We start from the raw sequence: 246,530 nt of genomic DNA on the forward strand, positions 1-246,530 counted from the left end.
GTAAGGTGTGCTGGACTCAAAGCCTGCTGTTCTACTGCAGACCAAAACAGCTACCTAGCTGAAGCCCTCTTGAAAGGGTCTCTGTCACCTGTGAAGATGTTAGGGTTGGATCCAGTCAGCTTTCTGGTTCAGTTTCACCCAGTTCCCCTTATTACAGCCCTCATTCCACATGACTTTAATTCGTGTAGGTCCTACGATTTGGAGTGTAACCTTCCTCCCCAACTGAAGAACTGAACTGGCGGCAACGTGGATCCAACCCTAAGTTAGTTTAGGAGGCAAGATTTCCTTCTTTTGGTATGGTTCCCCTGACACCCTACAACCCAATGTTTTTTGTTTTTGTGGGGAGGGCGGGGCATAAATCGAATAAAATAAATAAATACAAAAAGAAGAGTCACAATGCACCAGAGAGTACAATTCATATATTATCCAGTTTCACATTCATAGGATATAGGAACTTATTCTCAAGGATTTGAATACAAGCGAGACAGCCATGGTCCAATATAATAATACTTAAAGCACTTCCAATACCAAGCAATAAAATGTCAACAAAAAATTGCACAAATTTCTTGTTACTATGCCTGACTGAATCTGTTACAGAAAGGTTTTTCATCTTCTCCTCTTCAAGGTTTTCAACTAAACATTTAACTTATCTTACAGATTACAGTTTCTCTTAATAATTAATTGCACAAAAAACCACACAAAATCTTTTATGAGGCATAAATATTTCCTTATTACACAAGGTACAAAAATACTCGTACATCTTTGTTCGGTATTCCCATAAGGACGGCGGATTATTTGGCAGAACTGGAGCCTCTCCAATCAGAGGGATGTGGAAAAAAGTTAAATATTTTACAGCTGTTCTATATATAGAAGTCTGACAGAAAAAAAAACACAGATACAACCCTGACTTGAACTGGAGAAGGAGAAAAATGGACAAGAAATCCAGCACGTGAATTTTAAAGAAATGACTTATTCTCCAAATTCTAGAAGAAGCAGAAAATGGAAAGAGGGGAGAAACCAGGACAGTGTTTGTCAGAAGCCAAGTCTTCACGGAAGCAAGATGAAAAAACTTCAGTGTTTAATAGCTAGGCCAAGACCTGTTGCTATGGTTACACAAATGCTAAACAAAAACAAGCTTTGCACACACATACAACACACACACACACACCAAGTTAAAGTGTTGTAAATTCATGCCAGAAAAACATGCAAAACTGATTGTCTCTTCACTTCCTCCAGCGGAACTGCATAAACATTACTTAGGATCGGAAAGGCCTGGATATTGCACTGTATACAGCTTGGCCACGTTTCATGCCAGCAGCCCAGCTGGAAACAAATCTGACTATCGCCAAGAACGGGTCTCTCCGACTCAGCCTCAGCATAGCAAAAAAGGAGGGGGGGGGGACACACACCTACATGCCCCTCAGCAACGGGAGTTTGCCGGGATGTAAGCAGAGTGGGAAGCAAGCAGGCAGAACTTACAGACCATGCAAGTCCACAGTAGGGTTAGGGGGCTGTTGTTATTCACAGTCTTGGACGGGGAAGCCCGCAACTTCATTCATCGGAAGCGCGAGTTACTGCAGTTAGGCACCTTGTCTGGTGGCCACAGGAAAAGGTTGGGGTGGTGGGAGGATTTCCAGCAATCCACAAACTGCTTCATCCCTGGCACATCACTCCATGGAGAGACAAGGGGAGGGGGAGGACGTGGGCCGAGAGGCAGCTCTTGGAAGAGAAAGAGAGAAAAGAGTTACCGAGATATCACAGATCCAGAGGAGTTAGCCGTGTTAGTCTGTGGTTGCAAAACAGCAAAGAGTCCAGTAGCACTTTTAAGACTCACTGACTTTATCGTTGCATATACTTTCAAGAGCCACAGCTCTCTTGCATCTGATGAAGAGAGCTGTGTTTCTCGAAACCTTAAGTTACAATAAAGTTGGTGAGTCTTAAAGGTGCTACTGGCCTCATTGTTTTGCAAGATATCACAGTCCACTAAAGAACCCCTCCTTCCCCAAGCAACGAAAGTCGATCAGGATGATCTCTGCTTTAAGAATGGGAGAAGAATATGAAGGATGGATAAATGACAGGTGATTAAAGTATCAGACGGCACCTGGGCAGGAGGGCCTCAAGACGTACAAACAGGATTCCACCTTCAGGATGCCTCACTGGCTAAGGAATTAGCTACCAATCCCACATCTTCAATCAATCGGCAAGTAGCATGCAGGAGGAAGTGGCTATGTATCCTTGGAGATTCTAACCAGTGTCTCCGGCAGCCCATGTTCAATACAAAGGGTGGGATGTGGCTGAGTGAGAGAGCATCCGCTTGATGTGCAGAAGGCCCCAGGTTTAATCCCTCGCATCATCCGGTGGGAGGTGGTGTGAAAGACCTCTGCCTGAGACCTGGAAAGCTACCAGTCAGAGTAGGTAACACTGACATGGTCTGACTCAGTAGGCAGCCACTTTGTGCGTGCATCTGTTCAAGTGTACTACCCATACAGACGAAAACACAAAGGCTGCAGGGCCTTGGTTTAGCCTTGGCGCAGAACTGGTGCTTAAAGAAGTCTGCACCAGATAGTTCCCTTGATAGATGAATTCCCTCTGTTAACCATCTGGTGGAAAGGCGCGGCTGCGTTGCGGCTTCCCCAGTGTCAGCCTGGCATGTGGCATCCATACGGGCAAGAGATGAGGACAGGGGTCTTGCAAAGCAAAGTCAGCTTCAATTTGCTATGACAGGCTGAGCCAGCAGGGAGGGAAGGGGGGCGACCACAGAACGACCCGATTTAGCAGAAGTTCTGGGAGCAGCCCTAAAATGCCCACGCTTTAAAGACCCAAACTTAAGCAAGGCAGATACTTACTAAAACTAACAGAACTGACGAGATTTCCATCCTTGTTGAGTGGCTTCGGAAGGAGGATACCAGCGCATCTGGAAGAGAGAGAAACGGTGTGATGGAGACGCTCCGGGCACGGCAAAATTGCAGGTGGCGACGGATGAGGGCATTTCCTCCTAGCTATTCAAGTAGCACTGAAGGCTTTCGAAAAACCAAGCCTAACGTGGCCTCGCACTACAAAAGCTCACGGACTCTTTCTGTGCAGGGAGACAAGCCGGCCGACCAACCTTCAGCCCGATCCAAAAGAGCTACTTTAAGAAGCTACTGAGAGCGCGCGTGAGGAAACAACTGTATCTCACCCAGATCGCAGGCTCACACGTCATTAACACAACGTCACAGCTAGCTACAGGCACCTGCAAGACACAGGAGCTGCCTCTCACGGAACACCTGCAATCCGATCTTCCCAGGCCACCCATCGCTAATCACAGCACAAGGAACCAGGGACGTCGGTGCTCCAGCTGCTGATTACTGTATCCAGCTCGCACTCTACCGGCCAGTCTTTGTGTGGTAAGGGAAGGGGGCTGTGGCTCAGTGGCAGAGCATCTGTTTGGCATGCAGAAAGTCCCAGGTTCGATCCCCAGCTAAAAGGATCAGGTAATAGGTGATGTGAAAGACCGGAGACCCTGGAGAGCCACAGGCAGAGTAGAGAATACCTTGATGGACCAAGGGTCTAAAAGAGTACAGAGGCAGCTTCTTGCGTTCAGGACTGCCGACAGTGGGTCTGCTCCATCTTTAAGCAGAAGGTGTATACATTTACCCACTGGCCACAGATAACAGCAGGGGAATTCCAGGCTTCAGCATTAAAGGAAACAGAATATGCCTTGAAAGGAGTAGAATGTAGGTATGCGAAGAGGGTTAGGATCTACAAGGCAGAGACCAGGAGAGGATCCAATGGTGGTGGGGAGCCATCAGAGCAGAGCGGCATGCGCTGTCAGGAGCCCTCGGCTAGAGGTTTAGGGTGGGCCATTCAACACAACAACATTCGATTTATATACCGCCCTTCGGGACAACTCAACACCCACTCAGGGCAGTTTACCAAGTATGTTGTTACTTTTTTCGCTACCTGCGGTGACGTCAGTTTGTCCTGCTATTTCTTCCTGTTCACCTGCCTCCCATAGTTTCCAATCTCCTGCCCTGCGTTGTAACTGGATCAATTCTATAGCTATCCCCCTTGGGATTCTATATCCTCCAGTTTCCCTTGTTTCCTGGAACGTCATTTGCCTCATTTTGCCTGTAGAATCCGCATGTTCGTCTTTCATGTCTGCCATAGAGCACTTGGCTGTCTTTCCACAAAACATAGGAAGTTGGCTTATACTGAACCAGAGCGCTTGTCCATCAAAGTCGGTACCAACTACTCAAGACTGGCAGCTGCTCTCCAGGGTCTCAGGCAGAGGTCTTTCCCATCACCTGACCTTCTTAACTGGAGATGCTGAGATTCGAACCCAGGACTTTCTCCGTGCAAAGCAGGTGCTCTACTATTCGGCTGTCACCCCTCCAATTTTCTCCTCCCTTTATCTGCTGAATGTATTTGAGTTGCAGCTACACGTACAACCATTACCAACTGAGAGCACACCTCTCCCTCCATCCATTCCCTCCAAAAAACGCAAACAGCTGCAGTCAGTCTGAACTGCACACCTACTTTAGAAACTTGCTCAGAACTGGCTAGTTCACAGCAAAACAATTACAGCAGGCAGAGAAAAAAGCCTGCGGCAATAAGCAGCAGAGTGCATGCACATATGATGCGCATGCACCCAGACGGCATGTTCTTGGTGGAAGAACACAAAAGCACCCCCATTTTTAACCGGAAAGGTGTTGGAATTATGGGGAAAGTGAGAAGAAAAAAGTGTGGGAAAGTAATACGGGGCAACAGAGTTTATTAGAGGACATGTGTTCAAGGGAATAGGAAGACCGTGGCTGTGTCTCGCATAAACTATGCCAACCTCAAAGGGTGAGAGTAGAGAATCAGCACCCACTCACCGGTGCTTTTGCCACAGGTCCCAGCTTATGTACAGCTGGACTCGGAACTCTCCCCTCTGGGCTGCAGTAACACAGGGCCTAAGAGCCTCTCATCTTGATACAGGAGACTGAATTTCACGGTTCAGGTTTCCAACACTGTATCTCCTTGCTCCAAACAACACAACACAGAAATCTTACTCTACAGATGAACAAATCCAGAAGTTTCTCTTAAAAATTGTCACCTTTTCTGAAATCTGTGTTGAAAACGGCATCAACGGTGCGAATATGTGCCGAAGAAACAAGTGAACACCAGTGTGAGAATGACAACATACGAAAATTAACAAAAAAAAGGCCTCAGTAACAATAACATTTGATTTATATACATACCGCCCTTCAGGACAACTGAACGTCCACTCAGAGCAGTTTACAAAGTATGTTGTTGTTATCCTCAGGACAATCACCCTGTGGTGTGTGTGGGGCTGAGAGAGCTCCGAGAAGCTGTGACTGACCCAAGGTCACCCAGCTGGCTTCAAGTGGAGGAGTGGGGAATCAAGCCCCGTTCTCCAGATTAGAGTTCCTCTGCTCTTAACCACTACACCAAACTTGCCTGAAAATTAACCAAAAAAAAGGCAAAGCCTCACTTTGCTAGCAAGCCCCACAGATTTTCTGTACCGTCTGCCCTGATCAATCGCTCAGTCAGCCTCACTGGTACTCTGCCTCCATGTAAGGTTGCAACGACAGCGCACGCAAGGGTCACTCGAGCCAGCTGGCAGAAGCCACCAGGCCCCGCTTATCTGCATCGTTCCTAGCAAGCATTCTTTTCTCGACTGACAGCCACAAGGATTGTCATGTTTCACATTCCGCCCCCCACCCCACCCCCCCCGGCTTCAGTTTGTAAGCATTTCCCAGATTCCCAAACCACTCTCCCCCGCACATCTGGAATCAGTTTCATCCATCCTGCCCAGCAGCCGAGTGGGAACAGGAAGCTCCCTCCTTGCCGGACTGCACTCTGCTCTTTCACCCTGGAAAGAAAAGCCCTATCCAGAAGATGCTAAACCTTCAGGAGGAGCAGGGGCTTGCTTGTTGCAGGCAGACGCCTGAGGCTTTGCTCCTTGGCGCACAGGGAGTCACGCACACCGAAGCTCATTCTACTAATATGGCATTACCTGCTCCCGAATTCTATCAAAAATTATCAGCCTGCCTTGATTTCTCGATGCTCCTTCTCAGCAGAACTCAAAGCTCCGTCGCTGCTTTTACACACAGTCCAACCGAGTACGCTTGTGTAATAAAGCTCCCCGCCACAACTCCAAAAACCTCCCATCAATGCCCCATCAAGCTTCCCTTTTGCTCGTATATCATCAGATCGAAATGAAGCAAGAAAAAGAGAGGGAGGAGAGAGTCAGGACTCCGCTTGGGAAGGAGAAGAGAGAGAGTGTGTCGGAAGGAGGATTTCTCTGGGCTCCGGCAAGGAAAGAGGGAAGGGCTTTCCTTCACAGGAGTCCACAGTGTGGCAGACATGTGCCAAGTTGTCTGTGCAGGGAAAATCAAAACTGTGTCTTTGCTACTGCTACAAGCCACCTCCTCCCATGTGATTGTGGTGGAGTGAAACAAAGGTGGCCGGGAATGCCCCCTTCCCCTCCACCCGCCCTGCCGCCGCATTATATTGGCAGGGTTTCTCACCCCCGCCCCCTCCACCCCCCAGACAGGACCAATCCATTGCTGCTCATAGGGAGCAGCTTGGAACTCAAGTCGGTGCCATGCTGTGGTGCCATGTTGTGTCGTGTGCCAAGTTGGCAAGAGGTGGGTTAGAGAAATGCCTGGCGTTTCGTTCGCCTGGGTGCGGATAGCGTGAGGCCCATGCACTGGATGGCTAAGGAAGAAGATGGGCAACAAAACAAAAAACCCACAAAGCTTGTGGACACTCCCGCCCCCCCACAGCATTGTGCCCAGTGGCATAGAGGAGAGATTGCCTTACCAGCTTTTCTGGATGGAGCCCACCATCCTTAAAAGGAATGAAGCTACAGGGCAGCCATCTCCACTCTAGTTGGGACTATGGTGCCCCACCTCCGGGGCTAGCTCTGACCTTCAGGGCTAGCCTGCGTTGGCATCTTGGCTGCAGATCACTGAAGACATCAAAGGAGGGATCATTTCAACCACCGTTTGGCCAATGGGGAGCCGCCAGGGGACAGGAGACCTTGCTTTGGTGGGAGACATTGAGCGCGGCAACCTGCCATGCTGCACAGCACCCTCTGCTAGGAGAGCGTCGACATTTAGCAGCAAATACACCGGGTACATTTTTGAGGGCCAGAAGGGCTAAACGGATTAAGCCTTCTGTGGCCCAAAGACTTAGAGGCCCTTCCCTCTTGCTGCAGCTGGCAAGCAGAGGGTCTAACTAGCCATGGGCAGTTTCAGCTGCGTATCCATATTGTCCTGCAGGAAGAGCAAGAGTCAGACAAAGGGAGCTTTGACTCAAAAGCTTATATCCTGGAAATCTTGCTCGTCGTTAAGGTGCGACTAGACTTGAATCTTATGCGAGCTATGGACAGACTGTCGCTTGCTCGTTTATTTGTAAGCAAGGGAGGGGGGCAAATGGCAGGAGGACCCTGGAGATGTTCTGGCAAAGTTTATAAATACTGTATGAAGTGTGGATGGGCACAATACAACAGTCTCTTTGGAAACAGTTACACAATGAACCCCCAGAGCACACACTTTTTTGGCTATTGCCCCCCGTTTGGCAGAAACTGTTGGCTCTTTGGAAAGCACAGCCCTTGTTACAAAAGAGGCTTTGCTTACTTCCAGCAACATCACAGAGCAAAGTCCAACTGGCTGTACAGCACTGCCAGTCATGTCCTGTTTGCTGTGTGATCCCCAATTGGCTAGGACCACTTCCATGACTATCTGAGGAAGTGGATGCTGTTATTAAAAGGTCATAGGCGGCACAGCAAAAGGTAAAAAAGGGGAATAGGAACAAACAGGACCGACGTTTCTTTCTCCTTCCAGGGAGACAATTTGATTCAGCAACAGCATTGATCCAAGGCAGGCTGGGAGGCTGACAGGCTAGCTTGGGAGCAGCATGTTCACCATATGGCGCAGCATCGCAGCCAAGCACCCCATTGGTCTTTCTAGCCACAGGGGGAGGGAGAACTTAGCCAGTCGTCTCCCAGTTTCAACTTTGTCCAGGACTCCAGAACGAGTGTCCTGAACTCCTGCCCCTCCCCACCTATTCATTAACATAACAAGACTCCCAGCCTACAAACTGAGCCAGTTGTTCAGCAAGCAGGAGGTGAAGTAATGTTTAACTCCATAAAGCGGTTTTATGAGTAATACGTTTTGTTTTAAGGGAAAGCACAAGGGGAAAGAGGGGAGACACGGACTCGACACGGCACTAGTTCTCGAAGCAGACAGCATAAGCTCCGTCCCGTTGTCTCCAGTGGTGGGAGAGCTGCCTGTGACAAGTGTGGGCCTTCTTCTGCGTGCCTGTCCCAAGCGGGAGTCCCTTACCTTGCACAGAATCAGATTTGTTTACCCTACGAGCATTAAAATGGCAACATACTTGTGCACGGAGTCACTCCCTTGTCCCTCCCCACAGTGGGTCAAGGGTTATACTCAAGGGGCAAGCCCACAGGGTGGATTGAGGGATCTGCCTAAAGAACCTGCTTCCGCACAGCAAGGCAACCTGGTGCCGCCCCAAGGATCCTTTAGGACGAGGCAGGTACCAAAAGCGGCCGGACAACGTCTGAAGGCTGTAAAAGCCAAGCTGAACAGCTGCACTTTTTTTTTTAAAAAAAAGTGAAGAGCTTTAAATTCAATCCACTATTAACGATTAGGTTGGTCAAATTTGCAGTTTTGGGCTCTGGCAACTTTATTTCAGGGCCAGGTTTCAGAATAGTTGGGCTTCCAAAGCCACCAAGTCCTTTCCTTCTAGGAGTTCGGCTCCTTTTCTGGAATTCTTCCAAACTGACCAATCCCGGTCCTCCTCCCCATTCTGCCCATACAAGTCCCACCCACTCTTGCCCTGGGTATTAACAATTCAGGAGCTCCTTCGGGGAGGGGCTGGGGCTCGGGAGAAGGACCCAGATTCTTCCTTTGGGGCTGGACCATCCAGCCCTTCTTTAGCCAACTGAGCCAGGCGTTAACACTTGGACTGCTCGTTCCACCCCCTGTTGTGCTTTTATTTCCACAAAGTTCAGAACGGCAACTCGGGATGCTCGTCGAGCCTTAAGCAGGTTCTGAGTCTAGGAATTTCCAGCAATCACGGCTCCAAAATCAGAAGGGCACACTTTTGGTGCACCCGGAGCAGCCCAACCGGGCCCAGCTACCCAGGGTGCCTTGATGCTCTCCATTCTGGGACACAGCTTTGCCGCTCAAAACGGGCAGCCTGTATCTCTGGAAAGCTCGCCAGAGGGAGGAAAAAATAAGCTTCCTGCTTTCCGAGAAAAGACACAAAACCTCACCTGAGCGTGAAGGGCGGCAGCAGCGGCAGCGGCGGCTGGGTACGTGAAAGCAGCATGTGGGATGGCAGGGGTTAACTCCGTGGTGTAGAGTGGGTAGGGAGCCCAGGCCTCCGGAGATGCTGGGATGAGGGCTGCTCCAGTCAGGTCATCTAGACATTAAGCAGAGACAAATGGCCAAATCAGCTGTGAGCTGCGGCACAAGCACTGGGGAAAGGCAGCGTAAAGGCAGAGAGGCCCATCTGCCAGGACGACGGCAAAGGTGTCTCTTCTCCAGGCCTTTTACAAGCTACTGATCTTGACTGCCCATGCAGCACCCACAGGACTTCAGTGCAGCTACACCCAAAGAGCGCTGTTGGTACCTTGGGGCCGGAACTGTGGGCTGTCTGGGCATAAAGCTGCCTCCTGCCTTGCACCCAAGTAGGGTCTCTGCTCCCACAAGTATTTCCGGACACCCTTTCCCCATGAGCACAAAATGCAAGCCTGCTGTTCTGCACCTGGCCAAGGGCCGCTCGGACACATCATGTAAAGCTAAGCAGCAGAGTGCATCATAATAACTGTTCCTATGCACAGACAGATTAGTGCCCCTCTCAGAGTGGTGAACAAAGTCAGTGTTATTATTATCCTCACAATGCAGCTGGGACTGAGACGAGTGGCTTACCCAAGGCCACCTGCTGAGCTCATGGCAGCAGCAGGATTGCCGATTCACTACACAACCACTTAACCATTGTGCTACAGCAGCACTCTCACATGCCCTTCCCTGCTCAAGGTCTCCAGTTCAATGCCCAGCATCTCCCCGTTAAAGAAAGCTGGACAGCAGCAGAGATACGAGAGACCTCTGCAGGGAATCCACCGTGTCAGAGTGGCCCAAGTTGGGCTGGAAGAACCAACGGTGGACACAACTTGCCTTTGTGTGCCTCGCATACACGAAAGGCATTGTGCGTGCATGTGATTCAAGGGTGCTCAGCTGAGAGATGGGGAACTTGTGTGCCCCAAGCAGACCCAAGCCGTAATCTCTACTCAGCTGGGAGACCTTTGGCTAGTCACAGCCTGACCTACCTCACATGGTTGTTGTGAGGATATGACAGAATCACATACATTGTCCTGAGCTCTTCAGAGGAAGGGAAGGACAAAAAGGAGGGTGGAAGCGAGGGACAGGGTTGCTCCGCCCAGCACATCTAAAGCCCTCCAAGGACATCCCGACTGCCCCTCCCCTGCCCCAGTTCCTCACAAGGGTCCCGTGCAATGAAGTGTGTTCCCAGGGCAGGGTGGAGGTTGGTGGGATTCGGTGTGGCCATTAGCTTGCTCTTGGCCATCTTGGTGTTGGCTTTTGCAAACTCTAACCGCAACGTCTGGGGGTTCTCCGGGTCAAAGCGGATGCCCTGCAGAGGGGAACAGAAGAAGGAAATACGTTCTCTGAAGACAAAAACTGGAGAAGGTTACGTGGGTAGCCATGTTGGTCTACAGTAAGAAAAGCAGAATTTGAGTTCAGTGGCACTTTAAAGAGACCGACAAGATTTTCAGAGTATAAGCTTTCAAGAGTCAGAGCTCCCTCTGCAATGCTCCCAGCTTCCCCTTCTCAGGAACTGGGATGAGCCAAAACATGCCACAGAGTTCACTGGTTAGAGCCCTCTAGCAGACCATACCACTTTGGACTGCAGGTGAGAACAAGCTTATGAATGTTTCCCCATGTAAAAAGTTTCTGGCAGGTAGAAAGTTAACAGTAGTTCTAGCTCATCCTGTTCCCTGAAGTGCTGGTTGTCTACTTGCAGGGAATTTCCTTCCATGGAGGGAGGACTCGGTAGAGTCATCTACAGCCTGAAGTGATACAGCCCATTCTACAGTGTCAGGGCTCTACCACCTCATTCCATTGCATGTTTCCAGTCCCGTGACTAGAGAGAGAACATTTCCACCTAGGACAGACACTCATGATATAGACTCTAGTGGCATGGAGCCTCTGGAAGCAACATGAGCAATCCAAAACATGAGATTTCGTTTCCAGAGAAAATGCCTTGATGGGGAGGAGAGCAAGGAAATGAAATTGTTCTGCAAATTTGAACCCAACACTGGCTCTACGTGTTTGCTTAACTGGCTCTCCCTCCTGCAAAGTCATTAAAACATCTACCCCATTTCCAGTCACGGCGGGGAAAGTTTTATACTTTAAAAAGGGGGAAGCAAGGGACCAATAAAAGAGGTAACGCATGCAATACTGAAGCCAAAGACCGCCAACAGAGTTCCTAACACGCAGCATCAGGGAGAGCTCAATTGCAGAGCCAGTGTCGAGCTTATTAACGTGAACCTCCCATTTTGGATATGAAGCTAAGGCTCAAAGACACACTGTGAGCTCTTCTTCCAAGGTCAGAATTCACCATCACAGCTTTCAGTGTCACTCCTGAACGAAAACAACTACTACAGAAAGCAGGGAAACATCCTTGCGCATAACCTCACTGTAGCTCTTTCTTTCGAGCAGCCGGCTACAAGAAGTTAGTTTCCCAGCATCACCAATAGCTCAAATACCACCACCACCCCCTGCAACATACAAAGTGGTCCATTTGCTAAAATTATTTGGCGCCACCTGGTTTGCAGGCACCTCAGGGTGCCTTCTGCTCTGCTTGTGGCATGACACACTTTGGTTGTTGTGGGTTTCCCGGGCTGTATTGCCGTGGTCTTGGCATTATAGTTCCTGACGTTTCGCCAGCAGCTGTGGCTGGCATCTTCAGAGGTCTTCTGAGAGATCTCTGTCTTTTGGTGCTACACCTCTGAAGATGCCAGCCACAGCTGCTGGCGAAACGTCAGGAACTACAATGCCAAGACCACGGCAATACAGCCCGGGAAACCCACAACAACCATCGTTCTCCGGCCGTGAAAGCCTTCGACAATACATGACACACTTTGATGGGGAAAGGAGGGGGGGGTAAGAGGTGTGTAGCACATGGCTGGTGCTTCCTAGACCTGCTCTTCTTAGCTCATGTCCTAAACTGACAGGATAGGACCAGGCACCCAGCGCACTGGCAAGCTCCAAACGTTTCCCCTTGGAAGGCAGGAATCGAGTGGCAACCACATTGTCTGCACCTCTTTGGCCAGTGAACTCAGCTGCCCGTCTTCCAGCCAAGTAGTAAAGGGAAATGCATCATGATCACCTGCAGATTTACGGTGCAAGTATCATCCATATGGATTTAGAAGGTATTTGTGTTGGGATTAGCAAGCGTTTCCGTTTCAATCATGAAAGAGTTAAACTATTTGTGTTACTTAATTAGTAAACTTACTTTGCATGTAACCACTAGGGCTTCGAGCAAGGATTCCTGCCACAGAAGGGGAGTTTCTAAGCATAATGAAGTAGAATTAGGATTTTCTATTGAGCAACTTGTTTACTCGGGGGGGCAATTAAGGGATGCTAGATACTGAAGTTTTATTGCCCTCTGTTCAGTTGCTTTCAGTTGTCTTCAGTCTCTTGCTTACTTTCTAACTATACTAGCAAGATGTAGTCTACTTAGCATTAATTATTTTCTCTCAAAGTAACCCTATTTTTACCCTTTTAGTAAAGTATTCTTACAGAGCTACACTGGAGTGTGTGTCTATTCTCATTACTTCCAATGCACACTCTAAACAACTCTGCTGATTTCCTACAATTTGAGATGTGGAGCACTTGCCACAGAAGGACTATTACGCTACAGAATGGAATGCAAAGTGGGACCTAATTCAGCCTGGCCGAATCCGCTTTTCAGGCTTCGGGGTTCTTCGTACTCACATTCAAGGCGTTCTTGGCAGCTTCAGCACCAGCCCGGCTGTCAAAGGTAACAAAGCCTACGGGCTGGGAGAGGAGAAAAAAGGCAAACAAACCATGTGAGCCACACATACATGCATGCACATAAGCCCTCTGGCCACACTGCAAGATGCAGCAAGGAAGAACCTTCCCCGCCCCCCAGGGGGCCCTTCACCTGCTTCTCCCCAATCTCTGGTCTGGCATCTCCAGAAAGCCAGTTTGGTAAGCAAGCCTCAGCAAAAACCCTCCCAACTCAGCATGCCACTTAAAGGACAAGGAGACGGGTACCCTCCTTGCCCTTGTTCGTGCTCAAGGGACAAAGGACAAGAGGGAAGATGCTCATGGATCCACTAAACCTCTGGCCCAGCTGAACACAAATTCAGCAGCACCACCTGGTATGAAGGACTCCTAAGATAAAGGCACAGAAGCCCAGCTGCCAGGGGAAAGCAGCAATTATGCAAGCACGTCGCTTTCCCTTTTCAGCACCCCCCCACCAAGAAGGTCTATGGGCTGCCTTTAATTAGAAGCCCCCCCTACACTGCAAGGGCAGGCCGTTCAGCTTCAGAGGTTTCAGTTAGGTACAAGAATTCTACCCAAAGTCGCTTTAAGAGCACCGTGGCGCAGAGTGGTAAGCTGCAGTACTGCAGCCCAAGCTCTGCTCACGACCCGAGTTCAATCCTGGCAGAAGCTGGGTTCAGGTAGCTGGCTCAAGGTTGACTCAGCCTTCCATCCTTCCGAGGTCGGTAAAATGAGTACCCAGTTTCCTGGGATAAAGTGTAGATGACTGGGGAAAGCGATAGCAAATCACCCCGTAACAAAAGTCTGCCAAGAAAACGTTGTGATGCGACGTCGCCCCATGGGTCAGTAATGACTCGGTGCTTGCACACCTTTACCTTCACAGGGGTGGGCAATGACAAACTTCCCTCCACATTCAACTCGACACCCAACCCACAATTTAAGCAGCTGCCAGAACAGAAGCATTACCTGTTTGGACGTTAGTTTGATCAGTGATCCTTCATAACCCTGAAGAAAGAAGAAGCCAACAAAAATTAGTTTATAGGACTCCTTAAAAGGACAGGAAAGGCTGGGAGGCCCGCTTGGTGCCCTTGGACGGCACTTCTGAGTGCCAGAAATATTTCCGCAGTCCTACAGAGCAAGTCAGGCCAACCACAGTTAGTACATGAACAACATTCCCCACACTCTCCCAGTACCAACTAACAGCAGAGGCTCGAAGCTGTCCAAGCAGAGACCCCCTTTGGCTGCAGATCCCCAGTCACCCACCCTATCCTGTACAGCCACATGGGACAGGTGGGCAAGAGATCTAAGCCCCTCCCAGCCATCTCAACTGCAAGACCTGGAATTGTTTGCTTCAAGGTAACAGTTTAAGGAGCAAAGAATGGGAAGCAGAACAGCTGATAAGGGGCCCTTTTTTTGGTTGAAAGTGCCATTAAGTTATAGCTGATTTACGGTGACCCCTTGTGGGGTTTTCAAGGCAAAAGACTAACACAGGTGGGTTGCCATGATCTGTTTCTGCATAGAGACTCTAGTCTTCCTTGGAGGCCTCCCATCCAGTTACTAACCAAGGCCGACCCTGCTTAGCTTCTGAGATCTGCCGAGATCAGGCTTGTTTGGACTATCCAGATCAGAGTCCCTTTATAGTCTTTGTAACTGCACACCTGTGGTACTCCCAGTAACCTCAGCAACAGGCCTTCTCAGTTGTGGCACCAAATGATGGAAGTCCCACAGAGATTCATTTGCCGCTGCCATCCCCCCCCCCCCCCCCCGCCGCCAAGCCATTACGATCTTCTGCTAGCAGGTGAAGATTTTTCCCGTTCCCTCCCTGACCCTCCTTCTACTTTATGCATTCCTTTTGTCAAACTATATATATTTTCAAGTTCTGTGTGCATTTTAAAGTTTATTTTAGTGTTCTGTTAGCTGCCTTGGGAAGCCTAAAATTGAATGGAAAGGCAGCATAAAATTAAATATAAAATTAACCCCTAATCCACAAGACTCCCATTGTCTGTTGTTTTTAAAGAGAAATGCTATTTAGGGAGCAATCCTAAGCAGGCATACTTAGAAGTAAGTCCCATGTTCTTAAATGGGGCCCTACTCCCAGGAAAGTGTCTTCAGGATTTCACTCTTAGGGTAGAAGGATGCCGAAGTATTAGGTTTCAGCGCACTTATAATAATAAATAACAACATTTGATTTACGTACCGCCCTTCAGGACAACTTAACACCCACTCAAAGCAGTTTACAAAGTATGTTATTATTATCCCCACAACAATCACCCTGTGAGGTGGGTGGGGCTGAGAGAGCTCTGGAAGAGCTGTGACTGACCCCAAGGTCACTCAGCTGGCTTCAAGCGGAGGAGTGGGGAATCAAACCTGGCTCTCCAGATTAGAGTCCTGCTGCTCTTAACCGCTACAGCAAACTTGCTAGGCACATTAGTTTTGAAGAGATTTACTTCTGCATATGCATATAGAAGAGGGCACCGTAAGAGGCACACACTCCTTACTGCGCCATAGATGGGCTTAGTCTGATTCTCAGTTGCTAATACTCACCTTGAATGGCCGGAAAAGCAGGTAGAGCTCTCTTGGCTTGATATCCACAGGAAGGCCGCTGACAAAGAGTGTCCGTACCTAGGAGAGATGTAACAAGGCTGAGCAGATTTAGAGAACATTGTATTGGGTCACAGTATGAGGTTCTTTGGGCGTCCAGAATCGACTTTGGGAAGGCAAACATTCCAGGAAGGGTGGGTGCATCTTCCTTCCTTCAGCGAAGAAGCTCAAGACAACATCTGTAGCTGGTGAAGGGAGGCCTCATTGCCCAGCTCTGGTGGTCCATCCAATAGCAATGACTTCTCAAATTGGTGCTGCCCCCATGGAGGTATGACCTTGTTACTCAGATTGGAGAATGGGACCAGCCTCATGCCAAGATGGGCCAAGGGGAGCCCAAGAAGTTGCCAGCATGACAGGCCTAGTATCCCTTTCTCGGGCTCATGTTTCTGTCAGGCTCAATGAGCTGGGATTAAGATGCTGGGATGAAGTCTGCTGAGATAGCTATGTTGCTGGCAGCTGTTTAAGACTCTAGATAGGCTTGGATGGAGTAGTCACAACGTGCGCGCATAAAAACAGAAGAACGGACCAGATACAGCACAAGACTTCTAGAAATTGCTAGCATATCACTGAAAAATGAAAACACTTTCTGTGAACCTGTAATACCCGTTCTTGAAGGAGGGTGCCTGTCGTACCTCCACGTGCATCAGAACTTAGCTAGTATCCTTGCAACTTAGAAGGCATGTGCACAGATTCATGAAGACACACCGGTGAGCTCTGCTGGAGATTTTAAACACTGTTGCTCACATTCTTAAAACCCAAACATTTACTTTTACAGCATGAAAGAGCAGCGTGCTTCCCGTTTTAATTCATAACCATCGTGCCCCATGTAGTAGATGGCAAGTAGCCACTCTGCTCTGGCACCACTGTTTACCTTTTTGTAATATTTTTGATTCCACGTGTATTTTATAATAATGGGTTTGGAACTTAAATACAGAAAGCATTTCAAGCCAAATATCTTAGACAGATAAGAAGAAATTCAGTTTAAAGATAGTTTTAAAAACCCAAGGAAAAAACTAACCACTATTTATTTCCTTCATTTATACCCTGCCTTTCTCCCCATTGGAAGACACAAAGCAGCTTACCAGTGCACTCCTAAACAGAGTTACTCCCCATTGAAATCAATGGGCTTAGACTGAAGCAGTTCTGCTTTGGATTGCACTGTACACTGTTCTCCTCTCCCATTTTATCCTCACAACAGCCCTGTGAGGTAGATTAGGCTGAGAGTATGCAACTGACTCAAGGTCACCCGGCAAATTCCCATAGCAAAGTAGGGATTTGAACCTGGGCCTTCTAGATCTGAGTCCGACAGCGTAACCAACACACCAGTTTCTGCACTGAATTATCAAAGCAAAAATTGAATAGTGCTTTCCATTAACCTGTTGGAAAGCCAATTCCTTCTCCAGAAAGACCAGTTCCTCCAACGGGAATATTCCCAGACCAGCTTTGCTTCTGACACCCGACTTTTAATTTGCATCATCATGACAACTCAAGCATCCAAAAACTACACACAAAAATGCCACTGTGCAAATGAGATTGACAGCTGTCCATACGCAAGCACCCGCTGCATCTCCCACTGGGTGGAACGGCCTGCCGAGGTGGTCAGGAAGGCTCCTTCGCTCATCTTTCCAGAAAAGTGTGTGAAATGGATCTCTCACAAGGGAATTTTGTTTGCTTCAACATCTATAAACAATTTTAGGCAGCTTTACAGCGTTGTTTATTGGAGATAGCCTAACTTTTATTACCTTCTTTTCTAATTTTGTCATCCAATTTTACAGAGTTGTTTATTGCATTATACTGTCTCTACTGAACTGTTGCTTTTTTAAAAAAAAACACACACACAAAAGTTGTGATTTGCTTTGAACCTCCATGAGAAAGGCAGGTTGTAAGGAAATAAATGCACTGGACTTCTGAGCACTTGCTCGTCAAAGGCGAACAAAACAAAAATCCAGGAGCACTTTAAACCGGAATGGTCAACGGAGCCTTTGGAGAAGACACACAGAGCATCTTTTGAGCAGGATGTCCCTGGGAGCTGCCAGCTTTGCCGTTTTGTGGGATTTGAAATATTGTGGATTGAGAAGTGTCAGAAGGGAGTGCTGAGATTCGTCTGCACCTGCAGCACAGACCTGTTCAGACATTACAGAGTTAAGAGACTTCCCTCCCTCCTATCAATTCTGTGTTTGTGATGCTTCCGTACTTCCTTTGTCTCTTGATCACCAATTTCAGTTCTAGAATTACGACAAGGCAAATCTATGCTGTTTGTTGTTTTTATAAAGTCTTTCCTATCTACTCCGTGGTCTTCTTTCTTCTTCTGCTACCTCCCCCCTCCCCTAGCCCAATACATCAGCATTTCCTTGCCGAGCACGACCGACCTAGCTAGCCCAGTCTATTCCAGCTCTCCCAAGTCTGTTAGCTGGGCAGGAAAAGATCCACTCATGATTTTGAACAGTAGAGATTCACAAGAGCGGATGCAGAGAACCTTTTTCCATGCCAGCACGTGCTTGGCCCTCCCTTCAAAGTTCCTTGGAGTACTGAGCCCGGGCCCTCCCTCAGTACAGAAGATGGGTATAGAACCCTTGAACATATGAAGCGGCTGTCCACTGAGCCTGGCCCTTGGTCATTATTGCCTGCTCTGACTGGCAGCAGCTCTCCAAGGTCTTAGGTCAAGGTCTTTCGCTTTACCTGCTCCCCAAACTCTTTTTTTTCAGTTTAAAGTTCTATTTATAACTCCCCAAACATTTTCAAGGGAGATGGGTGGGACTGGGCTTGGGACCTTCAGAGTGCAAAGCAGATGCTCTGTCAGTGAGCCATCCCTCCCCAAACGAAAGAACAATACTTAACACAAACCCACACCTTCCGGGTCAAGAGGCACCTTCTTCTTTGGCCATTGTCAACTCCTCCCACAGTATGGCTAGGGGTCATATTCGGCAGCAGCCTAATTGAAACTAGTTTAGAAGTTTATACCCCACTTTTCTCCCCAATGAGGGTCCAAAGCAGCTTCCAACATCATTCCCACCCCTACATTTTACCCCAACCACCATCCTGTGGGGTAGGTCAGGCTGAAAGAAACAGTGACAAGCCCGAAATGTCCTGGTGAACGTCTACTGCAAGAATGGGGATCATCATAATAACTGTGCTTATAAGTTGCTCTTCTGGACAGAATAGGGCCCCACTCAGAGCAGAGAACAAGGTCAGTGTTATTATCATCACCACAAAGCAGCTGGGGAGTAGGGGCTGAGAGGACTGGCTGACACAAGGCCACTTGCTGACCTCATGGCAGCTGTGGGAGTCGAACCAACAGAGTGCTGATTCACAGCCCGACCAACCTGGGTCTCGTAGATCTGAGTCTGACACCCTAACCTCTACACCACTCCGATGTAGCAGCTCTAGGGCTGTCTGCGTTGGTATGGCTGATCTCGGGGGAACCTTATTTAACCCCCTTGAAGTAGATGAGTGGGGCATAAAATGTAGGGAAACTAGGCAGTTTCTGGCCCTCGTTGCAGGGAAGGTCCGACGTGCGCCACTCTAGCAGAGGCCTGGTAGGCCCAGCGGCAGTTAGTTTCGTTTATTTAGTTTAGCAAGTTCACCCTGCTTATTCCCAAAGGGACTCAAAGCAACATACAACAATACCAAAATACAGTTCAAATAAACAAATACAGTTCAAATAAAGTAATAATTTAAACAGACAAAAATATTTACATAAATAGAACCAGCAAAAAAAAAACCACACACTGACAAGGGCCTGGGTGCACCAGGCTGGCTCATTCAGGACCACCGCAGGTCCCTGCAGACCCTGGGTCTGCCTTGGCTCAGCAGCCAAGGGAAACTTCTAGATCTTGACCTTCTTTCTTTCCCTCCCTGCACCGCGGAGGGAGCATAGCACTGCGTAGAGCAGAGGTCTGCCTTAAAACAGGGCACAGCTCAAGCAAGACATTCCCGGACACAGTAAGCCAGGACTCTGCTGCTACTGCGTCTCCCGCCCCCTGCCCCCCCCCAAACAGTTTTGTCAGGCTGATCCCAAAACACGGGACAAGATGCAGCTGCAGCCTCTTGACGCCAGGCAGAAGGAATGCTCGAACTACGGCCGTCAGCTTCAACACCCGGACTTATAAGGCACGGAGAAAGATCAAGCAAAGCTTGCAAAACAAACTTGTAGGAAAGAGGGAAACATTTGGAAGGTTCTAAATGGAGACGGAGCTGTGGGTGGGAGACTGCTGAACAGTGATGCCCAGAGAGAGCCAAGCAGCCTATTTTGGGTTGCCAGCTCCTCGTTGGGAAATCCCTGGAGATCTGGGGGGGGGGTGAAACCTGGAGAAAGTGGGGTTTGGGGAGGGAAAGGACCTTGGCATGGCATAATTCCATAGAGTCCACCCCCCAAAGTAGCCATTTTCTCCAGGTGAACTGATCTGTGGCCTGGAGATGAGTTGTAATTCCGGGAGATCTCCAGCCACTACCTGGAGGCTGGCAACCCTAGGCTCTTAACAGGGCACCTGTCTGACCAGATATCAGAAGTCTGATCCTGCAATAGTGGCACAGGGGTTTAAAGGGTTGAGCAATTGAGGTAGGGATCCAGTAATTTGAGTCTAGAGGTTCTCACACACCCATTTTGTACATCTGCACTCCTCTTTGGTCAGGGAAGACATTTCAAAGCCCAAAAATCTGGGCCTTGTCGAACAACTTGCATTGGATAGCCCATTATCCTTGAGGAACAGCTGCATTTAGACCCAGCCTAAAGGCTACCTTCTAGAGAATGAAAGTGTGGCTGCAAAAATACTCAAGCCCATAGCAGCACTTTCTTCTAAGAGGAGAAACCATAGCCACACCAGCATGCAGAAGAAAAGAAGAACGAGCTGCAAGGTGAAAAAATTCTATCCAAATTTTGTAGATCCCTACACATTTCGCTTAAAAGCTTCGTCAGGGAATCTTCTGGAAAGTAGTTCAAGTGTCACCTTGAAATGGCATACGTTTGGTTCTTCTTTCTTCTAAAAGGAAACAGAGAGGCAAATCCAAATCTATCAAGGCCAATACTGTCCTCTCTGACAGAGAATGGCTTTTGCCACTCCTTTTTTTTTATTTCATTTCACTTCATTTGTGCCCCGACTTTCTCCCCAATGGGGACTCAAAAGCAGCTTATATTGTTCTCTCCTCCATTTTAACCTAACAATAACCCTCCGAGGCAGGTTAGCCCAAGAAGATGTGACTGACCCAAGGAGACCAAGCAAGCTTTCATGCGCAGAGTGGGGATCCAACCTGGATCCCCCACATCCCACTCCAACACACCATCCTTAATTTTTTTTTTTAAACTGGAGATGTTGAAAAATGAAACCGAGGCTCTTCTACTGAACCCATCAGTGCGACTTCGCTGCCTACAGTACCGTTCAGCCGCCCATGCTGAGTGGCGCATGGGGAGCCAGGCATGTGTCGCACTGCACATCCTGCCTTGATGACTTGCGACAGTTGAAGCTTTTTAGGCAGCGAAGCATGAATGACGTTTTAACACACTGTGGGCATGAAGTGGCAGGTTGTACGGGTGTGGTGGGTCCCTCTCTTTTCAGGCACCCTTGAAAAGCTTGGCACTTGCAGTGGTACTCGCACAGCCCCATAAGGGAATCCAGATATCTGAGCAGTAGGTTTGTTTTGCGAGGAGGTGGTTTTTATGGCTGCCTCTGCCAAAGCTGAGAAGGAATCCAGCTGGAAGAGCTAAGTAGGAGGCCGGCTTCCCTAGCTGCTGAAAGGGGGAAAAAAAGTAGAGTCATTTAAGCATTTCCTCCTCTTGAAAGGAAAAGGGCTGTTCTAACATTAGTGCTAGGACACTCTGGCTGGAGCGGAAGTGTGCACTCTGAGCTATCTGGAAAAATTAAGGCCTGTTCCTGGTTCTCGCACGAAGAAAGAATCACATGGGCCCCGATGCCCTATGACTGGGGCTGGCTTCGATGCCAGAAATCCAGGCTTTGCATCAAAAAGGAACACCCAAGACTGTGCCCGAAACAAGGAACACAGAAAGCAACAGCTGTCTGCCTTTCTTAAACCAAAGACCGATTTTAAATGCACGGAGCTCTCTATCAGCTCATGGGATTCCAGAATACGACAGGCCCCTGCCCAGAGATCCCTCCATCCCCCTCGATCGTCATCTCCTACGAGCAGCTGAGGACTTCACTGTTTTGTTTGGCATTCCCTCACTGACCTTCCTTCCTGTCTAAGTGTTTTGTTGAATTGTTTTTAAAACAGATTTTTAAAAGGCTTGTTTTAACAGCATGGGGGAATCTAGTTAGGTGGAAAGGTGGCATAAAAGTCTTTTACACCAGTGCCTTTCATTTCCATCCATGACATATTTGCCTCAAAAGTGCCACATGCTGAGTTGATATTTCTATTGAGTCTTTGACCAGGACCTTTTGTGGTCAAGTACAGCCAGTTCTGGACCGCCCCTCCCATATCAGCATCTGGAATTTTTGCCCCCATGGTACGTCATTTTGCACTGAATTCTGCTCAGGTTTTGCATCAGCCTAAGTAATCTGAGGTCCTTTGCAAACTTGGCTACTCCTTCCCTAATCAGGAATCAGCCTATAAAATGGTCACTTCCAAAAAAACAGAATTCCAGGAGGCAGAGAACATTTTAACGAGGTATATATTGAAGCGGGAAAATAAAGAACACAAAACACAGTCAAGAATGAGCCGCCCAGCAAACTGCTTTAGCAAGAGCACCCCCCTCACATGTCCTCTCTCCAAGAGTACAGCACTTGGACTTTAAGTCAAGATAGACACTTCACGAACGCTGGACTTTTAAAGACAGCTTGTCAGTATTAGGACATGCAACTCTTTGCCCGAGCCAGGCAAAACCCTTTCGTATTCTCCATACATGGTCATTGTTTGCAGGAAAGCCGAGGAGGGGAGGGGAGGAGGGGGAGAGATGGTTAACATTTGCTTGCATAATGTGCAGTGCCTGTTACTGAGCTGCCCCTGCTAAAACGGAGTAATCTTATATTCTAGGTTAGGATGAGAGATTCCTTCTCAATGTGAAAGAGTCAGATGGTAGCCCATTATCTGGCTCTCTTCTCTCTAGCATGATGGCTCTCTGACATTTGCCAGATGTGGGTGCAATCCTGAATGAGACTGGCTTATGGCTGGAACAGCGGCCAGTACCCACCTGCGGGTCAAAGCCCAACCTATCCCCACTTTTGGTCTTTTCAGAACCAAGAAAAATTAGCCCTGCATGCGGCTTTTGCTCAACCCACTGTTCTTCAGGAATGCCTGCTGTACAGAAAAGCTTAATGGAGGTGGGAAGGAGGTGAAAAAGAGAGAGAAGGGACTTTAGGATTTAAAATTGCTTCCACGGGCAGCAACAGTACTGTGCATTTTCACATCCGCAGCAAGTGTTGCTTACAGTCCAGGGACATTTCAAAGACTAACTTTATTCTAGAACAAGAGGAGTTAGCCGTGTTAGTCTGTAGTTGCAAAATAGTGAAGAGTCCAGTAGCACCTTTAAGACTAACCAACTTTACTGTAGCATAAGCTTTCGAGAGCCACAGCTCTCTTCGTCGGATGCAGGTGCACCTGACGAAGAGAACTGTGGTTCTCAAAAGTTTATGGTACTATAAAGTTGGTTAGTCTTAAAGGTGCTGCTAGACTCTTTACTACTCTAGAACAAGTTAAGTCTTTAGAATGCCACTGGACTGTTTTATTATGCTGCTATAGATTAACCCAAGAGTTATTATAAAACACAGGTAACGGGACCGATCCGTTCGGATTGAAGTGTTCTTGATTTTGGGAGGCAAGCATATTAATGTTTTGCCATGATGCATTTATTCTTCAAGCCAGGGGTGAAGAGGCAGCCACGTTTTGCGTATGAACAGGGCAGTCAACATGAACCAGGCCAAAGAAGAAGAAACATCCCGAAAACATGAGAGCATAAGGTAAGGAGCAAGACGTTGCTCTTCTCACCTGTTCCGTTTAAGAAGAGACCACATTGTAGTTCAGAACAGGGGGAACATGTTAATTGCCTTTCTGCATCTAGTTAGGGCAAATTCTTTTTTACAAGCAATTATGCAGTTGTTCAGATGCATCCACCCACCTTATTTTAAGGGGTTAGACTGGACCCTGGTTCCAGTTTACCTTATTAAAAAAAAAGAAGGGTTAATATTGTGGTCCAAGAACATTCCGTGGTTCCTCAGAAGCGACAAACTTGCGATATTTATCGAAATCCCTATAGTCCAAAGGGAGGTTAGAATTCTGGGGCAACAAGGCCATGCTCATGTACATGCGCAATGTGTTGCGATATATAAACAGCCAACAATAAGGTACATTTGCACATCACTGGCTGAGTGAGCGTTAATTGCAAGCTTGGCTCAGAATGAGTTTCTTTCAAGCACAAGTTCTGCTAGGCAGCTCCTCTTTAAAATAAAAATCAAGGAGAAGCTACAGAAAAGTCCTCCGAGTTTTGTTCCTCACTTGCCCAAGAAAAATATTTCATATTTGACCCAAGCCATTTTATCCTAGATTAAAATGCTATAGTGAACTTCTCCCCCCTCCCCCCCATTTTTTCTTAGCAAATGAATACGTACTAGTCCTAAGCAATACCAGAAAAATTTTCTCAAAAAACATTTCCATATACAAATATTTTTAGATAAGATCGACAATGCAATAGAACCAGATTGCTGTATGAGTTGTTGGTGGAGACTACCCTCAAGTCATAGCTGACTTATGGCGACCCCTAGTGGAGCTTTCATGGCAAGAGACTAACAGAAGTGGTTTGTCACTGCCTGCCTCTGCAACCCTGATCTTCGTTGGAGGTCTCCCATCCAATTACTAACCAGGGCTGACCCTGCTTAGCTTCTGAGATCTGACGAGATCAGGCTCACCTATGAGTTACATGTGGCAAAATAAAGGGTGTTTAATATTTGTGGTGTTCACTTCTGGATCTGCACTGCTGTTGCCCAACAGACTGTGCCACACAGCCAGGAAAATCCTGCTTCAAACGTCTGCATAAGCCATGAAGCTCCATGGAGGGTCTTAGGCCAATCACCATCTTTCAGCCTAGCCTCCCTCACCGGGTTGTTGTGAGGATAAAGTAGAGCAGGGAGGGAAACGAGAAGGGGCAACCTTATTTGCCATGTGAAAGAAAAGCAGCAGGAAGTCTGCCAGCTCTTTTCCAAGCCATTACTGCCTAATAGTTAATTTCATAAGGATCAGGGTGGCTGGCAACTATTCTGCCTAAAATTTGACAGAGCACCTTAGATAACCTCGCTGTATTCAAGATCCAACCTACGAGTTGACACTTGTAGGCTGGGCCAAGGGCACCTCTGTTCTAATTCTCCACCAAGCTGAGGTAGCAACAGTTAACCTAGTTAATGTTTACACCCGAGTTTGGGCCATCTCCCGTTCCCAAGGCAAGGCAAAAACATTTGCAGACCCCAGGGCTGCTGAGCCAGAAGCCACGGCCCCTGTTCACCATGCATTTGCTTTCAGGAAAGAGGGATCACTTGCCGTTGTACGGAAAACCTGTTGTTTTAGGCTTTGCCAGCCCTTTCTGGAGTTTACCATGAAGGTTCTTCTGGCAGACTTCTTCCCCTCCAGTGCCCTCTGCCCAGACTTGGAACTAAAGAGCTCAATTGCTCTCCAGCTGCAGATAGAAGGATCCCTCACTGTCTCATGCCCATGAAAGCTGTGATCTGCTTAAACAGTATAAAGACGTTAGATCAATGGGAAAAAAGATGCCTCCATTTAATTGGGCAACAGATTTTTTTAAAAAAGTAAGAGCTGAAGGTAACGAACTTCATCTTCAGAGGTGTTCCCTGCTCTCCTACAGGAGGGGCATATTCCTCCCCCACCCCGCCCAGAGGCAGAGGCCTGCTTCCCATGTATGAATCATCTTGAAACGAAGGTACGCTCTTTGCTACAGAACTATTGTTTGTGCACCTGTTTAATGTGAAAACCACACAAGTGAGAATTCCTCTCGTGCAGTCCTTTTCTCCTGCAAATGCGGAAATGCTCACAAAATGGAGCATTCGAGGGGGAAGGGAATTCCCTGGGTTTTCCTTCATCATCCCTTCGTACCGACCATTCACCTTCTTTCTGAGCCACATAAATTTTGAAATGGCCCTAACGCCGGACACCCCAAGGCAAAGCAACAACATTTGCAGACCCCCCCAGGGTCAGAAATTCCCTTGTCCACAGCCCTTGTGCATTTCTGCAGAGACCTCCACGGTTCACAGAAGCCCATTAAAATCCAGATTGCAGCTCAGCACCATAGATTCAGAGTTGGACTGCCAGCTTGGAGATCTCTCAGAATTACAACTTTTCTCCAGAGATCAGTTCCCCTGGAGAAAATGGCTGCTTTGGAGACGGAACTCCAAGGCATTATACCTTGGTTGAGGAATCACTCCCCAGAATTTCCCAACCTGGAGTTGGCAACTCTAATTCAGAGGCATGCTGAAGTGGGTGTCGGTTTTTCTAGGCAGCTGTGCCACCCAGCTCACCTGTGTTTTAGACTCTGTTGGTGTGCAACTTGCCAGAGGAGTAAAAGCCTGGTGTGCCACTACGATAGAACTCGCAAGGAGTCAAGAGGAGCAAAAGGTTAGAAGATGAGAATTCCTCGTGCAGACAGCTGCCCATTTCAAGAAAGAGCTGCAACGATGGCACTACCACTCAAATCTTATTCCTTGTTAATCTGCATTTGTTGGATCAAGCTATCATCTTTAACAGCTTCAAGGAAATCACAAACGAACTACACTCTGTGGCACATGTGTGACACTTTGAAATGAACTACAGTCCGTGGTGCATTAAAAAGAACACATTTGTTCTATTATTAGATTCATTTCTAGTCCACCTTTCTTGTTGGGATGCAAGGCAGATTACAAATATGCTAAGAACGAGTACAAGCTTTTTGCGCCTTACAATCTGCTTTGTCGGGATGTAGATAATGCATGCCTTTATTTACATTTTGCTCACAGCAGATGCTTTCAGAGCTGTGGAAGATCCAGGTAACAGCTGTCGAAGCACAAAAGCAGCCGTCTGCACTGCATCCAGTCTTTGTCGAGGCAGCACAATTCCCCTCCTGCTCTATACATAACGAATTTTGCAACAAGAAGAGATGCCTTCTATGACCTGTACAAGTCATAAAAATCAGCACAGCTTTGCAGGAAAAACCACTATCCCCAGCCCCCCATTCAGAGATCCATATTCCCACCTTTTTTCCATCAAAAAATTTCAGGGGAGCTTACGGTGGGCTTCATCCAGAAACCAACCAGACCTACACATGCCTAAGGTTCAGCCAGATGGATGTATCACAGCCTTCAAGCCACATCCTGAGGCTCAAGGTATTTTAGCAGGCATTGACCAAACACCTGCATGTAACCTGCATAGCCATCATTGCTAGAAACAAACTGTGAAAAAAAAGTTAGTCAAGCGGCAGGTTTACAGGACACAGTTTCTAACTTCCAAATTCCAGAATGCCTCCCTCCGTTCTTAGATCACTAGTAATACACATTTTGGAGAAGGAAGAGGCTGGGCTGGCTGCTGGTACCTTGCAAAGCAGAGGGTGCCTTCTGAATTGCACCTGCAAAGCACGGTTTGGGGTTTCCCCCCTGCTCTTGGTGCTGCTAGCACCATCTTGGAAAGTAACCGAGTTCATCTCAGGAAGCATTGCTAATATCAGGGAAGATGAAAGGTTCTCAGAGGGATACACTGATGTAGGCCTATTCCTCAGCTCTCTGCCTGGGATCACCGGAAAATGGAACCGTGTAGTGCCAACGGTCCGCACAGTGACGCAGCCGGGCAACTGCTTCCAGGCACAGAGACTGTTGCCTCAACACAGACCCACATTTTTACAATGGCACCAGAATGGCCAAACTAGGCCTCCTGGAACGCTGACCCAAGGCCACTGGGCCTACTTCCAAACAACATAAAGACAACCAGAAAAAGGGGAGGGGTATATCTGATTCATTAACTATATTAATAGAGTGCTTTGTATGAATAGATACCACTGAGGAAGGCCCTTGGGCTGGAACACATCTGGTTTTGGTTCTATACATGCGGAGATAAAATGTACTAACATACCTGCATGTGTGAGTTTACTATGCATGCACACACACACACACACACACACACACACACACACACACACACACACACACACACACACACACACACACACACACACACACACACACACACACACACACACACACACACACACACACACACACACACAAGGGTATGGTACTTATATGTTGAGCCACGCTGTTGATGTTTTTAATCATACTTATGCACTTTTATTTGTTGAATTAAATTATATACCGTTATTATAATTATTTGTATTTCATTTTTAGTTACACTTAATAATTCACTTTTCTTCTTCCAAGCCCCTCCTAAGGAAAAAGACAATCTTCCCACAAAAACTAGGGCCAAATCTTTAATTCTCATCTCAGCAGAAGCAAAGATCCTTGCTAGCATATCCCCTTCTTCCGCTCCACTATCTTCCTGAACTTTAGCTGTTTAGATTGTAACCCTCTTGGGGAAGGGACCCATATCTTTACTTATGCAAAGCCCTGTATTATTCCTCCTACAGCAACATACATAGCTAACCACACGCCTGGCTCAGAACCAGAATGGATGGGCCTCCTCAGATGACCAAAGATCCAGAGGAGTTAGCCGTGTTAGTCTGTAGTAGCAAAATAGTAAAGAGTCCAGTAGCACCTTTAAGACTAACCAACTTTACTGTAGCACAAGCTTTCAAGAGCCACAGCTCTCAAAAGCTTATGCTACAATAAAGTTGGTTAGTCTTAAAGGTACTTATGACCGAAGAATCCTGCGTGTTCAGCCTTACTGATTCTCTTCCGGAGAATGTGGCAGTAACAAACCCAGCTTCTCTGTGATCGAGTACCGGTTTGCACCCAAGTTTGAGTGAGCTGTGCTCATGACGTTTGGCCAGAACGCACATTGGTGTCAGAACTAGGGGACAAAAAGAGATGGATTCTAAGACAAAATTTTCCATGGTAAAACCTTCTGGAAATATTTTTAGGCACCTCAAAGCTAAGCACTGTAAGATGAATGAATAATCCAAAACTGGAGTCTCACCTGCTGGGTTGCAAGCTCCTGTTGAGACACAATTTTTTTGCAACGTTCTGAAGGGATACGCTGCGGGAGTGTGTGCACTCACAGCGCCATACCTCCTGAGAGCAGCAACAGAAAGGAAATGTGGTGGGGTCACTCAGACTTGGAGAATAGCGTACGTAGACTCGGAGACCTTCTTGCCCCATCTAGTCGGAGGGAATAAAGTATATGCCCTCCTGTCCAATGTCACCTTCCATATCCCACATATTTTTCCGGTAAAAACACTTTGGAGACGGTGAAATGGTCTAAATTATGTTCTGCTATGCTTCTTGTTTCTATATTTATATATTTATATAGATGTGGTATTTTAAACTGTGGTATGTAGTATTTTATGTTTTTAATGGTAATAATGGCTTGAACTGTGTAATGTTTTAAGCCTTGTTGTGATCCGCCCTGAGCCCGCTGGTGTGGGGAAGGTAGAGTATAAATTGAATAAATTAAAAATTAAATTAAAATCTAAGCTCCCCCCTGCCCTTTCCTTCAGCAAGGCCACCCTCCATGGGTCTTCTAATTCTCTTGGAGCGCTTGAAGAGCAGAGCATCACTTCCCCACTGGTGAAGTCATAATTCAGGCTCCTCCCCTTCCTGTCATGAGTTGCAACCACGTGGCTTCCTATCACACAAGGTTCTATGCTACCATCTCAATGTTCCTGGTTGGTTATCTTGCAAGGCTGAATTCCACTGATCCGGATACTACAATTCATCTTGGTTTATCCCTTTTTTTCCTAAAAAGATGGGCATGACTCAAATCTAGGATAGCACATGAAGTGTGAAACAGTGTTGGGGGGGGGGGGTGTCACTCCTTCCCCTTCCATGATATTCTCTTGTACATAGACATACACTGTACACAACACGTACAGTACCCTATTTAATTTATAGGGAAGGGTAGAGTAACGAACGATGGACAACTCCCCCCCTTTTATCACAGTGTCAAGATCAAACTGACAGTGCCCCCATTTGGGAGGGTTAATTCAATTCACTTAGCCAGGGAAGTGCATTCACTGAATGGCACACAGAATCTCTACTGGGGGAGGCAGTCAGGAGATAGAAAGACGGCTGCATCGATTTTAAAAAACAGAGCAGTCATGTGGCTCGGCCCTTTCCATTTGCACTCTTAAGTGAACCATGTTTGGGGCCTATTTTTGGAACTTTTTTTTTTTTTTTTAAAGGATACTTGCCAGATCACAGTCACACTGAATCGGGGAAGTTACAGCTCTCTGGCAAAGTTTTGCACACCAAGAGGGAAAAGTTCAGTCCCAAGCACTTCCAATTAGAGGCAGTCAGGCAGCCGCACTTGGGAAGTCCTTCGACCAAGACACACCTTGAAGAAATGCTGGCGCTGCAGGTCTACACGACAAGTAGCCCACGTCTGCATAACGTCAGAAGCCGTTTTAGTCCTAGCCTATGAGCTGAACCTTGAAATTACACGTCACGCAGCAAAATGAGGGACCGCAGCCCAAGGACGGGGATGACAGCAACTCTGTCCTACTCTGGCTGGCAGCAGCTCTCCAGAGTCTGAGGTCAGGGTTGTTACTATTATTTACCACCTAATCCTTTCGAAAGGAGACTGAACCTGGAACCTTCTTCAAACCAATATGGTGCTTTGCACTGGAAAGAGTCTGTGCTTCGGTGGTAGAGCCCCTGCCTGGCAGAAGGTCCCAGAGGTAATCCCTAATTAAAGGACTTCAGGCAGCCAGCTTCAGTAAAGACCTTTCTCTGCACGAGCAACTGGAGAACAGCTGCCAGTGCATATACCAACGGCTTGACTCTGTATAACAGAAGAATTACAAATTCACTTGACACAAACATATCTTAGCAATGAACTCCTCACATAGAAACTTGTATTTGCTTACAGAACTGCATTCCAAAATGCACATCCGTACCTCTTAACATCTCCGGCTTCCTACATGACCATCGCTATATTCTTCTCACCCCAGAAGAACGGGGAGGGAGTTAGATCTGAGTTATCCATGTGCTGGGAAGGAAGTTAGAAGTGCAACAAAGGCCATGTTACGCCAAGTACTGGCATCTTTGTTAACCTGGCTTAACGATGACTTGCTGTTAAACGGCATCTCGAGACTCCCATTCCATTTGGGCCGCAACTGACTGACACAGCCAAACCTCTGGAATCAGCGCTAAGAGGTAATGAATGTTAAGCGAGACCAAGAATGCGCCTAGCGTAAGAAGGGGGGGGGAACCCTGCCTCTCTCCTTACAACTGAAAATGATTTGGGAAGAAGTATCATTCTCAGTGGAGTCTTTACCGCAGGGGTGGGCTTGTGCAGCCTATTTATTTTTTTACTAGAATCTTTGCGGTTTACCAATGCGTTTTACATTTCCAAAGCAAGCGTGGAATATTCAGGATTTGTTAACATTAGCTAACAGCAGATACATGTGCTAACTTTCATAAGGAGTACAACAATCTCCACCTATTCAACCAGTCTTCACAGGAAGGCCTGTGGCAGGCAGGTGCTGCTGGGGGGGGGGGGGGAATACACCAATACCCAGTCTATTCGCAATTAACATTTCACCCAATTCTGCCTAACTGCACCAGACAACTCACAATAATTAACAATGACCACTATCCAGGGTTCACACAGTAACATAAAAGAGGACCTTCTATTTCATTTTCCTAGAGTTTCATCCAACAATGCGCACATTTTAGGTCCTGTTGGTGAGTCAAGACTCAGTGTGCAGCTCAAATTCTAAACGTTGTGTTATTCTGCATATCGTTTAGTGAGCTTCACCCCTAATGAACTGCACGATTATTGTAGAAATTGATGGCTCTACATTGCCAGTCTGCAGACAGCACCCTGGTGAGCTATGGAAGCGGGGCACATTTTTTTCTTGGGGTGTACCGATAAAGCAGCTAATGCTTACAGATTTTTTCAAGCAAAATGCTTTACAGGTTATACTAGGAACTTAATCTTGAAGTTCCCCCTAAATCATATGCACGGGGTGCAGACAGGCACGCAAACCTGTAAGTCCTTTGGTCGATATTAAGGTATGCAATGCAGTAGGGTTAGTATTGCTACGGCATTCGATCAGATACGTAGGGAGACCCCAGCACATGGAAGAGCAAAGAAGAGATGGGATGCCCTATTGCATGATCCATTTCATATAAACTGCTTCCAAGAAAGGCTCTGGGGGAATGATCATTTTCAAGATTCAAACACTGAGGAGGTTATCAGATCAGCCATCATTGCGTATATGAATCGTGACAAATTCACATGCCTTTTAGAAAGCTTGGAATTAGGACTAGAATGGCCGCCATTCTGCGCCATGAAAGCTACACGGCCATTTCTAGAGAGTTGGGGGGGGGGGGTGGAGTGATCTGTTGTGGCCCTGGGGAACTGAGATTCTCCCTGTACTTCAAGATCCGCATATGCAAAATGGAGGTAACGTGGCTTTATATGAGCAGCTACGCTACACTGGCATAGGCTATAAACACAACACTTAAACCGTTACTCAAAATGGACATTCTCTATAGATAACCAATGCTGCATGGCAATCCACAGGCTATGTGACATTTAGAAGTCCACACTGGCCACTCCTTAAGAGGCTCAGCCCTATTTGCAAGGAACTGGGAACAAAGACTCAAATTCAAGAGGTTCCGTATGGAACGGGGATGCCAGCAGAGCGCATGGGAAACCAGCCCCACGTGCTGCCCACCTCTGCAAAGCTCCCTAACCCCCTAAATCAGGTATAACTGTTCTCATAGAGCCAATGCCACACCTTAGATCTGAAAAACCCTGATTATTCCTCAAGCAGCAGAGAAGCCGAGCCGAGCAGAAGCACTCATGCGCTCTCCAGTAGACATGGATAGATCTTTGGCCACGGAGCAGTTTCCAATACCACAGTTTGTCCTAGGTCAGGCCATCCACTGGTTATTTAAACGCACAAGCTAGGACACAAAATGAGCAAAAAATTGGTCTCCGGTCTTGGCAACCCAGGGCATTCTTGGATAGCAGCAGCCACGGGCAAGAGGACGCCAGCAAAAGGGCTCCACACCTGGACAGAAAAGCTTGGAGCGCCTCTCTCAAAAGGTAGGGACGACTCTCCCCGCCAACTCAAGGCTCCAGAATTCCACCCGCCCAGCAGAGAGAGGGGACCACAGAGAACTTTGCCCCGGCATACTGAGGAGGCACCTTTGCCGCACGGCTGGTCTTCCCAATGGGCTTCACCCACTGCCCAATTCTCTTATTCGGAGACCTTTGGGAGCATGAGGATTAAGGCCAGGGAGAGCAAACCCAAGGGTAAGAGGCCGCTTTGGCTTTTGCAAAGGGAGGAAAAGAGAAAAGCTGAGGAGGTGGCTCGACTATACAACCACCACCCCGTGGAGGAACCGGGCATTCAAGTGCCAGGGAGCAAGGGCAAGATGGAGTCCGGTCGCAGCGGCTCTCTGAGGTGCAACTGGACCGAATCTTGCTCTTCTGTTGCAGACCAGCACCTGAAACCAGGGGGGAAGCTGAGGCAAGGCAAAGACCCCCGAGGCCAGCTCCACACCCACCCACCGCAGAAGAACTGCTTGCCCTGCCCAGCCCGGGCGCGCTGCCCTCCCAGCCCCGACGGCAGGCCTGCTGCGCCCTACCTCTTCCTCGAGGGTGGTGCTGCTGTGCTCGTTTTCCTTGGGCAGGTTGCTCATGGTGGGCGTGGGGCGGGCGCGGGGCAGGCCGGGGGCTCGCGTGCTGGTCCGGGCCGGGGGTCTCTTCCAGCCCTTCCCTCCTTCCTCGGGGAGGACGAGGGGCTGCCCGAGGCGGCGTGCGAGACGGTGGGGCAGGTGCCTGGTGCGAGCCGGGGAGGGTCCCGAGGTGCGGTGCGCTGTGCGGTGGGCGTCGAGGGGGCGAGGCGCGCCTATTTCTGCCGGGCTCCCATCCGGCTGGCCGCGCGCCGCCGGCCAATGAGCGGCCAAGGGCTGCCAACGAGCTGCAGCTGCCGGGCCCGCGATGGCGCGCACGGCCAGGAGCGCACGGCACAGCCCGGCCCGGCCGGGGCGGGGCTGGCCGCGCTGGGCTGGGCAGGGCCGGCCGGCCCCCCGCCCGCATCACCGTCTCCCGGGGAACCGGGCAGCCAATCCCGCCCCTGCAAAAGTCCCCCGGCCCTCGACGGGCGGCGCCCCCCCGCCCCTCCTCCTTGGCTCCTCCGCGAAACTTTTGAAACTTTGATGAACTCGCCCGCGTGAACTTTCTTAAAGGGGCCGCGCGGCGTTGCCTCGCCTGGCTCCTCTGGGGGGGGGGGGCGGAGGGCGGTCCGGGGAGGGAGATGCGCCCCCCAAGGGGACGCGCGCTCTTTGCGGGGATGCCGCGGTCCGAACGAGGGGGGGGGGGGACTTCTGATGGGGTGGGGAGGAGAGGGAACTGCAAAGGGCGCAAGAGGGCGTTCACTTGTGTTGCCAATCCCCAGGCGTGGCCTGGAGATCTCCTGGAATTGCAGTTCCCGTGGAGCAAATGGCAGTTTTGGAAGGGGGGGGGGCTCTATGGCATTACATCTCCACCCAGCTTCTTCCCCTGCCCCAAATCAGCATTCCCCGGGCACTGTCTCCAAACCTCCAGGAATTTCCCAAACTAGAACCGGCAACCCTATTCGGAGCTTGGAGGAAGATCGGCTACGGTTTGCGCTCTGGGGAGCAAACGCCGCAATGGGGGGAGTCCTGATTGAGGCGCTCCCTCCTCGCTGGCAAGCCCAGCCCATCCCTTTAAGACTCCGATCCGGAGCAGCGCTTGTTCCGCCGCGCAGCGCTTTGCTGCGCTTCGTTGTTCTTTTAAATCTGAATTCAGTATTAGGCGCTGGACACGAACCGCGGGAGGGCTTGGCTAACTCGACGCCCCGTTGCAGGAAGCTGGCCGAGGCGGACGGGGCTTTTCCTGGAAATGAGAATAATGAAAGGGAACCTGGGAGAGGGGCGGTTGGGGTGCCCCCTCCCCAAACTGCCAGATCCGACCCTTGGTAAAGTCGCCGTCTGACAGTCAGCAAAGAGAAACACCCGCCCCCCGCCCCTGCCAAAAAAGCAGTGGAGTCGGGCTGCTTCTGCCACAGTAGATACAAGCAGCCGAACGAAGTGGTACAGCTCTCCCTGGTCTGTACCACTACATGCTGCACCGAGGAGGAGAGCGCACGTCCGAATGCTCCTCCACGGGGGGGAAAAGCTCTGCACAACGAAAACAGGTCAAGGATCTTGCCCCGACGTTCAGCCTGTCTTTCCCGCAGCCACGTCGTTTCCCCTAAACTCAGGGGTGGGTGTTTTCCCAACTCCTGTGGGGGGAGCTTTCAGATACGCGTCGCACACGCCTGAAATTCCGGAAATGTTTTATCTCGGCTTGCTCAGAGGATTGTATAAATGGCTTCTCATTCTCTGGCCCAGAAGCCTCGCCCTTTTCCGCTAGATGAGCAGGCAGTAGGGTTGCCAACCTCCAGGTGGGGCCTAGAGAGACACTGAGAGATCTCTGTCTTTTGGTGCTACACCTCTGAAGATGCCAGCCACAGCTGCTGGCGAAACGTCAGGAACTACAATGCCAAGACCACAGCAATACAGCCCGGAAAACCCACAACAGCCATCGTTCTCCGGCCGTGAAAGCCTTCAACAATACATAGCTCTCAGAATTACCTCTGATCTACAGACTACAGAGATCAGTTCCTGCTTTGGAGGGTGGATTCTGCGACATTATACCCTGCAGAGGTCACTCCTCTTCCCAAATTCTACTCTCCCCAGTCTCTACCCCCCCCCCAAAATCTCCAGGAATTTCCTCACCCAGAGTTGGCAACCCTAACAGATGGGTGAGGATCAGGAATTGGAGAGGCACCTTACACGTGCCCCAAGACGCACTCTCTTCACATTCCGGGGTTAAAGACTTGGTACAACTTGAAACCGGTCAGGAGAGGCGAACTTGCAGCCCGCGGATCGTGTGAACGAGCTGGGCAGGCAGCCCCGTTGTTGGGGGCGCTAGTGGGTGGGAGATGTCTGAGCTCCTCAGTGTCGGAAACCAGTTTCGGAGAAAGCCATTGTTGTGATGTGTTGAAGGAGCCAGTCGGGTCGGGGGGAACGACGCCATTATCACGAAACGCGACCCCTCCCATTCCCCCAAATCCTCTTGAAAAAGTGGAAGTGAAAGTGAAAAACCTTATTTTCTAAATGTTCATTAAAAGAAAAAAAAACCCGTACAGAACAACTCTCCACTCTGATAAAACAAAACCGATTTGGGGGGTTTTGGTACGTAATTTCTGACTACAAGCCACCATCCTTCCTCCCGTCCCAAACTCGCATCCACCGCGCAGTATTGTGTGGACGCAGGCGCCTCGTGCTTCCCCTCGCTCCTTCGGGAAGGGCTCTCTGTTCCTCGCACCAATTGCAGCCCCAGCCCCAGGCACACAGGAAATCCAGACCCGGATGTGTCCACCTCTAACGCCCCCGTTCCCTTGTGCATCTTCCACGTTGCGCAAAGATCAGTCCGAAGGTACGAGCTGAGATTGTCGTGTTGCGGGGCGCGAATCCCTACGAATTGGCGCCTCCCTTTGAGAAACCAGGCCTCTTCTCGCATTCTGTTTTCAGACGAGCTACTAAAACGTAACGTGGGATTTAGATATTTGGGAACTATCACCCTCCCCCGGCTCAATTGTACTCGCCAGAGAGCCGGGGTTGACTGCAGTTTACTTCTGGCAAACTCGGGTTTGCTGCTGCGTAACGTGTGAACTAATGCCAGGCAGAGGCTGTGGGTTTTTTTAAAAACCCAGTGTCTCTGAGCATATGAACTTGCAGCGGCCCCGTCTGCAAAACTGGTTCCCTTTTGATCTAAGGCTCCGGCAAACAGCTGGAAACCCTCTAGCCCTAAAGACTACACCCCAGCCCTTTTAAAAAGGTTTATGACTTCCTGGGTGTGAATATGACGTGCACAAACTGCTGTTTGAATACTGTAATCTCCATGTAGGCACAAATCAATCTTTAAATAAAAATTATAACAAATTATACATTTCCTAAGAGAGCAGAGCAGAGCTGGATTCATGGAACGAGTATGTGCCTAACCATGCAACCCTTAAGAGTCAAATCCGCCTAAATCCACTGAAATTAATTAGTTTATTTTTTTTTGAAAAATTTTTATTGGGTTAGAATCCATTATTTCCACATTTACATTCAATTTTCCCCAATTTTTTCATCTCTAACCCCCTCCCTTTCCCCCCCCCTTTTTGTTGACTTCCAACAGCTTTCCAACCCTTTGTCCCCTTTCCCTTACTTTTATTAGCTTCCTCTATCTAAAACAAATATATATTCTCCATTATTCTAAGCAGTACATCCTTAACTATTTTTAACATTATATGCCCAAACTGTAAGCCTTTGTTTCCATCTTAGATAAACAATTTATCCCAATTTTTCAATTTCAGGTATTTCTATATATCATAAACCATATAGATCATACATTCGTTTATATCAAACAATTTGACTTATTCTCTATATATATTACTCATTCTATCTTTTTATAATAGTTCTATATATCTCTCCTCACGTAGTCAATCAATTTGACCCATCTATATCTTCAGACATTCAGTTTGGTACAAAACTTGTCAGAAAAAAAAGAAAATATTGTTAGTTAATCGCTCCTTATATTTAGTCCTTATAATTAATTATTTTCTCTATGTTCTGTTTGTTAACCTATATATATCTATATATATGTCAATCTATTAATCTGACTAGTTATAATTCACATTTATCTCTTCTCCCCCCGGTAAAGTCTCCCCCCTCTACTTCAATACTTCAGTAGTTCTCAAACTGCCACAGTTTTCCTCCCACCTCCCATTTCTTCTCCAGGTATTGTTTCAGCTTCTCCCAGTCTGTGTTGAACTGCCCTGAGTCCAGATCTCTCAATTTTCTTGTCATCTTGTCCATTTCAGCCATATACAGCAATTTGTAAGTCCAATCTTCAATAGTTGGCACTTCTTGTACTTTCCATTTTTGCGCATACAAAAGTCTAGCTGCTGCTGTCATATAAAATATCAACGTCCTGTGTTGGGCTGGAATTCCCTCCATTCCCAAGTTCAGTAGCAGGAGTTCTGGGTTCTTATTAATTTGAAATTGTAAAATTTCACTCATTTCTCTTATTATTTCCCCCCAGTACTGCCTGGCTACCTCACACGACCACCACATATGATAGAGGGAGCCCTCATGCTTCTTACATTTCCAGCATTTATTAGAAGTATTCAAATTCCCTAGCGCAATCTTCTTTGGTGTCATGTACCAACGATAGATCATTTTATAAATGTTCTCTTTGATATTAATACATGTCGTTGTCTTCATTGTAGTTTTCCACAAGTATTCCCATGCCTCCATTGTTATTTCTTTATTAAAGTTTATAGCCCATTTCACCATTTGTGTTTTAACTATCTCATCCTCGGTATACCACTTCAACAGTACTTGGTATACCTTGGATATTCTTTTCTTATCTTCTTTAAGAAGGGTCTGCTCTAGTTCCGAATTCTCTATTCGTATACCTCCCTTTACAGAGTCCGAATTATATAAATCTCTGATCTGTCTATACTGGAACCAATCGTAGTTAGGTGATAGTTCCTCTTGTGTCTTTATTCTAAGTTTGGATGCTTCAGTTTTAGTTATTTCTTTATACGTTAAACATTGTTGTTCATTATCAACAGCTCTCGGGTCTATCACCTCATATGGAACCACCCACAAAGGGGTTCCTTCTTGTAGATAAATTCTGTACTTCTTCCAGATTATGTATAAACTTCTCCGAACAAAGTGATGCAGGAACATCGAGTTGACCTTTACTTTGTCATGCCATAAATATGCGTGCCATCCAAATATTTTTTTATATCCCTCTAGGGCTAATAGTTTCTTGTTCTTTAATGTCATCCATTCTTTCAACCAAACTAGGCAGATTGCATCATGATAAAGTCTCAGATTGGGCAGTTGCATTCCGCCTCTTTCCTTTGCATCTTGTAAAACTTTCACTTTCACTCGAGGCTTCTTGCCTGCCCAAACAAAATCTGATATTTTCCTCTGCCATTTTTCAAATTGTTTGGAGTCTCTGATGATTGGTATTGTCTGTAGCAAAAACATTACTCTTGGTAACACATTCATCTTAACTGCTGCAATCCTGCCCAACCATGACAAATTCAATCTATTCCATTTAATCAAGTCTCTCTCTATCTGAGTCCATAGTTTTTCATAATTGTTTTTGAATAGATCTATGTTCTTTGCAGTTAATTCGACTCCCAAATATTTCACTTTACTTGTTACTTCACAATCCGTTGTTTCCATTAACAATTGTTGTTTCTGCTTAGTCATATTTTTGCATAATATCTTTGACTTCTTTTTGTTAATGAAGAAACCTGCCAAGTCTCCAAACTCCTTGATCTTATCTATCACTCTTGGCATGTTCTCCAATGGGTCCTCTACAATTAACATTATGTCATCCGCAAATGCTCTGACCTTGTATGAATAGTCCTTTATTTTTATTCCACGAATTTCATCATCTTGACGTATTTGTATCATCAGAATCTCCAATACTAAAATGAACAACAATGGAGATAACGGGCAACCTTGTCTTGTTCCTTTACTTATCGTCAATTTCTTGGTCAATTCATCATTCACCACAATTGCTGCAGTCTGGTCTCTATAAATTTCCTTAATTGCTCTGATGAATCTTTCTCCCAATTGTAGCTTTTCCATAGTGGCAAACATAAAGTCCCAGTTTAAATTGTCAAACGCTTGAAATTAATTAGTTTAGATGGGAGAAACTTTCTGCTTAGGATAGCATTTGTTCAGAATCAGTAGCTATTGAATTCCTTGCATTTATCACCTCCTCCAGTTTTGAACTAGCATATTCTTAACACCATCACCATATCAAGTATCTGGGAGTTCCTCAGCTCAAATATATGTATCAGTTCTTTGCTTGGTTTCAATCAATGAGTTGCACTGGGTGCCCTTTAATTCTAATAGTTCTCTACAGTCAAACCTGGGAAGCAGGAGTGGAGCCTTTAGCCCAAATCTGCTCAAAAAAGAATGGCAACTGGCTCAACCAATTGCCAGCCTCAAGGGAAAAGAAAGGGGCAGAGAAAGAGACGATGGTAACAGAAGGTGCTAGGAGGCTATTTAATGGGGGTGGGTTTTGAAGTGCTGCCCCTTACCCTCATTACCGTCTCCAAAAGGATCCTTTCCAGAAAATGATTTGCTAACTAGGGTCATACAAGCAGGGCTCATTTCGAGGGGGAACAGCAGGAACGCAGTTCCGGCAGTTCCCCAAAGAGGTCACATGTTAGGTGGCCCCGCCCACTTGACTCGGCCATTTTGGGCCCTTTTCAGCCTGGATTGGGGGTGAAACGGCCCGGATCGGGCCTCTGATGGGTGGTGGATCACTCTCCCACTCAACAGTGGCCCGATCCTGACCATTTTGGGCCCCTTTTTGGCCATTTTCAGCCTCTTTTTGCCATTTTGGGCCCAATTTCAGCCCTGAATGGCCAGGATTTGGTCCAAAACAGCCAGGATAGGTGATGTCAGGGGGTGTGGCATATGCAAATCAGTTATGCTAATGACACACTTCTGGTGACGTCAAGGGACGTGGCATATGCAAATCAGTTATGCTAATGAGTTCCTCCAGCTCTTTTTCTACGAAATGACCCCTGCATACCTACCCACCCATATGAAATCACAGGTAGATCACCTACACATGTGACAGTCCAAGACACTCATATTCGCTGGAATGCACAACACAAGCATTTCGAGGAACATACATAAACAAGAGAAACACACAATGGCTGAACATATTACATGCCATACACTGTTTTACTGCATATTTTTAGAAAACCGTAATCTACCCGGCACCTCAGTGAGAAAGGTGGACTAGAAATTGAGTATACAAATGAAACACACACCCAATTGTATGAAGTGGTGTGAGCCGTTTGAAGCGGTGCCGCAAGACACAGGTTTATCACCTCAGTGAGAACTAGGCCAGAGACGCATCTATGTGGAAGCACAGCGGATGGTCAATACTGTATCGCCAGGGAAGGGTTTTGCTCCTTCACTGGTCGGCTGGAGCATGTTTGCAGCAGTGGGTTTCCTGCGAAGGGACCGCGTGCATCTTCCTTGTCTAGAAATGCTCTCCACTGCATAATATTGCTCTTCCTTTCCATGTCCGCACAATAGGGAATCCTCCTTCGCTGTCCAATGGGTCATTCCCACCTGCTCTATGTGCTGCCACAGAGGGAGGAAGATGTAGCAGAGAACGGCATCCTAGCATCAGCTATGAGCGGTGGGTAGCCTAATCTAGGATCTTGGTTCTCGAGTGGACAGATCAAGTACGGTCATACAATCCAGGTGGTATTTGTCAGAAACACTGAAGTTAAGGTGTCTGAAAAAGTGAGCCATGAATCACGAAAGCTCATTCCCTACCACAAATTTTGTTAGTCTTATAGGTACTAATAGACTTCTGTTCTTTTCTACTGAAGTCAAGGGTGTGTGATGGATCCCTGTAACATCTACTACCAACATGGGAAAGGTGTGAGAAAAGGCTCCCAAAACTATGCTTTGCCCAGTACTCTGGGCTCTCTCTCTGTAATAGGAAGCCATAAACCTGCCAAGAAGTGGGCCCTACCCAGGGTACATGTATGTATGTGTATATATAGTTTAGAATAATGATAAAGGTTAATAACCATGCATGCTGATTCACTAGATAGCCAAAAAGGCACATTAGGCTGCCTTTTGGTAGTCCCGTTCATAAGTGACGGTGAACAATGTTGTATAATGGTTAGAGTGTCAGACTAGGATCTGGGACACTCCAGTTCGAATCCCTGCTCTGCTGTGGAAGCTCACTGGATGACCTTGGGCCAGTTACACTCTCAGTCTAACCTACCTCACAGGGTTGTGGTGAGGATAAAATGGAGGAAAGAAGTAAGCTGCTTGGGTTCCCCATTAGGGAGAAAGAAATGGGTACAAAACGAACAAACAAACACACCACAATCAGTGCACACTTGATTTTTAAATATGTATGTTGAGTACTTTCTATGTTACATGCAACACATCATGTACAACCGAACATGTGATATAAACACCATGTTTATCCTAGTAACATTTCCCCGGTTTCAATGGCAAAGTGAATGCACACTGGAGCGTTCTTACAAATGGATGTACGCAGGGAACATGCAGGATGTACAAGTGTCCAATGTAGCATGCGAATAGGGCTACTGAGTCAGACAGTTGATAAATCAAGATCAGTATTGTCTACTCTCGCTCGAGAAAAGAGCTGCTTTAGAGAGTGGACTCTATGGCATTACACCCAGCTAACATCCCTTCCTAAATCCCACCCTCCCCAAGCTCTACCTACCAAATCCCGAGGAGTTTCCCAACCTGGAGTTAGCAACCCTATCTAACAGGCGGTGTTTCAAGGAGAGTTTTCTCCAGGGTCTCAGGCAGAAGTCTTTCCCCTCTCTGATCCTATTAACTGGAGATGACGGGGATAGAACCTGGGACCTTCTGTATGCCAATCAGATCCTCTACCCCTGAGCCATGGCCAACTTCCTATTTAACTTCCTAAGCCACAGTCCTGAAGCTCAAAGGTCATATGGCCGCACTCTTGTTTGGCCGCTAACTTTAGGCAATAGGAACCAATACCTCCTGAGAGCAGCAAGGAGCATTCCAAGCTGGGTTCAGAGCCCGTGTTTATATATGGGCTAAAATGAAACAGAAGTCCAGTGGCACCTTCAAGACTTAACATTTTTTCCAGTATGAACTTTCGTGGCAGGCAGCTAAATGCAGCAGAAATTATACGTGAGCCGGAGAAGCTGACTTTTGCTCCAACCAAGAAGCAGGCCTAACTTGGAAGTATTTATAGCTTAGGCAGGTCAAGAGGTGCTGATGGGTGCCTGTGAGTGAAAGCATGCTGGAACTTAAGGAAGGCAACATTGTTTGATCCCCTTGCTGGTCTGTAACCTGAAATGGCTCGACCAAAGATATGAGAGCAGGACAAACGTTTCCTCATTCCAGTCTGGCTGATATTAGCATCCAAAGAATAACTTTTATTTATTTATTGCTATCGTCACTTCAAAATTCTGTTTGTTAACATTAGCAAGTGAAGCCTTTTAATTTTCTATTTTTCAATAACAGTCAATAATAATAGTACAAAAACCTGGGCCAAACTATATTCACATTGTATTGTCGAAGGCTTTCATCTCTGTCTTTTGGTGCTACACCTCTGAAGATGCCAGCCACAGCTGCTGGCGAAACATCAGGAACTACAATGCCAAGACCACGGCAATACAGCCCGGAAAACCCACAACAACCATATATTCACATTATCTTGAGTTAACTTCCAAATCTTGTTAGAGATGCTTTCTGACCAATCCTAAATAGGTCTACTCAGGATCGTTGCATGGCACTATTTGTGTCCCTTAGGAAAATGGGATCAAAAGGGTTTAAGTAACATTTACATCCACGAAAAATACATTACATCCTCTACTGTTTTTGTCGTCTTGTACAAAACTCGTTGCTCAATATGGAGATATTTCCACTCAACACAGAAATTCCAATTCTCACTTAAACCCAGTGTTCTCTACTTTCTCTCATCTCATCAAGCAGTCTCCATAATTTCACAAAATCTACTTTTAAAAAAAGAAAAGAAATACCTCCACTGCACTTCTAATTCCAGCTGTCATTCCAACTCAATCAAACTGAATCAACTCGTGATCACTTGAGCCAAGATTATGCCCAGTTGTAACTATTTTCTCTCTCATATTTCAAAATCGGTTGCCAGAAACCACACCTAAAATAGCATCTTCTCTTGTGGGTCAGCTGGCAGTTTGATGATGAAACGGATCGAAACCATTTGGACCGGCAACTCGCTTTCCTTTTAAGATCATCCAAACGTACACCACACGGCTAACTACGGTTAGTTAGGGTACATCAAACAAAATCTGAAACTGTGGCTTGAAGTGGGTTTATTAAACACAGTTTTAGCTTGTGTGATGTATAAATGCGGCGTCCTTGGCTTGTCCTCTGGTGAGTCCGGCGTATAAGTCCCATCTACAGAGGTGTCAGGGTCAGATCTAAGACTATGGAAACCAGTATTTGTCATGTGAGCCAAATCCCAGGTTTCGTGTTGTCTGAATGGATGACATAATGTAGTGACAATGCGCTCTGCCAACAGTCACAGCTCTTTCTTCAGCCTGTAAACACAGATAAAAAGCTGGCAATCTGGGGCCTAATAGCTTGTGCATCCTGATTTGAAGTAAACACTGTTCTGGTTTGGTGACACGGCTCCCCCACCCGCAGGATTTCATGGACTAGCAATATTTTGCTGACGTTCTCTTTGACCAACATCTCCTCCCACCTTGCCCAAGCCTCCCTTCCTGGAAGGCTAATAAAACCAGGAAAAAGGGGGTTATCTCCGCTCCGTCGAAGAATTGCAGATCGGCTTTTATGGGCATTTTCTAGCCCTCCCAGATAGTAAAGACATTTGGTTTACGTTCTGTCCCATGGCCTAGAAAAAGGCTATTTCCAATGCCTGTATTCCAGACTGATATCCAACTTTCCATCCATGCTGGGAATGGACATTTGAGGATGCTTCGGAGGAAACTTTTTTGTAGCGTTTTGTTGAGCAGACAGAAACAACGGCAGCAGCGGCGGTTCCCTCCCACTCTCTCTCTCCCCCCATGTCATGTTTTGAGCTTTTGCAGATGCCGCTGCCTTCTCTCAGCCTCCGTTGAGATTAGCAGTGACATTTTGCAGCTTGGTCACCTCGGCTGTGAAGAAGCTCCCTTCATCTCTCTGGAGCAGCACAGAGGAAGCGAAGGACAGGAAGAGCCCTCACCCACAAGTTTCAAAGGGGGAAAGAGCGCAAGCCGTTTTAGAATTTTCCCATCAGGAAATACTGCTTTTCTCACAGAAAATGTTGCATATGTAGGTTGCTGTCTCTTTCCATAACCCTAAAGACAATACTGAGCTAGATGCAGCAGTGAACTGACAGCACAAGGCAAATTCATATATTCATGCAAGCCACGTGTTCACACATAAAAAGGTACATGGATTTCACCTGGTTACTGTTACCCACTCCCCAAAGGTCAGAAGGATTGCATGGTGCAGGCTTTGCCATGAACAAATGCCCGAGTTATGATTGTGTACATTTGTATAATGGTGGGACACATTTTTTAGACCTTGTAATAGAAAGATCTCACCATTACATTTTCGGTGCTCATTTAAGATTCCGCCCCCCTCCGTTCAACCAGTTTTAATAATTAGTTAATTCGCAACTGACTTATGATGACCCTTTATGTGGTTTTCAAGGCAAGAGATGAGCAGAGGTGGTTTGTTATTGCCTTCCTCTGCAAAGCAACTCCAGTCTTCCTTGGTGGTCTCCCATCCAAGTACTAACAAAAGCTGACCCTGCTTAGCTTTCAAGCTCTGGCAATGTTGGGCTAGCCTGGGCTATTAAGCCACTTTTTTTAAACAGCACTCCTGAACATGTTGGCCTTTTAAGTGCTTTTATATTGCTGCCATGATAATATTTTTATTGCTCTTTTAAATAGTTTAATTGCTGCTGTAGTTTTTATTCTGTTTTATGGCTGTTATCTTAACAATTTATTTTTACCCGTTAATGCTGGAATATTAAGCCACCTTGAGAGCCGTTTAGCAGACAGGGCATGTTAAAAAACAATTTCAGTCAAAACAAATAGAATCTTAGTCCCTCTCTTCACTAAAAGTAGAACTTTGCTGCCAGATGTGAATGTCTGAAGCGTGCAATGATAACTCATGGTGGAATGTGTGGTTTGACTTCACAGGCAAGGGTAGGGTTGCCACCCTCCAGGTAGTGGCTGGAGATCTCCCGGAATTACAACTAGCCTCCAGGCCACAGAGATCAGTTCACCTGGAGAAAATGGCTACTTTGGGGGGGTGGACTCTATGGAATTATGCCATGCCAAGGTTCTTTCCCTCCCCAAACCCCCCTTTCTCCAGGTTTCTCCAGGTTTCACCCCCCAGATCTCCAGGAATTTCCCAACTTGGAGCTGGCAACCCTGGGCAAGGGTTGTGTTTGAGGTAGTAAAGTTCTGTCCACTATATTAAAAATATAACCGTGGAGGATACCACCCTGAAGAGAGGATGCCTATGGGCACAGTCGTAAAGAAATAATTCTTAGCACCGCTTGTGAAAACAACTTTAGTCTTAATCAAGCCTAGAAAGCAACATGTTTTTTTAGATAATGTGCATGGTTTTTTAGATAATTATATTGTTATATTAGATACTTATTATAGCCTGAGTAGAGCATAGTGCCAGTTGTTGGTATTGTTTTAATGGTTGTTTAGATATGTATATGGTTTTAATTGTATAATATATGTTGTTAGCCTCCCTGAGCCCATTCAGGGGGAAGGTGGGGTATAAATTTGACTAAATGAATAAATAAATAAATAATGTCACAAAAACACAAAAAACACAAAAACCGAAAGAGATCTAGACAGATAGATTAATCTAGGAAAGCCAACATCCAGTTCTGTTCCAAATCACCCTGGGGCTCCTTTAGGGAGACAAATTCATGGTGGATAGTCCTTCAACAACTGTTAGCCATGGGGACTAAATGGAACCTCCATGTTCAGAGGCAGTATATCTCTAGAAACATGTTGCTAAGGGGCAGCAGCAAGAGGAAGAGTTGTTCTCTCTGCCCCTGACCGAGGGCCTACTAGAACATTGGGTTGGCCGCCGTGGGAATGCATCAAAGATGCTAGAGAAGAAGGACCATTAGTTGGTTGATCAGTAAGGCTTTTCTTACATTCTCACATTCCCGTTAGCAAAGCCTATCATGCTTTGGAGCTTTGTTTTGTGTACTTGCGTACACTCTTCTTCTGCCCTGGACTATATCCTACAATATCCTGCTTCAGGCATCTGCAGGTCATCTCCTTTTGCTATTCCTACTGGATGCTGCATTTAATCAAGAGTCCCGTGCCACTGGGCAAATTAAAGAACAAAAAAGAACAAGCAGAGAAGTGGAAACTTTGGTGATCTGAAATCATGCACTGAGGCTGTCCTTGATGTATTTGATGACTTGTGGGAGGCTAATGGTAGGTTTACAGTCGCTGAGATAAATCTCGCAGGTACCCACAGCCCATTTCCCAAGGGAGGGAGAGCCTAGAAATGAGGCTGTGTGTTTGATGCTGACTGATCCCTCTAAATGGGAAACAGAGATGCTTGGTCATGGTACCGCTGCGCTGAATTCCTTCCTGCCCAGGCAGTCCTGCTATTAGCAGTTGCCATCAGATAAGGCGGGCTCCTCTTCATCACACAGCATTTTGTGGTGACAGGGCGGAGCGGAGGTTCTCCAGATCTGCCTGCCCGCATTGCTTCAGGCTTCTTTTGGGCGGCCCAAGCCTGTTTTCCTCACACCATACTGAATCCGTATCTGTTGGGCATAACCAGACACGATATTTTCCATGTGTACAATTATGAGTGACCTATAAGTGTTGTGTACTCTCTGGTTAAGGCCCCTTTACCTCTGTGCTGCCCTTCCGAGAAAACAGCTTCCCCATACAACAGTCTCCCGCTACACAACACTTGCAGTAAACTTGTAACTGTACACGTGAAAAATGTCATGTTTAATTATTCCTGTTACTCATCTTAAAAGCAGTGCTGGGAGAATGTGTTCTGGTGCTGCCCAGTAAGCGGTTGTGCTGTCGTTACAAGCAACTATTGGCTAGTGCCTGTGCTCTCACTGATGATGAATGTTCCCTACAAATGCACATGCCATTTGCTGGCCTTAACACCAGCACTCAGCATGCAAACCGGGGCTTCAGGTCAAACATTCAGAGTATCAGTAAAACATTACACAGTTCTGGCAAAATGTTTCCATTGTGACAGTCAGCAAGCTTCATCCTTCCAAAAGGTGATGTGAGTTCTAGAAAAATTTACTTTGATTGCTGCTGGCCATCACGCTCAGAGGGGTCAAAATTCCACACGGGCCAACTTTCCACTGCAAGGCAAGGCTATTCACACACAAATCCACTATTGACAGCAGAATCAACCAAAGATAATTCATAACGCATTGCATCCAGAGAAATTTACCACAATAAACAATTCCAGATGGTGCAAGCAAGCAACTCAAGCGATACGCTACAGAGGGAGGCAAACCCCTACCACCTGCAATCTCCTCCCCAAAACGCCTCCAAAATGCAGCCACTCTAGCCAGTCGGAGCAAGGAGAACTTTCTTAGGTGGCTTCGACAGCCAGGAAGTTGCAGAAAGTTTCCTTGGACACTTGTCAGCTTCCCTCAAGTTTTGATGGGAAATGTAGGCGTCCTGGTCTTGCAGCTGTAATGGAGAGCCAAGCTGTAAAACCAGGACGCCTACATTTCCCATCAAAACTTGAGGGAAGCTGACAAGTGTCCAACCTGTGTAAGGCGCCACTTGTAGCTTGGCTCTGAGCTTTGTCGGACACTTGGCCCTTCTCTTCTCAGACAGCCTGTGTCTGCATTTGTGCCCAATGTCCAGGGGTGGACCGGCCCTTTAACTTACTGGGAAAGATCCTGGTGGGCTGTGGTCCTGGAAGGCCACTAACAGTGAGGAGCAAGCTAGGGTTGCCAGTGCCCGAAAGGGAAATTCCTGGCGATGTTGGGAGTGGGGCCTAGAGAGGTTGGGGTTTGGGGAGGGGAGTAGGGTTCCCAGTTGCCTGCTGGTGGAAGGCAATCTCTTGGGGGTTTGCCCTGTTGCCCGCCAATCACTAGTGATCGGTGGGAGGGAGCAAATCTCCTGGCAATCGGCCACCACCAGCAGGCAACCTGGGCAAGCATGCAGGGGGCGGTCTCCCAGCAAGGTGCAACAACATCACTTCCTCAAGTGACATCATTGCAGCAACAGCGGGCATGCTCCTGCACTTTGCAAGGGCCAATTTAGGTCCCGAATGGGCTGAATTGGCCCCGCGCAAAGCACGGGTGCATACCCACTGCCGGCACAATGACATAACTCCTCAGAAGTGATGTCATTGCATCGGTGCCGGGAGCACACACTTGCAACGAAGATCTTCCTGGAGTGTACTGGGTCCCCCCTCCTACTGGGAGGGTATAGGGACCTGGCAACCTTAGAGGGGAGGGCCCTCAACAGGGTATAATACCACAGAGTCCACCCTCCAAAACAGCCATTTTCTTCTGGGGAACTGTCATCTGGGGATCAGTTGTAATTCCAGGAGATCTCCAACCACCACCAGGAAGCTGGCAACCCTAGAGCAAGAAGAGCCAAGTGCCTCCTGTGGTGCTGGCAACACTGTAGAGTCTAATACATTCTTCTGGGGATGGTGGGCAAGCTTTTGCCCCGGGCATCAGGCCCCACTGAGTCTTTTTTGCTTCTGTGGGAGCAAAGCGTGGGGCAGGGAGCGATTTTGTGCAAAGACACATGATGACGTCACTTCTAGTTTGTAGCAGAAAGCGATGTCGCAACACTCTAGGAACTCACACATCTCTATGGTAAAAACCATAGAGATTAGTGAATTCTTAGAGCACCATGCCATCACTTCTGGGTACAAACTATGACATTGCACATCATTGTGTGACATGGCTCACTATCCCCAAAAGGTTCCCAATTATCAATGAACTTACACCCACTTCCATCATCTCTGCAAACTGAGTGGACTGTTTGCCACGTGGCTCAGCTTGCTCCAGAGTATCCCAGTCAGAGCCTAACAACTTGAACGCCTCCAGTCTCTCTAGAACCAGGGGTGTACCTAGCTGGTTTCTAAGCACCTTCTCTTGCTCCAGCCTCAGAGAAGTTCATGATTCCCTTGAAGAGATGCAATCTGATCTGTAACAGACACCACCCGGTATCCTTTTGAACTCTGAAGGCCTCCCCTCGGTCATGCGGCTAACAAGGGATTAACAAATTGGGGGAGAAGACAGAGAAATTAAGCATCGTTCCGGAAGAGGTGGCTCTAGCAACCAAACTCCAGGAAATGGGAGGAAAGGAATAAACCATGAGATCAAAGAGGGCCCTGCCACGTGAATGTGCTGCTACTAAAGGCGCTTTGTGGGGGCTGTTGCAGGAACCAGTCTGCGGATGGCCACAGAGCTTAGATAACTCTGAATAAAAATAACGTCATGAGCGTTTGCATTCAAGAGGCAGGTTATGGAGCAGAGCCACTTTCCCCAGGACATGAGACCAGCAGTGCCTGGGAGAGAGAGAACACTGGGAAGAAACATGAACCCAGAAGTATTGGAAGTGCTGGCCATTTTTGCCTCATTTCCCACCGCCCTTAAGAAAATGCCTGCAGCTCAGACCATATAGCCAGTTTGGTGTAGTGGTTAAGAGCGGCAGGACTCTAATCTGGTTTGATTCCCCACTCCTTCACTTGAAGCCAGCTGGGTGACCTTGGGTCAGTCACAGCTCTCTCAGAGCTCTCTCAGCCCTACCCACCTCACAGGGTGATTGTTGTGGAGATAATAATAACATACTTTGTAAACCACTCTGAGTGGGCGTTAAGTCATCCTGAAGGGTAGTATATAAATCAAATATTATTTATGATTTTAAAAAATTTTCATAAATAGACTCACAGCACCTGCAAAACAATAAACCAACAATATAATTCAAAAGTAGCAACGAACCAACAAAACAATTCAAGGAACAATAAGCCGATAAAATAATTCAAAGAAACATCAGCCACCATTCTAGAACTAGCAATAGAATACATTAAGTTAAAAGGACATAAAAATCCTACGGCTGGCATAAAAATGAGGCTACAGCCATAGTATTAAGCTATGAGAAAAGGATAGGGTAGTAAAAAGCAACCAAGAGGGTCTTAAAAGACTTGGGGAGAATTAAAAGAAGTTTAATCTCTTTAGGGAAGGGAGCACAGCTCCTGTGCCTCTCTGTGTGCAACAGGCAACAATTCCACAAGTCCAGAGGAGTTCGCCGTGTTAGTCTGTAGTTGCTAAATAATAAAGAGTCCAGTAGCACCTTTAAGACTAACCACTTTTATTGTAGCATAAGCTTTTGAGAACTGCAGCTCTCTTCATCAGATACATGCATGCATCTGACCAAGAGAGCTGTAGTTCTCGAAAGCTTGTTACAATAAAGTTGGTTAGTCTTAAAGATGCTACTGGACTCTTTACTAATTCCATAATTGACATTTCACCTGCCCAAGAGGTACTGTGGTGTGGCTGGCTTCACTTGTTCTTCATTTGTCTACAGGTAAAAATATGTGGGGAAATGGGGGGGGGTGTATGCATGCATGTGGCTGGTACACAATCCTGTTCATCCTTTAATTTCTGAACACACGTCCTCTTCTCCCTGTGTTTTGGCTAGCCAAGGCCTGGGAATATTTGATTTATAGAGTTGTGCCTCTGGCTGTTTATTCCAAACCAGTTATTTTAGAAAAGGAGGACGGAGATGGGTCTGGAGAGATTTGCCTTAAATAGTCAACCCCGAGAGACAGAGGGGAGCGCACAGCGGGTCAGGCCTCTAGGGAGGGAGCTTGTACAGGGAGAGACTCACAGAACCAGCCAGCTCCTTCATAGGGCAGTAAGAGATTCCCCTCCCCCAGCATTAACCCCTTCCTTGCCTGTCAGGTGGGCTGCTGGCACAGGTGGCTGCATTTCCACCCATCTCAAGAGAGGAAGGAACCTTGCCACTGCTCAATGACAAGAATCATTTAAAAGTGGCCCCCTCCTTTCCAATGAGGCTGAAAGCTAACCAAAGGACATGTGTGTGTGTGTGTGTGTGTGCGCGCGTGTGCGTGCGCGCACGCCAACCCTGCTTAGTTTCCAAGATCTGACAAAATTGGGCTACCTGAGCCATCCAGGTCAGCAACCAACGGACCTGCCAGGTAGAAAACGAAGGCAAGGAGAGGCCATCTCATAATTAAAAAAAGGGAAGATAGCAAGCCACAAGTCGGGCATCACTGCTTGCAGGATAAGGGTTAATTGCATTACCGCTTGTGAGCTTCAATGGCTTTAAAGGAGGGTTAGATAAATTCCTAGAGGATAGGCCTGAAGTTACCCATGAGAGCTGAACGGAACCTCGTATGCCACTGAATACCAATTGTCAAAGTTTAATATAAGTCACTGCGAATGGACTGCAGCTTCACCGCCTCCTAGAGTTGCCAGCTCCAAGTTGGGAAATTCCTGGAGATTTGGGTGGTGAAACCTGGAGAAACCTGGCGAAAATGGGGTTTGGGGAGAGAAAGGACCTTGGCATGGCATAATTCCATAAAGTCCACCCCCGAAAGTAGCCATTTTCTCCAGGTGAACTGATCTCTGTGGCCTGGAGACCAGTTGTAATTCCGGGAGATCTCCAGCCACTACCTGAAGACTGGCAACCCTACCGGCTCCAATGAGCTCCCAGGTTGGAAAATTTTCTGATCATAAGCAAAAACAACACAGAGAGAAAAAACAGCATTCGTATTCATTGCCTGTCCTCCCTGTTTTTTAAAAATGAAATAACCTAACTCTTGATTTAGCCCCATAGGCCCAGTGGTACAAAAAACTTGGTTACTACTGCGCGCATTTATTACGGCACTAGCTTTTGTGGGTTTACGACAAAAACTCATGACACAGTAAAGTTGTCAGTCTGCAGTTGAGGCATACCTGCCAACTGTCCCCGTTTTCTGAGGTTGCAGATAGACACCCGTCCCCAGCCCAAATCAAAGCTAAAGCTTCCCTCCTGGTTCTTCTAACCAGAGTAACACAAAACGAGATGCAAATTTTTGTATTCTAGAAGCTCAATAGAAAGCTTGAAATAGGTCTGTTGCAAGCACTTCTTAAAAGTGATCAAGGGACACTGAAATGGCAGGAAACAAACCTGCATTTTTCCTTTTTCCTTTTAAAAAAACTTTTATTAATACAATAATACCTTCATAGCATGATAAGAACAAGAATAACAACAAGAACACTAACAACTAAGGTGATGTGCTATAGCCATTAACAGCCATACATCTGATAACTGTTTTCTCAAAAAGAGTCAAACTAAGGTCCATAAAATAGGTATTCAGAGTAGCTCCTATGAATTATCTAAATAAAGCCTGATCAAGAAGAATTAAAAGTCCAGATTAATAATCATTTGGTATGGAAGCTTTGTTAATAACAATTCATTATTCGACAGAAAGTCCAGAAATGGTTTCCATTTTGCATAGAAATTCGTTGTTCAGTGTGGCCTTTCCCTTTGTTGCAATCGATCAGTTATTTTCTCCATAATTAGTTGCTCCCAGATTTTGTTATACCAAGTATTCAAACTAGGAGACTTAAGAGCTATAGGGGTTTTTGCAGCAACCAGCATTTCTTTTAAACCCAGAAGTTAGCTTCAGGAGTAGAATAGTCTTTCCCCACAAGTGATTTTACACACCAAGGAATATCTGGAAGCCACACCAAAAAGGGGCTTCCTCTACTCCAGAAATGAGAGACACCCCAAAATCAAATGGCGGGGGAGAAGCAAGGGATGGGAGGAGATGGTTGTGAGACATTCCAGCCTGCAACTGTTCAGGTTATGTTCTGAGAAGCCTTCACATCGTCTGACAGGATCTGGGGTGATGCGCAGCTTGTGAAATATTCATCCTCTCCCTCTGCTTTGGACATGAAATCGCTCTACATCGCTCTAAATATTTCATTGTCGGAGCTAAAGAACAATCTCGGCACTTGAGGGCTGACATACAAAAGCAGCGCAGGGGATGTGCTGGCCTGCGCGCACATGCATGTGAGTCCTGAAGGCATGTGCTATTTTGGTCGGTACAGAAGGGACCAAGCCACTTCCATGAAATTGGGCACGGCGAAGCTGACCAGTTTGTAGAAGAAGATAGATGTGCCGAGCAAGGAGGTCATATTTTTAAGGGGTAATGAAAGCTCAGGCCCCCTTCCTCTTTGTGATTCTCTCCCCCTTATTGGCTTCATGCGCCATTCTCGATGTTCCTCTTCTCCTCCTGTTTCCCCACTCAGTTTGAGCAACTCTTGTTAATACATTGTGAAAGGAACATTCCAGGCCTCGTGTCTCTTTGAAAGCAATTCTCCACTACATTAAATGTGCAAGAGCTAGAAGACAGTCGAGTTTCCAGAGCTGATTTGCCCAGCTAGAGTGTAAGAGTGTGCAGTGAGCATGTTGTGTGTACCTGCACCAAAGGTTTGGTCATCCAGGTATAAGACTGGGTCTGCCAAGGCAGAGGTGACGCCCGTCTGTGCTGGAATCTTTTTCTCTTTGTGAATGCATTCACTTTCAACATTCACACATACATTTTAAGGGTACAAACTATATTACACCTGAGTAATAAGAGCAGTATGTTGAACTATGTACCCCCTTTACATAAGATGAATACAAAGGGGTGTAAATACACAAATGTGCTGCATTCTGTTTTATACAGAGCATTGTCAGAGGACAGAATACAGATATGGTTAGTAGGTAACTAATAATGAATAAATTGATAATCGTCCAATGGTGTGGTGTTGTAGTGAGAGTAGCAGACAGAATCTGGGAGACCCAGGTTCGAATCCTCACTCTGCCATGGAAGCTCGCTGGGTGTCCTTGGGCCAGTCACACCCTCTTGGCCTACCCTACCTCACAGAGTTATCATGAGGATAAAATGGAGCGATGTAAGCTGCTTGGTTTCCCCACTGAGGAGAAAGGCAAGGTATGAATGAAGTAAATAAAATAAGAAACTCTGGCTCAAATCCTTTCTCTGCCACAAAGCTTGGCCAGTTACTCTTCCTCTCTCAGACTAAACTACCTCACAGGGTTGTTGTGAGGATACAATAGAGGAGTGAAGAACCATGTACACCGGTCTGAGCTCCCCTTGGAGGAAGGGAGGGATAAATATGTGATTGAGTGACTGATAATATCAAGAGCTCAAACTATGTTTGCCTAAGTCCAGCAAGATTGCCCCTCACACCTACTGCACTGTGGGGGGCATTTCCCTTGTTTATTCCCATTTGTTATAAAGCAATGGGAGCACACTGTGGCTCAGTGGGAAAGTATCTGCTTGGCACGCAGAAGGTCCCGGGTTCAATTCTCGGCATTTCCAGGGAATAGCATCAGGTAGAAGGTGATGTGAAAGGCCTCTGCCTGAGGCCCTGCTCCTCAGACTGTCAGTCTGAGGAGACAATCTGAGGAGACAACATGGACTTGGATAGGAATAAGGACCTAACTCAACAGCAGATAGTGTTCCTGTGAGGTAATCCTTTGAGGTAAGAGGGACATTCTGTTCTGTTTCTTCAGACCTCATGCTAGAACTCAACCACTGACCTTCTACGCTGCTACTTTCTCTCACCGCCATTTCTCGTTCAAAGTCAGCGTCTTTTCAGGTTTGGAGGTGGATTTGACAGCAGCTGCACCACAAATGTGTCTATTGTCACACACTCTGGGGTGGCTTGTGAGAACAGGGAGCTGATGGAGAACAATCATGGTCCGTCATTGGCGTTGCCATCATTTGGTGAGGGTTTCCTGTTTCTAGCAGGACTGTGGCTCAGGGAGCAACTGGAACCGCCCTGTTCTTTCCAGGCGACCTTGATGCTAGTTTCCCGCCTCAGGACCCTGCAGGCTGTTTCAGAAATATGAATGAGCTCTCCCTCAAAGGGCACCAGGGCTCAGCCCAGGGGGCTGGGTTTATTTCTTTGCACCGACAGGGTTGCTGCGGGTGAGGAGGAGGGGGCACGCCAAGGGCACTCCTATCTGGCGGCACCAGAAAGTGGAGTGGGCTGCATTCCCATGGGGGATAGATAAGGGCCCTCGCTTCCATAAAAGGCCTTGCCTGTCACTCCAGCAGCGGTGCCTGTGTTGTGTCATCTCTCTGGAGGGTGGCTGGGGAGAGAGCGCACCCTCACTCGATGGTGTGCCGAAGCCTACGGTTCTCCTCCCCTTCCCCCATCTGTTTCCTCTCCAGGGGCTTATCGGAGGGAAAGGGGGAGTCCTGCGTCTTAATGCTCAAGGCAGGGGGAAGATGGCGAGAGCCACTGCTGGGCAGCTTTGCTGGGAGAGATGTCTGATGCGCGCCTTGTTGGGTGGCTTTACAGAGGGCGGGGAATGTGAACGGCTTTGATGGACAGGGTTCCGAAGGAGCACTGCACGGTGCCGAATGTACCACCAAGCCCAACAGCCTTTCACAAACGGGACTCCCCCGTAACAACCACAATTCTCATGCCACAAATGCCTATCTGAGTATCCCATACTCGCATTATATGTGTCACTGAAGACTCACATGAACCTTGGCCTGTCAAGATCAACATTGTCCGCTTAGACTGGCACTGGTTCTCCAGGGTCTCAGTTAGGGGTCTTTCACATCACCTGCCATCTGATTGTTTTCACTGGAGATGCCAGGATTGAACCTGGGACCTTCTGCATGCCAAGCAGAGGCTCTACCGCTGAGCCACAGCCTCTCCCATGAAGACTCCATTCCTTCTGCTGTCTACTGCTTGTAGCTGACCCTGAAACAGCCTTTCTTGCAATGGTTTGAAAAGACAAGAGAACTTTTTTGTTCTTTATTAATAATCCCAAAGGGTTAGTGTGGTCCTTTGCAGAGTTACACCCTTTAAAGTCTACTGAAGTCTGCTCAGGAGTATGCTGTGAGCCTGTTGTTATGGCAAAGCTAAAAGGGAGGCTTGCTGCACTTTAAAGACTGACAAGCGTTTATGGTAGCATGAGTGTTTGTAGAAGAGAGCCCACAGCATCTGATGCACGTACTGTATCTACATACATGTGAGACCACAAAGAAAAAGAGCTGTATACAACAGCTGAAGGCCGTGAAATGCAGGAAGTAGAGGGTGTGAGGTAGAGTCTCTCTACATGTTACTAAGTAGGAACACTCAAGTGCAGGTCTGCATGCGTACTCCTCAATTCACGTGCAGGCTGTTGTTGCTCGGTGCACTTGAGTGCTGCTTTCATGGGAGCTCCCTTTGCATGACTGAATCTGCAAGTGATTCTGAAGGGCAAAGCACCAATTCCACTGTTTTTGCTGCAAGAACAAGTACTGTAGGCTCCTTCGAATTGCCCATTTGCATTTCTCTAAGGTGTGAGAAAGTAGCAAGATGGGCATTTGAATGAATGGATGTGGGGGAAACTGGGATTCTTTTAGCAGTTGAGGAGGAACTGATATGAAACACTCATGGGGAGCAAACTGAAGTATGACTGTGTAAGCGAGTGCATGGAGAGTTGGGGGGGGGAACATGTGAAATGAGGTTCACTTGAGTGTTCCTAGGTACTTAGTAATGTGTAGAGAGACTGGTAATGATGTAAAATTCAAGGGTAATCAAGAAAAAAAGAGTGATTATTCACATTGGCTGTGATAGATGAGAATGTCTCATTAGTTATTCTAAGCTGGTTAACTCTTGAAATGACTAAGGAATCTCAGGTCCTTGTTAAGTCCTTGGGAGAAAAAGGCAAGATTCTGGAAGCGTTCACTCCTTTGCTGCTGGAGTCTCCTTTGCAAATTATTTTGCTGGTCACTGATAGAGCGCACTGGGAGACTGGAATGTTCTCCCACTGGTTTTCTGAATGCTGCCATTTTGAATGTCCAGTTTCTGTCCATTTTGCAGAGGGACTGACCGGTTTGTTCCATGCAGAGAGTGGCCTATGTTGCATTGGAAGACGAGCAGCTTACGCAACTCTCAACCTGCACTCCCTGCATTTTGCAGTTGTTTTGACACTGCTGCTTATAGTTTTTCTTCCTTCATAGCCTCGTGTCTATCCATACACTCACGTCTGCTTATGGAAGACCCATTTCATGCACGGTACGAAGTGGACTCTCGTCCACGAAAGCTTATGGTAAAGGGAAAATATTGTTAGACTTCAAAGAGCTCCTGTTTATTTTCAGCCTGGATACTGGCCCAAACCTTGACTTGCTAGACAAACACCGACCCTCCGATTTCAAGGTATGCCTTGACACCCAAAAGGCTAGGCCTCCCCTGGGAATGACTGAAAGACAGGCACAGGCAGCCACTGGTTGGCTGCGGCTAGAGGGAAGAAAAGGAGGCCTTTTGCAGGTGCCTGCAGGAGTGAGTGCCTCTGGCTGCTGATACGGCATCTTCCAGCCCCCAACCCTTTTGCAAGCTCACCTCTCCCCACCCCCACTCCAGAGGCAGCGGCTGAGTGCGAGCCACCTGCACGCCTGGCTGCAGCCATCACATCCCATCAGCGTCCAGCGGCTGCAAAGCACTTAGACCCAGCTCCCAGCGCCCTCGCCTCACGGAGTGAGAGCTGCATTCCCAGCACCTGGAATTGTCTCCAGCTGGTGCCGTTAAAGGCACACGACTCTCTCTTCCCCAGGCTTGCTCCCCTAGATTGCCTACCAGCCCCAGAACTTGCTCTAGGCAAAAAAAAAAAAAAAATCCACGGCACAGTCTGTATAGTGTCTTCCTTAGGCTGCTTTCTGAACTTCTCTCGGGTATCAGACTTTATGCAACCAGAAAGGTAAGAAGGACCTTTCCCCCAGACAATTGACTGATTGGGCAACTTTTGTGTAGGTGTTGTCCAAATTCCAGCCTTTTTTCAAAGAAGCACCTTCTGGTTGGGAAAGATTGTCTTTTCTCAGCACTCCCGACTTCAATAGTGTTGGACATATATTGCCGTGGGGAGCTTTGTGTGCAAGGTGGCTGCATAGCTGTTACAAGCAGGGCTTTTTTTCAGCTGGAACGTGGTGGAACGGAGTTCCTGAACCTCTTGAAAATGGTCACATGGCTGGTGGCCCCGCCCCCTGATCTCCAGACAGAGGGGAGTTGAGATTGCCCTCCGCGCCACCGAGCGGCACAGAGGGCAATCTAAACTCCCCTCTGTCTGGAGATCAGGGGGCGGGGCCACCAGCCATGTGACCATTTTCTCCAAGGGCAACCCACTTTGTTCCACCACCTCTTTTCCCAGAAAAAAAAGCCCTGGTTACAAGCATCTACTGGATAGTACCGGTGACATCAGCGATGACAAGTTACGTTGCTTCTTAGGCTGTGACCTTAATACGCTGTTGGATGTTTGCTTTATTCCTTGTTTTGTAATTGTAGTTTTGTGCATGGGACGTGGGGTTTATTGTGTATTATCACAAGCCTGCTTTGAGGACTGAATGGCTGAAAAGGCATGATACGCATACTTAAATCACACACAGACCACACACCCATATGCTTGTACCAGTGTGAGACCATTTGAAAAAAAAATCCCTTTATGAACTTCCTTAAGGGATGTTCGCTAGCAATGCCGCCCAATCACAGAAGGGAATAAAGAATATGCTCTGGGATTGGGCTACCTGAAGTATGTATTTTCTCCGAGAAAATCCCATGTCTATCTATGGGACAAAAACTATTAACAGGGCTACCTTCCATAATGTATCTAAGGAGATTTTTTTAAAGCTGTTAATTCGAAAGACCCATCAAATCCTATGGTAATTCTCCCCACAGACTCTTTCATTTTTAATATATTATGAATTGCTTTTCTGCTATCAGACCTCAAGAAGGACTTCCAAAATATGAATCCAGTTTAAAACTGAAAAATTATCTCAGCGTTATTGCACGATCTCTATGAAGACTAAGATCCATCCACTACCAGTCAGAACTTGAACTGCTGAGGCAGCTCTGGTGTTCATGCGCATAACCAGTAGTGGAATAGGAGGGGGAGGATTTAAGGACACACAACTGTGAGGATGGTGAGAGCAACAAATACAGGTAACTCAGCACTTCCCTTGGGCATCTTGAGCCAGCTTTTTCTCTTAGAGGAGAGAATTCGGTGCCCAAGTACGGTCTGTCTCATAACCTTCTCAACTGCACCTGTATCTAATTGTACCTTTTGATGAGGCCGATGGGAGAAAGAGCCTGCAAGCGGCGAGGTTCAAAAGCCATCCCTTTTGGGGGACTTCTTGTAATGCTCTTGTGATGCCATCCTCTTTGAGCCATTTGGGTCTGTTGAAGACTAACCCAGGCACAACTGTTTTTTTCTGCACAACTATTTGGCTTCTTGAATGGATCGACATGTTCTTGCAGCAGAGAAGGCCCACTGATTGTAAACTGCTGCCGACCTCATTCAGAGATCAAGTTGGCTGGAGGGAAGAGGGAAGGCAAAGACAGGCACCAAAGATCCATGGCAAAGCCTTGCAAGAACCTAAAAGTTGTCCTGGGCTCCGTGTGCTGGTTGGCTCCTGGCTGAAAGTCCAATCCCAGCAATTTAGATCCCTCGCTTGCCACAAAATTGGTTCGAAACCATGTACTGTTCTCACTTACCCAGGAACAGGACTCCTGCACATTGAAGCACATGGGAGCTTTGCACAGCCCACTTGTGTGCAGCCCACTGTGTTTTGGGAATGTGACAGAGCAAGTTAATGAATAATATGGCGATCGGGACCAAAATGCTATTCCCAGAAAAAAAGTAAAGTTTAACTTTGGTTGCTAGCATACGAGCACAACATCCCTTACTAAGTCTTCGCTACGTTTTAGGAAATGATTGACAGCTAGAATAGTCATTGAGAAAGGCTCTGAGCCTTTAATAGGTGCAGTACAGGTAGAAATGCAACTGGTATAGTTGTTTCCCCCAGTATTGCATAGAAACCTACAGCATTTCCATTTGCCAAGGAGCTGATAAAGGTTCAAAGCTTTGTCTAGTAAGGCAAATCGGGGTTCCTTTTCTCCACCATCAAAAATCAATTTTTTAAAAAATGTGGCTAGCACGTTCCCAGAACAACAATTCAGGTTCCGATTTCCCCCCAGCTCCAAAAATTACACCTCAGGGTGTTTTAGTTCACTGTGCTTTCTTTTTGGCATGCCATGCAAATGTGAAACCTATAGTAGGAAAAATGTAGATCGAATCTTCTGTGTTCCAGCCCATATTACCATCCCCATCACACATGCCACCAAAAAGTGCGCAACAGTTCTATGCAGAGTTACTCCCATTGAAGCCTGCTGAGCGTCAACACTAGGGGAAGTTTGCATTGGATTGTTCGGCAAAAGACTTGCAGATCCTTGGAGGTGTTTCACCTGAAGCAGACGGGCAGCCATGTTAGTCTGTGGCAGACGAGACAACAGAGAGTCTCGAGGCACCTGAAAGACCTGCACATTTACTGTGCCATGAGCTTTTGTGAGCCACAGCCTGCTCCATCCAAGGCATGAAAATGTAACCTGAACAGTCTGGAATCTGGATAGGTATTCTGCTGCCCTCTGCTGGATGAAGTTGAGGCAGGCCAATCTTTGGTTGGAGTGGGAATGCGCCCCCAAATGCCCAGCTCAAATGCAGAAAGCGTGCAAGGAAAGGCCAAGAGCTCAGGAAGCACAGACCAGGTGTCGGGTGAATCCTTGACTGATTTTTTTAAAATCAAAGTAGTTACCAACATAACCTCCTCACTTGCTCGCGTGTGCAAATTCAGAACGACAGCTCCAGGAATCTTCCAGGGACTATGTTGAAAGAGAAAGATCAACACTGTCCCTTCCTTAGGTTTCAGAGGGGGCCAAACCAGGAAGTTAGAAAGATAGAGGGGTCAGAGATCTGTTTACTCTCTACTCTTTACTGCCCTGAACTGTCCTTTGATGTGCAGATTGCTAATCTCAGGACTTCCTCCTCCGGACATCCTTCTTCATCCTCTCTTTGCCACAGACAGGGTCCTCTCCCCTCCATCCTGCACCATGGATGCAGGATTTGTTCTGCAATCCAGTGCCATACTTAGACTAGACAGATAAGGATCTCTCTCTCCTCTTTCCTATCAGAATATGGAGTTCCTGTAATAAAGAACTCTCACTTCTTTTCTAAACCTAAGACAAGCCTCTGATTTATTTTTATTTACTTATGTCATTTATAGTCTGCCTTTCTCACTGAGACTCAAGGTGGATTATATAGTGTGAGATTAGTGCAATCAGTATCAAGGACATTTCCATACAGTATCAAGGATATTTCCATACCGTGTCAAGGACATTTCCATTAACAATGTCATAGGATTTTACAAAGGTATAGCATTAGCAAGGATCCAATACAAAGTTGAAGAATTGCTGAAACAGAACATAATTCTAGGACTGACACAGATAACAAGAAGCACAGGTAGTATATAGGAGTACATATTCAAAGCAACAGATAATATGCAAGGCAAGTGGTGGAGTCTATGGTCCCTAACTTATTAGCGAAGCATCTGAGACCCCCTCCCTACAATACCCTGAGTGTATGTTTGTTACTTTCTCTCTCGCACACTAGCCAGAAAAGCTCCTATACCCATCACATTCTCCCCTGCCTGCGATGCAACTCTGCTACCCTTCTAACAGTCTATGGATGACCAGTTTATTTATATATATATTAATAGACTAATCTATACAAATGAAATGCACATGTTATTATAGTCATAACATCCCGTTTGGGATAACTGCCTCTCAAAATGGCTTGTCGTCATAAAAATTGAGACAGCCCCTGACAACTGACTTACAAAACAAGACATGCAAGGGGAAAGGGATTCACTGGGAGTGTGAGGGGGAGGTAGTTGTGAATTTTCTGCATTGTGCAGGGGGTTAGACTAGATGACCCTAAAGGTCCCTTCCAACTCTATGATTCTATGATGTGACAGTATGAAAATGAAGTTAGAATTTATATCCCATTTGGCCAGGACTGGTGATCAGTACTGATCTGGTGACCAGTTGATTTTCCTTGCGGGGTTTTGTGCTTGGACAGAAGTGATGAAACTATCCTCTAGCTGTAGTGCACCTTCCCCCCCTAAAAAAAATCTCCAGTAACTAGCAGAATTCTTTCAGGAGAGGAGGGAAGTAGAAGCAAGTTTCTTGCAGCTGGTCTTTCTCCAGCCCATGGAAGTTGAAGCCGATACACGTTGGCATAAGTCAAACCTATCTTGTGACCATTTCATGGGTTTGGAGAAACCCAACTTGCCCTGAAAACTCTTTGCAGTTGTGGTGGACCAGAGGTATGGTCTCACATCTGGACATGTGTCAGCCCATCAATATGGTCTGTTTGGTACATAGAAAGTTGTTTAATTTTTAACTGCGTCCACTGGGCTTTTGTCTGGCTAGGCCTTTGGAATATGCAAGAACAATTTTTAAAAAGGTTAAAAGGGGAGGTGGGATATGTTCACTCAGCTGATGGCACAGAGGGGTGTATCAAGAATGTTGGTATTTCTCTAAGCAAGGTTGGGGGGAGAAATAAGGAAGTTTGGACAGGGAGGGGAAGACACTGGAAAAAGCCACTGCTGCAATGCTTTTACCTGACTTTTTACCCCCACCTGGTATCCCCACCCCCACCCACCCTCCAGACTAAAAGCAACTCAGGGTAGCTTTTCCCGGCTAGAAAGTTGCAGGAGAGGAAAGGGTTAAATCCCGCCACATTCTTCACTCCATTCTCCTCCTTGATAAAGCAATCTTGGCACCTAAATTTAGGAAAGAAAAAATGTTTAAAATAGCATGGAAATAGATGTCCTTTTAGCCCTGAGATGAGACTGGAGTATGCCAGTGAATCTAGGTCAAATCCTAGCAGAACTCAGCACCGCAGACATCTGCGGATGGTAGCAGGTGCCTGGGATTTAAGCAGACATCCTGGGATTTAAACAGACAGGTGTCTGGGATGCAGGGTCAGAGTTCAGTAAACAAAGCCCAGCCACCAAACGCTCAGTTCCTGAGAAAGCGCCTGGGAGGCTAAAGGCAATCCCAGATTGATGTCACAGCCCTGGGAGCATAAACTCATGAGTCATGCAACCAGTTGAGATGTAAAGTTCAAGAGGGCGGTGACATCGTTCGGGCAGCGTCAGGCAACTGAAGGAAGGGAAGCTTTTACTTGGATTTAGGGTTAGCAAAGCTCTCGTGCTAGGCAGAGGTTCTCAACCCAGTGGTATGCTGGGTACAAATGCATGTAGGACAAAGCTAAGTGCCACAGATAATATAGAATTGAGATCAAGGTGTCTCCCCTGCCAGGTAAGTTACTGCAAAACACCCCAGGCTCACCGTCGCTGCATCTGCGGAGCCTGAGATCCAGAAGATCTAGCACATTATTTACTATTCTGTCCTTTATATGTAGAGTCTAGAACTAAATTTCTGGCAGAGTTGTTAAAGGGTTTCAACTCTTCCCAAGTCATAGAGAAGTTGATTTTTCTCCTCTCAGACGCCGAACCATTCGTCTCCTATAGAGTATCACTTTTTGCTGTAGCAGCCAAGAAAATTTGGGCTAGAGCTGTTTCTAGTAACGTTTTTACTTGATTAGTAACTTTTGGGTTGTTCATTTTAAATATTGACATTTGTAATTGTGATTTATATATTTTTGTTAGATTCTTTTGTGTGTTTTGATTGCAAATGGCCTTTGGCCACAGACCATAAACTTTTACTGATCTTCTAATATAGAGATGATGCGATGTGATACCGGTTCTAAGGCAGACCAGAGTGGGGAGAGACGGGGGGGGGGGGGCGTGTTGCCTTCCTCTGCCCTTCCGACAGACTTCCAAAAGAGCAGCCCCTGCTCTTCAGAAGCTCCGGCACTGCCCTAAAGAACATTGACCCAGCCTCAGAGAATCAAGGCTACAGCTGCTACACAGACATTGCGGTGAGTTCACATTGGCCGAGAGCTGATGGCAAAGCCAGCCCAGGCAATCTTTTGCCATTGGCTACATCCCCTGAGTCAAGAATCTGGAAACCATCCTGGAAAACTACCAGTTCCCTCGCCCTTAATTGGTTAGCTGCAGTTTTTGGGAGGCCATTTGAGTTGCTAGGGATTTCGGTGCTGCAGACATTTCCTTGGTGAAGTGGTTAATCAGGGTTCTGAATGACTGTTCTTCGCACTATTTTCTTTCTTCCCTTTATACTCAGCCTTTCTCTCCAGTGGGGAACCCGGAACCCAAAACAGCATTCTTCTCTCGTCCATTTTATCCTCCCAACAACCTTGTGAGGTCGTTTAGGTTGACAAGAGTGTGAGCGGCTCAAGGTCACCCAACAAGCTTCTGCAACAGAGCAGGAATTCGAACCCAGGTTTCCGAGGTCGTAGGCTGACACTCTAACCAACACAATATGCTGGCTCTTTTAAAAATTTAATTCTGGTGTGACCTGTTAGCAATGGCAGGTGTGAGGACAGTCCACTCTTGCCAGAGATTTTTGGGTTGTATCCCTCAAGCTCCATAGTTGCATTAACCCTCCAAGCCTCTCTGTGTTACCCATGGCTCTTTCTTGTAGAGGCTTGTGCTGCCGCCTACTGGAAGATAGCGCACTCACACCCGGTTTAATATGGATCATGTTCTTCGCATCTACATCACAAAGGGACCTCTGACTCTCGCCTGGAAATCTACTTGGTCTTTAAGGTGCTACGGGACCCAAATCTTGTTCTACCACAAAGGTCTTGTTTCAGTAAACTTGTGTGAGAGCCAGTTTGGTGTAGGGATTAAGAGCAACAGGACTCTAATCTGGAGAACCGAGACTGATTCCCCACTCCTCCACTTGAAGCCAGCTGGGTGACCTGGGACCAGTCACAGCTCTCTCGGAGCTCTCTCAGCTTCACCCACCTCACAGGGCGATTATCACGAGGATAATAATAACACACTTTGTAAACTGCTCTGAGTAGGCGTTAAGCTGTCCTGAAGGGAAAGATCAAAGAGACCAGCTCTGTACCAACCAAGAATGCCAGACACTGGTCAGCCTTTCTGCAGTCCGGACAGGCGACGCTCTCCAACATGATCTGCTTCCTGACCCTTTCAACTGGAGATGCCAGTGACTGAAACGGGGACCTTCTGTTTGCTGAGCAGAGGCTCTACCAGTGAGCCACAGCTTGTGTGAGTTCTTAGGGATACAACCCGAGTTTCCAGTTCACAGCAAAAGCCCGTTCTGACCGGCCCAGGGCAGCCCCCGAAACCTTTCCAGTTTACAACGAGCAAGGGCATTGTAGCTACCAGTTCTCATATTCATGAACATTCATTTGGGTAGATGGTTTTTAAAAATGTATACATTCTCATTGCTGGGAAGTCAGCTTCTAATAACGTGTTGGATTTGCCTGTCTCAGAAAATAAATCTACATACGGAAGCATGTTTGGCAATGCTCGTGCTTTTGCAGGTAGAGCGCAGGGCTCGCGGTACGGGATGTTACATGAATACAGTGGGCAGGCAGTCCGTTAGGCTTGGGTACATGTGAAGCGGAAAGGCATGTGGCAACTGAGCCCATTGGTGAGCATGCGCGGGTGAGCGCGAAGCGAGAGTGCACAGCATGTGTGTTTGTTTGCGTCTGTTTGGGGCCCCAGCGCTTGGCTCTCCCTTGGCATATTGTCTCTGATTTCCGTGCTGCGTGGGGCTTGGGGGAAAGGGGGTGGCGAGGGAAGCAGCTGCTTCTGGCCACTGCAGGGAGCACAGTCTCACAGAATCTGTTCCCACGGCCTGCTGCCCTTCCTGTGGCGGCCACTCTTGGGGAGATGCCAGGGCAATGGAAAGGACTATTGCAAATTGTGATGGAGGAGGGGGCTGGGGGGGAAGAGCTGCATATTGCTGGAATGAGCAAGGGTAGCATTCCTGAAACTACTCCTTTGAATGCACTGCTGTCTCCTCCAGGCAGTGGCCCAGTGCGCTCTCTCCCACCTGCACCCAAAGAGAGTCCAAACGGTTCATCTCCTCTTTACTGACTTTCCCCATTTCCATTCTAGAGTAGACTTACAGAGGGGGAAGCACAAAGCCAAATATTGTGTGCATTCAGCCTGGTTTGCTTACGTTTTGCCTCCAAGCCACTGGACATGTCTGTTTTCCCTTGTGGCCCACGCGTCTAGTGACAGAAAGAGCGATCCCAAGATATTTCACTCAACATCCTCTGCTGATCTGGAGCGATCAAGAAAAGGGTTCTCTGCCACCCGATTATTTATTCCTCTTGTTGTCCTAACACTGTGATGGCGCTCCTCAAAACTCCCCCACTGGCAGGGCCAATCTCGAATACTGGGAGGTTCCGCAAAAAGTTGGCAGGTTCCATGCTAAAGTGTTCTTCTAGGATGGAGGCACTTCTGGAATATCTCCTGCATGAAGGAAACAGAAGAAATCGGGGCTCCTTCTCTCTGCTTTGCAAAGGAGAGGCTGTTTCCAAAGGATGGGGGGAGTTTGCTCTCAGTGCACAGGCAGGAAGAGTTTTCCAAGCCTAGAGGCCTAAGGAATCTGTGGTTGCGGGCGAGCTGAAAAGTGCATGGCTGTGACCATCCCTCTTGGGATGAGCAAGTCAGTCAATTGCTGGGAGTAATTTGGACTTTCTTGATTTGGTTTGGTGTGCTGTTCTGTGCCAGATCTTTTTGATTCTTTCCCCAAGGCTCAAGAAGTGAGCGAGTTCCAGGAAACACATTGGCAAGCATCATGCTGCTCCCAGGTGCCACACTGGGGATTGCTGACAATGTGCCTTGAACCAGTTTGACTCGTGTAACTGATGCAGTATTGAAAAGTGAGCATTAGTCATGCTCTGATCATGTCCAGGCTGGATTGCTGTATTCTGCTTTACACGGGGCTGCCCTTGAAGACTGCTTGGAACTGTCAAAATGGCACAGAGGGTGTTAGCCTGATTGTTAATGAGTGTAAGATAAAAAGAGCACATCCCATCTCTTCATTTGCTTCTGAGCACAAAAGGCTTTAAAAGGCTTGGCTCTTACATTTAAAGCCCTAAGGGATCGGAGAACAGAACCGTTGAAGGACTGCTTTTAACCCCATAGGAACCTGCTCATCAGTTTAAGAGGAGCATCAGAGGCCCTGCTGGGAAGATAGGCAGGTGGTGACCCAAGACAGGTCCTTTTCTGTTGTGGCTCCTGGGCTGTAAAATGCCTTCCTCATGGCAGTTTCCCTGGCAACTGCTCGGTTCAGTTTTAAGCACCAGGAAAAAACAGTTTTTCATTTCCCAGGCTTTGGCTGAGTTTGTTTTTTAAAGTATACTCTAATTTTTATCCGCAGCCTTCATTGCTGTATTTGTTCATTTTCATTTGCCATTCATATGTAATGCTTATGTTATTTTTTGCTTCAAAAGTAATATATTCCGAGCCACCTCACCTTGGTGAGAATGACCAAGAAATGTTATAACGAAATCAGGTGAATCATAAATCATTCTCACACAGGCTCTGCACATGGACTTGCTTCCCATAAAGGAAAACCATTTACATATATATATATATATATATATATATATATGAAGCTGCTATTATAGCAAGGAAGTGATGTTGCATGGCAATTTGCCCTCATGCTGGAAATGGAGCAACCAAGGCTTTTTTCCCATGTGAATCCTAAAAATAATGCCTAGCACATTCCAACTTCCCCTCTAACAATCTGCCAGAGGAGTGGTTACTGTGGGAAAGACTGGTTTTGTTTTTCCTGAATAATATAAATAGACTTCTTCCTCTAATAGTAACATTAAATGAGAAGGGGGGCAATAATAGGCTTCTTTTGAACTGGAACAACAACTTGATTTTTGTTTCCTGCAGAGAGCCACACACAACAACGTGGGTTTGACTAGGGCTGGCATGTGAGAGAGCATTTTAGTGAAAAAGGTTCCCAGGCGCCTGAAATTTTCTCTGGAAGAGAAACCTGATCATGTTTTGCACTGTTCCACTCGGTTTTGCTCCATTTTTTCTTGTTCGTCCCAACTTCTGCTTCAGTCCTTTTTTTAAAAAACAAGATGGTTCTTCTTGCTAGCTGCATGATCTAACCAATCAGGGATCATGCAGTGATGACATAAGAGTGCCACATAACCAATCAGATCTGGCAACATTAGAACATGGCAAAGCTAAATCACAGTGAGAGCAATGTGTCTCTACTTCACGGTGAATGGGAGTTGCCAACTTCAAGCTGGGATATTCCTGGAGGTTTAGGGGGTGGAGCCTAGAGAGGACCCTCAGATGGGTATGATGCCATAGCAGCCACCCTCCAAAGTAGCCATTTTCTCCAGGGGAGCTGATCTCTGTAGTCTGGAGGGCAGTTGTAATTCCGGGAGAGCACTAGGACCTACCTGGAGGTTGATAAATTCCTAGAGATTTGGGGTGGGGTGAAGTTTGGGGATGGGAGGGAGCTCAGCAGAGATGAAATGCATTGGAGTCAACCCACCAAGGACTCCATCTCCTCCACAGGAAACTGAAGTTTGGAGATAGGGTTGCCAACTCTGGGATGGGAAGTGCTTGGAGATTTGGGGTGGAGCTCGGGGGGGAGGGCGTTTAGGGAGGGAAGGGACCTTCGTGGGGTAAAATGCCATACAGTCCCGTCCCCCACACCCTACAAAGCAGCCAATTCCTCCAGGGGAACTAATCTCTGCAGTCTGGAGACCAGTTGCAATTCTGGGAGATCTCCAGTCCTACCTGGGAGGATTGACAAATCTACTTGGAAAGCAATGATACTTCTGCGAAGATCTCCAGGTCCTACCTGGGAGCGTTGGCAACCCTACGTGGAAAGCAGCGATAATTCTGAGATCTCCAGGCCTCACCTGGAGGTTGGCAAGCCCGACAGCGAGAGACCGGTCCTCCCACTTCTTGCACCACCCCGCGCCGGGCACAAAGCGCAGCGCAGCCTCACCGAGGGAATCGAAGTGCGCGTGCGCGCCGGGGCCCTGCTCCTCGCGCCTGCGCCGTGTCGCAGGAGGCGCGGGCGCTCTGGCTCCCCCTCCTGCCTTTGTTTCGAGCGCCCGTTTCCCAGGCAGCCCGGCGGCGGAGGTGGGCGTGGCTATGCAGATGAGCATCGGGGCGGGGCGGAGCCGGCGCTCGGGTCCCTCAGTCGGAGCTCGGCGCTGGCCCAGGGAGGAGCTGCTGTGAGGCCCGAGAGCGAGCGCCTCCTCCCGACCCCGGTCCGTCCTGCCGAGCCCCGAGGATGATAAACACCCAGGACAGGTACCCGGGGAGGGGGCGGCGGCGGCGGCGGCCCCCCTCTTGCCCCTTCTGTTCGAGGAGGAGGGGGGGTGGGACCCCTCAGGATCGAGGCCTTCCCCTCCCCCCCTCTCTGAGAGACCCGGATGATGCACAAAGGCGGGGGGGGGGGAGGAAAGAGGATCGCGGAGGGGATGCAGAATTTGAGGGTGGGGAGGCGACTGCAACGTTGTAGGCGCGGGCACGACGGTGGGGGCGCGTTTTGCACGCATTTGGGGGTGGGGGGGAAGGGGCACGCACCCTGCACGTCCTCGCCTCCTTTCTCTTAATTTCTCCTCCTCCTAAATGGGCTTCCGAAGTGGGGTGGGGGACATCTTTCCTCCGTCCTTTGCAAGGAGGGGAAGGGGCTGCTTTAGGACCCCCTCCCCTCCCTGCATGGGGCCTCCTTTAATAATCAGACTCGTAACAGGGTGCTTCTGTACCGCCATTGCCAGTTATTTATTTTCCCTGCGCGAGGGTGGAGCCGGGATCCCTTTTATCTCCACCCCTGGTGTGACATGAGACGTTTTTCCTAGCCTGGAAGCAATTGGGGGGTGGGGTGGGGGGAGCAAGTTGCAACCCTGTGGGCTCTTTCCCCCTTCAGATCCAAACGGTTTCCTTAACATGCCGAGGACTGGCCTGCAAAGCTTGCCCAGGTAGCCTCATGGTGCCCCTCTGGGCGTTGGATCTTGGAATCGGATATTTTGGAAAACAGTTCCGGAGTCTGTTGCTGCCAAAATAAACAGCAGCTCTGTGGAACCGTTTTTGGAGAAAAATTACCACATTTGCTTTTTCACACTGGAGCCTGTTTTGCCAGGAACTTCTCATGGCACCTGCCGAGATGGGATCTAGTCCACCAAAGCTTATACTGGAATAAAAGGTCAGTCTTTTAAAGTGGCACTAGACACCTGCTTGTTTTTTGGCAGGTAGCTCTTGCTTGTATTCTGTATTAGGAGAACAGAATTTGGAGTCCACTAGCCCTTTAAAGACCAGCAAAACATTCTTTGCAGGATACCTAAGCTTTCTTGAGTCAAAGCTCACTTCATCAAATACAAATAGAAAGCAGTCTTCTCAAATTCCATTTATTTTTGGCATCTCAAGACGACTTTTCCTGTACACAAATCAGTTGGAGGGAGAGTGTTCACTCAGGTAGCTGTGATTCTGGAGTAGCTTAATATCTGGGGCTGGAGGAGTACCAGCTTTCTTGAGGGTAAGTGCACAAGTAACTGTTGGTGCTCTACAAGAAAACAGGCTAGTTTAGAATGTGACTAGGACAGGCAATAGCTGTTGCATGCAACTTGTGTTCAGTGCTAGAATGGTCAACCCCTTGACTTGAGGTAAGCTGTGCAGCATGGATGTTTGATTTTTTGTGCATTTTTGCCTCTGGTAAACTGGTCATGTGGAACAGCAAAGAGTCCAGTAGCACCTTTAAGACGAACCAACTTTATTGTAGCCTAAGCTTTTGAGAGCCACAGCTCTCTTTCTTCAGATGCATCTGAAGAAGAGAGCTGTGGCTTTCAAAAGCTTAGGCTACAATAAAGTTGGTTCGTCTTAAAGGTGCTACTGGACTCTTTGCAATTTTGCTACTGCAGACTAACACAGCTAACTCCTCTGGATCTATGGTCATGTGGAACATCCACTATAATGTTCAGATCGTGGTCCGGTGTACTCTCTGACTTCCAAAAATAAGGCTGAGCAAGGAGGCGCTTCCACTGTGATCTGAGCTCTTGGGGGGGGGGGGGGGTAGTACCACAGGCAACATGGAAGAGACTGGCATCTAGGCTGGGATAACACAGCATCCTGCCAGTGTGAAAAGCTGACCTCCCTTTGTCTACAGAGAGAGCTCTGAGAAAGGACAGATGACTTCTTGTGTCCAGAGAGCTTTCTCTTCAGGGGGCTGTGACAGCTTCTTGCACAAGACCTGAAGGCCGCACTCTGCTGGGAGAGAGAAATGAAGTGATCTTTCAGAATAAAGACTGTAGCCTTTGTGCTCCTCCCTTCCATTCCGGTCTTGCTAGGTGGAATGGTAGCTTATGGCACAACTTGGATTTGTAGCTGTAACATTTTCATCATTGGGATTTAGAGGTGGATGCTGAAATTTGTGAGATTTTATCTTTGGATAAACCCAAGTTGGTAGAAATGGGGTACAGATGACTTAAACAGGTAAATACACCTTCCACTGTACTCCCCCCATGGGGAACTTTCCAACATCAAAAATTCCAAACTAGCTCTAATTCTAGAGTTTCCTCTTTAAAAAGAGCATTGCAAAACACAGGTTTGCCAAGAAGCCAAACTTGGGATGAAGGCTTAACTTAAAAACAAGGCATTCCGCACACTTCCAGCAGAAATAGATTCTCAGTATTGTTCTATGCTTACAGAGCTCTTTATAAAGAAATTGCTTATCTTTGCAGTAGACTGTAGGGAAACTTAGGCTGAGAGAGAGGCATGCCCAAAACTGTGCTTCATGGCTAGAGCAGAGATGTGTAGCTCCCTACCCTATGTCTATATCGTACTGGTCTACATTGAGAGATAATTAAACTGTCTTTCAAGCTACAGGATAACTAGTCCTACTTAGTAGTTATAGTAAGTAACTGATTATAATACTGGGCAGAAAACTGTATTGGTCAGAGAATATTAATCAAGGAAGCCATTTGCACTAACCACTTGTTATACTGAATACAATGCCTGGAAAAACAATGAGCTATTTCACTCTGCTAGGTGTAAATTATCCTAGGAAACACCCTGCCAGTTATTAACTAGATTAATAAAGCTAGTAAATTGTGCCTGTTAGTCTTGATTAAATGTTAATTTTGCACTGTTACATGCCACCCTTTACTTCCTCAATTTCATGGCCCAGAGACCATTGCTTGCTTGCTTGCTTGCTTATTTCATACCTCCTACATAAGACATCTTTTTACTGAGGAGTCTTTCATCTGCAGCTGAAGAACTGGGCTACAGCCCACAGACATTTATGTTTACTTTACGGAGTCCCTAGACTCCATCCTAATTTTTCGGCCACAGACCAACATGGTCATCTGTCTCAAATTATTTATTGTAGTGCATGTAGATGAAGTAGGTAAAGGTAACGGTAGTCCCCTGTGCAAGCACTGAGTCATTACTGACCCATGGGAGGATGTCACATGTCACAATGTTTTCTTGGCAGACTTTTTGTTCTGGGGTGGTTTGCCATTGCCTTCCCCAGTCATCTACACTTTACCCCCAGGAAACTGAGTACTCATTTTACCGACCTCGGAAGGATGGAAGGCTGAGTCAGCCTTGAGCCAGCTATCTGAACCCGGCTTCCGCCAGGATCAAACTCTGGTTGTGAGCAGAGCTTGGGCGGCAGTACTGTAGCTTACTACTCTGTGTCATGGGTCTCCTAGGTAGATGAAGTATTTGCAGTTTAATTGCAGAGACATGCCTTTTTTAGCCTTTTAAAATGGAGGGGTAGCAAAATGCTTTTTGCAGCAGTGGTTCTGTTTGGACAAATAAATCTTACCTGGGAAGCCTGCGATAAATGGTGCACAGGGCTGTAGCTTAAAGCAGAAATCCAGCTTTTAAGCTTTGCTCTCAATACAGTGCATTTTAGGAACTACATTTTTAAAGAAGTGCCATTCCTGTTTCCTCAAAATAAATTAATTTTTGATTTAGAGTTGAATAATGTAAAGCTTCTGCCTGCAAGTCAGATTATCGCTTAAGCTGGCAAATGTTACATTTGGAAAATCTCATTGGTTTGCAAAACAGGAAGGCCCTTTGTTTACTGCTGTTCCAAGGAAAGTTTTCTTAGCTTTGCTCCAAACATAATGCATGCAATCTTCCAAACAAACAAAAAACATGAACACGGCAGTCCTCTTCTTAAACTTTTTAGGCAGTCCTAAAGTTACTTTATCTTAACATTATTGTCTGTGTACTAATAATGGGCCCCTGATAGGCTGTTAAACTTGCACACAAGACACTCATCTGGATTTTTTTTTAATTCACTCAAGGCCTTTGGTGTTATGTAAACAGTGAAGTAATTCCATCCATCTAGAGGTCTAGAAATCAGGTCAGCGAGGGAGGTAAGGACTGACGAGCCTCTTAACATTCACTAAAGTATATGACCAACCTGCTGTTTGGGTCACTCTCTTCAAAGCATAAGTTCCTACCACATTTCTAACAACGTGGTTGGTGTAAAACCATCAGGTATGCGGTGGACAAAGCTTTGTTGCAACCTAAGATGCATTTTAACTTATCTTTCAAGATCTCAGCTAGTTCCTAAACTTTGCTTCTCTGTGACCTCTTGTACCCCTGCTTGATCAGTACACTTGCACCTGCACAAATTTGCAGACTAGCACAGGGTTATAAGCACCACTCAGAATGTCTAAACCATGTGGCCAGAAGTTAGTTCGGCCATAGATGCACATTCATGCAGTTTGTCCATTCATTTACATCCAGACAAAATTGTCTTCCATTTTGCTGCATGTACGTTTCTCGCAGTTGTCACCATATACGTAAAAAGTTCACCATGTACTTTTGTAATATTACTCGGTAAGATGTTTAATAACATTTTTAGGATTCAGCTCAAGTGAAGCTTTAATACCTTTTGCAGCTCTTCATGAATTTTTATCCAGTATCATCTCGTCTTCTTGCATGTCCACCACGTATGATAGAATGTAGCATCTCTGCATTGACATTCCAGCACTGTCCACTATAGCCTTTATTGGTTCTTACAGTGTCTTTAGGGGTAATATACCATCTGAAGAACATTTTGTACCAATTCTCTCTTAGCATTTGACGATCTATAAAGTTGAGCCTGTTGTCAAAAAAAAAAGTAAACTTTTGCACTGCGAAGAACATGCCAGTATCCATCTTGCTTCTTGTGGTCAAAACCGAGATGTCTAGGAAGCTCTCCATTACATTTCAATGTAACTACGAATTTATCATCTGCTATTGCATGAATGAAACCCTTTGGAGAGACTTTACACCAACACCCAAATATAAGTCCTTGAATTTTGCCATCTTTGAGCAGTAACAGTCACCTTGGCTTTCCCCCTTTCTTCCCCAGCTTTTTAAAAATCTTTGCAAAGCATTCAGAAAGCTACTTACTTGCACTATATATTGTATATTGCTTGTGAGCTCTGCCAAGGTAAGCCTGCAGCAGAAGAGGGTCAGCTAGTGTTAAAACACCCTGGAAAGTGAGTCCCTAAAGGTTGCTTGCACAGATGTGCCAATGTTCATAATTTGTAGCCGGGGTGGGGGGGAGGTTCTTTTGCCTTGAGGAAATTCTTACAGCATAGCACCGGACAAGTGGCTATTTACAGTTGTATGTTAAAATACACTTATGCCCTGTAACGGGATGAATGTTATGACTGTTGCAAGCTAAAAAATGAAACTAGGCAATTGGATGGTATCTTGAAGAGAATCGGGGATATTGTAAGACAGACTTGAGATGTTCTTAAGGCTTTCTCTTTTGGGGTGGGGGTTCAGGTGACTAGATTTTATAAGGGAGAGGATGGTTCGTGTCTGTTGTTTGAAGAGGTGGCTTATTGCCACTACTGTGTGTGTGTGTTTTTCTGTAGCTAGCTCTTGTGCAAGGTGTTGTATCCCAGAAGGACTTTCTGAGCACCTGCTTGTGCCACTTGAAACTAGCGATGAAGCTCCCTTGAAATCTGTGCTTGATTTTCCATTTCTGTTGGGCTGCTTTGTCTGTGCCAAGTACAATTTCTCCTGAAGGCTTCCTCCCCTCCACCCCCTCCAGTTAATATGACATGAGCAATCTTTGAGTCAGGCTTTTAATTTACCAGTTCTTACTGACCCAGTTATCCAAGCCTTGCTTGCTATTAGGAGGTTTGGAATTGGTCCCTCTTGTTTAATGGTAGGAAAGATCTTTAATGAAGCAGCATTTATGCTTTTTCCCTAATTGGGCCAATATATCAGACAAGTTAACTACCATTTGGGTTAAATCCATCTGGCCATATATCCAAGTGTAGCGTAACTTGATTTTTGCTCTCATCCGGGTTACTATTTTAGAGTGCGGGTTTTTATTTTAAAGATCTGAATAAATGTCTCGTGATCGTTCTCTGAGGGTTTTTTTTTTCATTCTGATATCCCTGAGAGAGAGGTTGACTGGAATGGGACATAAAAATGGCTACATGAATGCCAGGAGAGCAGAGTGAAATATGAGAGGCATTTCTTTTCAGGGAGCTGAAGATGTACTGGGAAAGCCAGTTGCTGCTCATAATATATGCACATTTCTACAGTATTGCTATAATCTCTGGAGAGCCAGTTTAAAAGCTGTAGGGTCAGTCACGGCTCTCTCAGAGCTCTCTCAGCCAACCACCTCACAGGGGCACTGTTAATAGAGATACTATTATCTTGAGGATAATAGTGACACACTTTGTAAACCACGTTAACTTGTCCTGAAGGGCGGTATAGAAATCGAATGTTGTTGTTGTCTAGTGAGGTTTTTTTAGAAATGGAAATCTTGTTTAACTGGAAATGGTAGCAAGAGAGAAGAAAACCATGTGCATGACCCACTGATAATGCTCTGCAGCAGCCAGCTTGATCAGAGATTGCAGGACGTGGCGGAGGACCATGTCTGCCACCAGGACTCCTCAATTCTGAAAACAATTTTTCCATCTCTGTTCTTTGAGTGAGATAAACAGCTGGTATTGTGTAGTGGTTAGAGTGTCAGACTACGGTTTGTGTGAGAGAGCCAGGTTCAAATCGCCACTCGGCCATGGATGACCTTGGGCCAGTCACACACACACATCCTAACCTACCTCACAGGGTTGTTACGAGTATAAAATGGAGGAGAGGATAATATCTGCTGCTTTGGGACCTCGTTAGAGACAAAGGCATGGTATAAATGAAGTAAATAAATAAATAATCCCTTGAATCGGTATTCACAAGGTTCTGTCATTCCCCCAGAGAGATAAAGGGACGTTCTCCTGTGCTTTTGCAAAGATGAATATGCCGTGTAGGTGGCAGGAAGCTTTGCCACTTAGCGTAAATATATGATTCAAGGTGAAATACATATTGCTGAATAAACAGTACTTCCACCCAAGTTTGCAACATTCATGTGTGTGCCTCCTCCTTACTGGGCATGCCCAGAACGGGGTGAATTCTGCTGTCATTCCCGGAAATGCAGAATGTACTGAATTGCGCAGAATACAGTCCCCTGAAAGTTTTAATTTTCCATGATTTTAAAATTCCCAAGCTTTATCTGAAAGGGTTTGGGTTGGGCCTGGCAACATTCTGGAAGGAGGGGGGGGCAGGATTTTCAGCAATGAGGGGGTAGGGCTTCAGTGCTGCATGCAGCTCATTTCCCCCATGACTAGCTTAAAGGTGCCAGATTCTACAAAATGAGCAAATACGTTTGGTTGACATAATGTATACCAGTCGCAGAATCTGGCCTTTCTTGATGCGGAATTGCCCTTCCTTGAGCTGATGGGGCATCTGCATAAGTACATGTGCTTACGTACTGATTTAGTCACAGCCGTGACTATCTGGCCCTCTGAGGCTCTTTATAGGACTAGGCGCTGCAAGAATGAACTGCCTTCCATGGGGAGAAGGGATCTTGATTTTTACTGCTACACTTGATTATTCAGACATCCTTCTCAATGATAATGCCGTATTGTTGACTGGAGAAAACAAGCACATCTGCCAGCTGTATTGGGGAGGCCGGAGAGGGATGGCAGAGAATGCCATGCCAAGCGTTTTGCCACACTGTTCTCCACCCAGGCACCAGCACAAAAGCAGAGCGCTGCTGCTTTAGTTAACTGTTCCGGTGAATATGGTCAATGCAGACAAGCCAGCTTTATATACATGCGCTTAGTAGCCGACACCTTCAGTACAGCTGCTTTGGATCGGCCCAGGCAGGAAGATTAACTTCAGCAAGCGACCACTGCCTGTTCTGAATCAGCTGTTTAGCTTCTAAGCACTGATTTGGATGCATGCAGTCGTTTTACTTTGCACCAGTATGAGTAATGGTTGCTGTTCAGGGATACACATGCATTAGGCTCCAGAGTGGGAAGCAAATACTGTCAGCATGCAAAGACTCCTTTTGTCCAGCTGGAACATGTTGAAGTGCAGTTTTCCTCTTGGTACGCGCCTGCCTTTAACATAGAAGTCCTGGGAACTGGTTTGGGTAGTTCTCTGACAGAAGTGAGCCTTTCTGTAGCATGAAACCTCACTCCTGTTGTGGAAGCTTGAGGAATTTGAAGGTTTCGACTCGTTTGTACATGTGACATGCAATAGAGAGTCTTGGGATATCTTAAAAACTGCCTTATTTTGTTGTGGCATTAAGTTTTTGTGAGCCAGGTGCCCACTTCATTTCATGCATGAAATGTTATCTTCAGTTGGCTGATACTGTGTTAATTCCTGGCCTCTCTTTGCCAATGGCTTTGACCTAGTGAATGTTTCATTTTAATGTATATACAGCCAATCCTAAACCTTTAATGTTTCCCACAAGACTATCACAGCGTGGTGTAGTGGATAGTCAGGCTAGAATCTGGGCGATCCAAGGTTTGAACCTGCCCTGTGCAACTGTAAATCCCCACTCTGACGAGCTTTGGCTCCAGAAAGCTTACACCCTGAAAATCTTGTTGGCTTTCAGAGTGCAACTGGACTCGAATCTTGCTGTTCTACTGCACCCACCCACCTGAAACCCACTCTGCCAGGGAAGCATGCTGGGTGATCTGGAGCCAGTCATACACACTCAGCTTCACCTATTTCACAGGGTTGTTTTGAGGATAAAATGAAGGAGAGAAGCCAATGGGGAGAAAGGCCAGATGTAAATGAAGTAAATAAACATCTTTGAACTTGCAGATTAGACATGGATGTGGAAGAGGAAGAAATGCTGTTTATAATTCCAGTGACTTTACCATGTCAAAACCGTAAGAAGCAGGGGGCTGATCGTATTAGTGACGACAGCAGCTTCTTTGGGCTCGAGAAGCAAAGCACAAGTAGTTCCATAGAAGGGTGCAGGAACAGATTTATTCAACAAAGAATCCAATGTATTTCAGACCTTGAAGAAAGAGTGCTCCACGCTTGTATTTTCTGGATTTTTGTTTCAAGATTGTGTGCTTCTAAATGTACAGAATTCCCCCAGTGAAGGGCACCAGTGGCAAGAATTGCATTGGATTCTTTTTTGAATAAATTTGTGTCTGCTCGCTACTGTGCCCTCTCTCTCTCTCTTGTGCTGCGTAATCTATTTTGAGAGTTTCCATTTTGTTGGACCCCATCATAAGCAGTGGTAAAATTGCTGTCTTCACAGAGGCAAATTGTGCACCTCTGTTGCGTGGGAGAGGTACAAGCTGTCTGCATCTTTTCACAGAAGCCCTGCAAGCAAGCCCCGACAGGCTTCTTTTCATTTGCGCTCTCTCTGGGATTGGAAAAAGGCCCACATGGAGAAGCGCACATGATCCCTTAAGGGTGGTGGCACTAACATTTTTAAAAAATACTATGACTGCTTTGAAGAACCATACATCCCCAGCCATTCCCTTTCCAAAAACATGAAACCTAACTCTGCCCCTTGAAGAATCTGCCGCTCTATTTCTAGATGTTTATTGAAAAACGTGTGCTCATCGGCTCATGTCTCCAGTCGCCTGGGCCTCCTGCCAGCAGAGGAGTTGGTTGTGTGCCCTCCCTGTCGCAGCAGGATTCTCTCTCCCTTCCTTTTGTTTCCTGGTGTCTGAGGGCTGCCTGCTCAAAATGAATGGTGCACAAGCTGTGCTAGAGTCTTAGCAGACCTGGCCTGTGTGGAGTCTTAGCAGAGACGCCTGCCGGGGCTCCCAAGTCTAACTGTGCATCTCCCCTTCTTCTTTTTGCAGTAGTATTTTGCCTTTGAGTAACTGCCCTCAACTCCAGTGCTGCAGGCACATCGTCCCAGGGCCTCTGTGGTGCTCCTGATGCCCCTCACCCACTGTCGAAGATCCCCGGTGGGCGAGGGGGTAGCAGGGATCCTTCTCCCTCAGCTTTGATATATAAGGTGAGCCTCATTTTATATAACTGCAGACAGAGGGATCGGGGAGGCTGGATGCTAAATTGCTTTACAGTGGGAGATGAGCCTTATAAGAGTCTCAAGGAACCCAACGGATACTTCCTCGCTTGAAAACACTGTCGCTCTTCACACTGTGCTGGTCAAGCCTGTTACTTCTGCACCTCTCTCTGCACATTGTGAAATCCTTGTGTTTGTTGGAAAGTAATGGGGGGAGGGTCTCCATTGCACATGCAACAGGCGTTTTGTGCCTCCCAGATGCCCACTAGATCTTTTCTGTTTGTGACCACAGCTTGCAAGGAAAAGCAGCTTCAGACTTCCCCCTCCACACCGTTTACATGTCCTCAGACTGCCCCATGGAGCCACTATTAGTTGCATTGTAAAGATCACTTTATGTAAGCTTCACAACGGAGCCACTAGATGCTCTATGGGGCAGTTTGAGGATGTGAAGACAGCATGTGGGGGGTGGGGCTGCTCCAGCTGCTTTTCCCTGTGTGCCATGGTGGCAAACAGAAAAGAGCTGGTGTGCATCTGAGACGCACGAAACTCCCATTGCATGTGTGATATAAAATCCTTGGGTTGTTTCCCCACAAAACACAAGGAGTTTGTAATGTGTAGATAGACCCTGACGCTGACTAATTTTCAGTGTGGCTGTCAGGTACCTTTAGAAATGAGGGACGTCTGGGGCCCTTTTCAGCACCTCGGAGTGTTTACACTATGCTTGTTTTTGTTAGGCTGCAGCTAGGAAGTAGCAGTGGCATGGCTCTCTACAGCAAGTTAGTTGATGCTGGCTCGGAGTGCACATAACGACGTCCCATCCCTCTGGATTGCTCTCAGCAATCACCTGACTGCAATTCTCCCCCAGGGTTCTATGTTTCCATAACACTTATATAGCTACTGTTTGACTCACAGAACAAGGGGTATCTTGCTGTTGAAGTGGGGATAGATTGGCTGCTTCCACACACATTGGATAATGCACTTTTGATATAAGTTTGTGATTGTTTGCAACTGGATTTTCCTGTGTGAAACAGGAAAATCCAGTTGCACACAACCACTAATGTGCATCGAAAGTGCATTATCCAATGTGTGTGGAAGCAGCCATTGATTGGTTCCTTTCCAGTGCTACATAATCAGTATTGGCAATGTTTCGTGACTAATTCCCTTGCAGAAGTGCGTAATTTGGACTTTTGTTAAAATAGACTTGTACAATGGGATTTTTTTACTGAGATTCTCTCTCAAAATATTCAGTTTTTTAAAGGTTTGGCACTGGACCACATTCTGGATCCAGTCAAGATACTTGGCTGAATTTGTGAGACTGCTGGTCATCACAGCATTGCAATTCATACTTCCCAAGTTAACCAGAATGCTGTTGGATCCCCTGCAATGGACCAGAGCACAGTTCCGCCTGCATAATTCTGACTGTGTCATACAACAGGTTTTCCTGGACCATTTCTACTGGTTGGGACAGAACAGGTTTGCGTCTGTAAAAACTGTTGCTAGACACAGCCAAAATGGTTTAATTTTAGACAACCAACCTGAAATTGTGGAGATAAAATTTCAGAGCATGGCAGCAATTTGAAATGCCCGGAACTGTTCGAGAAGATGTGTCTGACTCAGTCTGAAACAAACACTGAAATCCTAAGAAGAGCTACTCCAGTCTAAGCCCATTGATTTCAATGGGCTTAGACTGGGGTAACTCTTCTTAGGATTGCACTGTAAGAGAACTTTCTAGTTGAACTGGAACATTGGCAGTATCAGTTCTGTTAAAAAGCAAAGGGAGGGGTATTAATATTTTAATAAATATAAGCAGTAATAGGTAGTAGCTAGCCTTGCAATAAAACACACTATTGAAAAATGCTCATCTTAGTGACCCTCCCTTCAATATTACACTTATTTTTGGTTTTTTTGCTCAATAAAACACAAAGGATGAAAAGCTCACTGTTAACCAAGATCTTCCAGTGCATGATGGGAAACCACACATTGTTCACTTCCAGTACAAAGTGACAGAAGGCAAGACCTCTTCCTGGGATGCGGTGGTATCCAATCAGAGTCTTTTTGTGGAAATCCCTGATGGTTTATTAGCTGATGGGAGTAAAGAAGGGTAAGAGTCTTAAGCTAACTTGGTTAATAAACTGTGGAGGTTTGTGTGTGTATGTATGCATGTGTGTGCACATGCACACACTAGTAGCTATCATGGAAATGACTGTTAGGATGAAGAGAGTGAGTTTTGTGTAAATTGATGGGAGAGCAGATCAAACCTTCTTATGGAGGTTTAGGGCACTATATGCCCACTTTAAAATGCCTTCAACATTTTCAAGTCAATACTCCCCCCCCCTTCAGCTGACGGTTTCAGCTCTGCCTCTGAAGCCTGACATTGGCTTGTTTTCCCCCTCCTGGCAGTCTTCTATCTCCATTTTAACTTTTAAGGAAACTTAACCCCACCCCCCTTCCCCATAGCATGGGGATTTGAGGTCATAGCATGTCAGAAGGGACCCACTTTACTGATATATAGGTCGTTTGATGTCCAAAAAAAGGTACTCCTGATTTGGGGACTAAACCAGCCTTTGTAGTTCCTCGTGTTCCACCTCATTTATCTCTTCCTTGTAACACTTTTTTTTTTTTGGCATGTGATTGTACTTCTATCTTGAGATAAGTACAATTGCATAACTGATTATTTTTAGCTCCCTAAAATAAGCTTGGTAGAGGTTATCATGGAAATGGTCACTATCATATTAACTAAATCTGCTGCTCTTCTCCAATCTTATGGGCCACCATTCAGTTAGGTCTTGATTAAAGGTGCAGTTTGCCAAGCTTGCAGCAAGAGACCCTTGACTGGACAGAGTGGCTGGGCTGAAGCCACCTAAGTCCTGCCATTTGGCATGTTTGAGGACCTAGTTCAGAAACTGGGGTGAAGCTGATGTAGAATTAACTCACTGTGGGGGTGTGCCTTTCTTTCGCCCTATCATTGTGATGGGGAGGCATTTGTCAGGCATTCTCTCTTCTCTTTGCTCTCCCTCTCCTTAGAAACTTCATCCTAAATAGGAGACTAATACAAGACTAAACATTCTTAGAAAGCTTTGTTTGGAAACCATGTCAATCCTGTAGCAAGGTGGTGTGTTTCTAGACCTCACACCTGCACAAAACGTTTGTCCAGAGTTAGGATGCATGTTGGTCTGGTCATAAGGAAGGCAGGGCCACTGTAAGATGGTCACTTCATAAGGTATCCTTGCTCCCTTCCCCTCAACCTCCAGTGCCAGGCACTAAGCCAGGAAGCCCTCAGAGCAGTGGCTGAAGGGTGCAGAGCTGTCTGCGTGGTTGATGCCCCTGTGGAACTTGACCCTGGGCAGGAACCGAGTTCTTGTCAGATAGGAGACTTTCCACTCGAGAGCTCTTCCAGCTGCAATTAATTCCCCTCCAGGCAGGTGAAGTGGCAAATTGAAGGACTTGGTGGCAGTTCAGGTACTCAGATGTAGCAGAGCCCACAGTCTTCACCAGTATGGGGACTAATCTTTAATCCAAAACTTCATCATGGGACTGGTATTTTTAATTCCCTCCCCACCAATACTCTGCTGCTTTGTTCATGCACCCCAGGTAGGATTTTACGCTTGCTGCCACTGCAAAAATAATAGAGGAGTCGTTTTAGATTTGACCCTAGCCTTCCACACACACCCTTTGCACACCTGCTTCTTCCTTTATCATCAATTGCAAAGAACAGAAGCGGAGACGGTTCCAACCCATTCCCTGAGGACCAATGCACTGTGCTTAAGGATCGAACCAGCAGGTAGCCTGCCACCATCTGATGCCCTTTTTTCTCCCCCCCTCCTGGCAGATTATTAGCACTGTTGGAATTTGCTGAAGAAAAAATGAAAGCAAGTTATGTCTTCATTTGCTTCCGCAAAAGCAGAGAAGACAGAGGTGAGTGATGTGGCCCTTTAATCCTGCTCTTGCCCTCTGCAGTCAGCTTCCCCAGCTTGGAAAGGCATGCTCTCTGTAGTAAATCCTGACACTGGGTTGGAGAACTTTGGATGTTTGTATTTTTCTTGGGAAAGTAGGAAACTTTAATCATAATGGCAGTTGAAGTGGATAGTATTTCTGAATGGAATGCAGGAGCACCAAATTAGTTGCAGTAATACAAGAGATTCCCTTTGATTGAAATGGGCAAGGAAGCTCCACTTTTGGCATTTTGCACTGACTGGTGTGGTGCTTGCTGGCTGGATGCCCAGGTACTCTTTGGCTTGAAGGAAGGAAGGAAGGAAGGAGATATCAGACTAGGGTCTTGCTGCTTCTACCTTCTCCCAAAATTTAGGATAACATATTAAATGATTAAAGCATGGAAATTTAATTTCAAGCATATAAAGCTGCAAATTCGATGACAAAGTTTGTTCGTTAAGAGAAACAGGAAATTGTTTTTCTGGGAGTTTTTTCTTTAAAACCAACCAACCACCTCTTAATTCCTCGGGGTTCTAGGCTGAGCCTTCAGTAGTCTAACTCACCTGTAAATAGTTTGATGGCATGTCTTTAATCTGATAACTGTTGCGGGCAGCTCCCAACAGGCTTCAGGATGTTGATCTTCTTGGGCTGGGGGCTGCATGCGACCACCGATTATGTCATCTGCCACACAGCCCCATTTTCAGTCTCATTTGAAGTGAGATTTGGGATCTTACTACTTAAGGGGTGACAGCTTGGTGCCACTGTCACCCTCTGAACAAGGCAGCTTCTTCCTGGCATGCTGTGATGGCACCACATCCTTGTTCGGTGGGGTGGCTGGTGCTAGAAGCCATTGATGTCTTAACTAGATTGCAGCAAAACTCTAGGGAGCGAGGAGCGGTGTGACGTTAGATGCAAACAAAAGCTCTAGGGACCAGACCGCTTCCACAACGCATGTTGCTAGAGCACAGTTCAGCAGGCCTTAACCGGTAGCTGTACTGGCAGATTTTGCATTGGAGGTGTCTGAATGCACTTTCTTGCTGATGCTGGCATTTTGTCTTTACAGCTCCGTTACTGAAAACATTCAGTTTTTTGGGCTTTGAAATTGTGAGGCCTGGCCACCCCTGTGTCCCATCTCGGCCAGACGTGTTGTTCATGGTTTACCCCCTGGATCAGGTCTCTTCCGATGACGATTAGACCCTGTGCAGCACTTCAGAGGGACCTGAATATGCTTCGGAGACAAGAGGGGGCTAAGACTCCTTTTCTGACGAAAGGAAAAACAAAATTCTTCTGGACTGAAACTGCATTTCTTATTGTTAGAGTGACCTGTATATCTTCTGAGTTGACTTTTCCATTGAAATGTGTTACCTAGCGAATAATATAAAGTCTGCACGTGTAATCGCACAATCGTAAATGGAAGGTAAATGGAGCCCTGTCGAAAGAGCTCTGCGGTCCGCTGATTAGCCTTGTGGAGACATCCTGTCCAGCCAGTCGGTGGGCAAGGAGCCCACGAATGAAGAAGAGGGCAGGCTTCATGACTTGTTAAATTAGCATTGGCTTTTCTGTTCATTTGGCTCTCATTTTACATGTATGCTTTTTTGATGTCCCCCTCACCCTTAAGCAGGGGACAGGATGCTTTGAGTGTTAGAGGTGTGAGGAACGTAAGCCCTGTTTAGCATATCAGAGATGGTACCTCCAAGGTAGCCCAACATGAGAGGAGGTGGCTCTCAAAAGCTTTGTGCTCTTCTAGCCTTATAGTAGGTAAAACTATTAACACTGCATTAGTGCAGCTTTCAATAAAAAGGGGCATTAAAAAAAAAGCTGGGAAGCTGGGCCTGCTTTTTAGAGAAATACAAAATGGAACGTAGCCTCATAACATACAAGCATTGTCTCTGGACATGATGATCATAGGACAGTTGCCCTAGGTTTTAAAGACTGGGCAAGTGTGAGGAGTAAGTAATGTGGGAGGGGGGGGGGTCATGATTACATCTTGTAATAAGAGGTGAAGGAGACGGGGCCTCCAAGGACAGATACCTGGTCTCTGATGCCTTTACAGCCAGTCCTGCCCCAAGAACCTCCAGAAATGGATTCCAGAAAGTACACAGCTTGATTGGACCCCATGGCCCTTCTTAGACTGTAGTCCTACAAACTCTTACCCCCTCTGCCTTGTAATTGGGACTCCATTCTGCTTAAACATGCATGGGGGGAAGTTAAGCATTGGGAAAGCTTTCCTAAAAGTAAATTCCAGTTCACTGTAGTGAAGATCCATGACATGTCCTTCCCTCAATGTTCTCTAGAACATACTGTTCTAGGTGTGAACATGAAAAGGTTAATATGCAAGAATAGAAAAGGGACAGCCAGCTTGCTTATTTCCCCTTAAACTAAACAGCCTGTTGGAACAGGGTGTGTAATGTATAGGGACAAAAACTGTAACCACCCAGTTACTTACGCATTTCTTAAATGATGGTGACCTGACGCACTTGAAACTTTTGAGAGATCTTTTCCTGTGCTGATTTGGTCATCTCCCATACTAGATCTAAGCACAGCTGGTACAAAAAGCAAAGATGACCCAAGCCAGTCTCAAGAGGGAACAAAACTATGAAATGGGCTCTCTTTTGAGTCAGTCAGTCTGCTGCTTGCCCAGTGCGATGTTCACATGTATTGCGCACCTGGATCTAGCTGTTGGCAGGCAGGAATGCATTGCCCAGGAAGTGGCTGGTGAGCAGATTTCTGCTGGGATCCGCCCCCTAGCCTGGCAGCAGAAAATAGCCACTGCACTGTCAGAAGTAGAAAGCATCTAAACCTGGGTGCCTGGAGGAGGCCTTGTAAGTCGGACCTGTAGAGTGATGGTACAAGAACAGTCTAGCCACCTGAGAAGTCCCTTCACATGGCCCTACTAGAGGGTGGTGAGAAAGTTGTTTGCCTACAGAAGTGCAATAAAGGTTTTCCTCAAGACACAGCAGGGCAAAAGACAGCTAGTTTACCAAGGTAGTTTCAAATCTGCTGAGCTGCTGCAAAGCAGTTCAATTTCACTTCCTTACATTCATGGTGTTATTCCCGCGCTTCCTCTTTCTGTATCATTGTGCCCCCCCCTTTCAAAAAACACATTCTTGGCATTTTTTTACTACTTCCTTAAGGTTTAGTGGCTCTTCTGTACTTGGCTTTAGATCTTTCACAAAGTAACACTTCTATCAGTGGCAATTCTTAGTTGACTGTACCATGGAACTGCATTTATCTATCATGGAAGCATTACTCCAGAGACTTGTGTTAATCTTGCTGCTTTGAAATGTCTCAGTCATCTCTGGTTGTCAGCCATTCAAGAGATACTTTTGAGTGTGTACTGAGGATTTCCTGTCATTTCATGCTGTAGATCACACTTCCCCCTACCTTTTCAAGCTGGATAATTTCCACCATCTTTTGACTATTGTATAAGCAGTAAACTTCAGTCTTACATACTGTAATTCAGCTTTTCAACTTTATGAAATGTGATCTCCATACTCGGAACATACTCCTACTACCTTGTGCCCTAACACAAGAAAACTCTGACTTCCTTGTGAAAAGACCTGGCACTACCAGCAGCAACAAGGAGCAATTCCCAGATCAGGACAGCGAGGGACCAGCCAGCCAGCCTAATGCAGATCAAACGGGGCCAGCATGCGAAAAGCATTTCAGTTGCCTCCGATTTCTTTCTCCCCCTGAAGCTTCTTGCCTGTTGCGTCTTCCAAGGAATCTCACATCACCAGCCCAGATTTCTTTCAATGGCTTCTAACAAGCCAGCACCCAGCTAACAACAAAACTAGCTGTGTGTGTATGTAAATGTAAAAGTGCAACAGTTTTTTCTTGGTGATTCTCCACATTTCATCATCAGCAACTGCACAGTCAATTTCCCCCTTTTAAAAAATCATGTATTCATGCTATTTTTATGAAGATCATTCACTAACTATAGGCCATTCCTACTTCCCTCTCAGCATGAAAGCACGGGGGGGGGGGGGGGAGACTTCAGCTTGCACTCCTTATGCATCAGACATGTAGGAATACTCAAACATGCGCAACTGCACAGATGACCCCACTTGGAAGTTATGGGTACGCAGCCGGTTCTTACTGGTCTATGACCAGATAGCCTGCCTTTTAATCAAGATCTCTACTTTGTCAGTCATACAGTACATTTAGTAACGCCTTTCCAGACTCCAGATTCCCACCACATTAGTAGGTGGCCTCCTAAACTCAAGAGATGTAATTCCCTATATTTTCTTTGTCCAGAAAAACTTGTCATCACGAAAAACCAGATCCCACGAGGTTGGCACAGTCCCTCTTTAGCACTTTTCCTCCAAAGAAGAAGAACCAATATTAATAATTACCTGCTACTGAAGAAAGGAGAACAAGTCTCTTAGTTCCCTTCCATAAAACATCAGCTATTCTTCACTCAGCATGTTCTTACTTTCCTGCACAGATTTATTAATTGCTAGTGCTTCTTGGGAAACATTGTGAGGTTCAACACTGAAACACATAACCTCAAAGAGAAGGATCAGCTTTTGAACTAGGTGGCATTTCACATAGAGCTTGCAAGTTTCGAGAAGCCTTGCACTTCTGGCTTCCTTTAAGCTATCCGGGGGCAGCTTTTGATCTTTTTTTGTGCGAGAAGTGCTTCAAAATACTAAAAAAATCAGCACATTGTCATCCAAACAGAAATGTCTTGCTGATTAAAGAGGGGCAGAGGAACGCAACTATCTTGTACTTTTGCACAAAAGTAAGAAACCTTGGGTGGGGGTGGGGGTGGAGCTTGCATTCTTTGGGCAAAGAAGGGACTGCAATACACTTTTCTGGGGTCAAGGTCACCAGCTGCTGCTTTAAAATGGGGTGCTGTGAAATGAAAAGATTGTGGCATGCAGTAGGAATGATAGTCTTCCCCCACAAAACACGTGTGCACATATGTGTAGACCTTCAACCCATCCAGACCCTTGAGTTCCCCAGCTGAGAAAGAAAGAAAGAACAACAGATTTCAAACAATTCCTTTTTACAGTATATACAAAGTCCAAGAGGCAGAGGGAGGCCTCACACAACGTACAGACAGGAACAGAAAGGACTGAGCCGATGACTTGCATTGTTAGTACAGGCACACAGCTCCAGCTCCTCAAAGGCCCTCGCTGTTATTTAAGGTGAACACTCTGCAGCGGGAGGAACAAAGGGGGCAGGAAATTCTTTCCCATAAGCATAGGCAGAGTGCCATCCAAAAGTTTCAGCAAGGATACTTGGCGTGGGGCTGGCCATTGGCCTGTGATGCACAGGCAGTCTTTCCCTACAGTGGAAGTAGTAAAATGACAGAGAAAGCCCATGGGGCGCTTAGCAAAAGCAGGTTAAATCCTCTGACAAGCAAAGCCTACAGCTGTGGCAGGGTTGCCAACCAGCTGAACTGCCAGTTGCCAGGCCTTGCTTCCCTCTATCCCATCTTAGCAAAACCAAAGGCTCTTGCATTCAAATTTCACCTCCCTGGCAGGGAAAAGACTACCAAAGACAGGCATGAAAAATGAAAACCTGTCTGCCTGCCTGAAACTTAACCAGATCCATATGCATGTTTCCATGTGATTGGGGAGGGGGGGACTGATGGGAGGGTGGCCCTGGAGAAGGCAGAAAAACAGGCAGCCAGCAGCCTTCTGGCAGAGTGGAGAAAGAGGCCTGCTAGGCAGCAGTGGCTGCCCATCCCAGCAGGAGCAGGGCCAGCCTGCCAAAAGGCCCTCCTTTAGGCAGAACTGGATGTCCCATTTTTGTGCTGTAGAGCAAAGGAGCATCTGCCACTGCAACACGCAAGTCCTGCCTGCAGGGAGAGCTATTTCAAAAAGACCCAGAAAGGAGGACCGGGGCAGCGGAGCAGCAGACTGGAAGGCAAAGTGCTACAGAGCTTTCAGTGTTGTTCCTGGCCAAAGAGCACATGGGAGGCTTGTGCTCACTGCAGGCCACTGCTTCTTTTCCTCCCCTCACCCAATCCTCTCCCCTTCAGACAAGAGAAGCATCTCTTCCCTGGGGTCTTCGCAAGAAGCCTGCCTACCTGTTTGTGCTGGGTGATCGTGTATCACTAGTACAAATAACATCTATCTGGACCATTCTCTCAGCCTCCAGCCAATTCTGGAGTAGCCATCTTGGCTGTAGCCCAGGAGCAGGTGAACTGTGACCGGAACCCAGGGCCGACATGCCCACATCACTCCCTCCCTAGTGTTCCAAATGTCCTGTGAGGCCACGTTGCTTGGCCCACCACCACTGCAGAGTCCCTGCTCCAGAGGAATTCTGGAAACATAGGCCAGTTGACCCCCACCCCCCACGTCAGGTGAATAAATATTTCTGCAAGTCCCAGCTCCACAATTCAACACATACGGGGGCTCAGCTTGTGTTCAAACAGGGGAGGGGGGAGCCTGCCTCACATTACAGCAGGACCGTCAAGCAGAACAAATCAACACCATTCAACTGATGTCTAATGCAATATCCAGCGCTTCCTCACGTGAGCCAGTCACATGACTTGGTGCAGCCTCGGTTAGCCGATCACGTCACATTCTGTGGGAAGGAAAGAGAAGAAAAACCAGCTTAGCGCCTGGCACTTTGCATTTTCAAGCCACAAGGTGGTGCCAGGCTAACAGGAACTGGAAATTATCCCCTCTTGCTTTGCCAATTCATCACCAGCCAGGCGCCTAAAGCTCTAAGAAGAGGTTCCTAATCATGCAGTCTATGGAGGAGAAGAGAGAGAGAGAGAAAGGCCCCACAGGTCACACAGTCCTTGAAGCCTTTATGCTGCTGGGAACTGTGGGCATGAAAGACATCACCAGAGCTGCATGTGATCTTTGATATCCTTTGCCTTTGATATACTTTGTGGTTTTGACTGCTGCCTGGCAATCTAAATCACAATTTCCTCTGGGTTAACAGGCCGCGTATCACTTTGCATGATCTCGACACCGACTGCTGCAATTCTAGACACAGCCTAGAACTGCACAACCCCCCTCCTACAATCCAACGATGCCCATGAAAGGGGCAGCCTTACCTGTTTCACCTCCGGGGCGGGGGGTATAGGGAAGGAGCAGAGCCTTGCTGGCTGGCCACAATAGCTGTCGATGAGAGGCCTGTGGAGAAAAAGAAACATAGCGCACCATGAAGCAGGCTAAAGCTGCCCAAGGAACAAGTTTATGATGGGGACATTTCAGGGTGCCTCCAAGAGGAACTTGTAGGGCCAGACACAGCAGCAGTGGGACACCTAACAAAAGGCGAGGTCCACAGCTGCCAAGAACAGCCCGGCTCACCTCGAGCGCAATGAAATTTCCCAACCTGTGGCCCTCCCATGCCAAATATTCCAGTTCCTCTCCCCATTCTACTCTCACCTGTTGCATAGGGCAGGTTGTATTGGGCTGGTAGCAGCGAGTAGCCCAGGTGATGGTGGTGGTGATGTGTGGACATCAGGCGCTGCGAAGGAGACGAACGAGGCCGGTCAACACTTCTCTCGGCACCGCTGGTGCCCCCTACGCTGCTGCAGCCTGCGCTGCTTCCTCCCACCCCACAGCCACTTCGCTCCTGAGGAGTCTTCTCGCCTATCTGGAAATTAATCACAGACAGATGCACACCAAAGCCAAACATGTGAACCTGTTGCGAGGGGGGGGAGAGCCAGATGCCTGCTTGCCTGGAGGCCACATAGGCAAGCTGGCTCTTGTGCAGATTTCCAAGGTGGTAGGCTTTCCCCAGAAATTCCCCTTCCAGTCTCTCTCCGTGGCAACGCCCAGTCAGGGAACCCCTGAGCAAAACACACACACACCAGCCTTAGCGCTTATTCTCAGAACCGACACAGAAAGTGCAGTGTTGACAACTGGAAAGCTCCACTCAATCAGGTGAAAGTCTGGCACTGTGTCCCACCCACTCCCGACAACTCCCCCTGCCCACTGACCGTAGGGGACTTGCTCTTGTAGTGGCTGGCATGCTGCTGCAAGATGTCCAGGGCCTTAGACTCAGAGCTGGATTTGCAGCCGATGCTGGGGCTGGAGCGGGACTTCTCACTCTCTTCGCTCCCAGAAGCTTTGCTGCCGTATGGGGAGAATGAATAGCTGGAGGGCAGGTATGAACCTGTGGGGGGGAGATGCCAGAGTCAGGGCTTCCTACTCACCCGAGTATGGTGGGGGAGAGGGTTCTTAAAGGGATCAATCCTCAGCACAAATCCTTTTATGGGGCAGGCTGAAAGGATTGATTCGGTGGAGGGAAACAGTGAAGGAAGCATTACTTGATACCATGGTTGCAGAGCTGGGCATCCTGAAAAGCTGTTTTTATATACAAGATTGTTCTTAAGAACTCACTACTTGCATGAGGCAACCTTAGCCACACCACCTAGAAACTGGAGGAATGCTAGGTAAAGCTTCCAAGATTTTATGGGTTCATGCTCTGTGGTTAGGCATCCCTTCCCTCCTGACTCACCTTACCTATCTCTGCCATTCATCTGTCCCAAAGCCTTTTACACCTCGCCTCTGTTCCCTCCCCTTTCTCATTCTTTTCCATCACAATCCCTGCCAAATAAAAGCCCCGCACATTCAGTGGAGCCCTAAATCAAATATATACGAAGTTTACTTCTGCTTCCCAGTCCCTTTGCATACAGCTCCTTAACTCTACACGCTGTTAACAGTGCCAGCATGAGTTAATCGTTTTCCTCTAGCTCTATCATGCCTATTTTGCTCCTCTGACATGAGGGGCACAGCTGGATCAGACCAAAAAGTTCCTATTTTTCAGGGACAGGACCTCTGTGTGAAGAGGAAGGGGATTTAGCCATCAGGACTAACAACTGTTGACAGACCTGTCCCCCCTAATGCTCTTTATAAACCAAATTGATCTTGATAGACTGATGCTAAACACAACCATTTGGGCCACATGTTGTGAAGCTATTTCAACATAATGCTTTAATAATCCTGCCATACTAGAAATATTCAGCCTCACAAGCTGTGCCCTTGTATTTTCCTGGTGTTTCAACTGTACTGATTCAGACACATGGACTGGTAACCCTACCACTTGGTCCACCCAAGTTTGAAGCCTTCCTCTGGCTTCAAGAGCTGTCCTTTTGTGAGATCCTTAGAAAGGTCTCAAACTTAGCTGAGCAGAGGGGTAGGACACAGGCCACTAGAGTCTGTGAACGTTCCAAGGACAATGGTGTTATTCCCCCCACACACCCAATTTATATTCATGAATAACCTTAAGGGAAATTTTAAAATGATGCAACTATTTCCATTAACTATTTTTAAAGAAATGTAAACATATTATTTTTAATATTTTACTTTGCTTAGGAATATATAGCTTGCATATATTTATTACGCTGGTTTCTTTCCCTGGCTCCTGCCCCCATAGTCCCTTCTGTCTCAAAATATGATGGGAACTGTGTCCTTGTGGGTATAGTTCATGTGCTCCATAAGGAGAGTCCCATTTCTGCATCTTGATAGTGTCACATAATCCCCACCTGCCAGCCCCAAAGGCACCTGCCCCAGCTTTCAAAGTGCCTCAATTTCCATCTGGCTCCCAAAGGAAAAACTTCCTCAGAAAGGCCATGAAGCCTTCATCCTGCCCACGCTGATCGAATCGCCTTGACTCCACCCCAAGACCCTGTACCTGGGTAGTTCTGCATCATGACGGTGGGCATGCCGCGGTAACTGGGGTGGTTAGGGTCGTATGACTGGCTGTAGGAGTAGCCGTGCATGTAAGGGATGTAAGACTGGTGCTGGCTGAGGGGAGAGGACACTGGCACGTGGGTGCTGGGCCTGGCCTCCTTCCCCGCCATGCGCGACTCCTCGCTGGATGGCACTTTGCAGTCGGTGCTCGTGCTCTCCTTCCCGTCCTCCTTGGTCACTGGCTCTTTGCTGCGACTTCTCTCCTCCTTTAACTTCCGGTCTCTCTCTTCCTTCCACCGCTCGTCCTCTGTCTTGATGTCTGAGTATTTGGCAGGGTATACATAGGTCCACATGCGGGGCTCTGCCTCCTGCAGCAACACAGTGGTGTCAGGAAAGGGTCTAGGAATACATAGTATACTACTGGAGCCATGGGAGTCTCCCTATTAGTTGTTTAAAAAGATCCTTGTCGGTGCAACTTCAACACACGCTCATACCCTCAAACAGGCACAGGCAGCATCTGCAAAACCCTTAAAATTCAAACAATGAACAGGACAACTTCTGCACTTCACACTGTTTCCCCCATCCCAACTGCCTTACTGAGACAGCCTTGTGCACCATCCCACCAGTCAAATTCCTGCTGCAGAAGCTGACAATCCACGTACCCTGAAATGCTGACATCATCTAAGGCCACAAATTCTTGTTAAATCCCACTAAACTCAGTGGAACTTGCTCTGAATTCATCTAGCAGTGATACAGGCAAACTAAGGGAAATATTTCTTTGCTGGTAACAGAAGAACAAACCCTCTTTTCAGGAACTGGTTACCACTGCACAAACTGGGAAGGAACTGGGGCTACAGAACTGGGATTGAGAGATCTTACCACACTCATTCTAGATCAAGCAGGCCCCTTAGGTAGCACTGACCAGAGAAAGGAAGACGCCTCACAACTCAGCGTTCACCAGTCCCCAGGGCCCAAACCTGACACAGCTACTTTGACTCAAGATCAAAGGCGTCAACTGACACAAGGCAGGTAGTGGAGTGCCCCCCCCCTTTCCTTCGTCTCCTGGCTGAGGCATGAGTGAGGGACAGATCATTTGGGCTGGCCCAGCCTTCTTCCCCACATGACTTCTCAGCCTTCTAACATAAGCTGTGTGAGCAAAGTTGCTGTAACTCACCCTCAATCTAGCCAAACTGAGTACCGCAGCTTGTTATCTGCTTTCTAAAGCTCCTGGCCATTCTCTTTCGAAGCTGAGAGGCAAGGGGCTAAAATTTAGACACTCTGTCAGAGAGCTACATGTAACTCTAGGGACTATGGTCTCAGGGCCTTAAGAATGTCAGCAAACTGCACAGAACTCAGCTGTGCGGGCTGTATACCTCAATATGCACTGAGTGTTGACTTCTGCCTTCCAGAAAACCATCACTGTCTTTTAATTCGACCACAGTTTATGCACTAACTGGAGCTAAGTTTATTTATTTAAAACATTGGTATGCTGCCTTTCCACCCAAAACAGGGTCCCCAAGGTGGAAATTTGGCTCCAAGACTAAGCACTGGGTTAACGAAAGTCAGTGGATTGCGAAGAGCCTAAGTCGCTCAGGGAGCAAAATTTATGCTACACTCCGAAAAATTTATGCTACACTCTCAAAAATGACTCAAACACCCATGTCTGCTACACTGGCACACCTTGCAAAGGAATACCCCTAACACCAGAATCAGCCAGCTTCTCCTCTACTCTCCAGACAATGTGAAAGAGTACCATCCCTCTGGAAGACAGTAACAGCTATACTAGCCCATAGGTAGAAAATACTACAGCTACTTTTAAAATGGCTGGACTGCCACACCTTTACTCAGGGGCTGACAGAGGTCAACCTGGATATCTAAAGCTCAGAGTCAGATGCCTAATGAAGAAACTGGGAACAGAAACACCATCCAAGCAAGGAGGAGTCAGGCCGCTGGCTAGTTCCTATATGGACTTGCTCTAGCCACACCCACATTCAATTGCAGTGTGCAAAGAGAACAGGAATCAGAACCTGGGAGGCTGAATGAGCTCCAGGGTGCTTTCCTCCCCACTCCACCCCACCCCTGTCTGTGCTCCTGCAGCCAGGTAGCCACTTTCAGGGACCCAGAAGTGTTGACTCCCCTCCCTGTAATCACCTGTCTGTACCAAAGCACTGGGTCCACCTCAGCCTGCCGGCCACAGTCTGAACTGGCCTTGGGCTCCACCGTCTCCTTGCCCAGATGGCTACTCTCACTTAGCTTCCCCTTGAGGCCCTCCACTGCCTGGCTTTGGAGCTTCGAGGAATCCTCCAGCTTAGGAATGATGACCGACTTGGCTGCATCGGACCCCTGATCCTTGGCCTTGCTCAGTCCCGATTTGACCAGGTCCGTCAGACTAGGGGCTTTGGTCAGCGTAGGAGGCAGGCATGGCTTCTGCTTCCACTCCTCCTTGAGTGTGACCTCCCTTTCCTTCAGCCCCAGCTCTGCTTTCTTGTCCATCCCCCGCTGCTGCTGCTGCTGCTGCTCCAAGCCCTGCCGCTGCTTCTGCTGGTCTTCATACTGCTGCCGGTAAGTGGGGTTCGTGCTCAGCAGGTGGGCGTGATACCCTTGCTCGCTGTAACCGTAAGGAGGCACGTAGGCGTACTGGTTGTAGTAGAGGGACTGCATGTACATATTGGACCTCTGCTGGATGACTGAGGGCTGCTGGCTGGAGGGGCCCAACTCCACCTTCTTCTCCTCGCAAGCCTCGTTCTTCACCTTCACCTCAGGGCTTTGGGGCTCCTCATCCTTCTTCAGTTTCAGGGCCTGACTGTCCACACTGGCTTGGCTGCTGGGGTTCATGGGACCAGGACTCGACTGTGCATAACCTGGGGAGTAATAAGCCTCAAAACCTTGGTAATAAGGAGAGTCCTTGGGCTGAGGCTGAGAAGGAAAGAGGGCTTTTTTGGCCCCTTCCTTGGCCAGCTGCTCGGGGTCCTTGGCTTTCACACTGTCCAGCTTGCCTTCGCCATCCTCCCCTGCATCCGAGATGTCTGAGTAGGCCGGGCTGTTGGTTTTCACGGAATTGGCTTCAGCACCATTTTGAGTGACGACGTGAAGTGGCGTCATAGGTTGTGTGGGGGCTGCACTGTCCAGTCGGCTGGCACCTCCAATGGACGGGCTTGGGGCATTGTCAGTGAAGCTGTAGATCTTATCTGCCTCAGCCTTTATGCTCGCGAGGCGGCTCTGGTGGGGGTCAGAGGAGCCATTCAGAAGGCTCTCCCCTTTAGCCCCCAGGTCACCAGGCTCTCCTCGGAAGGGGCTCTTTCCTTCCTCAGGCCGACATGCTTTCCCAGGTGTCAAAGGGCTCTCGGTTTCCTTGGACTCTTTCTTCTTCTTGTCCTTCTTCTTCTTGTCCTTGGCAGGAGTAAGTGCAGGACTGACTGTGAAAGGCTCTCCCATCACGGTTGGCTTTGGCTGGATGGGCTTCAGCTGGGGGCTGCTGGGCATGGCCTGAACTACTGTGGTGGTGAGGCCAGTGGACGAGCCAGGGCTGGCAGCAGTGAAGGTGGCTGTCTGGAAGGTGTAGATCTGTGGTGGGATGGCTGGGGCAATGGGTCGTGCAGACTTGATGCTCTTGGAAGAGGTTTTGTCTGACTTGACGCTGACAGGCTTTTTCACCTTCTCTTTGTCATTGCTCCTCTTCTCCACGGAATCAAAGCCATCGTTGCTCGTTTCATCAGCCGCCAAAGGACCGTCTTCAGACCCATCATTAGACAGAGCACCTGAGTCGGGGTCTCCTTCACCACCCAGCTTCTTTTTGCAAGGAGCCTTAGTGCTGAATTTGCTTGACGGTGAGGGGCTGTGTGGCTCCATCAGGCGCACTTTGGGGGTGGTCGACCGAGCAGGGGACATTGATCCCTTCTGGCTACCAGAAGCGCCATTGCAGCTGCCGAGGTCTGCTGGGAGAGACGACTCCTCCCCATACTCGCTATCACCATCGGCCTCAGGCTTGCTGTCGTCATCTGTGTGCGCGTGGGCTTGGTGATATTTGAGCCCGTTGATGTGCTTGTACTTTTTGCTACAGTTGGGGTGGGGACAATCAATGAGTATAGGGGAAGGACAGTTCCTGTCCAAAATGGCAGGTTCCAATTTAACTGTTGTGGCTGCAGCTGCAGCGGCTGCTGCAACCACCAATGGCGTGGCAGCCGAGCCCATGGAGTTTGTGCGGACACGTTTGCTCCCCTTAGAGTCCTCAGAGCTAGAGTTCACCTCCAGGTCAGAGAGGGGCTTGCTCTTCCGCTTGGTCACTGATGAGGGGCTGGCCTTGACATCCTCAGACGTGCCAGCAGGTGGGAGGCGATGCTCTGAAGAATTCTGGCTACCCCGGCGCCCCTTGCTGTTGGCCCCTGCCCGAGTCTTGCTACTGTTACTGGTCCCTTTGCTCTCTGAGGCTGCTGTGCTCTCATTCATGGGGGGGTTGCTGTTAGGACGCATGCGCTTGCCTCTCCCACGACCATTCCGCATCTCTAGATCACTGGTGGGAGAATCACAAAACCTAGAAGGTAACAGAACAGGACTTTAAAATTCTGCTAAAGCTACCACAGAACAGTTGAGCGAGCACTGGAGCAACGTGCACCAATCTACCAGTCTTACCAAGAAGGCGGTTATAAACACTCTGACCACGTTTGTCAGGAGATGGCAAGTTAACAGGAGCAGGTACACAGTTTTAAGAGAAGGGAAAGAGAGACTGCAAGGTCCTGGTGGTTATTTTTAGAAGCCTAATCTAATTAGAATCCTTCCAGCTTTTAATGTGTATTTCTAAAACTCAAGATTGCTAGAATGTTTGAATATGTAAAGAACAAAAGTGCATGTTTGCCCAACAGGTTGCTCACTTGAGCCAGTTAACTGTGCTTACCCCTTGCTCCCAATCCCTAGGAAAACAGATCAAGGAACAAATACAAATAACTGAATGAAAGCCAAAGATCATGACTGTACCTGAGGCCTAAGGAGAAAGTGCAGCTGCCTGCATGGCAAAGCCTGCCTACAAAGGACATGCTTCACCTCGAGATTGTCAGACCACCACCTACAGTGGGACATGTGCTGAAAGGAGAAAAGAAAGCATACACCGACACTCTCTCAAGGTAGTCCAGGACCAATGCATCTTTTTCTCTAGCAGACCCCACAGGGCAGGCAGTCAACAAGAAGGTTGTGTAGAACAAAGGAATCAAACGCATAAGCAGAACAGCTTCTCAGCTCTGTGCTTTACCTGGGTGGTGCCCAATCATGCTGTGTGCAGTCCAGCAGCGTCCCCACATAAGTCTTATTCCTCCAGGTGACATTCACCACCAGCATACCTGTGGGAGCAAAGCAGGAAATAGTGAATGCTAAGCTCTCCCATCACCCCTGTCTACGGTTCATGACAAGTCTGAGTCCGTGCACAAACAGAGAAAAACTGTGAGATGCGGCAACTCCAGCCTGCTGGAGAACTCATGGCTATCTGCTGGATGCTTCGTATCCACTTTGTTCTTTGGCCATGAATACCGGTGAACATCTTCACCTGCAAGTCTGCAGTACGTGTAGCCTCTTCAGTGCAGTAAACAAGGGTGGGACTCCCAGTCAGTAAAACAGATGTACAACACTACCTGTGTTTATAATGCACTCATGCAAACAACCAGGATGGAGCAAAATTTGTAGAAAGTTGGATATGTCTCAATTCCAAACACCTGGGCTTTGTGATAAACATATTAGAGCAATTTTGGTCTGCAGATCATCCGGTTTTGAGTCCAGTAGCACCTTCGAGACCAACAAGATTTTCAGGGTATAAACTTTCAAGAGATAAAACTCCTTCAGATATCAGAAGAAAACATTGATTTTTGAAAGTATACACCTTGAAAATCTTGTTGGTCTCTGAGGTACCACTGGACTCAAACCCTAGTTTTGTTACATTTCAGACCACTATTCTTTTTTCCCCTTTTTCTGCCAGTTGCCCCATTTCCTCACCTTAAAGCTACCCAAAGTAAAGGAAACATGAAAGGGTCTGTGAAGTGTAAGGCTTTGCAAATCAAAGTCTGTGTCTAGGAATATGCCCAGAAGATGGCAAAAAGGCCGTTAGAGCCTAGATTATGTTGCAGAAGGGAAAACACGGGTCATGAAAGAGGCTATGGAGTAACTGGTGCCTCCTTCTGTTCCCTATATAGGTGCTACAGTAGTTACTGAAGGTGCTAAGCCAAGCCCACGTGGTTTCTAACTTTAATAATTTCACATGAGTAGCCATGTTGGTCAGTAGTAGAAGAGCAAGACCCGAGTCTAACTTCAATATAAGAGGCACAAAGGGCAGCATGATCTCATGAGAACAAATAATTTACGCTGAATGTGCAGGCTTGCCTTCAATCCCCCATCAAAAAGGCCTTTAATAACGGGTACAGAAAACAAGATGGCTGCAAGAGGAGGTTAGGGACAGCAACTGGCTTTTCTCTGCCACGAATTCCCAGGCTCAGTACCACCCGTCCTGTGATATGGCTGCAGCCCCAGGACCAGATGCTAGAAGTACTGGCTGGGAGGTAACATAAAGGCTGCCCCTCGCGACTCCGCTTCAGACCAAGCTTTGGAAAGCACAAGGGTCCATGAAACAGCCATGTGTTTTGCTGCCCCCAATCCTAGCCTTTGGGGATGGAGAAAGGAAGGAAGGGGATTTCCCACTCTTAAGACTACAGAGTTCCTGAGTGATGCTCTGAGCGAATGCAGAGAGCCCGTATGTATGATAGAAAAGAGTCCAGTAGCACCTTTAAGACTAACCAACTTTACTGTAGCATAAGCTTTCGAGAACCACAGTTCTCTTAGTCAGATGCATGTTTGCCCAACAGGTTGCATGCCAAGCAGATATTCTACCACTGAGCCACAGCCCCGCCTAAGCTGTATGGTCTAGTAAGAGCTCTTCTGATAGCAAGGTAATGACAAAGAGAAGTGTGGCTCTCGAAAGCTTATGCTACAGTAAAGTTGGTCGGTCTTAAAGGTGCTACTGGACTCTTTTCTATTTTGCTACTACAGACTAATACGGCTAACTCCTCTGGATGTATGTATGATGACACAGACTATAAAGAATGGCCAGTGCTACTATCTCCTCCTCCTCTTAGAGGTACTCACAGAAAGAGATAGGGCATCCCAGCTGGGAGCCATTTAAAATTCAAAACGGCACCATGCTGCTGCTCATGAGTAAGCTTATTTTGAAGGACTGGTGTGGGACGGAGGTTTCTTCCACTCATGCTCTTCTGTTCCCAATCCTGCGATTGGGAGGGGAGACTAAAAAAAACCCGGCTTGTGTTTGAACTTTGTTTAAAATACAATTTTGGGGAAGAGATGACTGGGTAATTCTGGATCTCCAAAAAAAAAAGCAGTCATGTGCCTTGACTGATCCATGCTTACAGATTGGGGTGGGGTGGGGGGGGGGGGAGGATTCACAGTTGCAGTTGGCGCCTGTCTCTGGACCGAGCTCCAGATTTAATCGGCATGACACTTTACCACTTACACACCATATACATCTGTGAGTGTGCGTGTCAAGCAGCCAAGATTGCCTGAGGCTGCTGTCCCATTTCTCCCATGTCCAACAGAAGAAGCAGCTGTCCCAAGATTTCTTCTTGGACCACAGCCACCAAGCAGAGATGTCAATCACCTCTCAACTCATCTTGGAGCTCCTTGCCCCCAAACTGAGGAATACTCAAGCTTTTATATTAAGGTTGAAGCTCCAGCCTGGGAATTGTGCACCTGTTCTCTTCTAGGGTTGGCATGCCTGCTGACCGACTGATCAAAGCAATGAAATTGATCACGGTGAATATTATGACACCTTTCAAGAAGTCGAGAACATCTGCAAGGTGTAGGCAGCAGTTTACCTTTGTATTTCATTTTGTCATTTATTAGCAAGGGCAGGAGGGAGACTGCTTGCAGCCCAGCCCTGCACTAGTGCTGTGAGATGTAGTGGTTGGACTGCCGGACTAGGATCAGGGAGACCTGTATTGGAATCCCCTGCCATGAAGCATGCCCAATAACCTTGGACCAGTCACTGTCTCTCAGCCTAACCTACCACACAGGATTGCTGTCAAGATGAAATGGGGCGGGGGAGAATGATGTGCACCGCTCTGAGTTCCTTGGAGGAACGTTGGGATAAAAATGTACTAAATAAACAACTGCAGGCATCTTTAAACAGCAAGAACTGGCCTACTGCCTACTCAGCACAATAGCATTTAAAATGCCTTAAAAATAATTGCTGTTACTTTGCTGAACCCAAGCAGAAGCAACTACTTTGACAATTCCATAAAAAGTCCAGGGTTCATTTTACACATTCAAAACAGAAAACTTTTCTCCATCACCCAAATGGAAAATTCACTAACGTCTTAGGATTCTTCATTACCAGAGGAGTGCCTGGACTTCTGCCCCTCGATCCAGCTGCTGGACATGCTGTGCTTTATTTTTATAGGCTGATGCTGTGGAAGCAGGACTGTATATGAGGATGCTTAAATGAGGATGGTGGACTGTCACGTTCACATGAACACATATGAAGCAGGCTCATACTGAATCAGACCATTGGTCCATCAAGATCAATATTATTACTCAGATGGGCAGCAGCTCTCCAGGGTTTCAGGCCAGGGTCTTTCACATTATCTACTAGGTAAAAGGTAAAGGTAATCCCCTGTGCAAGTGCCAAGTCATTACTGACCCATGGGGGGACATCGCATCACAGCGTTTGCTTGGCAGACTTCTGTTACGGGGTGGTTAGCCATTGCCTTCCCCAGTCATCTACGCTTTACCCCCAGGAAACTGGGTACTCGTTTTACCGACCTCGGAAGGATGGGAGGCTGAGTCAACCTTGAGCCGGCTACCTGAACCCAGCTTTTGCTGGGATTGAACTCAGGTCGTGAGCAGAGCTTGGCCTGCAGTACTGCAGCTTACCACTCTGCGCCATGGGGCTCTGTACATTATCTACTACCCAATTCTTTTAACTGGAAATGCTGGGGATTGAACCTGGGGCCTTCTGCATGCCAAACAGATATTCTACCACTGAGCCACAGCCCCTCCTAAGCTGTATGGTCTACTAAGAGCTCTTCTGATGGCAAGGTAATGAATTTCATCACATTGGACAGTGCAGACAGGTCCTGATTTTGAGAAAGAGAGGGGGAATAACTAGACAAATTCCTTTCACAACAGTTTCTGAACTTCATAACAAAAACAACAACAACATTCAATTTATATACCGCCCTTCAGGACAACTTAATGCCCACTCAGAGCGCTTTACAAAGTGTTATTATTACCCCACAACAATCACCCTGTGAGGTGGGTGGGGCTGAGAGAGCTCCAGAGAACTGTGACTTGCCCAAGGTCACCCAGCTGGCTTTGTGGAGGAGTGGGGAATCAAACTCGGCTCTCCAGATTAGAGTCCCGTGCTCTTAACCACTACACCAAACTGGCTCTCATCTGCTTTTCCTGCACCCACCTAGGCTCTGTTTTGCCAGCTATCCCTGAAGCTACACTTAAAAATTCAGAGCCACTTTGATTCCCCTAGTGAAAGCTTATATATGCTACAGCACCTATGAAAACGTTCCCCCTGTGGATTTGAGATTTCAAGCTGTGCCATTTCTTGTATTAATTTTGTATGTGTAGAATATTATGCAGAGTCTAGATGTTCAAGATCTTCAGTTATCATAAGAAAAAGATAAACATAGAGTACATTTTCTGGGCTTCACAGTTACTTGAAAAAAGAGAAAATGCAGGCAGTGTACGTAAAGGACACCAGTGAGCAGAAAGCGATGCTTCTCCATAATGCACAGCTTATTCGCTTCTCATTAAGAGCTCCATTCCCATCCACTAAAACTTCCTCACTACCTGTGCTCCTCGCCAGAACATTCCAAATGCTGCAAACCCCCAAATAATTATGCTAGGAAGAAAGCATGCAAAGTGAACTGTTCTATGCAAAATAAGCAATCTACATAATTTAAATTTGAGCCTAGAATTTTAATCTCAATGCCGCACAATATGAATATGAGTTTCAGTTTTCACGCAACCGGAGAGAGAAAGCCCGGCTGGCACACACCTCCATTGGAAAACAATTATGCTAAATAATCTCCTGTCATTAGCAAAGCCAGCTCAAGTGGTTCTTCCCTCTCCAGGATGACCTGCTCTGAAGACTGCATTGCTAATTCACATATATCAGACCCATTAAGCAAGGTGCCCTTATCTGAGCAAGATAAAAACCCCATCAGGCAGTAATCTCAGGAAGAAAGGCAGGTGAGAGCAGACAGATACCAGAGTTATTTCAACTGGGAAGATGAATATTCAAGGAGCTCAGAAAGACATTGCGTGCAGCAGATGGATGCACCGATTACTGCCCCGATTTCCCAGATATTGCGAAGCCCCCTCCCCCCTCCTAAAAAGGTCTAGGAACTTAAAACTGGCACTTTCCTTGAACTGGCTCCAAATGTGAACCCTAATGTTTTCCTACCTCCTGAACATGGAAGTGGGACTGTCAAACGTTTAGTGTTTAATAACAGACAAAATTTGGATCTTATGACATCGTGCATCCGCTGTTATGCAAGCAGATCCTTGTAATTAATATCCTGCAAGAGCCTAGTGCGTCCTGTAGCACGATGCCACATTTGCAGGAGACTGTAGGAGCAGAAGTAGCACCAACCTCTGGCTGACCACACTGTGCAGTGCAACCACCAGAGCAAAAGACAGCGCTAACGTAAGTGCTTCTGCAACTGCACTGGGTGAACGGAATGTCACAGTGTCTAAATATTCCACAAGTACTGCACAGGAGTCAAACCAAAGTGACTTTTAAAAGTATATAAGGAAAGAGATACGGCTACCAAGAAATACTACTGTGTGTAAACAGCTGACAAGTCACAGCCAACTTAAGACGACCCTGTAAGATTTTCAAGGCAAGACACATTCAGAGGTGGTTTGCCATTGCCTGTCTCTGGATAGTGACCCTGGACTTTGTTGGTGGTCTTCCATCCAAGTACTAACCAGGGCTGACCATGCTTAGCTTCAAAGATCTGAAAAGACTGGGCTAGCCTGGGCCATCCTACCTTTAGAGCAAGGTAATTCATAAGAGAGAGAGAGAGAGAGAGAGAGAGCAACCTTTGAGAATTTAACACAACTGCAAGTGCTCAAGTGAAACAAAAATGCAGTTAAGTAAATATTGCAAATATTTACAATGTTCCCTTTTTTCTAGACTGAGGCTTAACATCACTTCAAACTTCTAGAAATTTCACATTTCTTATGTCACCACAGTATTCGTTCCCTTCTGCCTAAGGAGTGTGTGGGGGGAGGGTCTGCTCTCTCCTGCTAGAAAAATACAATGAATCTACTTATTCACACCTGTGCACTTCCCTCCAATGAATAGGTAGGTACTGCTTAAAATCAGTATCGCTTACACATGATGAACATCCCATTTTGTTGAAAAATATTACAAGTTGCTATAAGTTTTGTATAGTGCTGGAAGGGCAGCAGATGCATCAGAGATGCACAGGAATGTTATGAGGCAGTGGGCCAAAGTTAGTGCATTTTACACTTTGTGTGGAATGTGTACTTGCTGTGTATCACACTGGAGCCTGCAGCACTAAACACGAAAGCACAGAGGAAAGTTTTGCATATCTGAGAACTCTAAAGAGTCTCAAATTGGTCTTTAGACTGAAAGAATGTCGACATTTTCCTCACAGCGACCAAGGTAAAATAGTCTCATATAAAGGCTCCAATTTTAGACGTGGCTCTGCCACAGTGAGTTTTAAGGGCAACCTTTAGGTACTGAATGACTGCAGACGTTGGACCCCCAAAGCTACAAAACACCAACAAGGCCTTGGCAAGCATGGCCCTTCCTATATAGGCAGGGGGTACCAAGGACTCGGAGCCCTGCAATCAGAAGGGGCAGGAAAGGAGCAATTACACATTCACATCCCAGACCAGCAAGCTACTTCTAAATCCAACTAGCTCCCTTCAGACCCACAGTCTGCCTGGACAGAGGTAAATGCGCGTCTTTCCTGCTTCCCACTTGCTTAGCGTGCCGCTGCCCACGTGGGTTCCTCTGCCGCACCCTGGACTGGCAACTTCTTATTCCTCACTGCATCATGCTGATGCTCCAGGATCCATCTTCCTGCAGGTGTCACCCTCATCCAGCAGGCATTGGACTCCACAACCCTTTCAGTGGAAGGCTGTTTTAGAAGGCCTTTATGCTTGGGGCTTCACACACCGCTTTCCTGCAGAGCCTTACAAGTTAATTGCGTGGCACGGCGCCAGCAGCTGCTTCCATCTCCGAGCTGGCAGGTCAGATTAGGAAGGACGTTCTGGCAGCTTGCCCGCTGCCATGATCACAGGAGAAAGATGAAGAGCTCTGTAAAGCAGAAACCTCAGCGGTGGCTGAACTATCCCTCCCCACCCCCGCCTTCCTCTGCCTGCTGCTCTGGCAACCCAACAAAGCACAAGACTAATTGTAACTCCTGCTTGATGTGCTGTGTCCTAGATTTAACCTACCTCCATCAATCACACACAAAATTTCCCCTCCCTGCAAACAAATGCAGAATTCCATGAAATGCCAGATTATTGGCAAAGCAGACTTTCAACCCACCTTCCTCAGAAGAAGAAACCTTTTCGGAGGGGTGGGGGAAGAGGGGGGAGGGCCACACTTGGCAAGCTCTACCACCCCAGAGCCAATTACGATTATGGCAGGCAGAACAGCAATGGTGAAGGAAAGCCTTCCTTGCAAAGCCACCCACCCCTCCTGCACAACCACTTTTATTTTACAGGGCCCGAGAGATGCAGCAGCTTGTCTAAAATCACTCAGCAGGCCAGCTGCTGAGCCAGGATTCACTAGGCTGGTGCAGGCTGGTCACCTGAGACTCCGAACTGCAGCCATTTACTGCTGCCAGTTCAGCACAGGCTGCAGTTATGATGACCCACAATTATTGCCAAACTCTTTCTAGATCACTGTTTTACTACATAATAAATATGCACTTTGTAACGCTGCTGTAGAGGGTATGTTGGGGTGGTGGTGGTGGAATCCAGACACATTTTCCCAAGAAAGCACTCCTGATGCATTTCCCTGCCACTTAATAACAATTTTATGTTGCTGGGAAAATACATCTCTCCATTCCCTGCCACATCTGTGAATGTTTTATGGAATGGGACATCACGAAGAACTGCACCGCAGGCTTCCCCTTCTTCCCTTTACCTCCCAGTCCCGTTTGGTCAACACTTTTAAAGTTTTATTGGATTTTCTTTCTTTCTCTTTTCTTAATCTGAGGCTGGGTGCTCTGTGCTACCAAAGCTTTAAAAAATTAGTTCTTTTCAATCTATGTCTATGCAATATGCTTCAACCTTGCTCAAAGAACTAGGAAAAGAAATGCCAGCTTGAGGATTTTTTTCCTCCCTCCCCGCCTCCCCATTCCAAACCCTCTTTTACAAGAGCTTTCCTATTCTCATCTCAGTGCTCAATATCCACTGGAAGTTTGGAGAGGGGGAATCACATTTCAGCAAAAGCAATTAATGTTACCACAGCTTGGAATTTGCAGATTTTAAAAAAGAAAATGGCATTGATTCTTTAATTTGTAGGGAGCAAACCAGTCACTAAGTTTTGCGTTTCCTTGTAGATTCTAAAATTGAATTATGCACAATTCAAAGGGCTTTGTGTATGCAGTGAGCCTCCACCATGGCATCACCTTTTCCCTTTCATTTCCATCTGGAGACTCCAGAGAACGGCCTCTCCTCTTTCAGAGAAAATGTACATCTCTTGAAACAAAAAAGAAAAAAAAGAAAGAAATACTGCAAGCCAGGGTGCCTCTCACCCTTTGAGATAAAAGGAAGGGAGAGAGATTTGGCGGAATATGCTTCTGACGTTTCCTTTGTGCAGCAGCTGCCGTTGCCATGCAGTGATCCTTGTTGCTATGAAGATCTCCATGTCAGACAATGGCTTTTTTAGCGACTAGCATTGTTGCTATTGGCTGCAGTATTTCCCAGGTGAACAGGGCTGGTGCCTGAATCATCGGCTGAAAGAGTTGGCTGGAACCGGTTGCCCCTGAGCAGGTTGGGGAGACTGGAGGTGCTTCTCTTCAGCTTCCAGGATTCACTCTGTGCGGCATTAATCACAGCAAGAGGAAGAAGGATCCTGGCACTGACTGAGGCAGCCAGTGAAGTGCCGTGTTCCAGGATAATTAGATCCATTAATGATCCCAGTGATCAGACTCATGCCTAACAGAATTAGGGAGCCTGCAAAGACAGCTGCCTTAAAATGTCCTTCAAAGTATTTAACAGTGTTGTCCTGAGAAAGGCAGAAAGGCGGAACAAGCAGCAGCAAGACGTCTGCTGCTGCTGTACAGAGCAGATGGCCACAAAAATAGCTGCCCCCGGAGTGTATAGCAGAGAGGAAGAACACGCCAACATGGGTTGTGAGCCACAGGAAGGGATTCTGGACATTATTGGGGACTCCACTCATTCCCTGTATGTCCCAATGGAACACGTTTCCTTCCTGGAAACTTTTTCTGCCTGTGAAATCTTGGTGACTTTCTCTCCTAAGGTAGAATTGCAGCCTCTTCATTCAGACCAAGGGGACAAACAGATTAGCTATCAAGTAAATAGCCACAGGGAAACTAGCTCAGCTGTAAAACATAACTGATGCCCCCATCCTAGCAAGAAATAGCTGTGCAAATCATATGCAACACACCCCTGGCCTGAATGAAAAGAGAAAGAGTAGCCGTTCTCTGTTGTCGGGTTTAAAAGCTTCTCATCTGGGCTCCTCACTTGACACAGGTGAAAGACTGAGTGGACTCACCACTAGGCTTGCACTTGTGTGTCCGCCTAAGAAGCCTCTTCAGGAAAACCTGGGTCTACCCGTGCAGAATGCCCAGCAAGCTAGGTAGCTGCCGTGGGAGTGGCAGTCTGACTGTCCTCCCCTTTGCCACCTCCCCACACTGAGCAATACTTGCTACAATCTCACTGTCTTAATATGTTTTTACTGCTGTATTTATATGACTGCTACTGGAGTTGCAATTGTTTTATGATATGTATTTATATGTTGTTAATCCGGTCTCAGCCTGCGTGGGGAGAGTGGACTACAAATAAAAATAAATAAACCTGTTCAAGACAGCTCACAGCTAAAACAATAAAACAAAACCCTGCAAAAAGTAATAAAAACAAGAACAAAACATACTCATAAAAACATAAAACAATCCAAAGTGATAAATAAATAAATTGGACACAGCCATTAAAAACAGCCAAGCACAGAAGCACATAGAGCAGAGTAGTCTAAAATGATATTAATAAAACAATCTGGCTAACAGCAGACTATAAAACAGCTTTAAAAGGCAGAACCCGTCAATCAAAAGCCTGGGTAAAGAGGTAAGTTTTGGTCTGTCACCTAAAGGAAAGTAGGTGCCAGGCTAACATTGAGGGGGAGGGGATTCGAAGGCAAGGTGCTGGCACTGAAAGGGCCCTGCCTTTGGTTGCTGCCTGCCTTACTTCTGTAAGCAGGAGTGCAGAGAGCAGGGCTTGGTAAGAGAATCTCAACTGGCAAGGCTAGACAATATGGGAGGAGGCTTAGAAGAGGGCAATGTGCTTGCCTATCAAAACCCCTAAGGAAGAAGTAGGTCTGCTGATTCTCAACAGAATAAGTCTCTTCTTCCCTGTTCCTTTTCTTGTGAGGAGGAACATAAACCCCCGCCATCCTGCTCAGCATCATATAAAGGAAATTCCTTAAGCAGCGAAAGCTAGCCTGAAATCTATACACATATCTAATCTATATGATTAAATGGGGGTGGGTGGCACACTTCTTACCCAGGACACCAACCAAGACCCTACCCACCAAACAATGCCATATCTAAAAGATGCACAGCCTCCCACAGGAGAGAGACTGCTTCTGACAGCAGGGACCATGCAGCAGCTAGAGCAGCCTGCCAGGCAAGACCTCTGCACACATTCGTGGAATGAGTGCAAGCTAAAAATAGCAGGAATCACAGAATGCCTCCTAGGCAAGACCTGAAATTATAGCAGTTCTAAAAGGGCTAACATGGAAGGACAGGCACAGACGGGGAGGGGAGGATTGGCAGGGGAAGGGGGGGGCAGCAGGCGGCAAAACCCATTAAAGCGTGAAGGGAGAGGGACCAGCCGCCAGCAGCCTAGCACCACTGTCACACCCCATTTGCCTCTTGCAGATGCTTTCTCCAAAAACACAGGCTGCAAAGAGGACTAGGCAGCTTAACTGGGTATCCGCACAGCCAAAGCTGTGTAAGGACAGGATTCTTTCACAGCAGTTTCTCCAGGTGGGTAGCTATGTTGCTCTGCAGTAGAAGAACAAGATTCAGTTCCAGTAGCACTTGAGAGACCAAGTAGATTTCCAAGGTATGAGTTTCTGAGAATCAGAAGTCATACCCTGGAAATCCAGTTGATCTTTAAGGTGCAATTTTTCACAGCATTATCATCCCTGAAAAACTGTGTGTCCCTCCTTGCATGCCATATCTGTCTCAAAAAGATCCTGAGAAGTTAGCCATGTTAGTCAGTAGTAGCAAAATAGTAAAGAGTCCAGTAGCACCTTTAAGACTAATCAACTTTACTGTAGCATAAGCTTTTGAGAGCCACAGCTCTCTTCATCAGATGCATGTGATGAAGAGACCTGTGGCTCTCAAAAGCTTATGCTACAATAAAGTTGGTTAGTCTTAAAGATGCTACTGGACTCTTTACTATTTTGTCTGGAAAAAGTGAAATATGAAATAATTTTCACTTCTCCCCGTCTCACTGTTTCCTGTTTACCTCCAAAGTAGGAGATAGGATGAGGGAGGCTTGGGACTTACTGGGAGGAAACCAACAGCCAGATTCATTTCAATTAATCAGTGGCTTTGGCCCTTTTGGTTAGTTGGAAAGGATCCAGTCTTTGGAAACTGTCACTTCTAAAGCAGAGAAGGCTAAAATCTCAACTATCATTTGAAGAGCAGCTAAGCTATCAAAGAGTGAAAGAAAAACACCAGAAGGGTTTATTACGTTCACCTCTTGGTCCATAATGTCTTTTTGTCAAGGTTAATATATTGCTTTTTTAGAAAACCAAAAATATTAGAAAGTTGTTGAGGGAGGGGACCCTCAACAAAGGTAAGCCCAGAAATCAGAAAAAGTATGGGACAGGCACGATCCAGCGCTTACTGATCAGGTGCTTGATTCGTTTATTCCCAGCATTTTACACAAGGCAGTAAAAATACCAGAGTGTAGGCCCAGCTGGGGTGGGGGGAGGGCGAGGGAGAGTACTTGTCAGCCTCTCTGTGTCTTATCAAATTATAATCTCTTAGAATCTGTCAACTCCAGCCTGCCTGGCATCGCATCAAGATGGATCTATAACAGGCCAAGGAGATGCATTTTGCATCTCAGCAAGATGTTGTCCTTGCATCACTCTCGCTCAAGATAATTGACTACCTCCCAGGTCCTACTGGCTGCCAGCCTAGGAGAATCGCATCTCTTCAAGAGCAAAGAAGATGGGGTGGTGCTGGCACTAGTGAAAACACAGCCACTTCAAGGGGAGGGAGATACACCTGTTATTTTTTGCAGCTGAAAACAAAGTCACCCCAAGATGGAGAGAGCTCGTTTACACATCTGGTAAACATCTACTTTGTCTCTGATGCTGGCTGACTTTAAAGAGACTTTAATCTGAATGAAAAGCTAGAAGGGGGGAGTTCAGTGAATGCAAGGTACAGAAGTGGGCAAAGGGCAGATTTCAAACTCCTAGCAGGTGAAGTGCTTAGCTCTAAGAGATGTATTTTCTAGTTCTTGAATGCAGAACGAGATGCCCACTATGGGAAAAATAAAAAAGGCTTTTCTGTGCCTAAATTTAGGGAACCAACATAGCAAATCAAAGCAGCTGCCTAAAGCAGGAACAGCCAACTGCACAGATCTAGAATGGCTCTCTGCCTCAACAGCCAGGTGATTGGACGTTGGGACAACCAAGAGGCAGGGGGCCAGTGGTGGAGGAGGCAAGTAGCAACTCCAGAGCCTGCACTGCAGAAGCCCCTGGGGCATGCTCTCATTTTGTATAGGGAGGGAGCCTCACTAGGCCTGGGTTGCACCAATCAAGTGGGCAGCAGCACCACACAAACTAAGAGCACTGCACTAGGTGGCACAGAGTACTCTGTAACCTGCTCTCATTTTACACAAAGGTTCACACCAAGTTGAGGCAGGATGTGATACTTCCCTGGGGGCACTGTATGACCAACAGCGGTCTAAAACAAGACTTCTCTTAAAGAACCTACCGTCCTCCGTCTCCTGCCACACGATGCCCTCCAGATTGACGCTGGTGCCAGGTTCACAGGGGCCCAAACACTCTGGCTCGGTAGCCAGGGCCACATCACAGGTGTTCACCCCCACAGAGCGAGTGCGTACCATTATCTGCTCACACGGTGATGAGATATCACTGTTGACAACGGGAACAAGAAGATGCAGTGGCAGCACTGCAGGGGTGGACACTGGAGACTCCATCTGGGAAAAGAAAGAAATGTGGTAGTTACAACAACTGAGCAGAGATGAATGAGGAGCAGCTGGGCCCCTTTCTTCTGAAATATCCCCAAACCAGGATGGCCTGTCTGATCAGGCCTCTGACTACTGGGCCCTGTTTGTAGAAGCAGGCACAACTGGCCTGTATCTAATAAATCTGCTGGCGGAGAACAGAATCCAGCAGGGTTTCTGACATCCCTAACCGGCATTGCAAATCCAGCATGTTACAAAGCCTAGATTGCTGGAGATGTCATCATAGCCATCTGTTCAAATGTTCATACACAGCCAGAATTCTGGCATGGAAGTTCCAATCACATCTAATCCATTCTCCAACATCCCCCCCTTCTAGTATGACAGTTTTCACACAAAGGGGAAGGCTGTACTCCTACTACTTGCACGATGTGTGTTCACTTACTGCAATGTAGCTTGTCTTGCCCTGCTTTAAGAGTCCAGAAAGTGTATGCTCTAAGTTAAAGATATGCTAGAAAAACATGACTGTCTTACAATATGTTAGCAACAGTTCACAGCATACCTCAGCAGCTACTGTGTGAGCAGTGGCAAGCTGTGTACTGCATGGCACTGCATGTGTCTTTATGCACTAGGGACAAGGTAGTGATCCTGAATGGGCAGAAAGGTTTCATAAAGATTTTGTAAACAAAAACAAGTAAGTAAAGATGCACCCACTTCTGAGGTTTTGGGGGACCCTGGGTAAGGAGCTGGACAATAAAGAACAAACAGTGCTAGCAATTCACATCAAAAACATTTTGTAACATGGCATCCCTAATAAGCAAAAACAGGGAGAAAATACAGACTGTAATTACCATCAGGACAGGTCCCAGAAACAGGTATTGTCCTTGATAAATAAGGATAGTTGGAGCATATGCAGTCACATTGCAGGGCCGCATTTAATAGAAGCATCATCAATACAGGGAAGATAACTTCAGAGCCACGCCCACCTGTTCATCTCTTTTCAAAGCAGAATGACTACGCTGGTCCATCCAAGTAATCATCACAGAAAGTAAATCCTGAGGCCACGCCCTGAAAAAGTATCTGCCACATGATGGTCCTGGCTGCTTTCACTGTAGGCGAAGTTCTTCCTGGGAACTAAGTCTTTAAGTGTTTTTTTTTCTTCTGCCCCTCAAAAACACTGAATAGTTCAAACATTGTACCACATACCAGTTATTATCTGAACAATAACCCTTTGGCGGTCTCCTGCTTGGTATGGACATATGCCAAACTGTCACTTCAGGAAATCCAAGATGATAAGACTGCTGTTCTTGGTTCTAGATGAGCCAAAAGCCAACCCCTTATGCCAGAAGATACCCTGCACCCTCATCCCTGTGGGTATTTGTGACCATCAAGCAAGACATAAGACTCTGCTTCTGAGCTCTGTCCCAGGAAAAGTGGGGTTCATCAGGTTAGAAGGCAGCCTTCTACATTGTTTTGGTGCGCCAAGACGTGGGTCCTTAGTCATATGAAACTACCCCTTTGAGCTGAGGAGTGAATACGTAGCCAGTTTAGTCTGGTTCTTGCTTTTCTTTTTAAACTATTTATGTGGGAGGCTGGAATAGTGAGAAGAAGCAAAAGAGCAGAAGGGAAGCTGGTGTTAAACAAGAGTTGGGGGAGCACTATGCCTAGTGAGGGAAGCTTGCAGGTTCTTGCAAGTCTTGAATTCACTCCTAAGGCAGGAAGAAAATTCAAGCAGGGCTGACATCCTCCTTCCTATTGAGCCCAGAAATTGGACAACTGTCTTTCCTCCAAAATCTTGATCAGAGGAAAAACCTGTCAATGGAGATGTTCTCTTCCTCCAGGTGAGAAGCACATTTGTACATTATTCTCACTACAGTGCCAGAGCAAAGGTTTGCAACTCATCAGCCAATACTTTACAGAAGCCTTCTTCAATTCTAAGGGACGGTCCAACCTGGCAACGAAGAAGAAAATGATAGGAGCGACAGCTATGCCAGCTTAGTACCCCTGCTAGAGAAACAAGAGGTGCTCTTGCATTTACCCTCCAGTGCACACAATTCTTATTAAACTTCCGCAGTTGCAAAAGCAGTAACTGAGGGAAACAGCTGCCTCCCCTTTGGCAAGGTTCGGTGCCTGGGAATGTGGGCAATGCTGAGCTCTAGGGATGGATTTTCACTTCCAGTTGTGTTAACGCAGCAGAACAAAAACACTAAGAGTGCCTTTTGCCTGCTTGCCCGCATTTGGCTCCTGCGTACTGGACAGCTGAACAAAGCAAATCTAATCTGATCAACATTTAATACTGGCTGCCAGTTTAATCGGCAGTGACTGAGCTAGATAGATCGGCAAAGGAGGAGGTAGTCCCTGAGCCATAGCTCTCCCCAAAGTGGGAAATCTGTGTCTCAGCTGCACCACTTTGATTCACATGATGGCATGCTCTCTCATGAAAACAAATTTCTATACAGAGAAAACTTGCCTGTTGAGGAGGAGGAGAGGCTTTAAAAATGCCTTTGTCCGCACCTGTGATTTATTTATGTACACACCTAACCAGAAAGCTCGGTACAAATTCATGCAGCCAATCTGATAGACTCTTGCCCACAAAGCCTTATGCCACATTAAACCAGTTTGTGTATAAACCAGTTTGGTTGGTTAGAGGAAGCCAGAAAATGGAAGAGGGAATCAGCGTGCAAGTCCAAAACACACTCCTCTGTTTCTAAACAGTGTTTGCAAGGATGAAATGCAATCTTGCTGTGGTGAATCTAATAAATACACTGTATTTTAAAATGCCTTAGGAAAGTCCCTCCTTTGGGAAATTCAGTCCACCTCAGCATGAATTTGATGAGTTTGGTTGCTCTTCCTTACATACTGTTTGGTGTCCTCTAAAAATGTTTGCTCTTGGTGAGCAGCAGCCTCCTTTTTAAGTTGCCTCTCATGAGGAACCTGGCATTTTATATTGAGTGTATGATTTGACATATAATAAAATACAGAAAGGAAGCTTAAGGAGAAGAAACCCCACCATATTAGGAGTAGTTCTCATGACAATGGCAAACTTGTGTTTAGGATTTACTATTTCAGGTGCTGCTCATATGATGGAATGTTCCTTCCTAAAAAAAAACAACTACACAACATCAGCATATTAGGGAGGAGATTAGGCAAAAAACCTTCTGCCTCACAGCTTTCTATGTAGAAGGATTTATGTTGGATGGAGCAGCAATAAAACTGGGAAGCCCCAGCTCTAGTTTGTAGCGATATTATCGTTTAGAAAACTTAAATGCCATCTCCCCATCTCTGTTCAAGGCGCCCCCACCAAAGCAAAAACAACACAACTGTGAAATTGTCTTTATAATCAGTATCAAAATAAGCCACAAAAATAAATCAGGGCACCAAAACAGCACAACATTTAACTATTTAAAATGGGATCCATAAAAATAGCCCTCAGGTTAGATAGAAGCAAACCATTAAAAAGCAACTGAAGCCTAGATAAAGAGAATTGTTTTGGCCTGGTACCTAAAGGACAATAAGGTGGGTGGCAGGTTAGCCTCTTGTGGGAGGGGTGAGTCACCATCACTGAAAAGGTGCTGCTCTGGTTGCCTCGCACTTCACCTATGCAGGTAGGAAGATGGAGAGCAGGGCTTGAGAAGAGGATTGTAAGTGGTGGGCTAGTTGAGCTCTCAGAAAAGACAGTGAAAGACGTTGACATTCAGCATTTGGGACTCGTAGCATGCTGCATGTCATAGACTTGTTAGCCCTGAATTGGGGGCGGGGGGGGGGGGAAGAATCAAGGCTTTGCTTTTCTACAGAGAATCCTGACTTTTCTGACTCTGTACATTAACAGAAAATTGTCTGAACTGTGCCTTTTTTGTAACCCAGAGGTTAAAAGCAGAAGAGTGCTAGTTTTACATACTATAACATTACTTCCTTTAAAACACACACACACACACACACACACACACACACACACAAGCCAATGCATTTTATTGGAAATACATTCTGTTTTAGGAGTCAAGGGATTGCACTTACCCCCTGTCCAACTTACAATGATCCACAGGTTTTGGCTTGGCTTACAAGACAGCCATTATCTGGGATCATTATGGTCTCTCTTCCATGTATTCCAAAGAACTTGAAGGGAAGGGAGGATTTTATTATGGTTTGGCTTGAAACAGCCAGAAGCAGCATGAGATGTTGCTACTTACTATGCAGTCCAGGGTGGTATGAGAGACTTTCCCCCTACCCCTGGGTTCTCAGTATGTACATGAGGGAAGGGACAGAAACTCTCTCCAAATGGACAAGTTATTTCCTTGGTGAGTGGATATATGGAAGTCTGCTCACTTGCCTAGCTTCATGCTTATGGGAGGTTTAAAAGATGATAGCTGAATGGCTCTTAGATGGGCTTAAACAAACTGATTGTTTGAAGATTCTCCTAATTCATCTTGCATTTACTGAGTCTCCAGCACGGTCTGATGCAAAAACCAGATTCCAGCAGTGGCAACATAACCTCTCATTTCAGCCAACAAACCACATTTCTTTAGAAAAGACACTAGGTGCAGCCTTATAAGCGTCGGCAGCACTCTGTGTATTTAAAAAGGGACTGGACAAATTCATGGAGGAAAGATCCATGAGCGTATGGCTACTAGTCACAGTGACTAAAGGTGACTAACGAGAGCCTCCATGTTCAGAGGCAGAAAACATCTGAAGGCAACACTGGGGAAAGGTCTTGGCCTCTATGCCCTGTTGCTGGCTCCTCCATAGTAACCTGTAAGGAAGAGAGAGACAGGATGCTGGACAACTGGTCCGAACTAGCAGGGCTCTTCTTAGATACTTAGTCTTAGCAATGGTTTTGATGCCAGTTATAGGAAAGCACTGTCTTCATTCCCACCAAGAATGGTTCATGCAGCCCAATGTTTCTGCCTGTTGGACTGATTCTTTCTGAAGGGTTCCCAGGCTGAGACCCAGCAGGGCCCGCCAGAGACCAAGGTGTTGAATCAGAGCAAAGCGCTGGACAGCTCAACTGAATCATGACAACAAGCAGCCACTATCTGAAGAGCAGATAAATTTGAGGGAAGAGGATGGCGCTAGCCAGCTGCTCCAGAAAGCCCTGGTCCCTAATCCTGAGCAGATGTTCCATCTTCTTACATATTAAAGGAAAATATTTGGCAGGGCAGTGTGGACAGTTGATTCATCTTGAAAGATGCAAACTGGCTCACTGCAACTCCCCCCCCCTCCACCTCCCAGGCAGATGCAGGGCACTTCTTAGTGTGTTTAGAGAGAAGAGTCAGGGTATTTGCAGGTTTGCAAACTGTTCAGCTGCTTTCTCCTTTGAAAGGTAATCAGCACTCAGCAGAAGCACACTAATTGCTGCTCCAGCTTTGCTAATTATCATTTGGTCACATTTGTAATCTGCATTATGCCACAGCGCATAATAAGCAGCTTGCTGAGAACCATCTAATAAGTGAGGTGGCTTTATGGGATTTCATATTTCACTCTGCAATGGAACAAACGCAGTATCATTTATCAGCTGTTGGGGCACAAGAAAGCAGGGGGGAAGGAGGAGAATGTCTGGTTCAATCGTCCCTGTGGCTTTTGAAGAGATGAGGGGGAAAGGAAGAGAAACCTGAGAGAAGCAGTTCCTAAAGAGGCCATGAGAGAATACACCCTGCTGTCCGGATTACATTTCAAAGAAGGTAGAGGGGGAGGAAAAAAGGGGAGGGGGAATCAATGCCTGGCTTCTCCTCGAGAGCTGCTCATCTCCCACTGGCAAAGCTCTGAATCTCTACACATTACTAAGTTGCAGACAGAGTAGGGCATTTAGTTAACATAAACCAAGGCAGGCAGACTTGGGGAAAGAAGAAAACTGGGAATCATTAATCTCCCTATGGGTAGCAATTATACACTGTGTTCTCCTCCTTTGCAAAAACTCCTTCCAGGCTCAGGATCCAAACAGATGGCCTGCCACAGCCAGACAGGCAATGGAAACTACTGGCAAGACAGAAGTTTGACAGCTGAAAACAACTCTCCAAAAACGTTCTTCAGCCACAGAACAAGGAACTGTTTCAGAGCCCAAATTTCTATGCAGTGATTGTCAGAACACCACAAAGTGTGCAAAACACCTATTCCAAGTTCCATAACAGTGCAATCCTATGTAGAGTTATAGCCTTCTAAACCCATTGACTTCTGTAGATTTAGGAGGGTATACCTCTGTTTAGGACTGCACTGTTAAAGCCTCAGTCGCTATCCTCTCCCCATTCAACAAAGGGCTGCTCAGTGAAGGGAGCCTTTCCAGACCCAGAATGTGTAAATATTTGCATTCTCCTCTCTCCCCTGACTTCCCTGGAATTTGGGCAGATTACTCACCCTCTCAATACTAAACATTTACTTAATCTATCACACATACGATTTCCACAGTGCTTATTTCCAGGCCTTAGAATTGCAGCCTTGTGGTTATGTCACGGGAAAAATATTTCCATTTGTTCCTTCATGTCTCTCGGTGACTGCACCGACATGTGGATGGCAGCCATGACTGAAAAACATATGTGCTTTCCTGTGTTAAAACTACATTTTCAAATACAAGGATGACAAATGAGAATGCATCTTTTACACATAACACGCAAAGCAGCCCTTAAGACTCGCCATAACTGTTTCAACCACAAGGGGGGAAACCCCGCATGTGATGAATGTTTTGCAAACACAATGAAGGTAGGTCAAAGATCAGGTTAAATACCATCTGAAGATCATGCAACATGAACAAGAGGAACTGGTATGCTTCCTGTGGCCAGCCAACCAAAAACTTGGGCTTTATTATTTATTTAAAACATTTATAACCTGCCTGCCTAACAAGCTCTGGATGGCTAATAAGATGATTACATCAGAGCATTACCACTCTGGCTTCAAAAGGCGTGTTGCAATGCTGAGAAAGCTACCTACATAATCTACATATTTAAAAACAGGCAGCCCAGAAAATAATGAGTCAGAATCCTCAGTCATTTTGCATTCAAATGTTGAAGATCTCTGCACCACCTGAAGACGTTATACAATGGTCACATGAATAGACAGTATAACTAGGAAAAAATATACCTTATGAAATGGCTGCTCTATGAAATGCAGCATTGAAGGCAATCACTCTATATACATCTTGCAGTGCTTCATGTACTTTTTAAAAAATCTCCATTTTTTGGACCAATGGTTACTACTGATGAAACAATGAAAGTTGAAAATTAACCAGTTGTGGTCAGTTTTATAAAACACACAAAGCCAACTGACTATATTTTGGGTTTATCCACACTTTCAATAGCCAGGTATATAGTACCTGGCCTTTGGAATTCTCTTCTGCAGATACCCCATTGGGCTTCCCCGATGCTTGTTTTAGATGCTTTTTAGAGGGTGTTTGGGCTTAGTGATTGAACATTCCACTGATTTCATTACCTGCTAATGTCTCTGCCGTATTTTGATGCACTGTCTTTTATTGGTTACTTGTTCCAATATTTTGATTTGTTTAAATGATTTAGTTCCAATTGTTGTGAGCTGCCTTGAAGGACAGAAAATATACCAATATTTTAAATACAACACATGGGATTTCTGGAACCATTTACCAACAAAAAGAACACAGAATAAAGCAATCCAAAATAAAGTAAGCACCAAACATTCAAACTGCTGGAGATTTATACATTACTTTACTTAGATGCATGAAAAAACCCCGATTCAGTCTTTTTCAGGTTCAGTAGATGGTGCCAAGAAGAGACCCTCATATCTTCAGTCAGACAGCAGACAGCAAGAGGAGATAATTACACAGTGATAACTTAAAAGCTTGATCCACATCTGGCCTAAACAGGTGTGCTTAAAAGAATTCTATCTCCTTGTGCATTTACATAATTTTAGTATGCTACCAAAGCAACATATGCTTGAATAAATTTTCCCCAGTAATACATGTTTTAGAATACATTGGACTAAGTGATGCTCAGCACCACTCAGTGGTACAGCACCAGCTTTTATGCAGAAGGTCCCAGATTCCATCGCTGATCTCTCTAGTTAAAAATTTTCTCAGCTAGCCAACATTAGAAAAGTCTTTTATCTGCCTGAGACCCTAAAGAACTGCTGCCAGTCAGAGCACACAGAGCTGGATAGATAAATAGACCTACTGACTGATAAGGCAGCTTTATACGTTGATGCCATCTATTCTCCTAAAGGGGATGATTGTTCAATCTCTCCTCCTATTGTCTAAGAGTGTATTTTTGCAACTGTATGAGGGTAAAGGAAAAATAAAGAAAGCACATCGAAGGCTGTAGGAAGACTACATGATCCACATTTTATACCCCAATTCTTTCTCTGTACAGCTGCAATCTTGCACTATCAAAACAATCGTCCTTAACAAAATTTCAACTATTTTCTATTAATTTCCATTAATGCAAAATTGAAAAGTACTCCGGTCGCACATACAAGGAGCATGAAATTATGGGCTGCTTTGGGAAGAAAAGGATTTTTGTAAAGTGGCCCACAAAGAACAGCATGTAAAAGGGACCAAAGGATAGCCTGTCATCTTGAACTGTGCTAAGGAAGCATGTCATAAATCCTCATCCCTGCTTTCTAGCTTCAGCTTTCCAGAAGTTGGCCAAGGGCCAGCTCCTTAGCAATCATCAATGCCTGTCAGCACCACACGCCACAAGCTATAGCGAGAGCCTTCTGGGTACACCCTCTTATGCATTTTTGATTCCTGATTATCCAGCAGTGGCTCAGTTACTGTATGAGCTCTGTGAGGAAACCAAGCTTCAGTGCTGTCTGCCACATATCTTTACCAAGGCCTTTGACATTAGCAAACTCTCCTTTGGCTCCATCGCCAATACTGAAATTAAAATGGACACATGGTGCAGGGTGTCAGTAACTTCTGAAGCTCAGGAAAACACCTAGATCTGGCACACTACTTCTGTTGCTTACTGCCTACAAATCTGAGGTACACCACATGCACCCCAAACAGGAAAGATTCTGCCCCACCCAAGGTTTATGGTTAGGGGGAACTTCAACAGCAGAACAATGAACCTCATTCCTCTTATACCTCTCCCAAAGGCCATTAAATTCAAGCTACTAAACCAAGACATTTCATCTTAATTTGTAACATTCCAATTAGACCTATTCAAGAACAAACAGCAACAACAACGCAGCATCGTGACCACCATTAGAGCGTATTTGGTCAACCTTCTGCTCTTATTTTCAAAGGAAGAGGAATTTGGGAGCAACTTTACCAATTCAGACCAAAAGTCAAGGACTCCCAGCTCACGCTTCTTGCCAGAAGGGTCATGATTATTATGCCCTCTCTACAATAGACTGATTATCACTTCCAGCAAGTCTGATGTTTAAGATACCTTTTCTCAGCAAGAGGTAGATGCCCTGACTGAAAAAGGAAGGATAGTAAGGAGTGACTGCAAAGAGCAGCCACTGCGCTCAAAGAAAGAGTATGAAGAGGACATAAGCGAATGAGTGTACCAAAAGAAGAGAGGCAGACAGTGTTGTTCCTGGAGCATGTTTTTTCACTGATCTATGCGACTGCCTACAGCTGAGAGGTATCAACCATGAGAGAGAGAACATAATCTTGGATTGGTCAGAGGGCAGCCCAGCAAGGCTTGGGCCATATAGTATGAATGGGCAGCAAATACTCACCAACTGCTTAGAGCCTCATGTTGTGACTGGAGAGTTTGGTCTAGCATCCAGACCGTGATGGCTCTGTGCAAGCCAGTAAATAGCAGGTCCACCTGCTGACCTCTTGATTCTGCAACAGCAAGGAATCATCCAGAAGGGCCAATCAGCCTATTTTACTAGCCTGGGCTTGGACTCCCAGTTTTGAAAGGCCCTTACTCCTTCCATTACACAGTGTTCTGTTGACTCAGACCAGAACAGTAATTTTTTAAAAAAGATTCTTACAATTAAGGGTTGCAGGAGTCAACCCAGCAAGTTTGTCAATTCTACCAGGTCACCCTAGTGCAGGTTGTACATTCAAACAAATGATTCTATATTGTCATATCATGTACTGAACGTACAACAGTTCCCCAACAGAAGACCAACAGGGGTGAGCAAACATTATGAAATAAGAGGCAACAGCTGTCCTCTGAGCTGTCTGCATCTCAAAATTTACCAAACTCCAAGCTGCGCTGGATCAAACACAGTCCATGCGCACACAGTACCAACATTATCCCTCAGTAAGAGACCTGAGCTACCACTGGGGCTGAAATGAATCCATCGCAGCAGGGCGGCAGGCAAGATTTTCCAGTTTCTTCACAGGAGCTAACAGATATAAATGATACTCTGTGTTGCTGCCAGGTGCCAGAGCTAAAACTTTTTTTGTACTGTAGCATACACCGTTTTGGACCCCAGGTGCTTAGCCCCTCTATTATCTAGGAATCTTCAAAAACAGAAAGAAAGGAGAAGCAGAAGTGAAAAAGGGTTCATCTTTGATAATATGGACTTGGGGGAAAGTGTGGTGGTCTGCCCCCATCTATTTGTGCTCCAGAATCTTTTCGCTGATTATAGCCCTGAAACACTTCCCATCCTCAAGGGGGCTTTACAACCCCAAATAGTGGAATAACAGATTTATTGCACCATAAGTTTTCATGGTCTAGAACCCACTTTAATGCACAAAATGCTACCTTCTCTTGGTCTCTCTCTCTCTCTCTCTCTCTCTCTCTCTCTCTCTCTCTCTCTCTCTCTCTCTCTCTCACACACACACACACACACACACACACACACACACATGTACGCACGCACGTAAACATGAGGTTGAGAAGTGTATATGCAATGCCAGGTTTTGCATTATCCCTGCTGCCTACTGGGATCTACCGGCACAGCCAAGAACAGAGTATCTGCAAGATGAACAAAGTAGACAAGCTAGACTTGATACACATACTATGTTTACCGCCAAGAGTATGGCAATGGGGAAGTGGATCCAAAACATAAAACTACTGTGCTTTCTACTCAAACATATTATATGACTCTTAAATCAGAGATTATTTCCTTTTGCCATCCGGGAATTACCAACATTTCTCCACTGCTGACTGGTTGATCCATCTGCCTGAGCTGCTAAGCTACAGAGGAATATGCAGCTGGTCCTGTCCTATCAAGTTCATGGATGACAAAGGTCATTTCAGGCCTGAGTGTTTGGGACGTTTTCCAGTTAGTTGACATGACCTGTCTTTGCAAGCTTTCAGCAAGGCAGGGGCTATTTTAGCTCATTTGTGCATGTCCAGGGTGTGGTGTCTGGATTCCTTTTAAACTGGGCAAACATCCAGGACTGATTTCTTATTTACTGGAGGTAACTAAGCCATGTACTGTTATAAGTAACTGGAGAGTCATATTTCTCTTTTACCCTTGCAATACATCTATGAACTATACATATTTAAAATGTTTCTTGTGACTCTCCTCTTGGAAGTCTGTCAGATTTATTGTGCCTTTGAAACAATCATCTGTTGTCCTACATATATACTTACAGTGTGTGTATATAAAAAACAAACTATTTCACGTTCTTGTGCACCAACCAGAGATCAACTTACAGTAATATTTCTAAACTAAGGATCATATCTGGAAAGTTAGCATCATATAATGAGTATTTACTTCAGGTATTTCCCAAAATCAATACTGACAGGGTGATGGAGGTTGGAGGGATCTCAAGCTTATATAGCCCTGGTATGAGATCTTTTTTCCTGCAGTGAAGGATGAATGGGCTGGATTAACACTTTCTGTCTATTTCAACTTGTTGGGGGACACACAAATAGATTAAAGGAAAAGGAAAATCTAATTTACATTTCAAAAGCAGAACATCCATTTCAAGTTGAGCTTTGCATGACACTGAAGAGAAACTTATTGTCACATGTGATATAGCCATAACAGGCTGTGTTGTGAGAGACACATTTGTCTTCTGTCACGGAAAACACAGGGCCACTACTAGATAAAATCTTGTTTTTAAAGTTTTTTATTGATTTTTTTAAAAACAACTCTTCTTATGATCTACCTCCTTCCACTAGAGAACAGTGTAGAAGATTTGGTGTAAATGCAGAGATTTTTCTTAGGTTATTATGTTCTGTCTTTAGGGAACGGCACACAACTCTCCGCCCTCTTGGTTTCATGCAGTGGTGCTTACTCAGTGGTTCAGGAGCCACGTGTGACTCTTCTGAGCACTGTTCCCCTATATGGCACCTGCCCCACATTTTAGGAAAGTGGGCAAAGGCCTTACCTGATAGGGATGGAAGTTGGCCCATGGTTCCCACCTTGAAAGAGCTGCTGCCAGAGGAATGGGTAAGCTGTAAGCCTCCCCCAAATGCAGGCCTCATATCAGGAATGCCTCTTCTGGTTGATGGTAATTGCGAATGTGGCTCTTTGCAAACCACAGAATGAGTGCCACTGGTTTAATGCATCAGTAGAGTTAAGTCCAGAATGAGCAACATGGGCGGCTAGGGTCTCTTTGCTACACTGTCCATAGCCACTGAATATCCTCCTCAATTCCAAGTGGGTGGTTGGGGCTTACTTTCTAGAAAGCATGTTTAAGATTACAGCCTGATGTTCAGTGCTGGTTGGGCTGTTTCCAACCAGCACTGAATGGGAGAGGCCATTGCCTGGCTCAGAGACTGAACATTTGCCCTGCGTGTAGGAAGTGCCAAGGATTAAATCTGGCACTTGCTGAAAAGGAGCCTGGAGAGCTGCTGTCCATCAGAACACACAATACTGAGCCAAATGGATCAATGGTCCAACTCAGTATACCATAGATTCGTATCTGCAAGAGTGTTCTTTTGGCAAGGAGCTAGGAGGTTAAAATAAAATGAAACTAACACCACCTGACAATGGAAGCTGATTTGCCTGCATGGGTTCTTTGGAAATCAAAGCTGTTTTTCAGAGCTCCAGGGTGAACAGATTTAAAAGTCAACAGGAGTTAAATCACCACAAAAAAAGAAAAACATTGATTAAAACCCAGACTCTCATTTCTACTTAAGGTTTGTTAAAGAAGACTGCATATAAATTACTCAATGTACTTATAACATGCCAATTTTGAAGTAAATAGATCACTTATGTTATCTAGAACGGCCCCTTGGATACTCACCGAGAAGGGTCCTTCTCCTCTGAGGACAGGGGACATCTTGGGTGTTTCCCACCGTCCAATCGGGGAGGCAGGAAGTTAAACTTTCTTCCTCTTCCTTTGGTGTGAGTGGGACCACCCTCTCTCCTCAGTTCGGGTGAATCCCCTCAGCAGTATTCCTTCTCTCTATCCCTAAACTGGGTGAAAAGACCGTCCCTCTCAAACAGAAGGATAGAACACAAGAACGAAGAAAAAACATAAGAACATTATCAACTGACGACAGTAATGGCCGTAACTCATTAAACGAGCAAAATGCCACAATGATTTGAACAACTGATCAGTGAAAGGAAAAAACATACAGATCACATAGCCTACTGCTAGCCTGGAGTAGACGAGGATCCCGGGAGGGCAAGATGTCCTCCTGTCCTCAGAGGAGAAGGACCCTTCTCGGTGAGTATCCAAGGGGCCGTTCTCCCTCTGAGGCGGAGGACATCTTGGGTGCTCCCAAAGCAGTTCCCTATATCCTGGGTGGGATGGATCCTTCGTCCTCTACTACGTGCTGGAGTACTGTACGGCCGAAAGCTGCATCGGCTGAAGCGTACGTGTGCAGGTGATAGTGTTTGATAAAGGTAGAAGCCGAGGACCACGTGGCGGCTTTACAAATGTCCTCTATTGAAGTATTTTTCCTTAGAGCCGCGTTGGTGGCTGCGCTCCTTGCTGAATGTGCCGTGATTCCCCTTGGGACCTCCATCTTCATGGCCTTATAGGCCTCTCGAATGCAGGACTTTATACTGTAAGCAATCGCCGTGGATGACATGCGGTGGCCCAGCTTAGGACGTGAGATGTTAACGAAAAGTGTGTCGGTTTGACGTACCGACTCTGTCCTAATTATGTACGCCTTGAGGGCCCGTCTCACGTCAAGGTTATGCCATTCCCGCTCTTTAGCATGAGTGGGATTCGGACAAAAGGATGGGAGATTGATCTCCTGAGATCTGTGGAATTTTGAGTATGCCTTGGGCAGGAAGGCTGGATCTGTTCGGAGAACCACCTTGTCCTTATGAAAAATACAGAGTTCAGGACGAATTGAAAGAGCACTCATCTCCGAGATACGGCGTGCAGATGTGATGGCCACTAGGAATATGGTCTTCAATTTTAGCCATCGTAACTGAATGTCCCTAACAGGCTCAAACGGAGGTCTCATGAGCGCCGACAACACCACATTCAGGCGCCATGTCGGGAATCTGTGCACAGTTGGCGGGTTCAGAAGAGTAGCCCCTCTGAGGAATCTTTGGACGTGAGGATGTGAGGACAGTGGAAATCCGTCCAACACTGGTAGGACCGTGCCCAACGCAGCAATCTGTTTCTTCAGCGTAGCTGGGCGTAGTCCTCTGTCCAGTCCTTCCTGTAGAAAGCCCAAAATCGTAGTTTTGGATGGTAGAGCAGGATCTAGTTTCTTGCGCCTACACCAGCGTGTAAAGGCTTTCCATGCCGAGTTGTAGATCCTGATAGTAGACCTCTTTCTGGATGCCAGCAATGTAGTAATTATTTCTGCCGGGTAGCCTTCTAGCATGAAGTTTCTCCGCTCAATTTCCAGCCGGTCAGGGACCACCACGCCGGCCTGGGGTGCCAAATGGGTCCCTGTTGTAGCAAGTCCGGTTGAATTGGGAGTTTGAAAGGAGGCGCTATGGACATGCGGCGCAGAGTGGCAAACCATGGTCTTCTCGGCCACCAGGGCGCGATCAGGATCAGAGTCGCTCTCTGCTCCCTCAGCTTTCTCAGAAGCTTCGGAATCGTTGGCAGTGGTGGAAAGGCGTACAGAAGTCCCGCTGGCCACTGAGAGTGGAGCGCGTCCGTCCCCTCGGCTCGAGGATGGTAATACCGGGATAGAAATCTCGGTAATTGGTTGTTTAGGTGTGAGGCGAAGAGGTCCACATCTGGGTGTCCGAAGCGTTCTGATACCAACAGGAAGGTCTCCCTCTTCAGGGCCCACTCCCCCGGGTGAAGAGCTTGTCTGCTCAACCAATCTGCTTGGACGTTGAGGACTCCTCGGACGTGCTCTGCCTGTATTGACTGGAGGTTGATTTCCGCCCAGCCGATGATCTTCTCGGCTTCCTGTTGTAGACGCGAAGACCTGGTTCCCCCTTGCTTGTTGATGTATGCCTTCGCTGAAATATTGTCCGTTCGTATTAGGACATGATTGTGAGCTATCCGGTCTTTGAAGAACTTCAGGGCTAGAAGGATCGCCCGCATTTCCAGTACGTTGATTGGTAGTTTTCTTTCTACATTGGTCCATTCCCCCTGGGCTGGATATTCCTCCAGTGTTGCTCCCCAGCCAAGTAGACTGGCGTCTGTGTAGATCTGAACCAGCCGAGGTGACAGGAAGCTCTTGCCTTGGCGCAGGTTGCTCTCCGTGGTCCACCATCGCAAGCTCTCCCTGACTGGTAGAGGGAGCTGTATCTTGCGGTTGACTTTGTGTGCTATTTGTAGTTGGAAGGGACGAAGTGCCGACTGCAGGGATCGAAGATGGTAACGGCCCCAGTATATGGCTTCTGAGTGGGCTACAAGTAGACCCATTAATTTGGATAGGTCCATAAGCGATGATGACGGTCGCTTGATTACATCGGACGCTAGCCGGATGAGCTTCATCCGCTTCTCCTTTGGAAGGAAGAGAGAACCCCTCTTGGTGTCGAGTATGAATCCCAGGTGTTCCAGTCGTTGTGACGGCTGTAGGGAGCATTTTGACCTGTTGATTAGGAAGCCATGTTTCTCCAACACTTGACTGATAAACCTTGTCTCCTCGATTGAGGTTTCTAGTGATGGAGACCTTATTAAGATGTCGTCGAGGTAAGGATGCAGCTGGTAGCCCCTCTCCCTGAGCCAGACTATGGGTACCACTAGAAGTTTGGTGAATACTCTGGGAGCTGTTGCCAGCCCAAAGGGCATCGCTCTGAACTGGAAGTGGATGTCTTGTATACAAAATCTGAGAAATCTTCGATGGGCCGGAGCAACAGGTACGTGTAAGTACGCTTCCGTCAGGTCTATTGAAGTAAGAAATTCGCCTTGTTGAAGTGCTTCTGCAATGGACCGAAGTGTTTCCATGCGGAACCTTCTCAACTTGATGAACTTGTTCACGTACTTGAGATCCAGGATGGACCTCCAGTCGCCGTTTCTTTTGGGTACCGTGAAAAAAATTGAATAAACTCCCTGTCCCCTTTCCTCCTCGGGGACAGGTTCGACAGCTGCTATCTCCAGTAGATGTTGTATAGCCTGAATTGTGATGCTCCTTTTGTGGGGGTCTTTCTTGAGTGGTGAGATGAGGAATCGCTCCGGAGGAAAGGTAGAGAATTCTATCGCATAGCCTTTGGAGACAATCTCTAATGCCCAGGCATCCGCCTTGGACTCTGCCCAGGTTTGTTGGAACCTGAGTAATCGTCCCCCCACCGGAGCGTTTTGCGAGTCAGGGTCTCTGCCCTTTGTCCTCGGTGTCCTGTCTACCCCCACGGAATCCCTGCTGTTTATTGAATTTGGGATGAAAGGCACCTCTGCGTGCTGGAGTTCGGGGGAGCGTCCAGTTGCGCTTTTGATCCTGTCGATTTCTGGGTAGAGTGTGATGGGATCTAAAAGATTGACAGCCAAAGTACCTTTTCTCTGGCCTTTTGAGGGATTTTGGGAGTGACTTCTTTTTGTCCTTAGTCTCGATAAGGATCTTTTCCAGCTGGTCCCCGAAGAGCTTGCCGCCCTGGAAGGAGTAGGACATCAGGATCAGTTTTGCTTGAAGGTCAGCTTGCCAGACCCGAAGCCACAGCATGCGCCGTGCCGCGGCCGAAGATGCCATTGCTCTAGAAGTCATCGATAGGGAATCTAGAGTAGCATCCGCCGTAAACGTGCAAGCCTTGAGTATTCTATTGGCTCCTTCTAAGAGCCTACTATTGGTCTGGGGCAGCAACTGGATCAGCCTTCTGGTCCACACCACAGCCGCCCTGGATACCGCAGAGGCTATGGCAGAGGCCTTAATGGATGTGGCCATGGCCTCGTGCACACGCTTCAAAATTGCCTCACCTTTCTTGTCTAGACCATCTTTGATCATGCCTTGTCCATCTTCTGAAAGGAGACCCTGAGACTGGAGTGCTGCCACCGGCGCGTCTATGATCGGTACCTGCAAGAGCTCATTGGCAAAGTCAGGCAGTGCATACAGCTTTTTCATGATATTAGGGACCTGCTTGGTGGATGCTGGCCTTAACCATTCAGCTTTAAGCTGTCTTTCGAAGAAATCAGGGAAAGGAAAAACTTTGGGGTTGTTATCAGCCCTGGGGAAAAATTCCCTATTCCCCTTTGGTCGTGACTTGGTCCCCCGTGGGGCAGCCTCCTCCTCCTCCCCTTTGTCAGACTCCTTTAGATCCAGTGCTGACAGTGTTTTGGACAGTAAGTAGTTGTAATCATCCATTTGGAACAGCCTAATGGATTGATCAGTGAATGCTGGGGCTAGTTCTGGTTCTTCCTCTGAGAGAAAGTCCCCTTCCTCAGAGTCCTCATCGATTGAGGAATCCCCCTCTACCCATCTGGGAGTTTTATTCTGCTGTTTCTTGGCTGCCTTAGTGGGCCAGGCTGTGGGTTTATCGTCATGTCCCTGGGAAGTGCCTGGGATTACGGACGGAATGGCAGTGGAGGAATCTTGGGCCCCATTTTGGCAGATGGACCAAAGCTCCTTTCTTAGGGACCATCTGATTGCCTCCAAAATATTAGGGGGAACATTAGGGGTAGAATCACTTACGAATGTCTCTGGAGTGCTATAGTTGGAGCCCTGTGCTTGAAGTGTTGCAGAAGGTTGCGTTTCTCCCGCCGGGAGGTTGGCAACCGCAATGGTGCGGTTTGGCGGGAAAGCGGCCGCTGCGGCTCTTCCCGCCGAAATAGGGCTCCTCGCAGCCGCGCTTGTTCCGGCGTTTTCTTGTTGCTGCTGTGCGGCTGCTCCCGGCACCGTCTGCGACAGACGGGGCCGTTTTTTGGCGGGCTGTCTTCCTTTTGAGAGCACTCTTCCGCCGGGGGGCCGATCAAGCCTCTGAGGCGAGTCGGACCCGGTCGGGCATGTTCCCGCCGTCGGGAGGACGGCCCCCGGGGAACAGCCCTCAGCCCTTTCCAGGAATGAGTCTTCGGAGTCAGATGACTCACACGGTTGTCCCTCCATTCTTCTTCGGACTCCGGAGGGGGTTTTTCCTCCCTTTCTCTCCCTCTCCTCTCTCTCTCTCTCTCTCTCTTTTTTTTTATGTGGACAGACTGGAGACTAACAGGAGAGGAAAGACAAGGGAAAAGAACATACAAACAGGAAAAGACACAAGGATAAGAAGAGACAAAAGATATATGGTCAATCAAGGTAGCTAAGCTATCCTAATGAGAACTGCTCTCCCCTGAGGCAGGAAAAGAACTGAGGAGAGAGGGTGGTCCCACTCACACCAAAGGAAGAGGAAGAAAGTTTAACTTCCTGCCTCCCCGATTGGACGGTGGGAAACACCCAAGATGTCCTCCGCCTCAGAGGGAGAATGGTACAATTTTATACAATTACTTAAATACTCAATACTTCCACTATTGTACAACTACCAGTACATGTGACACTTTAATATTTACTCTCTGCTTATGAATTGAAAGTTACGATGATGGGTGGAAAATAATAATGAAAACTTTGACATCGTAGGGTTGTAGATTTCTGTTTGTCTCCTTCATACAAGAATCTTGAGCAAAATTGTTACTTGCTTACTATGCCCAGAACTAAAAGAAGCAAAGACTGAACAGAACACACCGACACACTGTATTGCAACAATTGCTTCTGTGTCTATTGTACAGTGAGAAGGCTAGAGATAAGAAGACACTTGATATCTGAGGAAGAAGATGTGTGTATTTCAAATATCATAAGAAGGGAAGACAAGACATTTCAGAGATATTTGTCCCTCAGGCAAGAAGAGACATCTTCCTTCAGTCTATTAAATATTAAAATCCCGGAGCTTGCTATGACGTGCATGTCTCAGGGTTTGCAGGCTTACATGCCTCAGAAGAGGATGCACATTTACTTTCCGTTTTTTAAACGAGTCAGTTGGGCACCATTCAGATAGTAAACTTAACCATAATCAAGTAAACTGGCCAGGAACCCAGCCTGTTGTCACACACACTTGGGTGTGTTGTGTGACTCCCCTCCTCATGTAGTGTGAAGAAGGAATCTTGGTTAGAAATTAATTCCAGCTATTCATGACGCATGCGTACAAGCGCATGAGGTTAACCTGAGTAAGTCCCCACCCCACTAACAGATTCTAAACCAGAGTTTAATCCCAGTACTCTGTTGGATGGGATGGTAAACCTGTGCACCTTCTTGGATAGGCGGAGTCAGTTTCTAATCAGGATTCCTTCATCATGCTCCATGGGGGAAACAGTTACTTGGCAAGGATCATCTAGCGAACTTTAATGGGAAGTGGAATCTCCCATATCTGAATATTCTAGTCCTGCAACAGCATTAGTGTTCAAGCGCCTGCTCTTTGTACTTAAAGGCTCTCAAATTTTCAGCCCTGACACTTTCTCCTTCTTTAACCTCCCCGCCATGTTTCCCTTCTTGCTTCTTTCACTGCACAAGTTCAATCTCCCAGGTTACTATGTTACCCTAACCAGGTCAAAAAAGAAACTGCATCCTTTAAGAGCTAAGCCCTCAAATCCTCACAGGCACTACAGCAGCTGACTTTTTGTACAGCTTTAGTGCAAGTCCAAGTAGGGCCAATATTAATGAGAAAGAATCTAACCCGCATTCACATAATCAGTCAGAAAAGCTGGTCTGTTTTGGTTGCTCTCCAGTAAAAAGATCCACAGCAGGCAGGACAGGAATGGTGATTATAAAGCAGTTCTTGTGAACTGCTGTGTATGATACACTGGACTTAACCTGAACATTCATTCTCCCTGGAATTTAGGAAGGTGTTCTGACTCACAGGTGATTTCTCCCATCAGAACTGGAGACAGGGTTAGCTTTCAGCTTCCTATGACCAAAGGTGGAAGGAATCTCCACTCAGTTCACTTTCTGCTCCCGCTAACAGAGCAGGGTTTGAAAAGAGCTCTGTCATATTGCTTCTAGGCCTTTTCTGACCTTACTGGCTTTTCTTTCTAGAAGTTGGAAGCTAGCCCTGCCTCCTGATCCAGTGAGAGGAATCACTCATCAAAATGCCCTCTGCCTCCAAGAAAATGGCATTTTTGCACCAAGGGCACTCTTTTACAATGAATGTTCCAAAAATACAAGGTTATGGGATGGATCCACATCAATTATAGCTTGCTCCAAGCTGCTATATTAAACTAACTGCTGCACAGACAACACCAACTACTGTGCAAAGTGAAATTGTCAAAATGTGACTGCTGCAAATTTAAGAGATAGTCTCTTGCATGTAGATAACACAAACATTCTTTTTCTTCTGTGACAAATCCACATAGTATATCCATTGTACCTTTCTAAAAATACTCTACCACTTGACTATTAACCTCATATCTATTTCCTGGTCACCTGCAAATGCTGTCATAGACATCTGTACATGATAATTTTGAATGTAACCAGACAACCAGTGTAAATTTCCTCTTGGGGGCGGGGGGGAATCTGTATAACTGTTCCCCAGACTTACTCAAGTTAATTTATATTGACAAGAAGAGCAGTTGGGGTGGGGGGAAGAGCCAATCATGTATAATGTACAAACGCTCTGGATAAAGTATTTTAGAATCTTATAGCAGAGAGAAAGAAATGCTTAAGTCAATCCTCAAGTCTCCCAAACTACACAGTGTAAGTAAATGAATTGAGATGCTTCTTGTTTGTCCTTCAATTAACTATTAGTATGAGCTTAACTAGTTCCCTAGAAACATTATTAGAACTCAATGTCCAGGTTTTGCACAAATTTGCAAAACAGAACAGAACAGATCTGGACTAGCTAGGACAGATAAAATTCCACAGAGATGCATCTGCTTTGGTATAATAGCTTCTAGTCCCTTCACACTCTTACATATTATTCCATTCACATCACATACTCAAACTACTTAACAAGAATATTCATTCTCCCTAGCACTTACATAAACCGAATGTGCATGCACACCCATATCTGAAGATTATGATCACACACAAACAACATTCACACACACAAACAGCTGATCACCGCTGAGCTCCTTTGCACCGACAATGCCTGGTTCCATTTCTATGCCTTGGGCACTGATACCTTTTTAAACTGCTGAACCATCAGAACGTATATAAACATTCCATAGTACCTTAGCAGCTGAGCTGATGCATAGGCAGGGCTCATTTCAAGCCCGGAGTCCCAACAGCCACTATTGATGGAAGATATTGGCATTCATGCTTATTTTTGTTTTCTTGCAAGAGTAATATACAAAGAAGCTGGGAAAGATGGACCTAATTAATGGGAGGATAATTTTCAAGGGAGAAGATCAGCAAGATGTATTTCAGAATATTTGGTACTTGCCACTTGGTGGTCACCTGCATTTCTGCAGCAACAACAGACACGCAGCAGAACAGACTGTCTTAATGTTCTAGATTTTGCACGGTTGACCTCCTAAAGAATTTCAAGCCCATGCGCCTGAACTCAGTTAGATGCACAGCAGGCGCAACATAAACATGTTACAAGGACATTAACAGTAAAGCAATCTTCTTTATACAAAAGGTTTTCCTAGGCCAGTGACAATCATATTCTGAAAGTAACACTTTAATAGCAAAAGCAGAACAAGGAGGAGGGTGGGAGGCCTCTAGGAATTTAACCAAAAAGAGTCTACTCTCAAACAGTTACACCCTTCTAAGGTCACTGACTTCAGTAGACTTCAAAGAGTATTACTCTGCTTAGGATTGCACTCTCAACTACTAAAAAATATGAGTATGAATTTTCTCCTCCCAGTCTTAGCCAATGGGGGTTGAGAAATAAAACTGGCACAACCATCATGATTCCTTTTGCTCTTGAGATATGGAGGGCATTCCAGAGGGACAGGCAATTCCTCCAACTGGGACAAGAGGTAAAGACAAAGCACAACTTCCTGTAGCTACTGGTGGGAGGCACCTTCCTCCTTCAGCCTTTTTACTCCTGCCTCAGCAGGGTTGGACAGGGATAGTTCAGGAACTCTGTTTCCCAGTGCCCATAAACCAGAGTTTACCTTTCATGATGCAAGAGCTCTGCTCTCTCCCCACTCCCCATCCCACCAATACTTTATCAGTTTGGCAGCAAGAGTCAGAAACCCACCTTGCTGATTATGGAAGCCAAACTTACTTCCAGCTATGGATCCTAGACACCAAAAGCCACTGAGATATATACAACAGGATGCCCTTCTTGCCCATCAGTGTGGCTACCCAGGAGACAATTTACCAGGATAGGAAATGCACCAGAAAACTTGATCAAGCCTCTTGGCTGGGCTGCTCCTCAAAATATTACATCACAAGATACTGAGAACCTGGATGATGGCTCTGACAAGACTGACACGAGCTACCTGCTTTCCCAGCTTTTGGGACAGCAGAGGTCCAGTAAGAACAGGCACCAAATATACCTGAATATTTTTCTCTGTGACAAGCAAAACAAACAAACAAGAAGAAATTCTTACAGGTGAGTTGCTCTGAACGCAGTACGCTGGAGCAGACCTGCCTCCCCATATCACCACTTGCTGCTCTGCAGGGCTCCCACAAGCAAAGACTGGCTGGCTGCAGCTTTTCACAAATCTTTTCCCATCATTTGTTTGTGGTTGGTTTTACCGAACTTTGCTGTTGCAACAGGACCCAGCAGCCTACAGATTCTCTGGGTGTGAGGTGGCTGCACGGCCTTCTTTGCTTGCCATGCAAATGGAGAGTTGCAGTGCTCAACAGGGCCTTTCCTAAGAGTATCAACCTCCCACCACATTAACCAGCTTTTGACTGGAGGGCCTCACAAGTGTCCAAATGTGTTGTTACCTATATGAATCATCGCTTCCTCGTACACTGTTGTGACAGCTCTGTGTTAAAAAGAAAAAAAATCATCCAGTAATCTGAATATATGAGTTGCCTTGTATTGAGCAAGACCACACTGATCCATCTAGATCAGCCTTATCCTTTTCAAGCAGCAGGAGCTCTTCAGGGTCTCAAGAAGCCAAAAGGTTTCTCTCAACACCTGCTATCTGAAAGCCTTTTGCTTTAAACAGGGATTGAACCTGGGACTTGCTGCATGCAAAGCGTGGGCTCCTCGTGCTCTTGTGAACATGCCTCTAGAAGGCTATGTTGGATGAGAAGAAGGAAAGGGGGGGCACTATCGTCTACACACAGAGCAGACAGAAAGGGGATGAATATGACACCTGCATCAAGTAGAACATCCATGATAACAAAGAAAGATGTCATCCATGACGACACGGAAGGAGGAGAATTCAGGACAATGGGGAAAACAGGGACGAGTTCATGACAGGAAAAGGGCTTAGGATGACATGCACAAACAGAAGAATAAAAGAGGAACAGAGAAAAAGACAACAAAACCTTTTCCAAACAAAGAATCTCAGGGGCATGCCACAGAGGATAAGGTGTCTTCCTGTAGTCACGCCAGACACCTCTAGCCTGCCTGATACTTCAGAATCCAGACCATCTAAAACAGGCACATAGAGGGCCCACCACACACTAAGCATTGGCAGTGGAAAAGCTGAGCAAAATGACCCTGAAAACACACAGTACAGCAGAGCTCAAAGGCTTCCAACATCTCTTAAATCACACAAGCAGTTAGAAAGTTAAAGAAGCAGAGAATGGTGGACAGGAAGAGATGTAAAAAAAAAAAGAGAATAGATTCAATACTAAGGGAGAGTAACGTGTATAGATAGATAGGACATACTCAGACCCTACTCCCAAACTCCAGCATTCTAAGTTAGGATGTTTTGAGCTTTTCTCTAATACATTCAACCTTCTCCTTGCAAATAAAAAAATATAAAAAATCAGAGCTGAACAGTGTATCATTTCTAAGAGCAAACATACTACTCGCACCCAGACCAAGCCCTTGATTGATTTCACTCCTGAAACAGAACAAACTGAGTTTCATATGGGCACTTAAGTTCAGAGTTGCTGTTGCCATTCTTTAGAATCAACATGAAGCTTATGAACTCATTCCTCAGTTGACTCTGAAGGCTTTCCAAACTCACTGGCTTCCTCAGGATTATTTTATCTAAGAGCAGAAGTACACAAACTATCAGTATATCAAGGTTAAGGGATTTTATCCTAGCTGTCTCCCTGCCACTCCCATTTTCTAGATGCAAGAATTGAGGGTTTGCTTTTTTGTAATACGCAAGGGTCCATTCTAATATAAATTCCCCCCTCCCCCACTTGCAGTCCGACACACACACTCCAGAAAAACTGCACCATGCTCATGTTGTTCTCTTAATGGCACTATGTTGCTTGGGGCTAAAATGTTCACTTGCAGGCAAAAGCTTTACTCTTTTGCACCAAGTGATTCTCATTTCCAAGAGTAATTAAAGACTTGCTGAGGAAAAAACAAGGGAAGTATCTCAGTTCCCTGAAAAAGTCCAGTTTGTCTCTTTCATATATTTTTTACCCACCAAAAGCACCAACAAATGAAATTGTCTTGATTGGGTGTCTGAATATAAAGCACATGTATTTTGGCTAGGATGTCCTCATCAACAAGAGAGCCAGCCCTTCTGGGGTGGGGGAGGGGGGGGTCACTCACTTGCTCCATATAATGATACAGTTAGTGTTAAGAGGCAATACTAAATAAAGTGTTCGTATCACCTACAGGAATGGTTCTCAAGCTTTTCAATGTGGGGCCCACTTTTAAAAACTTTACTTTTGGTGACCTTTGCAGTGCTTGGCTCTTCCTCAGCATCAAATGTAAGGCGTGCAGTGCACATCAACCAACAATGGAAAAATTTACGTTTTATTTTTCATGTTTGCTATTTATAAATGCAAAGCATTACTGAACAACAGGCGGTATTTTCACAGCCATTTTGCACATTATGCAAATGCAAACCCAAATTTCCCACTGAACTTCCACCACCTCATTCCTAGCATTTTAGCAGACCTGTAACAGAGCTGAGACCCGCTTTTAGCTTCAGACGACACACACTCAACAACATCACTTCCGTAAAGGACTCCTGCTGCAGAGTAGGGTTTCTCTTCTCAGCGCAAACATCCAAAGGGGAAGACAAGATAAAAGAACTGGACCCCCTGCCCACCCCCCCCATGCACATACATGAATTCACACACCCCACCAAAAGTAAAGCTTTCAGCTAGGGGAAGACATAGCTGGCTGATCTATATACGATCACAGTTGTGTTACAACCCATGTTCATAGTACATGGGTTCATAGTCTCTCAGCTATGTACATGTTCATAGTCTCTCAGCTATGCTAGACTGAAACAAAAGCAAGCCAGAGACCTGTCATTTTACAGGAAAAGGCGTGTTTGGGGTGAAATGACATCATAATGAATGTAGTTTTCAAAAAGGTACGAGCTTTGGGTCATGTTTTCATTCTGGCCACTACCAAATGCAGCAGTGGGAAGTACCCAGCAGAGGAAAATAAATCAGCAAGATATAGTCAGGCATACAAATCAAGCTTTCAAATAGGACACTATTTGAAAGGAAAAAAAGTTTTTCAAAGGAAGGGAAACTACCAGAAGGAACTGAAACAAAACAAGCTGATCCTAGAAACTTACCTGCTGACTAGAGGTAGCCTTTCATTCCTATATGGCTTTGTGTACAGACAAGAGGAGTGTACCAAATCAATGGAAATACAAAATTAATATACAAAACAGTCTTTCGTCTCTGAGACACCATTTTTGTTTCCTCATTTTTTTTCAAGGTTCACTATACACGGCTGCTAATTAAATATGCAAGATTCTGAACTGCAGATTTTAGTTTTTCACATTCAGAAAGACTACAATTTCTTTTTAGATTCTAACTGCTTACTGCTCCTAATGAACCACACCAGGGGAAGGGGAGGTTGAGGACAATCCAAGGAAAGGGAAAGGAAATGCAGATGAACCCAAATTCTCCTGGTGATACACTCTTTCCTAGTACAGAGACTGCCATTTTTCCAGAGCATCTTCCAAGTCTCAGCAGGCTAGGACAACTATCTGTACACCCAAAGGAGGAAAACTGGGCAAAGGGCTGGGCTGTTCTTTGCCAAATAGGCTTGTTCCAACCTGTCACATGAAGTGATGTCCTGGGCAAAAGCCTCACAACCACTGCTGGAGAAAATCCCCCAATGAGGAATTCAAATGGCCTTGACTTTGTCCGGTGCCTTGCAGCCACGGCTCTCTGAGCAGACAGCTGACATGTCTCTCCTGGCTGGCTGCCGCCTCTGACAAAGGGATGTGCTGTCACATGGCTTTCTACCTCCCAGCAAATAGGGAAAGCTTTCACAGAGCCAAATGCCTGTCTTCAAAAAGGGAAATCAAAGACTCGGTGTGTGTGCGTGTCAGATCCCACCAGGAGAAGCTGGGTCAGAAGGAGCTGAAGATATCAGACAGGGAAGCATTTGTAATAGCTGTCGCCAGCTGACTCCCTGTGTCTGCAGCTAACTCCATCCTTCATGGTTTAATAGCTTCTCACTTCTCTACTGCTGCTACTTTCCTCTTTACTGCGGCACCTGTTGCAATTTCGCCATGCTCCAACTATGCCTGCTTAAGTTGCATACCACACTGCTCTAAGTAGACTGGAATTAAAAGCCTGTCAAAACCCCACTTCATGCACAAGCCCACTAGAACTAAGAGAAGCATGGCATTTTTACTCATTCTCAAGACTACAAATCTGGGAATGAAAATCCAGTGCCGCTGCTGCTGCATACCCTACAGGTAACACTGAACTTGCTTAATCTGCTTAATACACCACAGAAAAAAATGATTAATTTGAGATTTATTTGGGCTATTGCATATTGTTTAGAGCTAAGCCAGGGTTTGCAGACCATGGCATTAACACTGATTCCAGAGTGCTGAAAGCAATCTGCTCCTCCTGGAGCCAACAAAAAAGCCGTAATACCAGAAACAGGATTATTCACTGAACTTGGCCCTTTTTCTGTGAAGTGGTACTCTCAGAATCACACCAAATCCAGAAAAGCGAGAAGTATCTTTGCTAAAATATGTAGAAGCATGTGGAAAATTCTACTCATTAATTGCAAATAGGATTTATTTATTTGTAAGGAAGGGGGGTTAGTTCTAGCCCCACTCAAACAACCACTCCAGCAACCCACGGCGGCCGCTTCTGAAAGGAACTTGGCACAGGCTGAGTTGTGAGAAGCACATGAGTGCCAGCAAGGTGCAAAGTAAGTTCTCTGCAAATGGGTGGGAGAGCAAAGCTAGAAAAATACTTCAAATTCTTGGTGTAAATACCAAAAGACCTGCAAACCAGAATCAAGTATTTAGGTGCCAGTCCCTGTCTGAAACTGAGCATGTATTCAAATTCCTTGTTACCAACATCTCTTTAAGAAACTAAGCCTTTTTTGTTTATTTTGTAGGGGAGATGAGAGGAATTTGTTATCTGGCTATGTACCCACACTTCCTGTTTCCCAGGATGCTTGCAAGGAGGCACAAAAAAAAAGGGGGGGAGCAAGCCCTAGCCAAGAAAGGGGCAAATTACTGATTTCACTGCATTTTCAGTAGGAAAACACCATCAATTATCTTCTGCTCTCTTTCAAGTCCTTTCTAGAATAGTCTCTGTAGCTCTTGCACTGCTTAAGCCAACAGTACTGGAACTCTGAAATGTACCCAAAATGCAGTAGGAAATATAAAAGAAATCATTAAAGAACGCTCCTCTACGATGCTGACTTTACTTCCTCTGGTAGGTGCCAAAAACCAACCACATCAAGTGCAAGCAAGAAATTATTTGCAATATTTTCCAAGAAGCAAAAAACAGTACTTTCTGGACTAGTCTAGAGTGATGCTCTCTTACATGAAGCGCTACAAACACCAGTGTAACAGTCATGAAAAAACAGCTCATACACCGTCATTTATTTTATGCAGCAGAAAGTGCTTTGGTACCGTTGCCAAATGCAGGGGCCTCCTCAAAGCAGATGCTACATGTGCTGGCAACATGCCTAACAAACAATCTCAGACTGTGGATTTTAAGGGATGAGAGCCACTTCCTCCCTACCAAAAGAGTAAAGAGCAGAGACCAAGAATTCAGAACTTCTGTCGTGCATTTCCTTTTAAAATATTGGTTTAATTGGTTAAGCCAGACAGGCACAACTACAGCCAACTGACTCACCACCTATCCCAGCTATTAGCTACTGGGAACAAAGCCATAAAGATTAGCAGATCAGGAGCTTGCACAGTTAATGGGCTTACTTATGTCCTGAGTAGCCCCCAAAGCCATCTCATTTACCAAAAGTGCAGCACATTTTCAGGAAACACACACTCAGCTCGACCTTTCAAAAGCTCGACCCTGACACCAGCAAGAACTCAGTGATGTTGTCAGAAAGCATTAACAATACAGGGCCACATCACCTTAATTCATTAGCTAACATCTAACTGGCAAGCAATATGGAATATCACGGACATGGGAAAGGCTTTCTTTTTAAATGAAACCCTGATGAATGACAGTTAAGTAACTTACAAATTTATTTATTTGAAATATTTTGCATATTGCTGCTCCTCCAAGGGATCCCAGGGTGGCTCAGAAGAAGAAAATTCAACAACACAAGCCTGTCACTCTATATTTTACAAACAATACAATTCACCAGAACTACTTAACAAATTTTTGAACATTTTCAAGAACAAGCTGTAGCAACGAAACAGTACTAGTTTACAAAACAACAAAATACTAATTGTGAGGCTTGTGGATGATTGTTACATTTGATTTTTTTATGTTTGTACCTTCTTCTTTGTTTTGTTAGCTGCTTCATGTCTAAGAAGATAAGGCAAGATATGCATATTTTAAATATATACATACTAAAACACAAGCAAAGCAGAAAACAGGAAAAAAACCATGCTCCAGTCAATTCAGAGAAAGCTGAAATTTTTAAAAATCTGATGCTGAAAGACAAATACGGATGAAGGTGCCAGATGCAGGGAAAACAGTAAGGCATTCCAAAGTGTCGGAGGGCACTGAAGATGTCCTACCTTTCAGGACTACCTACCTCACTTCAAAAGGTGGGGAAAAGGGACATGAAGGAGGCTGAGATGAAGAGTGCAAAATTTGGACAGGATTATATAATATTTCCTCATGAGACATGGGGGGGGGGATTGTAGCACTCCTGATCCTGCAGGAGGAGGAAGGAGATATTGCATTTAGGTCGTTTATTGTATTTATTTGGCGGTATTTCCTACTTAATTGATGGAAGGCACCATGCTATAGCCTGATCTCGTTAGATCTTCAAAGTTAAGCAGTGTTGGTACTTGGATGGGGGCCCTCCAAGAAAGACTCTGCAGAGGAAGGCAAAGGGCAGACTTATCACTTGCCTTGAAAACCCCTTGCTGGGGTTGCCATAAGTCAGTTGAGACTTGCCAAGGCTTGCCAGTTCAGAGGTGAAATGGGTACATTGCTTCTGACAGCTGGCAGGACAGCTGGCAACTGAACAATCCACTGTGCAGGAGTGTTCAGAAAGCAGAGGCCAAGGAAAAAGCCCAACAACTGAGCACCCAAGAGGACTAATAAATTCCTGGGTCTCTGAGCCAAGGTCCCTCCTAGCTAGGGCTTGCATGTGATAAAAAGTTTAAGGAGGGTTTTGTTAGCTGATAGCTTAAAGGGATTTAAAAGAATTATTAGACTTAGCCTTTGATGCTGGAAGTAGTGAGGGCAAAGCCAGATAATAGCCCATACATTAACAAAGCAGCTGCAAAGATGAACAGAAACAGCAGCAAAAGTGCAAAATTAAACAGGAGTTCTTAAAAGCCTAGTAAATTTATTCCAGCTTTCATGAACCAAAGCTCACTTCATCAGATGCATGAAGTGTCCATCTATAGCATATATTTATACTTAAAGTTATAAACAAAAGAAAGGGGGTGGGAGATTTTACAAGGAGGCGCCAATGTAATGCAAGAACCAATCAAAAGCGAAAGTGCAGAGTCTGCTTTGCACAATGGCTTATAAAAATTATGCAGGAATTTTGAAAAACAGCCATAAGGAAACCTATTAGGCCAATGATGGAACCCTTCCCAGATTATCATACAGCATTAGAAGTGGCAAAGCATTATTCAAAGAATAAAAGGCTTACACCTAAACTAGGTATTACAGGGTAAGCATACAAGAGAAAAGGCACTTAGAGATGCAAAATAATGCTTTAATACAAGGAGTCCAAAGCTGCCTAGATGGACTGCTAAGAGGCAGGGTACAGAATGAAAAAAGAAAACAAGCAAAAAAACAATGGTAGAAAAACAGGCAAGTACAAGTCAAGGTGTTGGTATTAAACTTTTAAGCTTTATATGGCTTAGGGCCAGCATACCTTAAGGATCCACCTACTCACGTATGAATCTCTCTGACCCCTACTTTAATCATCAGAGGTCCTGTTTTGGGTGCCCCCACCATCTGAGGCTAGACAGGTGGCAACCTGAGGTTCGCCCTTCTCAATTATGGCACCAACATTATAGAATTCCCTCCCTGATGAGATTCATTAGTCCCCCTCTATCACTGTCTTTTGCCAGCTGGTGAAGACCTTTTAGTTTTGTCTGATGTTCTTTCAGTGACCCCCTTTTTTTTGTTTACATGTAAGTATGTGTATGTGCTTTGCTTAATTGTGTGTGTGCATGCATTTTAAAGTTTGTTTTAATGTTTTGGCTGTGTGTCACCTTAAGGACCCTGAACTGGGTGGAAAGTCACCATAAAAAGTTTTTAAATGAAGTATAGGAGAACCTGGACTAGAATGGGACACAAACTAATTACCTCAGTTTTCCCTTGCCCTTAAGGGGCACCTTCATGAATCCCAAAACTGGCTGAATACCAGGATTCACAGGGTTAAAGTAGTATGACATACAAATGCTGCCGTTTGATGTAAATATCTAGGTTCTATTATGTAGCTGAAACAATTTTTCTGGGTGTAGAAAAGTTCTTGGCACCAATGGAAAAACTTCAACCTAGTCAGGTCCTCTGACAGCACCCGAACTGTTAACCACCATCGCTGGCCCAACAAATTCAGGCTGAGAGGAAGAAGAAAACCACACTGACCAATACTCTAGTGGTGTTTATCCTTCTCTAGGAAGCAGCAATTGCTGACCAAAGAGCTGATATACAGACCACCGACACACTGATTTTAATGCCATGGCAACAGCTCTTTATAATTGCTTTGTACTGAAAGGGGCTGGGTATTGGCTTGATTGAAACCTACATGGCCCTCTGGAGTGGGGAGGGGGAGAGACCTGAAATTACAGGGTATCTACCCCTATAAGAACTACCTTCCCCCAAACAGCCCCATAAGAATCTTTGATTGCTTAAGCAATGAGCAAGTATTTTACTAAAGGTGTTTCTCATCCACCTTTTACTAAAGGTGTTTCTCATCCACAAGAAAACATGCAATCCATGCATCTCTATGCACAGGTTACCTTGGCTTTTTACAGCTGGGGATGAATGATTTATTAATTAATTGGACTGGTTAGTGCTGGTGGCCCTAGTGCAAAGAAACACAAGTAATGTGGGAGACATGGTACCAAAAGAAACAAAAGACCAGCCTCTTAGCACTGCTACAGACACTTGTTGCAAGGAGATGATAATGGGTGGATCGAGCCCTGCCAACTGATAACACAAAGACTGGGAGATAGGCTGCTATATCTTGTAGATTAGTGGGCGAGAGAGATAACATGCATCTGAGCAGGGCTGAAGAAACCATAGTGTAATGGAAGAATGGGCTTGCAAACAGCCTCTTGGCCTATCTGTGAATTGTTTTTGCAGGACTGCACCGGACATCAGCTTTCACGCCAGCACCAGAACTCACAGAAGCAGTCCACGCCATGCCCTAGTTTGGTCCTGGGAGGGTTAATGCAAGCCCTAAGACTATGAGCCCTAAGACTATGAAGCACCTTCTTCTGTTTTAACTAGGGGTGAACACTAAATTTGGGGGGGGGGCATTATTCAGATTTGAGTATCCAGAATACCATATATAGGGTTTTATTTGGAATTTCAAATATATTCAGCTTCATTGTTCCCTATGGAGAAATGTTGGAGGGGGCCTAAGGGGGCATTTTTCAAGGAAACTACACCAAAATTGTAGGGAACATAGTCCTGCCCGTCCACTAAAGACTCCTGAAGTTCTAAGTGAATTGGACCAATGGGTCCAATTCTACTGGCCCCAGAACAAGCTGCCCCCAGCCACTCTCCGTTGTTTCCTATGAGGGAAAAATCCAAAGCTTTCTCCAGAATACAGGAAGCCTTGGCCAAACACAAAACAGCAACCAATGACCAAAAGCCTCCCAATGCAAACAGAACCAATAAAACCCAACAGAACCAATGTCAAACGAGAGAATCCCAGCCCGACAGAACTAGTGTCACTCACAGATGCAAGGCAGAACCCAGGGCCAATACATGCCCTAAAGAATCAACACCAAACCAGAGATTTCCAGCATCCAATCTAGCAAGTCATTAATATCAAAGCAGCAGCCAGACCTGATAGTGGCATATGGCAAGTAAGCAACACTGACACAAACACACATACAGTAATGCTGCCTCCCTTCCACCTTCTAATATCACCTGGGAAGCCCACAAAAGGGGGGGGGGGAGATCTGATACAATCTTTAAAATGAGATTCCCGAATATATCCATATAAATTCCAGTTTAGCTGGATATACCCAGCTAATACCGAATAGGTATTTTTCAGGTATATATTTGGCTCAGGATTACCGAATTACAAACCCCTAATTAACTCCTAATAAATATTACTTGTGGTGCAAAGGAACCAAGGAATTGGGACTTAGTCAGACCTTCTGAAATCCCCATGGCTCCTTCCTTCATGGAAAAAAATTACTAAGAAAATTAAGAAAATAACTACAGTCCTTCTTATGGGAAACCACTCTTTAGAGCCCTTGCGCTGTCCAGACACCAACCCTCCTTGCAAGGGACTCATTACTACCAGAAAACAAGCCTTATACCAGAATAACAGTTTGATAATAGCATTTATTGAGTGCAGCCAAAGGCCATTACAATCAGAAACAAAGAACATAAAACAATTGTAAACAACATCACAATACAAATATTACTCTCATCATTGTGAGGCAGAAAAAATTCAGAAAATGTAGGTTCAAGTAATTTTGCGTGATACAGAAATCTGCTTGATTTTCACTGATCTGTATTTAAGAAAGTAAAAGTCTCCATCTTGGCTGTACATTCCTATGCTGCCTACCAGATCTATTTTGGTTTCAGCTTTCAGCACACAAGACTGAGCTTTCATGTTTTCTATTCACGTGTTTTATGCAGAATAACCCAGTCTTACTGTGTTGAGACAGCTACCAGAAAACAGATCCAGAGGAGTTAGCCGTGTTAGTCTGTAGTAGCAAAATCAAAAAGAGTCCAGTAGCACCTTTAAGACTAACCAATTTTATTATAGCATAAGCTTTCGAGAATCAAGTTCTCTTCGTCAGATGCCTGATCAAAACTGGGCAGATACAGAAGAGGAGGGGGAAAGAGAGAGAAAAAAGGGAGGGGGCATAAATCACAAGAAGGCAGAATGCAATTAGCATGGAGGCTATCAAAACATTCCTTTGCTTGGAAATGTAAACATTTCCTTTTGGTGTGCAGTCAGTTTGTAGCAGTGAAGGTATCCAATTCCTATGTAGTATAAGCCTTCGATGACCACAGCTCTCCCTGCCAGCTGCATCTGACAAAGAGAACTGTGGTCCCCGAAAGCCCACACCAGGCGTCACTGGGCTCCCCCAGATCACGCCTCTGTAAAGAGAATCTGTTACCTGTGGTAATGTGATAACCATTCATAGTCTCTATTCAGTCCCCGCTTGACAGAGTCAAATTTGCATATGAATTCCAATTCAGCAGCCTCCCGTTGGATTTTGTTTTTGAAAGGTTTCTGTTGAACCACAGCGACCTTTAAGTCTTTGGTGGAATGTCCTGGTAGATTGAAGTGTTCTCCCACTGGTTTCTGGACGTTTCCATTTCTAATGTCAGATTTGTGTCCATTTATTCTTTTGCGTAGAGGTTGGCTGGTTTGTCCAATGTACAGAGCAGAGGGACATTGTTGGCACATGAGGGCATATATCAGGTTGGAGGATGAGCAGCTGTAAGAGCCAGAGACAGTGTAGTTGATGCCATTGGGTCCTGTAATTGTATTCCCTGGGTAGATATAGGGGCAGAGCTGGCATCTGGGTCTGTTGCAGGGCTTGGTACCTGTGCTGGTGACTCTGCTGGCCGATTCATGATTGTAAGTGAGAAGTCGTTTAAGATTGGGGGGCTGTCTGTAGGCAAGGAAAGGTCTTCCACCCAGGGCTTCTGAGAGAGAGGTATCATTTTCCAGGATGGGTTGTAGCTCACTGATGATACGTTGGATGGGTTTGAGCTGGGAGCTATAGGTGACAACCAGTGGTGTTCTGTTGTTAGTTCCTTTAGGTTTGTCCTGGAGCAGACTGTTCCTGGGTACTAGTCTGGCCCTGTTAATTTGTTTCTTCACTTCATTTGGTGGGTACTGTAGTCCCAAAAATGCTTGTTGTAAATCTCTTAAGTGTGAGTCTCGGTCGAGAGCATTGGAGCAGATACGGTTGTAACGTAAGGCTTGGCTGTAGACAATAGACCGAGTGGTATGTTTAGGGTGGAAGCTGGAGGCATGTAGATATGAGTATCGGTCTGTTGGTTTCCGGTATAAGGTGGTATTTATTCGTCCATTATGTAGTTGTACAGTGGTGTCCAGGAAGTGTACCTGTTGTGTAGAGTGGTCCAGGCTTAAGTTGATAGTAGGGTGAAAGTTATTGAAGTCCTGATGAAATCTCTCAAGGGCTTCCTTCCCATGGGTCCAAATGATGAAGATGTCATCCAGGAATCTTAAGTATAGTAGTGGTTCCAGTGGATGTGAGCTGAGGAAGCGTTGCTCTAAGTCCGCCATGAATATGTTAGCATATTGTGGTGCCATGCGTGTGCCCATGGCTGTGCCATTAACCTGTAGATATAAGTTGTCACCAAATTCGAAGTAATTGTGAGTGAGCACGAAGTGACAAAGTTCAGTGGCGAGGTTTGCTGTGGTTTTGTCCGGGATAATATTCCGTATGGCTTGCAATCCATCTGCATGTGGGATATTGGTGTACAAGGCCTCCACATCCATGGTTGCTAGGATGGTGTCATCTGGTAGGTTGTCAATGGATTGTATTTTCCTGAGGAAGTCAGTGGTGTCCCGTAAATAGCTGGGTGTGCTGGTGGCATAGGGCCTGAGGATAGAGTCCATGTATCCCGAGACTCCTACTGTGATGGTGCATTTTCCTGCAACAATTGGGCGTCCTGGGTTACCCGCTTTGTGGATTTTGGGTAGTAGGTAGAATCTTCCTGGTCGTGGTTCCTGGGGTGTGTCTGTATGGATGCATTCTTGTATGTCCATGGGGAGTGTTTTTAATATTTTATTGAGTTCCCTTTTGTATTGTTCAGTGGGGTCAGAAGGTAGTATTTTATAGAATGTTGTGTTGGAGAGTTGTCTTTCTGCTTCTTGTATATAATTTTGTTTATCCATGATGACAACTGCTCTGCCTTTGTCAGCTTCCTTGATTACAGCCTCCAAAATAATTCTGGCATCGTAATCAAGGAAGCTGACAAAGGCAGAGCAGTTGTCATCATGGATAAACAAAATTATATACAAGAAGCAGAAAGACAACTCTCCAACACAACATTCTATAAAATACTACCTTCTGACCCCACTGAACAATACAAAAGGGAACTCAATAAAATATTAAAAACACTCCCCATGGACATACAAGAATGCATCCATACAGACACACCCCAGGAACCACGACCAGGAAGATTCTACCTACTACCCAAAATCCACAAAGCGGGTAACCCAGGACGCCCAATTGTTGCAGGAAAATGCACCATCACAGTAGGAGTCTCGGGATACATGGACTCTATCCTCAGGCCCTATGCCACCAGCACACCCAGCTATTTACGGGACACCACTGACTTCCTCAGGAAAATACAATCCATTGACAACCTACCAGATGACACCATCCTAGCAACCATGGATGTGGAGGCCTTGTACACCAATATCCCACATGCAGATGGATTGCAAGCCATACGGAATATTATCCCGGACAAAACCACAGCAAACCTCGCCACTGAACTTTGTCACTTCGTGCTCACTCACAATTACTTCGAATTTGGTGACAACTTATATCTACAGGTTAATGGCACAGCCATGGGCACACGCATGGCACCACAATATGCTAACATATTCATGGCGGACTTAGAGCAACGCTTCCTCAGCTCACATCCACTGGAACCACTACTATACTTAAGATTCCTGGATGACATCTTCATCATTTGGACCCATGGGAAGGAAGCCCTTGAGAGATTTCATCAGGACTTCAATAACTTTCACCCTACTATCAACTTAAGCCTGGACCACTCTACACAACAGGTACACTTCCTGGACACCACTGTACAACTACATAATGGACGAATAAATACCACCTTATACCGGAAACCAACAGACCGATACTCATATCTACATGCCTCCAGCTTCCACCCTAAACATACCACTCGGTCTATTGTCTACAGCCAAGCCTTACGTTACAACCGTATCTGCTCCAATGCTCTCGACCGAGACTCACACTTAAGAGATTTACAACAAGCATTTTTGGGACTACAGTACCCACCAAATGAAGTGAAGAAACAAATTAACAGGGCCAGACTAGTACCCAGGAACAGTCTGCTCCAGGACAAACCTAAAGGAACTAACAACAGAACACCACTGGTTGTCACCTATAGCTCCCAGCTCAAACCCATCCAACGTATCATCAGTGAGCTACAACCCATCCTGGAAAATGATACCTCTCTCTCAGAAGCCCTGGGTGGAAGACCTTTCCTTGCCTACAGACAGCCCCCCAATCTTAAACGACTTCTCACTTACAATCATGAATCGGCCAGCAGAGTCACCAGCACAGGTACCAAGCCCTGCAACAGACCCAGATGCCAGCTCTGCCCCTATATCTACCCAGGGAATACAATTACAGGACCCAATGGCATCAACTACACTGTCTCTGGCTCTTACAGCTGCTCATCCTCCAACCTGATATATGCCCTCATGTGCCAACAATGTCCCTCTGCTCTGTACATTGGACAAACCAGCCAACCTCTACGCAAAAGAATAAATGGACACAAATCTGACATTAGAAATGGAAACGTCCAGAAACCAGTGGGAGAACACTTCAATCTACCAGGACATTCCACCAAAGACTTAAAGGTCGCTGTGGTTCAACAGAAACCTTTCAAAAACAAAATCCAACGGGAGGCTGCTGAATTGGAATTCATATGCAAATTTGACTCTGTCAAGCGGGGACTGAATAGAGACTATGAATGGTTATCACATTACCACAGGTAACAGATTCTCTTTACAGAGGCGTGATCTGGGGGAGCCCAGTGACGCCTGGTGTGGGCTTTCGGGGACCACAGTTCTCTTTGTCAGATGCAGCTGGCAGGGAGAGCTGTGGTCATCGAAGGCTTATACTACATAGGAATTGGATACCTTCACTGCTACAAACTGACTGCACACCAAAAGGAAATGTTTACATTTCCAAGCAAAGGAATGTTTTGATAGCCTCCATGCTAATTGCATTCTGCCTTCTTGTGATTTATGCCCCCTCCCTTTTTTCTCTCTCTTTCCCCCTCCTCTTCTGTATCTGCCCAGTTTTGATCAGGCATCTGACGAAGAGAACTTGATTCTCGAAAGCTTATGCTATAATAAAATTGGTTAGTCTTAAAGGTGCTACTGGACTCTTTTTGATTTTGCTACCAGAAAACAAGTTCCTGATGTGAGATCATCTACCTGGGTTCTCTACTTATTCTTCTACAGCCACGTGTACCTGTTGGAATATTAGATGCCCATGCTGCAGTGAAGAAGCTAGCTTTGATCTCTAGCTTGAAATGGATGAAAAACCCACTCTTTGATTTTCAACATTAAGGAAGAACAGCCTATAAGATAATGCTGACCTTGTGTGCTTGTCAATTTAATTTTATCTGAATAAAACGACTTTTTTCTTTTAAAAATACCATTGAAACTTTGGGAATTCTGAAATCTAGAAGAACAGAATGTTTGGGAATTCTGAAATCCAAAAGAACAGAATGTATGTTCTACATAAATATTGAAAATGCGCATTAGAAGAACAATGGTGAATTCAGAAATCTGAGATTAAAACAGGAAATGATGCAGACTCTATCTGCCATCACCCCACCCCAATCACTCACATAATATTTCTAAAAACAAACATGGCAAGATTCCAACTGAGAAACAGGAGAAAAAAATTCTAAGGAATCATTCTAACCTGAGATTTGAATTTCATTCTAGGAAAAACAAATAATTTCCCCCATTAGCAAGGAACCAGCTGTTGAAAGCTCCACTGGGCACTTAAGAAGCCTTCTGCCAATAATCATAAATCCTTCGTTAAAATGCCATTATAGTCCAATTCCAGTACAGATCAATTTGCTTCTAGAAATTCTTGGCCCCAGAACAAGCACATCCAACAGCAGCTACACTAACCTTTCCTGCTCTACTCCAGCTGGTTTTCCCAGCAGATCTCACACAAAGAGCATGCTTATTCCACTCCACACGTGCACACCATTTCCTAGAACAGACCTGACAGGAGCCGCTCGCCCCCAGAACAGCCACTGCTCTTGTAACAATCCACAGAGGCACTGAAGGACCTTTTACACACTAATTTTTCAGACTCCGGTATTAACAACATGTCAAGAAAATGCTATAAACATGAAGCGGCAGAGCAAGCACTGAGAATTTTCTGATCGTTTGGGTTTTATATTTTGGCATCACCTCATTTCAAACATCAATCCAACAGAAATACCAGTGGTGTCAGGATTGTATACTCATGAGGATTACGCTATGTGCACATCTTCGTACATAATCACACATCTCAGGGATGTGGGATGCTGCAGGGGTCAACTGCCAAGCAACTGATGCTCCTTGCAATGGCACTGTTGTGATTCACTCTCCCGTCACCAGTGCTAACATACTACAGGTAACAGAAGCAGAAGAATGTGGCACTGCCAGGAAAAGAGACACCATTTCATGGCAGGGTGGCATATTCCATTTTCCACCTTTTCATTCCATCTCTTCCCCCCCGCCCCAATTGTACTTGGTTGCCCCCACTTTCTTTAGCCATTACGGAAGAAGCCAGGGATAGTCTCACCCTCAAATTCCCACTAACATGAATTCAAAAGCTACTCACCAATTGTGAGCAGCGATGGATTTTAAGAACCCTGCAGCAGTCAACTGTATTCAAGCAGCCATTTGAACATCTCGCTGATTAGTGCCGTTCAATTTGATTGTGTTTTCTGACATGAACTCCTAGAAAAATGTGCCCCTGCAATCTCAATAACTTGAATGACAAAGCCATTATTGCTTGGGAGGGGGAGGGGAAGCTAGAAAGATAGGACACACTGTTGGCATAGGAATACATCCTGCCACAGGGCTAGGCTGCATTCAGATGTTGCAACAATCCTGTGTTCATGATGGGCATGAACATGGCTTGTTTGCCATGCCTGCATAATCCCCTCCTCCTCCCCTCATACACAGAGCATGACTGAAAGTTTTCTGCTTTGGGAAGCCTTCAACCAAATCCCAGTCTTCCACAATGTTTCAATGTAGGCACTAGAGTTGGTTTCCTCCCTATGAAATTTTTTTTTCCATTTTGTGGGGCAGAAATGAACTCTAATCTGCCTTCACGCTTGCATTCATCTATCATGGAGAACCAGCATTTGACCGGAGTCTTCCTGAACGAGGAAACTTTAAATTGTGCTCCTTACATGAGGGAAGAGAGCACATGAGCATGACCAGGAAGCCATGTTTGTGCCTGTAGTAAACAAATACAGCTTTGTCAGAAAATCTTGCATGCGGTTCATTTGGATGAGGTAAAGGACAAGAAAATCAGAGTTACCTACATGTGCAAAAGTCTGCCCGTGCTATCCTCTACAATTGCTTAATTGGCAAAGTCTTAATCAACATTTTCAAAGCAGTACATAGGATGTGTCAACAAAGAACTGCTGAAACAAGAATGGGAAGCTTGTTTGTCTCCCAAACAGTAAGTATAATGGAAAGAGAGGTCTCCATAGCTATTTGTCAATTGTAGGATATAAAGCCAAGCTTCCATAAACCCTTTTGTGGGTTCAAAACCACCTCCGGCACAGTGATAATGCCTCAACTGCCATCTAAACAGTGATAACCAACTGCCAGTGTTTGCAGGCGTTGGTGCAAATAAACAGGCTCTCTCATATTCTGGAGCTCGCTTCACTAACACTCAAAAGCAAAAACAGTAACTCAGCCAGGTAAAGTGTGCCTGTAGCTTATTGAAGAAGGTAAGAGAGGCAAAAAAAAGGGGGGGGGGAGAGCTCCGTGGCACAGAGTGGTAAGCTGCAGTACCACAGCCCAAGCTCTGCTCACGACCTGAGTTCGATCCTGGTGGAAGCCGGGTTCAAGTAGCCAGCTCAAGGTTGACTCAACCTTCCATCCTTCCAAGGTCGGTAAAATGAGTACCCAGTTTCATGGGGTAAAGTACAGATGACTGGAGAAGGCAATGGCAAACCACCCCGTAAAAAGTCTGCCAAGAAAACGTCGTGATGCGATGTCCCCCCATGGGTCAGTAATGACTCAGTATTTGCACAGGGGACTAGCTTTACCTTTTAAAGAGAGGCAAAGAGCTTTTAGGATGGAGGGGAATCTGAAGGTCATCTACTCTATGGCACTGTACTGAGGGAAAACATTTTCATGCTCTAACAGCCCCAGTAATTTTTTTATGTTTTTTATTGACTCATGTTATTTATAGTCCAGCTTTCTCACTGGGACTCAAGGTAGATTAGAAGCATAGCCTATGAGACCTATGCAAAAACAACTGCTAAGGAGGTCCTTATTGAATTCCCACACTATTTACCTATTACTCTACTACAAGGGCTATTTTCTGAATGCCAAGAGACAGCCAAAGGGCTGAGAAGCATCTCTGGACACCACAGCAATTGCTTCAACCACAAGACTGCCAACAGCTGGCAGCTAGAACATGATGCAAAATAGATGTTATGTAGGATGGCTGGAGAACTTGATCATCATAAGGGCAGTGTTTCATTAGTTACTATATCCTCTTGTAATCACCATATGGTGTACACTGATGGTATCACTCTAGGCGAAAGGTAAGCCCAGAATACACCACCATTCAAGTTGGAAACACACCTTGAATGCTTCTGTCAGCATCTTGGTCAAAGCTCAGGCAAAAATGGTCCTCCCATCATAGCCCATAAAAGTCTGTGATAAATATCTACATCTACATATTAGTTTCCCTATGTCTCAGCATCCAATCAGAACATTCTGGAGAAACACTGCATCCGCAGCAGGATTACTGAGAAAGAGACTAGGTTTTTAATTAAGTGCTATAATTTTTCCTGGTCTCATCAAGATGGAAAAGTCCAGATTTCTGAAGCGCTCTCTCTCGCTCTCTCTCTCTCTCTCTCTCTCTCGCTCTCTCGCTCTCTCTCTCTCTCTCTCTCTCTCTCACACACACACACACACACACACACACACACACACACACACACACACACACACACACACACACCCAAGAAACCTGAACAGCATATAAGATTAATAGCCACTTCTGAAGGGGCCATAAATACTGGATACATAAATGCTTTCTTCTTCCAAGAAGAAGGTCTTCCTGCTAGAAAACACAAGAACAGCAAACAGTGCTCTAAACCCTCCAAACTTATTCTCCAGATCAGCCTGTCTCCCCAGAGAGGAGAAAAGAGTTTGCTGGCCCACATGCCAGCTCTTATTTACGAGTTTTCTACCACCTCAAAGAGGCGACTGGCTCCCTGCCCATCCTCTCCCTCAGGGATCCTTTCAGACTTCAAAATGGAGCTTTTTAGGCCTTCAACAAGAATGTTCCTAGCTCAGCTTCTGGTTTTCTCAAGGTAATTGCTGGGTCTTTGCCATGTAACCCTGACACTCACTAAGCTTCCTTGCCCTTTCTCCCTCATGCAGATTTACTTGGCAGAATGTGTGTGTGTGGGGGGGGGGGGCGCGTTTGCAAACACATAGCTCAGCTGTACAGGAAGGCCCCTGCACTCTGGCTGCAAAAGCAAATAAAGCCCACAGCATTTCCAGACTGAGAACACTGAGGAATTTAAAGCAACTGACAACTGACACGCAGAAAGCATTTTAGTAGAGTTTTTCCCATGATCTTGTACCCAAGGGGTACAACATATGCTCCAAATAAAAATATTTTTCCTTGCTGTAATTTCAAGGAGAGACCCTGTTTTGCTCCACCCTACACTGGAGGCACATTGCAGCAATTTACACACCTTGCCAGGACCTTCCCCACCTGAGTCATCTTACCTGTGAAAGGAGGCCTGTTACAAACAAGACAGCTAGTTCATTCTGAAGCAAACAACTTCCATCTGCTGAACAGATGTGAAGGGATGATCCCCTGAACAAAGAACAGCAGAACCCAACCACGTGCTATGTGGTTCAGGCGAGCTGTTGCTGTTGTTCAGACTTTGTCATTAAAGGGACAGTCAGCAAAAAAGTAAATGCAGTTCCTGTCCAAGAAATGTATGATATAGCATCCTTAACAAAGCTAAGCATCTCTGGATCTGCTTGGTTCGTAAGTGGGAGAATGCCTGAGGAAGGCTGGGCAATAATCACAGAGAAGGATTTGAGTATATTAAGCAGACAGCTAAGAATAGGATACATTTAATGGTAATTGGAAGAGAGACTAAGCGGACCTTTGCAAGTTTCAAAGGCTGGGTAGTTCCTAGGTTGAGCACTCTGATTTAGCCTAGAACAAAGAGCATAAAGCAGTAGAAACAGAAGGGCCTTGGCAAGGTCTTTGAATGGACAAAAGTCATAGGCTGAATCCATGGCATTCTTAACTCTATAATCAGAAAATAAAACTGGCACAAATGGTACAAAATTAGACATGTGACTGAATACTTTAGTTTTCACATTTACATGATAATCAGGACCCTTAAGGCAACTTACAGCAGATTTCTATACGTTCTTTGGAAGGCTGGTAAGTGTATCTATCTTCTTGACTGCAATTATTTCAATTATTTCCATTGGATTTACTTTCCAGCAGATATGCTCAGGGTCAGGTTTAAACTACCTAGATTTGGATCTGCACACACAGATCTTTCTTGAGTTTGCACTCATCTTTTCTCTATCTTGATATAATGTCCAGACCCATCCCATGTAAAGGCTTGACTATATATTTAACAAACTGTATGTCTTAGCCACATTCTCACTCCAAACCTACCTAAAAAGTACTACTCTAAAACAGCTCAGAATTACTTGGTACTTTTTCTTCTGGAACCCTTGCAAAATCTGCTTAATCACACAAGAAATATTTGTATTGCCTTTCTGAGTCTAGGTTTAAGTTGACACCAGATCATGCCTGTATTTTACTCATCAAATGCAGATAGTGTTATTCAATTCTTCAGCTTAAAAATCAAGCTTTGTCTCAAGCATTTCCCACACCCAGGTCCATCACTGTACGTGGTGCAACCCCAAGTGGAATACAAGTATGAAAGTCGTAACGTTTCTGGTACAGTTCCTTGTGCCACTGGCAGCAAAGTAATTTGCAGGTTGCACCAGGAGGCACCTGAGGTGGCAGAGATATGACACTCATGTGCTCACTCAGCATATACACCCTAGCTACTCAAAGATATGCATATAAATAGGCCCACACACCAGCCAAGGACACCTGGCCTTACTTTCCCTCTTTAAGCCTTTTTGTTGCAATACCTTTAGGACTCTGCTTCCACATAACCTGATAGGTGTAGCCCTCTTTGCTTTCAAGTCAGCCAACTGGGGGCAAAAACACAAATGACCTCCCAAGCAATAGGGTCCACCAGAAATCACTACATAGGAATAAAATGGGAAGGCAGGAACATGGCTCCTTACTAAGAAACAACCTGGCTTAAAGAACAAGATTCTCCATCTGCACACCAGGGGCAAAGCCTACACATGCTGCTTTCTAGTCATAAGAATGTCCTCCAAATATGCAACCGAACCTTTTAAGTCTCACCTTATCCTTCTGTGTCACACAAACAATGAACTGTATATTACAAATCCCTGCATAATGGCAGAACATCTCCTCCAAGAGAAGGTGTGTGTGGCTTGCCATTCACCCATTATCTGGCCACTTATGATAAGTAAGGATTGTCGCCAGAGAATGACCTAAGCTTTGAGGATAAAGCTGCCTGGGCTGTCTTCTTTCCCTTTTTACCTTTGAAGAGCAATCGTCTCTTAAATGTTAAAAGATACCGCCCTGAAGGTTTTTACAGGGTTGTACAGGCAGCTCTCTCTTTCTGCCTTCCACATTAACAGCCTCCTTCCATGCTGAAAGACAAAACTCTCCCTATGTATACAAAATGAACCCAGTGTGGGTTACCTTCCCCCTTGCTAAGAAGTTCTGGAACCACAATGGGAGAAGCAATGAATTTCTTTTGCACTAAATGCATGGCAGCCCCTTTCTCCCCTTTTCAGCCTTGGTGTTCTACAGTTGCAAGAGAAGAGATAGCCAGCAAAGCAAGGGTGGAGGAATAGTGTAGGAAGCAAATCTAGGAGAAGTGGATGATCACTCTCAAGAATTCCTCAGCCTCCATCCTATACAACCAAAAGGCACATCTAGGACTCCTTTACCAGTCAGGCACTAGGTTCAGATGCTTGTCCAAGTGAGCAGATACAGTTTTTCCCAAGGCCAAAATGTCTCTATATCTTCACTGGCACTGCGTTTAATGGAACCTTCTCCAGAAATCTGCTATCATGGAACTAAACATGGCCCAATCAGAAAACAAAGGCTCCCTGTATAAGAACAGCAGAGCAACACTCTCTTCAAGCAGAGCTGCCTGTGTCATTTTCCTCCTATTGCCTTCCTGCTCAGAAACCTAATCGCTTGCCAGAGCCTTTCAGCTGCACCAGCTAGCTTTTACAAATTCTCTAGTTCTGCTGCCAACCCAACTGTGATCCTGGTACTGGCCCATTTCCCAGATTGGGGAAAGGTCACAAATTTCCCCTTCCATCTACTGACGTACCAAGCTCTTCCTTTCCACCTCTACTGGCAAGCGGGAGTTGGAGGGGGGATAAAAGAGGAGGAGGAGAACAAAAGCCATCTGCCTTAATGACTGCTAGGGTATTTAGACGCTTTAGATCATCAAGGCAACATCTTTAAAAGGCAAGATGCAGATGGGCACAGAATCAGATTAAGTAGTCCGGAAAACATAAACGAGACAAGTGATGCTATTTTGCACAGAGGGATCTCAAGCTACCTTTGAAAGAAACTGCATCTCAAGTCATAGGAGAGGAATGGGTATTACTGAGCAGGGTTGAAAGGTTCTTCTTGAGGCTGAAAAGAAATAGCACTACTCACTAGAGGGACAGGCTGGCAACAGCTGAACTGGATACAAAACAGAAATAGGTTTCCCACACTGATTCACACTGCCAGCCCCCTCCTACTCACACAAGTGGGATCCTGAAAAGAAAAAGGAAGGCATTTCTTAATTGTCCTCCATTTTAACCAACCTCCAGAGGCAACTGCAGTCAAAACTAGCAATTAAGTAGCAACATGTGTGACTGCACGCACACACACACTTCTCTCTTTGGGAGCTGAATGTCATTGGTTTAAGCAAGGAAGTCCAATTTCCGCCTTTGTGACTCTTGACATGTTGGCTGTGTGCCATGATCTTGCCTTGTTCCTACAAAAGAAGGCCCTGTGCTGTAGGTCAGAGGATGGGAAGGAAGCACTCTCTCTGGTTTGCAAGTCCCCCAAAGGCAGCCCTGTCAGCAGCTCCCAGGCAGCTTATTCGAACAGAAGGAACAGAGACACAGCAGCAGTTCTGGAATGCTCTCCTGGGGAGGCAGATCTCCCCCAATGACTTCCGGCACTGGCTTAGGAAAGCAAGTGGGCATTCTCCAAGACAAAGCAAGAAATCTGCACAGCATTGCAAATAGGAAATAACCCTGAAACAGTAACCCAAGCCTAGGGTCCATGAAGGCAGCGCTGCTTCCTAAACTTATTGCATGAGGCGCGTGTGTTTAGTACAAGCATCATTTGTCCCTACATCATAAAAGCAACACAAATTGTTTTCTTTGGGAGTTTTTATGCATAATATATAACCACATAAGGGCACAACTAGAAAGGTAGTCTTGAACATAAGCTCTGTTCCTCCTTCAACACTTCTCACAAGCACCTCTAGCCTTGAAGCCTGAGCAAATGCCCTGAAGCCTGAGTTTTTGGGGAGTGCAAATGGACACTGACTTGCTTGCATGCTTGGACAAATGCAGGAGATGCTCAAACTCCTGTGCGCTAAAATCATTCCACTGACCTGACAAACAACTTTCCTCAGTAAATGGCTCCTTCTTTGATCCATGAAATGCTGCAGCTGCTTACGCACCTCAGAGTAGCAGCAATTATTCCCTGGTGAGCTGTCAAGCAACAAAATGCACCTGTCTGCCCTCCAGTAATTCCCTGGCATGACGGTGCACCAGGCAGCACTGCAGCAACTGCACCTGTGGCTCTCAGCCTTTAGTCCTTCTTCAAGATGGGGAGGGGGGGGGGAGAGGTTTCAGTGTAGCTGCCACAGCTTTGTTTCCTTGGATGAGGGAATAAATAAAGCAATCAGGGTAGACCAATTTAAATAACCAGGGGAGGGGGAGGCCAACCTAAAGCAATGATTTAAATTGTATTACCCATTGGTACTTCATATATCAAATAATTATCCACACTAATTATTCAATTTCACTCTAAAATACATTAATTTGTGCAATTAGACAAATTATATTATCCAGCAATACATACATTTCATAATTTTACTGATGTTTACTAATTTTACAAAATTTTTACACACGTATCTAAATGAGCAACTTTGTTGCTGGTGTGTGTCAGGCTGCAGTGCATAAGGGATATTTTAAATAAACACACATAAAACACCACACGTTTTATTACATTAAATAACCTTAAAACATTAATGTTTTACATTTACAATAGCACCCCAACCTCTCTAGGGAGTCCTTATTTTTTTTTAAAAAAAATTAGCTAACAATAATAGCTTAGCCATACAAAAACTTGCTTACTGTAGTTTTTATTTATTATGTACTGTGCACCCCATCTTTTTTCTGTACAGATTGTCCCTAGGAGATTTCCCATCTAGCTGCTGACCAGGCATGTACTGCTGATCTTCTGCCTAGTTGTTGTATCACTTGCCTTCCAACTATACCCTGGGGCCCTCTGCATCTTTGCATATGTCTGTGTTACAGACAGCTATGATTCCAGAACTTTTCTCAATCAAGGGTCGACAGATACTGGGCGGAGCACTTAATTTTCATAAAATGACTAGAAAATAAGTCTTGTACATATGCTGAATCGAGCAAACAGCAGTTAGGTAGTGTAAAAACAGGACTTTACCTCATCACCTAGGTGGGAAGAGGGCACGAACCATAGTCCGGCACTTCCTCAAGGATTCTACTACCTGTAATGACTAGCTAGTCCCTGGTCCTTGTATTGTAATGGGCTTGATACTGGAGTGGCAACAAGAGGTCATCGACTATTAGCTACTCTACTCATGTTTGTTTGTTTTTTAAAGTTTGACCAGAAAAAGATATTTTTTCATCACGGTTCTGTATTCACACAGAAAAGCAGTCTTTACCTCAAGTATATTTGATAGAGAACCACTGATTCAGCCTTCAGAGCCCGTCATAGCTTTAACAAGCATGTGTTCATATTAAACTTTAATCCAGCTACTCTTAGACGGAAAAAATTGGAATATTTTTAAAACCTGAGTTTTAAAAATTGCTACTATTCACTCAGGCAGCAATACACTGGGGGCAGTGCATACTTGGCCTCACCACTAAGGCCACTGCAGGGGGGAAGGGGTGGAGAAAGAACAGCATGGATGCTGTCAATAGGCATTGCCAAGATTTTGGTTTGGTTCTCATTTGCTTGGCTACAAAGTCAGTTCCCAGTAGGAGTGGGCAGTGCTGCTGCTCCCGCCTTCACTATTATGGCAGCTGCCTGGCATTCCTCAGTGGAAAGCAGGGCAGAGTGATCACACAGTGCCGGCTGTTGGCAAGGATCCTGCCTGAGCTGGTGGCTAGCTGGCTGGCTGGCTGGCTGAGCAAGGAGGGAGGGATCACAGACTTCAGAAACTGCCCTAGCACCAAGGTGCCACATTTGTTGCTCCCCCATACCATCCCTGAAGAAGGTGGCTCACGGCTCCACCACCTCAGCTCTCCCTCAAGAGGCACTCCTGCCAAGGCTCCCATCCTTCTTATGACTGTCTTATACTTTGCTTTGCTCCCATTCTTCAAAGATATACAGGAATATAGAATTTTATCTACCTTACACGCAGGGGTTTGCTATAGTACCATTTTGTCACTGCAAAAGAAAGATTATTGGGTGCCAGCAAATCATTATCCAGCCTGAAGATTTGTTCCAGAAGCTGGATCAGGATCTAGAGTCTAGATGCCTCATACTGTTCATTTGTGGGGACTATTTTTATCTGTACACACTAGTTGGATGGTTGGAGAAAGAAAGAGGGAAGCAGCACCGTAGTTGCTGTTTCTATAGGTAATGCACAGTACACTTTAATGCAAACGCAAGGGAAGCCCTAACTTAACATATGACAGAAAGGAAACAGTTTAAGATCGGTTCTGATATAGGACAATAAAGAAGACAGAAAGTTCAAGTAAAGAAAGACCTTTTTCATCTGTTATTTTGAACACCATCGACACTGCCACAATCCCATTCTATATACACTGCTGTGTATGTTATCCACTTAAGTGCTACACAGGCCAAAGTGTCACCGCCCACAGAATGGAAAGAGGCAGGAGAATGAGCTTCCTTATGTACTCTATCTACACTTACACCAGTACCCTGGAAATGCAGAGATTTTTGTTATTAATTATGAACAGGCTTCTACAGCACTTAAAACCAGAGTACAGCTCTATTTTGCAAACTTCCCTTGCCTTCAAATTCCATGTTACGAAAGTTATGAATCTTGACAGCACTTCGGAGAAAGATAACTGAATAGCTTTCTACAAGCATAAGCAAGGCCTCAAGATCACTCCATAGCTTGAAAGCAAGTAATCAAAAACCCTGCCAGATTCCATTCCAAATACTGTAAAGCTCAAGTCCTAGATTTTCCGTTCTATAGGCACATGTCACTTTCCCAGAACAATCCTAAAGCAGAACGAAGTTTGTGGCTGTACCCCACCGGTCACCAGTTCCTTCTTAAGTATACAAAGGTTCCACCAAGTTTTGGACTTCATCAGATCAAGTCCACCTGTCCCTAGATGCTCTCCCAAATCCTGGACACATCCCAGCAATAAGCCAAGTCAACCCTCAGCCACAGGCCCATTCCTCCAGCTGTTGTCCAGCAGTCTGTGGCCACAATCCAGCTGAACCAGAACAAGTGAAAGCTAGACTATTCCACCACATTTTCCAAGAGAAGTGGCTAGGATGGCCAAGACTACTGGATGCAGGTCAAGAAAGATTTCTTCCCCTTTTGGTAAAAAAAAATAATCACATGGCTGGCAGATCCAACTAAAACAAAAACCCAAAGAGGCAAATTCAATATTAACTATGAAAATAAAAGTAGTATCATGCAAGACCTTTAGGACAGTGACTGAAGAGGAGTTCAAATGTTATTTGCAGTGTGACAAAGAACGGCGATCTATTCTTTCTAGTATGAACAGAAAGTGCTTCTAAACCACTTGATACCAAATTTTCCTACATGGATAAAAATCTCCACTTAACAAAGGGCCTTTGTACATGGGGACATGTTTTAAATGCATTTAATGTCCTTGTTTATTTTTCCGTGTGCATACTGTGGGCATTGGGCCAATCATAGATCACCGACATGAACGTGTGTCAAAGGAGTCATCCCAAGTGTGTTCCATACAGTTTTTTACTGCAGAAGTAACACCCATCTAAGAAATCTATTGATTTCTGAAGCCCGAAATATGAGGTACCATTTGGCAGCTCCTGAGCATGCAATGAAAGAGAACACACCAAAAGAGAAGAACTGGATGGGCATGGTATCAAAAATAAAACAAACAAAAATGGTGCTCATCAGCTAGGATGAACAAGGTCTCACAATAGAGAACGGAAAACTAACACCGGAGGTGTTGCATCTTATATATTTTGCACTCTAGGCCAATCTGCTGCTAACAGACAAAAGCCCTGCAGGACACGTTGCTGGTTTTCAAAAGGATGAAAACCATACCACCTTCCAGCCATTTTCCAACACGGATTTTGCAGCATATCCTGAAAATGTTCTTTTCCACCAGTCCTTCTACCAACCTAGTCCCAGTGACATTGCAAGAATTGGCCTTTATTTTCTGCTGCTGGCCAACAACAAACCAATCACAGGTTACGGAGCAATGCATCTGCCCACTCACAACAAGGCACAACCCTGAGGTTGAATCTCCCAGCACCATCCTCATTTCCAGCACCACCCGACCTAGGCCACCACCAGACCACATCTTACCTTCTCTGATTTGACTTTCTTGAGCTGCCGGCACTCGCTGTCGCCATCTTCCAGCTCCGATTTAACTCCCAAAGGATTGAGCGCCGATCCCGTGTCAATAGCTATACTCCCAAGCTGCTCGGCAGCAGGTTCCGATCCTTGGCCCCCATCATACTGCCCAACCCTGACAGCCAATGCAAGAGGCTGGAGTACACCAGGCTCCTTCTCTGCTGGAGCACCCGCACCCTCACTCCTTTCCTTCTTACTCTTGGATGAGCTCCCCTCCTTGTCCTTCTTTGAACCAGCCACACCGCGAGATGCCTTGGCCGATTTCTCCGTGCCCTTTGGGCCGACGGCAGCCACCAGGCTGCCAGAGTTCACACCATCCCCAGGGCGCCCCTGAACCTCCTTCTTGCCACTGGTCCCTTCAGCCGCAGTGAACAGAGAGGATCCGGGAGCAGCCTTGCTACTGTCCTTGCTGCTCTTGCTCCGCTTGGATTTGGACTTGCCTTCCTTGCTCTGTGGGCCTGGTACTGGGGTTACAAACTTGATGTTCTCCGGCAGCGTGGCCACAGCATTCGGTGCTGGAAGCCCCACCTCCTTGGAGCCCGACATTTCCAGTTTCTGCTGGTCCTTCTCCAAATCCGCGTCCAGGTCGATAATCAGATTCCCTACTCCAATGTCCCACTCATCCCCACTGTCATATGTCTCAACTGGGTTCGCATCTACTCCTTTCCCTCCGGAAGCTCCACTGCTCAAGGACATCTTAGAGTTAACGACCCACCTCAAGGTTCAAGGCTCTTTTCTGCTCCCTCAGACTTTCTGGGTATGAAGTAGCAGCTTCAGCTATGTTCTCAAGCCTCCAGCAGTCATGGCGTGCCCAGGTGACAGCATCATTGCTGAAATGGACAGCAAGAACAACAGAGGTTACACCATGGTTATGTGGAAATCTGCATCCAAGAATGGAGTGTATAACACAGAGAGTGAATGTATTCCCATGCAAACACAAACATCATTTATTTATATTGATCTCTCACTGTTCTTCTGTAGAACTCAAGGTGGCACACCAGGAAATCTCCAATCCAGGCACTGACCAGAACTAGACTTGCCTAACTTCAACATGATTACCTTGTGCCTTCAGACTCAGAAAGATGCACACAGATCAGCTGAGAACATACATGCTTGCTCCCCAAGCTTGCATCCATACTGCCTTTACCAACATCACATGGCCTATGCTTCAATTTCCTCCAGTGGTTAACTTGGCCACAAATAGGGAGGATTATGTGCTTGAGTTCAGCACCACTCTGAACACCAGATTTGTTTCCATGATTTAATTAAAACAGCAAAGTTCAAATTCAAACTAAACACATACAAATAAAGCATTCTCACCTCAAGGCTGACCAGTCAAGAAAACCCAAATTGGCATGTATGGTTTGTCGGCAAACAAAACTTTAAAAAAAGAGAGAGAGCAGAGATGCGCAGACACACTGCATTTGAAGACCAAAATACGTCAGCAGCCATGGACGAGAGCTGTTCCCGCTGCATTATCCCCGCCGATTATTAAGAGACCAAAAACACAATCCTTGCAAAGGCTCTTGTATACTGGATATTTCCCTGGAGGCTATGAAGTAGCAAGTCAAAGTCAACCCGCAAGATAAGTATGTGGCAATTACATTTACAAGAGGTAATTAGCATGTGAAATAGCATTCCCCTTAGCCAGCCAAGCCCCAGCCAAGGGTGGCTGCAGCAAGACACTACTGTGAAACCCATGGCTGGCTGCCCCTCCAGCTGCGATGGATCCTCTGTGTTATTGTCCTCTGCTTCTCCCTACTGAGCAGTGGAGGCAGATGATCCGTGTCCTTACTGATGGGGAACACTTAAAGCCAGCAGTGCTTTCTCTTTTCCTTTAAAAAAAATCTCTGATTTCAAAAGCCCAAAAGACAAGCAGCGGTCTGTATATCCAGGGATTCGTTCACATAGTGGACTGGGATAGCCAGGCTATTTTCTCTGTCAATTCCATACAGAATACCACCCACCCACCTTGTCCTGTGCCTGACGTAGGTCATTATGAACATTTTGAACTCCACACTGACTTCTCATCTTAATGGCAGAGAAAGTGCAAAATCAGGAGGTGACACCCAGGTGCAGAGTCAGTAACAGACTTCAAAAGCTGCAGTCTCTTCCCTACCCAGCACTAAGCCATAGCACCTTAGTGCTACCTACTTCTCCTGGAATGATCTGCCTGCCCAACTTGTTAAAAGAGATTACTGATGATCCCAGTAGGAAGAATAATGATAATCTCCCATCCTTCCATGGGCTAGTACGGAAGAAGGTCAGAGCCCTATAATGAATGATACTTCATTTCGCTTTATCACAACTACAACCAAGAGGTTGTTGTTTTTGTGATTCACATTTATACAACCACTTGCTCATGCTTAAAGTATAATTGGTTTCTGCTATTCTGATAAATTTACAGTACAAATCTTAAGCAGAGCTTCACCCCTGCTATGAAATCAATCAATGGGCTTTGAATGGAATGGGCTTTGAAATCAATGGTCTTAGAATGTAACTGTGCTTCAGACTGCATTGTGAATGTTTTTTTTTTAAATGTACTTGACCCACATTTGTCAAGAGCTGGTCAAATGGCTGACCCGAGCCTACAGGGCTAGTAGACTGCCTCTTCTAAGAACCGTATTTAAATTTACTTCTACTATCATTCCTCAGCAACTGCTTGTGTGCGTATATATAAATAAAGTGGTCTTGGCCATAAATATAACCAAGAGAGCGGGGGGGGGGGGTCCCTGAGCCAATACTTTCACGATCTCAAAGCTGACTAAATTCTACTGGGCAACAGACAGGGCTTGGACTGACATTCAGATGTGGTGTTCATGTCAATCTTTGTTTACCACTTCTCAGCTCAGCTATCTTAACCAGGTACCAATACTGAAGTGTGCATTTTAGGTCACAAAAGTGGTTTTTAATTTGACCCTATGAGCAGCTTGCAATGCTGCTCATTTTGAAATGCATGATTGCTACTTGATGAAGCACATTTCTCAGTTCTGATTTCATCACTAACTCTCTGATTCTCCATGCCTTTTACATGCAATGACATTTATGCACACTCATCCCTTGCTACCATTTGTCTCTCTGTTCGCCCTCACTGTAAAAATGGCAAGCTCCTTGGGGCAGCAGCCTGTTTATGAAACTTCGTAAAGGAACTCCAAGTGTCAAATGTGGACACAAAGCAATTCACATAAACATCAAGATATTTCAATCCACCATAAAGATATTTCAATCCGTCTCTTTAACTAAAGGAACGTAGCACACAAGATGGAGACTCTTGGACTACTGTAATATACATCACGCTCACAAGGTAGATAGTGATGGCCATGAGCACAGATAGCTTTAAAAGGGGGTTAGACAGATTCATGGAATTCCATTAATGGATACCAGCCACGATGACTGAAGGCAGACATCTACAGAAGCAACAAATCTCTGAATGCCAGTGCTGGGAGGCAACAGCAGGGGTGGGCCTTGACCTCTATGCTCTGTTTGGCCCTCCAGGGCAGGTGACAGGTTGCTGTAAAACAGGATGCTGGACTAAATGACCAATGGGTCTGATCCAGGCTACAATTAGTATCAGACTCCATAGGCAAGAAAATAAATAGTTCATCAGATGGCAAGTCCTATAAAATCATAATTTATGTTGCTTTACCGTACTTGCATTATGCCATGGCCCAGCTGCATGAGTCAACCTGATGACCTAAGAAAAACAAAAACCTTACACGTAGTCAACTTCATAATAAATTCAAGGGTTCAACTTTTTTATACTACAAGTCCTAGCACACAACTCTGTTAAAAATTATAACTAACTGAGCACTGCATGCCGGGACATGCAGTAAATTCAAACCAGGTTCCTACATGGTAAACTCAGGAAAATAGCTGAAACAACCTGTTTAGCCTTCAGGTTCCTGGCACACTGCCCTTCCAAAGCATACACTAGAGAAGAGAAAGAAAGGCACCTGGAAACCAGGAAGGTATTAAAATCATGAGTGGGAAAAACCCAATCCCAGGGCACAAATCCGTCTCCACTTCCACCCTGCCACACAGAATCCACCCATTACACAACAGAAAGCATGTGCATTCACTTGTCTAGCTGGAGAGCTGCCAACAAGGAATTCTAAGAGAAATCCTGGAACAGAAATACTGAAGGAAGACAGCTTCTCACTTGGGAACACTGCACACAAGCAGTGCCAGACATAAATCATTCAGCTCCATTAAGGGCTACAACCTCTATAAACCATGTCTGCGTTCTGAGAAGGAGCCCCTCATTAGAGACCGCATCCGAGAGTTCACTTTGAACTCGCAGCCCCTATCAAAATACCACTAACAAATCTCATCAGGCAATGCTAAAAAAGCCCTGCAAACAGATCAGCTTGCAGCCAAGAAGCCGAGCGCTTTGTGCCTGAACACATGCCGGCTGCTCCAAGCCTAACCACACAGCCTGCATTACTTTTGACCTTTTGCAGTGAAACGCCGAAGCAGAGAAAACCTAATCAAGAATGATTTGACACTCAAAGGTGAATCGATTCCACTGGCAGTTAGGCAGCATATAAACAGAATGTCTCCTTCCCGTATGTTCAAATCTGCAGAGCTCTGGGATTAGCCTCTGGTTGCTTTCAGACATGACTGACTGCAATTTTCACCCTGATTAACTTTCAGGAATGCCTGCACTGAGGAATAGTGGAAAAATCTCCTGCACCAGGCATCTGCTCTGGCTAGGCAACTGCTGCTCTAGAGCATGGTAAAGCTGAAAGGATTTCAGATAACTGCTCAGCTTTACAGGGATCAGTCCGAAACTGCAAGCATGCCCTCTGGCTCTAGGCAGCCCTTGGGAAGATAAAGTCAGGAACAATCACAACAACTGGAGCAGAACAGGACAAGCAAGGAGCAGCAACGTCTGCCCCACCAAGCAAGACTTCTGCCTAGAAGGAGACTAGAACTGCTGCTTGGGAGCTCTGTTAACCCCATCCAGTCCCTTTGGAGTCATCTTTTCCGGAGGCCAGCATGGAAACGCTGAGCAGCTGCTCCTCCCGCCTTCTCTTGCTGGCAGCCAGCCCACGGCTTTCCTCTATACACTACCTCTAACACAGGATCCTTTTTTGTTTCCTTTTACGACTAAAGAAACTCAGGGGGATGCATCTTGCTTTGCAGAGGAAACTGCAGCGCTCTTAGCTCTTCATGCTACAGAGCAGTGCTCTCTCTCCAGCTGCTTTGTTTAGGTTGGATTTTTTAAAAACTGACTCCCATGTCTTTTTGTAGCTTTCTTTTGGAAATGTATTTCTCTCCCACTCTCTCGCTCTCGCCAGTGATGAAAACAATGTTGAATGAAAGCCAGCTGGCAGCCAGAAGAGGAGACGGAGAAGTCGGCACAAAGGAGCTTCCTAACTCACTGCTTTTGATTCAAGGAGTCATCCACTGGGGGTGGAAGGGAGGGGGAATCTCTGCTTTTCCCTATCCTAGGGAAGACCATAAAAGACAACAAAAATGAACCATTAGAGCTCTTACCTCTCCCATCTTCTCACCACCCAAATAAGAGAAGATATTCTCAATCATGCTAAGACACAGAGTCTAAAATGTTGCAACACACAGCAAAATGACAAGCAAGAATGAAGCAAATGGCTAAATATCTAAAAGCAGAACTGGGCAAGCGGATAGCAGCAAGTTATATCTGTCACTTTTCTACTAGTTAATAAATGAAACACATCTAGGGTAAGGTCCAACCAGCCAGAGAGAACTGTAACTTGTGCACAATACAATGGCTACACAGCTGGAATAAAATGGAGCCATCTATCGCCTTCAATATGGAGGCACACCCGACAAAGACTACAGGTCCCAGCATGCTGTGCCATCACAACTCTTAACAAGAAGGGAAACATTTAATGGGAATCTTTAGTGTCAGAAGGTTGTACTCGGGAACTGAGAAGTCTCATGGGCTACATCTAGACCACCAATGATCTACAGATTCATTTTAAATATAAAAGTGATTTCATAATGACATTTTGAACGCTCTGGGCAAAGAATATCTCAAAAAGGCAGAAGTATAATGATCAGAAAATATTAGGGAAGGAGTTTGTTTCTCAGCTAATTTCTAAGTGCCTCATTATTTTAGAAAGTTTATTCTAAAATTAAAACTATCCTGCCAAACATTTTTAATATCAGAGGTTAACATTTTTTTCGGTGAAAAAAAATGTTCATATACATACACACACCATTACAGAAAAATGTAATCGTAAGCTAAATTCAGGAAACATTTTAAAATAATCTAAAATTAGAAAAGTACATTTTTTCCCATTCAAATTTATTTATCAACGATATATGCCTAAAGGTATTGGTTGCCCATGACCGGAAAAATTATTTCAAATCTTACTTAGCAACAACCCAGGGTCAGGCTGAAGACCCAAGGCAACCAAATAAAATGAATACATAAAATATCTAGGCACTGGGATCACATTGTTTAAAACTAGGATCCTGGAATACTTCCAGCCCTGATTGCTCTTACATTTTCTTTTAAATTACTCTATTAATCACCTTTGTTTCATTGTAGAGAACTGCTTCACTCTCCTCAAATCCTTTTGCTATACTGAACAGGCCCTGCATTAAGACTCGTCTCACATGGTAAGTTTCTCCATCCCTGCATGCTACTGCTTGTGTTTACCTTTAATGCCCTAACTGCTTGGGACAAGGGTGCCCGAAAAGCCACATCCTCACATAGTGTCCAGCCTTCCAGCTGAGATCCTCCTCCTTCCAGGCCCTTCTTTCTTTGCCTCAACCTGCACAAGTGAGATGGGTGGCAACCAAAGACAGGGATTTTTCCTGTGATGGTGCAGTGCCCTTGGAAGGCCTTCCCTCTTCAGGCTTGCCTGGTGCCTATCTGCCACTTCTTTGGTGCCAGGCCAAAACGTTTCTTCATATCCAGACTTTTGCTAAGGGAGTTCACAGATGTTTTTATGGTCTGCTTCGAGCCTGCGGGCTCTTTTAGGACTATAATTTTTAGGTTGTAATTTTATGACCGGGCTGGTTTGTATGGTTTGTTATTATTTTTATTCTGCCTTTTTAATGATTTGTTATATTGGTTTGCTTTGCACTCCACCTTCAGTGGATCTTTGGAGAAGCTGCATGTAAGTTTTTAAAAATCAAACTCTATAGCTGTTCCAGTTTGAATTTGGCCATCGTAAGCGTACATAATCAAAACTGAGCATTCTATATAAATGGAGTGCTATACAACAGCACGAAAACTCCTAGTTGTAATCATTCTCTCTCTTCTCCTCATTCCGTAAGCCTGATAACACTCTGTCCAATGAGCTGTCCCTGAGACAGTCCCGTCTTGGCATTTCTGATGTTACAAGCTGAAAGACAAAAATACATTCCTCTCCCTGCTCCTTTACACCACAGTTCATCTCCCTTAACTCCGCCACCAACTTCATGCTCAAAACTCAATTTATTTTCCTTCAAACAAAGTTGCCCATTAGAGATTACAGAACAGTTTAGCTCTGTCTTTTTCTACAATAAGGTCTCGTTTAAAAACCCATAGCTCTTATGTATCATATATTTAATCTCTTTCTGACACTGCATTTGGTGTTTGCACTGGAGATCTGTATCTGACAACTAACACAAAGTTAAATGTTGCTTAAGCAATTGAGATTAGTCAAGTTTATAACCATCAGAATTTAAAGCAATACAGTTGTAATTACATAATATTTTCAGTCAACACCACAGTACAAAAAATTATATGAAGTGCAAACAAGAATATAGAGCATATATGTATTCAATACTGTGGTAAACTATAAAGTGAATGCCATGTGTCAAGGATGGTCAAGAAATCTCAAAATTACAGAGCTGGATGAAACAGCAACACAATAATATTCTCCATCCACAATGCCATATTTTTCATTAAGTTCTAAAACCGGCTCAGGATGACCTTCACTCTTCCAGGTCTTACCACAACAGTCTTTGCAAGAAATCTTTTTTTTTTAATTACTAACCCAATAGCTAAAGCAGCTGGTAAGAAACTGAAATAGCTGATGTTGATGATACCAATTTATATTGTCCATGAGATGTCTATTGATCTTCTGGGTAGCTTCATTTGCCAAGTCAAGTCCGCTGAGGAATACGCCTCTATCAAATTGGTTTAACTCTGTAATCCCTCTGCCTAAGCTCTTTCAAATAAAAGATGCCAGTCAGCACTTTGCATTGCACGGTTAAGAGCTTCATCTTCCCAATCCCCTGCCACTTCGATAAGTGCTGAACGACAGCTGGTCGGTGTGCAGATGGAACAGAATTGATCCAATTCCCTCACTAAATTGCACAGAATGTGAAATCTAGGAAGTTATCATGCTCCTCCAAAAATAATCTACTGTTCTAAGTTTGTATGCCAGGCACAGAAGGACCAATCCACGACTGGTCCAATGTGACTTGCATGTCTGACCCCCTCTCCTAAGCGACAAATATCAGCGCCAGCAGCACAACACCAACTCAGCATTACAATGAAGGGCTGCAGAACAGACATCTCTGTCAGGAATCTTACAGCATAAATAGCTTTCACCGCACCTTCTCTCAGAACATTAAGCAATAGGATCCATAACCACAACCACTCTGCATGCAAGCATGGAGGGCTTAAATTGGCCACTTGGTCCTTTCTGTAAAATATGCTCAGACCATCAAGCATGCAGAGCAAAAGGCCCTGAGGGCAGCACTGCCCTCAGCTGTGGCTTTACAGAGGAGCAGCCTGCACGATGGGGGCTCAAAGATTTAGGTAGGTGGTAAGCAATTGTGCTATGCCTATTTTAAAAAATGCAAACACAGGGCGACGTGCTCTATTGTAAAAGGTGACAGTAAACACAGGTCACTATTGGGAAACACTAAGAAGAAAAGTGCATCCTGATCAGTATTTGGACACATTTGCATTTTATTATCATAGTGGTTCATAGCCAATAGACCTCACTGCTGTAAGCATTCCATAAGCATAGAATTATGAAGCCTACCCTCAAAAAGACTCACAATCTTCAAAAAATCCTGCTCAGGTTGATCCTAGACTGGGTGCAATCCAGCAAGCCTCTGCTATCTAGCTTTTGGGAAACTAGCCATGACCATTCATGCAATTTTTACAAAACGTAAGACTTGCTTTATGATTATGTCAACTCTCATGGTTGAAGTAAAGGGGAGGGAGAGAAGCAAGTGCTGGAAATTTTTGAGCGAAATGTTATTTTAGTATTCTGGGTGGCTACTTTGTGCAGTTGTCGGATTTGAAGCTAAATGCCTGTTCCACACCAACGAGCACTGGGGGAAAAGCAATTATTACAGGGAACAGCTTTTTTTTTTTTTTACCAAGTCCAACTTTAAAGCACCCTTGGCAAAGGCAAGCTAAATGAATGAATCAATCCGAATCAGCCATGTGGGCGACTGTAGCCAGCAGACAGCACAGATTAGGTTCAGTGCGGGCAGCTGTAGGACAAGAACTCCAGACTGCCCAGGGAGCGACCTCTATGCTGACCTCACAGCCTGGCTCTTCAAACAGGTCACTGGAGGCTATCTGCTTTATGGCTTGCTCACTTCTTCCTGGGCCTCACTGCCATTGGACAGCAGAAAGGCCCGATCGAAGGTCTCCCAGGGGAGATCACAAATGGGTAGCTCTGGAAACCTCATGGCCTTCAACAAACAAACAGACACACACACACACACACATACTCTTACCAGATTCTAAATGTGAAGCTCTGGGAGCCTCACTGCCTTCAACAAAGACACAAAACACACAAAATTACCAGATTCTAAATGTGAAGAGGCTGTTGCTTTATTGGATAATGGCCTCAGCTCCACTCGTTCAATAACTAATTAAGCAAGGCATGCTGAAGTCAGATGGGGTTTTGTATGCCACAGCAGAACAGTTTACCTGCACTCGCCATCTCTCTTCTGCTGTCATGTGTGAGCCTGGATGCTGGGATGAAAAGGTTCACAGTTACGTTTTCACACTGGAGCAGCAGGTCTGCCCTGTAGTGCAGCACTGAAACAAGTCTCTAGTCTGGATTTCACAGCTTCAAGAGACAGGGGGCTGTGCAGCTCACTCCAGCCCTTCCCACTGGCTTATGAGGCTACACAGCTGCTTCACACCTTACACATTTTCAAATACCATAGCCTATTTGTGTGTTTGAAAAATACGCACCCTTGATGCGCAGAAAGTGGTACAATTATCTCCCTTTACCTCAAATACAGGCACCGGAATAGTGTGCTGCTCTGCCCTTCTTCAAGCCCATCAAGAGTTGCTCTCTCCGTAGACTTGCTTTCCAAATCAAGGAGCATGAGTACGGTCAGAGGACTGAGGTGCACTTTGGAAGACTGTTCCAAAATACTAATCATGAAATGCAACAGGTACATTTTTAAAAGGGGCAACTCAGAACTATTAACATTTAAAGAGGAGCCTAAATTCATGATGCTGAAATTAAAGGAACAAAAGAGGCCTTTCACATCCATGTACGCTTGCTTTTGTAACAGCTGCACTCATATGCTGACAGCAATGGTAACATCTGTGGAATAGCACCGCTGTTATAAATACTGTAAACAGAACCAGCCACTTACAAACAGTCACATAAATTATACTCATAGAGAGGTCAGGGATATCTTCTTGTGTTGCATACAGAGCTAAAATTTGCAAGCGACGCCTGGAGAAATGGGAAGGGCTCTTGTTCCTGTTGACCAAGCACACTCAGTTTTCCTACACATCAGGCAGGGAGGAGTTGTCAACATGCCTGCATGGGGACCTACTCCTTGGAGAGAAGGGTATGCATGCCATCAACAGGTGCACATAAGCCGTGCTGCATACAGACTCTCAGAATAATTCTGCCTCATCAAATGTGCAATTATCTACACCCAAGATAACCTGCCCCCGCCCAGTGTAACCTACCTCTTGCTTTTGCACATCACCAAGAAAATATTTAGACTACCAAAACACAGCCATCAATAGGCAATTCCACCTGTACTGTGTGTCCACTTACAATAACAAAAGGATTTTCACTCATCTAAATTAACCACAGGAAGTGCATCTCTGGTGATCTTCAGGGGGGGAAAAAGATAAGGCTGAATTATTCAGATGGCCCTTCAGAAACTGACCTACTGTTGCATAGTTTAAACCTGCTGCTTTTGGTTAGGTCTTTATCTGAAGGGTTGGAAATTGTTTTGAGTACTTGTCAGAAAACTTTCATATAAATAAACTACTGTTTAAATAATGGACACATCAGAAGTAGCTAACACATGTCTAAAACATTAGTAGTGGTTCTCTTCTTATCTAAAAGGAAACTCCCAAAATGGATGCACCACCTTGTTACTACACAGCAAAATAAGATAAAAGAGTGGGATTTTGGTTTTGGACCATTACAGATGTTTGACATTCATTGTGAAACTCAAAAGCAAACATGCATTTCCTTACCATAAAAGCCTGGACAAATGCCTCATCACAGAATGAAATAAAACCAAATCTTATTAAAGGATAATCTACAACGAATTTTGTATTAAAATTAAATATTAGCTTGAATTAGGAGAGGGCCATTTAGAGTGTAATGTTTTTTGTCCCTGTGAACACACAGGTTTTCAGTAACAACTGGAGGTTGCACTAGAATTGCTCCAGGTCTAAACAGAAAGCAGAGAGCCAAAGTCATCGTCAATGGAAGATACAACATATTCACGGCCAGCCTTCCAGGGGATTAGGAGGGAATATATTGTTCACAGCACATGCATGTAAGGTCTGCAATGGAAATGTCAACAGGCTTTCAACTCGTATACATTCTGAAGACAGATATAGTTCATGCAGGTTAACAAGAAATATGGAAAAGAGGAGGCCTCCGCATTAGCATTTGTTACATTAGCTCCCTAGTCCATACCTTGATGATTTTTGTGAATGAATTGTTCCAATCCTTCTCCCTATTACTCAGTACACAGGTATTTGTGGTGCACATTTCTCCCATGTTCAGGAAGACTGAAGGAGCCCTAAGCAGGCTACCCCCTGCCCCCCAGAAAGCATGTGCATAGCTAGCATCACTCCCTAACCGTGTCCCTCAGCTTCTGTTCCCTGTCCTCAAACTCGTATATTTTCCCACCCAAATAAAAATGTCCAAATTCTGTTAAATTCAAAACACTGCGATCCAACAATATCACATAAGCATGTATGCACAACCACACAAGGTTACCCATCTCACTAACCTGAAAGACAGAATATGGATTTTCTTCATGCAGCACCGTATAAATAGCTACCCCTAAAACTCCTACTTCTTACCACATGTAGAGAGAGATACCAAAGAGACCTCTAGAATAACAGATACCTTCCATAATCTGAGAAAAAATAAGCATTACTGAGATGTACCCACCCATAAGCAGGGTGCCACAATGGGTTATGTCCACGCGATATTGCCAGCAGCTCCAAAAGGAGAACTAAGAGATTTCTAAAACAGGTCAAGTAATTTTAAGTGAAGTTCCTAGAAAAGGCAACGACTGTCCGCATACCTACCACAAGCCTCAAGTACAAAAACAGCCAAAACATAACCCACAAAACTAAACGGGTCTTTTAACTGCTTGGTCTCTTTAGACACAAAAAAAATTGCCTGCCAAACCTGCTGGGATTTCCTTTTCTTCATTCAACTGCTTTCAGCCCATCCCTTTGCCAACATCAGAGGAAAAGCTGTTGGCAGGCAATGCCCTCCAGAACAAACATTGCCCTAAAAACCAGTCACATTTCCTAGTATGAATCAACACTGGCTGCAAGGATGAATTGTTACCCGATGAACCTCCCTCTTCACAGGAGAAATGTTGGCAACCCAACTACAAAACATACAGAGAAAATCTAATGAGTTGCTCTTAAGTGAAAGACCCACTGCCTGAACTGCTGCTATAAAGCCAAATATCCAGGGATAAGGCAGGTGCTTTTAAAGTTCTCTTTCAACCCTTAATACTAGCATCTGGAACCTAGATCTGTTTCCTCTTCACTGACAATTCAAAATCTCTGAAAGATTTTTTGTAACCTGCTGCTGATAGGAGACCACCAACTAACACTGGTCCCACCAGACTGTGCCACCATAATGTTGACATAATTTTCTTTTAAGCAGCACATTTCATGGCTCCAGCACTTGGGTTTGATCTCAGCACAATAACAGACCCTAACAGACACCTAAGAAGAGCTCCACTTGAAAGACATTATCAGAGAATTAAATACGCTTCTCTATACAGCTTCTACCAAGGTAGAACACAGCAGAGGCTGTCCTAAGTGAGAGAAAACACATTAGCAAATCTTGCCCAACAGCTGACAGCTCCATTCATTATTATAATTTTTAAAAAGCATTTTTTGTGAAACTACAAGAGAAATTAAAATACAAGTGGCAAGCCTTGTGATGATTTTGTGGAAACAAGCTCTCCTGGATTAATTTTGATCCTAAGAGCGGAGAAACAGTTCAAGAAGAGCTCAGAATATATCTAACCTAGTCCTTCAGTGAGTCCCCAAGACATGCAAAGTATCTCCCTCCAACGTGAGGATGATCCTAAAGAGGGCAGAACAAGAAATATGGCATGACTCCCTATGTCCCAAAAGGTTTCTAACAAAGCACCCTCCACTCCAGCCAAGCACTTCAGCTCGGCCCTCTGTACCAGCACCAGCCCACACCAAATGAGCACTGAGGTCTGCTCTTCAGCATGCTACTATTGTTCTTTGATGAGTGCAAGCAATGGGTCCAAGTTAAACTATCACCTGCCTCTCCACAGGTCACAGAAGAGCAGTCCTTCCTTCTTTTTACTCAGCATGCATGTGATCAGCCCAAAGCTGCTTATGACATCAGACACCTTAAAAGAAATGCACTTTCCATAACTTCCAGCAGCAGTTTATCTGAAACCATAAACATGCCTTGTTTACAAGAGACCCTTCTGTTTCCTGACAGGTGCTTGTTTTTTGCTGTTACTCCCAAGCTCTACCAAACGTGGCCATGACACAGCACCAAGAGACCCAGTCTTATTGCTGATTATATACAGGTTTAAGGCCACTTAAGCACAAGATGAAAAGTGACAAGGAAAATTTTCAGCATGGCTTCCTGGTGAACATTTACTGAGAATCACATGCAGTATATTCCAAGCAGCAGACAATTTACCACAGAGAAACACAGACGCATTTCAAGTTTCACACCTTCAATGTATCAGTCTGTGACACCCAACAACATGTCAAGCCCTGTCCCACTCTCACATGGGTTAATCAAAATCTCTAACAGCTCAAACATAAAATTTATGAACTTTTGACACTAACACTTTCTCTCGCTAAATCAGAGACTTGGATGATAGCTAATGCAATGTTAAATTCTTTTTCAAGAAAATTCCAAAAGCAATCCAGGAAATTATAATGTGTCTGATATGACCTCTGAATAAATTGATTAAAGCCAGACTGATTATGGATAAATGTGAGATGTTAGGGAACAGACACCATTCAACCCTGCTACCTCACAAACATTAACAAATCTTTGTTAATAAGAATGAGGTAGTTGATATACTGAGGTTTTCAAAAAAAGAAACAAGACTTTGAGAAGGTATGCACTTGTAGATCACCCACAAGAGGTAAGATAGGAAGCAGAAGTGGTCAAATCTCACACAGAAACAGGACACAGTCCTAGGATTTGCAATGAGACTTGTATACAACCCTCGCATTTAAATCTGAAGGAGATAAAAAGGAGCTACAAAAGGTTAAAGGAGAAAGTGAATTACATTTAGCATTGGTCAGAGCAGCCCAAATAAACAAAAATTATGTTTGTTAATTTGAAAAAAATAACAGCAACTAAAAGGCTTTTTACCCAGCTGATTTCGGCCTAAATTACTCACTGGTCCTAAGTAATATCGTTTCCTAGATTACTATTAGGATTAGAATATGTTCTGTATACATACAGTTGCGATTATGTATAGACAAACTCAGAAGAGTCATATAAAGATTTAGCCATCTACTTCATATGTACAACTGGAGAGCAGAGGCTTTGTTAGTGGCCATCATAGTTACTCTTTCACAATACATTAAGGGCAATGGCAGCTAAAGGGTGTAAACAACGTGTGCATGCTTAGAAAATTTGCTGTAACCTCACAAAATATAAACTGGATTTAAGAAATCATGATTCTTACGCAATTCTGGCTATTACTCAGAGGAGCATGATCTGAGCTGAATGCATTTGCACACAGTAACCATTCCAAAAAGTATACATCTCAAATACAAAGATCAGCAAATGTAAACAGCCAATAGGGCCAAACTCAGAGCACCCTGGGAGAATAACCCAAGGCCTTTCAAACTGCCTGTACGTTTCTTCCTATAGCTGTCAGAAACGAATAAGTAGCTTTCCGCTCTCGCTATCCAGTGCACTGTTGAGAAGCTGTCATCTCCTGTTCTGCAGGTGGGCACGCTTCAGACGGAGAAGAAGCAAGGCTGATATGATGCAAAGCAGCAGAGCATCTAAAAGCAGAGAGGGGTTTGAAGACTCTGTTTTCAGTGCCATTTATGCATGCGTTATGCCACGAGGTTAACTCACTCAGGAGTTAACAATCACCCACTGTGATTGTATACAGTTCATATAGATACTGAAACTGACAGCATTTTGTTTCGCAGGAGCAAGATCAACTTGTCCAGTATCTAGGATGATCACTCAGCGTTCCTGTAACATGTAGGTTATGTACAAGCATACCTCATTTCATCTTCGATGCTAAATAAGGCATCCTTATGATATCACTCATTGAACAGAAGTAACTTGGCTTCCTGAAGAACTGCTATCTACAGGAAAGCATGCAAGCAGGCCTACAGTACCTATCATAACAGCCCTTCACCTACAACGCCTGGCAAGATGAACAGACTGTGGATTACTTCATACAAGTACGCACATCAGCAGATGACTTCATCATCAAAAGGCAGCATGCTCATATGAATGCGCCATCACAGAACAAATATCACAGGTAGAGCTTTCTTCTTCTTCTGAGATCCAATACTCTGCAATTAAGTTGACTGCTCTGATCAGCAGAAAGCTGATCAGACACACAACACAGCAACTCCAAGGCAACAACTCCAATACGTGTCAAAGTCACAGCAGTTACTGTGTACAGAGTCCAAGCACAAGGGCCTAGTTCACACAAACCAGAGCCTACCCAGGCAATGATGTGCCAGCACCTTGCAAAACATCACCAAATGTCAAGAAACCAAGGTGCTGGGGTGCTGCAGGAGTGACAAAATTCCAGGGGTCAGAATCACTCTTACAGCCCACTAGAACTGGACAACATTTACAAAAAATATTTTAAATGATATCCTTGCTCACAATACAGAGTAGAACAATATAGAATGAGATTAAGAATTTCAGCAAGTCAATCAAACGTAGCAAGAACTGGTTAACACCCAATGTATTATTTATATTGTAGTCATAGGTTTTATATAATTTTTACAAAGACTAAAATACCACTTGCTATTAGAATATATTACTATTATGTTAATATGCAATTTATATGATTAATTTTCACTAATGTTTGGGTTGGGTCTGAGTAATGTGACGTAGGAGGGGGAAGCCCAGAAAGGCAGCCTAGAAAGAGCCTGGGGGCTCTCAGCACTTCAGTGGCTGGACTAGGACCTGGGGTCAAATCCCTGCTTTCATGTGATTTTTGGGTTGGGTTTGAGTAATGTGATGTAGGAGGGGGAAGCCCAGAAAGGCAGCCTAGAAAGAGCCTGGGGGCTCTCAGCACTCCAGTAGCTGGACTAGTACCTGGGGTCAAATCCCTGCTTTCATGTGATTTTTGGGTTCGGTCTGAGTAATGTGAGTAAGAGGGAGAAGCCCAGAAAGAGCCTGGGAGCTCTCAGCAGTGGCTGGACTAGGACTGGGGCTCAAATCCCTGCTTGCCATGAGATCTTACTGGGTGACCTTGGGCCAGTCATTCTCTCCCACCTACATGGTTGTAGTGAGGATAAAATAAAAGGGGAGAACCATATATTTCAAACTCAGCTTCTTGAAGGAAAAGCAGGATTTATAAAGCAATTAAATAAAATGAGCAAAAAATGAAAAGCGTGAACCACAGCGCTAGCGCCTCTATGTAAAGTCCATGCTGTGAACTCAAGTTGCCTCTTCATGCAGGTCTTGGACACATATGAAGCTACTTTATACCAAGTCAACTGAGGTCAGCACTATCTACTCAGATTTCTATCCCATCACCTACTGCCTGGTCCTTTTTCTTGAAAATGCTGGAGGAGAGAACCTGCATGCCAAGGTGGTGCTCTAACGACGAGACAGAGCTTCAAGCTGTGTGTTTCCCACCACCCACTCCTGGATCCTTTCAGCTGGAGATACTGGGGGCTGAACACTTCACCACACTAGATCCACGAAGCCACCTTCTACTAAGTTGACCTGTCACAGCCCTTCCAGGTCAGTCTCACCTGCTCTGGCTGGAAGCAGCTCTCCAGTCTCTCCACCATCACCCCATTCCTGGATCCTTTGAACTGGAGATACAGGAAACTGCCCCAATGGACCCACGAAACCACCCTCTACTAAGCCAGCCTGTCACAGCCTTTCCAGGTCAGCCTCTCCTGCTCTGGCCGGCAGCAGCTCGCCAGTCTTTCCCATCACCCCATTCTTTGAACTGGAGCTACAGGAGACTTCAACTGGACACTGGACCCACAAAGCCACCTTCTACTAAGTCAGCCCGTTGGTCCCTCCAGGTCAGCCTCTCCCACAGGGACCAGCAGCGCCTTTCCAGTCTTCCCCATCGACCTGGAGCCTGACCCCGGGGAGGAAGGTGCTTCCTGCACCCCAAGCAGGTGCCCTCTAGGGTCCAAGCCTCGCAGGTGGGCAGACGCCTTCCTCTCCCCTCCCAGGCAACCCGGGGCCACCGTGTGCGTGCATGCATGCACGCGTGTCCCGTGCGGGCAGGAACAATCGCCGGCCGGTCGGCCTCCCTCTTCTCCCCCCTCCCACCCCCGGCTGCGGGAAGCGTGCACGGCTTTTGTGCGCGTGTGAACGGAGTGACTTACCTGCCGAGGGGGGAGACTTGGGGGAAGAGGGCGGCGACCCCTTCCGCGAGGGGGGGAGGGGATTCCTCCTCTTCCTCACCTTCCTCCCCTCAGGGAGGGGAGGGGGCTGCCCCCCTCTCTCTCTTTCCTCTCCCCCCTCCCGTCTGACAGGCCCCAGCCCGGCTGGCCGCCATGAGGCGCCCGACCCCGGCACCGCGGCGCCGCTCCCCCCTCCGGCCCGCCTTGCCCGGACTCACCCTCCGGTTCCGGCCGGTGCCGGGCGCGTCCCTCAGCCGCCGCCGCGTCCTCCATGGAGCCGCTCTAAGGGCCCGGCCCTCCTCCCGCCGCTGCCGCCGCCATTCTCCTCAGCGCCGCCGCCGCCGCCGCCTGAGGTGAGGAGAGCGGGAGGGGGAAGGGAGGGAGGCCCTCGCCTCGCGCCGCCTTCGCCGGGAATCGGCCGCGCTCGGCTCCGCTCGGCCGCGGAGGAAGGAGGGGGCAGCCCGAGGGGAGCGCGGAGGGAAGGCGCAGGCCCCGGATTCTGGGGCGGGAAGCAAAACGCGGAGGGAGGAGTGTAGGAGGGGAGGGGGAAAAACCTGGACCGCGGATCACGCCGTTTGGGAGAGGGACGGAAAGGAAAGCCCGGCCGCCGCCGCTGCCGCTGCCGCGCCGCTCAAGGGTCAGTTGCCAACCTCCAGGGGATGCCTAGAGATTTCTACTGGTCTCGAGTGCTGATATCAGTTCCTCTGGAGAAATGTTGTTGTTGTTGTTGTTGTTGTTGTTCAGTGTTGTTATCCCCACAGCTGGGGCCGATTGGAGAGTTTGACCCAAGGCCACCTCCTGAGCTCGTGGTAGAAGTGGGATTCGAACCAGCAGAGTGCTGATTCGCAGCCCAACCACTTAATCAATATGTTACAGCAACTCCTTTATAATAATAACTGGAATTATATACTGCCCATCTAGGAAGCCAGCTTGTAAAGAGGGATATCCTTTTTACTTTTGCCAGGCAGACATGTGCATGGACCCAGATGGTGTGCCTGATCATGGCTATACTTAATACTATTGGATCTTATCTCTCCAAGAGACCTGTTTGGCGGGTATGGTACCAGTTTCTGGCTTGGGTGCCAAGATCGAAGACACTCATTTTCCCAACACGGCACAGACAACACCTCTTGCAGTTTCACAGCCTTCTGGGTGCACTGTTTACGTTCTTGATCACTATATTTCATATTTATTTAGTGCATTTTTTTAAATCCTGCTGTTCCTACATGGTATTTCCCTCCTCCATTTTATCTTCTCAGCAACTCCTGTGTTAGGCTGAGAGAGAATCACTGGTCCAAGGTCACCCAGTTCTGCCCTCATTTATTTCATCCTCACAACAACCTTATGGGGTAGATTAGGCTGAGAGAATCATTGGCCCAGAGTCACTTGGTACATTTTATGGCAAATGAGGATTTGAATCTGCATCTCTCCAGTCCTGGTCCTACACTAACCACCACACTCATGAGCGGTACCTTTGTGTACGTATATAACACAAACACATACAATGACAATCAGTGTGGTGTAGGAGATCTTCTCTATGTGTGCTCCTATGCCAGTTGAGGGTCAGGTTTCTGGCATCTGATTTAGCAGGCTGTAAGAAGCACGCAACAATATATGCGTTAATTTTCAAGCTTCCACAAGCCTTTCTCCCCCCCCCCCCATATGTTTGCTGTATCTCTTCACAAGAAGGCATTTTATCTTTGCAAATCCATAGAGGAAGAAAGAAGTAGGATGTTAGATTTGTCCTGCATCACAAGCAAACAAACCTAAGTTGCCCCATTTGAGGTTTCCTTTTGATAAGAATGCTTACCTGGAAGTAAGCCCTATTAACAACTGTAGAAACTGCTTCCCAGCAAGCCCTTTCAGAAGTTGGTTGTTAAGCAACAATTCTAAACAAGCTTGAAAGCAAACGCTGGAGCCCTCCAATTAAATGCAAGGCTGAGGACAGTTCCTAGACTGCAATTCTTTATTCAACACCAAGCTGACTGAGCAGTTTGCTTAAAGAGCCAACCGTTTACTCACTCTACATCCCCAAATAAACTTGTGAGATACCCGACTGATAATGTGTTTAGGATTGCTTTCAAGATCCAAGCATGAATTAGTTATCTTTTAACACATTTGCACACCATGCCCTCATGCTCCCAGGTTTAATAATCCATTGTAGTAATTCTGAGCCTAGAACAAGGAAATGATGGGTGTGTCACCCTACCCAATCAATTAAAGCAGAGCACAAGGGCTAAATATAAGCCTGAAAAGGAACTCTTGAACATGAAAGCTAGTTTTCCATGAGATTTTGATGTCGGAGGGATATTCAAACAGTAACACCCCAGTAAATCCATACTACACATTATTAATTTAAATCTAAATCATATTTACTTAGAAATAAATCTCGTTGGTTCCAATAGATTTCCACCAAGCACAAATGCTTAGAGAAGACAATTCCAGAGCAAAAGCTGTGTTCTTCTGTGGTTACCAGATCCCATCAGATTACTCCCTTGTAAGACTGCAGGGCTTTGATTCGGATAGCCGAGGTGAGCCTGATCTTAGCAGAGCTCAGAAGCTAAGCAGGGCCAGCCTTGGTTAATAATTGGATGGGAGACCTCCAGCAAAGACCAGCGTTGCAGAGGCAGGCAATGGCAAACCACCTCTGTTCGTCTTTTGCCATGAAAACCACACTGGGGGGGGAGTGTATGTGTGTGTTGCCATATGCTACTATGACTTGAGGGCACTCTCCACCACCGCCAAGGGTGCAGGCTTGAAGCATCTATGTACTTTACCCTGCCAATTTCAAGGGCCAGTCCTAAACATGTTTTCTTGGAAGTAAGTTCTGTATGCATCAATTGGCCTTTTTTGTGTGTGTTTTTTTAATAATGGAAACCTTAACAGTCACTAATTTCTGTTGCAACGACAAATCCGATAAATATTTTTGAAGGAGTATAGCTTCATTTTACTAGTAACTTTTAGCAGCAGATCAGTAAAACAATAACAGGTATTTACTTTGTATGCCTGTATGGGTATGCATTGGGCGGTAGTTTGGCATGGTACAGCCTGATCTTATCCGGTCTTGGAAGCTAAATTGGGTTGGATGGGAGACCACCAAGAGAAACAGAGGTTGCTGTATAGAGGAAGGCAATGGCCAACTATCGCTGCTCCTCTCTTGCCTTGATGGGGCTGCCATAGGTTAGTTGTGACTTGATGGCACACACATACATCTCTCTGTGTGTATTGCCTTTGAACGCAATTGTAATGTTCTCCAGCATGAGTGGTATTAAAATTAACAGAAGCAGTTTAAGAGTCCCTCTTTTCCAATCCCCAGCAAAGTGAAAACACAGTCTTTGGGCTGCTGTCACATGATGATTGCATTCCACTGCATCGTGCACTGCTCCCTGCAATCAAGCCCCCTCTGGCACTGGGCAGGGGGAAGCAGCAGTCCGTATGCCTCGCTCAGCTCTTTTGTGTTGCCCACCATCTCCATGCAGTGGGCTGATTTACAAGACTGATTGCTGATTAGATTGTTCTGGCCAGTTATGCAATAAATAAAAACTGCTTACTCCAGGAAGTGAAGCGTGCAGGCCTGGCCCATCTCTGTAGCCAAGGGAGATTTACTGCCTTTCAAGAACTTCATCAGACTTCTGTAAATTAGTCTGCTCTTGGCTTTCCCTCCACTGGCAGTACATTGTCCCTCTTTCTCAGCCACTGAGAGAATGACGCGGGGTAAGTCTGGTTTCATGAAAATAGGTTCTCCGGGATCCGTCGCTGCAGCAGTTTCGGTCAAAGTCTTGCAAGGGCCGTTGGAGAATGCTCCATATCAATCTGGAGGTCAAAGTATTGAGCAGTAAAGCTTTGGTCGCTATCAGATTGACAGCCAGTAGGCTACACATTCAAGTGAGGCTTGCTATGTTAAGTCTATTACAGCCAAACAAACAAAAAAAAAGGTGTCCTGCAGTTACGTACAGAAGATTTATCAAAGCATAAAGTTTCATGAGTAAGAGCCTACTTCTTGAAATGCATGAAAGGAAGTTTCAGTCAAGTGGCATATATACACAGTAGAGGAAAAGTGTGTGTGTGTGTATGAGAGAGAGAGGTGTTGGTTAAAAGGCCATGAAATGCAAAAGATCTGCAGTCAGGGGGCTTAGAAGGGTGTAATTCTGCATAGGAACAGACTGTTGGTCTGCTCCATTTTTATGCAAAACCCCAAAGTACACAACATAAGCACAGTGACCATTCACCACAGTTACAGGCAATAACTAAGTAATGTTAAGCAATGTAATACCTGTAAAAGCTCAGAAAGGTGCCAGCCCCATTTAACTCCAGGACCACACCATCAAACCTATTGATACATTTTATGTCAGCCATTTCTTTGAAGTTCTTTTGTTGAAGACAGGTGACTTTCAGGTCAGCAACAGAGCGCCCTGGTAATCTGGTGGGCCTCGGTGTCCCCTCCTTCAAAACCACAAGTCTTAACAATAATGCCACCTGCAAGCTCAAACCGAAACTCCCTACAAGTTTACACACCAGAACAAAAAAAATAAGGAAACAAACCACTCTGCAGGAGCAAAAGGCACAAAGGAACAGCTGTTTTGTAGGTTAGGTGATATATATTCTATGACTGTGCTACACAAGCAGAGAAGTAGATGTATTCGACAATATACCAGAGAATCTGAGTTTCGTTTTTATTTACAGCAAGTACCCTGCTTTAAAATGTAAGTTTGTGGTTACATTGGCCCTAAGTTAACTTTTTTAAAAAAAACTCTGGCATCCCATAGAGAATATATGTTGCTATGGGAATGAATCAGCGGCCGAACTCTCACGCCTCTACGGCATTGTTCAGCAAGTTCTTCCTTTTGGATCAAGACAATCATCAAAATAAATATAGGTTTAAGCACGGATACCTGGAGATTACACATACAGCACTGTGCCAGGTTCCCAAGATAAGGACCTAACCAGTGGGCTGGGATCTTAAGGGCTACTTTCATCATCAAACCAATTAATCCCTTCAAGACCACAAGTGGATGGACTAGTCCAATTATTGAACACTGGATAGGACACCTGTTTACACTGGATAAGACACCTGTTTGGACAGACGGTGAACGAACATGGCACAATCAGTAAAAGAGGTGACCTTGTGAAGTCTTGTATATAGGAGGATTTTCTGGACCTTTATGGAAACTAAAGTTTGGGAGCAGCTCCTTGTCCCTGCACTGGACATTTATTTCTTTTTAGTCCAAGTCCAGCAGTTTGTTGCATTTTTTTACAGGAGGGATAGGGAAAAAACTGGGAGAACTGGCAGATGCTTAAAAAAACAAAAAAAGTATGGGCCATAGATCTGAAGCAAAACAAGTGGCCAATTTTCTTGGAAATATTTGCATGCCTTAAAAAGATAGCCTTATTTTTTATTACCCCACCCCACCCCAAGATCTTGAAAGGATGTAAAAAACAAAGTTTCTAAGGGTATTCTATTACCAAGGCTGACGCTCCCTGATTACCCTCCTGCACTCAGACGGCCATCATGCGAAGAGCATTGGTGACATCTTCGTTCTCTCCTCTGCCCCATTCTGAGTGAAGGGCAAGCTACACTTCATTTGTCGTTGCCATGTGGCCAAATCTGATTAACTACTTGACAAGGTTTCATCATCATTACACTTACAACATATTTCTGGACTGGCTGAGATCCAGCGATGAGGGAGCAAAGTTGGGAAAGGAAATGGAACAGGAGAGGAGGAGAACACAATGGTTGCAACCAGCCACAAACATCACAAGTCTGGGGGACGTTTTTGGCAATCCCCCCCCCTCCCAGTTACCATCTCCACGCCAAAAATATTTGCACGTGAACATTCAGTACAGCTCTAGCAAGCACTCTTAGACCCAGAGTAGGAGCCGAATACATTTTCAGGGGACCGAGCTTTGATGACGGGCATAACTCTTTGCCACTCCACATTATTAGCAGCAGCAGAATACATTATGCAAAACAGATGCAAATTCGCTCAAGTTGCATTGCTTCTACCGCTCACAAAATCCAACATAATATTTGGATCACCACGGCACTGTGTACATTTTCTGAGTTTATAGAGTGCTGTTTCTAGGTTATTGTTCCTGCCCCACCCTTACTGGCCTGGCAGAGAGTATGTGAGTGGATATTGGCAGGCATTCCCCTTTCCCACATTCTGTCTCTTTGTTTTGTAACATTCTCATACACAACTCCAGTCTGTCCACACAGGCAGCAGCATGAGGCGTCAAAGAGAGAGAATAGAATGTACCGGTTTAGAACGCTGAGTGCTCTTTTGTGCCAAAAGACTCCGAGCAAGTTGGGAGCAAGTTGGACTAGAATCTTCTCCTTCATGTGTTTTTTCCTCTTTCAGGGATAGTTTTAAAAAGGGGGGGAGTCATTCAAGAAGACGACGACCTTGAATTGTAGACCTAAGTGCCCATTCTGCTCCATTCATAGACCAGATCTCACTTCCTGCCACACACAAGCAGGGGAGATTTTCAGCACAAAACCTGCAGCGCTTCACAGTGAATGCTCAGTGATGGGTCAAGCCTTGTCAGATTGACAGACACATTCTGCACAGGGTGCTGCTCTTCCAAAAGCGAGCAGTCTAGAATACAAGGCATGTCAAGCGTCTCCTCCTGAGAAAGTCAAGAATGACGGAGACCAGCCGTCCAGACACTTCAGGCGCGGCGTGTGCTGCACAGACTTGCTCCCTCCTTCCTGCAGGCAAGATTCTTTACCTTTCCCTGCCAGTCTGTGGGACGCATCGAAGTGTTTAGGGTGTCGCAACTTCACCAAAGCCCGCAGGCATCACCACTGTACACATTCCCAACAGATTTTTCTTGCCTGCATGCCTCTGTAATTGCAGGTGCCCAGGAAATAGAGCTGCTTTCTCTGGGGAAGAAATTTGGCAAGGGCTGTGGGCAGAAAGGCCACACAGGCTGTGGGTGCATTTGCTAAGGGGCAGAGCGGAGCGGCACAAATAGGGTGAAGTGAGCAACCAACGGCCAGCTCTGCTTAGGGCGCGCTTTGGCGTTTCAGAGGCAAACAATTGTGAGCTGTCAAGAGTCGGCAGCAGGGTGAAGTGGCCAGGAGGGAGCACAGCCAGATTCTAGAGGCAGAATAATCACCCACAGCATGATGCGCAGCAGGCCTTGTCAGGCAGTAATTTATGGGCTGAGTTTCTTTCTCTCTGTCTCTCTCTCTCCTAGCAACTATTAACAGGTCAGTTCTGTGAGCCAGAGGATGAAAACATGAACGAGCCACTTCCTACAAAGGGGTGTGTGTATACATACGTGTTGGAAGAGTCCAAGAAAAACAATGGGGATATGCAAAGATCCTTTTGAAAAGCTGCCTGCTGCTTTGGGTTGGTGCCACAAGGCAGAACTGGCGAGGGGCACTGCTTTGGACTTTCACCTGGAGAGAAGGGGCTATATATACAGAGATGACCCTTCCCTCTCATCCACAGCACAGAGGGTCCCTCTGTATGCCTTTATGAGTGTAAATCGCTATGAGTTGCATCTAGTGGTTGATTTTTTTTTTAACTGGCAGAAAGGGAATTTCCCACTTCCTGCAGAAGAAAGACTTTTCACCAATTTCCCCCTCCCATTGCAATTTAGGATATTTCTATGCTAAATTCTTCAAATTTGTGCTCAAGGCAACTTACACACTAAAATGACAAAAGAATATAAAAACAGGCCATGAAAAGATTTTTGTAAATGAATATTGTTACTTAAACATATAAATTGTAGTACATGGTGTAGTGGTTGGACTCGAATCTGGGAGACCCAGGTTCAAATCCCCACTCTGCTATGAAAGCTTGCTGGGCGACCTTGCTGGGACAGTCAAACTCACTTAGCCTTTTCTACCTCACAGGGTTGTTGTGAGGGTAAAATGGAGGGGAATTATGTAAGTCACCTTGGGTCTCCATCAGGGAGAAAGGTGAGATATAAATGAAGTAAATAATCCCAAGATTGTTGTAAACATACACCACCCACAATAAATAGTACAATCCTAAGAGATTCCAATAGCACCTTTAAGACTAACCAACTTTATTGTAGCATAAGCCTTCAAGAACCACAGCTCTCTTTGTCAGATGCACGTAGGGTATGAAGAAACTGGCCACAGATCTATAGATGATGAGGGGAGGGGAGAGAGGGTGCAGGGAGTGAGGGTCATGTAAATGCAAATCAGTTTTGCAACTGACTTTTGCAACATGGCCCTCACTCCCTGCACCTTCTCCCCCCCTCCCCTCCCCACCTATATATCTCTGGCCAGTTTCTTCATACCCTCCATGCATCTGACAAAGAAAGCGTCTTGAAAGCTTATGCTACAATAAAGTTGGTTAGTCTTAAAGGTGCTACTGGAATTTTTGCTATTTTGCAATGATAGACTAACACAGCTAACTCCTCTGAATCCTAAGAAAAGTTACTCCAGTCTGAGCCCTAAAGCACTACCACTAAATCTCCAGGATTTTCCCAGTCTGGAGCTGGCAACTCAGCTGAGCATGTTGCCCCATATATTCATATTTTAATCTGGATAAAAAAGCAGAGAAGCGGGGGGAGGTGTGGGATTTGCAGGCTATCGGTTGAACGTCCGTTGGCTAGATGATCTGTACGTAGGCTCAAAACAAATTTTTCCCCGGTATCTACTTACCGGATTCATTTTTCCTGGCCAGTCATTTACGTTTTTCTTGAGTTGTTGAGGGGAAGCAAGCGGCCTGCTTGTGGTGATAGGATTGGGGCCTAGTTTATAGAGCCCCCAAACCAAATCCTCAGGGGTTTGGTTGTGTCTCAGAAGAAACTCTCAAACTCTGGCCCCTTTCCTTCCAAAAGTTATCATGAAGGCCTGAATGCTTTAAGACTCGGTGTGTGTGTGTGTAAAGATCCAGCTTAATACACCTATGGATTGTGCATTTCAACTGCCATTTAAGAATAAAAACCACAGACATTCTTATAGGCAAGAACTTCTAAAGGAAAAAAAAACCCCTGCTAAACAAGGAATAACAAATCAAACAGGAAAGCAATATTTTCTGGCTGGCTTAGGGCACTGTTGATTCCTCTGCTCATGTGATTTTCAAGTGCTTTGGCCGCTGAACAGTGTGTCATCCTCATACTGTGCAAAGATAGGCAGAGATACCTATCCATTGGCTCCCAGCTGTGAAAATACTTTGCAAGGGAATCTGTTTTGCCCCTGGGGCTTTATCCATTTATCATTCTAGCAAATCTATTTTCCATTCGTGGGAATGGAGGCCGCCATCCTGTTTCAGGCAATCGCTCGGGGAGGGAGAGGATGGAAATGGGTAGGGAAAAAAGCAATTTTTTTCCGTCTAGCTTTTAAAACCTGTCATTGGGAAGCCAGTTCTGTCACTCAAATACTGATGGATTCAAACACTGAATGTCCCTTATTGGTTCTCCGTAATATTTTAAGAGGGCTACTTTGCATCTCCTCCTCAGTCTCATTGGAGATTCTTTCTTGATAGCTTGAAGCTCTGTTAATCGTCAGGACCTTTTTTGAATTTCAATCCCTCTACTTCACTTGTAAAACCAAAGAAAGCAGGTATGCCTGAACGGGGGTGGCTCATCTGAAATACAGTGCGTTTTGCTTAAAATGGGTTCTGTTAAATGGCTTTAAACGTTCTGTACTTTGCACTTCAAATATCTATTGCCTGTGTTTTGAGTACACTCATAATCTTAGCCACTTTGGAGTTACCCAAGGAGAAATGGGGTGTAAACAGGCTAAAGTTGTATTGAGGCAAAATGAAGGAACTAAAACGTCCCCCTCACCGATAAAGCGATTTCTGTCATTTAGTACCAGAAATGTGTGGAATTCACAAGCTGTATGTTCCAGACTTCCCCAATCATCATTTTAAATATATCCTCCAGCTCTATTTATTTTGCAGAGATGCTATCACTAGCCCCAAAAGGCCAGGTGAGGATTTGGAGGCTGGATGCGTAGTGGTTAGTGCTAGTCTAGAAACTGGAAGAGGGAGGTATGAATCCCAACTCTGCCACAGAAGTTCGCTGGGTGATGTTTGGGCCAGTCACACACTTTGGGCCTAACCTAGTTCAGTGTTGTTGTGAGGATAAAATGGAGGAGAACCATGTAAGTTTCTTTGTGTTCTCATTGGGGAGAAAGGTGGGGTATAAATGAAATAAATACATAAATAAGTAGAAAAAGCTTTGGACAAAACATGCTATTTCGGTGTTAGGTTTGATGGCTGTGCTAGGTGCTGTAGCTGTGGTATAGTTTCGCTTTTTGGCCACAGATTTTCTTACTTTTGTTTCTAGGCTGTGCTCTGAATAGTAGTCTGTACCCACAGGGGCAAGGCGGAGGGGCCGAGGACTAAAGATGGAACTCTCCAGACCGGTCTCCAGTACACCCAAGTAAAAACTGCTCTCTGCCATCTTTTCTAACCCTACAGCGACCAGCCGTCTTCCACGGACATGCACGATCATACATCCCAACCCCTGAAGAAGACATTTCTCTAACAGCATAACTGCGGCTGGTTGTCTTCACGAAAGGGACTAGAGAAAAGTTAAATTTCTTTAAAAATGCCTTTCTGAAAAGGCAAGCTAGGACTGCAAATACTGGAAATCTTGTGATGTTAACAGAAGTTCCTTATGTCTTTTGGAAATCGAAGGATCCACTTTGGGTTTTTAAAATTTATTTTGGAGAAATACAAATTGAAACGCGATATTCCCCTCACCCCCATCATTTGCTAATCTAGGAGAAAAATCAGACATTTTTGCTGAGAAGAGTTTGGCTTTCTCCCCTCCACAAGCCCCCAGGCTAGCTGTGGTGAATTTGTCATAGAAGCCTGACAAAAGCCACCCCCCCCAGGAGATAAGGCCAGGCACAGATTCCCACCTTGTATTTCTTTTGTCTTCCCTTTTAATGTCCCCCCCTTTACTAAGAACTGAAGCCCCGCCTACCTGCTCTGAAAAACCAATCCAGCTGGGAGCTTTGATATTACACAGATGAAGCTGAGGCTATGTCAAGGTTGGGCAGCAGGGAAGATGGAAATCCAAGCCCCGTTGCCAAAGAGGCTCTTTTCTACTGCAGTACGGGGGAAGTGAAAATAAGAAAGCATTCTCGTGCTTCAAAACCTGGACTGAGTTCTGAGCCAGATCTGCTGCTTTGGAGGATTAAAAAAAAAAACCTTTAAATGCAGGTGGAATTAAATGGCATTAATGCTTAGGGAACCCGAAAAAGAGACAGATGACACCTGGCTGCCTCTCTTTCGCCTGCCCCATCATCCTACGTTCAAACATTCCCATCCCTCCTCTGTTTCCTGTCTTCCCTCCTGCGGTTAGAGGAAAGGGATCCTCTTGCCCTGATCTCAGCTGAGACACGTTGCGGAGACATTCCTGGAGATTGTGATGGATGTAAAAAAGCCAGATACTTATTTGCTGCAACCCCAAGTGGTGTCCCAGCCTTCTCCTCCTATTATACAAGGCTTCAAGCAGGGTCCAGGAGGGAAATAACATACAAGCAAACAAAAAAGCAGCACAGCCAATTGACAACGGCAGGGGAGAGTCTTTGACTCGAGAGCCCCCAGGCAGAACTCTGAAAAACATCATCGGCTGGATAAATGATAGCACAGACTTGGAAGGGCCAGGGGCATGCCTGGGAGGGGAGGCTGGCTAACCCCCAGATGTCACAGGGAAGTATGGTGTTAAGTTGTAGAAGGAAGGAAGATGAGAGTGGCTGCTGCACAGAGCCTTATCCAGGCGAGTTCAGAGAGCTGGAAGGTAGGGGAGCTACACACAGACAAGCAGCACTGGGGCAGAGTCAGATTGTCTTCCATTTCCTGGCTAGAATCCCCCCCCCCTCCAAATCTGCGAAACCGGTTTCATGAGCCTCGAGGCTTCAGACTTCTTTCCCTTTTTTTCTACTTTCAACGGCAGCCTTCCCCTCCACCACACTGCAAACTGGGTTTGAAGCTGAGAAGAGTTTAAGAAGCAGGGGGTTTGGGATTTAACTTTTTTTTAAAAAAAGTAAAGTTCTACTGTGCTCATGCAAGCCCTTGGTTTGGTGCAAGCAGCTGGAATTCCAGCCATCCAGGTAGAGCCATTGGAATGCACAAAAGTGGCGTGCAAAAGCTTTGTTGCACATGGTTAACCAAAAGACTGTATCATTTGCTGAGAGGAACCTGCAAAAACAAAGGAGAGGGAAGGAGACCAAAAGGGGAAGTCATCCATATTGATTTTCGAACAAGTTAGGAGGGGACACGGCTGGCCCTTCCCTTCTTGCTGTGTCAAAGGGCTCGATTTACGCTCTGAGCAGCTCCCTATCTGCATCAAAAACCAGCACCTGAACTACTTCTGGTGCAAAGGAGGCTGAGTGTTTCAGCAGAGCACATGAGAACTGGGAGGGTTTTCCCCCCAGTCACTTGTGGTTCCAGCTCACACCTGCACAGTGCAAGAGGTCAGATCACACTGGAGGGCAAGACAAATCCAAGCAAACCAAGGTCTCCTGGAAACAAGAGGAACAGGTAGACGCTGGGGTGTGGAACAGGACAGAGGAGACATTTGGGGGAGATCTTGACTTTTGTAACAGGATTAAGGAGCAGGATGGAAAGAAAAGCAAGCAAAGGAAGCAGGATACGGGACTAACTTTCCAAACCTCTGATCCTCCACTCCCAGGGAAATTCAAAGCAGGCCAGGGCAATGGGTGACCACTCATGGCCCATCGTAGGTGATTGATTCTGGCACAGACATGGAGGGCAAACTCCACAGGTGCTACGGCTGTGTGATTGCCAGGAGGAGAGTGGAAGAGGAGGAGGTCAAATGAGATGAGATTCTAACAGGAATCCAGACAGAAGTCAGAACAGAGACCCCTGCAGATGGACAAGTGCACAGGATGGACCACACACCGAGAAACAAGACTGTTTGCTCTCCTACCACGCCAGCATCACACCTTTCAACGCAAGCTGAAAGTGTCTGTGCAGTTGTGCTTCGGGGATTTTAGGAAAGCTGGGAAGAAGCGAGGAAGCCACTGCTCCTATGTCTCATCCAACAGGAAATCCATCTCGTACAAGCCACAAAAACTGCACAAATAACACATTCTGCATCTTCCATGCAACGGTCTCCCCTGCCCCACCGAAGATCGTTCCACAGACAGTCTTGCAGGAATACTCACGGATGCAAGCAAGTCTGAGGCAACTCTGCAAGGGAATAGCTAAGAAATCTAGGAACAGGTCCTGTGTCTTAGCCAGCTGTTTCCCTGATGAACAGTAGCTAAGCTATGCCCTGGACAATAATAAGATAATCTGCATTCCCTCCTCCTGAATAATATGCAAAGTTGCAAGTAGGGGCCTTATGAACAGGATCTGGTGGCCGTGTGGCCACAGAGGAGAATGAGCTCCTGCTCTTCTGGAGAAAGTCAACGAGGCTATACGTCTAGGTGCTAGTGCGGCTGTGACCCCCAGGGCCTGATGGTCAGACTATGCAGAAGCGAGGGCCTGTCTCAAAAGAAAACCTGTGCAGGTTTTCTTTGCTGTGTGGTGCACAGGAAAAACTGCAGCGAGAATACCGGACATGAACGGTTCAAGGGGGAATCATTTTTACCTTGCTTGCAGTTTGTGGGATTTTACACCCATGCAACCCACTTGAACAGGAACCAGTTACCCAGCTCAGCCTGCTGGTTCGCTTTGGCGTGCATGTTTATAAGAGTAAACAAAATGGTGCTTTCAGACAGATTGGCTGGAGAAGCAGAAAGTTGGCCCCGCCCCTGTCCTCTTACCCTGTCATTAGCTTGGAAGCTAATCAAAGGGGCGATGGGGAGTGAGCCCTTTGACCCAACTCTGCAAGGTGATTCTAGCAGACGCACTTCAGGCTTTGGTGGCACATCCATCCATCCATCCCGCCCCCCCCCCCGCCCCCTGGCGAGGTGCTTTAATGGGCAGAACGTTCTGATGGTGCAATCTGACTCCCCAGCAAGAAACCATGCCAAGCGGAAAACAATGCCAAGGGGCCAAGGGACGCTTGGCTTTAATACAAGGGGAAACAATAGGAACCCCTGGCACAGCTCTGGCAGGGCCAACTGGGGGGAGAACCTTGCAAAAGGCCCCATTGGAGACTCCTTGGCTCAGACCCTCGTCATTCTCTTTAATTATCATTTTGTTCTGTGCGTTACGAACAATTTCTCCTTTTCCTTCCCATCCACCCGTGTTTTCCGCAATCCCCACCCCTTCTTATCACGCATCTCCTCTGTGGCCTCCTGTAGTCTCAGTAGCTAGCCTGAGATCCAGTCTTCTGCCGCCGGCGCCGGGGAGTCAAGGTTCATGCCCTGGAGCTCATACTGCAGCCTTCTGCCTCATTAACCCCTTCTTTGCTCCCTGATGAATCTTCGAATCCAGCTTCCCTGTTGGGGGGGGGGGGAAATAGGAAGGGGAAAGAAGAAATCTCGTGAGCGCTACTTTTTATTTCTTTTAAAGGTCATTAGCAATGCAAATCAGCTGAAGTGGAGAAGGTCTCCCAGTTTGTGCGTTCTTGTCACATTCGATTTGACTGCTTCGGGCAGCAGGCATTTCCAAAACTCATTGCCGTAGTGAAAGATGAGTGCTGGGAGGCATTGTGATATAGAAAGCCAAGAGAGCCGGAGGGGGGAGGGGGAGAGGGGGAATTAACATCCAAGGCTGGTGCAAAGGGGACCGCAATCTCTCCACTGACCAGAGGTTAGAAAGCAGGCCCAGACAATCAAGTAAGCCTGGAGACAATTTCCAACAAAAGACAGACAGGGAGAAGGTGGATAGGTGAAGCCCAGCCCAGCCCCATCACACAGAGAATGCAGTTCGATGAAGGCTGCGTGCAACCAGAGCACACTGGAGACAGACAGGGCCACTCCCCAAATAAACGCCTTGCCACACACTCACAATGTCAGAGCTCACAGCCAGGAAGCCCTTCAGCGGCCAAGTTAGGCAGGCTGGGTCCCCCAACCCTGCGGTTCTATTAAGTCTTCTCCATTCCCCCCCTGCAACCGTCAGCAACACTGTGCTTTTCTCACAGCAAGCAGCTACCGTCCATGTCAGTTTCAAAGCTGTCTCCCTAGGGATCTACTCTGACAAAAGTCGCAGCCCACCTACTAACACCCCCTCCCCAAACAAAATCTAGATGAGCCCACCTTGCTTTCAATTATACAGCACTGGACTTAATGGAAATGTCTACTCTTTGGAGGGCTTTAAACAAGACAGGCATGCTCACTCTCAGCATAACCTGCCTCATAGGGTTGTTGTGAGGACAAAATGGGGCAACCGCACATTCCTTCATGGACAACGGGAAAAATATATCGCAGTCAGATGGGTGCCCCATTCCTGCGCAACCAGGAATACCAAAGAATCTGGTATAGCACTGCAATCTGCGTAGGGAATCCAGTACTCGATCTCTGCACTCGACTGCCAATATCCCTTAGCCACAAGGAAGCTGCCTAAGTGAGCTTGCGGGCACCAGGTACATTCAGTGACTTTCCTTTCCGGGATACCAGCAGGCCTGCCGTTGCCTCCCCAGAGACCGTAAGCATGGCAGTCAAGAAACTAGTCCATATTCTGGAGAGTCTGACAACTCACACAAGAGGAAAAAGCAGTGTTAGCTTTAACCTCCCCCCCCGCCCCCGCTGCCTTCATGATTGCTCTATTTCACAATGTTCCTCTGGCCACCAGAGAGGGAATAAGGGGGCACAAAGAAAAGGGACAGATCAACAACCGATGCAAGCTAATGATGAGTCCAGCAAGGCCACGGAGACACATAATGGGATGCTGGGAATCGTCAGCCAGGGCCATTGACTCAAGAGACGTACTTCAGTCCCTCTCGTCCTCGATCGATAGCCACAGTGCTTCTGGCTGGAACAGCCTCTCCTTGGCACTTAGCGGGATGGCCCCAGACACTCACTGCAGCTTTCCACATTACATCAATTCACTAGGGTTGGCCAGGTTGGAATCGCTTCCAAACGCACGTGCCATGAGCAACCCAGTTTCTCTTCCTCCCTGCCGGCAGGCTTAAAGCAACCACTGAGCCATTCATTCTACTGGAAAGGTGTGTGTGCATGCGTGTGTGGTGAAGAGATCTAAAAAATCCCTGCCCTTTACACACAGCCCCGTCTCCTTTGCTTTCACAGCCCAGTCACGTTTGCTGCCACCCCTTTCGGCTGGGATTTGTACTCTTTCAATCAGCAGGAAGCAACAGCTGCCCTTGGCCGCCCCCCCCCCAATGTCCACCCGCTGGAGACAGAAGCATTTATCAGGACAACTCTGGCTCACATTGATCTCTGCTCCGTCAGGGCACGCTGGCTTGACTCAAGACACGTTCATCCATAACCACTGGTAACTCATTAGCAACACCCTTGCCCCCTCGGAGACCTGTGCAACAGCTACGGCACCAGCCAAGCCGGCAAAACTGATCGCTCGCCTCATCCACAGCTCTGTGCAACTGAGCACGGGGCACAGCGTGTGAGTCGATCTATAATGGTGGCAACAGGGCACTCGGGACAGCGCAGAGCAGCAAAGCCAATGAGTCCTCATTATTTCTCAGGTCACAATTCCCTCTCGGATACACACCTGCCATATATGGGTTGCTCCCCCTTCCTCCTCTCATGGCAGTATGACTGAATACATCTACTCTACGTGGATACACTCGCTCAGCTTCATCAGTACTGGTAACCCGATTCTGAGCTCATGCCACTGAAGAGACAGATGGATGGACCATCGTCCCCGCTTCTTTAATTATTATTATTCAGGCAATCAGACACGCATGCCTAACAGAGCCAAAAGCCACCTGCACATCTGTACAGGGAAAGATAGCAACTTCAGCACGGGTAAGTAAGCCTTCTAAACACATCTTTAGATTCTCAAGGCACTTGAATGCCCCCTTCTTCGAAGGTTTAAGTTTAATTTCAAGCAAACACTGGATGGTTTGGCAGCTTCTTAGCAGCAAGGGTCCGCAAATCAGCTTAGATAACGCAGAACATATGTTTAAAATATATTCACTTTTCTTCCTGATTGGAGAAAGCTGCTTTTCATATAATTCCCCCTCCCCTCAATCCTTACAACTTTTTGTAAGCGTGTTAGGCTGAGAGCTTGTGATGGGTCCAAGGTAGAGATGGGCACAAACCAAATTACGAACCAAAGTTTGTCAGGAACCAGGCCGGTTCATATTTCGGTTCGTCACTGCAGACAGCTTGGCACCAATCAATTTCCTAGGCAACAGGGGGGATGAGTCCTCTGCAAACCTTCTGCTGACACGGAAGTGACGTTTTCACGAACTGAACGAATCAGTTTGCAAACTGGGGCAAGTTCATGAAACTTTGTGGTTTGTGAACTGCAACAAACCACAAACCTAACGAACTGCCATTTTTTCAGTTCGTGCCCACCTCTAGTCCAAGGTCACCTGACAAGTTTCCACGGTTGAGTAAAGGATTCGAACTCAGCCATCCCAGTCCTACACTCTAACCACGATGTCAACCCAACTAAAGATTGGGTGGGAGGACATGGATAGTGCTTGCATCGAGTGCAGTAGATATGATGCCCTAAATACAGATGGTTAGCGTTGGTCCTCTCCTCTTTTACTGGACCGTTCACACAATTATCACATGAGCATATGAAGCTGCCTCATGCAGCGTCACACAATTGGTTCCTCTAGCCTAGTACTGTCTACTCTGATGGGGAGATACTGTCCAGGGTCTTGGGCAGAGAGATCTTCCCCCACCAGCTACTGGAGACCCTTAAAGGGGAAATTCCAGGGACTGAACCTGCAGTCTTTTGATTGCAAAGCATCTGCTCTACCACTGAGTTCAGGCTTTCACTCAGTTACGACACATCCTTCTGTGTATACAAAGTAAGTTTACCTGCAAGTCCTTTTGGGGACAAGAATTCACTTTATTTTTTTTTAAGTAAACTTGTAAATATTTATATAATCTTCCCTGAGACCTTGAGAATGTAAGAAGAGCCCTGCTGGATCATACCAGCTGTCCATCTAGTTCTGCATCCTGTCTTATACAGTGGGGCCAACCAGTTATTCTTGGACCCTTGGGGGCTGAGGCTTTCCCCTAATTTTGCCTCCTGCCACTGGGATTTCAGAGGTTTGTCATTTCTGAACAGGGAGGTTCCCCTTTAGCCACCATGGCTAGCAGCCACTGATAGAGCCAACTTCCATGAATCCGTCTAATCCCCTTTTAAAGCCATCTATGCCTGTGGCCATCAATACATCCTCTGGTAGTAAATTCCACATTTTAATCACTCACTGAGTAAAGAAGTATTTCCTTTTTGTGCAGCCAGAATCTCCTGCCCAGCAGCTTCAATGGATACCCCCAAGTTTTAATATTTTGGGAAAGGGGAAAAAAAGTTCTCTCTGTTCACTCTCTCTGCCCTGTGCATTCTGTTAGCAGGACTCTGACTTCATGCCACCAAGGAGACAGAGGGACTCCCCTCCCCACTTATTTCATTATGATGATTCAGGCGATCCAACACATATGCCAATGCATGAGATGCAGCAGAGATCTCAATACCCAGGGCTTTTTTTCAGCTGGAACGCGGTGGAACGGAGTTCCGGAACCTCTTGAAAATGGTCATATGGCTGGTGGCCCCGCCCCAGATCTCCAGACAGAGGGGAATTTAGATTGCCCTCCGTGCCCAGCTGGGTGCGGAAGGCAATTTAAACTCCCCTCTGTCTGGAGATCAGGGGGCGGGGCCACCAGCCATGTGACCATTTTTGCCAAGGGTGGTTTAAACTTTTCAAAACGCCCCCCTTGTTCCAGCTGACCCACAGTGACATCATTGGTCCTGGGAGCATGCACACACTTTGCAAGCGCACATGTAGTACCAGGGGCACCACCACCTGCCAAGAGTTGCCCCCTGTGCTGGCAACCCACTGAGTTCCACCAACTCTTTTCCAAGAACAAAAGCCCTGTCAATACCTAAATAAAAAGGTAAAAGTCTGTCCTTATTAAAATAGGTTTAACAGAAAGACAAGTCTGACTGTGCCCATTTAATTCTGGGGGGGGGGGGGGAACAGTTGGATTTGGAAATAAATTGCCAGCTTTTTCAATCTCAAAAACCAGTTTCTGAATGGAGTTTGTAGGAATTGCTTTCTGGGGACGAGATCTCTATTCAGTATCTCCTCTTGCTTGGATAGTGTATTGTAAATAACCCCTGATTTCAACTGCCTCTCCGTCAAACAGAGTTACAGTTCATCGTGTGTGCAGACCAAAACCATGAAGTGATAATGTGCCAAAATGTGATGTTAAAATGATCCCCAAATCTCTTGCCCCGAGACTGAAAACAAAGTCTGCACCAAGAATGTACACAAATGTGAATGGTGCAAATCTTGACGAGGTATGCGAAGAAAAGGACATTCCTGTGGTATATTTGTGTAGAAATCCAAACAGGTTCTGTCTTGCACGGCAGCCCATCCAAAACATATGTCAAAAAATTGCAATATTATGGATGTAAAGTGTCTCATTTAAACACTTGGGGGCAGGTGAACCACCCCATAAATAGCTCAGAAGAAGGGACCTGCATGGCCTGTCTGAGGCTGCGGGAAAAGGGAAATGGTGGACAGTCCCCAGACACCGGAACATCAAAGGAAAAGGTGGAGAAATATCCTGATATTTTTTCCTGTGACAGTTACTACACCATTGAAAGAGCTATGGCACCCAGGATTTTTCAATCTGCAGCTTCTGCCTGCATGTTCTCAGCAAAAGGTGCAAAACCATCCATGTCAAGTTCAGCCAACCACTTCATACCTAGACTACTCACAAGCAAGCAAGTGTCCTTGCTTGACTGCTGAGGTTTGGCACGACGTGGTCAGGAAATGGATCTTTTGGCCTTTCAACCCACGAGGCACCAACCAGGAGGGGATGTGGGGGCATAGAGATTGGGGAATGCAGAATTCACTCCTAATGCCATCCCCTGTCCCAGGGATGGCATTAGGCCTGCTTCCCTGCCCCAAATGCACCCAACACCCTGTGCTTCCTGGGGCACACTGAACATACTCAACCCTCATCATTTTTTTTCTAGGTTTTTCTCCTCCTTCCCTTAAAATCAACCCAATTCCACATCCCTGCTGAGTGCCCGAAATATATACGACATTTCATTGCCCGAGTCACAAGAGCAGAACGAACTGCTAGATTTTACTGGGGTGGGGAGGGTAGGAATATCCATGACATTAACCATCGAATGGCGTTTCGTTCCTGGCAGAGGGACAGCTGCCCGAGAGCCTTGTTGGTTGGGAATCAGCACGACATCATAAGCAACTGTCTCCAAATAAGCAACACATTTGTGACATGCACAGATTTGACGAGTTACACCCTTCCTTCCTATCTGCCATCCCTTCTACAGCGACCAAGGCACCCAGAGTTCTAGACCCTCTTCCTCCCCCAGACCATTTTAACCGCTGTTCACGTAGGAAGGTGAGTTTCTCCCTGCACCTGGCTCTCTATCCCATCCTCGCCTTCCCCCACTCCCCGCCATGAATCCATGAATGCTGCTCCTTACGCTCAGATACATGACATCACATTTGTCATGCATTCTGCCCCAGGCCGGAGCGGCTGCTTCACTCCACGGTAATCCCAGGCGTTGTACACGTTCGGAGAGGGATAAACCTACATTTTACAAGCCAAAAAGCAGCACAGCCTGAGACGCCATGTAAGTGGGCTTCCAGCATTTTCGAGATTACAAAAAAAAAAAAGGGGGGGGGAAAGGAGCCAGTGTGTTTGCGTTTAGGTGAGGGGGAAAGGAAGGCTGTAGCTCTTTGCATAGCCTGCTCAGATTAATGAGAGCGGCACCTGAGTCTATTGAAGCTCTTGGGCAAGTCTAACTTTTTTCCAAAGAGGCTCAGAGCTGACGGATGGGCCCAACGCCACTGGCTGCAAAGTGACCTGATTCGGTGCCTTGGGGCGGGGCCATGGCTCAGTGGCAGAGCATCTGCTTGGCATGCAGAAGGTCCCAGGGTTCAATACCAGGCATCTCCAGTCAAAAGGGAACAGGGAGCAGGTGATGAGAAAGATCTCGACCTGAGACCCTGGAGAGCTGCTGCCAGTCAGAGCAGACAGGACTGAGCCTGATAGACCAAAAGTCTGATTCAGAGTAAGGCGGCTTCTTGTGTGTCGTATGTGATCTATGGACTCCGAGATGCTATTCGGCTGAAGCTGATCCACTCCCCCTTATTCCAATATGCAGTATGTTGCTGTGATCAAAGGCTACAGGCTTCTTGTTGCTATTTCTTCACAACTCGGAATGACCGACTGCTGCCAACCCTTCTTTCCCTACAAGTAAACACACTGGGTTTGCTACTCTCCCTACTGCTTGCTCCGGCCGAAGCCAGCCAAGGGAGAGTGGCGAGAGAAGGGCAGGAAGGCAAGCCCCTGGCACGAGGCAATCTCCTTCCAGCCTGCTAAAGCCAAACCTTTCTTCAAGCAGGAAACTGTCTCTTTGGGAAAAGGACACACTGTGACATACTTGGGAAGGGTTCGTTCTGGCAGCAGAAAGGCACGTTCTGCCACAGGGAAGGCACACACACACAAACAAGCCCGGCCACTTCTTGTTTGCTCTGCGAGACTTCAGAAGAGAAGCTGATTTGATAAATGCACCAAGCCAAGACTTTAAGCAGCTAATGCCGCCGGAGCTGGAGAGATATTTGGGAAGCAGCGGGTGGCAGACATGCAATCAATTACAGTCTGAAAAGGATGACATTTGGATCATGGGTACCCGGGGAAGTGGTTTTCACGGCAAGGCAGATTCCGCCAACAGAGACGGTTTCCCTCCCTGGTAAATATGCTGAAGTAAGCCTGTTTGCCAGGTGTTGCCGTTAAGGGCTGGGTAGCCTGCAGCTGCTTGACGGTTCTAATCAGTTACACACGTCCAGTTCTAACCAGTCACACAGGGAGGAGCTGCAACTCGGGAGGAAGAACCTCTGCTTTGCAGGCAGAAGGTCACAGGTTCAGTCCCTGGAATCTCCAGTGAAAAAGGCTCAAGCGATGTGGAAAGATGTCTAACCGAGATCCCAGCTCAGTGGCAGAGCATCTGCTTAGCAGACAGAAGTTCCCAGGTTCAATTCTGGCATCTCCAGACGATAGGATCAGGTAGTAGGTGATGTGAAGGACTTCTGCCTGAGACTCTGGAGAGCCGCCTGCCAGGCAATGCCGACCTTGACAGACTCAGTAGAAGGCAGCTGCAAGTGTCCACGCCTTCGACGCCTTATGCTGTGGCATAAGATAATGGACCAAGGCACAATGCCCATCCCAGCTCCTAAAGTCAAGTAACATAATAGGCTGTGCTTGTTTACAGATTAGCTAAATGCCTTCCAAAGCTTATTATTGGAACAGGTTGTTCGAACAGAGTTCACCCAAGGCAACAGCATTCTACAAATTTCATTTCTGGATGCAGGAAAGCCCATGAAAGGCACACAGGCACTCTGTTGCATACAATGGACTGGCTGCATGTCTGTTCCATAAGTGTGCAGGCAGTGGAAATCTGCAGCTGGTCAAGATTTTCCACTGCTGCCTCTTCATGAAGACCGTGGTGCGGGTGTGGGCTGCCCCGTCCCCCTCCTGCCGGGTTGCCAGCCAGGGGCAAGCCACGGCAAAGAAGAACAGACCTTTTAAGCCACCAGCAACTGCTCTCCAGAGCAGCACGCTGCTGGGTATTTTCCCGGTGGCCAATCCACCCCTACCTAGCAGGATACTTTTATTTTATTTATTTATGTCATTTATAGTCCGCCTTTCTCACTGAGACTCGAGGCAGATTACACAGTGTGAGATTAGTACAGTCAATATCAAGGACATTTCCATAAACAATGCCATTGGGTAAATAAAAACAAGTTTACAAAGACACAGCCAATACAGAATTGAAGAAATGCTGAAACAGAATATAAGCAATTCTAACAACAACAACAACAACAGCATTCAATTTATATACTGCCCTTCAGGACAACTTAACACCCACTCAGATCAGTTTACAAAGTATGTCATTATTATCCCCACAACAGCAATCACCCTGTGAGGTGGGTGGGGCTGAGAGAGCTCTGAGAGAGCTGCGACTGACCCAAGGTCACCCAGCTGGCTTCAAGTGGAGGAACGGAGGAATCAAACCTGGTTCTCCAGATTAGAGTCCCATACTCTTAACCACTACACCATGCTGCCTCTCTAGGGCTGACAACATGAAGCACAGGTAGCTCAAAGGAGCACATATTTAAAGAACACAGAGAAGCACATATTTAAAGTAAATGAGTAGTACATAAATCAACATAGTGGTGAAGTCTATGGTCCCTAACTCATTAGCAAAGCATCGGAGACCCCCTCTGTACAATAAAGGCCTCCTATCTGAGCAAAAAGCCTTTTTGAATAATTAGGAAAGATCTGAAACTGAACATGAAAACAACTTTGCTAGATCAGATGAACAGTACAACTTGTCTAGCATCCTGTCTCAAATGGTGGCCAATCAGTTACCATGGAGGGCCAACAGGGTATGGAGGCCGAGGCCTTCCCCTGATGTTGCCTCCTGGCTCTGGTATTCAGAGGTTTACTGCCTCTGAAAGCAGGGCCGGCGCACCCATTGAGGCAGGTCCGGCCCCCACCTCGAGCGTTGGGAGGCCGGAGGGGGCGCTGGGGGCGGGGGCTGCTGCAGCCTGCCAGCCCTCCCTCCCGCCCCGCCCCCGCCGCCAACACGCCCCCAGCCAGGCACAGCAGCCGTGGGCCAGGCGCAGCAGGCGTTCGGGGCAGGGTGTGGAACCTCCCCAGCCACCCGCTGTGCCCGACTGGGAGCGCGGGCAGCCTCTGCGCGTCATCCCAGCTGCCCGCCAGCCAATGGGGCCAGCTTGCTGCATGATGATGTCACACGCAGTGACGTCATCACGCAGTGTGGGGCGCGTGTGTGCGTGCTCTGTGCGCACGCACAGAGGGGCCGCCGCAAGTGCCAGAAACCCTGGCGCCGCACCTGTCTGAAAGTGGAGGTTCCTTTCAGCCACCATGGCTAGTAGCCACTGAGGGATACCTCCTCCATGAATCTGTCTAATCCCCTTTTCAAGTTGTTTATGCCTCTGGTGAGACCCTAATCTGGAGAATCGGGTTTGATTCCCCACTCCTCCACTTGAAACCAGCTGGGTGACCTTGGCCCAGTCACAGCTCTCTCTGAGCTCTCTCAGCCCCACCCACCTCACAGGGTGATTGTTGTGGGGATAATAATAATATACTTTGCAAACTGCTCTGAGTGCGTGGTAAGTTGTCCTGCACGGCCGTATATAAATCGATTGTTATTATGTGAATGTTATTATTCATCTTTTATTTCAATCAAGAAGCATTTCCTTTTGTCCATTCTGAATCTACTCCCTATCCACTGGGCACCCCATGTTTTAGTATATCTAATTTTATAAACTTCTATCATATCCCTAACCCGTTATCTCTTTTCTAAACTGAACAGTGCTAGACTCTTTCTGCAAAGGAGGAACATCTCTCAATACAGTTTCCCTCACCTCCTCCCTCCATCAAGGAAGTTAATCATTTCCTTCCCCTATCCATTTTTTTAAATTGGGGGAACTTGCTTATTAATGCCTTTGAGGAAAAAGGAAAGGGAGTAAAGATCGGAGATGCATTTGCTTTAGTACGGAAAGGCCATTCAGAACGGCAGTGCAGGATTTTAAGGTCACAAAGCCAGAGTCAGAGCTCGCCAAGTGCCCACAGAGAAGGATCAGCAGAGAACCAAGACTTACAGATTTTGTGTTTGCCTTTGATGGGAAACTTGACTACCATCTCCTGAGGATTAGAACAGATAAAGACAAACGGGGAAGCCGACTCCTGGCTCAGATGTGGATACTAAGGGAGGAAAACAACAAAAACACATGAAAGGCATCATTCAGTAACATCAACACTGCGTTGAAATAAAGGGAACCAATAATGTGTTAAAAAACTACGCACATCTAAAATTAAAAACATGCGTGAAGCAGCAAAGAGCAGTGAAAAAGTTTAATTGCGGCCAAAGGAAGGTGTGTTCCAAGGGCTTCGGAGACCGATTCAGAGGTGGCCCAGGTAGAAATGGAGCTGCACCAAACATGGCCAAATCCAAGTGGCTGCCTCTAAGGGGAGGGGCCATGGCTCATTGGCACAGCATCTGCTTTGCATGCAGAAGGTCCCAGGTTCAATCCGCGGCATCTCTGGATAAAAGGGAGCTGATGACGTGAACGGCCAACATCTTATACCCTGGAGACCCTCTGCCAGTCCGATTAGGCAACACTGAGCTTGACAGAACAGCATAAAGCAGCTTTGTGTATATTCAACAAATGTAGACTGATTATCAGTGTGGAAGTCAGGTAAGACTGGACAGCAAGTGGGCTGTTGTTCTTAAAAGCCTGGGCCGATTTCCGGAGGCTCCTCCCCGGCAGAACATTTTACTCAAAACATGTTGGAAATTTGGGCAGCAAAGAGGGAGAAAAAAGGACATTGCTGCTTGCTAACAAAAGGAAGCAAAGGGGCTAACAAGAAAGATGTTATTAAAGGATCATGAACACATGAAAATGCCTTATATGAATCAAACCACTGGCCATCAGGGTCAGTCTTGTCCACTCATACTGGTAGCGGCTCTCCAGGGCTCTAATCTTTTCTTCCAGAGAATGGCAAAAGATCATCGAGAAGCGGATGCTTAGGAGAATGAATCAAACTTCACCTCCACCATGGAAGTGCCAGGTGAGACTTGGGTAACCCCGTATCTCTGAGCCTCCCCGGCCCTCTTTCCATGCAGTACAGGGATAACGACGTGGTCTTTACAGGGTTACTGTCAGGACTGATGAAATCACATATGCAAAACATTTTGCGTACTCAAAACACAGCTAATACAGACTGATATTTGTTATAAAAACAAAATAAACAAAACCTTCGTTAAAGGTCTTCCTTACGTTTTATCTCTATGTATGTTTGCGCACCACTCATAACCCACACCCCAGGGACCTGTTCACACAGTCATCTCAGCACCTGGTGGCCCCAGGGAAAGCCTTGCCTGTTGGCACCCAGCTGCTTCAGCCCACGTCGAGCCATTTGCGCACATCTGCTGCCCTGCATGCTGCAGGAAACATTTGGAAAGCAGCGCTGGAAAGAGGGTGCACCAAGAGCCAAAGCAGCCAGAGCTGATACAAGCAAGGCTTTCCCACCTGGTGCCACATGCCAAAACGGCTGTGTGAAAGCCCTAAATCTGCGCAAATCCTCTCTCTTTCTCATTTTCTGAGACACAGCCTAGCCTCAACTCCGCCTCCAAATGCAGGCAGATGCCCCAATCTGCAAAACAAACAAAAGGAAAAAAAACAAACCCAACCCTGAAAAGAATGCTCAAGAATGCTTCCCTTTGTCCCTTCATTCTTTGCAAAGCTTAAAGGCTTGGCTGGCATGCTTGCTTTCGACCACAGCAATGCCAGACTGAGATGAGCTGGGGAGCAATGGACTTTGGCTGCAGCTGGGCTGAACACCAGGCAGGTTGCTAGTGTGTGGGGGGGGGGCATTCTGCCCACTTCGAGGGAAGCACACAGGACAGGATTCTACCATTTTTACCTTGCAGAACCAGCAGATCTAGCAATGGCCGCAGCCGCCTCCCAGTGACCACAAACAACACATCATCAAAGCAGAAAGAGACTTTTAAAAGACAAGAGGATGAGTCGGATCGTGGGTTTTACAGTTTAGTGGGGAAATACATCTACATTTTCCACCTCCTGCCATATTTGAGCGTTGGCAGGAAAGATGCACAGCCTTACTGAGTTCTGTTTGTGTCTGTGCCTAACACAGGGGACTATACAAAATTCAAAGCCATTATAGCCATTTCTAAGGCACTTCTTAGCTAGCAGTTTAACTTTTATCTGTGCACAAAGAGATTCTCCTGGTGAATTACATATCCAAAGCAGATAATTCATAGTCAAGTTATTCCAACATTTATGTTCTTATTTGCCAGCAATGATAAGTCTGTCTAAGTTAAGTGCTGAGAAAGCGGGGAACCATATCTGTTCTGGACCCTTTCAATGTTGAGTTTTATAAGCAGCCAGAGTGAACATTTACTATGTTACATATCCCGCCCATCTGTAAAAGTGCTCAAGATGACTTAAGACATGGAAACTGTCCACACTGACATAAAATTCAGCCCCAACAGAACTCAATAAAGTCCTACGTTACTATGGAATACAAGTGTACAAACTGATCCTAATTCAATGCTGCAAGAAATGCAGGGAGCGGGAGGGAAATTCATGTACAGACCAGTCATACCATTATGATTGTACAAAAGCAGCCTTTCCAAAGGATCTCTTAAACAAACGAGACTGCTGTAGGCAGAGAGAGAGAGAGAGAGAAACTGGGACCATTACTGAAAAGACCCAGGCACACACTCTCGTACTATTTTAAGAGACTGTGGTGGGACTTAAGCAGGGCAGATTTTTACCAGGCAGGTGGGTTCACACAGTGAGAAGGCAAAGCCCCCACCTAGGTGTCTGTCTCCCAACTCTTTTAATACTTTGCTTACCTGCTCTGACAGTAACTCGGGAAAGTAGAGCCTTATCTTTCTCTAGTGGGCAAACTAGTGTGTGAAACATGACTCACCCATAGTTATGAGCTGAGCTCACGGATTTGACCCGAGGTTACCTAGACACCAGAGTAAACACTGCCCACTGGCTTTCACCAATTATTACCAAGGAGATCCCCTATCGGGGATTAAAAACAGGCTCTTTGGCAAAGGCTGAAAGCTGGGATTCCTGCTGGGTGGTACAAGGGTGCTCTGAGCCGGTGTCCCTACATAAACCCAGCGCCTGCACTCGGGCAACGTGTTTGGCAAACTGGAGGTGCGTGTATAACATCCCTACATACGCTTGGCTCACAGCACATTAGGAAACCAGCCTACGAACTGAGCCCCTCGGCTTGCCTGCTCTCTTTGTGCAACTGGAGCCCTAGCAGGAGATTCCCCCTGGCACGGGAGAGTTTCCAGCTGGCACCAAGCCATCCTTCTTCTACCTTCCCTGGAACGACTGCTGTTAAATTTGCTGGCGTATACGTTTTTGCAGGCCCATTACCGGCTGAATTAGCAGACATCAGCCCTTGGGAAACTCTGCCATGTACTGGAATGGATGCCGAGCTACTATCGTGGGGAACAATTCCCTCCGAAGGCAATAACATGGGGGAGGGCAGGTATTCTCTTTCTTTCAGCCTAGAAGACACCAAATCACAAACGTGGAAGGGTCCAACCTGCTGCTTGGAGCAGGGAACCGAAAGCAAAAGCATTTTCGACACACAGCCATCCTATCTCTGCTCGAAAACCTCCAGCATGGGAGAGTCTACCCCACCTCCCCACAGTAGGGCACCCCTGTTCTTTCCATTAAGAAGGTCCCAACGTTCAAATGAAATCTACCCTCCTCTATATGGACTTGTCTGATGTGTAGCAAGCTCTCCATTCCAACGCAACCACACTGTTCCATTTTCTTCCCCTCCCTGAGAAGACTGCTTCGTCACAGGAAGGCATGATCAATCTTGCCTATTCTGCTTTGCAAAGTCAAGGAGCCTCCTTAGGGTGGACAGATGCAGGCTCCTAGCTAGCAAGCTCCACACCTGACTGGATCAACATGAGAAGGGCACTGGCTGGGGCCTGTAAAGAGCTGCTTTGCTACCTGGCATTTCTAGATGGCCCTGTAGCTCCTGAGGAACTGCTCATTAGCTTTTTCCTTTCGGATGCCCCCTGGATTTCCCACTGATATTAGCCATACACGAAGAGGGTTAATTAAGTGGGAAGAGCCAAGTAAAAGAATCAGAGGTTGTACCATCACGCATCAGTGCAAATGTTGGATGCTGTTCCCGGGGTGCGCCTCCCTTGAATGATTGTGAGTAGATGAACTAGCTCCCCTGCAGACAAAAATCAAGGCAAGAGCCAGGGCTTTTTTTCAGCAGGAACGCGGTGGAACAGAGTTCTGGAACCTCTTGAAAATGGTCACATGGCTGGTGGCCCCACTCCCTGATCTCTAGACAGAGGGGAGTTTAGAGTGCCCTCCGCACCGCTCAGTGGTGCGGAGGGCAATCTAAACTCCCCTCTGTCTAGAGATCAGGGAGTGGGGCCACCAGCCATGTGACCATTTTCTCCGGGGGCAACCTACTGAGTTCCCCTACCTCTTTTCCCAGAAAAAAAGCCCTGGCAAGAGCTACCTATCGGCTGGGATACTCTTTTGGGGGGAATGAATTGTAGCCTTGGTCTGATGCATCCCACCTTCTCTTTGTGCACAAGCTGGCTCAAAGCTTCTGGTTCAGTAACAAACAGGAGATGGAGGAGCAGCAAACCAGCCCCCCCCCCCATGTCCTCAACAAAGAGGCAGGTGCTGTCCTAAGTCACTTGACCTGTTCTGCAACCTCCCCTTCTTTGCCATGCAGTGGCACCCTTCCGTCAAGCCTCATAAAGCTTCACAGCTGTCAGGCTAAGATTGCAGGTAATTAATTACTAAGGAGGTATTTTTCTACTCTTTTTTTCCCTGCAGGAAATTGCTCGCTGTATTCCAGTGAGAAAATAGCTCTTTAGCCAAACAGAACATTAAACGCATCAGCTTTTCAGCAAGTAGGTCAAGTGCCAGGGGCGGCAACGCTTCCTTGCCAGCAGCAAGACCCTCAAGAAGAAACAGAACCAGGCCTCTCAGGTGAAGGGGGGAACTTTGGGGTGACCTCACCCATTTTGCTGTCAATTTGAAGCAGCAGTCATCAGTGACGGGAGCTTTTCGCAGGGCACGGTTTTCTTTCTTGCAACACCTCACAAAGGCAGGACTTCCCCTACGTCCTGAGAAACAAGCTCCATGTGGAAAAAGGTTTCTGTGCCATCGTGCCACCTGGACGGTGGGCACGGCAGCATCTGTTGTGCTACCTGCCTGGACCACAAAGCAGCACATTCCCCACCTGGACTGGGCCGGGCAAATCTAAAGGCAAGTCTGATTACAGCTGACCCAGCCAAAGCCAGTTCCAGATTTTGTCCGCTGGAAGAGAAGGTAAGCGAGCAAACAAGGTCAGCCGCTCCTACATGCTGTTACTTCTCATCACTTCACAGCAAATGAGCAGCCACCGGTAGCAGTGGCTCCCGCTCGCTCGCTCAGTCTCCCCCTCTGGCTGCTGCTGTGAGAAGCAATCACTGTTTGTCTCTGCTGTTAGGAGGACAGCAGCCTGCAAGAGTTTCCTGCCTTTCAACTGACTACCTGGCACAGGAGCCACAGCCTCCACCTATCTTATTGCCATTTGACCTTTCCATCAAAGAGCTCAGAGCGGTGTCTGTAGTTCTGCCTTCTCCTATTTTATTCTCACAGCAACCCTGTGGGGCAGGTCAGTCTAAGGAAGAGCAATGGCCCAAGATCACCCAGTAAGGCTGCAGAGAGGTGACCCCACCCCAGCTCTAGTATGACGCTTTACCCATCACATTGTACTGACAGTGCCATGGAGGCCCACATGGCATGGATACTGCGGCCACTTGCTGCCTGTAGGAATGGCATAGATGCCAGAAGAGAGCAGGAAGGAAGGGCAGGCCCAGGTCTTCCAAAGGAGTCGAAAGTCACCACAGGGATGGGGGGGGGAGTGTGCAGCAGGACCAACGATCACAGTGGTGCCTCTTCCTGTGGCCACAGGGCCTCACCAGCTGACCAAGGCTGGGCCTGCAGCAGATTTGGCACAGCCACAGATTTTGCAGCCATTTGGTTAAGCTTCAACCTCTTCCATCCAACCATCACCATAAGTTTGCACATGCCCATCACTCATGCAACTTAGGAGGTGGGACATAGAATCATAGGGTTGGAGGTAGACCCCCCCAGGGTCATCTAGCCCAACCCCCTGCATCCTTGGTTCAAATTCATCAGGTTTTTAGATAGGTCTCATCTGTAATATGGGATACAGGAGGGGCCCTGTGAGGACCCGTTATTAACATATTCGTGTTTTTCTGTAAATCCTTGCAGATTTTTTGATCCATACAGGAGCGGGGTGGGTCACCAATCACTATTAGATATATGATAAACCCTGACCTACTTTACAGAGTCGTGGATGGATTAATGAGATCATGCTTGCATGAAACTCTGAAGAGGTATGTGTGCGCGCTGTTACGTTTAATGGTCCCTATCTGGGCAAAAAACCGTATCTGCATGTTTCCTCTCTTTTTGTGCAATTAAAGACTCCCCTCTCTGGGGATGATTAAACAGCTGACTAGCAACATTGTAAGAGAGGATCAGTTCCAGCTCTGCCTCAAGTCACCTCCTGCAATTATCAAGCACCGAGTACCATGAAAGAGAATCGCAGCCCTTCCAGAAATCCACTCAGAAACCAGATTCTCCAAGGCTTATGCTGGTGCTCTGTGGCACTATTGCGGAGATGTGGTGCCCGCGGCTCTGGGGTTTCTACTAGATCTCACGCGCTCTGAAGCCTGGAATCAGCAAAATGTGCCACCCGGGAATGTGCAAACCGCTCCCACCGTTCCTGGACACAGGGATTTGGTTGCTGGTGTGGCAGGATCCTAGCCCACATCTGACAAGGGGGACAACAAACGCTACTGATGCTGATCCAACGAGCAAGCGCAAGATAATAAGAGCCATCCTTTTACTGCAGAAATGCAATCAAAAGACAGAAGCGACATTGGCTCCTGCTTGCTGAAATTCCTTATCAGAAGAGGGTAGAAGGTTGGATCCAGCCAGGTTTCCACTGGGGGGGAAAGAAGGAAAGGTCCCCTTTAACAACCCCAAAAGATTGTTCTGGGGATCATGGAACCTGCATGCACAAAGGTCATGTGGGAGGGTGGGGATCGCTTTAGAAAAAAAAATGGGAACTGGGCAAGATTTGAGTAAAAAAGCTGGCTGGATCCAACCCTTAATTCTTCCTATGAATTTCCACAGGGGGTGCTACACGTCCCTTTTTATACTAGCTTTTAATCAATGCCGTGTCATGCAAATCTTTTTCTTTGGGCTGCCAATGTATTTCATCCAAATGTTTAAGATATGAATTGTTCAGATTTTAATATATTATGGATTTTTTAAAAAAGTTTGTAAGCCACCTTGATTTTAAAGAAAGGCAGTACACAAATGGCCAGATGAATAAATAAGATACTCACTGGCATGCAACTCAATGAGCGTTAGATTAAAAAGAAGAAGGGGGGGGGAAGCCCAGAAGTGATTCTCATACCCTTTTATGTGAAAGGTTGTTAAAAGCCTAACCTGAAATATGCGAGGGAGGAACAGTGTAAAACCACAGCTGCTAATAGTTATGGATGTGGTAATGAAAATGGCTTTACTAAAGGGGAAAAAAGAGAGAGCGAGGGTGAAAGAGCGACAGAGAGAAAGAGCTCCAGCTGCCTCCGCTGCTGAGGTTACAAACCACAGGCTTGCCGAGCTGCTGCGTGCAAAGGCAGCATCTTCCCTCGAGGCTGTTGAGAGCTTCTATCTGCCACTTGCAGATAACGGAACCTGCTGGCAAGTGGTTTGGGATGCTTTGAAGGGGAGACACAAAAACGTCTCAGCCGGGCGATTCCGTTTCCCTTTCATCTCGCACTCGGGCCCATTTCCTCTCCCATGGCAGCCTGCCTGTTCAGGAACTCAGGTGCAGGCAAGACCCAGACAGCAGCGGGAATGATGGAGGTGTGCCCTGGAGCGCAGGAGCCATGTCTCCTCCTGCATATACTCTCCCATGACAAATGATTTGACAAAACAAGTCCCTGGCCTGGCTACCGTTATCTCTAAGGCTGCACAAAGCAAGACTTAGCGGAAAGGACTGGCCCGCTGTCACATCGGGGGCCGAAGCCACATAAAGCGGCCGCTTTTAAGGAGTGAGGCCTTTAAAACCTTGCAATGCTAGATGAGATACTGCAGCTTGGGGTGAAATGATAGCAGCCAGTGGTGGTCTTAGCCAACGGACAACTGGGTCAGCTGCCCCCGGCCCCTGCTGCTCATTGCCCTGGCCTCCACTGGGAAGGGGAGAAGAAAAAGCGCAGGTTCTCTCTGCTACCACTCACATCCATCCGGTTCAGGGCTGAGGCCACCTGCTGGCTGCCCCAGCCACTTGTGATCTCCCCATGCAGGGCTCAGGCAGTCATCTCAGCAGCAGCTGCCTGTGCCTGCTCTATCCAAGCCTTGGGCAGTTGGGTTCCAGTGATGGTTCCCAGCTGCCTCATATGGGGCGAGGGTCACCCCTTGTTTGGCCTCAGCAGGGGACCACAGAGATTCTAGGGCACCATCCTGGTTTTTGCCCAGGGCTCCAGAAGCACCAAGACTCCCTCTGAGTAGCAGCAGATTGGAAGCAGACTTCATGCAGCACTCCCTCTGCCCTCCTTTTCATCAAAGTCGGTTCAGATTTGCCCAGTAGTCACATCAGTCGCTTAAAAAAAAACACAGTGTAGTGACAGGCACAGCCATACTGCTCCAATTAGATTTTTCACACACAAAAAATAGCCATTTGCCAGACACTCACGGATTCAAGAAGCTGCCTTATACTGAGTCAGAGGCTTGGTCTATCAAGGTAAGTATTGTCTACCCAGGTTGGCAGCAGCTCTCCAAGAACCTTGATTTGAAGCCAGTTTGGTGTAGTGGTTAAGAGCGGCAGGACTCTAATCTGGAGAGTCGGGTTTGATTCCCCACTCCTCCACTTGAAGCCAGCTGGGTGACCTTGGGACAATCACAGCTTCTAGGAGCTCTCCCAGCCCCACCCACCTCACAGGGTGATTATTGTCGAGGGGATGATAATATACTTTGTAAACCGCTCTGAGTGGGCATTAAGTTGTCCTGAAGGCCAGTATATAAGTCAAATGTTGTTGTTGTTGTCATTATTATTATTATTAAGCCTCAGAGAACCACTGCTGGTGTGAGTAGACAACACGGAGTGATTTTGTTTCTTGCAAGCAGCACCTCCTCTTGCTCATAAACTAATGACAAAAGATGCAATTTAGGAGGACTTTCTATGCAAATGGCATCATCAACAGATAGTTTACTAGGTTCCTTTTCAAAGGCAACAAAAATCAGGTTTTGAACACGTGCAAACTTGCTTGTATGTGTGGTTTCCAGAGCCATTCAGTACTGAAGAACTGAGCATAGAATCATGGAATCATAAAGTTGGAAGGGACCTCCAGGGTCATCTAGTCCAACCCCCTGCACAATGCAGGAAATTCACAACTACCTCTCCCCCCCCACACCCCCAGTGGCCCCTGCTCCATGCCCAGAAGGTGGCAAAACACCTCCAGGATCCCTGGCCAAACTGGCCTGGGGAAAATTGCTTCCTGACCTCAAAGTGGCAATCAGCATTATATTATTTAATATTTAATATTATTTAAATAACTATACTAGTCCTGAAGGGCGGTATATAAATCAAATATTACCATTATTATTATTTTGATATTTATAAATAGCAGCTGGGCAAACAACATATACCAATGTGGGCATACATAAGGAAGTTAACTGGAAAAGACGTATTTCTCCTTCGTGCTATATATGATACAGAAATGAAAGGAAGAGAGACAACCTTATATTCAGGAAGAACAAGGATGCCACCATTTTCAACCTAAGAAGCACACAAGTCTTTTAGAAATCCGACGGGTGTAGATCAGCAGGGAGGGCTGTACTGCCTCTGTATAAATCCAACAGCCCAGTTTTGGATCAGCATAAAGATGCTTGGGTACCAAACAGAGATTCGCATCATTACAGACTTCTGCGTTTTGCCTGAGAAGGCGCGTGCAGCCGGCTGGCTTGATCTGACATTCAATTTCTCCAGCAGGAGCTGCCTGCTGATAGTCAAGATGTCAGGCGGCTTTGGTTTGACACTCCGTTCCAAAGATGATCTATTATCCTTGCTTGTTTTTAAAAGCCACGGGCATGAACCGCTTATAGTCTATGCATCTGTTCCACAATTATGAGATTCATATATATCTAATACCATGTGTGAGAGAGGAACAACTCCATACACAAGGAGAGGCGCTTGCATGGTAACCCTGGATTTCTGGGTCATCAAGGATTACCATTCAACATAAACCCCCCGCTTGGTAAACCATGATAGCTAAGTAAGAATAGCTGGGGCAAGGCATTTCTGCCAAGCGGGGGACGGGACTATCTGAGTCCCAGAGGAGGTCATAGCAACATGTCAACCTGTATTTCAGTCTGAGCTCCTGTGTCCTAATACCTTGCATCAAAGCAACTGACTTAAAAAAATATATATAAGAACCTGGCACAGCAAACTTGTAGCCATGTGCAAAGAAGGGATGGATCCGTGGGCCCAAAGCCCCTGTAGGACAAGTAATAATAATGAAACCCATGGATGAGTCATAACCAATAAGAAAAGCACATCTCATGATGACTGAAGCTCTTCTTCCCTCCTCCCCACACACCGCAGCACACTTGTTTCAAATCCAGCCATTCTGAAGTAGGGTGCAGAAGGGATACGGCTGGCCAATCCAAAGCGCAACCCCCAAACCTCCCTACGAGGGAGCTGCCCACCGGGATGGGGTGTGCGCTTGTGGACTGCAGAGAAGCTTTGGGGATCAGAGGGCTGTGCAAGAGAAGAATCATCTTCCAAATGGAATGTTACCAAACATGGACAGCGGGCCTCCACGGCCCCTTTTATATCTAACAAGATCACCCTCCCTGCCTCTGCAAATCTCCTCGGCGTGATGGCCCCGCCACAGCTGGCTCTGTAAATTAACAACCAACCAACCAGTGGCTCGGAAAGGGATTTCTCTGCCTGGTTTTGTTAAAACAGATACGAGTCAGTACAGAGACAGATCGGAGAGGTAGGGTGGCCGTTCTGCATGTGAGGCTTAAAAAGTAATACAGATTTTTTTTTCCTGGTCTCAATCAAACACACTAGCGACCGCCCAAAATCAACCCAAGAAGAGCCTGAAGAGTCTTCTGCCACAACTGGCCAAGTGTGGTGCAGTGGCCAAGAGTGTCAGAGCAGGATCTGGGAGCCCCAGGTTCGAATCCTCACTCTGTCATGAAAGCTCACTGGGTGACCTTGGGCCAATCACACTCTCTCACCTAGCCCTGTATTGCTCGTGCTGTCTGACTGAATTGTTTTATTTTGTAATCCGCCTTAAGTCTCATCAAGAAAGGTGGGCTACAAACCAAGTAAGGAAGTAAGCAAGTCTAACTAAGACCCAGGGGGACTTCGGTTTCCATTTTCCTTCTGCCCCGGAAACTCACTGAGTGACTGTAAGGCCTGGCACCCTCTCTTGGCTTTTTGTTGTGAGGATAAAACAGAGGAGAGGACAACAATGGAACAACATTAACAATAACAATAGATTTATATACCGCCCTTCAGGATGACTTAACGCCCACTCAGAGTGGTTTGCAAAGTATGTTATTATTATCCCCCCCCCGCAACAAAACACCCTGGGAGGTGGGTGGGGCTGAGAGAGCTCAGAGAAGCTGTGATGGACCCAAGGCCACCCAGCTGGCTTCAAGTGGAGGAGTGGGGAATCTCCAGATTAAAGTCCCGTGCTCTTAACCACTATACCAAACTGGAAGCCGCTTAGGGTCTCCATTGCAGACAATGGTGGGGTATAAAATGAAGTAACTAAGTAATTAAGTAAGCAGCAAGTAAAAAGATTTCTCACTTTCATTTAAACCTTGAGTTTGTGTCTTGAAGGTCTCTAGGAAGACAGCTAGCTACACCAGCCTGATCCAACTGGAATTACAGGAAGTTGCTTGGGGTGGCAAGATTTGAAAAGCAGCAGGGTTATCGGATAAACTCTTGGGAAACCTCGTTGCCCTCCAAAGCCCAGCCTTTTGGGGCAGATCCCCTCCCCACACAGTATATAAACTGCAGTGTTCTCTACTCACTCCAGAGACATGAATTTTTGCTCCATTCATTCATAAAAATCAGGGGGGAAATCTGCAATTTGGGAAGTCCTTGGGAAAAGGAAAGAAGCCAGCTCCTTCCCCATAAGACCCCTGGTCTTGGTCTTGGCCTTCCACAACTTCCCCACTCAATGACTCCCTCCTTTTTGTTCCATCCACTTCTGGAGGTAAGTACCCTTAATCGGGAAAGATCTCAAAGCAGGCAGCAGAATTTCACCGTTGCCTGAACGCAACAAAACAGAACAATGGTTCCATACTGAAAAGGGGGGGGGGGGCTTCATATTTGCTGAGGCCAGCAAAACCACCTGCTTGTCAGCCCCGTCAATCCCCAAATCCAGCAGCTTTTTGTTTACCACTTACCTCTGCCCGAAATTGCTCTTGTGACAAGCAGTCAATCAAGTCCACAGAGCCAAGGAGGCAGCCAGAGGGATAATCTTTAGGGAAGTCCAAATCTACGGCAAGCGAGAGAGAAAATTATTAGGCAAGCTTGAGCACGTGACCCTGGGGCCCTGCCATTCTCCACATGGTCCTGATTAGCCTGCCGCTGCCTCTCGTGCACTCTCTCCATAGGCCCTTTCGATTGTTCTTGGCTTTGAACAAAAACATACACTGGCTTGGGAAAGAATTGCCTAGCACTAGTTATGCTCTCCCCCTCCACTCCCCCAGCCCAGACAATCATTCTTCTGCGTGACCTGAAGACCCGAGTCTCTCTGTGCCGTTTCATTAATGGACTTCCGACTCATGCTGCATGGATCTGCCCGAGGTTAAGGGGACGGCTAAGCAAAAGATCAAATATTATGACTCGGTCTGCCAAGAAGAATACTTAGAGCACACCTTGGTATTCAGAGCACATTTTATGCGACTTGAACAACGTATTCAGATTAGTATTTGAATCCTTGTAGGATTTCCCATATTTGGTCAAAAGTGAGATGGAAAGGGAAATTAAAAACAAACAAAAGGGGAGGCAAGGCTGAAAGACGAGACTGGATGGAGCAGGAAAGCCTTGAAGCGGTACATGTCTATTCAAGCACTTTTCCATGCTTGTAAGAACATAAGCCTTGTATTCACAACACACACACACACACACACACACACAGAGCTCTCAAGAAGCCAGATTCTGTGATGTGATGAGAATTTACCACGCATAGTTCATATTGTATCAAACCACTACAGCTCAATTCAGACACCAAACTAGAGTCTGCACCTTTGGGAGGGTGTTGTTTTGGTCAGTCCTGTTCCAAGCTGAAACACACAATTATGTGAGTGTTTGGATTTTGCTTCGGACCAACGTGGGGCTAACTTGCCACTTCAAACCAGAATCTGTGCTACTCGCAGCTGAGGGCTGAAGGCACGGTTAAAGCCTCTGGATGGAAGACTGTGCTTTTAGCACCATGCTTCTCTGCTTTGCTATCCTGACGCATTTGCAATTTTTCTCCTGTCTCTGCTGTGCAGTGGCGTCCAGAGGATATGCAACAGCCAGAGGAAGGAAGCGTGCTCAGGTTGTTTCTCAATTCAGACATGACACCAAACAACAGCTATGCCTTGCATGCCCTTTGCTGCAAGATTTCCGATTCTTTGGCTGTTTTGTGGGTGTAACCCTTAGGGGAGTGGAGCTCAAGGCCCAACTGATATTTCACAGTGGGCGTGCTCCCCTGCTGCCAGCATCTTAGCCTGCCTCTCCTCCTTCCAGCCTTGAGTAGGCAGGGGTGGCGGTGGCTCTAATCCTTATAGGCACGATAGCCTCAACTGCAATAGTTCAAAATATTTCTCCTGTAGGTGATAAGAGTTCACTTCAAAACATCACTTCTAAATGGATTCTCTTCCCTTCCTTCTTTCCACTTAAGTTCATAAGAACCTAAGAAGAGCCCCACTGGATCAGACCAGTGGTTCATCTTCTCTAGCATCCTGCTTCACGCCATGGCCAACCAATGGGCCTGTAGGTTCAGAAAAAAGGGCACTGGGGCCAAGATCTTCCCCTGATGTTGCCAACTTAGCACTGCCATTCAGGTGTCAACTGTCTCTAGCTGTGGAGGTTCTCTTTAGTCACCATGGCTAGTAGCCACTGGTGAACTCAGCTGCCATGACTTTCTTAAAGCTATCTATGTTCACGGCCATCGCTCCACTGACCGGCAGTGAAGGCCATGATTGAATTACTGTTTGAGTAAAGGAGCATTTCCTTTCGTCTGCCCTGAACCTATTGTCCAACACCTTCAATGGTTGCCCCCCAAACTGTAGTATTATGGGAGTGGGACAAAAAACTCCCTCTATCCCCTTTATAAACCTCTATCATTTCCCCCTTAGCCATCTTTTTTCCTAAACAGAAAAGCCCGAGATCATCACTCAAATGAAGACCTTTTCGTTAACAAAAGGATGGAATTACTTTCTTAACAATATTCTAGGAATTCCCCTTTTGGTCTATAGAATGTTTTTAAACCAGCAAACTGAACAATGCCGTTAAGGGCAGAACTGTATATGGAAGAATCATAGGGGTGGAGGGGACCTCCAGGCTCATCTAGTCCAACCCCCTGCACAATGCAGGAAATTCACAACTACCTCCCCTCCCCACACCCCCAGTGACCCCTGCCCCATGCCCAGAAGGTGGCAAAACACCATCAGGATCCTTAGCCAAACCGGCCTGGGGAAAACTGCTACCTTACCCCAAGGTGGTGATCTGCCTTACCCTGGGGGCCACAAGAAGGGGCCACAAGAACTAAGCAATGATGTAACCCTTCCTGCCCTCCCTCTCATGATCTGCCCAGGTTCACAGGAGAAGCGCATCTTTCAGTACCGATCGCCCCTTTTTGTCTGGCAAACTTAGCTTCTACTTGCAGCATAAGGAAATCGGCTTTCCCTAAACAGAGGCCAAGTCTATTTCCCAGTTAAATACAGCACAGAGCTACACAAAAATAATCCCTGCGAGCAGTCAGACAGACAGGAATCATTAGATGAGGTGAAAGGCTGCGATAACCAAAATGCACATGACTTTTGTTTCCCAGGGCTTCAGAAATTCAGTCCGACAGAAGCGTCACGGCCTTGCCATCATTTGCCCCCAAACACTTTCGACAGTGAGATATTACCAAAGTGAAGCAGGGCAGAGAGGAACAGAAAGTACGCCCGCCCTCATTGTCTGGAAGCAGGGGGGGGGAGGTGCCCTTGAATTGAATTTTTACTGTACTTCCTTGTATATTATTTCTAAGCGACTGTTCTGTCGCCGAATGCAAATCAGATGTTCGAGGTGGCATTTTTCTGAAGCACTGCTTCATTTTGGAACAGCTCAACACTCAGAGGCGGAGCGCGCATCATGAACGAGAGACGGGGAAAGGGAGCTTTTTGGAGAAGTCACAAGCTGCAGTGTTTCCAGAAGGGTAGCCGTGGCCATCTGTTGCAGTCGCATGCTAGACTTCCTGCATTTCATGACCCTTTGACCCTGTGGCTTATGACTTCCTTTTGCCCCTTCATCATCTCATACGTATACATGCCCATCAAGTAAGGACCCTGCTACACGCAACTGACGAAGTGGGTTCTAGTCTGCAAAAGCTCATACTGGGAAAAATTTGCAGTAACTGTTTCCGTTCAATGTGCAGCCCAGAAGCCTCATTCATTCTTCCCCCTGAACCTCATCTAGCACTCCAGCTCAGGTAAAGGAGCCAGCAGAAGGCTCACCTTTCTGAAGCAGTACTTTGTAGCTGGCCTCCACTTCAGAGATTTCCTGAGGGGAAGGTCTTTTGGCGGTAGCTGCTATCCACAGGCGACCCCTGAGCGCTGTGTACCAAGTCCTGCCCTCTACCCTAGAGAGAGAGGAGAGAGAGAGAAGGGCACGAGAGGGTCAGAAACAAGTTCAGTTTCTAGGAGGCTGCCCCACATCTCAAAGTTCAAGGGAACATTTTAGTTGCAATCCCGGTGTCCAAGCTCTATGCTTTGGGAAGGGCAAGAACTTTTACCTCAAAAAGTGGTTTATAGTCTACCCACTCCACTCTACTGAGGCTGAACCCTTTCTTCAGTGGAAGGAAACCTCCCCAACTTAAAAATACTCCTCTACTGACCCATTTATGTTGAGGCAAGGCTCCTCAAGGTACACAATGGCTTCAAACGCGGCTGAGCGATCTGGTTAGACCCCAGCCATGGTCCCAGGGATGGTGACAGAGAAAAGCAAGGATGTACACTTCAAGTTTTCATTCTCTCTTTCCTTCAAGAAGCTCCCAACAGCAAAAGTCCAAGTCAGCATCCCACAACTGAGTGAGGTCTCTTTGGCCAAGATATGGCGACTGGCTCAAGGCCTCTGGGCCTGTTTCATGGCTAAACAGTAGTGGGAACTTAGGCTTCCTCGGGCCAGGGCCAGCACTCCACATTGGACTGGACCTCAAAAATAAATCCAAAAAATCAATGCTGGCATCCAGACAGCCCTAGGTGTAGGAGGACCTAATAACATCATCCGCATGAATACGTTTGAGAGGATAAGCCTGGAGTTCAAGAAGTCTGACAAATTCTCTCTCTCCGCAGGTGTTAAAATCCTAAGTAGTCTCTGTTGTCACCAGTTACCACTGCCACAAACGGCTGCTGTGCTTCTCTGTATGTTTTTGAATATCAAAAACTAGGCCCTTTTAACTCACATTGCTCACAATTTTTAAACCCCACCCCTTCCTCTCTCAGTGTATAAAAACCTTGATGACTGAAAAATTCACTTTCCACGCAGCAGACAAAGTGAGCTGAAGCCCACCAAAGCTGATACTACAATACATCCGTTAAAAGGGATCCAACAAGACTCTTTTGACTTTGTAGCAGGACTAAAACACTCAGTATTTGGACAGAAAGTCAGACATCTTAGACTACACATCCAGTAAGATACAGTAGGAGTCCAGTAGCATCTAAAGAGACTGAATATTCCGGCATAAGACACAGCCAGGGTATTCTAAGGCATTTTCCCTTCAGGTTAAGAAGAGAGGAAAACAGTGACCCCTAATGCTCAATATAGGAGATTCTAATTTCTAAGGGCTGGAAACCAGCACACCTGGGTCAAAATAAGCATAAAACACGCCTCTGTGAAACAACCTGTTCAGAAATAAATATGATTGGAGGATGTGCCACATTCTTAATAACAGAGTAACACTCGATTTACATACTGCACTTCAGGGCAACTTAACACCCACTCAGAGCGGTTTACAAAGTGTTATTATTATTATTATCCCAACAACAATCATCCTGTGAGATGAGTGGAGCTGAGAGAGCTCTGAGAAGTTGTGACTAACCCAAGGTCACCCAGTTGGCTTCAAGCGGAGGAGTGGAGAATCAAACCTGGCTCTCCGGATTATTGTCCTGCCGCTCTTAACCACCATACAAACTGGGTATGATTGGAAGAATCTACTCCATAACTTGTATGCCACTATAGAACTGGGGATAGCAACAGCCAATAAAGTTGCAAGTGGGGGACTGGGATATATACACTTGTGTGCTCTGGCCTTAATTAGTATCCACCATATTTTAATTGATTGTTTTGCCTTGAGTGCCTTGGATATGTGTGGCACAAAATCAGTAAGATGTTACATACAACCTTAGGCTCCCCCTGACACGTGGCAGAATAATTATTTGAGGAGTGGGGGGGGGGGGGCTGCTTTTAGAAAACCTGCTCTAGATTGTTTTAAACCATTCTCTGACTGTGTTATTTATATAAGACACCTGCTGCATTGAGTGTTTTGTACCTGTGTTTTAATATACCAGTGATCAGGGTTGGATCAAAACATTTATACAAACGTTCTCCATAAAGCACGAGCAAACTGTATTTTTACGAGGTGGACAGAAATCAACCTGTAGGGTTTCTGGCAACCCTGGGCTCCTCCAAGCACAGAAGAAAATTGGCGCCCTGAGGAAAGAGGGGTGGGGATCCCTTCGGTACATGCTCAGGAATCCCCCAAAGGAGCAGCATTCTGGTGTGTAAGTGCTCTCCCTTGCAAGCCCTTGCTTACCGTTTAATCCCTTTGACCAGCAGTGAGGCCCACGGCTGATGCATGCTGAGGCACAAGCCATTGTCTGAGATCTCCTGTATCTCCCGGTCTTGAATCCGTAAGCGGTTCCTTTCCAAGTCGGCCTCATTCTTGGTTTCCGTAGAAGGGCTGATTTTCCTGTGGCTGAGCAAGCCAGTTTGGTCCACCCACTTCAGCACACCAAAAAAAAAAAAAGTTAAAAAAAAGTTTTAAAAAAGAGTTAAAAATCCAAAATCGCACACATGCACACGAACAGAAGGCTTAATCCTTCTCTGGTCACCTCCAAGTGCAAAAACAGGCAGCGTTGACAGTTTCTGCAATTTTGGGGTTTGTCAGTGCAGGGTGGCATCACAGCTCAGTTGCCCGCAAGCAAAGCAGAGGGTGGGAAAGCTCATTTGGGACGGCCTCAGGACAGCCAAATATCTGAAGCAAGAAACAGGCCCTGTGTTGCCCCTGCCCGAAGGGAGGCGAATTCTAAAGCGCCTCTGATCTCAATCACATAGTCTGCTCTTAGATTACCTCCTCAGAAGAAGCAAAACTGAGACAGGCTGAGATGCAGAGGGAAACATTAGTACACAACAAATCAACAGAAAGAGGGGGACATTAGCCATGCTGAACAAGACGCGCCAGGGAGAATTTTGCAAAGGAATCCCACGCCTCGATGACCACCAGCAACATTTGCTCAAGATTCTTTCCAACATAACAGCGCAAGAAGCCTCAGCATTCGCAGCTCTCAAAAGGGGTTTTGTCTATAGAGTGACGTGAAATTCCCAGAGGAGTTAGCCGTGTTAGTCTGTAGTAGCGAAATCAATTCCCAAACAGCATTAAGAAACTGAACAAGAAGCAAACTAGAAGAGAGTTTTGTGTGTGCATGTAAAACTAGGCATGTAGAAACAAAAATAAATTAAAATTGCAGCCCCATCCCATCTTCCCCTTCCCCCAGCTATTGGATACAGGATGAGAATGAGGAGACTGGGGAGTATGGAAGAGGTACAAGTGGCAGCAAGGTTCCCGGGCTGGAGGGTGGGGAGGGAACTACGGATGGGGGAAGAGGATAGCTGTATTCACAACTCCCTCCTGAGGGGGAGAGAATGTTGTCTGCTGCAGAGAACAGGATGGAGAAGGAATCATAACTGATCTTCCCCTCTTCTAATCCTAAACTTCATCGGAGAGGGAAATGCTACATTATTTAGAGCAGCGACGTTCACACCGTGGCTCACAGAAAGCCATATTCACAATTATCATCAACCAAAAGAGCTGCATTTCCTTCCATTTCTGGCATGAGGCCAGGCCTGCATCTCAGGGAGGCTCACAGCTTACCCATTCTTCTGGCGGCAATTGTTTCAAGGAGGGAATCACCTGTCAACCACAAGTCCCACGTTGATGTTCAAACAGTTATTAATCTTCCTGCACTTACAGGGTTTGGGAGTTTTAACTCCATTCCATTTTATCTAGTTTTCAATCATTACTTTGATCAATGTTTTTTGTTAACATTTGCGTCTCATGTATTACTTTTTAGTCTCAGATGATAACGGTCTATTTGCAATAAACTCCGCTGCTACTACGCAAGGCCCACCAAGCAAGGGCCTTAGCCGCTTTCCTGAAATGTGGGGCAGGTGCCACGCTGGAAACCAGTGCCCAGAAGAGCCACAAGTGGCATGTCAAAGAGCCACACATGGTGCCCGAGCCACTGAGTGAGTATCACTGCTCTAGAGTTTGGGCATTTGATGCTACTGAGTCAGACCATGGGTGAGATCCTCCTAACTGGAGACGCCTGAGAGTTCTGGCTCGGACCTTCTACGCACCAACACACGCTCTGCCACTGAACTGCAACAGCTTCTGGTAAGGAGGGGACGTTTTTTTAAAGAGGGAGGGAGAAGTACTGACCACAGGAGCTGGCTGGAGAAGGTTTGGATTCACCAGGACTCCTGGCTCATCATATTTCTCTTCAGTGCCTCGTCTCGGCTTTGTCAAGGTACCTCTGTGAAGAGCTTCGATAGTTTCATCCAGTCTACAAGGACAAACAACCCATTTCACATTCTCTGCAAATCATCCCACCAACTTTCACCCTATGTTATAGTATATTAATGGATAGATTCTGCCTGTGAAGGGTACCGATGTGGCATCTTCAAGGGAAACGGCAGCTCAGGTAACAGGACTAGTAAAGTGGATGATCCCCCTTAGGCAATCTGAAGACCTGCTGGCCATTATTTATTTGTTTGTTTGTTTGTTTAATCAAATTTATACCCCGCCCTTCCCGTGAACAGGCTCAGGGCAGCTAACAACATATCATATAATTAAAACCATATACATATCTTAAAAACCATAAAAACAATACAAACAACTGGCGCCATTAATGCAGGCCTGGACAAATTTTATTTGGGAACAGAAGGCAGTTCAAAAATTTAGCAGCCAGACTCATATTTCATCTTTCAGGTTTATGTATGACGATATTTTCTAGTTACTGCCACCACAAAAACTATTAGGTGGCACAACGAAATGTCTAGGCGCCCACCATAACACCTGGGATTTTGCAGGCCCAGCATTAATTTGGGAGCAGAAAAGACCCACCGCTGCCTTGAGTACGCGGCCCAAAGGAAACGAAACAATCCCCAAAATGAAAATCTTAGGGTCCAAAGCTGGAAACCAGGACAAGTAGGCAGAGTTTGGAAATGTTATGCAACCGGTTACCCAAGTTAACCAGAACACCCCAATAGGAAAAGCTGTTTGAGGAAAAAGTGAAAAAGACCATTCATGGTGGATCAACTGCCGCCATCCATGAAGGCTACATAGTCTTGGGACAATGCACCTCTGGTTATCATAAGCTGGGACCAGAAGGGGGTTGTCTCCATTGCACAATGCTCCTGAGCTTTGCAGCTTCGATTCATTGGTATCGGAAGACAGAAGGCAGGGCCTGAGAGATCTGGACCTGATCCATGAAAACAATTCCTTTATTCTCGTGTCTTAAGGGGAAGAGGGCCAAGGAAGGCATCTATGGACTAGCCCAATGGTGCTCTTCAGACACGAGGTCGCAGTTGACACTTCAGACTTCAATGTGACCTGTGCACACCCCTGAAAGGAACGGAACATATTTCTGTGCGGTGCTTTTAGGATGTGCTGGACCGCTTTGCTCAATCCCTGCGGCTCCACAATTCAGACACTGTTTTGCTTCACTTCAGGCTTTTACATTCATCACGGGGAGCAGATGCAGGAAGCTACCTCCTGGGAGGTGCATCTGTTCCTGTTCCTTTTTCCCTGCCTGTGCAGTTGACTGTGCAGTTGACTGCTGCCTGTGCAGTTGACTGCGGCATCACAGAAGAGAAGGGAGCAGGGAACGGGCCATAAATACTAAGAGTAAATTGGATGTTCAGAAGCTCCATTTCTGTGTGCTCTAATGGGGGCGGGGGAGAAGAGGGACGGATGGAACAGGAGAAGACACTGGCTCACAAGCAGAGCGTCCTCCAAAGGAATGCACATAATGGTACTGCCAGGACTGGACTCTGGGGTCAAAAGTCCAGGGGTCTGGCCCAGGTACCTCCCCAAAGGCAGGCTGTAGCTAAAGATGGGTGAGCTCCTACCAACCCACCTTTCTTTATCCTTCCACTTCCTTTCCCCCCCCAAGTACCTCCTGGGAATAGCAGTTCCCAGACTGCCCGACATTTGCTTTCGGGGAACTGTAATTCCCACAATGTGTTGGGGTGGGGTTAAGAGAAGAAGAAGAGAAAGAAAGAGTTCTCCTCCCTCCCAGCTGCCTCCTGCTGCGAGCACATCACTTCCCACTGATAGGGCAGATAAACTGAGGTGGAGCAGAAGAGGGAAAATTAGCTCAGGTTCATCATCTGAGCCAGGGAGGAATTCAGCACCTGTGAAGCTTTCCTTGTACTTGCATCTCTCAAATCAATTAGATCTTGTGAAGGAGAGTCCAGAGTCTAACCACACCACTGAACACGTGTGCTGTCACCAAAACAGAAAGCAAATGCCCTTCTCATTTGGTTATTACCCCTTCGTATCTTCTCTGCAAAGCATCCTAAATCTTGGGACCCCCATTCCTGAAAGGCCTCCCTCTGCATGTAGCCAATGCAGCAGCAGGAGCTCCTTTTCATCCCTTCTCTTGCCAGAGTTTGATCAGCTTCTGTCTGGGCTCACGCCTTCTCAATCTTTCACCCAGGTGGTAAAACAGAACTGTGTAAGAGGTCACTTGGGGAAGTCTGAGTAGCGGCTGGGATTAAAACAGCAGTATGGTTAAACTGCTGGACCCTAGGGTGGTTAAATGTATGGCCATTGTATTAATTTTGGTTTTAAATTCTGTTTAAAATGTACATCTGCATGAAGCAGTGGTTAGAGTGTTGTACTAGAATCTGGGGGATCCAGGTTCAAACGTCTGCTCTGCCATGAAAGCTCACTGGGTAACCTTGGGCCTCTTAGAGCTGCTGTAGCACAGTGGTTAAGTGGTTCGGCTGCGAATCAGCACTCTACTGGTTCAAATCCCACTACAGCCATGAGCTCAGTAGGTGGCCTTGGGTAAGCCACTCCTTTCAGCACAGCTCCCCAGCTGTACTGTGGGGATAATAACAACATTAACTTGTTCATTGCTCTGGGTGGGGCACTAATCTGTCTAGAAGAGCGGAATATAAGTGCTGTTGTTGTTATTATTAGTCTAACCTACTTCATAGGGTGGTAGGGATGATAAAACAGAGAAGGGGACAATGTTGTACGCCACCAAGAGAAAGAGAAAAGCGGGATATAAATGAAGGAAAGAAATAAATATTCTAGGTTTTGATCTTATCGTCCTGGGTTAAGAGAAAGGCAGGCTGAGAGATATTTTCAACAGTTCAGTCCTCACTTGCTGTGATATTCTGCCAAGCTGCTGTCCTCGTCCAGGACCTGCCGCCCGGCAAAGTCAATGGTGATCTTCCTGGAGAGCCGAGAGGCGTGCCGCAACTCCCGCAGTTCCTTCTCCCTCTTCTCCAGTGCCTCCCGCTCCTGCCTTGACAGCCACTGGTTGGAGTCTGTCGCAAAGTAGTCCGACTCATCATCGATCACTTGAGTGCGGCGCACACTAACAAACAAAAACAAAAAGAGAAGGAGGGTGCCAGGCAGCCCATCCGGGGCCATGGTTTCAGTAACAGCCCTTGAGAACGGCTTACCGATCTTGCAACAGCTTTTATTGATTCAAAACATTTGTATGCTGCTTTTCCACCCAAACTTAGGGTTTCCCAAGCAGTAAACAACAGTAAAATACAAGTATATACAAAATATTAAAAACAATTAAAGGAAGCCTATTCACACACCTGCTCTTGCATACAAATGCAACGATTGGAATGGGAGCCTTTAGCAGGGAGGAAACTCAGATCAGGCTCTTCAATGGCGAGGTTGGAAGGCTCTACACCTGTTAAGCTTTCTTCTTGCCGTATTGTACAGTGACACTTTTCATAAACAGGCACTGCCTGGAACACTAAGTCAAACCTGGCTTTCTAGAAGGACGAGCTTGCCAGCTTGGTGGAGCGTTTGGCAGTTACTTTGTCCTTTCCTGTGCAGGAGCCACCAGTTCGAATCCAGCTGCAACTTCCGCCTGAGAAGTGAGGGAGGATATACGTGTTGCCTCCCCCCACCCTAAGGCACGGGCTCATACCCCAGAGGCCCAGAACACACTCTGAATGCAGGAAGTCCCAGGTTCCGATCCCAGAATCTCTTCATGAAGCATCTAAGGGCTAGAAAAGACCTAAGACACTGGAGAACTGAGCTGCCGCTTGTCTGGACAGAAAATACAGGGCTCAATGGGTCCACGGCCCGCCTCACTGCAAGGTGGTCACAGGAACAAACCATGAGTGAAGAGTATGTGTTGATCTGGAAGAAACCGGGGCTCAGTGGTACAATTCCCACTTGGCATGCAGAGGGTGCTGCATTCAGTTCCTGGCATCTCCTCCAAAGAACCAGAACCAAGAATTCCAGAACCAATGAGAGAGAAGACAATACTCATTTGGGATGGAGCAACCATCTAATGATATATATGTTCCATAAGAGATCAAGAAGAGACTTCGCTTAAACATCTGTGTCTACAAACAAGAACTCAGGCAATGGACCGTGGCCCCGTATGCACACCCAGGGCCTTGTTTTCTCAGTTTGGGTAACCAACGTGTGCCCCATTTCCAGAGCTATCCTGCTATCAGCCAAGTCTAGGTAGAGCCAATGATTCTAGCAGTGAGCCAGAGGCCCACCTCAGGTCAAAGCTTTAGGAAAAGTTCTCCAGGTTTTCCTTCGAAAGCAACCTGCTCATCGGGAAACCGAAGCACGCCTGCTTTAAACAGAAAGAGCCACTGCAAGGCTCAGCGGCCAGGAATGAAAACTGAACATTTGCTTTCCAGAGGCCTTAACCTACAAGAAAAGCTCCTTCGCCTCCAGCCACCTACTGTTATCTAGACAAGTCACGCTCAGTACCTTGTTTTGTCAAACTCCAGCAATTTGTCCTTGTGTTTCACTGCCATCTCCAGACCTGCCTTGAGCCGAGCCTCTTGACGGGGAAGCAAGTCCTTGCTGCTGTCTTCCACCTTCCCGGAATTTTCAGTGCCTGGGAGGCAAAGAGGTGCAACTCATGGTCTGCTTTGGGCACACCAACAGGGAAGCCCACTTTGCCTGGAATGGACCGCACAGCATGTAATAGCTCCGTTTTATCCCATCCTTCTTCCAAAGCAGCTTGGGGATGGCATATATGGTTCTCTGTTCCTGCATTTTATCCTCATGACCATCCCACTGAGCAAGAGTGAATGGACACAGGCATCACCGGCCCAAGGTCACTCAACAAGCTTTGGAGCCGAATGAAGAACTGACCCTTGCACAAGTTGGGAGCCTGCAAAGCGGGGCGGCGGGGAGGGGGATGGCAGCCTTGCAAACTGGATATTTTCAGCACCCTTTTAGGCATTTGTAAGACAGGATCACTTCATTTTAAAACTTTATAAGATGGTGTGGGAACCCACCCTCACTTTCATAAGAGGTACGAACCTCCAAGGAGTTTCTTCAGCAGCTTCTGGCTTTTGTTGGAATCACGCTGCAGGATGTCCTGCTCCTCTTTTGTGCACACCTGTGCGGGGGGAAAAGGAAGAGCACGGGTCTGAGAATAAGCTGCTTGAACAACTAGGAGGCGGCTCTCCTCACGCACAAGCACGAGAGTGTGAACCAGTAGGATACTGTCAGCCTACGGATTCCCCTAGCCTAATCCAACCCTACCTAAGCAGAGTGGCAGCGGTTCTCCGGGGTATTGCTTAGAGGTCTTCTCCAGGCCTACTACTGGAGATCAGGAGACAATCTGGGACTTTCTGCATGCAAGGCAAGTGTTTATTTATTAATTAAAATATTAATATCCTACCTTTCCTCACTGGTCAAGACAACTTTACCACTGAACTGTTGCTCTTCTCAATAAATGTGTCCTTACTGCCTTTACCAACATGCAACAACAGTGGACAGCAACATCAAAGACACGCAAAGAAGAGTAGCTGGTTACTCTACAGTACAATCCTATGGAGAGTCGCACCCTCCTCCTAAGTCTCTTGACTTGGATTTATAAGGGAGTCGCTCTGCTTGGGAATGGCACTGTCAGAAGGGACCTAGAGACCAGCCAAAGGTCTGATCTTTATCGGTTCCTTATGTTTTGCAAGGCCTCTCAAGGTAATTCATCATTACAAACATTGCATAACTAGGGAAAGACTAATGCATACCGAGAGAAAAAGTCAAGGCTTAGATTCCAGATATACACAAAGCAGGGCTACAACAGGGACAGGAAAGCTGCCTGATGAAAAGTAGTTCCTTATCTCTGGACAAATCCAAAGCTAAAAAGAAATAAATCTTGTCCCTTTTCCCAGAGCAGTAAGAAACCACTAATCACAGCTGACCCTGTGCAGAACCTGTTACAGCTAAGCAAAGAAAAGGCACGAGCATAAGGCGGTAGCGTACCAGATTGCCGCAAAATAAGCAAGGCCCAGAGCCCTCTTGTTCACAGACTATGCGCCCGCATGTCAGGCAGTTGTTGATGAGCTTGTGCTTCTGGGCCAGGCACTCGCATGAGTGGCGCCCAGGGAGCATGACAGTCAGCTTGTCTTGCCCTTCCTTCGTGTACAAGCTGACGTATTTCGCCTTCTTCTTGGAGGAACCGCTGCCGCTGTTTAACTCCTGGGCCTAATTTGACACAGAAACAAACAAACAAAAAAGTTTCAAGGAACAACTGGAAAAGGAAACAGCCGAACTAGGATTCGCCATTTGGGGGGTTTACATAAGGATTGTGGATGTTTGTATCAGAGTGAAATAAAAAACACAGCCACCAAACCACGGCCTGAAAGCAGACTACAATAGTGGATTGTAGCTGGTATACAAACCACAGCTTGGACAAAGAGCGGTATAGTGTGCCTTCAGGTTTCATGTTTTAAGACTACTTGGGAAGGCTGAATAACCAAAAGAGAAAGAAATGTGAAGCAGGAGAAATAATCATTCTGGCAGCTTCCCCGAGTGCTCCTCTGTCCCTCCTTCAGCCATATCTCCCCTCCCAGCCACCTACTAGGACTGCTTTCAAGTTCAAGAAAATGACTGCCTGGAGATCTGATAAGCGAGCTGCTGCCGCAGCACAAGTGTTTCATCCATCATATTAAAAGCATTCGTGACTGAATGCAGTTATATGGGAAGACACTGCTCATGTGGAAGGGACAACAAAAGTAGGGGGGTCAGAGTGCTGGACTAGCAGTGCAGAGGCCTGGGTTCCAATCTTTATTAGCCTAAGCTACACAGGACTGCTGTGAGGATAAAAGAAGAACCACAGTCACTACACGGAGCCCCCTGGAGCAGGATAAGAACATGATATAGAGGGGAGGGCAGGACTGAGCAGCTTGGAAGAGCAGCAGAGGATTCCGGCAGAAGGTGGGCAAGGCACACAATTGCCAACATTTTGTTTTGTGTGTGTGTCTGGGACATAAACTACTGCCTGGCACTCAAACCATGGTTAGCCTAAACCACAGTTTGTTGTTACGACCAAACCACACTGATGTACGAGCCTGTCTATGTCTGTTGGGAGGTTGGTGGCCAGCGGTGGACTACTTGTGAAAGGAAGATGGCATTTAAAAGCTGAATGTGTTGGAAAGACTCTTCTGTGGGAAAGGAAAAGGGAGTACATGGTATGAGTTTGGTTATTTGGAGAGTCTCCAATGCAAGGGCCGGAGTCTCTGATGAGAGTAGTATGGGTGGTGGTTGGAAAGAAAAGTAGGTAGAGAGATGTGCTACGGTAGGAATCTGGACTTGGTTTCACACAATGGCCCTGTTGAGACTTTCGTAAGTGTTCTTCTCTTCTTTCCAAAAATGTTTTATACATCTTTTTTCCTACAAATGGATCTGAACAAACTGAAAGAGCAGTGCACTCATTTTGCAATTAACATGAACGGAACCAATTAACTGTAATTTGCAGAATCTCAGTTGTGGAGACCTTGTTCAGCCACACGGCTATGAGCCTGGGGTTAAAGAGTTACTGTGCATTATTTTGTTGCTACATTAGCTAAGTTTGTCTCTTGTTACGAAAAGGGGAGGAAAGGTTTCTGGGAGAAAAGTATATGAACAGGCCTCCAGAAAGACCTTGAGACAAGGAGTCAGTGAAACAGCTGGACTAAGATAAAATAGATTACGCAGCCTTGGGTTTCTTTAAAGCTCTAAAGCAGGCAGCACACCCTGACTTTGCATGTACTACAATTTATTTCAACCCTGCAAATGGGTAAGACCCACAGCTTGCCTGTACCCCAATATCCTTTGCTCTGACCCCCACCTGGTGGAACAGCCTGACTGATGAGGTCTGGAAAGCTTCCACGCTACTATTATTCTACAGAATGGGCAAAACGGAGTGGTTCAGGAAGGCATTTTTATAAAGGGATTGCGATACTGTTTTAATGTTTGTGGAACTTTTCTAAGAAGTTTTGTTGTACTTTATTGCATTGGTTTTATTGTATCGTCTTTTGTAATTCGCCTTGAGTCTCTGCAAGAAAGGCAGAGCACAAATGAAGCAAGGATGACCGTTAGCAAAAAATATATCCAGGAAAACAGCTGACAGTGTATTCTATGACCTGGACTACTTTTTTACTTTAGCTTTTCATACTAATTCTTTGAAATCCATATAAGAAAAGCCTGGGTCAGAGGTAACTCTGAAGTCACAACTGGATGCTACATGAATGAGCCTGGAGGAGATACAGACATGTGCCCCCCTCCCAATCCAGCAACTGTCATGAGCTAAGAAATTTTCAAGCAAACATTTGAAGCAGCAAACTACAGCATGCGCTTATGCATCTACCAAGATTGCAAGTCCCATATATTCTTGGTTTGCATTGGCCCAATCAATGAAAAAAGCCAACAATTTCCCCCAAACAAGTAATTAATCACCTTGCAGAATACAAGGGAAGAGGGGGCAAGAAAGCACAAACCTTCCCCAGGCTTTATCTAGCACACAGCAGTATATGTGAACGAATAAATGGGATTGGCGCATGCTCACGAATACACCTCTTCGTCATGTGTGGACTATCACAGACAAGACTCCAACACAGCTTGCCATCTGTGCATCTTACCAATCCAGTATGACAAAGGGTGAGAATCTGTGATTCTTGCAACAGCTGCGCCCTCTCTATCCCCCTTACTGACAATACAATGGCTGCTTTGAGAGTATACAGTAAAAACTTACCTTCAAAACCTTTTCTTTTAAAGTTTAAAAAGCACCCACAAAGCAAACAGCAAACGTACCCACCTTGGCTAAATCAAGCGGAGTTTTTACTTCCTCTACCAGCTGATTGGTTTCAATATGAACCGGTGCTTCCTGCTTGTTCCTCCCTTTGCGCCGTCCCCTCTTGGCTTGGTCTCCTGACCGAGGAGCTTCTAACGTATCTATATAGAAGGGAACATATAAAGGTTGTACAGGAGAAGAGTGGGAAAGACCACAACAGCGTCTCTTCCCTCACTTTCCTTGGAATGCCTAGGTAAGCAACAATGCTCGGTAATGACATCATCACGCTTTTGTTTAGCCACACCCCTGCCTCACATTGCTGGCCGTGAGCCACAAATGCAGAGCAACATGCAAGCACAATGATGTCAGGTCACACGCTGCCATTTGCTTCAACTCTGTGGGAAAGAGAGATGTGGAATAGCAGTCGCTCTATCAGTGCAATCCTCAGCAGAGTTATACCCTTCTAAACCTATCGACGTCAATGGATGTAGAAGGGTGTAACAGTAGGACTGTACAGTAGGCATCTCGTAATTGCTAGGTAAGCCAAGAGAATACTAGTAAAGCTTGGGGAAATATTGAGAGGAGCCGAGCTCTTCCTTCATAAAAAAAATTATTCCAATGGACAAAAAAAGTGAGACAATAGAAAATATCACAAAGGGACAAATCCCATCATTTATCATTCCATATTGTTATAAAGACAATCCAACTCTCAATAAATCTACCTGAGCGTATGCCAGCAAGGCTAAGACTCATCTGCTGATATGGAGCTGATAAGAAACACTTTCAACTCATCACTCCTGCCACCAGCACTCTTCAGTATGGCCTCAAAGCCCAGCCCCGAGGGAGTCACTGCCAGGAACTACACCCAATTCAAGTTTGAGTTAATTCTTTTTTCCATAGACATAATTCTATGGGAATCAGCGGTCTTCCAATAAATAGTGGACTGGTTTTTATATTACAGATAAATAGCTGCTCTGCGGATTTTTCCCTTCCGCTTACCATCTTTTTTCCGATAGAGAGGCAATGGGTCAGATGTTGTGAGCTCACAGGACCTTTGCCATCTGGCTACAAGCTCATCCACAAACTTTCTCTTCTTGCCATCTGTCCCTTGGACTAGGTCAGCAACGTATTCCCGGATCTCCTCCTCATTCTCAATAGATAAGATGTATCTGAAAAGGGCAGAGGAGAGGCTTATAGGAGAGTTTTCCTACAGAACAAAAGTTAATATTCTCTCTTCTGATGTTCTTCACCTTCCTTCTTGAGGCACAATTTACACAAGGAAACAATTGTAGCACAGCAGCAATGTGTACGGCTGCATGGGACAAGAAGGTAACAGACTACAACAGCAGTTTTCAAACCACTCGTCAGGGACCTTCTGGTCAGTTGTGTTCCTCCTGCTGGTCATGAGATTCTATTTATTTTAATTCTCTGCATATTATAGAAATAGTAGCCATCTATGCAGAAAACCTGTCAAGTATGCTGGTCTGCTGGCTTTTAATTGTGAAAAAGTCTCATCTAATACTATGGTTCTGTCATACTGTTTTAGAAAGGGAGACAGACTGGATATTTTGCAGCATAGCCTTTAAAGTGTCTTGACTATATTCTGGTAGAGTTCAAACTCTCATTCTACCACAAAGTTTGCTGGGTGACTTTGGGTGTGCTGTATTCTCACATAGGCTGTTGTAAGGAAGAACACAGAACAATACTACCCTGCCCTGGACCCTTGGAGAAAAGGCAGAAATAAAAAATGTACTAAATAAGGACTGCCAACTGTCTTGGGAAATTCCTGGAGATTTGGGGGTTACGCCTGAGGAGAGGTCACACTAGGGACGTGATTACACAGAGCCCACCCTCTGAAACGGCCAAGTTCTCCAGGTATGGTTGCCAACCTCCAGGTGAGCAAGATTTGGGTCCAGTAGCACTTTAAAGACAAGCTAGGTCTCCAAAGTGCTACTGAACCTGAACCTTACTTTACTACTACACAGCCACCACACCTGAAGCAACCTCCAGGTGGTGGCTGGAAATCTCCTGGAGATACAACTGATTGCGAGGCAACAGAAATCAGTTCTCCTGGAGAAAATGCCAACTTTGGATAGTGGACTGTGAGGCATCATGCCCACCAGAGCCCCCCCTTCTCCCCAACTCCCGCCCTATAATAATATGTAATAGGAACATTCAATTTATGTACTACCCTTCAGGACAACACCCACTCAGAGCGGTTTACAAAGTTATTATTATCCTCAGGACAATCTGTGAGGTGGGTGAGGCTGAGAGAGCTCCAAGAAGCTGTGACTGACCCAAGGTCACCCAGCTGGCTTCAAGCAGAGGAGTGGGGAATCAAACCTGGCCCTCTAGATTAGAGTCCCACGCTCTTAACCACTACACCAAATTAGCTCCCTCTGCAATCTTCATCCCCCAAATCTCCAGGAATTTCCCAGCCCAGAGCTGACAACCTAAATCCAGGGCAGCTGATTTCTGTAGACTGGAAATCAGTCCCAATTCCGGGAGAACTCCAGGTCCCACCTGGAGGTTGGGAAAGCGCCCACGCTTTCTAATTCATAGCTGGAAAACTAGCAGTAATTCAATAGATCAGCCTGCCTCATCGGTTGAATTTCTGCCTCAGGTGAAGGAGGGCTCGGCAGCAAAGCTCGCTGGGACCCAAGCCAGGAGCGCTGTGGCCAAGCAAAAGGCACCCAAGCGGCCTCCTCCCGCCCCCGACAGCCTTTCTACTTGATACAGAGGCTGGGCGACGTGGCCCAGCCGACCCGCCAGCCCGGGGCCTTCCCCGTCCATCCTCCCCGCTGCTCACTGGACCAGCTCCTCGCCCACGTCTAGCCCGAAGACTCCACGGAGCTGCTCCATACACCAAGCCACAAGCCCCCCCGGCGTCGCCATCGCCGCCCTGGCAGGTTGCCGGTCGGAGATGGGGGAAGGAATTAACAGGTGCACCTCCTCCACCAAAGCCGAGGAATCCGGGCGACACACGCTTTTCCTTTCGGCTCGCAATCCAGACCTTGAGTCCATAGTTCCGAGCTTCATCGTTCCCCGGAGCTTGAGGCTCGATAAAGTTGCAAACGTTCGCTTGTTTCCCCGGAGCGTCCCCTCTTCTCAGAGCCAAACTGCAAGTGGCGAATTACACTTGCGGGACAAGAGAACAGACTCACGTGTATTCATCCCAGTTCACTTGCCATTCACTTGCTCTCCACTCGTCACTTGTAGCTTGGCTCTATGAGAGCCTTCTCAACAGCTGCAAAACTAAAAAGGATTACTCCGCTGGGAACCCACTGATTTCATTTGGGCTTAAACTGGACTAACTCTGTTTAGGATTGCACTGTTAAAAGTTGGCCTCTGGTCTCGAATCTTGCTCTTCTGCTACAAACCAACAGGGCTACCCACCTGAAACTAGGATTGCACTGTGAGTTATTTATAAAAGCCGCACTCAGCTGCAAGAAGGCGAAGTGGAAAGTCTTCCTGCCCTGTCCCTACCTCCTCTTGCAAGTAAATACAGGGTGGTGCTATGTCCTTGTTGCCAGACGATAAGAATAATGAGGCAACAATGTTTGCAAAAGAGACACAGTTTTAATCAGTCCCCCTTTCTTCCCCCTCCGTCTCTAGCTGTAGTTACAACAACAACTCCTCTCCTGCCCACACCAAATCCTGGAGCGCACATAGGCAGGCTCAAACACTGGGCCGGATTGAAGGAATGGAGGTTGCTTCTGCAGAGTCTGGATAATGCATTTTCAATGTCCTTTAGCAGTTGTTTGCAAGTGGATTTTCCTGTTTCACAGAGGGAAAACCAGCTGCTAATGATTGCTAAAGTGCATTGTGTGAAAGGAGCCATAGTTGTCAAAAATGCCATAAGAGGAACAAGCATATCTACCTGAAAACATAATGTTCTGTTGGACTGGATATCTCTGTTAAACCAGGCTCTAAGGTTTGATGATAGCAACCCCACCCCCCACCCCCCACAAAACCCAAAAAATGGAATCTAAACTTCTGAGAGTCAGGACTGAAGAATTAGGGTGTAACAATTATTTTGTTTATTTACTTGATTTATACCCCAACTTTTTTCCTCCAATGGGAATCTATTACATTGTTATCCTGAACTCCCTTTTAACCTCATAATAACCCTGGGAAGTCAGGCTGAGTTTGTGCAACTAACCCAGGGTTTTTTTTCAGGGAGAACGTGGGGGAACGGAGTTCTGCAACCTCTTGAAAATGGTCACATGGCTGGTGGCCCCGCCCCCTGATCTCCAGACAGAGGGGAGTTTAGATTGCCCTCAGTGCTGCTCAATCTAAACTCCCCTCTGGTGGGAGATCAGGGGGCGGGGCCACCAGCCATGTGACCATTTTCTCTGAGGGCAACCAGCTGAGTTCCACCGCCTCTTTTCCCAGAAAAAAAGCCCTGGACTAACCCAAGGGCACTCAGCTAGCTTCCGTGGCAGAGTGGGGATTCAAAACTGGGTCTCCCAGATCCTAGTCCAACCCTCTAACCACTATACAACATTGCCTTTCTCAAACCATTTGATCCAGAAGATAGGATAAAACAGGAGCCTAGTAGCACCTGAAAGATTAACAAAATTTATTCCAGCCAAAGCTTTTGAGAGTCAGAACACACTGACCAGGCTGGGTAGATGTCCCCTTTTCCAGTCTTTTTAAAGCCCTGTCCTCTATTGTCCTTTTTTCCAGTGGCAGCACTCTTTTCTGAGCCCTGTCCACTGAATTGTCCACTGGCCCTCTGTCCAGGAAAATCAACTGACATGGCTGTGGAGGGTTGATTCTTGAGCAGCCACAAGGTACCCAAAGCTACCTCTAGCGGGAAGTATGGCTGCTCAAACAAACCAAGCTGCCTGAGGTGAATTAAAGATGAGCCATCAGAAGAGACAACAGGGACCATAAACAGCACCTGAATCGCCACTATGGGAATTGTAGTTCTATTTAAATTATAGAATTTATTCGTAAAGTTGAATTTCTGAATGGGAACTGTCATATGCATGATTTTTCCTTCTTTTTGAGGGCTCTTGTCCTCTTCTTTGGTCTTCTATAGATGACCACTCTACCAAAGGAAAAGGTTAGTTCATGCTAGTATTAGAAGACTGTAAAGAATTAGTTAGGAAATTGGTGAACAAGGGAATGAAACCCCCCACCCCACCCCATGAGCAGAGCATACAAAAAGAGCATACAGGGTATAAATGTTAACTGAAAAGTACTTAACAGGACTTCTTAAAATGGATCTCTCGACAAGCACAGAGTGCAAAGGAAGAAAAAGGAGGTACGAGGATGAAAAATATACGTAGGGGGAAGATAAATGGCAAAGAGTGCAAACAATTCAAAATAGGGTTGCCAGCCTCCAGGTAGTGGCTGGAGCTCTCCTGGAAATCCAGCTGATCTTGAGGCCACAGAGATCAGTTCACCTGGAGAAAATGGCTACTTTGTGGGGTGGACTCTATGGAATTATGCCATGCTAAGGTCCTTTCCCTCCCCAAACCCCACTTTCTCCAGGTTTCACTCCCCAGATCTCCAGGAATTTCCCAACTTGCATCTGGCAACCCTAATTCAAAAGGAAGCAAAATGAAGAGTGAGGCCAACAAGAAGCAACCCACTCACAGCTTCTTACCCTTTTGCTGCTCCTGCGGGAACAGAAATCTGAACTGGCTGTTCCAATATTCTGTACAAGGTTGAAAAGTTGTCACTATGTGCTGAGAAGGGCTTTCTATCTTCCTTTCTTGCAAGTCCTTGCAAAGTAGCTAGTGGGTTGCTGGGCTTGCAATCAGTGAAGGACAAGGAAGAACTCCCAAGGTCTCCTCCCACCCCAGCCCTCAATGGAGTGCCCCCTCCATTGAAAGAAACACTGGGTTACAGGAGTTCATTCCTGAGCAGAAAGGAGAGTTTCTTGATTTGTTTATATATTTACTTACTTTCTTTCAGCGAGCTATCGTGAACAGCAAAATTTGCTGTTAACATCCCAATGTGTTGCATTCAGAAACGTACTGCCACTGCAATCTGAGCCTGTTCTGGCTTTCCTTCATCCCCAGAGGTGTGAGGAGGGAAGTATTGTGTAGCAGCATTTCTTTCAACAGCGATTTTGTGGTTGCCTATGCCTCCTGTGGCTGCCATTTCAGGGTGGCAGAACTCACCATTCTGTGGTAGGGTTGCCAGCCTCCAGGTAGTGGCTGGAGATCTCCCGAAATTACAACTGGTCTCCAGGCCAGAGATCAGTTCACCTGGAGAAAATGACTACTTTGGGGGGTGGACTCTATGGAATTCTGCCATGCCAAGGTCCTTTCCTTCTCCAAACCCCACTTTCTCCAGGTTTCATCCCCCAGATCTCCAGGAATTTTCCAACTGGGATCTGGCAACCCTATTCTGTGGTCTGCAGTAGAAGAGCAAGATTCAGGTCCAGTTGCATCTTGAAACCCAGTTAGATTTCCAGGGTAATACACTGGAAATCTAGCTGGTCTTTAAGGCGTGACTAGACCTCAATCTTGGGGCTTCTTGGAAGTTGGGGTTTTCTCAATTACAAAAGACAGCCACCCTCAAAGGCAGCATGTTTGTTGATTGCCACCAAATTATTACATTTTTTATCCTACAGAGCTCAAGATGGTATGAGTGGTTCTCCCCTCTTTAATTTGGCCTCCATACCAAACCTGTCACGTAGGTAAGACCAGGGCTTTTTTTCCGGGAAAAGAGGTGGTGGAATTCAAGACCGCGCAATGACATCACTTTGAGTTTTTTAAAGTATAAATTGCCCTCGGCGAAAATGGTCACATGGCCGGTGGCCCCACCCACTGATCTCCAGACAGAGGGGAGTTTAGATTGCCCTCCACTCCGGCAGCACGGAGGGCAATCTAAACTCCCCTCTGTCTGGAGATCAGGGGGCAGGGCCACCGGCCATGTGACCATTTTTAAGAGGTGCCGGAACTCTGTTCCACCGCGTTCCTGCTGAAAAAAAGCCCTGGGTAAGACTAAGAAAGCATGCTTGGACCAAGTTCACCCAGTGGGCATCAGGGCAGAGTGGCATTTTGAACCTGGGTCCTGGTCTGACACTAACTACTACACCACAGTGTCTTGTGCTCTATAATGCACAGAAACAAGAATGCATTAGATGTGTTTTTAAGACTTTCTCAGGTCTGGGAGAACCTATAAGGCTGACCAGTAAACAAAGGATGCAGTCCTAAACATACTTACAAAGGGAATAAGCTCCATTCAGCACAGTGGAACTTGCTTCTGAACAGGGCTTTTTTCTGGGAAAAGAAGTGGTGGAACTCAGTGGGTTGCCCTCGGAGAAAATGGTCACATGGCTGGTGGCCCTGCCCCCTGGTCTCCAGACAAGAGGGGAGATGAGATTGCCCTCCACACCACTGGAGCGGCGCAGAGGGCAATCTAAACTCCCCTCTGCCTGGAGACCAGGGGGTGGGGCCACCAGCCATGTGACCATTTCAAGAGGTTCCGGAACTCCGTTCCCCCGCATTCCCCCTGAAAAAAGCCCTGCTTCTGAATAAAAACAGGGTTTCTCACCTGTAACTGTTGATCGTCGAGTCTCTTCTGTGCAGACACACATTGGGACTGCGCAGGCGCAGGCCAGCCGCGGAAAAGATTTTTCTAGCTTTTAGAGATGTGAAGGGGACGTTCGGATCCACCGCGCATGCGCGCCGGTGTTCCCGCCAATTTTGAATGCATATATATCCGAACGTCCCCGACATTCCCTCAGTTCACCTGAGCCGCCGGAGAAACTCAGAAACCAAGCACTCACAGCGGGGTAGGTGGGAGGGAATGTGTGTCTGCACAGAAGAGACTCGACGATCAACAGTTACAGGTGAGAAACCCTGTTTATCGTCTTCGTCCTTCTGTGCAGCCCCACATTGGGAGAATAATTAGCATCTCACCAATGGGGGCGGGTGTGAGTGTCTACTGGAACAAAGAATGCAGGACAGCCGTGCCAACAGCTGATTCACGCCGTGCATTCACGTCCACAGAATAGTGTTTGATGAAAGTGTCTGCAGTGGACCATGTCGCAGCTTGGCAGACGTCCCGGAGCGGCACTCCTCGCAGGAAGGCAGCAGAAGCAGCTTGCACTCGAGTGGAATGAGCGGTAACCAACAAGGGACACTGGACTCCAGCATGCTGATAGCAAAGTTTAATTGTAGACACAATCCAGCGAGAGATGGACTGGGCAGAAGCAGGTGAGCCCTTGCGAGGGCCAGAGTAACACAAAAACAGGGCAGGAGATTTCCTGAAGCATTTGGTGCGATGTAAATAAAACAATAAAGCACGCTTTACATCCAATGTGTGTAGTGCTCGTTCCCCTGGGGATGAGGGTGATGGAAAAAAGGAAGGGAGGACCACCTTTTGCTGTAGGTGAAATTTGGACACCACCTTGGGCAGAAATTCCATGCTAGTGTGGAGCATGACCGTACCAGGGAAAAACTGCAGGAAGGGAGGGTCACACCTCAGAGCAGACAGCTCCCCAACACGCCTAGAGGACGTGACTGCCACCAGAAAGGCCACCTTTTGAGTGAGTAAAGGCAAGGGACAGGTGGAAAGGGGCTCGAAGGGCCGGAGCATCAGCTGGGAGAGTACCAGGGACAGACTCCACTGAGGAATCGGCGGGACCCTAGGAGGGAAGGTCTTGAACAGGCCCTTTAGGAACTGCTTGGAAAGCCAGTGAGTAAAAACGGTCTTTCCATCAATCTGCTCATGAAAAGCAGAGATCGCAGCCATGTGGACTTTAATGCTGGAGAAGGCAAGACCCTGTGAGCACAAGTATAGGAGGTAGTCGAGAATCACAGGCAAAGGGCAATCAAAGGGAGAGACCCCTTTTGAGGCCAGCCACTGGGAAAAACGTGACCACTTCCTCTGGTAGGATAGCCTGGTGGATGGCTTCCGGGCATTGAGAATGACTTTAAGAACCTCCGAGGAGAGGCCTACTCCGGAGCGCACAGGAGCCAGGCAGCCAGGCTCAGAACCGCCACATTGTGGTGTCTGACCCCGTCCCTGGTCAATAGGTCCGGGGCCGGCGGAAGTGCTAGGCACCGTCCCCGTGAAAGGGAGAGTAAGAGCGGGAACCAATCCTGGCGGGGCCACTGTGGGGCAATCAGGATACAGTGGGTGTTGAAGGCCCTTATCCTGGAGAGGACCTTGTGCAGGAGTGGAAAGGGCGGGAAGGCATAAAAGAGCCCCGGGGACCAGGGTATCTGAAAAGCATCCCCTAGGGAGCGACGGCCAATTCCGGCCCGGGAGCAGAACAGCGGGGCCTGCTTGTTTTGGGCCGTGGCGAAGAGGTCGATGAGTGGCGTGCCCCATGAGTGGAAGACCTGGTGGAGGTAAACCCTGTTGAGGGACCACTCGTGCTGAGGTAGAAACACCCTGCTCAGTGTGTCTGCTGCGGTGTTGAGCTCCCCGGCAATATGAACGGCCCTGGGAAGGACGTTGTTGACCATGGCCCACTTCCAGAGAGTCGTTGCTTCCCTGCAGAGCTTGAGCGAGACCGTTCCTCCCTCCTTGTTGAGGTAATAGCAGGCTGTGGTATTGTCCGACAGGACCTGAACCCTCCTGTTCCGAACGACATCTGCAAAACAAGCAAGGGAGTAACGGATCGCTCTAAGCTCCAAAAGGTTTATGTGCATGGATGCCTCAGTTGGGGACCAGACACCTTGGGCTGAGAGCTGCCCACAGCGCCCTCCCCATCCCAAGTTGGAGGCGTCAGTAAAGACGGTGACCTCTGCCAGGAAAGGGCCAAAAGGACAACCTTCGGACAGGTTCTCCGGGACAGTCCACCAGGCCAGGGAGCGCTGCACCACCCTGGGGATGGAGAATTTCTGATGCTGGCCCATAGTGAGGGGGTTGTACCTCCGGACGAACCAGTTTTGCAGAGGCCTCATATGCAGGCGTGCGAAAAAAACTACCCCTGTGGAGGAGGCCATAAGGCCCAACAACGTTTGGATCAAAAGGGCAGTCTGGAAACGGTTATGCAGGAAATGATGGGCTAAGGAGGAAAGCCTGGTCAGGCGATCGGGGGGCAGGAAGGCTCTGCCCCGGGGAGAGTCGAGATGAACCCCAATAAACCTAATGGCTGTGCCAGGAGTAAGGATGGACTTATCTCCATTAACCACCAAGCCCAACCTAGCTAGTACGGACAAGGTGAGGGCAATATGGGCCTGGAGAGAGTCAGCTGAGGGTCCCACCAGGAGCCAGTCATCCAGGTATGGGTAGATAAAGCATCCCCTGGACCGTAGATATGCCACCACGGTGGCCATGCACTTCGTGAAGACCCTGGGTGCAGAGGCCAGCCCAAAGGGCAACACCGTATATTCATACACAGAATCCCCATAGACAAACCGCAGGTACTTCCTGTGGCCCTCGAAAATGGAGATGTGGAAGTAGGCATCTTTCAAGTCTAGAATAGCTAGCCAAACGCCAACCTCCAGGAGCTCTATAACCCGTGCCAGGGTCAACATCCGAAATTTCTCAACCTTCAAATAGCTGTTGAGGCCCCTAAGGTCCAAAATGGGCCGGGAACCTCCATCCTTCTTATCCACCAGGAAATACCTCGAATAAAATCCCCAAGGGGAAGTAGCGACATTGACCACCCGGACAGCACCTTTGTTCACCAACTCTATAACATTATTGTGTAACACAATATCACAACATGGAGAACAACGGGGAGGGAGAGAAAGGGGAGGTGCATCAACAAATAACAATTTGTAACCATGGGCCACAATAGACAGGACCCAAGTGTCAGATGTAACAAGTTGCCAACAGGGCAAAAAAGGCCGAAGCCTGTCCAAGAACCGGGCAGCAGAGGGAGTGTCCTCAGAGGCCAACAGGGGAGCGTTCAGGCTTAGTCAGAAGACCGAGGGCTTCTGCACCGAGGTCGAAGGCTTGGGCGAAGAGGGCTGTTGTCTGCCCTTGGACCGGCCAGAGCGCCTGGACGAATGACGCTGCTGGGTAGAATAGGATCGGTGACCATAGGACTGGCCCGAGAAGAACCGCCCTTGACGCTGCTGGTAAGGCTGATAAGGGGTCTGGTAGGATCGGAACCGACCATAACGATACCTCGGACCCGACGGCTGAGCTGAGGGGGCGACTCCCAGGGACTTGGCCGTCTGCTGATTTTTCTTCATCAGGGAAAGGGATTCATCCGTCTTCTCCGAGAAGAGCTGGGGCCCCTCGAACGGGAAATCCTAAACTTTCGCCTTCTTCTCTGGCGGCAGGGCCGTGGACCGGAGCCAGGCGTGCCGACGCAGGACCACTGAAGTCGCCATCGCTCGCGCTGCAGAGTCGGCGGCGTCCTTGCCAGCTGTCATCTGCTGTTTTGACAGCTTCATGGCCTCGGCTTGGAGGGCCTTAACCAGGTGGCGGCGATCCTCCGGGAGGTCGGAGAGGTAAGAGGACAGCCTTCTCCACAGGAACAAATTATAGGACCCCATTATAGCTTGGAAATTTGCTATACGGAATCCCAAGGACGCGGACGAGTAGATCTTCCTGCCCATGCCATCTAGCTTCCTGCCTTCCCGGTCCGCCGGAGCCGAAGAGGAACCATATCGGAACCGAGCCTGACCTTCCTCCGCCACGATGGAAGAGGGCTTAGGGTGAGTGAAGAGGTACGGGCAATCATCCTGCTTCAGGCGGTAGTACCGCTCGACCTTCTTTGCCGTCGGCGGCAGGGACGCCGGTGACTGCCAGAGCGCAAGGGCATTGTCAACGAAATCCTCCACCGGGGGGAACGCCACCGACGCGGGGGACCCAGAATACAGCGCCTCTAGCAGCTTGCTTTTGGGCTTGGAAGTCGTGGAGGAAACGTCTATCTCCAACGCAGCGGCCATCCTCACCATCTGCTCAGCGAACATTCTATAGTCGTCGTTTGGGGACGACGAACGAAGCTCACCCACGGTGTCATCCGGGGAAGGGTCAGAAGCCACATCCGAAGAGTATTCTGACGGGGAAGCCAGGCCCTCGTCATCCTCGGAATCTGAAAATTCTGCCGGCGTTTGGGTCGGAACCGAAGTCCGGCGATCAACTGGGGCTGAAGGATGAGGCGCAGGAACCGAGGAATGGACCAGCACGCTAGCCGCAGGAGGAGCAGGCGCAGGGTGCACAATCGGCTGAGCCAGAACGGGAGGCTGCGGAACCGAAGGATGCTGCAGGAAGGGCACGGACTGCTGGAACCAGGCCACAAAATCCTGCCAGGAGGCCATGTTCCCTACTCCCGGGACAGACTGGCAAGGAGGCAGAGGAGCGGGCACCGGGGCAGGCCAGCGAAATGATGCCGGAACCGACGAGGCGGACGGCATCGGAACGGAGGATTCCGAAGGCGCCGGGGCAGACGGCAGGGAACGCTCGAATGACTGATATGGTTCCGAAAAAGGCGGGAACGGCAGGAATTCCTCCGGAACCGACGGAGGAGGCGTGCGAGGAGGTGACGGGGTGTGGAGACTCACCACATCGTCAGCTATCAGGACCGGTCTGGGCGGAGTACCGGGAAGCACAGTTGGAGCCGGGGATGGAGCACGGCCCTTGGCTTTTGATTTGGCCTTGGCCTTTTTAGGCGGGGGCTCCGAAGAAGCCTCTGAGGCCGAAGTTTTGGTCGAGGTCTTCGATTTGGATGACGGACGCTTCTTGGCCTTCCGACTCGAAGGACGATCCACGGAACCGGAGTCAGATCGGGCCTCCGGAACGGGTTGCCCCGTCGGTTCCGATGGAAGCGGCTCTGGCGACTTACGAGACGGCGCCGGTGACGGAGCGGCGGAGCGGGGCCTATCTCCCGATGAGCCCGATGGCTTGGGGGGGAGAAGGTTGGCATCCCACAAGAAGGCACGGAGCCTGGCCTTTCGATCGCTCCTCGCTTTCGGGGTGAAAGACATGCATACCGCACAACGCTCCACGACGTGCCCCT

At 46.5% G+C, this 246,530-nt stretch overlaps 4 protein-coding genes across 6 annotated transcripts; 1 reads left to right on the forward strand and 3 right to left on the reverse strand.

Moving 5' to 3' along the window:
• Positions 1–399: 399 nt before the first annotated feature.
• On the reverse strand, positions 400–33,740 carry RBPMS2 (RNA binding protein, mRNA processing factor 2). The gene is made up of 8 exons (XM_055002697.1): positions 33,362–33,740; positions 15,612–15,689; positions 14,034–14,072; positions 13,035–13,097; positions 10,518–10,668; positions 9,290–9,438; positions 2,847–2,914; positions 400–1,719 (listed from the first exon to the last, which is right to left on the reverse strand). Exons 1-7 carry the CDS (start codon positions 33,413–33,415, stop codon positions 2,852–2,854), a joined length of 597 nt encoding a protein of 198 aa, XP_054858672.1. The 5' UTR covers positions 33,416–33,740; the 3' UTR covers positions 400–1,719; positions 2,847–2,851.
• Positions 33,741–69,310: 35,570 nt separating this feature from the next.
• On the forward strand, positions 69,311–86,834 carry OAZ2 (ornithine decarboxylase antizyme 2). Its single transcript, XM_055002626.1, is given in 6 exon segments — positions 69,311–69,448; positions 79,276–79,351; positions 79,353–79,433; positions 81,368–81,543; positions 83,272–83,357; positions 84,436–86,834. Coding segments are annotated over 6 exon segments (570 nt in total). The 5' UTR covers positions 69,311–69,428; the 3' UTR covers positions 84,567–86,834.
• Positions 86,835–88,366: 1,532 nt separating this feature from the next.
• On the reverse strand, positions 88,367–180,598 carry ZNF609 (zinc finger protein 609). 3 transcript variants are annotated; one of them, XM_055002420.1, is made up of 10 exons: positions 180,367–180,598; positions 162,094–162,971; positions 111,223–111,448; positions 98,223–98,310; positions 95,132–97,511; positions 92,982–93,348; positions 91,285–91,460; positions 90,728–90,809; positions 90,394–90,472; positions 88,367–89,912 (listed from the first exon to the last, which is right to left on the reverse strand). In XM_055002420.1, exons 2-9 carry the CDS (start codon positions 162,835–162,837, stop codon positions 90,399–90,401), a joined length of 4,137 nt encoding a protein of 1,378 aa, XP_054858395.1. In that variant the 5' UTR covers positions 162,838–162,971; positions 180,367–180,598; the 3' UTR covers positions 88,367–89,912; positions 90,394–90,398. The 3 variants fall into 3 exon arrangements, with proteins under 3 accessions (XP_054858395.1, XP_054858394.1, XP_054858396.1); XM_055002419.1 differs by having other exon boundaries at positions 90,728–90,938; XM_055002421.1 differs by lacking the exon at positions 162,094–162,971 and having other exon boundaries at positions 90,728–90,938.
• Positions 180,599–190,810: 10,212 nt separating this feature from the next.
• Positions 190,811–236,552, reverse strand: TRIP4 (thyroid hormone receptor interactor 4). Its single transcript, XM_055002962.1, has 13 exons — positions 236,445–236,552; positions 234,635–234,804; positions 233,660–233,796; positions 230,848–231,069; positions 229,900–229,978; positions 229,339–229,468; positions 227,744–227,959; positions 224,788–224,911; positions 222,883–223,070; positions 220,586–220,710; positions 217,283–217,374; positions 204,836–204,938; positions 190,811–194,504 (listed from the first exon to the last, which is right to left on the reverse strand). The coding sequence occupies exons 1-13, from the start codon at positions 236,528–236,530 to the stop codon at positions 194,437–194,439; spliced, it is 1,740 nt and encodes a 579-aa protein (XP_054858937.1). The 5' UTR covers positions 236,531–236,552; the 3' UTR covers positions 190,811–194,436.
• Positions 236,553–246,530: the final 9,978 nt, after the last annotated feature.

Source organism: Eublepharis macularius, chromosome 18 (assembly GCF_028583425.1).
Source record: "Eublepharis macularius isolate TG4126 chromosome 18, MPM_Emac_v1.0, whole genome shotgun sequence".
Classification (NCBI taxonomy): domain Eukaryota; kingdom Metazoa; phylum Chordata; class Lepidosauria; order Squamata; family Eublepharidae; genus Eublepharis; species Eublepharis macularius.

Excerpts from the sequence above, each read along its gene's own strand:
- RBPMS2 (XM_055002697.1), bottom strand. The coding sequence starts at position 33,415 with ATGAGCAACCTGCCCAAGGAAAACGAGCACAGCAGCACCACCCTCGAG. Across the intron at positions 14,073-15,611 it reads TGCTTTTCCGGCCATTCAAG|GGTTATGAAGGATCACTGAT; the intron begins GTGAGTATTAGC and ends TTCTTTCTTCAG. Across the intron at positions 2,915-9,289 it reads CTGCCGCCCTTCACGCTCAG|ATGCGCTGGTATCCTCCTTC; the intron begins GTGAGGTTTTGT and ends TCTCTCTTCCAG.
- ZNF609 (XM_055002419.1), bottom strand. The coding sequence starts at position 162,837 with ATGTCCTTGAGCAGTGGAGCTTCCGGAGGGAAAGGAGTAGATGCGAAC. Across the intron at positions 111,449-162,093 it reads AGAAAGTCAAATCAGAGAAG|ATGGAGTCTCCAGTGTCCAC; the intron begins GTAAGATGTGGT and ends TTCTTTTCCCAG. Across the intron at positions 90,939-91,284 it reads ACAAGAGCAAGTCCCCTACG|ATAGGCGAGAAGACTCCTCA; the intron begins GTCAGTGGGCAG and ends ATTAATTTCCAG.
- TRIP4 (XM_055002962.1), bottom strand. The coding sequence starts at position 236,530 with ATGGCGACGCCGGGGGGGCTTGTGGCTTGGTGTATGGAGCAGCTCCGT. Across the intron at positions 229,469-229,899 it reads GCTGAAGAAACTCCTTGGAG|GCACTGAAAATTCCGGGAAG; the intron begins GTTCGTACCTCT and ends TTTGCCTCCCAG. Across the intron at positions 223,071-224,787 it reads TTCTCCAGCCAGCTCCTGTG|TGGGTGGACCAAACTGGCTT; the intron begins GTCAGTACTTCT and ends GGTGTGCTGAAG.